Source organism: Callionymus lyra, chromosome 8, assembly GCF_982586985.1.
Source record: "Callionymus lyra chromosome 8, fCalLyr1.hap1.1, whole genome shotgun sequence".
Lineage (NCBI taxonomy): Eukaryota > Metazoa > Chordata > Actinopteri > Syngnathiformes > Callionymidae > Callionymus > Callionymus lyra.
In genome coordinates, this window is record NC_141825.1 from 16494768 (window position 1) to 16783125 (window position 288358).

Consider the following 288358-nt stretch of genomic DNA (forward strand, 5'->3'; position numbering starts at 1 on the left):
AAGAAAATATATGTATTTTAAATTGTAGGAAAATGTAATGGAAGAACACGGCTTAGCACATAATATAGGTTTAATAAAAGGTTTAATAGAATAAAAACAACCTTCCATAAGCAAAGGCCAATGACCTACTTTTAATCCCCTACAAATTTCACATAGTAAATTCCTTATTGGCTCAAGGGCCGAGTCAGGCTGTGTGCACCAGCAGATGATGTACAGAACATGTAACCTATATGCTGGACCTTCATTGAATTTCATTTTTTTTAAATCACAATAATTAGTTCTGTAGATCATAATTGTCAGTCGTTTTTTTTTGCGGGTCATTTCCTTCCTAAACATAAACAACGATGGTCCATCTCGTCGCTGTTTTCTATTACGGTCTGTCGTGTGATTGAGTCGCTCACATCCATCACAGAAACTCTGTCACGTCGTAATTCACGTTGAAGACATCACAGTAATGCATCCCATTTGGCAGCACTTTAACTCCCCCCTCTCTCTCTCCCCGCCCATAAACTCTCCCCTCTGCTGGTCTGCGGGCCTCCAGAGGTCGATGTCTCTGTGTGTCAGGACTATTGTTGCCTCCCGCCGGATAATGCCCTTATTAATTGTGGCTCTTTGTAAGGTGTCAGCTGCAGCCTCAGATTGAGATGGATGGATCTCCGGTGTCTGCCTCCTACGCCTCCTCCTGCCGGACACACATCCATAAAAAAAACAAAAAAAAAACAGCGATCGCCATTTCCACGTGATGTTAATTATCCCGATATCTGAGCGGCGATGAGCATTTTTATTGATTATTTTCGGCGTGTTGCAGAAAATAGCAGTTAATTAGGGTGGATTGAAACCTCCGCGAGATCAACGGCATTAACTTCAAATCCTTTTCCCTCATTAAAGGAAACAGAGTCAATTTAATTAATGCATATTAATCCCTGCCGATGCCGGTTCGGAGCTGTAGGGCGAAGAAAACGTGGCAGTTTGAGTGTCAGAGGGAAAAAAAACAAACAGGTTTGATCACTTTCTATGAGGCATCTGGAGGTTCTGGCTTTATTGTTCCTTGAGTTTCCAGTTGTTGTTTTTTTAATCGTCGACTGAAGTAATCCATCATCGGAACAGACTCCGGCTGAAGTCAACTGTTTGAAGATTTTGGGCGACTTAATGTATTTAAGCTTTAATTTTGGGGGGTGTTGTGCCTTTTTAGTTAGCTAAAGTAAGTAAGTAAGTAAGTAAGTAAGTAAGTAATGGTTATTTGTAAAGCGCCTTTCTAGACCAGGGTCACGAAACGCTTTAACAATCAAAAACAATACACAGTTAAAACTATATATTTTAAAAGGCCAAGAAACATAAGACAAACACAGGAGTCCCAAGGAATCAGGGAAAAGCCTGCACAAATAAAAATGTCTTAAGATGTTTCTTGAAGGAGTCAGTAGATCATCAAACACAGAGGAAGATATCAAAGCTTAGTAACAACAGTCTGGAAGGATTTCTCTCCTTTGGTCTGGAAGTGTGTTCAGGAACCATCAGTAGATTCTGATCCACAGACCTCATAGCCAGAGTTGGGGTGTAAGTCTGGATCAGATCACTGATGTAAGGAGGAGCCTGACCATGAATAGATCTGAAAGTAAAAAACTGAATTTTAAAGTTGATCCTGAAAGAAACTGGAAGCCAGTGAAGAGTTTTAAGGACCGGAGAAATGTGAGTTCTTCTACTAGAGCGGGTTAGAATTCTCACTGCAGAGTTTTGTATTAACTGCAGGCGAGACGGATCCTTCTTGTTAAGACACGAAAATAATTGTTACAATAGTAAATCATAGATGTTTTAGAGAAGTGAGATTGTTTTATTTTTCTTGTTACGTCAAAGTGTGTGTGTAAATGTGATGTCAACATAGTTAAACAAGTTGAATTTCTAAGTTGTGAACCAGAAGATAATAATGATGTCAGCTACTTTATCTTTATATGATTTTTGGACCATGAGAAAGTGCTTTAATCCAAGATATTTGTTAAAGTTGACACCATGTTTGTTATGTTGCAGGAGCCGGACATAACTTCCTCTGTGTGCTTTCTACTGATGGCTATGATGGAGTGTAAGTATCAGTACCACGTAAATAACATTTATTAAAATAGATGTTTTATTGCCTTTAATTCAAAGTTTATATTTGGACCTGGAAGTTTTTACTTTTTTGGAAAACTTTAGCTTCATATCTGTTCCGTCTTGAGTCAAAATTGTGCCTTTTAATGTCAAGTATAAATATCTTTATAGTCATTTTGATTCAAGATGAAATCTACAGTTAAGCAAAAAGATCTAGTCATGATTTAGAATCTTTTAGAAAAACAAACTAATGCACCTGAAAAGGTCCGTGAGCGACTTCAAGTTTTACCAAAAAGGCCACACAGTGGACTCGCTGTGATAATTATTGTGTTATGAATTTTGTCCTGGCGCCCCCCCGCCGACTCTCATCCCCTCAGAATCGACCGACTTCCCTTCATGTGCGCCTCTTCCCTGCTGTTTGCTCTCTCAACACGAATGTCACCGGGTTCCACTTTAAGTGACTCCGTCGTCGTGATCAAACGGTTAACCAGTCGAGTTCAACTCCCATTCATCCGAGGCCCCACTGGCAAGACACGGGTTTGTTTTCGGCTTGTTCCGACACAAACTGAGCGTTTTATTTTTGTCATTTCTGATGATGTTGAGCGATCGCGTGACGCTGATTGAAGTCGTGCCTCTGAGGATTCGACTAGTTTGTCTCTCGAGTGATCGTCTCGGTGAATTTTTGTGTTTGACTAAAGCAGTTTTGATCTAAAACGGGCGTGTCAAACTCAATCACAGGAGCCACCAAAATCTTTCAGCGCTCCTGGTCGCTTTACGAACGCCTTTTATATTTACCAAACTGTTTTAACAGGAGTATCACATTTCTTTCCTTAAACCTCAGTTTTGTTGTTATTGGAAGTCTCTGTAGCAGCTATAATGTCGGTTCCTTATCTTATCTTAAACGCTAGTAAGTAAGTAAGTAAGGTGTAAAGCTGGATCAGATCACTGATGTAAGGTCTGACCATGAATAGATCTGAAAGTAAGAACCAGAATTTTAAAGTTGATCCTGAAAGAAACTGGCAGCCAGTGAAGAGTTTTAAGGATCGGGGAAATGTGAGTTCTTCTACTAGAGCGGGTCAGAATCCTCTCTGCAGAGTTTTGTATTAACTGCAGGCGAGACAGATCCTTCTTGTTTAGACACGAAAATAAACTATTTCTTCTCTTGATAGCTCAACATGAACATTTATCTTCATTAATTTTGGGCAAAACATCTAAATAAAAATGTTTTTGCAGTGTGATCTAAAACATACTATTTCATTACTATCAGAACTAGCTTTCAATAAATTGTTTAATATGGATAATAATGTTAATCAATTGGAAAGAAAATCTATTAAATAATACGTTTGGTTAAAGTATTACTTTCATTTGACTGTATAGATGTTATTTGTATTGAAAATAACTTCAAATGTATTAAGCTACATATAAAAAAGACAATAAAATGTTATGTAAAATGATACATTTTGTTCTTATATAAATAGGGAAAACTGTGTTATTTTGTCTTCTTTTTTTCTAATTACAAAATATATTATTTCCACAAAGCATACTTGAGACCAAAATTCTGTTGGAGGTTGTATGTATAAAAAAAAGGGCGGGAAGGAAATAATGCATCAACATAAAAGCCCTAAAGCTCAAAATTGATGTTAAATAGTGTTAACTACAATTTATATCGCTCATTTATTTTATTATGTCCATGTTATTTCTTTAATTCTAAGTGAAAATTCAAGAATTCCAGCTGTTAAATCACCTCTATTGGATTCACCCGGAGCTTAAAACATTATCCACTCAAGGATCCGTGTGTAAAAAAAAATAAATAAAAGATCCGGTCGTCTCTGATGCGATTTGTAAAGGCCGTGAACATTTTAAAAGTGTCAATTGTTTCTCGCCCGCCTGAAGTGCAGATGGAATGTTTGTAGTTCCAGTATTAAGTGCGGAGCCTGCTGAGTGAAATGACGGTGCCCGGGCTGCAGGGCGGGAGTAATCAATAAGAATAGACGGAGCCTTGTGTAATGTGTCTGCTCCGAGCAGCAGGGACTCCGTCCCCCTTAGCCCGTCCCCCAGCAGGTTAGATAAATATGATAGTGCGCCGGGCCACACTGGATTATATGATATCAACGTGGAATCAGGGATGTGCTATTACACTCCCCCGGCCCACTGTGAGCACTATTGACAAGGTGGGCTTTGAACGCTGAGCTGCTTCCTCCGTCCATGTTTTCGCTGCGATGATGAAAGCAGGATGTTTGAAGTGGAACCATCATGTTAATCCCAGAATATAAACAGAAATGTGGAAATAAAGTATAATCCTTTTGTGGTTTTTTTTTATAAATATCTCCAGATGTATTTGTATTTAAACAAGTGGTGATTGTACACAATATTTGTCTTTTCAAGTAGCATTTATTCAGTTTAAAATAAGATTATAGACCAAGTAGAAATTTCCCTGAAGCACCCGATGAAGAGCGATTCACAGTTTAAGTTTGTACTTAAACCTGCTACCTCTTCTTGTCTATCCTAACCATTGTTAACTATCTATGCCAGTATAGTGTCAGCTAGCATGTCGCTCCTGCAACATAACAAACAGGGCATCTTATCAACCCTTGTATAATCCCGAGGGCCCGAAAAACATATGCCACGTATACCACAAACACATTTGTTTTTCGGGATTTCGGGGTCACTTTGACCCTTAGATAAAAACAACGGTTAACCACAAAAAAAATAAATAGAGTTAAAAATGTCCTGTCAAAAGTCTGCTTTCTTGGGATAAGACCTGGGCAAAGTGGGGGCCACATGCGGCCCTTTAAATCAAATATATGTGGCCCTCATGAGGTCAAAGATCATTAAAGTAAAATAAATATTTTTGTATTTATTACTGTTATTAATAATTGTCTCTCAATATGACAATCAGTGTTTTCGTTTAAGGATTTGGGTGAGTATTTATTGCCCCTAAATATGAAGAAATATAAATAAGGTTTAAAATTAAAAGTTTCTTTGTATCTTTTTTTTCAATATAAACGTTATATAAAATATAATACAATAATGATTTTAGCATATTTAGCTTAATTGTATACTATTCTCTAATTCTGCTTGATGGCCCCTAACAAAAAACACTGTTTAAAATGTGGCCCCTAAGGAAATGTAATTGTCGAACCACAGGTCAAGATGCTAGCATTGTAGCATGCTGGCTACTCATAGACCTCATTGAAGTTTACCAACAATTTCAAGTCCAGATCAGATTATTCAGGTCACGTGATGCGAAACATAAACCACCAAAAAATAACCGTACTTTCATTTAATCGCTGACGTAATGGCGAGCAAATCATTTGACTCGGCGTAACATTTTACTTATTGATAAGCGGGTCGCCCCTCTGTCTGGTCTCGACCCCCGTCCGGCGTCCGAACCAATTAACCAGGCCGAGGACGTGGCTGCTGGGCTCGTACAGTAACCTCATATCGCTGATCTGCTCACACTATTGATTAGCTCTCGCCGGGGGATCAAACCTGCGAGTCTAAAAAGGCCATTATCAGCGTCCACTTCAGATGGACCTGATCCGGCCCTCTCCACAGGTCGCAACCTCGCTGGCCTTTTCAGCCATGTGACCCCTTGCACCTCTGCCCCCCCCCCCCCCCCCATCACTCCTCAGCATCATTATCATTCTTGTGTTAAATGACACACAGGTCGAGGAAAGTGCTCCATGTTGATGTCTCACATGTGAATAATCATGCTGCCAAATGTCATGCATCTGCTTTGTCCCTTTTCTGCGGGTGAGTGAGTGTCAGGGTTCGTCCCTAAACATACACTTGTTTTCACTTCAGGGTTTGAGGATTTTTAAAACAGAAAATCAACCCAAAAGGTATAACTTTTTACCTTTTAAGTGATCTTTAAATCACTAGTTATTGTCATACATTTTATATTTTCTGTAAGAATTTGGTTTGGAAACAGCATAAAATAGATTCATGTATTTGAACAAAATTTTGTGAAATTTTGCCAATGGAAAAATAACATTTTTGGTCACATTGTCTATTATTTTAATGATCCTTTATTTGTATGGCTTGTAACCGCTGCCACGCAAGATATATTCAGGGCTAGCAATAAAAAATGGTGTGTTAGAGTAGTTAAGTATTCTGTCCTATTTTTTTATTTATTTTTTTCAATTTTCTTACTGCAAGTGATCGTACTACCTGGTGGTTATGCATTTAATTTCCTAATATGAAAAAATTTGCTGTGAGTCACAAAACCGCTTAATCATTAAATTTATTTTATTGACATCATTATGTGATCTTTTTTAATATCATGAAGCTGAACCTGAGCAGAGGTATGTCTTGTCTTAGTGCTTCTTATTTAATATACTATACTATTACTTATACTATACTATACTAAACTGACAAAGAACGTTTTAAATTATATATATTTTTTAATATATATATATATATATATATATATATTAAATAAAAAAAGTTTTATTGACATCCTGCTTCTTTTTTTCCTATTTAATATACTATACTATTACTTGTAATATACTATACTAAACTGACAAAGAACGTTTTAAAATATATATATTTTTTAATATATATATATATTATATAAAATAAAAAAAGTTGTATTGACATCATTGAATGCTCTTTTTTACTATCATGAATAATGAGCTCCTGAGCAGAGGTATGTCTCATCTTAGTGCTTCTTTTTAAGGTAAATACTTAACTGACAAACAACATTTTTTAATAAATATTTTTCACTTTTTAAAAAACATTTTTTGATGCGTTAACTAACAATCTTTTTAACTATTTTAATTTTTACTGCCAAAAACTGTGTGTGTGTTTTTTGCTGTTCAGGGGTCGCCAGAAGAAGGCGGGGAACATTTCATTTTTTGTTTTGTTTTTTGTAGCTACTATGGTTTCTTCTCACAAAGTGAAATAGCTTTCCAGGGTGTTCCCTGTGTTCCTATGTTCTCCAAGCTACCCTATAAATGGACCATAAGGAAGACAAATAAATGAATAAAGATGGGTTTTTTTGGCTTTAAAAAAGAAAAATCTCATTTCTTTTTGCTTCTTGAAGGCAGATAATGCAATCTCTTTCTGTACAATTGGTGCCCAAAATCACATTGAATTTCCTGACAGATTTTCATAAATAAACACAGTTTTTTTGGGGTAAGACTAAGAAGTTAATGTCCAAATTAAATCCAAATAGGTATTTTTCAACTTAATGTGTTTATTAACACATTAAGAACAACAACACATTCCAGACGGGGTCCTTGATACATTGGACAGGACTTTTAGCCACAACCAATTGGGTCCTCGTCCTCTTTCCACTGAAGCTACAACAAGTATTATTGAATAACTCGCCCTATAAAGTGACCCTTATTTTCAATTACAGCCTGAGAAATGTCTGGAGTCTCTTCAAGTTGCCGGGCCAGGTATCGCATTGCATTCCCTGCAAACAAAAAAAAAAAAACATTTGGCAGAAGCTAGGTTTTTTTTGCATACAAAGGTCAGAGTCAAGCTCCTGGTGGAAGAAAAAGTTGCGTCTCTTAGCAACACTCTGGCGGCGGGGACCCGTTGGCACTCGTCGTTCACCAGGAGACTCGTAATGAAATGCCACCCAGCTCTCCGCCACTATCACCGGGAGACAGACCCTCCATCGCTCCCGCACCCCAACGCCAAATCAATAAATCACATTGTTTAATGGCAGAGAATGTCAGCCAGATATTGTGCAGACTTGCAGCCACTTTGGTTTTAAGGGAAGGGATAAACATGTTTATTAAGAATTGTGGGCGAGATTAGAGGCAAATTAGCAGGTAATTGGAGACACCTGCCAAACAAAAGAGGAGGATGGAGAGGTGGAGGGAGCGATAAAGGAAGAGACAGTCGTTTCTGGGCTGGACTCCATCTAATGGCAGGGAGGCTTTTAAGAGAGGATTTGGTATGTTGAGAAAATGATTCCATGGCGACGGATTCCAGATGCTGCCAAAGGGAAGTTAATAGAGGGTCAAATTTGGGACAAAAGTAGCTACATTCGCCCTCCAAGAGAAGCGTTTTAAAAAAAAAAAAAAGAGAAGAGGTGGCCTCCAATTACTGTTTTTGGCAACTCCTCTGTAATTGTCGGTCACATGTGGTCTTTGCAGCGCGTCTCGACTCTCGGGTCAAAAGGTGAAAGCGGCAGTTATCGCCCACTCGTGTCGTCACTCAGGTTGTGTTGTCGCCGGTGCTGACAGGTGCTGGGCGGACACCGGACCCGCTGGTTCCGCCACTCGCCGCGTCCGACGCATTTCACGACTCATTTCCACTCGGAGTGGGAAAAAAAAAAAAAAAAAAAAAAATACTGGTTTGGGGATGTTTCTGCCTGAGGAGAGGTCGCAGGACTCGGGGGATCGTCGTCCTCGCTGCTGCACCCAGAGGATCCGCGTGCACGCCACTGCCACATGTGTCTTTTGTTGCGCGTGTTTTATCATTTTCTGCCGCGTTTATTCCCTGAAATGTATTTTATTTTTATTAAAGGACCATGTAAATGTTGTATTTTATATTTATTTGTTGATATTTTTAAATGGAATTGAAGCCGAAATTAATATTTATAATAAATAAATAATAACGCAGAAATGGTTTCAATCAAATATTAATATTGTTAAATGTTTATTTAACACATTTTAAAAATAATTATTATAATATAATAATTCAAGTGCGACCATTATTTTATTTATTTAAAAAATGTTCACTACAATTATACGTTAAACTCTCACGCTATCACGCAATCTTTAATATATCATTTAAAATGTACGCGTTTAATGTCTGTCAATAATAATAAAAATATAATACAGTTTTGGGTTTGTCTCATTGTTATGTTACGTGTTTTTTTTCTGGCTGAATTTGTTAGTATAAATTGTAAAACCACGTTTTTTCGTTTATTAATATCTTGTTTTCTATTTAATTGATTAAAAAATAAATTAAAAAAAATGTTTATAGACGCGCTCAAAATAAACGGATCAAATGGATGTTGAGTTAATTATCACACATGTTTTTTTCTTCTTCTTTTAATTATGTTTTTTTTTTTGTCCGTGTGTTTGTCACCGAGAGCGTTAATGATCTTATGTGAAGGTCCGCGTCCACCCACGCTCACCAACACCAGTGTGTGTGTGTGTGTGTGTGTGAGTGAGCGAGTGTGTGTCCGTCGCATGGATGTTGATGAAGTAGCAACGGTGACACACACTTCACGGGCGTGTGTGTGTGTGTCGCTGCTGGGATTGAGATCAGAGGATGAGATTGTCTATTTCTCTAGATTGAGCCTCGCACTTCAATCCCGGGAACTTTTATTGCAATCTCCAGATTGTAATGATGGAGAGTCCTCGATGTGGCGCCTGATTACATCAACTTTCATCTCTGCTGCTCTGTTCTCCATCTCTTTCCAGGCGGACCCTGTCACACACACACACACACACACGCACTGCCTCACACACACATACGCACTCACACTCCCCGTTCGGATTTTGATTGACGGCGCGTCATTTCATTCATTTATTCATTTATTTATTGATCCCGAATCTGTGCGCAATAGTGTGCGCTCCTATAACTAAAATACGCCTTTTCTGATTGGCTCTCTGGACTCCTCCTCGTTGTCCTGCAGCTCAACAACATGACGTGTCTGAACACTTTGTATTCACAGGTACTTCTCTCTTTTATTTTCATTCTAAATACAATTTTATTAAGGTTTAATACTCTTATTTTTATATATAAATAAAATAACATTTTCTAAATAAATTCGGTTTCCCAGATATAATTAATAATTACAAACGATATGAGTCCGTGAAACTAATTTTACTGCAAATTAGATTTTTTAATTAAAATATGAATGAACCATTGAATCTTGGTTCTAAAAAATGCTTTGATTATTTTTATGAATTGGGACACACCAATGATAATCGATTATAATAATAATAATCCGAATAAAACTAGTATTACTACTAATAACAATAACAATATATTTTTTGTAAAAACGATTTAAACTTGACAAACATACTTTTATATTTCATCACCATGCATTGCTATTCATTATCATTAAATATGAAATAGAAGTAGTACTTCTGAATTAGTAATACATATATATTACTAGTATATATTAATATCTTTAATATTTATTATAACAATAAAACATTATCATTTGGATATATGTACTAATCCAAATTATCATTTGGTTTAGTAAATATATTATATATTAGTATATTTATATATATATATATATATATATATATATATATATATATGAATAAATATATATAAATATGTATATATATATATATGTATATCATATATATATATATATATATATATATATATATATATATATATTATATTATATATATTTATATATATATATATATAATCATGGTTTTATATTATATATATTCTAAATATTATACATTTCCTCATCATGTGTTATTACTGCTATTACAATTGTGTGTGTGTTCCTCGTGTCATTCAGATATAAATCATAATGTAATAATATATAATAATAAGGTGATAACCGTGTCACCGGCGGCGTCGGTCGTCATCCCTGTGGCTCTGTGTTCAAACATAAACTCCTGTCATCCCTGTACGTGTCTGACAGTCGTCATGTGATTCTCCAGGCGACACCAACGCTCCGAGAGAGAGACGGTTTCCTCCCACAGTCACACCTGACCGATCGGCCGACTCTTATCACACAGATAACTGTGACTCCACGATCCCCAAAAGACTCCTCCTTACAGTTGGAGCATGTCATCTGACCACGGTCGCCCAGACCGACCCAAATATTGTGAAGCGAGGTCATGCAACTTGTGAGTCTGCTATTTCAAGACGTGCTCTCCAATTAAGTATTCATGAAGCCGAGTATAGGTTTACACCCCCCACATGTGTAATGCCCCCCCCCCCCACACACCTCACCCACCCCTGCACCCTCCTTTAGGCCCAGCCTGCAGACAGGCTATCATTCCTAGTGTACTTCCAGCAATGATATCAAAAAGCTTTTTTTTTTTCTTAAAGCTAAGCCAAAGAGGGGTCACCCTAATAATACCCAGGTCAGCGGTGGGAGCCAGCGAGTCTCCCAGTCATTATTCATTTGTTCAGAGTTAATGACAGTTGCAGCGGGACCACAACTTGGAGCCAGTCGCCATGTGATGTCATCAACACATGCCAGGGGATTAGGAGGGCAGACAGGGGACAAGAAGTGTGGATTATACTGAAAAATAATCACCGCTCCACTGCACTACTACTACTGTGTTTACTACTCATTGAGCGGTTGTGTGTTTAGATGGGAATGTTGCAAGGCTTCCACAGGATTTTAGAACCACTAACCCTTTTTTTATTTTTATTTTTTTTTCCCTTCACAGAGCGAGAACAATGAACACACCTTATTGAGGGAACAATGCCCCCCCCCCCTCCCCGCCGCCTCGCACCACGCCTGATAATGACCACATCCTCCGCCGCTGATAACACGTGACGTTCATTTTCAAAATTATTTTTTTTTCCTTTAAGTGTTCCTCGGCTTTACTAAAAGGCTTTTCTTCTCGTGCAAATTATTCGCCAGGAATTCATCATTTTTTGGCTCCGGGAACACAAAGATACAGTAAATTCCTTCTTCAGGTCAGAGTATAAATATGAACTGCGTTTTGCATTACTTTCAGATGAGTGAAGCTGTCAGATCAATAATAAGAGCCTTCAGTCCCACTTTCTGCCACTTCTCCCCCATTCTAGGAGCGAGAGGTCATGTGAAAATTGAAAGTGACAGTCTGAGCAGCATGTTGAACCGGCTGATTGGACTAAGCTGTCACGGACCAGATCAGAGCTCTTTAACACCGGGAACATCAGAGCCGGCGCTCCTGGAGACACTGGATCTCAGAGCAAGACCTTCCTTCTCTTGAGAGTGTCACCCAGTTGTAGGAGAGTAGAGTAGGGAACCACTCTTTATTAGTATCTATTTTATTTAAACTATTTTGCTTTTAGAAGTTTTTATTTTCATTTTGAGCTAAATGCTAACATGGACATATAGTTGCATGTCATCTGCATACACTCAAACATCCCACATTTCAGACTCATTTTAAATGCTATTTGCTCACTAAATAAACGAACATAGTAACATAGTTTCAAATATTGGATGTAAAAGAACATTTTCTTCAGATACATGAATGTTAAAAAACGTTACATTTCCCTAGCATAGCATATATTTTCTGATTATTCTTGTGTTCAATATACTGCATTTCAAAACTGAGCATAAGAAGTTTCACTTTACACTTCAAACTAAATTAAAATGAAAACAATAAATATTAATATTAATAAAGTAAAATGTATATAATATTATATATAATCAAAAATCAACATAATTGTCTTTTAAATTCTTGTTGTTTATTGAATAAGTCATATTTTTTAAAACCTACTTAAAAACTCAAATATGAATCCGATAGAAAAATAATGATATTTACTAGTTACTAATGGTTCTCATTTGAATGAATTATCCATACATTGGTGTTTTCTTTTATTTTATAAGTGTACAACGCAATAACTGTCACAGATTAATTTTGACATTTAACATTTTCCACTGTGATTTCTGAGCTACTTTTAAGTTTTGTTTGAGCTAGTATTAATAAATACATTTGCTTTGAGTGAATATATATGCATGATTTCGACATATTTGTGATTAATTTATTAAAATGATGCATGTTTACATAAAGAGCAAAGCTGGTGAAGAAAAGTTTTTTGTTTTTTTTTGCAGACTGAATAAAGTTCTTCCTTTTTATTTACTTCAATAAATGATCAAAAACCAATGATGAAAATAACTTGAGATTTAGTGGTTGTTTGCTTACTATTTATTATGATAAATAAATGATAATTTTAAATGTTTTCATGTCGTCAGAAAAAAGAGCCGGAGAAAAATAACATCAAAGAAATTATATTTAAAAAAGTACTTCACCTTTTTAATTACCTTGATTCATATTAAGAATGAATACAGTGGAAATGTGTGTGAAATACAAATGTTTTTAACCGTTGTGTCTTCTCAGGGTCAAGGTGACCCGGAGGCCCGAAAATAAATGGGCTTGAGATATCCCTTGTGTTGTCCCCGAGCCTTCGGGTCACATTGACCCTGGGACAGCACAAGGGTTAAAAGGGTTCGGAGCATTTATTAAAAAGTTTTACTATTTTTCTTATATATACATATTACTATATATTACTTTTATCAACTTTTGTTGTTCTTTTAGTTTTTGTTTAGCTTTTATTAAGAATATTTACAGATTTTTGATGTTGTAATAAATTGCAAAAAGAAGAGAATGCTTTCAAGGAGAGACTTTTTCAGATTTTATGTTGAAATATGTCATCAAAAAGCATCACTAACATCTTTTGCAATTTTCGACAGTTGGATTTTTGAGGCTTGATATTTCCACAAGCTTACAAGACGCCTTCACGAAACCACGATAATTGTAAACATGTTCAAAAAAAAATGTTACTTCAACAAACTTTCATTCTAACCCAGTGAGTGTTTGATCAAGATTGACGAGTGATTTTGGTTTGCTGGTAAAAAAAACACCTTCTGGCCACAAGATAAAGTTGTACCAAAGTAGAATAGAATGTAAAGAATGAAGTTTCCTCTGAGAGAAACTTTTTGTGAGCTCGTTGTAGTTTTAATGAATTGTGTTGCACACACACACCACAGTGTCATCAACATACACATTAACAATCGACGTGACGGAGGAAACAAAAAACTTTTTTCCCCGAGTTCATTTTCTATTCCGTTTCATTACCGACGCTCGCCTTCCACTGAAGTGTTCTTCCTGGACTTAAATTGTTTATATCACCTGTTTTTTTTTGCGGATGATTTAATGAGCACATGATGCTGTCACATGAAAGATGATTTTACCTTGTCCAACTCACATCGCTGTCAATTTACATTTGGTTCCAGCTTCCAGTCTAAAGCAGCTCAGCGGCGTCCATTCACATGATAATAAATCACGTCATTATCACTTTCGCTCGGGCTCATCTCTCAAACGGAGGGGGACTGAAATATTTTTTGTCAGGTGGAAGAATAACTTATGATCCTTTTCATGTCCTGCTGAGAACCCTTGAATATAATAACACACCGCAGCAGAAGGACATGGACTCTGAAAGGCAGCAAGTGTTATAAATCTGATGGGATTTGCATATTTTGCCTCCCGAGCAGGAAGGAGAATTCTCGCGGCTTATGAGGGACGACGCCGCGGTCAGGGAACAGACTCCGGGGTCGGAGGTCGGCCTGGATGGATGCATAGCTTCACGAACATTGGGGTTGATGCTTCCTTGTTTTAGGTTGTTTTCTTTTTTTTTGAAAATATGCATTTGCTGTAACAAACAGGCTTTTTTTTAATGCTTTGAAACTGACCTGAGTAAAGTGTGGCCCGTGGGCCACCTGCAGCCCTTTCACTTCATTAATGTGGCCCTCATGAGGTCAGAGTGAAACTGATGAGGAAGAAACGTTTCCGTCAACCCGAGAAGCTTAACTGGTGTTTATTTTATTATTTATTATTGGTTTAAAACTAGTTTAAAATTCTGTGTTCTGTTTGTTTTTTGTATAAGTACGAAAATATCATAAAATGACATTTTTAATTTCATGTCTTACTATTTTCTTTTTCAATCACAAACCTTACCAAAGCTCTATTTCGAGTTTAAACTGTAAACTTTACCCTTGCCATGACCTCTAACCTTAACCATGACTTTTGACCCTTAAAGTAAAATTTGAATTAAAAAAACAAAAAAAATGTGAACATTTAATAAAAACGAATAACGTTGTGTCTTTAACCTCTCAAGTCTTCTGTGGTGAGGGAACGTCTGGGCCTCTTTACTCTGACATCCTACCCCCACGACCTGACCTGGGATAAGCCGTAGGAGTTGGATGGAAACATTTTATCCCAACCTTTTTATTTGGAAGCAGCTTCTTTTGCATTCATCTTGTTCATGAAAAGTTTCAAACGTGACATAACAAAGGCTGGTGCAGGTAGATTCATGTTGCCAATACGTTTGTGTCTAAGTTTAGTACATTTTAATCATGACTTCTTTAAAACCGACAGCAGCTGTGAAGATTTATTTTTAATTTAGAGTTGTTTTTGTGTATTCGATTGTGACCTTGGTGAAAATCTTATTATAATGTATTAATGGCACCACATTTTACTAACCTTAGTTTTAATTTTGGAGTTCCACAAGGATCAATTTTGGCACCTTCTATGTTTTGTCAACCTAATTTCGTGACTTGAGTTTTGAATTGATTGAAACCAGCCTGAGAAGTTCGATGACTCAACTGAACACAACTTTATTGAATGAGACCATCGAGTGAAAACATTCCTTCAAACAAATAAAGAAAAAGAAAACTAAAATTAAACATGGAGGACTTTGTTTTCTTTCATGTTTTGGCAATTGAGAAATGATTGGATCCATCTTTTTTTGGAGCCATTTGTGGTAACTATGATAGGACATGATGTTCATAATGATAGAGATTTTTTCCATTAGTACAGACTGAAAATAACAACAAAAAAAAATAACAATAAAATGTGTTTATTGTTTTAATTTATTCAGAATAATGTCAGATTAAAATTTTCAGATCATTCAAATGATGTGTTTTGTCACAGATAATATAATAGTTGGGTTGATGCTAGTGTAGCTAACGGTTAGCAAGTTCTCTGTTGTAGCTACAAAAAACCCACGTTAACAAATAGTCTAACATTTGGTAATTTATTCATTGCTACCATGTGACACTTACAGTGAAGATACTTTATTCAGAATTACTGTTTTAAATTTAGCAATCAAAAGAAAAAGTTGCATGCTAACGGTTAGCATCAGGTGCTAGCATGAGGTGTTTATTAAACATTTGTCTTCTTACGTTTCTGCTGATGAACAGCATCTTTGAACCAATCGTCTGGAAACTGGATGATCAGTCAGACATCTTGTTTGGCTCGCCATCAGAAAAGTCGGATGTGTAAATACGTATAAATTTGAATGTAAAAGCTAAGTAGCATCTTGATTTCCCGTTTTTTAATTCCTCATTTTATTATCAAGCGGAGGGAAAATGTGCAAGTTAGAAAAGCAGCAAATTGGAGGAGAGCGAGCGGAGACACACTCTGTCGCTTTAATCGTCGCACTTGTAAGAAGGGAATCTCAACCAGAGTCCAAAAAAAAAAAGCATCCCAAAAATCACAATTCTCCAGCCCATGTTCTCCTCTCTGCTTTTTCTTCCTGATTCCACTGATCTGAGCTTGAAATGCGAGGACAGCAAAGCGCTAAGCCTTCAAACGTGTGATTCTTTTTTTCTGAAGATCTCCAGAAGCAATCTCTGCCTGGCTGACCCCTGACAGCTGCACATCTCTTTATTTCTCTCTCTGCTGGCACTTCATTTGGTGGAAAAGCTCTCAGATTCACACCTCTGTCAGCCAGCACAAGTGTTTATTATGTGCATACACACAACATCCATGTAGAGTCCAGGCGTCGCAGGCTTGTTGTGAAGAGAAGGAAGAAGCAACCTATTTCTCCTGCAGCGTTCATTTAGCTCTTCTTTCTTTTTTTCATTCAGAAAATTCCTAGATTTTTGTTTGATTCTGGCACGAGGTAAACAAAGGTTGTTTATTTTACTTTTCATTTTGTTTGTGTTTCTTTTCTCTTGCCAAATAGTTTCATCCTCCTGGATTTTTCTTTTAAGTCTTTCCATTTTTGCTATTAACATGTTGTTGTTTTTTTAAGAAAAATTAATGATCTCCTTTTTTTTAATGGTTGTACCTGATTTATTTTTATTTTATTGTGTTTTAATGCAACAATTTAGGTTAAACACGATAATTGACTTGACAATCATAGCTTTGCAGACAACTACACACAAAACAGCAAATTCAATACTCTGTACTATTATTATTATCTTTATTATTTTTAAAGGTTATGTTTTAATTTCCATTACTAACAATATATATAAAACATGATCACAATATGTTTTAGATACTAATTAACTTGCACAAAAACTACGACAGCTTTTATATTTTTTAAAAACATGTTTCATTAGTTCACAGTCACTTCCTCGTTGAGAAGCAAACATTAAAAACAGAAATAATTGAAAACGAATTGACTCATTTGAAGGTAATTTGCAAACGTGTGCCACGAGCTATAGACAATTAAGACGTAAAAAAAAGAGAGAACATGGTTATGGTTGGTTTCATGTACGAATCTTCGTTTTTAACTGGGGGAAAATTAATTGAAAAAAAAGAAAAGAAACGAAAATAAGAGGGGGAATAATATGACTATATGAATCGCCATGTTTACTACAGGTCATGTAATTACTAATTGATCAGGTTTATTTTTCTTGAAAATAAATATACTTTTAAAAAATAAAATATTTCTCTGTCTTTTATGCATTTGAACTATAATTTATTTAAATGTGTTGCGAAATGCATAAATGCTGATGCGGGGAAATTGATTGAAGACTGTGAAAACAATAATATTTTTATTCTAATAATAGCTCTATTGTTATTATTTGTAATATATAATTGTGTATTTCTGTTTTGTTGAATTGTTTCGTGGCAGCCTGAGGCCTCCTACCCTTTTACAATATTTTGATAATTATAATTAATCGATACGGATCGTATTAGAAATAACATTGAGTCTTTGTTTCGTTATTTTGGAGGAAGAATGAAAAGGGAAGAGAAAAATGAATTATTTAAAATCTAAGGTGATCCACGACGTTACCTGGCTGGAGAGCAGCAGCAGCAGCAGGAGGTTCTGAGCAGGGTTGCCGGTTCGCCTCCTCCATCAGCTCCTCTGCTGCAGCAGCCAGACTGCGGCCTCCATCATTAGATCGGATGGCAAGTCTTTATGCAAAGTGTTTCGCATAATTACATACCAAAGCCAGAATAGCCACCCTCAGATTTGATGGGTCACAAACCATCAACAATTGCCGCATTATTGTCCACCAAAGTCCAGCCCCGGCTCTGACGAGCGGGAGAGGGAGCGAGAGGACGCCTCGTCCACGAGAGGAGGACGGAATTCTCCCTCTAATAATCGACATTATTCGCAAACAAACAACTTGTTTACATAAAGTTGTAAAAGTTCAAACGAGATCTGGCACTTTTATTTATTTCCAAGCCGTTTCTTCTGGTGTCATTTTCGCTCTAATGAGGCAGAAATCTGTTGAATTAAAACCTTCAACCGAGACTCGCTTTTAAATAACAAAAATCACGTATATTTAAAAATTCAACCTGTGTTTATTCAATGAAATAGTATTTAATCGTTTTTTACTACATCAAAAGTGTGTAATTAGCTTGTTGGTCCAAAACATTTATTTTAGAAAACATACATTTTCGTTTGAAACGTACCTTCATTTATTTTCAAATACATTTAGTCATCTCGTAATATATCAGGACGTCACTACAAAAATAAAATAAAAAGATTCCTTAAACCTACTATATTTAATTATAGTTTATCATTAACACTTATATAAATTTGACTTTTTTGTATTTGGTTTATTAATATAAACGTATTCCTGGCTTTGCATCGCTTGCGTGTAGAGGTTTTTGTTTCAAAAGAAGAGTTACAATTAAAATGTGCAGAGTTTAAATTAATGAACGTGATAAACGTGATTATTATTGTAATGTCGTCTTTGTTGAGTTTTGTTTTCTAAATGATATTTTCTTTACAAGTCATAATATTAGGTCGAAGTAAAAGCAGTGTCGGCTTTGGCGTGCCTTGATTTTTTTTTTTTTTAAACGGTGAAGTAATGCTTATTATACAATTAAAATAATTTCAACATTGCTATTTTTTCCGTATCATATGTATCTAAATATATTTAATTCGTGTATATCTTGGATCAAAAATGAAAGAAAACATGTTTTAAAGTGGTTAATAATTGTAAGTTGATGTCTTAAAATGTTTCTTATTAGCTCACAAATTATTATGTTAAACATAGACGTGCTTTAAGGTCCATTCCCAGCAAAAAAAAAACACGTATAAATAAACGGTTGTTTATTGTGCGGCAGCGAACTTCACCCGAGCACAGCCGAGGTCATACGGGATGCCTGGCTCCCCCTGGCTGTGGGTTCAGGTCACTGCAACACCGCCTGTGTGCTGCTGTCTCTTGTTTTGGCGACCACGCTGTTCATTAGTGAGGGGGTCTCGACGAGTGGAGCCAGGGGTGTCCAGGCGCGACCCCGACGCCCACAGAAGAAGTGTAATATGACCGACTTGCATTAACAGCGTCAAAGCAGCGAGGCTTGTGGTTTCATGATGTGAAGTTGGAGAAATTATCTTTGATTATAGAAAGACAAATCGATATTATTATATATTATTATTCATTATTTTATTTTAAATAACATTCGTTTTCCACTTTTATGATGCGTCGAATATCTAAACAATTTGATTTAGACCTCAAAAGAAACGGAGAACAACGTCGTGAGATTATAAAAATAAGAAAATGAATAAAAACAATCTCGAAAATGTTGTTTAATTTGCTTATGTGTATTTTAGTTTAAAAAAAAAAAGTTTTATCAATTTTAATTCAGTTTTGAAAATACGAGCAATAAAGTTTTATGAATTTCCAAACGCAATATAATTTGACTTTTTAATCGAACAAATGCTTGTTAGTATTATTATTAATAATAAGTAGAAGTAGAAGAAGCATCGAATAAAACCATTAACGTGGAGAAAAAAAAACATTAAAGTGGTGGAGACTTTCACCTTTGAGCAAGACAATGAATGCTCTGGATTTTAACATCTTAAAGATCTGGGATATTTTCTTTTCTTTAAAAAAAAAGCTAGTAAATATCAAAACCGGGGTCTCTACGTCCACTCAGTATCTTTTTCCAAACAAGCTGAGAAAAGGAAAAAAAACGTCCCCATGAAGCAAACCCTCTGTGGGGTAACAAACGCTGCCGTGGTGCAGCTAATGGGGGAGTTAATGAAGTGTACCCCGAGTAACCAATCCATACAAGATGTCGGCAAATATCGATCAATGACGACGGTTTTTTAGGGGGGGGAGAGGAAAGTGTGTTTTCTTTTTTCTCCCTTCAAATATTTTAAAAGATGATTAATCCAGTTCAATGGGGGGTAGATTCCCGAACAGAAAACTGACCCGTGAACGCACCATCTCCACCACTCCACTAACAAGACTTGTTCAATAATAATAATAATAGTTAAACTGAACAAGTTTAAAGTGCACCGGCGTCTGCTCTGTCCCAGTGAACTCTGGGAACAGTTCCTCTCTCTGCAGGTAGATGGCAGAATGATCTTACATTTTACAAGCCAGGCGCCGGACTCAAAAGTGCTCGGGAATTGTATGAGAAAAAACAAACATAAAAACACTCTTAAATCTTTACAGAACCAATAGATTAAGCGAGTTGAGCTGAATAACAAACGAACGGAATTGTAATTGTTGTTAATTAAATTAATAATGACTCTAATTGAACAAATCATGTTTAAAATAACATTGTATTGTTTCACTTATTGAATATAAATGCAATGCTTACATTTAAATTGTTTAAACTAAAACTTTTCGCTATTGTTCTATTTTTTTTATATATTCTGTCTTTGTCTGTGTAACATTTTAACGTCAACCAAACAGTCCACAAAAACATTTTAAATCAGTGACAGCTGTGTCTTAAATATATAACACGATTGAGCGAATTTTAGTTATAACAGCATGAATAAGAAAAGGTAATAAAATACTAAATTGTTGCTATAACTTGAATTAATAATAGCCACAAGGAAGGAGTAAACTTAAAATTAAATGGGAGGTCATTTATTTTACTATGTAATACGCGGTAATTACGGTTGTAATAGCAAAGTGATGGAGGAGTTATGACTGCTCTATAACTGCTCCCAACACAGTGGTAATAACAACAGCAACAAGGTGTAATGTAATAGCAGCAAGTGCTTCTCGTAAATCTATATGGCGCAGCAGCCAATTTGTCCTCGTGCCAGAGCGCCAATAACGCGCACATTTTGCGGCTCAGCTGTGCGCTGGTGCGTGTTTTTTTGTTTTTTTTCCTCGGTGGGTGAAAATGAACCACATCTTCATCTTATTAAAACAAATATATCGCCGTTAATAAGCCTGTGAACTCGCTCCTTTTTTCTCGAGTGTCACCGAAGTTCCCACGTCACGCGTAAACAAAGGTGACGTCGCTGCGCGTTCCGGCTCATTAGACGTGCGCGCGAAGCTAATAAACGAGCAGAAGTACAAAATGATGGAGTCCAGCATTTACATTACGCCCTGTCAGGTGAGATCACGTCGAGTGAAAAAGTCTCATTTAGGGGGTCTTTAAAAAAAAAGGGGGTACGGACCCCCCCTCGAGTGCAGGAGTTTTTTTATAATGAATGTGTACATCAAATTCCAATGAGATCATGTTGGCTCGCAGCGTGTGTGTTTTTGCGTGCGTGCGACGTCCCTTGTTATCAATATGGCCCCTGATACATAAATATACCTCAGAGACAGATTGTTCAGGGGGCAGTGAACGCAACACAGTATGGATAAATACAGCTTTTAGCTAAAACGCGTGTTGAAACACCCTCATCATCATCATCAACAACAACAACACACACTCTTCTCGACACACACACACACACACACACATACAGGGGCACATTTTTCTTAACACGGAAAGACCAAACATTAATCATAAACGCAACTAATGTTTTTTTTGCCTGAGCGAACTGAGCAGCTTGTTTGTTTAGGACGTGAACGTAACACGTGTAATTCTCTGATATGTTTGGTGATGCCGACAGTGAGATGAACGCGGCAGAAATAAATAATAAATGGGACTTGAACTCAACACAACCTACCCCAGGGATGTTTAGCTTTTTTTTTTTAACATTACGACATCATATTCACATGTGAACGCAACACGATTTATCTTATCGCGTTTATTTTTTTATTTTCTTTTAAAAGCGGCAGGACTTTAAACGCAACACTTGGAAGGTTTAGATTTACGCGTGAATGCAACACGGCAAAATGACGTATTTAAACATATTTTTTTAAACGTTTTATTTTCAAGTAGTTTGAATTTACTTTGACGCACTTGTGCGCTGTTTGTTGATCAACTCGTTTTACGAATTACCAGAAATAAATCACAGTGTTAACGCACACAAAACGCAATATATATTTTCATGTATTTGAAGGGGACATTTGGAAAGTATACATCGAGTATACAGGGTGATTGATTAATTATTTTGAAATCCATTAATCACCCTGATCGCGGGGAAAAAGGGAGGGGGCGACATCCTGCCACAGCAAATTGACTCCACCACTTCCACAAACACACACACACACACACACACACACATACGTACACGCAGAAGAGCACACACCACAAGCTGACACAAGTCTGGAGAATAAAAACATAAAAGCGTGTGTCGTTTTTTTTTCAAATTCATAAATTATAATTTAATACCAAGAACAAATTTACAGCAGAATGCTCGTTGTACAATAAGCTAACACAAACAAACAAGAATTGTGTTCAACTATAAACTTTCACACACACTCACATATATCACTTGCAATTAATAATAATAATAATCATGGTCATAAAAAAAGTATCTATACGTTATCAATAATACCCTGCAGTCATATATTTTGATATATTTATATAAAAACGTGGGTTCAGTTTAAACTGTTCATAATTACAATCATGTATCATTCTCTGGTCCACATGTGGCCGCGAAGAGCCCAAAGATCAGTGTTCAATCCCTTTTAATTCAACCACAACATGCTCTTATTGTGTGTGTGAGTGTGTGTGCGTGTGTGTGTGTTGAAGAAAAGCCTCAGAAACAAAATTGCCTGCTTCCACATTCGCACACACACACACGCATGCGCACACTCCCCTCTCTGTCTCACACACACACTGCACTGCACCTGTCAAAAGACCAAAGGAGCAAATAACACTAAAAGTTAAAATATCAACTCCTTGTTTCCAAAAAAAAAAAGAACCTGCTCACCCTGTTTTTAAGCCTAATAGTCAATGTGTGTGTCTTTTTTTTTCTTCCACTTTAAATACAAGGGCTAAGAATGCACAGATTATATCTATACAGTCAAAATAAGAGAAGAAACATTTACATTTATATATCAAAGGTAAAATAGGTTAGCGACCTGTGGCCATGCATTCACAGTCTAAATATACATGAAAACAAAAAAAGAAAACATTTGTCGTAATATGTATGTACATTAAAACAGAACTTTCAGTGCTACTAGCTAAGTCTGCCACTCAGGTTTTGTTCATCACCGAGAGAAGAAGAAGAAGAAGAAGAAGAAGTAGAAGAAGAAGAGATAATGGCAACCACAGATTTTTTTTTTCTTAATCACATTTTAGAAAAAAAAAAAAGAAATAAGTTGACCTATATTTACAAGAATACTGCCTCAAAATGTTGTTTGTCAGAGTCTAATTGTGTTCCCCAAATCTAACTTTTGTCAGGCACTTAATGCTTGAAGGGTGACATTTCAGGGACGCTTTAATAATAATACTGTTTGACCTGCTAACTAGGCTTTTAGTGCACCTTAAACGCACCATTTGAACATATAGGCAGCTTGTAAAAATGCTGGGGAACTGAAGCCACATATATGGGGGGTTGGGGGGGAAGACAAATTTCTCTAAGTGGGTTAAGAATATAAAAAAGTCCTTATGTGTTCCCGGATCCTAAAGTAGATAAGTGCGCTTGCAGCATTACGCCTATACGTCTACAACTTCCTATTGCTGTGGTTTTAATTCCTTTTTAGAACTTTTTGTACACCTTCTTAAGAAAATAACACCACCGTACAGAAATCACACAGGCCGGTTTGGAACCAGGAAGAGGAGGAACAAAGAAAGTACAAAAAAAAAAAAAACACAGCTATACATGGACACAGGACAAAGTCATCAGAGAAAAAAAAATCCCTTTCTCCATTTTTTTTCCTCATTTTTTCCCCCCCAAATTAAATGCACTTAATACTTAAAATTTCCTCAGAACAGAATCCCTTTTTTTTTCTGCATTTTCTTTTTTGTAAAAAAAACAAAAAACAATGGGTGCTCTGCATGGACACTGGGAGAGTCTGCCATTTTGAAAGTTCAGTGGACGTCTCAATTTTTGTCAGATTCACAGTCATTATGTCTTTCTTCATGAAAGCCAGCCCAGTGTAACAGCCGGTTGCTTCTTTTTTTTTTCCTCCTTTCTTTTTAATTCCTTCCACAAAAGCAGCTATAATCATTGTAGTCCCGCACAGACCCCCCTGTCCTCCTCCTCCCCATCAACCCCACACCTTTTGTTTGTCCCTTTTACTGAATGGACATGTAAGGCCAGTTAAAACTGCTCCCCGACAGCAACATATCCCTGATGAGAGTTTCAATGGGGGTTTTACCTACCAAGCGGACGAAAAATAACTGTTCTATGACCGAGGAGGAGACTGTGCGGAGGGAAGGCAAGCGCAGTAACAACTTCCCAAAGCGAGTGGGCTGGTTGGGGTACTGGCTCCGGACGTACTCCTCCAGGGCACACTGGGACTTCTCCTGCAAACTTTCCACATGGGCCACGTCTGAGAGGCCACAAGCATCTGAGGAGAGAGAGCGAAACACATGATCAGACGTTTGTGCCAACATCCATCATCATTATTTGTGGACTGTTACTGCGAGAATCCATTTGAAACAACTCCAATGTACTCGAAAGCATCTTCTTCTGATAGAAACACTTGATATAAATGACATCGCAATTGCTTTCATAGATACACGATTTAAAATGAAACCATATTAAGTGAAAACATTTGTTAATAGATCAAAAACACAGGCTACTTATCGCAAAATGGACGATAAACGACTTCATTCTGTAATAAATGAAAATCATGGTCTTTACATGAAACATGAGTCAATAATAAGTTAAATGAATGTCTGCTGTCTCAACATGGAGCGAGAATGTTGCTTATTACACTATACTGTAGTATGAGGTTCCTCAATGGAAGAAAAAGTTCAATCGGAAAAATGTATCCCGCGGTCATGTCGCCATGGCGATTATTATAAAAGCACAATATAAACTTTTAAACAATCAGTTAAAATTAAATGAGTTAAAACAACTATCAATGACGACAATGTAGTGTTTACGTTCATTGAAATCAGGTTTTTGAATTATAGATGTAGGGAATAAAAAAAAAAACAACTGAATCAGAATTAAAATGAGTAAAAGAATATACACTCGATAAGTTGTTTTTTTTAAGGAGTTAATATTTATTAATTCATCAAAAGGGATCAATCATATATTTTTGTCAGTAATTATACACGGCGGTCAATTTATCTAAAATAAAAATAAATAAAATCTATATTTTCACGTGGCTATTTGTTGAATAGTTAAATATCGTCTTATACAAAAAAGATTTTATTATCATTTTTAAATATCTTCTTTTTATTTATGTTTTAATGTTTATATTTGTGACATGCATTTGTGGCTTGCTGTGTGTGGATGTGAAATAAGTAAAAGCTGCAGTTATTTCTTACAGTAATTCATTTGGGTGCTTAAAACCAAAGCTAGCAATTTATTTAGTCGCTTATCAAATACGCTAGACTTTCGTATTTGTATTTTAACAGAAATATGGTCTCTTTTTTTAAAATGTGTCTCATTTATTTGTGTAGAGTAAAATTAAATGTACGTCTTAGTAATTTATTTTTGGACAGATACTATATTGTGGTGGAATTACATTTTTTTTTTTTTAAAAGGAATACAATTCCACAAATGACACACACTGAATTAAGTAGACCTCAAATTATTTCTTGCAGGCTAAATACATGTTTTTTTTTGTTTTGTTCTGATGGTTTCCTCTCTGGCAGTTTTTTGTCAAATATACCCACAGATTTTTGCAAGGGCCTGTCAAGTAAGGGGGGAGTCGAGAAGGAGGAGGAGGGAGGGAGGGAGTGAGGGGGGGTGAGGGAAAGACCTACTGACCTTTTAGCGAGCAGAGATTTAGCTTCGGAGGAACAAGCGAGACCATAGCCCTCGGACTTGCCGCCATACTATACCATGAGAGACGCATAATCACTATCTGAGCTGCTGCTGCGTGGGCGGCTGCTGATGATTTTGTGCCAGAGAAAAAATAAATAAAATAAAATATATATATATATTTATCGCTTGTTGTTTTGTTTTTTTAAGAGTTTTGGCTTAAAGTTTAATAACAGGGGATACAAACGCGACACCTGCCTGTCCCAGGTTTTAAGTGCGAGGTCATGACCCAGTTGAGCTGGTTATTTATTTATTATTTTTGTGCGACGCCTGTCCTCAGATGACAAGACTTTGGCTGTGACTGTGTGCAAATGGGACATTAGTCTTTCTTTCTCGCCCCCTCCCCCCCATCCTCTATCTTCTTAGAGCTAGATATCATTCATATCTGTCACTCTCCTTACAAACAAGACACACGTTGATAAATGGTTGAAGAAAAAAAAAAGAAGAAGCAATTCATCTGTGAGCTATTAAGGATCTCCAAAAGTGCTTTTATGACTCTTGCGGCTGTTATTTTTTCTTTAATGCTCCAATCGGATGCTCTTGTTTAATTAAAGGGTCTTAAATCATGTGGTTAATAAAGTGAGGGGGGGTCTGGGGGGTGCAGGTGTGCTGGGGCTTACCTGTGGTGAAGAGCACGATCGCCTTCAAGCAGCTGTATTCGGCAGAGTCAACGTGCAACGCTTTGAGCTTCTCCACTTGCTCCTGGAAGATCCTAATGTGGTCCATGAAGGCCACCACTCGGTCCGCGGACATTGGGGAGGCGTGGAGGCCGGCGGCGGCCAGCAGGGGGGCCACATGCAGGGGCATGGAGCACTGGGCCGCGTTCAGCACAAACAACTCGCTCCACGTCAGCCGCAGGAGGGCCACCTGGTCGGTGATCTGCAGGTCCGGGAAGAAGGGAATATTCCTGGCCCACTCCACGGCGCTGAAGAGCATCCTGGCCGCGAGTTCACAAATGTTCTCGATGCCCATGATGTTGTTGGGCTGCATGCACTGGCTGCCATAGCGGGACGTGGGGTACGGCTCCGCTCGCAACAGGAGAGAGATATATCCGGATAAGTAGGAATGGCAGTGGAGTGGGTCCCCATTTGTCAAGGCGAACTGGCCGTGGTGTGGCTGCGTGGGTGGCACCCGTCCCCTTTGCACGGCTGCAGTAAAAAGAGAAACTGCAGATATTGAAGCCTGAATTCTACAAATCATCACACAATCACGGTGCGGGTCAATTATCGTATACACACACACAAACACACACACACACATATACACACACACACGCGCGCACTGGCTACACACACATATTATTGAGCAACATGAGCCGACTGTGAAGGGACACAAAGAGAGACCTTACAACCCTTAACCTACTTTCATATCAAACCTGAATCGATCCTTTTTTTATTATTATTAACGTTAAAATATAATTTCGATTTAAACCGTCAGCGGATCGTCAGAAATCGCCATAACAGCGGCTGCGCTGTTATTGTATCATAACCACGTTATTTTTGAGGCAGAAACAAAGGAGGCGGTTAGAATGTAGACGTGGATTCGGGGTTATTTAGATGTTTGGAAGGATAGGATGGATGAATACAGGGGGATTTAAAAAAAAAAAAAAGGAGGACCAGGCGAGGCACCGCGGGATCCGACAGAACCAACGCCGCTCACGGTGCTCTGCAGCCGGCTGCCTCTTGAAGGGAGAGTCGGGCGAGGAGGAGGAGGAGGATGAGGAGGAGGGGGAGGAGGAGAAGAAATCGGGGGGCGACACCATTGTTTCACGTACATTAAAAAAATAAAAAATAATAACATGGATGAGAAAACCAAAAATTCCAATACCTTCCCGTCTCATGCCGACTTTCAGGCATTTTTTGAGGCGGCAGTACTGGCACTGGTTGCGGTGGTGCTGGTCGATCGGACAATTCCTGTTGGCCCGGCACGTGTACGTCAGGTTCCGCCGTACGCTCCGCTTGAAGAAGCTCTTGCAGCCCTCGCACGTGAACTGGCCGTAGTGCTTGCCGCTGGACTTGTCGCCGCACACCACGCACTCGATGTGCTGCGGCTGCTTCTCCGACTGGTTGCTCGGCGTGGACTGCTGCGTGTTGTTCGGGTTCCCCTGGACCGGCGTCTGCGGGGTCGGCGCGGCGACCTGCGACGACGTCAGGTTGAGCTGGCCCGGCTGAGGGGTGGGAAGGGATAGTCCTCCTTGGGTCTGCGAGGAGAGGGCGCCTTGGGTGTCAGCCACATCGTCCTGGGAGCCTCTCCACACTACCATTGCCATATCTATCAGTCAACGGAGAGAAACTTTTTCTTCTGCCGTGTTTGCTGTCGCGACGAGGAGAAACGACTGCGATGGGAATTAGGATTATTAGTCAATTTTTTTTTTAGAAAAAACGGGGAAAAATGGATAAAAATCTCCCGCTGTTGGATTTTTTTTTTCTTCTTATTCTAAAAGTGATGCGAGCTGAGTCGCTGCTGCCTTGCGCTTAAAGGCCAAGTCCAGGGGCGCCGACACTCAGCCATCCAAGCATCAACGCGAAGAGGAAAAAGATGCGCCAAAAAAAAAACAAGACGAGAAGAAGAAGAAGAAGAAGAGCTACAGCGAGAAGGGCGAGCGATGGACAACAACTGAAGCTGCGACTCTCAAGTTCCAGCACAAGTCTTGAAGGAAACACCACCACCACCAGAAAAAAAAAAAAAAAAAAAAAAAAAAAAGAAAGGGGGAAAAAAAAAAACCACACACACTCACAACACACACGAGCGTCTTCTCGCTCGTGAGCGCCAGCAAATTGGAGAAGAAAAATCTATGGATACTTCCCCAACAAAAACTAGATATTACTAAAAAAAAGAAGATCGCAACCTACAAGCCTTTTCCACCGTTCTCTGGTAAAATAATAGGCTAAAAAAAAAGGAATCAAAAGTGATCAAATATGTTAAAAAGGCGGAGGTTAGGAAGTGATTTGCGATTGGTAGGAGCCGGGCTGGCAGAATGCTTTCTCTCTGATCAGCTCACTGAGCTCTCTATATAGTGAACTTTGACACGACTGCTGCAACTTAGCACACGTTACCATGGCGACGGGCTGCCATATAAGGAAGGAGAGTGTGTTTGACTGGTCAGAGTTTAGGGACCTCCCCCCGCACCTCATTGGTTGGGCGGCACTTGTGCTACTTGGTTCTCTGCCAGAGCCGGGCGAGGAGGTCGGAGGAGGGCCGCCGGGTCCTAAAGAGAGTCGTGTTTCTTCTCCACCCGCCCTCTCTCGTAAGTCTTGATCGGTGACAATAAAGCAGAGAATATCTTCCATAACGCAACTTTAACAGATGGATTTTTATATTTTAGATATTAAATAAAGCTTCCTTTTAGTTGATGGTTACTCCGTATTCATGCAAGCCTTAGCTTTACTCGATCAGCCCTGTTTAATAATTTTGAAACAATTCTGAAATATTTTAACACTTTTATTAAAACCACGTTTGAATACATTTATATGCTTAAAAGCAACGCACTTTATACATTACAAACACTCAATCGGAAGTATTTTGATGATAACTGCCAATTTCAGTTAAATTAATGTTCAATTTATAACACATTACAAGCCATATATATATTTTTTTATTGAATTAAAACGTAACTCACTTTGATCACATTTGAATCGCGACTACCTTCACATGATAGCTCATGACATTATTATAAAGACGCCAAACAGCATTAATATATAATTTATACTTGCATTTTCTAATTGAAATGGTAATGCAAGGATTACAGTTTTAAATATACAGTACATCTCGTCCACAGTAAAACAGTCAATATACTGATTTAGAAAGAACACAGAGTGTCTCAAAGGAAGGAAGAATAAAAGGCGTGAATGACAGCAGATGTGATGATACGACAATTCTTACACTGCATATTCTGATCCTGACAACAAACACCAGGTCACAAAAAGGCCAAACGTGGGAGCAGGCGCTTTGACTGCCGCTTTAAATAAGGTTTAAACGTGTCAGCTGAGGTCAAAGGGGTCACGACTTTCACATTAAACTTAGGATGAAAGTGGACTCCCTCCTCATGACAAACACTATAAACGCCACTTGTTCTCTTTGTCGGTGATCACCAAAACAGTGGGCTTTATGATAACGACACATGGTGGTTGGTGTTGCTGTCCGGGGTCATAACTTTGTCTGGAACTGGAATCTGCAGCGTTTCACCTGCAGTTCAAGCTCCCTGAAGGATGACCTGAGCAGCAGCAGCAGCACGAGCACCGTTAGTGCAGTATATGGGCGCCCCCTTGCGGATGATCGCATCCCTTCACGCCGGATTCAATTTTAGAGGAGCCAACCGACACGGAAACCGCTTCAGTCTCTCGCATCGACTCCAAACCAAAGAGCCCCCGTGTTCAAACCGACGACTCAATTTTCCTTTAACTTTGGACAGCAAAGCCTCTAAAAATTTGCGCCAAAGTTGGATTTACATTTGTTTTTTGCGTGCGCCTCTATCGGGTGTCATTCGGTGGTATCCACAGCAATTGTGTTGCTTATTCTGCAACAAATTAGCCGATGATATGTTTGTCTGCATCAACACCTTTTGTCGCTTTCATTCGCAGATCCAGGGCGAGCCACTCGGGCGAGGACACGACTCGAGCCGATTACAACCGAGGTAAGAGTACATTTATCTGCACTTTATGACGACAATATGAAGGAAAAATTGATGATAAAGAGAGTGGAATGGTTTATATAGGATGGCAAATGAAAGGAAAAGTAGAACACATTGTGTTTCAAGTGCGTAAAAAAATAAACGCTTTGAGCATGACATTTATAAAAAAAAAAAAATGGCGCAGATCTTCAGCTCATTAAACATTAATAGAGAAGATGAGGATGCTGTATTCTGATAATAACACACCTACCAAATGCATACGAAGCAGATTCGTCCGTATCCGGATGCATCTTCTCTCTTATTCACAATACAACCTCTTGTTTTGGCGACAACAAAAACACACACCCCCCTAAAAAATTAAATGATGGGGGCAAAAACAAAAAAAAAATGTTTAAAAAATCAAAAAAACAAAAAATGTCCCCCCACGATGTTTATTGGAAATGTTTGGTCGTGCAAAAAAACTTTGGAGAGCCGAGACAAACCAACCACTGTCACGAGAGTTTTTTTTATATATATATATAAGTTGTCCGAGGCGAAATATCAGTGTGTGAAAAATGATAAGTGGGCTTCACGGCGAGTCGAAAAAAGCCAGTGCGCCTTTTTTCTCTCCCACAGTAAATGTGGTTCCGCCGCTGCTTTGTGTGGGCTGCTGAGGAGAGAGGGAGGGGGGAGAGAGCAGGGGAGGAGGGGGGACTGACACCTGTCTGGGTGACATTATCACGTATATATCTTTAAATTAAATCACCAAAACGCGACAATAAATAAAAAAAACGGTAATTATCACGCAAATTTAAACCCCAAAATATTGCTTTTTATTAGTATTATTGCGTCATTGTTATAAACATGCCGTTTATTGATTTTTAATGACACTATAATAAGAATTGGTGACGTTTAATTATTTTTTAAATGAATCCAAGGGGTTTTAAAGAAGCGGGCGGGTTTTTACTTCCCAAGTTAAATTGTTCCTGCACGTTTAGTAAAATGTTTTATTCAAATTCAATAAAAAAAAAAATGTCGCTCGCAATTCCTATTTACCGATCACACACGCGTGCACGATTTGTTCCACTGACGCGCGAAAATCACTTGATCAATAAGCGGCTCTCGATCAATTAGGACTCGTGGAAAATTGTCATAAATTGTGAGAGTTAAAAAAAGAAAGGAGAAAAAAAAAAGGAATTCTGGGGAAGTTCCTCACGCACAAGGACGGATGGTGACCCGGGGGTCTCCAAGTTCTCGGCCTGATTAACCCTCGCAGAGCCGCGCGAGAGCAAAGGTTAACCAGGCTAATCAACTACGGGAGTCCGCGAGAGTTACGTGGAGCGAACACGCGGCACCGACGATTACGCGAATAAATAAATAGAACTAGTCACATAAAAAAACAACAAAAAAACTATCAAAATAACATTTAAAATCATAATTAAAAGTGATTTTAATCAAATGAAACATCACATAATGTGAAAGAAATTATGGATAAACATTGATGATTGATGAAATGTTTATTAAAATTAATAAAAGTTCTTTAATATTTAATTTGGATCAGAATCAGAAACTTTTATTGCCATGTAGAAATATTTTGTGCCGGCAGTACAGAATAAAAGAATGGAATAAAAATAACACATACAATATTTTTTTATATCACTTTTTACTGATGTAATTACAAATAAAAATGTGTTTAAAATGTTTAAAGAAAATGTGTTTATTTCACTCTATTTAAATAAATGAAATCAAGTAATTTAATTAAAAATCAAATTTTATTAATAGATGTACAGTAATAACATGTCATAATAGATAACAGCATTGTATTGGCACCATTTACTGCTGGTATTAAAAGCGAACGTGTAGAACCGTGTGGATGTTTGTGTGACGCACAAGCGCACCAACAACACACACCCGAAGTTGTTAATAAAGAGTTCATCCCGCGGTGTAGATCACTTTCCTCTCCGTCTGCGAACCCTCAGGGCCCGCTATCTTAAAAGGCAATAGATTCCAGATAGCTCACTGTTCAATTTGCCAATGATAGATTATAGTGCCAATTTAAACAGATAGGGATCAATTTGTCTCAATGATCACTCTTTAGGCCGACTGCCAGCGCGCTCTTAATGTATCCGTGGAAGCTGGTGGTTGGAAATGGCGGCTGATAGCTCTGAAGTGATCCAAACTGTGGTGTAAATGACCAGTGACGTGTTGTTTTTGGCGGTTGCGTGTATTTGCGGATATATATCTGCGGGCGGCGACCGAAAGGTCAATGGTTTAACTCTGAGGAAAGTATATATGGGAGAACTGTGTGATAAGTGCTCTCTAACCTCAGGAACCGGTGCCGGAGTGCCCATCGGCAGAGCAACCTAAATCCCCATCTGGCCCAGTGGAGCTGACCGGCGACCAGCGGAGCAAGACGCCCGGCAACGCTCAACACTTGTAAGATGTGTGTCTTTAAATGTGACCTGCCCTTTCCCCGTTTTTTTTTTTTTTTTTTTTTTTTTCACCTTCGTCCGCTGTAGCGAGTGGGCAGCAGCTCACACTTTCGTCTATGGAAAAAAAAAAAAAAAAAAAAAGCCTGGCAGTGTTCGGTCCTGCAGACATGGTTCATATGTGGCCCCAAAGGCAGCAGACAGTGGATTGAATTACTGTAACCTAAGGTGTTAGGTGGTAGCACAGCCGGGTGTGTGTTTGTGTGTGTGAGTACTAGACCGTTACTGTGGCTCTTAACTGCTCAAAACTGCAACCACTGTGTAGTCACAACTTTTGAGGAGTCTTTTAACTCCAATTGCTTATCTAAATTATTTCCAGGTGCGAGATTCTAAACTTAAGAGTTCATGTCCGACTGGATTCAATTCAAGTCAAAGCATTATCTCAAGACACTTTGACAAAATACTATAGAAATCATTACTCACGTCCTAAAAATTGGTAAGGACCCAGCCATGTCAAACTCATGGCCCCCGGGGCCACATCCAGGACGCCATTATTTAAAGAATTTAATCAATAAAGTATCCTTCCAATATGTATTAACACAGTCAAAAACGTTATTTCAAAATGTATATCGAAAGCAGATCAACACAATACTCAATGACTATGTTGTATGTTTTTAAACTATTGACGTTTTATTCTACAGTGATGCCATGGCTACAGATAAAACTGTAATTTAGGCTATCGGGGAACAAGAACAAGGTCCGCTAATAAAATGGACGTCCGCAATTCATACTCAAGTCCCACAATGCACTGCGACAGATCGGATGTCAAAATGTAATTCGTTTTCCTAATCAAATGTCGGTTGTTAGTGCTGTGATGTAACTTTAACTTTTGCTTTGATGATTTTGCAGTTTTCAAAATAAAACTTTTTGACTCTTTTTTCTTATTGTCTGTTTTCAAAAGTTAGAAGCTTTAATATTAGAAGAAAAAGGAACATTTTCATTCTTTCATACATGTTTAAATCTGTGTTCTTTTAAATGAAAAAATATCTATATATCCAGTATCCACCCACACAATTTCCAGTGACATCTACTGGCTTGAAAGTGTACTGCACACAGGTGTTTTCCACGTCGACGCTAAGATATCCAGATGCTGCCACAACTTTCATCTTCAAGCTTTCATGATTTTCATGTATGTTGCACCACTATTTTGATGAAATTGAAACCAATAAAACGACTTATATTTATGTCACTTTCACACCAACATGTCAGAAAACCTTTATTCCAATAAACCCATAGTGTTATCGTCGTGGTTACGCACGTTGGCTTGGACAGGAAATGATGTGTATAATCAACTGTGATCATAACCCGACGCCACGTGTGACCAACGGTCGTTGGAAGCCGCCGGGATTCGAGCGAGAAGAGAAAGCTAATGGACTGAGGCTGGGATTGGTAAGTCTGTCACCATAGCGATGACTCCACGTGATGAAAGAGACCTGCAGGGGGAAAAGACATAATCTCACATTATTCACAGGATTCCTGTTACTTTATAGTCATCCGAGGACACGCCGCAGCTACTTTTACAACTCCATACATGCGTATACACTCCCCGGAGTCGATGACACCGAGTTCAGAGGGAATATGTGTATATACGATAGCTGTAAAGGTTAAGGAAAGGTCGGAATTAGAGAGTGCCTAATTTAATACGACTGTAAAACCAGTGTTTACTCATAACGATCCAGATTACAATCCAGATTATGTTCCCAATATATCACCTTACTCCGGCTTCCTCTGAACCGCATTGTTAGGTTCAATTAGTTCAGCATTTGATTCACGCTTTGAGAAAAAAAAAATGACTGTGATTATCATTCAGTGACATCTAGTGGAGCACTTGTATACTGCAATCAAATTAGCAAACGACATCAGGAGGTGAAGAAGTATCTCGTCGTTTCAAGGTTGTGTTTTTTTTCCCCTCAGTTTCTCAGGGTCGCCAAAGGTTTGTGCCAAACTGTTTTGTTACTATGAACAGGAGAAGCTCCTGGAGGTTCTTTTGCAAAGCGATATTTTTATTAGCTCGCAATCCAGAGACAACTACACTTTAACATAAAAACTGTTGTGACAGGAAGTACAATATCATCACACATTAATACTAGCTGTCAAATATTCCTGGGCCAGAGTAGATCTATGTGGTCTGATCTCAGATCTCAGAAAACTCCAGTCTAGAGTCTTTAAATGCCCTTTTTGGATTCTGGATTTGGAAAGAATTAAGTTATATTTTTGGGGTTTCCTCCTACAGTCCAACACAGGTTAAATAATACTTACAAAATTTAAACGTCACTCTTCTCGACTCACCCTCATGTCGACTAACGGTTGAGATTGAGTGTCTGTTTGAAGTTATAGGCAGATATTCAAGTCCATATAATGGTTGCAACTCAATTTTCTTAGTCCAAAAAGACACTTTAAAACATCCAAATACCTCCCCGGTGCTTGTCTGTAACATCCATCTTGCATTGAAGCCTCGACATTGAAATATGTTCCGAAAAAAATAGCAGAATGTTAAAGGCTAACATGCGACACAGACAGGAAGTACTCCAGGTAGGAGAAATGTGGATGCTTTTTGGCGTGTCTTTTTGGACACGACCTTCACGAAGACGTACATTCTTACCTATAACTTTAAAAGATGAACAAATTACTCAAAACGTACTCAAAATGAGGTTGACAAGAGAATCAGAAATTTTACTTTCTGGTGAATTATTACTTTGTATGTTGATGTGTCTAGTTGTCGATCTGATTTCTGTGATGGACTCACACCCTGTCCAGGGTGTCCCCCGCTTTTAGCCCAATGTAGTCCTTCTGCGTAGGAGCAGGCAGCAAAAAAACAAAAATAAGTTCAGAGTTCAAGAATTTAGATCATGCCAGGGATTCCATTGTTTCTTTGCAAATAACAATGTATTTATATGGACCATGACAGCTTGAACTCAATCAAATAAATTACATTATTACAAAGTTAGTTCTATAATGGTAGGCCCCTGATCCAATAAGAGATACATTTTTAATTTTTTCTTTTAAATCCCCCAAAATATAAATATATGAAACAGCATCACTATTCTAAAGTCAATGAAGAATTCTATATGGGGCAAATATAGGTCAGTTGATCATGAACGTGTCCTTTTGCCACCATATTGAAGAATCATTTTACACATAAATGTTATTTATAGTCACGATTAAGGCTGAAATCTCTCGCACTTCATATTTGAGGTGATTTATGGCTTTTCCATACTGTACACTGGCCCAGTGTTCACTGAACACTACAGGCCGGCCTGTTAAAGCTGGGTGTGACTGCAGAGGGGAGGAAAATCTTGGACCGGCCCGCCAAGGTTCAGAACTGGTCACCATTTCTACTAATGAAAGGAATAATTGGAGAATGAAGAATCATGCCATGGAGCCACTTTTTGTGAACGGCTTGAGAAGAAAACCACAAGTTGTGGTGGATTTGTTAACTGAATCTTTATCAATTTAACCCTTAAATCTCGGTCAAGGTGACCGGGAGGCCTAGGAACAAATGTGTTTTTGGTCACCTTGACCCAGAGACGAAACAAGAGTAAAGGACTGTATTATATTATATAAAATACAAGATATATTTCACAACATTTTTTTTCAAACAATTGATGTGTTTTTTACGTAAACCTGGACTAGCTATGCTAGCTTGAGCGATACTAGCTTCAAGCTATACGGAAAGTAAAATTGCTCAGAATGTAAGAAACAGATTCTCAAAAGGGTCTTAAGTTCTCAAAATAGTAGATATGTGAACTCTTTTTGTAGATCACTTAATCAATGTTTCGTTAAGCTTTTCAACTTTTTGCTAGCTTGTTAGCAACAGCTTAATAACTCTTTGCCTTTCCTTTTTAGATTCAGGTTTTTTGCAACAAAAAACAGTGTAAACTTTTACTTCCAACACGTAGAACAAGACTAAATACCAAATCCAAAGAATTAGTGGATGTTTTCACTCACGATGAAGACACAGTATTCCAACTGTTTTGTTGTTCAATGTTATCAACTTCCTAAGCGGTATATCTCGGAGACAAAGGAAACCTACGACAGGTCATCAGTCATTTGCAGAGAACATATAGACAGACAACAACTGACACCTACAGAAGTTCAGATTTATCGATAAACCTTGAACCTTAGGAGGAAACTGGAGTGCCTTGCGGAAACCAACACAAAAACAGGAAGAACACACCATTTAATTTAGCCACGAGTTAGAATCAAACTCTAATTTAGTAGTGTAAAATATCATGGGCTTGTTAAAATCTTTGACTAAAAGCGTTGTTTGATCGGGTCATAATCGTACTTGTATTGAAGCACAAATAAACATGACCGACCTAATAGGTAGAATCGGACGAGATAAACTAATGTCATGAAACAATCCTGTCCTTTAATAATCAGAGTCAGATACTGTTTTGTTTGCAGCTCAAGGTGAAGACAACACCATAAACTAAAAAGGTGGCTCATATTAATAAGACTAAGAGTGAAAAAATGTCCTTTTCATCAGGCTAATTGCCCGTTTGTGAAACTTTTCTAGCAGCGCAATGTTGTGGTGATGCTTTTTCTTAATCATAAATAGAGCCCTTGTATCCCAGAGGGATTTGCTATTCTAATTTACAATTGAACTAAAGACCACAGCTATCAATCTTTCACAGACACTTTACTTCTGCCCCCCTTTTTCACTTGTAATTGTGGCGACATAACCGTAAACAACAAAGCAGAATGTGCCTTGACGGAGCTCCAGAAATGACAGCGTTAATACAGTTGAGCCGCCCCTAAGTGTTGCGATCTGGGTGTGTGGAAACACATTAATGACTTATTTTATATTCAAATCATTTATTCTGAAGCAAAATTATTTCACTTTGGTTTCCGAATACTGATGATTAAATGTTAATACACATTTTAACAGAGTTCTCACTCAGAGTAATTGACAAGATTTAAGATTTCAAAAAAACCCCAAAGCTCATGTAGCTCCTCAATTATTTAGTAGTCTATGTACGTTCTTTCAATAATGCTCTGGGGATTTCAATCAATTCTTTAGATGTGATTGTCAAAAGGTTTTCACAGGCACAGCTATTAAATGTAAAGTAATTTATGTTTCAACACATGTAATGGAGTCATCTAAATAATAGATCCCTAAGGAGGATTATAATTTTGTATTTAATCAACCACTAATTTATTAGTTTCCGAGGTTTAAATATTTGAGGAGCAAGAATCGGAATTGTACTTTTATTTTGTAATTCAGAACATTACATTCATTCATTCATTATGTGCCAATTATGAGTTTAATATTTGATAAATTCCTCTTTTATATACATCTATACATTTATCCATCCAATAATCCATCCACCTATCCATTCCTGCTCACCCTCTCCTAACCATAGATGTATCTATCTCTACATCAACTCCAACCCATCAACTTATCCATCCAATCATCCATTTGTCCATCCATCCAATCATCCATTTGTCCATCCATCCGTCCGTCCGTCCGTCCGTCCATCCATCCATCCATCCATCCATCCATCCATCCATCCATCCATCCATCCATCCATCCATCCATCCATCCATCCATCCATCCATCCATCCATCCATCCATCCATCCATCCATCCATCCATCCATCCATCCATCCATCCATCCATCCATCCATCCATCCATCCATCCATCCATCCATCCATCCATCCATCCATCCATCCATCCATCCATCCATCCATCCATCCATCCATCCCCATTGCTTGTATAGTAACCACTTCAAGCAGTCCGATTTCTTGCAACAAACAACAGGGGGTCATAATGTTATGGTCCCTTATTCACATGAACACCAGCAACTTCCCAGCCACTGGTCCAAATCCTCTCGGAGGTTATCGCAAAACAACAGAAAAGTGTTTCTTTTGATAGTCTATCGGTAAACAAAGTCAACAGCTTGTGCTTAACTGGAGCTCTCCACACTTGAACGGTCGCGATGAACCACCTCCGCAGACACAGACACATTTGCAGTGTCACCACCGCCGCTGAGATGCCTTTAATGATGATAGTCTTTTCGTTGATGAGTTAATGCAAAAAAACTTTCAATGTCATCAGCAAAGATAAGACAGAAGAAAGCGCTGCATTGTACACATAATGACGGGCTCCCTGGCTGGCCCTCAGATGTCACGGGTCAGCCATGTTAAGAATGTGTGTGCCCAATCATCCACTGATCTTTATCTGGTCGGCCGGCAGCTACCCATGACATGGGCCCAATCAGGGGTGCTGATGAATGGACAAAGAGGCCCTTGAATTGTCCACGCTGTCAAATGACTGCTTTTCTACTAAATCATGATGACATTAACAATCAATAGACCAATTACTGAACAAGATATGAAAGATGTACAGGTCTTTAACGGAATAAATGTTTAAGGGACTTTTGAAAATCCTTGCAAATTACATAATCCTGGTAAACCATGAATAGTCAGGATCTGCAAGAAAATAGTCAAGGTAACAAGGAGTCAAAATAATCAAAGTTTAGGCACTAATAGAATTATAAACTGCCTGAGATCCTCAAATTTGACAAGCTCTTATTAAGCGTGTTTCCCCTGCAGTCTCCTATTGGTGGGACATGCCCTGAACACATCAACAGTGACACGTCTAGGAGGCATCCTGATACGATGACCCAGCTTCCTCAACCAACTACTCTTCTCCAAGTCTTTCCTAGATGGCCATGCTTCTCACCCTAACTTGAACCCTACAGCTCAGCCAATTTTGGCCACCTGTTCTCACAATGTTGTTCTTTCGGTCACTGCAAACCCCAGCAAGACTCCCAGAGGCACATGGTCGAATGCCTTCTCCAGATCATTGAAGACATGTTCGGCATACTCCCATGCACACTCAAGAACCCGCCAAGTCTATAGAACTGATCCACAGTTCAACGACCAGGGTGGAAACTACCTACCTCCTCCTATATCCCGAAAAGTTTGACACCTTTGTAAAAACATAATGTACCAAATATATTTGTGTCTCCAAAACCTACTTAAGAATGTACACATGTAAACATAGGTATTAGTATATGTGCATCATAATGTTTTGAAATGGATTGTCTTACCTTGGACTAACACAAGACCAGTTGTTTCTGGATGGAGAATGATAAGGTTGTACACATCATTAGTTCACTCAATCACATGACTCATTTTTGTCAATCGCGCTGAAAATTTTGATTTAAATTCCATGAATACAAGTTAGTTAATGGTCCCAGAAGCAATGTCTGTGAAGGTCAAGGTTTAAATGAACCATTTCAAGTTGGGAAATTAACCAATGGGTAACTTTATTTGTCAAAATGTCCATAAACGTGGTTTTGAAATCTGTTGTAAGTGGTTATATGTGAAGGCTTAAAACCCTTATGATGACCAAAGTATAAACCTTGTTTTGCAACTTTCATCCTCCAAAAAACATACAGTGGGTTGTTACTATTGAAACTTGCTTTCGACAGTGTTGGCTTGGAAACAACTTTGGCTGTATTTTTCCATGAAAAATGTTTTTATTTCTTGATTGTTTCTTGCCTTATACCCACACAGTTCAAGTTTGAATCATTCATAGTGACACAGGTTGATTTAGCTAGAGGATAAATCAAACTCCTTCGAAACAATGAAAACAAATTTGGATGGCGAAGATTTTGTTCGCCACAGTACTGTGAAATATAAAAAAGGTGGTTGAGAAGATAAATCCCAGCCGTCACCGACATCATAAAACCTGACAAATTGTAATAACTGGCCGTGTAATCGACACCACTGTCACCCTCATCGCTTCAGCTCTCCCCGATCGAGCCCCAGTGTCAGATTTAAGTCGGCAGCCAGGTTTACACACAAAGAGCCATCCGGTCTGCTGGCATCGGTCTCGTTCTACGCTATCTAAAATCAAACGCCTTATTCCACTCCCACCGTTCCGTATAGAACAATCGGTCCGGCCCCTAATGTGGGAATGTCTGTAATCCTCACAAAAGGATGCTGACATTTATACCCTTCACAACTGAAGGAGACAGGAGCTGGATTCCTCTGGTGAATTTGTGCCCGGCTAACCACACTGGGTGGATAGATAATGACACTTTATTACAGGGTCATTATGACAGGTAGCGCTCAATGATGAAAAGGCTGCACGGACAGCTGTGGGACAGGTGACCGAGCGTGTTAACAAATATGGCAAATGGCTATTATGGGAGTAATGAATTCAGAAGAAGCCCCGGGGACGCGTGGAGAGAATAGTTGGTCTCGTCTGAGGGTTGTCAAAAAAGGTTCATGGAAGTCAACTGAACTGTACTGACCTTGTTTCCCACAGAGTGGAAGGTGGAAACAGAAGGCAGTCGTGTGGTGGTTGGTATCTCAATTTGATTATTTACTGGAAACCTCCTATCACTTCTCAAATACAGCTCATTGAAATGGATTGTTTTCAAATATAATGTGTTATGAGGACGGGTTTCATCTTTAAAACGTATCAGGCTAGGTATAGTATTGCTTAGTTAATACACATCAATAATCAACGATGATTTCATGGCTGTTTGGATACCTTTTTATTGGACCCCTGTCTGGTTGTACTCTCTCTTAGAGCTAAGATGAGGTAGAATCAACCCTTATCCATATTGGGAGAAGCCAGATCAGGGTTACTCCGGCACCTTTTTTTGAAGACCTACATGACGCCCTCCTTTGCGAAGGGCATACTCAACTGTGAGGAGACCACAGTGGGATCTACATAAAGTCTTAATGTATCACCCTCAATCTTAAAGTTCATGTGATCAACCGTGGGGAAGAAAGAGTTTATCTAAAAGACCCCCTTCTCAATTTACTCATAGGTGTAATTTCCTGCTTTCCCCTACTTACTACCTAAGACTACACATTTTTGGGGTAGTGACTGAAGTTTTTTCCCCGGAAAGTGTCTGTACTCTCTTAGAGCTCAGGTGAAGTTGAACCAATACCTATTCATATTGGGAGAAGCCAGTTGAGGTTGCTCTGGTACCTTTTGTGAAGGCCTCATGGATGTTCTTCTTTTGGAATGGGATGGCCAACTGTTTGGAGACAACAAGGCAGCCATGGGGCCATGGGATAATGTGATCTGGTTAGCATCTTGGTATTCCCTCAGAGAAGATACAAGTATTTTTTTTAAAGTAACGTCTGGGCATCTTTACTCTGATGGCTCCTAGAAAATAGATAGATACATAGAAGACATCAAAAGGATAAGTCGGGGACAAAATCTGGTGAGTCAGTCCTGACTTAGAGTAAAGTTTTTACTAAAAATGACATATCAAACAATCAATGTCAATGGCGTTCCACCACAAGTAGCATTGACAGCAATTATATGACAATTGTACAATGTACATTTTTTCAAGACAGAGATATGTAATCTACATTTAGCTTTCAAGAAATACAACCAATCAAACAGTAGGTTGTTGTGGATATCATGGATCCTACAAAACTTAGACACCATTAAAAAGAACCACTTTTTTTCTTGCTGCTTATTCCCATCATGTTGCTGGAGGGAGCTGGAGCCAATACCAGCAACACAGGAAGGAAGGTACCAAGCTCAAATCGTCGTTGATGAAATGAGAAATGGGATAAAGTCATAACTTACTTAAGAGGCCTTTAACTTGGAAATTACTTATAGCTCATTGCTAATATTGCTCACACAAGTGTACTTTAGGATTTACTTTAACCAAATGTTGTGGTTATTAACAAATACACAACATAATTGTAAGCAAGTGAGACACTCAACTAGGGATAAAACAGCCTAGATACAGAGTACAAATCAGATTGCAATTCCCTTCACTGGGGTCAGGTTGCCGCCTGTATATCGATACTGCTGGTAGAATCTGGGTGTTCGTCCGGTTTCTTTGTCACGGAGCCAAACGTTTACCCAATGAGATCAGTTTGGGTGGCTGTAAATCCTATAACATGAGCTAAGCCCCTTTGACTCCGCAGACAAGGTAATGACATTAGCTAATGTATGAACAATGAAATACCTCGGAGTTCTTTCTGCGGGAACAGCACACATGCAATTTGTCCAGGATCCTGCCGGTCTGTTTAGAATTCTCAGCCTCTCTCGTTTTGATCGGCTAATCGTATTCATCCTCATACATTTCATACGAATGCAGTAAAAAAGGGGGGTTAAATCAACACTGTATTGGTAAAATAGAGGAATGTGCAATTAGATTTACTCAAATTTCAAAATATTCGTAAAAAACGTTGTTTATTTTGTGAAAATGCATCTTAGCTTTATATGCTACACTCATAAGCAATGCAGCTATTGTACTTTTTTGGGGGAAATGTTTACTTTAAACAACATTCAGTAAAAATAACATGCATAAAGTTATAAACCTAAGACACAAAATTAAGTAAAATTCTCGAACTCGATTTCTAAATATGAGAGCCAGGTCAGACAACTATTGACTGATGTGAAGATGACTAAAGCATCATGTTGGATTTGAACTTGGATCTAATAATCCCTGCACAACATCCCATCTACAAAGGGTTAAAGGTTGAGAACACCCTGAACCGTTCTGTTTACAATTCACACAGACTTCCATATCAACCGATACACATCATCAATTACCATGGAGTCAAATCAATGAGAGAAAAAACAACAAATATGTGCAACACAAAGTCCAGGAAAACTTAATCTACCAAAACTTTAAAAGCAAAATGTGCAAGACACAGAAGCTAAAACACCAAGCAGCTATAAATGTTTTCTCTTTTAAAATCCAACTTTCCACAATCTCTTAATCTCGTCTATCAGCATTTTTCCACACAGAGAATAAACCTGCATGACTCTTCACAAGGGAAATGTTTCTGTCATGACACAGAGTTCACGGCCAAAGGTGAAGGCAGTTAAATCGATCAGACTGTTCTGTTCGGCTAATTCTTTTTTTTTTAGGTCACAATAATGCCCTTAGACGATAGCAGATACTGCCCTTAACTAAAGTTTTGATACAAAATGTTCAGTAATTTGTCTTGTTTTAAGGAGAAGAAAATATACTTTGTTATTTTTTTATGTAAGTAATAGAGATCTATTTTAATCTTGTCCGCAGTAAAACCTTAAATTAAGGAAAGTACGATTCATTCAATTAAACATGTTTAAAAATCCAGACTAATAAAGTCCATTTAAACCAGGGTCGAATCCAAAAAGTTTTAATCAGAAGGACGTTGGCAGCGTCACATCATTTAGCCTGAGTCCAGAAACAACAGTCGATCTCAACGCCGTGCTCTTCAATAATTATGTTTATCAAGAAAACAGTTGCCAGAATTGAGTTCGCATTTACCGGAGCCAATATCATGATCACAGGAAAAGTCTTGCTTGGCAGCCTCTTTTTAGGGTTACCCAAAGTTTTTATTAAGCATTTCTGTAAACACACTGTTGCTCTCATCAGAGGTTTTAAAAGACACTCAAAGGTCTGAACAACGCCCTTGTTCTCAGTCTTTTCTGCTTGGAACAACAAAAATCAAATTCTGGAAATCAAAGTTTTAAGAGACCAAGATAAATGAGAATGATAAATTACAGGGCCCCAAATAACCTAGTAGTACCCGGGAAAGAATACTGAAGTTATTAGGGATTTAAAAAAAGAGAACATAATTGTTCAAATTTGAATGTGGGATTCCAATTTGTGGCTACCGGTACCGGTCCGTAAGGCATTTGTTATCTGGTCAAACAGAAATAAAAAAAAAGATGTATAATTTATATTTATATTTATATAATTTCTATTGATTATTACTGTATTGAAGGTGTTTTATTTTGAAAAAGGATGGTATTTTAGAAAGTAAGCTTTTGAGTTTTGACACATCAAGACGCTCATTTCAGTCAAAATTTACGCAAAAATTAAACCTATAAACTAGTAGAAAAAAAAAGTTTTTATTTAAAGGGAACAGTGAATATAATGCCCACATTATACCGGTCCGCAGGCCAAAAAAGGGTGGGGACCCCCTTAAATGATAATAAGGTGTGCTTAATAAATACAAAGAATATATATGTTTTTACTTCTTTAATTTCCCAAACAGCATTTCTTTGATGTTAGGATTGACCTTAATCTAAACACTTGGCTATCGGTCTCAGCAGAAGTTGTAGTCACAGTCACAGCTGTAGTCTGCTCCACTCTCAGGCAACAATTTGAGAAAATAATCAGGTAAAGTTCAAAGCCCAACCACAGGTCCTTCTGACAGCGAGCCCCCCCGACCTCCCGAGTTCTCTCGACTGACCCCACCAACAAGAGAACGCCCTCGGTAATTCGGCTCAAATGAAGGTGTGTCACGATCAAAACACACTGCTTGAGCATGAATAGCTGTGCCGCGGCCCCACGCTGCTCCCCTGACCAGATGTGCAGAGCGTTTTTTTTTCTTTTAAAATTATTATTACAAAGAGAAGGAGAAGCCGATAGTTGCAGGTGCAAAGGCCTTTTGCCGGCCCTCATAAAGGGGATATCCATTGCCGGCGTTTAATCAGAGCCACGGGGACGGGATGGGATTCATTGCTCTTTGATGGAGAGCACTGTTATGAAGATGGACAGTCACTTTGCTCTCTAAGTGAAACCATCGTTTAGCCTCAATTCGCTGAGAAAAGCTCCATTTGTTATCCACAGGGGAGTGCAGCTGGGGTGGTTATGCTAGGTGGAGGCCTCATGCATTTTCCACACAATTACGTAGGCACACATTTATATGAGCGGGGGAAAAGTGACCATGCCGAAGCCGTTGTGACATCCAGATTAGACCCGGAATATTTTCTCCTCTCCGCCGGTGGAGAAGGAGTGGACCTGACACAAGGTGACCGCTGAATCGTGGCAGCTTGCGTTTGCCATTTGTCGCATACATGTGAGTTTGTGGAATGTGTTGACAGGTAATTTGGGGGGTTTAAGGTAGAAACTATGGGAAGTTGCTGATGACATTGCGACATCAGATTAGCAGCAGAACTGCTAAATGCTAAATGTCAAGCAATTCTTGACGCTATCGTAGGCACTCAGGGAGTTAAAGTGCTATTATTGGATGTTCTATTTGTTGCGGATTCTTTTGTAGCTTCATATTCTCCCACTTTTCTGTAGCAGGATTAGCACTAAGATCCACATTTAAACGGAGAAATCACAACATGTTCCCAGACCAGATTCCTTCCATCTAAAAGTCGGCTTTAGTGAAGTGAACACTATGTCCTTTCGGAAGGCATTTAAAAAAAAAGTGAATTCAACAGTTGATAAACCTGCTATTTTACCAGCTATAATTGGTGGTAAATGGTTGGAACCAAGAAGAACTCACCCGTAGCCAAAAGAATACACCAAATAAAAGCATCTTGGGCTGCCATTGGAGGGAAACATATGACCCTAATTATATGACCTTAAGATGGAAATCAACTGTATATAAATACTCACTATAACATTCATCTCCACATAACTGTCAACACTAAGACACATGCCAGAGACGGACAGTCCAGCGCTCTATGTCGCGGTGCTTTATGCCGTGAAGTGAAGTGAATCCACTTAAGTTATATGTAATGTTTAAAAAGTCAGTTTGGACGTAAATGGTCCTCTTGAGTTCTGAACTAGTTCTGGTGGTCTGAACCTCCTGAGACGTTGACCTTAACTTAACGTAGCACGCTTCCAGATTAATGCTCACCTTCAGGAGTACCAAACTACTCTTTGATTGTACTTATATCTTATATTGTTGGCCCCTGAAACATATGGTGCTCCATTAATATTGAATGGAATTACAACAAATGTCCTTAAATTTTGTTTGGTGCCGCAGAATGGATGCCTTGGTGCTTGGTTCAGTTTTTCTATTGCTTATTTTGTTTGTTATACTTACTTTATTATTTTATTTTTGTACTAACAACACACAAATGTTGTGTTTACAACACTGGCAATTCAAGTTTCTGAATCTGAAGTACAGATGTTAAACTATTTGTAAAGCCTGATATTTACTTTTACTTTATCAAATGCTTTCTTCATTAACAGGGAAAGACATGAAGAAGAAAAGTGTCTGCAAGTGTTGTATGATGGAAAACTGTATATAATACAAGTTGAGTAAATAAACAAATAACAACATAGCATAGACATGGACTTATGAGTGAAAGTATTTCTCTAACCTTTCAAACGTATTTCTTTACGGAAATTAATAATTAAGGTTTCTTAAACAAGGTAGAATAGTTTAAACAGAAAGAACCAGCTTTCTCCACTTTGTACTATTGTACATTGTAATTGTGTATTGTATGTACTGGACTATTGTAACAGTTTGTTTTCATGTCTTAACAAGAAGGATCTGTCTCGCCTGCAGTTGATTCAGAACTCTGCAGCGAGAATTCTAACCCGCTCTAGTAGAAGAACTCACATTTCTCTGATCCTTAAAACTCTTCACTGGCTTCCAGTTTCTTTCGGGATCAACTTTAAAATTCTGGTTCTTACTTTCAGATCTATTCATGGTCAGGCTCCTCCTTACATCACTGATCTGATCCAGCCTTACACCCCAGCTCGGGCTCTGAGGTCTATTGATCAGAATCTACTTATGGTTCCTCGCACACGGTTCAGGACCAGAGGAGAGAAATGTATTCAGGCCGTTGCTCCTAAGCTTTGGAACAATCTTCCTCTCTCTTTGCGCTTGATGGATCTACTGACTCCTTTAAGAAACATCTTAAGATGTTTCTATTTGTTCAGGCTTTGCCTTGATTTTCTGGAACTCCTGTGTTGTTATCAGTATTATCTTGATCTTTAAAGTATATACTTTTTTGAGTATTGTTTTGATTGTTTAAGCGCTTTGTGACCCTGGTCTGGAAAAGCGCTATATAAATAAATATTACTTACTTACTTACTTACTCACTTTAAAACTTTCATAAAAAGCAAAATAAAGCAACATCAAAAATAAAAAATAAAAGAAATTCTCAATTTTTCCACAATACTGGTTATCTTTGCTACCTATAGTTTAAACCAGCCTGTGGAACAGCATTGCATCATGGATCATCGGCTCATAACATTTTATAATTAGTTGTTGTTGAACAATGTATTATTGTTGAATCATTAAAATTTAAAGCTATTTCAGGCCAATCTCTGATGACTTTCATGACCTTCTAACAAAATTATAAATTTCTATTAGTAAATCTAATAATTTTCTACCCAATAAAAAAACTTGATGGTGTTTAAAAAGGCAGTTTTCTAAATGACAGACGCTTGAGTAAAAAAGTTATAAGCTATACGGTACATATCAAATTTTTACTTTTCTATGAAGTCATCCCTTTTTAAAACAACAAAACAGGAGAAAAAGCAGTTTTAATTGCTACCAACAAGCATAGAAAGGTAACATAATGTGATTAATAAGCTGCTTAGACGACTAAAAACCCACGATAGAATCACGACAATGGAAACAAACCCGACGACTAGAGGACACTTCCACCTTGCCGTCAACTTTAAAATCAACTCACAAACACGGCTCTCGGGGATGTGATTAGATGAACTTAATTGTGGTTCATATTAACAGTCCCTTCACTTAAACGCCGTTGACCTCCGCTGGCCCTCGCGGATTAATTTGGCGACGGGTTTATCAAATGCTTTCTTCATTAACAGGGAAAGAATGAGCCTTGTCAACGACTGTGTCACCATGAGGAAGACAAGTGTCTGCGGCGCCTCCATCCCTCACTCCAACAGATGAACGCCATGGATCATCGTGATAAAGAAGGTCTACTTGTTCGGGAATCTGGAGTCAAACTCTAATATGCTAAGTGGGAGTGTGTCTGGAAAGGTTAATATATAAGGGAAGAGGCTCATGATTGGACATGACTTATTGCTAATGAGACTAACTAATAAGAATATTAAAGGAAATTCATTTGCTGTATCGTGATGAATGCAAGCCCTGGTGTCCTTCTTTTTCGCGAAAACTCCCTTCCTCGCGCGGTACTTCTTGATATGGCCTCGCTGGAATTTTCCAATGTTTTCTTTCTAAATAGCCGCTCCTGACAAGCTCGTCTCCCATCGTTGCTTTATAGTGTCTAGCTATCTGTGACTCTTCAGCCACATGTTGTATTTCACACTTGCCTTTACCCCGGCTTGGCTATCACGCCTCTGTTGTGTTTAATGGTATCTCCAGTCTTGGATCGCTGATACCAGCTGAGCGGTCAGAGTGTTAGCACTCCTCAATATCTATTACAATTAGTTTTTGATTAAGGAACCCGGCGCGGCTGTTTGAAGCCTTTAATGTTGTGTCAACTGGATGATGATGGAGAGCGCGGCATGGACGCCTCCCAGTTACAAAGCGGCCTGTAAAAGGCTCAGAGTGAACCGTTTTATCTTCCTAATGGAAAGCAGATGACCTTTCATTTCTTTTCTTTTTTTTTTTCTCCTTTAGTTTTTCTTAAGGTTGTAATTCTCACATTTGTGATATCAATACGAGAGTTTGTTTTCTCTAAATTTTACTTTGATCAGTAAGTTAAGCAGGGTTTAGAAATGTTAAGACATGTGCTGCTTAAGAAAAAAGAAAGTGCTGGTGAAATCAGTTGGAGTTTGATTTAAGTGGTCAAGAAATCCTGAAGAAAAATGTAGGTAAACCTGTTGATTTGTTTTCAGAATGTGTGCTACAGACTTGGAATCTTCATCCCCTGCCTCTTTCACAACTTCGCTCCCCTATAATAGAAATAAAGGGTTAAAAAAAGACGTCATAAACGCAAATAAATCCCACCAAATATACATAGCGTTTCTGCCACTACAAAGCTGAGTTGTTTTTTTGCCCTATTTAGACAGTATTTAGGCCTTGCATTGAAGGATTTGTAGATTATATATGGGGGATTATTCTTTTATTGGCCGACCATTATTAAAAAAAAAATCTAGTTCACATTTTGCCATGGAGATTTTAGTTGGACTCAAATAAATAGTAATTTGTTCTCAGAAACAGTTTACACGTTTCAACTAATCACAGTTGGAACTTGTTTGATAACAGTTGGAAATTGGTTGATTATAGTAGATTTTTTTTAAATTATTTTTTTTCTTTAAATCTGATATAATTTTGGTTTGATTACAGTTTGAATTCATTTTTTATGACTGTTAAAATGGTTCATTACAGTTTAAAATGTTGGGTTTCCCTAACCTTTCAAACGTCTTTCTTTCTGGAAATTAATAATTAACGTTTCTTAAACAAGGGAGTATAGTTTAAACAGAAAGAACCAGCTTTCTCCACTTAAATTATTTAACACTTCATATAAAGCAAAATGAAGCAACATTCATAATAAAAAAAAAGAAACTCTCAATTTATCCATAATACCAAAAAAAACCCTCAATTTTTCGACAATACTGGTTAACAATGATAATCTTTGCTACCTATAGTATAAACTAGCCTGTGGAACAGCATTGCATCATGGGTCATTTGGCTCATCATAAGATATGATCATTTAGTTGTGGTTAACTTTGTATTATTATTGAATTTAATTATAATTTAAAGCTTTTTCAGGCCCCAAAAAAGGACATGGCGGCCTGGATTTGGCCCCCGGACCTTGAGTTTGAGCTTCAATTATATATGTGGATTTTCTGTGCTGCAAATTTTAAAACGAGCACGTTTAACATGACATGCTATCATTCACATCAACGTTTTCTTTGGCGGTGAAATGTGACTGGTCGTTATAAAACAACTACTTAAATAAAGAAAGCCATTAGTAACTCAATCTTATTAAGATGTTTTATTGCCAAAAAGAAAAAATAATTCTGGGCTTGGATCAGGTCTTTCCGATGTTTGAGGAGTTCTGTGTGCTCTCTTTGTCACAGGCAAACATGAAGGAGAGATAAAAAAAAACTGAAAAAAAAAAAACCTTCTGGCATGCCAGCAGTGATAAGTTGTGGCTTGTGTAGTTTTGTTTAGTTTACTTAATCCCTGAGCTGTAAATGACCTTGTGAACTCAGGTTGGGTTGAATGTTTTTTATCATTCCCCTTTTTCTTCACTCCCGTCATATCTGCATTAAGATTTGAAACGGCTTTAAAAAAAAAAAAGTAACTTGCAAGCTCCGGTTTGCCTCGGCCTCGCTAAATAGATTTACAGTTTTCAGCATTCACACAGCGAGGGTCAAAGATCGCTGTCCTCTTACAATTAAATTCACTCCTTAGCACCAGTACGAACATGCTTTCATCGAACACACATTCGTGCACACATGGCCTCTAACCCGGCCAACCTTGGCTTAATCATTACCATGACCTGTTATCTGATTGTCATGCAGGTAACCATTAATAAGTGTTTACTTTCAGATGACCTCTGAAAATGTTCGAGCCGCCTTTGGCCCACAAATGTCAGCTCTTGTCAGATGAGTCGGCCTGATTCCTTCTTCTATGGAAGTGAGTATTAGCACACGTTTATATAGAGCGTGAGACATCAGCAATGTTTTCCCATTAGATTCTAAACCTACATAAACGACATAAGACGTAATTTGGCCTTTCTTTTTTTAAGCAAACCATGATACCGTTAAGCAAATAGAAAGCAAAAAAAAAGAATGAATGAATAAACAGAAGAAGGCATGTGAATACATATGTGCCTTTTGAGAAACTGGCAACCCTTCCCCCGCTCTTCTCCATATGTTGGTAACTAACCAGAGGAAATAAAGCAGAATATATACAATAATAAAAAATACATATTATAAGATAAATTCATGATAATAACTGTTACAAATAGTGTAAAACTCATGTAAAAATAATTACCTACTTTCATATAGCAATGGACACATGTTTAAAGGGGGTGAATAGATGGATTGTTGGATGGATGGATAGAAGGATGGATGACTGGATAGAAAAATAGATTGATAGATATATGGATGGATTGTAGTTTGGATGGATAGAACTATGGACAGATGGATGGATAGATGGTTGGATGATAGATGGATGATATGTGGATGGGTAGAAGAATGGATAGATGGATCGATGGATGAAAGAATAGATTGATAGATGGAAGGATGGATGGATGAATATATGGATGGATGGAACGATGGATGGAAGAATGGATAGATGGATGGAGGAATGAATGGATGGATGCATGAATGGATGAATGGATTCAGGGGTGGATGGATAGAAGAATGGATAGATAGATGAATGGGTGAAAGAATAGATCGATAGATGGAAGGATGGTTGGATGAATAGATGGAACGATGGATGGAAGAGTGGATAGATGGATGGAGGAATGAATGGATGGATGCATGAATGGATGGATAGGTTAATGGATGGATGGATGGATGTGTATATGGATTCAGGGGTGGATGGATGGAAGAATGGATAGATAGATGAATGGATGAAAGAATAGATTGATAGATGGAAGGATGTTTGGATGAATAAATGGAACGATGGATGGAAGAATGGATTGTTGGATGGAGGAATGAATGGAAGGATGCATAAATGGATGGATGGATGGATGGATGGATGGATGGATGGATGGATGGATGGATGGATGGATGGATGGATGGATGGATGGATGGATGGATGGATGGATGGATGGATGGATGGATGGATGGATGGATGGATGGATGGATGGATGGATGGATGGATGGATGGATGGATGGATGGATGGATGGATGGATGGATGGATGGATGGATGGATGGATGGATGGATGGATGGATGGATGGATGGATGGATGGATGGATGGATGGATGGATGGATGGATGGATGGATGGATGGATGGATGGATGGATGGATGGATGGGTGGGTGACTGGATGAAAAGATGGTAAAATGGATGGATAGATGGATGGATGAAAGAATGGATTGATGGATGGAGAGATGGATGGATAGTTGACTGGAAGAAAAGATGGTAAAATGGATGGATAGATGGATGGATGAAAGAATGGATTGATACATGGATGGATGGATGGATGGATGGATGGATGGATGGATGGATGGATGGATGGATGGATGGACGGACGGACGGACGGACGGACGGACGGACGGACGGATGGATGGATGGATGGATGGATGGATGGATGGATGGATGGATGGATGGATGGATGGATGGATGGATGGATGGATGGATGGATGGATGGATAGGTTAATGGAGGAAAGAATGGATGGATGGATAAATGGATGGATGGATGGATGGATGGATGAAAGGATGGTTAAATGGATGGATATATGTATAGATAGATGGACATTTTATGACCAAAAATAAATCCAAGGAAGTATAATGTCAGTTGACTATGCTGTTGCTCTAATAATCCATATTTTCCTGGGTCACCATCTAGAACTCCAGTTTCATTGGACTGCTGCATAGTTGTAGAAAATCCCTGATGCTTCACTCGAAGCACCAAATGTTTACGAGCTTAGAAAGATGACGTCAATGGAGACACAACGGACGTGTGTGATGTGGATCAGGTCAACAAAGCCTTCAACGTAATTTCTTGTGTCGCTTTCTCAATTTGGGGCAAAGAAAACAGGAGCGAGGAGTGAAAAGTGGATCTCGGCCGGGACTCGTATTGGGTTTTCCTGAACGGCCAATTTTTTTATTTTTTTGTCTTGTTGTTCAGCTGATACACAATGATAACTCACCAGTTGTCTTCTTCGGTGAGACGGGTAATATATAGCCGAGAAGTGTCCTGACATAGTTATATCTGTTTGTGTCCTCGAAAAAGACAAGGAGAGTCAATTACAACGGCGGAGCCCCCGACGCCGGCAAGGATGTCAACACCCCCCCAGTGCAGACGGCTGTGATAAATAACACCTGACCTCACACCAGGCAGCGGCTCCTCGGCGGGGCCGGAGACAAGCCCGCGCAAGGAAAATCAAGGCGGGAATGTGGGACACGTTAAGAGAAAGGGGGTTGGAGGGCACAGTACCGGAGGACGTCTGAACGAAGCACCGAGACGTGTCAAGAGAAAGGAGTGTCATTGCTTGGGTTTTTTTTTTTTTACGGCCGTGAAGACAGGAAACTTCATGGGGAGCGGGGGGCGGCTGCAAGGCGCACACGCTCTCATTTGCTTCAGACGTCGGGCTGGAACCTCCCATTGTTGCTCGTCGCGGGCGTAATCTTTGTTGACAGAAAGCGAGATATCAGGGTCGCTTTCCGGTAATGCCAGGCAAAGGGCGATCGCGAACTCTTACGATTGGGTCGCGACGTTAGCCTTTAGCTACGTGTCCACGCTGGATTTCATCTGCAAAAGGGGGCAGAAAGGGGCAAGTGGGGGAGTCCGAGAGTCCCGCGGGAGACGTGCCGGCTGGAAGAAGAAGAAGAAGAAGAAGAAGGAGGGAGGGAAGAGCAACAGGCAGACACAAGGGCACGGGCAGATGTGCGCAAAAGATAAATGAGCAGATAAATCATGGAGTGTCTGAGAGCGAAAAAAAAACCCATTTGCATTCCTGAAATGAAAACTCCAAGGAGAAACACTGGTACAGAGCTTTAACGACTTTACATAAAAAACGCGTACAGTAAGTTACGCGTGGAAGTTAAAGCGAGGATTTCAATCGGCTTCTCTGTCTTGACATTAGAAGAAAAAAATTCAAGTTCGATGTAAATTGACAACATGTTATGTTTAGCTTTAAGCTAGCACTGACGAGTAGCATCATGAAGCGACTAAAAACAAAACATTATCCCACAATTTAAAAGACATTTTTACTTTCCGAAAATTTCTTTTTTATCCGTGCGTAAAGGATATTTTCTCTTAATTATCTATATCTAAATAATGCAGTTAAAACTAATGAAAAATAAATAGGATAATAAATTACTCTCTCTGAATCTTAATTATAATAAAAACTATTTTAAATCACTCAACGACACCTTATAAGTTAAACTTATTTAGGCTCATATTGTTGTAATAATGGGGATTAATGTAAGAAAAAAAGTCACTTTAAATGTTGTGTACTTTCTATATGATAGTAACCATATGTGCCTTATGTGTCTGGTTTATTTCATGAGCTCTTAAAAAATATTAAGTAAAAATGCCAAAACAAAATTCATCCAAATGTTATGTTGAGGTTCGCATTAAGTTTCAGTGTAATTGTAAATACAAATGACTCCAATAAAACTATTTGATGTACAACTATAACTAAATAAATAGTGAAATCAATAATTATATTTTCCTCTACTGCAGTTTTACATATCAACCCATCATGCTTTTATTCTCTTTACAAAGACACTGTTTTTTTTAAGTCACAGCAGATGACCTAACCTGCAGGAGCCAAGGCCTCAAGCATTTATTTGATTATTATTATTATAATTTTTTAGTTTAGGGCCTGAATTTTTTTGAAGGAAATTATTTTAGGGTGTGCTAAACTTGCTAGCTTAGCAAATCAACAACAATACTAGCTGCAGGCATTTTGAGGAAAAAGAAAAATGTTAGGGTCACAATAGAGTTCACACTTGAGGTCGAGGTTTTTGCAAGTAAAAATAAAAAAACCAAAAAAAAACCAGCTTGTCTGGGAACATTAAAAAAAAGGAGGAAATGACACCGTTTTTTAACCCTTGTATTTTCTCAGGGTCAAGGTGACCCAAAGGCCGAAAAAAAGAACAAATGTCTTTTTGGTATCTCGTTTTTTCTAGTGAACAGCAGTGGTGGAGGTCGTTCACCTTGACCCAGAGTCAACAGCAGGGATACCACAAACACATTTGTTTTCAGGCCACCCGGTCATTTTGACCCTAAGAACACAAAGGTTAAGAAATATATTGTCCATTAGTACATACACAGCAACAGGCCACACCACAATACAACTTTATTTATTCATTTTATTTGCAAACTGGATTTGATTCTCTTCCTGTGAAGCCACTACAGCACTAGAAGACGACCTCACACGCCATGAAGCCACCCAGGATGGGATGTCATGCACAACTGTAGACAACGCCGGATCTCGGATGAACCTCAATGTATGTTTTGGAGGAAGCCGAAGTCGCTCGAGGCAACACACACACACACAGACACACAAAGAGTGTACATTACAAGCTCCACGCAGGAAGTTCACAGGATCCCCGAGAGCAGGACTCCTGGAATAAAGAGTATTAACATCAATAAGACATCGTCTCCCCGTAAGAAAAACGTCAAGCTGACGTTATTTTTGATAACAAGCCGGGGGTTTGAATGATGTAAGGGGTCACCTACACGTGGCTTATTTGAGGCAGGCTGTGTTTGATCTATGGAGGTCCTGGATTGTCTCAATGTCACCAGGAAGGACGTTCTCACTCCCTACTACGACCCCCCCACACACACATGTCTTCACCCGACCTTAAACAAAAGCGATATATATGTGTTCACGCAGCATTTATCCCATTTAAATGTTTTTTTTCTTCCGCCCCCCCCCCCTCCTCAACTTAATCACTCACTCAGGTCTTCAGTGAACCGACGCCGGGACTTTCCCATGAACAGAGCGGCCGGAGGAAAACTCACGGTGGGAGGCTCCGAGGCGTGTGGGAGGGGATATGAAGGAGAGACTGTCATCACTAATTCCTGGCTAGAAGTGTTGACTAACTAATGGCCGTGTTTAACAAGTGAACGCTATCATGCTTGAGGAAACACAGCTGGATATGAGCCCCGCGCACTGAGTGAAGTCTAAGCAAAAACAAGCCATTGTCTTAAAAAACCATGTCCGCCCACAAACAAGCAGGGAAAACAACGTCCTCATGAATGAAGAAGAGAAACAGCTGGATGAAGGAAAGACAGAAAAAAAAGGAGGACGCAACAGTAGTTCAAGAGTCGCACATGAAGGATTAGGGAGGCATGGAATGCAACCTTAAAAAGATTCACTTCTGAAGACATATGTTTCTCATAGATCGGGTCAGCCTGAGTTCAAATACACAGAATAAATAATTAGTCTGCGAAAGAAAAAAATCATCTCGCAGAAACACCCCCCCCCTACTCACTCAAACCCCCTGAAAAATATAAATAAAAAATGATGGCGGATTAAGGCATATGTTATCGACTTGTCGGACAATTATTTGAGCTGAAAAATTTGGCATGTCGCTGCCACATAAACATGTGTTGGGATGATGCAATGGAGCCAAGTTAATGTTTTATATTACAACTCCTGGCCAGACGACGGCTCATGCTGTTTTTGTATTCCTCTCCACGCCGCGTTCATAACTCGCCGCGCATGCCAAGATTCTGCTGCCCCGTAATGAGACGCAAATAAAGGGGAATTGAACTTTACAACACTCGACTGGTGGACTAGTGTTTCCTCCCCCCAAAAAAATATTCTTCTAATGAGCGTCATTTATGGCTGCATACGTCCCCGTTTACTGCCGCTCACTGTAATCCACGTTATTCCTGCTGAATCAGCAAATTTTCTTCGCATTAGCCTGAATAACCAGTTTTTGATTAGGGGAAAAAATTGAGGCCATATTTATACAGTATTTGATTCAAACAAATAGAGGTATACTTTTTAGCCTGATGCTAACCCTTATACACTTAATACATTTTTTTTTGTAGAAGTGTTAGCTACTAGCTAGCAAGTACAGTTGATATTTAAGAAACACCTTAAGACGTTTCTATTTGTTCAGGCTTTTCCTTGAATTTCTCAAACTCCTGTGTTGTTCTCAGTATTATCTTGATCTTTAAAGTATGTACTTTTTTGAGTATTGTTTTTATTGTCTAAGCGCTTTGTGACCCTGGTCTCGAAAAGCGCTATATAAATAAATATTACTTACTTACTTACTTACTATTGTTCAGTTATAACCAATTATTATAATATTAAAAATGGATGTTGCAATTGTTCTGCTACAATTTCAATAATTACTTTTTAACATTTTAGAATGGATGAAATAGTTGCTATCTTAGCTCGTCGCTAACAGTGCTAGACGCAGTCTCTCAGAGCTCAGGTGTGTAAACTAAAATGACCTAACTTATTTCCCAACTTTTACGGTTAAGTTTAAGATAATGGACGATTTTAATAGAAAGGTTAGCGTGACTTTTTCATTCCTGAAATTGCATTTATGACTTCATAAACTCAAAATACCTCAAATCAAAGTTGACTCTTGTTATGGTGAACATGGTAAGGTGGCGGTTAGCGCTGTAGCTTCACAGCAGAAAGGTTGTAAGTTCGGATCCAGCTTTGGGCAAACCAAGCTTTCTTTGCAGAGTTTAAGACATAGAGATTTGTATTTGATTGAGTAGGTTGTCTGTCTAAATATAAAGGACTGGCATCCATTCCAGTGTGTCCCTCAGTGGTTAGGATAGATTCCTTTAAAAATAAATATACCTTGTTATGTTATTTCATTATTTTAATCTGGCTGCCACCACAACAATACTTACAACACTGGCAACAAAAGCTCCTTGTTCTGAAAGTTAAATAATAAATTATTTTGTTACATGACTGAGTTATGTTATAGTTAGTCTTAAAATTCTAGTTTATAATGTTGTTGTTCTATTATATTATTATTAGTCGGTCAACATCTGCATTTACCACATAACTGAGATTGTATTTCAAACTTTTACATCATAATTATTTTCTGGCTTTCAACACCATCAAAATAAAATGGACCTCAAAATGCATCCTCGAAATGTTCTTCTTCAAGTTCACTGAATGGATTATAGAAGCAGTTATAACAGTGGTATTGATAACAATTTTTTTTAAATGTTTAAAATCCCTTACACATTGTTTTAACTATTAAATATTAGTTTATATTTCCAATAGGGACCTTTTTAAATATGGAAAATAATAGAACTTACTTTTAACTTTTTTATTTCTTCATTAGGACCAAAGTTCATTAATTTATATAATCTTTCTTTTACCGGGTAATTTATTAGAGCAAACTACAGTAGTTCTCATTCACACTAGTGACCTGTCCAAGGGGCAGCAAAAAGTTCATTGTTCAACTGTTCATTGTTCAATGGCTCAGGCTGTTTTTCCAAATATGAATGCTTTAAAGATCAAGATTTCACTTTATAATTTGGTTACATTATGTAAAGGACAAGTTGAGATAAACTATTAGAAATAAGAAGGAATAAGAAATAAACAAACAAAATAGCAACTTCTTCCCAACGATAAAGCTCAACCTTTGATTGTTGAACTCTTCGCAGCTATTTGTTGTCATTATGAACTGCATCTTAATTCAGTATTTATAGAATAAATAAAGACTTGGTTGAAGTGCATGAAAGGTGGAAGTGGTTAACAAATTAGATCATGGTTCAAAAGACAACCAGGCCAGCTGTTGGTGTACAGGTCAGCGTCCACGTTCAGACACACTCATCACAAACAAAAACATTGGACCAGGAAGCTGTCCTAAGCCACTTAAATCTGTCCTATTTCATAGTGTTTGTGAAACGTTTACTTGTGACCTACGCACTCCAACTCCTTAAGCCGTCCACATGAGTGAGCGGAGAGAATGGCCTTTTAAGGCCTTAAGTATTGCCAGACTCCTCCTTATATTACTGATGATATCTGTTCTAAAGAGTTTGCTGACAAGAGCCCCAGGATCAGAAATAGCCATAAAGCAGATGGGAAATTACATCTTATCCAACACGGGGCTGAAATGGCCTGTCTGTTGATAGAAAAGGCTCACTACAATGTCTTTAAGCAGGGATTTAGCCTCTGACCAGTCCTCCTCCAGCCCGCGGACACATCATGACTCAGTTGCCACAGATAGCTTTCACCCTCAACACAGTGCTGTAATAGCAGGACGCCCGCTAGATAAACGACAGCGCTGGGATCTGACGGAGAACCCGGGGTACAAGAAAACAAAATCATCTTCAGTTCAAAGTTGTAAACCGATAAAGCAATGTTTGTTCAGAATGTTGATAGCGGGCGCGACTGTTGGACGGAATATTGGAGGGACAGGCTGGAGACAACATTAATCCCTTAAGCCCTTCAATGATGCCCTCTGACCAGGCCATATGAGATCCACTACCCTCTACTAATCTGCTGCAAACAGCGATGAACCCAGAAAGTGGCTCCTGCATTTAACAAACTGTTGACAGCAGGATTATCCCATTTGTGGACATTTCGAACATCCACCACGAGCGAATCTGTATTGACGCGGACGTACATTGCTTCTTCACTTTAATGACCGTGTTGTGTGAAACATCAGCCTAAATCTCCTCTGGATGATGACTGATCTGTTTCTCCGCGAGATAATTACTGACGGATCCGTGGCGAGGGTCTCGACAGTGTCAGTGGTTTTAACCCCTAGAGCCACTATAGCCGAGGTGCTTTGAAAGCTAATATCAGGAGAAGCGTTTGAAGCTAAAGTTCATTGATTTCAAGTAAAATGGAGTTTCTTGTGAGGAATTTTTTTGATTAAAAAAATTTGGTAAGCATATCATACACCATTGTACAAGGAAGAAAGAATAGAAATAAATTCTATTATTAAAATGGATTTTTTTTTGTACGTTAGCAAACTAACACCACAGTTGTTGAACCTGATGTGATTTGAACACGCAACCTTCTGATCTGGAGTCAGATGTGCTACCATTGCGCCACAAGGCCTTAATTACTGAAGACTTGTAAAATTGCAAATTTACTTAAGCCGTTAGGAAGTCTTTCAAGAACATGAGTTTAGTTTTACTTACAGCTATTGCTGAAAAATGGGGGTTCGACTCCCGGCAAATCATTTTCTGGCTATAGGACCTACGTTGTTACGCAATAGCTTGTTTATTTGTTTGTTTCACGGGTTAGGAATTATAGAAACGGGCACGATATAAGTTTTAAAGTGTCTTGATAAAGTGTTTTGTCTGTGTTGCAAGGCGCTGTGGCTTAGATGGTTAAAGTGCCTGTCTCGTAAACAGGAGATCCTGGGTTCGACTCCCAGCAGTGCCTTTATTTGTTTCTATCAGAGCTTGCTTCAATTCATTTTGGTACAGGGTGCCGTAAGTCTTTTGAAAACAACTTCATTGAACCTTCTTGCTGTGGCTTAGGTGGTTAACGTGCCCGTCTTAAGAAACTGGAAACACCAGTATACTGAGAAGAAAACTTTTAAAATGGATGTAGATGGTTTTCATTGAGCCTGACGTGATTTGAACACACAACCTTCTGATCTGGAGTCAGACACACTACCAATGCGCCACAGACTCAATATACCCTGTTGTGCTGTTCTCTGGTTTCAAAGTGAGACACCACCTCAGTTGTTGACCCTGACGTGATTTGAACATGCAACCTTCTGATCTGGAGTCAGACGCGCTACCATTGTGCCACAAGGCCTTAATTACTGGTTACTTAAGAAAAAACATTCTCAAACTTGTAAAATTGCAAATTTACTTAAACCATTGGGAAGTCTTTCAAGAACATGAGTTTAGTTGTACCTACAGCTATTGCTGAAGAATGTGGGTTTTCACTTTCTTACTACGATCCTCGACACAAACAAACAACTGCGGAGCTCATGTTTTCCTCTAAACTTAAACGGACATGCTGGCCAACAAAAACTTTCCCTGGAACGTCTTAATATTCATCTTGATAGTTACCAGTAGTACCTGAATGGACACAATGATTTGCTTTTGTCTTTCTTTCATAAAATCAATGCTTTAAGACTAAGAGAGACGCTATGTCATCATCTTTTTAAATAAAGTTGTGTATTTTGAATGCAACGCACATGCACAAATGGATCACTTATTTCTTGTGTTTTACGCAATATTTTTGTCCGAAATCTGGTAAAAACCTGGAGGATCGAAACAGGCCATTGGGTATGCGTTCCTGGATCACGCAGATTTTCCGAATCGTGAACCGAAAGTTGCACTTCACTTGCATGGCTAACACGATAACACACCAGAACTAACAATGAAACGACGCAAAACATGATTTTGATATTGTTTTATAGCTTTTTTTTATTAAACACCTATCGTTAACTAAGGAGGTTTAATTATTTTCAAGCATGTTTCTTACATTCCTGTGAAATGGGTTCATTTGCAGAAAGGTATTCACTGTCTCTTTTTGAGCATTTAAACCAATCTTTTGAGGGTTTAGCCAAAGTTTTGTTAGATATAAATCCCTCTCTTTCTCTGTGGTCGTAATCACGGAGCAGCTGGACTTCTATACGTCGTCGCGTGATGTTCTCCAGACCTGCTCGTTGGCACCAGCGCGTCCTTCACGCTACGATGCCCACAAGTGGAGATTTGCTGGAATGCTGACTCAGCCAAATAGACGTTCCCACTAACTTCACCGACGGTAGAGTCTGGTTCGACGCCGGGAAGAAAGGAGTTCATCATTTAAACCAATAGATGGTTTCTACTCCGGAACACTCGGACGCGGGGAGATCAATCTGGCAAGCGTTCGGGTGCGAATGGAGACCCAGCCGATGAGCAGGAGGCGTAATCCTGTTTTTACACAGACTGGCAGCTTAAATGGACGTGGGGTCCACCAGTTGGATTCGCAGATGACAGAGCTGTCTTCCCAGCTGGCCTCTAATCTTGCGGCGGGTGTAACGTTATGCTGCAACTTTGCATTCATCCCACCACACAATGAGCGGACATCTTTGAGTGCAGGTTGCCAAATGTAGTGCCGCTTTTTTTTTTCTTCTTCTTCTCCATTTGCCACTGGCGACACTCTTTAGAAGCCCGCAGTTGGATTGTAGGACAAATCCGCGCAAAGAGAAGAGAACAATATAGGGCAGTAATGCCTGCAGCCGCTCTGAAAGCTGGGCAGACTGGCAATGGAAAATGCCGAGGTGGCACTATTTCACTCTTGGCCTAATGAGCCGTGTTGGAGGCAAACAACTGCCTCAGCTGAGGAGCAGTCTTTGCATGTTTTTCGTCCTATAAATCATCCGCGAGGTAAAAATAGTCACTTCTGCATTTATACAACATTCAAATTAGTATTTTATATTCATGTGAAATTGCTTTACACATTATAATCTCAATTTAACCATCATTATTACATTTCAATTAAGCTTGAATTTACCTCAATTCATCAGTTCTGAGCTTCAACTTTCCGTCATTTACCCACAAAACAAGATTTACATTATTCTTGTTTAACTTGCTTAATAAAGATATACCTGTTAGTGGATGTTATGTTTTCACACATCATTTATTTAAACATTTTCTTTATAATTGTAACCCATTGCAAGTATTTTAGCACAATTAAAAAAATATATATTTATTTAGTTATTTTTTAGTGCATGCCTTTCTTCTTTTTATCTGTATTTGACATTTTTTTAAATTATATTTTCTGCAGATTTCTGTTGTTGTTGATCTAGTAACTATTATTTTCTCTTGCGAGACTAATAAACGATTATCTTTGATATGATGGAAAGTGTAAATTTCCTTCAAATTCTGAAGTGAATTACTGATCCTTACTTATTTAAACATGTACTTTCATTTAAATCACATTTTTATTAGACATATCTCTTATTTTACATACATAAGTTCACATCATTTTACATACATACCCTGAAATCTATGGTAACATTCTGCAATATTAACCAAAAATATGTCTCATCAAAGTTAAATCTCAACTGTCATCAAAGGAATAATGTTTTATACTTTTTAATGTAATAATAATATGCTGATATTGTTTTATTTTGACAATGCAGATAGTCTGCTCCTGCAACTTCACAAAGAAGGCTTCCTTTTTTTCCCACAACACAAAAGAAAAAAAAAAAAAAACACTTTAAAATGACATGACGGCTGTAAAAACTGCACTTGAAAAGAGGAATCTTTCTTAAAAGCACACGCACAACACACACACACACACACACACACGTAAGCAAACACTCTCACACACTGACAATGTGTTCTCGTTGGCTAGGAATCAGACTCGGCTCAAGGAAAAATGTCTCCGCTCTCATCCTGATAGAGACCATTGAAGGCCAGACCCCACACCACGACTAATAGAAATGGGAATCAGCTGAAAATATGTGACATAATCACATTAGTGTCTTCGGGAACACAAAGCCATAGTCAACTTCCCTTGATCAAGGCACATCTGGTGGGGCTGGGGCGAGCGAGGCGGAGGGGGGTGGGGGGTCTCTCGATCCGGCCGTTCCCCTCCTGAAATGAAAACAAGCTGTTTCTCTGGGCTTCCAGGCCGAAGCAGAACAAGAACTTTGACACAGTAATGGATTGCTCCAGCAGCCACACCGCTGAATGTGAGGATGCCAGAGAGAGAGAGAGAGAGAGAGAGTGGGAGAGAAAAAGGGGAAGGGAAGAAGATCTTGAAAGGTTTTTTAAGAATAACGCCCCCAGCTTTCCCAGTGCATTTGAACTTTGACCCCGGTGACGGAACAATCAAAGCAGCCAGTTCTGTTAGTGAAGCCACTAAACAGGACATCATCGAGGATGTCGTGCTGTGTCACTGTTGACTTTATCATCAGCCGGCGACACCGAAATGAAAAACAAGAACACAAACAAGGATTGAACGATTCAGGATTAGGGATAACAAGAAAGCGGATGTGCCTGGGACACCCTGGAAAGGTGGTCAGTCAATGCCTTGTGTGTCCCGGTTTTGTTTTCTCAAGTTATATTTAATTTTAATTTCAATATAAAAACTAATCTTTAAGATATATTTATACATTTGTTAATTTTAATTGCAATTATAAACCGCCAATTAGAATTAGGTCTCAAGTGTTAGCATCATTATTTTTACACAGACTACATGTCATAAATGTATATCCACCACAGGATATAGCCTTATATAGACTTTTAATGAATTTAAAAAATCCCTATCACTTTAAAAGCAGCGTTTAAAATGGACATCCACTATAGGTAAGCACAGACATACTTCTTCATTAGCAACATATCATTTTTGAATATTTATTCATTGAAATTTGATAGGTGATATGGTCTGGTTCTTAAAGTGGATTTTCTATTACAGCAGTTATGCTAAGAAGGAAAAACATCTTTGTTAGTGTTTAATTGAACTGTAATTAAAAAGCCATATAGTATACTAAACAAAGAACTTGTTACAAAAAAAGTTATGTTTACCTTCCTGGTTAGCATTCCTGGCAATGTAACAATTTAGTACTTTTAAATGTATTGAAGTGTTTAGGCTATAACAGTGTTTTTCTTTGTTAATATTTTTTTAATGCGCTAGACGTATGTTTTTATTTATGTTTTTGTTATGTTCGTATGTTAGCCGAGTAATGCTAACTGTAAATAATGCTAACCTACCCGCCATTCATATCTGCTGAAGAACTGAAGAATACATGTCATGGTTAGCATAAAAAAATATATAAATACAATTAAAAATTAAACCTAAAACCCTTTAAATCTGATTGGGTTTCACTTTAAAAGCCAGACTTACAATCAACCACAAAAAAAATCAAAACAACAACCCGGTTTATCACTTATCAGATTGGATGATATAAATGATTCTTATCAAACTCAACTTTTAATTTTCACTTTTATTTATTCAGCTGCAATTTATCACTCAATTAAAAAGGAAACATTACACAAACACAAACTTTCCAGAGAGTTTCTCCAGGGGACACACAAATTTGTTAGAAATACTTTTGCTGAGCTCTTTTGCTCCAAGTGCTCTTTTCAAATTTGAACGCCAGTTAATATTTTCCAGAAGTCCCTCCACGAACTTTTAACGTCCACTTTTTTGTCTTCTCTCTATCCAGGGAACAAAGACTGGTTTCTGTTTCTGCTCTCAGCCTGCTGTGAGAGTGAGGGCCTGGCCAGCCCATTAACACCCACCTCAACATGTTCCATTCCAACACTGGGAGCTAATTACAAACACTGGCTAGGCTTAAAAAACCTCTAGACAGCAAAGAAAGTCTGGCAAAAAGGAGCGAGAAGAAGGTGTTGAAGAGAGGGAGAAGGAGAGAAGACTTGAGAAAGAAGGGTTTTGTAGGGGACTAAAGAGGAGGGAGGCCCCGAAGAGGCTAATGAATCCATACGCAAGTCCGCGGCTCTGCCACTGCATAAATAGTTGTTCACTATATGCACAGCTACTTAACGAAAGTGGGGCTTCAAAATGTTCCTCTTTTGTCGCTGGCTAAATTCCTCAAGAGCACAGGCGCTGAAAGGTGTGGCCGTGTTTTATTCTCCTCGAGCCTCTTTTCTCTTCGGGCCTTTCAACATCTCGTCCTGTGTGGAGTGTGGAGAGTGGGGGGCGGGGATGAGGCGGGTGGCCGCGCTGCGCTGGCTCGTAATAACCCCCCAAAATAAAGACGTTTGGCCCCTCCGATCCCCCCGTGAGTATACGAGGTGTGTGGTGGGGACATGTGTAATGACTTGCACCAAAGATAATAACTGATAATAACGAAGATACTTTCAGTACCAACGGTTCTATTAATACTACATTTCAGTACCAATTGTGTTATTATAGAATTGTTAAACACACAATCTATTTCACATGTTCGACACGAAATAAGATCTACGGTTACAACTCTTGTGTCCGACGATCCTTTTTCAAATGTGAGTTGCGGCGACAAAAGGGTGCGGAGAATAACTGAGAGTACAATGAGATACATGAGATGCTACAAAGGCATCAAAAGAAAGTTCATGTTATCGAGATGCTACGTAATAATGATTCAAAATAGCTTTGAAAGAACTCCTTGTTATCTGGGCAGCAACACACAAAAAAAAATAACCTGCACTAAATAGTTTTCTACTACATTTATAAATTCCTATTAATATTATCTTTAATGTTGTGGTAATGGTGTCATCTGTGAGTAGATGAATCGTTTGTACCACCATCCCCTTGACACAATTCATTTTAGTAAAACATTCACTTTTTAAAAAGGATAATAAACTGAATTTTAATCTTTAAAATATACCTATTGCCATGCAACTGCTAACCTTGTTAAAGGCATTGCTAAGCTAGCAAGTATACCATGTATTCAAGCTCAAACATTGTGTGTTACGGGGTTGCTAGTTAATCATCGTATAACTGAGACCAAAAATGAGAAAATCAATAATCTATAGATCATTTTATGGGGACTTGACTCCTGCAAATGTTTAAGTTATTTCATCAGTTGTCCATCACTTAAAGAAACAGTGTCTCTGTAATTGCAAGAATATGTAATTTGACAAGGTGGTGTGTAAAAAAAAGATGGTTTAGTTTCAATGGCATTAAGGTAAGGTAAGGTAAGGTAAAACTTTATTGATTGTTTTTTTCCAATAGCCACAGAAAATACAGCAATTTTTCACAGCAATTTTTCATAAAAAATATAAAATATAAATCAAAATAAAATAAGAATAAGAACAAAGAGAAATAAAGAGAAAGAACAAGATGATACAATCTAAGACTAAAGATAAAGATAAAGAAACATAGATCAAAGAAAAATAACAAAGACAAAGGATACAAAGACTAACATAGAACCATATTTATAAAATATATAAAGACATTTACTATTAAGGGCAATAAAAATACTTTTTTTTTAAATAATATATAACCTGTATACTATGTTCTAAGAGTTGGCACTGATTCCTAAAGTAAACTTAAATCTCCGCGGTTCCCTCGGAGCGAGAAAGATTCCTCTCAGAACTAAAACATTGGCGGAAAAATAAATCCCGTCGATCCTTTCTAAAGAAAAATCCCCTCTTTATCCGTGTAGTTACAACTCCAAAGATTTATCTCAATCCATCTTGGCAGAAGACACATGACATACATGCGGCCGACACTCGCTCCGGCTTGCGGTTCCGCACAGTAGTTCCCACACATATCTGTCTCTAATCAAGTCACGTGCTCCGGGCCCGAGGCGGAGAGATCAGACGGATCTTAAAGTGTGCCATCAACCGCAAATTACAACCCTTGATTTGAGGTTAACAGGGTGCCACTCCTCCAAGAATAACAGAGACAGTCGTAATACCTAGATAGGCAGGAATCCCTGGCAGAGAGAAGACTCACTTTCCAGCTCGAAAACTTTATTGAAAATTGGCTTGAAACCAGTTTTATTATGAGTTTTTTTTTTTACACGGGAGACGTTAGTAATTGGAAGATACATTAGGAGCTGCTGGTGTGAAAAGAACAATGTTGCCGGGAACAAAACCACAAAATGAAACGAGACAGAAATGGTCTGGTTCTTATTAAAGCTAAATCTTAAAATATATATTTAAAAATTACAATTAGGGACAAGAAAAAGCACAAGGAAAGTGCATACCTCAGCCAAGAGGATAATGTCGCAGATCTAATGCAACAATTGAGTGGATTAAATCAAATTATTAAAGCAATTTCATTGATATAAAATCAAAGTTACGAGACTAGAACCGTTGAAGTGTCATAACCATCAAGCTAGCAGTGACATTGGCTGTGCTGCTTTACAGTGTCATCAAAGTTTTAATGATCAATAATCAAATATACTGACTATATATACTAATATAATGACTACACATTTTGTCGCCATAGCAACATGACAACATTTTGTCCATTTTCAAGATCCACGTAAGGTAAGGTAAGGTAAGGTAAAACTTTATTGATCCCTCAGGACGTGGAACTATAATACAAAATTGTATCACTTCTAAATATTGAACCCATTTCGAACCCATCCTAAAAATGTTATTCAAAATAAAATCACAAAAGAAATCCCAAAATAAAATCCATCATTAGAGGTTATTGATATTCTGGTAATTGTAACTTTAGACAAAGAAGATGAGCATTAAATAACCCTTGGAAAAGTTACTATAAAAAAATTAGAAACATTTTTATAATACATATGTTTTTAAGAAATGTAAGGAATTCATTCAAAAACTTTATTATCTAATGTTGACCAATAAGAGAGGTTAAAATTGGCCGAATCTGACGGTCAGACATGAAACTACTGGAGCACAAATATGAGTATTTCAACCCTCAAGGGTAACGCCTCCTGCCAAAAACTCCCTAAAGTGACCCATAAAAGTAAAGCGTGCTTTACTTCACATGGCAAGATGTTCTTTTTTTTTTTCTTTCAAACATGTGTATTTCTTGGCACACGTATAAACACCAAAGAGCGAGAGGTAGCCGTCGTATGGAAAGCACAATGACATCTCATGTGCCAGGTTTTTTTTTTTTACTATTAATGATTATTTAGCAGTCACCTTATTCAGCGCTTTTACTTTCCACATCATAAAAATTGAGGCACACCATTTCTTTTCTTTTTTTTTTCTCAACAACTTCTGGCACCTTTAGACTCTCAAAGAGTACTTTTCAAGAATGCTTGAACTGGATTGTTAAGAGCCGGCTTGAGTAAAGCATTTGTCATTAGTTGGCTGTGGTGGAGTGGCGCCCCAGATGTAGCCCTGTGTGTGTGTGTGTGTGTGTGTTTTAGTGTGTGTGTGCCCCGGCTCATGTGGCTCTCCGGCAAGCGGCCAAGAGAAAGTGGCCTCCTACTGTTTAATGACAATAAATTTACTGCCCCACTCTGTATTGCTCTTGTATTTTGTAAACAAGGTTAATGCTCCTTTTAATTGAGAACCTGGCGACAGAACCTGACCTTGTTCATGATGACAATTACCTGAACAACCACATTCTACTTCTTTCTTTTTTACTCTCTGATCGTGCTTAAATCTGCCTTCATACTTGGCATAATTCTCCCTCTTTAACTATACCCTCCTGAGCATTTCTCCCACACTTTTAAGCAAAAAATTCAATTTGTAGCCGCAAAGATTTCATTTCACATCAACACCTAAAACGTAAAGACCCCTTTATGATCGACCCAAAAGAGGGATTATGGCTAATTGAGCATTGTAGCCAGATAATTGGGCCCGAGGACCCATCCACATGGAGAGAGTAACCCTCCTCGTCTGATTCCGAAAACCAGACAAAGCCAGGGGGTGGAGTAATGTGAGTTAAGGGATTCTCACCAGCTCTTGTAAGAGCTTGTTTCGCATACACGGCTCAAAGTGGGGCTAATAACTTAACGCTAGTGTGTTTTCACTCTTGAAGGGCCTTTCTCCTTCGCAACCGCGAAACATTCTCCCAGATCCTTTTTGGTGAGGACTCTTGAGGGACTCGGGTTGAGCTTGCCAACATTCTTCACAAAGACCTTTTCCTCTCTTCATCTGCCTCGCTTCACACGCGCACACACATGACCGGCGAGGAACACCCAGACGTGGAGGAACCTTCAGGACGGAATAATACGCGGCTAAATGAAAAGCAGGCCGGTCAATTAATGACTCATCATCCACATGCCGCTCCATTCTTCCTCGTCCAGGAAGAAAATATGAGGGTTGTTAAGGAAAGGGGTAAAGGGGGGGTCTTCCAAAGATACTTCACGCTGGATTCTGGCCACATCCACAAGTCTTGTCTAATCACTGATCCGGTTTCGGGTTTTGGACTGGATTTTTCGAAAGGTCACGGTGAAGAATCAGAGCTTGATGCAAGACTTACATTTTCTTAAGTCATACGAAACCAATCTCAAGTCTCGAAAAAAAAAAGTAGCTTTGGGAGAATACAGAGAATTTAGAGTCATCTATTAGCCTTGATAGGATTGTGTCCAGCGAACGTCTGGCAGCTTTGTCCGGTGTTGCTTCAGGCAAGAATCGAACCCATGACTTAGAGGTGTTACACCTCAACACTAATCCCAGTTAAGAGTCTGAGCCGCGTATTAAAGTTTTACCAAACTTCATTGATTTTCTACTCACCCTCATGTCGACTAAGGGTTGGGATTATTTCTAAAGTAACCTGTTACTTTTTAAAGTTAAGGCAAAAATTCTATGTTCATTTTCATGTAGCGAGTGGTCTTTGTGTTCCTTGAAAACATCCCAATATCTCCAAGGTGTTCGTCTGTAACGTCCTTTTTGTATAAAGGAAAACTCAAGACCACTTGTGCGTTCGAACTTGGATTGTCGTAGGTTCCTCTCAAGTTAACAGGTAAGTTAGCTGGGAACCTGGTCTTAGGTCGTTGGAAAGTCAAAATGGTGTCTTGGAGAAGCAGACTTATAGTTGATCTAATGTAAATCTAAATTAGATTAGTTTTTCTTGATACTACAGTCTTTCTTTGATACTACAGGCTAAAATGTATCACTATAAGTGGGTTGAAGCTGCAACCATAATGTGTCATATCCCTTTCTGCCCATCGTCACAGTGACTCTCCGTTGACTTTACGTGTGAAGACCTTTTAACCCTTCCCTTGCCCTTTATTTCCGAGCACACCCCAATTTCTTTGCATCGGGTCAAAACGGACCACGCTGAGAACAGGAGCGCCCCAACTCTGCGTATATTTTTTAGGAGGTCGTTCACCTTGACCCAGAGACAACACAAGGGATACTTCAAACACCTTTGCTTTTGGGCCTCCGGGTCATCTTGAAACTGGAAAAACACAAGGGATACAAAAAAAAACACATTTGTTTTCGGGCCTTCGGGTCACTTTGACCCTGAGATAACACAAGGATTAACACACGGTTTGTGTTATCTCAGGGTCAAGGTGACCCGAGTTGGATTGTTGTCTCAACACAAAGGATACCACAAACACATTTGTTTTTGGGCCTCCTCCGGGTCACCTTGACCCTGAGATAATGCAGGTTAAAAAAACTAAAAACTGTAGTGGCCTTTTTCACATATCTAGCTATATTAATATTTTCAATTTTTCTATTTAGTAATATGCCTAAGAACTCATCATCACCAGCATCCAACAAAAAATATGCACATCCCCAATATATATTTTTAAATGTGATACCCCCACAGCCCCCCCCCCCCAAAAAAAAAATCTGGTGTTTTTTTTCATGTGACTTGACACTTAAATCTTCTTTTGTGGCTCAAACACCAGCAAGAACCTACATTGTTTACATTACCTTTCAGTAAATGTCTTTATTATCGACTGTATTTCTTTGTAAGTGTAAAAATGAAAAAACCTGTCTGGTAGCGGGGTCATGACCCCTTAAGAGTATCACATTCATCTGTATGTCTTAGTAGTAGGAGAGAAATAGTTCTAGACGCTTGGTCTGTAATCCTAGTAAATCATAACCTTGAGGTCCCACTGATCCACGTCGAGACAGAAGTTGGTGAAAGTAAGTGTAACGCCACTAATGGGGTCTCAATCTTTCTGCAGTCGTCCTCGCCCTCTCACCCTCCTCTTTCAAGAATAGACTTGCTCATCTGTGCCCTTGACTCCCCCTCTGGTGCTGTAGCCCGGGCGCCCCCTCTCCCCGAGCGTGACCCCGAGCGTGACTGTTCTGGAGCAGGAACCGACTGACTTTAGCTAACCCCGCTCTAAGGACAGGGGGGACATCAAGCCATCATCAGTCCGTGCGTAAGGGCACGCCGCCATAGTCCGGGTCCTGTTAGTGGCCCCAGAAGTCGCCTTACCGCTGTCTGGAACTCTGACCCGGGTGACACTCGGCAGCAGGCCGTGAGATTTATGACGCGGTAATCCGAACTAGATTATTTTTAATTTAGTTTTGGACCAAAAATAGCACATTTCTACTTTCATTACCTTGTGGCTTCTCTGTACGAGTTGCCCTTCAAAATATTTGGTCCCTTAAATAAAGCTTTATGATGATATTATGAAGCTATATTTTAATAGGAAAAATTGTTTTTCTCAGTTAAAATTATTTTTGTTTAAATATTATATTGATAATAGTCATGATAGCCATGTGTCAGCTGTGTTCTTTTAATGCTAGTTATACATATATTTATTATTATTTTAAATAAAACAAAGCAATAAACAAAAAAAAGGTTAAGAGCTGTTTATAAGTGGAGAACCTGCCGTAATAATTATTTATAGTTACACTTTTTTCTTAAATTACCTTAAACATTTAAGCAAAAATATATTTTATAAAGCATTATTCTTACATTTAAGGTATTTGACAAAAAACAAATTACCCTTGGCAGGGTCAGTTTAACCAAACATTTAATTACAAATACAATTAAAAACAAATAAAAGAAATATATAAAAATGACGAACCTTTTATTTTATAGCTAATTATCCATTTTATTTTTTTCTATGTATCACAATTATTATTTTTTTTTAAATCCATCAGATTTCAGTGGCTAAGAAATGTCCACTGCAAAAATTAATTCCAAAACATTTATGACATCCTCATTTAACTCCATTAATCCAGCGTGCAAGGAAAGGCATGTACATTAGCATTAGCTGCTTTTAGCAACCAGAGCTACCTTAGTTTAATGTATTGATATATTAAACATTTTATATATACATATGGATACCATTCTTATAAGTATTTTAAATCACAAAATGTGTGTAAAAATGAAAAAAAAAGTTAGCCTCTCAAGCTAAGCTACCATTCATGCTACTTTAAACTCATGACTAAACATCACGTATTCCTGAGTATTCTCAGCTGAAAACTCTCCAATATTCATTCCATGCAATGATTTCGGGTTATTGTGATGAGATCAGACAACGTCTCGGTGTGAAGTGCCTTTAAAGCAGTGCAGACCGGGGCCAGTGGTAGCAGTCGGCGGTTAAACCACAGTAGCAGAAAGGTTAATACACTCAGCACATGTTCCCTCTTACAACAGGTGGTGCGGCCGGGATCGTCGGCTCCCAGCATTCCAGCTTTTCCATGCTGGTGGCCCTTGGTATTCTGGGATTTACGCTGCCTCCCCTCCTTTCAACCACAGAGGCCTGACTGACAAGCTAATCGTTGGGCTGGGATCCCCTCAGCTATTGATTCCACTGCAACACAACACCTCCCAGTCAATGAAACTGCAATATAATGCTTGAGCTGCAAAGAAAAGGGGAGTATTAGCGTGTTGAGCAACTGGAAGAAATTTGCTTCTGCTGCCTCCGCTCGCTCGCTCGCGTTGCAGCTGCTGGTAGGTAGAAACAGAGCGGCGCAAATAAAGTCAGGAAAAATGTGTCTCAGGGGGTAGAAGCCTGAACGGGTAGGTTATTAAAAGCCACAAAGTGGAGCCCATGCTGGGCATAGAGAAATAGCCGCAGCATGGAGGAGGCACAATGGAAAAGAAGGGGGTCTGCTTTCTAAATTGTTCTAATCCTTTGAGTGTTTTATTCTCCTTTTTTTTTTTTGGTTTTGTTGTTTAAAATTGCTAGCTTTGGGCGGTGTGTGTGCTCCGGATCACTGCGAGGCAATCAAAAAGGGCAGGACAAACACAGATTAAAGAGAAATTCACTGCTTTACGGAATCATTTTTTTTCATCTTGAAAAGAGAATTCCTGCTGATGAGCACTAGGTGACTACATGAGAATAATCTTTTCAGAAGTCTATAGTACCATTTTTCTTTTTAATCAAGATTAAATCATTGTTTTTTGATTTTTAAAGCATCTATTTAAAAACATATAAATAACTAGTAGCACAAAATATACATTATTATTAAAATAAATATTATAATTTATAAAAAAAACCTAAAAATGTATGTATTTTATCTCTTATTCATTTATCTTTACCTAACAACCGTTTTTGATTTTAGTTTTTTATCTTGTTAATTACGTTTACTTATTCTAGAAATTAAATAAAAAAACAAATCCTAGTATCAAATAAAACATTTTTCTATATATATTTGGTAAAACATGTTCCTGAAGCTAAACAAGATTTTTTTTTCAAATTAAGAACAAGATTAATGAATAAACTATGTGTGTAAAATTAGAAGTTAGCATTAGCAGTTTAGCATACGCTGCAAGAAAGCAGTAGCTTTACCCTTATTTTATTTAGCTTTTTCTTTTTTTTGTTGCATGAAATATTTTAGAAGCCAGCTTAATATTTATGTTCTCTCTAATTAGTTTAAAACAAAAAAATATTCTTTAGAACTTTTTTTTGTCTATTATCAAATACAATTTTTTAATGTATATTTGTCATGTATCATATTCCTGAAACTAACCAAGATTATTTTTTTTAACTTAAGAACAAGAATAGAGAATAAACTATGAGTGTGAAATGAGAAGTTAGCATTAGCAATTTAGCATATGCTGCAAGATACTAGTAGCTTCACCTTCATTTTATTTAGGTTTTTTTCTTTTTTTTGCATGAAATATTTTAGAAACCAGCTTTTTTTTAATTTGTCTATCATCAATTAAAACATTTTTCTATATATATTTGGTAAAACATGTTCCTGAAACTAACCAAGATTTATTTTTTAAACTAAGAACAAGATTACAGAAAAAACTATGAGTGTAAAATGAGAAGTTAGCATTAGCAATTTAGCATACGCTGCAAGACACAAGTAGCTTGACCTTCATTTTATGACAATTTTTTATTTATTTGCATGACATTTTTTAGAAACCAGCTTTATATTTTACATTCCCTGAACTTAGTTTAAAATAAACAAATATTCTTAAAAAAAAAAAAAAAAGTTGTTGTTAGGATTAGCAATTTAGCATATGCTGTAAGACACCAGTAGCTTGACCTTCGTTTTATTTAAAAAAAAATTTGGATGACATATTTTAGAAGCCAGCTTTTTTAATTTGTCTATCATCAATTAAAACATTATTAATTTTTAATTTTTTGGTAAAACATGTTCCTGAAACTAACCTAGATTTATTTATTAAAATTAAGAACAAGATTACAGAAAAAACTATGAGTGTAAAATGAGAAGTTAGCCAGTAGCTTGACCTTCATTTTATGTCGATTTTTTCTTTTTTTTGCATTAAATATTTCAGAAGCCAGCTTTATATTTTAAGTTTTTTAAATTTTAAAACAAATAAATATTATTTAGAAGAGAAGGTAAATAACTCAACTATTTCTATTGAAACACCCTCAATTATTCCAATAATTGTGTAAATATCTTGATGAAAACAATTTTAAAATACAAATACAGATTAAAATAAGTAGCCACTCCATGTTTTGAGTTAAACAAATGTTATAGTAATAAAAATTAGCTTTTTGCATTTTTGAAAGTTCGAGAACCTAAAAAGTTATATATATATATTTAATCTCACTTGTACGAAGCCGTTGATCTCGGCGAGTTATTTGATGACTCTTTTAGTGTTTTCTAAATCCATACCCTGCTACCCTAGCTATTGATCGGGCGCACACAAGCGCTGCAACAGTAGCCACAATTAGTCGCATTACTGTTGGTTCCACTCATTTAGACCGGGATCCAATTTCCATGCTGTGTGAACACTTAATTAAAACAAATGTGTTACAAATATATATCGGGGATCAGCAGCCTTCAAGCAGCCTCCTGTGGTTTGGCCAGTCAATGCTACAAGGAGGAAAGCAAATCAATGCCGCCGGTGCCACCAGGACTTCATAGCAACCCGATGGAAAACGCCGGCAATTTTAGCCTTAAAGACGTCGCTGAGAAAAACTTTGGGAAAACAACCTTATAAAGAGGTCATTTCAGAGCGAACGTCGATAGTTCGGTGAAGAGCTTCGGACGTAAAAGCCTCACGAGTGTCCTTCTCAATTTCCATGTGAGTAACAGTGTAGTCGCGCCGGTGTCAGCGTGACCTCTCGGATATTTGTGGCCTGTTTATATTTGGTATTAAACATGTCAAGATAATTGAGCGAATCATATTTGGACGCGGCCGCGGAGGCTGTTATTTGATTCCCCGCCGTGACATGCAAATAAATTATCGGTGGCACGGACGGAATGTGTCGCCGGGGTCACCGGAGTCCACGCCACAACAAACACACAACTTCATGACGTTGTGACGCACACACACACGAGGATTTAAATGTTCTAGGTTCCGAAGTAATTCGATCTTAAGTCGAGAATATTATTGCCAACATTCAAATGTAAGGTCTGCAGGCCAAGTCTGGCCTGCCGTTTCATTTAAGTGGCCCAATAATACTTGAGATACAATACTCCTCACATGTGCAATGAACAAAAACTGCTGTTTTTTGACTCACTAAGTCGTGCCTTTAATGACATGTCAACAATACATTTTGCGAAGGTAGTTGGATTGGTTGTAGATGCAAATTAGCAAAATTGTTCATCAGATTTCAACCAAGGATAAAAGGTAAAAAAAAGTGTAAAATAAAAAAAAACAGATAAACAGCCTACAGAATTCTACCTTTTACCATTTATCCTACCATATTAAAAAAAAGAAATTATATCACTTTCTATTTTAATTGGATTTGGGTTTCAAACAAGGATAATCAAAAACATTTAAATTAAAATAATTTCATTAAATATTCAAAATAAAAAGGTATTTTATGGTATGTTTTTCACAACAAATGATGTTAATGTAAATGAAAAATAAATAACTTGTTTTTCAGGACATCAGCTACATCCTGAAAACAGACTTTTAAACATCCTAAAAACAAAAAATCTAAACCTAATGCAGATTTTTATTGCCCTTAAAAAATAAGATGAGCATCAACACGTCCAGTGTTGATGCTCGGGCTGCATTATCTCTGCATTTTTTAATACTTTTGATAATGATTTACAAGTTAGTTTTCTAGAACCACATCTCATACACAAACACATTTATATGGGGGTTGAGGAAACGATAACATTGTAATAGGATATAACATGTTTTGAGTAAAATGTTCCTGGTTTTAATTTTATTTAATTTTTATTGATAGATTTATAAGAAATTATATATTTTTTCAAACATATAATGAAATCTATATCTCTTGAGGGCAATTGAGTCTGGTTAGCTTGGTTAGCCTGGACTCATTTTTTTTTTGCTTTGGACTTCGTCCACAAAGGCCCAAAAAGGATAAAAACGGTTGTGCTCTCCCTTATTACTGCCTTATTCTTGGTGCAAATATGCTTATTTTCTTTGTCTCATTCCCATGACAAATTTACAGTCAATTAGAATTAAATGTTTTGTATCAAATCAGAACTAAGATTGGGGCTTAAATATTAAGCAATTCACAGTCTTTTAAAAGTCAGAAGTTCTTGTCTTCTTTTTTTAAATATTTAAAAGTTAATTATGACCATTTGATTTTTTTTATTGTAGAATATTTTTCACAATATTGCATAATAGAAAAATCCACAGGCAACACCAGGTACTTCATCTAGTAAAGTACTAAGTACATTATCTTGATAATATAATTAACATAAGAAAATGCCTCACATTCCATATGAATGAGTGTGTGTGTGAATGATTGTCCGATTTTCTGCGCCCTGCAACAGACCGGCATCCTTTCCAGTGTGTCCCCCGTCTCTCGCCCCGTAGAATTCTGATATAGGCCCCCCCCTAAGACCCCCACAAAGGATTAAGCGATAAAGAAAATGAATGTTGAATGATGATCCACATTTTTCTTTAGAAATATATTTCAACTAAAAAGTGTAGAATTTAAATAAACTATTTAAGAAACATGATATCAAACCCATCATTCTTCAGCACGTCTGCTCTGGATGTTCTTCCAACAGTCAAAGAAAGTTTTCAAAAGACATGTAAGTTTGGATGCTACAGCAGGCTTCGGATTCCTGTTGCTGCTCCAACAACCTGATCAATCCGCTCGCTCTCAGACGCGATCACACGTTTCAACAAACACACACAAACCGCAATACGAGCTCCTGACTCTGAGCGCCTTTTTTTTTTTTCGTTCCTCGAGACGCATGGCCTCACATATGGAGGCGCTGACATGCCATGCTCCAAAGAGTGATGCAATCCTCAACGCCTGGAGCGACACATACATTCCTCCTGACAGCGTTCGTCTGGCGAACCCGTCGAATCACATCGTCACACAGAACCGTACCAGCCTATTGTTGGAGCGAGTCGGCAGAGAAAAAAACCCAGAGTTTAAGGTAAGGTAAGGTAAGGTAAGGTAAAACTTTATTGATCCCTCAGGAGGTCTCCTTTGGGAAATTGTTTTTGACCAATAGCCAGCAATTTTTCATAAACAATAAAGAATAATACATAAAAAATAAAATAAGAAGAACATAAAGAGGAAGAACAAGATGAGACAATCTAAGTCTAAAGACAAAGACAAAGGACATAGGTCAAGGAAAGAAAAACAACAAAGACAAAGATACAAAGACTAACATGGAACAGAACATCCAGATACTTTCACTCCACTCCTGCCCCCGAACTCAGAATTGTACAATTTAATAGCCCGAGGGATGAATGAGTCCCTGAGTCTATTTGTTTTGCACCTGGGAAGGAGCATTCGTGCTTCATCTGCTTCTCTGCTCACTGATGACAGTGTTCAGAGGATGACTGTCATCATCCATGATGGACAGTAGTTTGTTCAATGATCTCCTCTCAGCAACTGTCACCAGTGAGTCCAGCTTCATTCCAACCACAGAACCAGCCCTCCTGATCAAATCCATTTAAGCTGAAGTGAAAACTATTTTTTACTGCCACTTAGGGTGAAAATATACACACTTTTTAGTTCAACAGTGGGTACCGTTTCAGTCGCTCCTCAAGAACCCCTCAAGAAGTGGTGATAAATCTCAACGCGTCGGGCCAACTCCCCAAAAAGCGTTGGGTCTCAAACGCGAGACAATAAAGTTAAGCAATAAAAGCGATTATTGCCGAAGTGTGTTCTCTTCTTATTGTAAACAATTTGCGAGGACAAGTGAGTGAACTTGGCAAAGGCGCGAGCAGGTTTTTTTTCCCCAGCGACTGCCTAATCATTTGGCTGTGTTGAGGATAATGAAGGAATCCGCGGCAGATGGTTAGTGCCCCATAAATAGCAAAGGTAATTAGGGAGCCTGTCATAATCCAAACGTGCGCTCGCTTTAGGTAAAGGGAGGAGATGTGACCGAGCCTTTGACTGATGGCCCGGGGGGTTTTCTCCAGGGTGCCCGCCGGAGTCCCAGGAAGACCAGGGCAGATGATTAAATTGTCTTCGGGAGATTTGATAATATTTCACGTTAACAGATGTGCATGTTAATTTGGTGAAGGTCGGAAGTCAGGAATTAAAAAATGAGTGTGTGTGTGTGTAAATACCACAGAGTGACATTTAGGCAGGGATGGATCACAAAAGAAATGTGCTCCAGTAAATTGTTTGTTTAGATTCGTGCCATCATGGGATGTTTCAGTCGTGTGCCACCGACTCCATCTTCTTCATCATCATCCTCCGCATCACACCTGTACTCTCGCTGTCCTCTTTTACATCATTTTTTATTTTATTTTATTTTGTTAATAGTGTTAAATTTCCAATATTGTAAATAATTTGTATATCTTTAAGATCGTTTTATTTTTTTATTTTTTATTATCTCTTTTATTATTTCTTTTTTCCTTGCACTTTGTTTTTTTCAACTGTGCTGTTGTAAAAGTGTGTTTCCCCTCTGGGGATGAATAAACATTTTCTATTCTATTCTATTCTATATGTTGTCCTTCTCTTCTTCTTTTAACACTCACTCACTCCAGGCAATCTAGCCGTACAATACCAGCGACACATTCATATACAGTGCTTGACAAAAAGATCGGACCCCCTCATTTTTAGGGGCTTAATTATTTTTTTTTGATTAGCTAAATAAAATGTATGTTATTTGTTGTTATATTCTTCACCTACATACACTTCTTTGTTCTCTAAGAATAGTAATTTGTAAGTTATTTATTTCCTGACTTTTTTTTTCCTGTGATGACCCCAAAAAGTGTTATTTGGTTTTGTGTGGCTTTCTGGAAGACAATACATTTGTAGGCACCCCTTGTGATCGTCACACTTTTGGTGTTGCAAACTGATCAGAGAAGGGGAAAGTTCTGTGGCCCTCACAGGGAAAAAGTTTTGGGGACCCCTGCCCTAAATGATCTTTAATCTTCACTATCAGGATTGTTGGCCACGTGAGACCCTTTGACTGTATTTATGTGGCGCTCATGAGGTTAAAGAGAAAATATAAAGCATACAATCACATGGAAATTTTTCTAAAGTTAATGTAAAAAGTATATATATATATTTTTTCAATTTCTTCATTTAGTTTGTTGTGTTGTTTCATATTTTAATTGTGTGAGGATCCATCAGTACAAAAATAAATAATACAAAGACTAAAACATTTATGATTTATAATAAGAATATCAAAATAATGATCAAATAACAGCATTTTTTTTGTATTTTACTACTTAAATTCCACTTCCTGTCATTGTGTCAAGTTGCTTATATTTGATGAGTCTACTAAGTACTAAATTGGCACCTGTTCTGACATTAACCGTAGTAACCAAACTGAAAAGCAACACAGATGTTGCTGCTTTATTTTCTACTATTTTGGTGGGATTTTTAGGTATATTTTCCTAAAATACAAATATTCGCCGTGTATTTAAAGATTAAGTTTTCACCGGGATTCAAATAAGAACTTGCCGGGAAAAGCCAGCCTTCATGGGGTCACACACACATTTTTGCCCCAGAATAATACTGACAGAATACAACATAGAGTCTATTACATTTGACAGCATTTACCCCCAAATGTATACTGACAGAACTCAACTTGTGTCTGTTGACAAACTTAAGCCCCATAATGCTGACAGAACATGATGGAAAGTATATATTTTTGAAACAGGTTGAGCGTTTACTTGTAAAAAATACAAAATAAATCACTTTATTTTAGGTTTTTGGATAAATTTTTTCATTTCATTTTTCAAACACTGTTTCAGGCACAGTTTTTGGACTCTAAATTATTTTACAGCACCAGTTTCAGATTCAACTTTAACATTGTTCTTTCTAGTGGGTTGATGGCCACTTGAAACAGTCCCAGTATATAATGTGGTCCCTCAGTGGAATGTGATGATCCACCAGTGATCTAAACCTTGTTTCACTTTTTAAAACCGTCTTCTTAAATGTGAAAACTATTAATGATTCTTAGGAAACATTCATCCCCGATTCTCACACTGATAGGAGTAGGCCGCGATGCAGTGTGCCATCGGTAACAATCACAGTTATATGCCTTGCTCAGGAACAGAACGATACAATCACAAAGGGAGCTGGGATTTAACCCGCAACTTTTTAGCCACAAGCTAACCACTCTACCGTCAGAGATAAAGATTATTTTGGGTGTTTAATAAGTGATGCAAAAAAAAATAAAACTTAAAACAAGCTGGATTTTAAATAAAAAAAACGATCATGCTTTATTCAGATTAAGGATCTGGGTCGCATTCATAACAGAACCCTTCTCATTCAAAGGTAAAAAATACACTCAAAATAATACATTTGTCACTATGTGTTTACATATTTGTATTTTCCATAAGCAACTTTTTCCATTTGTGTTGAATTATTGAATCGTTTCCATCCAGATGTGAAGGAGGTTGTGAGCAAGATGTGTCTTCAAAAGGAAACTCAAACTAGTTAAAATGTTAAAAATGTAATAACAGTAATAATAAAGGTCGCACTCACTGCTTCCATGTATTTTAACAGATGAATTAGCCTCACTATGCTAAGCTAGCATAGCATCAACAAAAATGTGGTTCATATTTGATCATGAAAATCGGTGTAACATGGTAACGGCACAGTCGGAAATCTGCTCCATGTAAATATAACGCAGGTGAGTTGGATATAGCGGAGCATTACTCTGGTGTCTATATTGACTCAATTTGTCTTCATTAGTTACGTGAATCTAGGTCACGCTTTTCCAGGTTGCTTCCAGGCAGTCGCAGGCCAAAATATTTTAGAGTAAAAGAGGGTCAAACTGTTTGCTGAAAATCCCTCTCAATGAGCCCATGCTCTGCATAAACAGTATCACTCGGGCAACATTTTTCAGTCCTCAGTCATTTCTGGGGCGCGTGGGTTCCCCCGAGAGTCGACAGAAATATCCACAAACTCACACAAGCCTGGCTTCCTTTTCTCTTAACATTAGCCATTTGTTGTTGTTTCCAGGAAGAAGAAAGAGCCGCTCGACATCTGAGCCCGGAATGTTGAGGAAGTAAACATTTGACACCTTTAAGTATCTAAAGTCAGATATTATAGCGACAAATATAATTGAAATATATCATGTTATGTTCAAAAATGAATGTTGTGTATGAGCGAAAACATCTGCAAATATGAGGTTTATTAGCTAACGTCCCTCTGCAACAAAGTCCATAGAGTAGCGAGTTGTTGGTTAGAATCTCATTGAGGTAGCTTTACCTAATAGTTATTTCAAACTGCAGGCCAGGGGGCCAAATGCGGCCTGCAAAGTCGATGTATGTGGACTGAAAGAGCTATTTAAGGCACATAAAGAAAGGGATCACAACATGTCAATATTGAGAACCAAAAGGTTCGAGAAAGTTATTTTATTCGGCCTGTCGGATGGTTCGCCCAAATTAAAGTAGATTCCTTTTCAGTTTTTTAAGATAAAGAACAAATATTAAGTGAACAAATATCCCTTTGGAATGGCACTTCATGACATACAGTAGGCAGTACATTGGACACCACTAGATTATGGTATATGGCAGGGGTTGGCAATTTCCTAAGGGACCGCATTCTATATGGGATCAAGAAAAAGAGCTTTACTTATGATGTTAAATTGTAAAAATAAAAGAATAGGTTTATAAAAATTCAGAAAACAGGACTTTATTTTTAAAAACATTGTTTATGGTTGTTAATTTAGATTGACTTCATTAATTTACTTGATTTTTAAGTATTAAATTAATGTTATGCTTATCTAACTTACTTTATTTACTTATAGACAATATGGGGAAAATGAAGTCCTTGAATTAGCAAAAAATGAAAAAAGAATTTACAAAAAACAAATTCAAGAATGTGATCAAGATTTTATTGTTATTTCACCAGGGTGTTGCACCAAACCACATACATAACCTGTCTGGGTTTTATTTTTAGTATAAGAAAAAATACATAGTATGCATTGCGGGCAATTTGGACTGTTAAAAATAATATTCAGTTCTGTGCTTCACTTTGACACAATTGTAGTTCTTCAAAGTATGCAGTTTAACCATCAAAAGGTTTATAAAGTACCATTATTTCTATTTCTTAACCCTCTCATCTGACATTTCGACACTTTTCTCGTGAATAAAAAAGTACTTTTACTTTGAAAATTTTGTCAAATATGATTTGTAAGAGATAACAAAGGTTAATTTCAAAATAAAGACCATCATTTTATGAGTAAATAATCAAATAAAGACATCTTGAATGAAAGACTCATGGCAGCAGACGATGAATCAGAACAAGCCTCGAGACTTTCCTGCTCTGGGGAAACACAAGACGAGGTGTCTCGCTCCTAATCGCCTCCAGGTTTGTTCCCCATTTTTCTGTCGTCTCAGCAAAGGAACGCGGCATCAAGAGTTAAAGTCGCTGCAGGAACAGGACGTTGTAAATTGTTTAAGGAGACTATGACAGGTTGATAAGCGAGGCAGACAAAGTGTGACGTACCCGAGATAAAAGTTAACGGGCAAACACCCTGAGACTCAAACCATTTTTCGTTACTCACATTGGGAGTGTTTGGGAAAAAAGGCTCGGTCCGCGAAGAGAAAACACTCCTGGAGCGTGTAACTTTGAAATGTCAGGCATCGTACTGCAAATAATTAATTTCCTGTCTGTGTGTGTATGAGGCGGCAGGAAGTGAGAGATACATCCTCTCCTCGGGCCGAAGGGAAGGAAACGGTGTGAATGGAGAGAGGATGTCACTGACCTCTCTGGAGAGTCAAGGCTCAACCTTGAAGCCTCGCTGACGTCACACTGGAGTGAACTTGGATTTCAAAAACTCTGCTTCTGTCTCTGCTGGATACCTGGATAACTACTGTTCACAACAACATATTTGTCAAAACTTTATTTAGTAGTTAAATCCTCAATTATAGTAACAATGATTTTTCACTGTGTAAACATTTTATGTGGAAATAAATCAATTTAAAATCGAATAAAATATATGTTGTGTAGAATAAATTAACATTATGTTAGCAGCTGTCATTTTAAGCTTCAAATATTTACTAAAGAGGGGCGTGGACATGTCAAAAGTTATATGGTTGCTTCGTAAATGTGAATTTAATCACCACCACAGCAATTATTTCTAACATCCGATCCAGGATCCAGGAGCGCCTCATCCAACCACTTTCCAAACAGACTAATGACTGTGTGAACATGTAGAAGACCTTCTACGGGATTTTTATGTTCTTGTAAATCTGACTCATATTTTTTTAAAGAAACTGGCGATTATTTAACAGGTTTTTATGCAATTCATATTTTTTTGTATGTGTCTTTTTGAACAAATTAAATAATTCTTTTGACACTAAAAGTGATATTTCACCCAAAATTCCAACTTGTTTTCTTCTCGGGATTATATTCAGAGTAATCTGTTTCTTTATACAATTATAGGCATAAATGTATGTTCATTTTAGTGTAGTAACTAACACCGCTAGGCAAGCTGCTAGGCTAACATCATACACTAACAGGAAGTCAGTGTAGCGCTTCCAGTATAGATGGTAGAGTTAAAACGCTTGAGTACTTCCTGTCTGTGTAGGATGATGGCCTAGCTAGCCTAGCGGCTCTCGCTAAAAACAAGCCAAAACATAGACTTGTTTAGGTTTTTCCAGAAGAATTTCTCTTGTTGATGCTTCAATACAAGATGGATGTTACAGACGATCACCATGGAGGTATTTGGATGTTTTTAAGTGTCTTTTTATACGAAGATGAAGACGACACCGGAGCACTAGTTGAAAAAGTAACTCTGAAAATAATCCCAACCCTTAGTGATCATAAGGTTGAGTAGAAAATGAGTGAATTTTGGGAGAACTATCCCTTTAACAAATGATAAAAGAAAATGTGGGGGCCTCATACTTAGAATGAAGGGAGGTGAAGAAGAGAGTGAAGACGGGGTGGAACAGATTATAAGAGCAGTCCCATGAAAGGGAAGCTTTACATTAGGGTCAAGAAAAGCCATGATGGTTACGTTGCATGAAGATCAAAGGAGGGAAATGAAGGAGGAGTCAATGAAAGCACCTGATGATATGGGTTCAGATTTAAACTAGACGAATGGAAATGACTCTTTATATGCGTCCATCTTGGATCAAGGCTAAAATGAATTCGGGCGGATGTTGAAAATGTTACGTGCAACACGTTCACGCAGGTAAGAAACAACTTCCTGGATTTATGAGCCTCCAACGTGGGATGAAACCATTTGGTTTTTATTATTCCATTTACTCTTAGCCGGACCACAAAGTGGTTCTGAGAGCCTGTTTTATGTATTCAGCTGCCTCGCTCTCAACAAGCATGTGGAGCCGCTTAAATAAACCATCAACCAGAGCACAGCTGCAACAACAACCGATCGATCGGAGGCAAGTTACTGTCTGAAGACTGCGCCGCCAGCACGCTGGCTTCAGCAGGTGGGGTGGGAGTTGTAATTTGCTGCTGAAGGGCTTTTGTGCCTGCCCGACTTCAGAAAAACTGTAACTTGTGCCTCCCTTGATAGATAAGCATGAAGGCTGATAGAACGTGTGTGTTTGGGAGAGATTCTCCGCTGTATAAACAATCGACTCCCTACCTTCCACAACATCTGGGAACTCTCAAGTATTGAGGCAGAAACAAATAACCAGGGACTTGTTAGTTTCTGATTAGATTTTAAACAACTCATCATGGCTCATGGAGCTCCCCTAACTGCACCTTTGAGCCGGTCACACAGGAGAAGAAAAAAGACTACGAGCAACCCGAGCTTCTATTAGCGTATCCGCGATGTCGTCCTTAAATAACAAAATGTCTGCGATTGTGTTTCAACACGAGAGATCTGGAAGAAAGACTCTTCTGTTGTGAAAAGTGCTCTAAATAGAACGGCCCCGCTTGCTTTTTTTCGACAATGATGGCAATCTCTCAGCGGTATTTACTTTCCTGAATTCTGCTCTCACTAATCTCCTCGTTCAAACAAACAAGCGGCATAGGCGAGCGGGTTCTTCTGCCCGACAGTCGCCTCATGTTTCCCAGCACTTCTTCTTAGGCTCATGTTATCATCAAGATTAGAATATCTCTTGTAATAACAGTTGTTATGATTGATGGGGTTACATTAGAATAGTAAGGTTTAGTAAGTATAATAGGAAGAATTATTCATAATCATATCATATCAATCCCTTATAGGGGTTCCAGGGGGTCTGGAGCCTATCCTAGTTTCTTTAAGTGAGAGGCGGGGGACACCCTGAACAGGAGGCCAGTCTGTCGCTGGGTAGACAAAGACCCACAACCTTCACATACGCAGTCATACCTACAGACAAGTTCCCAATTAACATTTGTATGTTTTTGGACTGTGGGAAGAAACTGGAGTACCAGGAGTAAACCCACGCAACACAGGGAGAACATACAAAACCATATATCCTATATAATGATATATACTCTAAGACAAAATTATTTGTTTGGTTTTGTTGCAAAATTTGTAAAATATTCTTCCATTAAATTTTCAGTATATGTAAGAAATATATACACTTTGGATTTGGATGGTGATTAGAAGTTCTAGGTGGACAATGGAGGGGTTTATTGGTATCATTATTAACCTCTATGGCTTTTCATCGCTGCCAGCTTCTTTAATAACTAGTGAAAATTAACTTAATATTTAATAAACACAACAAAACATCAATGAATAGAAATATATATTTTTTTTTTAGTGAGATCAGTGACAAAATTTCTTATAGTTCATTTGACATTTTAGAATGATGCAGAGCTAATGTGTGTACTGGTGATGTGAAACCCAACAAAACGCGAGTTTGAGTCCCTCAGAGGACGTCAACCTTAAGTTTTTAGTTTTAGTTTTTTCCAAAACAAAAACTGTGAATCAAAACCATGCAGGGTGCTTTTGCAGATAATATCCCTGACTACAGTGATATTTTGCCCTGGGGAAAAAGAGAATGGTTTAGATGTGTCCTGTTCTTACTGGCCTTAGATAATTATTTACAAACAGTTTAGCAGACCAGATGTATGATGCATGTCCTTCATAACAATCCGATTCTTTGTATTCACCCCACGACAAACAAAGAAAACCAAAACCACAACAGTAGATGTCAAAATACACCTCCAGACAATAGATAGTTATATTTTGTGGTGGACATTAATTGTTGTTTTTAATTGTTTTAACATGACTTTATTAATGATATAAAAATATTTCTGTGTTTAATTTTTCCGATGTATTTTAACGAAATTGTGGGAAATAATCTCCTTGGAGGAGGTATTTGCAATCGCAGCGCATTCCTAGGCATTTGAATTTAATACAAAAAAGTAAAAAATTACAAACTAACGTTGTGTTTAAGACGTTAATAAAGTTGATTTAGAAAGTTGATATTGAGAAAAAAATCGAATTATTATAATATTATATAAATAGTTTGTGTAACAAAGTCAAGTCCAAGGTCATAACATGAGCTTCTTGAAGACACAAATAATCAGTGTTAATAAGTAAAAAAAAATTGCATCTTCTTTGTGTCCTTACTCTAAAATATAAATATTAGTTTTTGCAAAATGGGTTTGAAGTGTTAAAATATAGAGAGCAAAAATGTCAATTGTGTTTGTGACACTGGCAGGAAGTGAGTCGTTGTTGTCGCCCGCGGCGCTGCTTTGTTGCGTCTGATTATTTTCTGTGTATTCACGACAAACATGACGATGTGTGTGTGTCTGTCATGGGAAATATACAAAAGTGTTCGTGAAACTCACTCACTCATCAACCGACACATTTTTTCACACACAAACAACACACACCGTCATCATGCTGGGGGGGGTGTGAGGGTGGGGGGGTCACTGTTGGTGTAGGTTCTGCTCCTGCAAATCCGGTTGCCAGACGATCTAAGCCAATTACAGTACGAGGGCAAGTGGTTAACCTCAGCGATATACATTTCCCAGCCTCCTTCTCTTGGGGTCGCTCGTCATCCCGGGAGGAGACTTGTGCGCCAGGACTCCGTGTCCCAGGGCGACTCACTTTGAATCGGCTCAATTCATTAAGCCCGGACCCGTGCACAAGCCCGGGTTCACACGGCGAAGACGCTCGCTGCAAAACAGCTGCCGCGCATTCCTGATGGGAGGACCAGGCAGATGTCCAAGGAAAAAAAAATCAAAGGCAGAGACAGGGGGAAAGTTTATGAGGCCGTGTTTGCCAACCTCAATGAGAAACTCTCCATCCTCTCCGCAAAAAAAAGACAGGCTGCAGCTGGCGGAACTCTCGGCCTCTCGTCCTGTTTCGGGGGGCTTCCCTTTCGCCTCTCCCACTCAGACCGCTGCAACCGCTCTCATGACACGCTGACAATATCACTCGTCTCCTTGTTGCTCTTCGGTTGAACCGCAGCCGCTCTCGGCGGAGGCGGACACGGTTTCAGGGGTTGGGAGGTTTGGTGTCGTCGCACTTCATTCCTCTCAAACTATTTATTGGGGTGACGCTCACGCGGCGAAGTAGGAGCTTCAACAATCGTAACGACTGTGGGTTACGATGGGGAGGGTTGAAGATGTCAGTCCAAGTCGGGACCACAGACCAGAATGTGGGCTGGCAGTCTGAACTCCTCGGTTTACCAAAAGGTGCTGCTCAGAAGAGTTTAGCCAGTCTTTCCCTCCCAAGTTGACGTAATATTTGGTATTTGTTGACCATAACTTAAGAGTAGGATCAGGGTGTTTTGACAACCTCTGAGATGAGATGAGTATTTCACTGGATTTTTCCGAAAAATCACCTTGACATCGCATTGCCAAACACAAAGTTACCCGTCATTTTTTTTAATCAAGAAATGATTAAACTAGACGTCTTTTTTTTTTTTTTTTTTGTCTCACTGCAATCAGCGGATCTAAAAGGGAAACTAATGTGTTGATTTAAGTGTGTCTTCAATAGATGTTGGACTCTATTGTATCATCAGTGTGTGTCTGTCTGTACAAAACTCTCTTTTCGTTTAAATATTTACATTAGATGATAAATGTGCCTAAGCCCCGCCCACTGAAAATACTTTTTCTGGAGATAAATTCTTGTTGACCATAACCACACACGCTCTGCTGTGATTGGTCAAACATTGAGGTTTGTAAGGCAGCGTCGTCAATCCTGGGAGTCTCCACCTCCAATGGCCATGTTTTATAAACAAAGCAGTTGTTGCCAGATTACAGCTGGCTGGAGGAGTGAGAGCCCGTTATTTCGTCATAATGGACTGTGCTCTCGTAGCCTCTTGTTCGCCCAGATGCCAGACGGGGGAGAACTTTATAAAGTAATACGTTCAAAACATGGTCATGACGAGGGACTTACTGCACCTTGGAGAGAAAAACTTTAAAATTTGAGACATTTTCTAAGATCACCTATTATGCTCTTCACTGAATGTAGAGCTTTTTGAGGCAACTCTTTCTTTCATGAATACTATATCACGCGCTACTTGCCAATGAGTGTCAAACTCGCGCCCTGTAGCCCAAGGGGTCTCAGACTTGTTTTGCACCGTGGGCCAGTTTAATGTTTGCAATCAACCAAAAGTCACACACGGCTGCAGTCATTTTAAAGAAAATATTTGTCAAAACAACTTCCAGACAGTAATAATCAATAGAACAGAAATGATAGAAATTATATTTTCTTTCTGAGTGGCCTGGTCAGAATTTCATCACTGACCGGTACTAGTCCCCAGACCAGTGGTTAGGGACCACTGTCAGCAAAACAATATTTGTAGCACCTTCTTAAAATTCAAGCTTCGGGTGTCGGAATACAGTGGACAATTATTTTTTTGTATTTATATTTTATATTTAAACTGGACGTTTCTTCCAGTCCAAGTTGGAATTTGCAATATTATGTAAGAACACATAAACATGAACAACAACCACCAATAACATTCAACTTAGCATAAAGCAGTAACCAAGTTTGTTCCCTTGTCTTACAGCAAGTTATGAAGTGTTCAGGTCGGACAAGTTTGGCCTGTTTTCATGAGAGTGAAAATGACATCTTGACCATCACAGGAAGTGCGTGAGAGTAAGCAAACAGGAAACATGAGGCTTCAAAACATTTCATTTGTCATCTTGTTTATAGCAAGATTTAAAAAAAAATGGCAGCAATCACAATAAAAGCACATGATGGTTTTATTAAAGCCACCGAACGACAAACCCAGGATGGGGGAAGCCGACAAAGAACGCGGTCTCTCACCAGCACCATCACTCTGAAAGTGACAGTAGGTTGCCGTCTGGAATTCGGGCAGAGGGTCTTTACACTTGTAGCTCAGCGTGTCCTTTGAACACGACTCTGAAATACCAGCGAGCCTCGAGCGCTGCACTGTACTCTCATTCATCACTTCACAAACAAGGGCAGGAGCATGGTCATGCTTATACGTCTAGTCTTTGTGATGCTTCTCCTTTTGTCCCGCGAGCCACCTCCTAACCCACTCCTGTCTCGGCGCTCGCCGCTCCTGCACGTCGCCGCCGCACACAGACCCAGCGGGGGGCCGCTTGTAATCACTGTTGGACACAATTTCAGGGACAATTTGGGAACTATTTGTTATCCTCGGTCAATAAGAAAAACAGGAAGTGGTGTTCATCAAACATATCGACAATTTTTTTTTATAAATAGCTCGCAAAGACAGCGGTCGGTCTTCCTTTTGGATTAACTGCTTTTCTACCTCTAATGTGTGGCAATAAAAAACATATTTAAAGTTTCAGTTCGAATAAAGAACATGAATCATCGCCATTATTTACTAGATCACAATCTTTACCTTAATAGCTGCCGTGCTCTTCCATTAAAAACAGATGTTTCTCTGTTCCCTCAGTTGGACAGGAAATAATAAAACTAGTCCACTAATGGTGGGTTAGTTACATTGAGCACCTGGGCTAATTTAAAATTGAAAGTTTCCTTAAAGATAAAAAAAATCAATTATTTTGGTCTTTCAATGACTTCTGATTTTAGCTATAAATAGCTTAATAGTCAGTCGTTAGACTCAAAAGCCCAGGGTCCAAAACCAGTCATTTTCAGTGGCCAGCAAGTGCCTGAACAAAACTGTTTTGTATATATTCTAAACGTCTACTAGAAACCATGATGGTATTTATTATTTAACCCTTACCTCAGATGATTTTAAAATGTTTGTTAAAACTTCAAACTCTTACTCTTACTACTGGGTAAGTAATGTGCGACCATAAGACTTTCTTTTCCTGGTTGATACAGGTTTGATGAATAAACAACAGAGAAAAATACACAAAGTTGTCTGTGGACTTTCAGAAAATTATAAATATATGTTCACCTCATAAATATAACATATTCCCTTAAAACATAGAATTTGTCAAAAAAATCTGTTGTTTCTTTTAATATATGGTATATTATTTGGTCGTAAAATTGTATTCATCCTGCGAAAAATTAATGTATATGTGTTTTTTGCTCTACTAATAAATGTTTATTTATCGGCAACAAATTCTAAACTTAAAATCGATTTATTTTCTGATATTATAACCTTTGATAATTTATTCACTTATTATTATTATTTTTATTATTATTTTGAATCCTCCAATATATGGTTATGTTTTTTCTCTCCTAATCTTTATTATTACGTTTATTTTTAATTTTGTTAATATATATTTGACCATACAATACTTTTCAATAAAATAAAAAACAATATTTATTTTATCCCAGTTTTATTTCTGGGTCACGGTGACCCGGAGTCCCGAAAACAAATGTGTGGTATCCCTTGTGTTGTCTCTGGGTCGAGGTGAACGACCTCCCTGGCTTACATAAATACACATGCAGTGGTGGAGGTCGTTCACTTTGACCCAGAGACAACACCAGGGTTAAGATAACTTAGCAGTTCTGTTACATTGTTACCAATAGATTAGAAAATCAAGAATATATACAAAAGGTAAAAAGTAGTTTAACAGTTTCATAAACCACATTTATAAACCATATGAAAACGATTGTGTCGTACTTTATACTCTTGGCTAACACCTAACCAGCGTTTAACATTGAAGCTCCTCTCTGGTTACTAAATTGAATTGGAAGGCTGGGAGAGGTCCCGGGGGGCCACAGAGTGATAAAACTACTGGTAAATGGTGCCGTATCGTTCCGTGGCTTGTTCAGATTAGGTGGATGGGACAAACTCGCCTCCAGGGGAAAGTTCCTCAGCAGGGCTTCAGGTAACTCAAACCTCTTAATCACACATGACCTGGCAGCTAAGAGAGAGTTAAGCAGCAGCATGGGGCCTCAAACAGAGTTCCCTTCCTTCTCTAGCACATCATTAGCTGCGGCACATGGCCCTCCCGCCTGCAGCCCACTGTTTACAAACACAACAGTGTGGTAAACTGCAACACATTTTCAGGTATTGACGATCAATGTCCAACGTTAAATACGCTTTAAAATGCAGTGTGAAAATACACGTTTAGAAGGAAAATGCAACTAACAGTCTATTTTTATTTCTGAGTAAGGAAGGAAGATACAAAAGAAAGATTTAAATAATGTTAAAGTTTAATATTTATGATTAAAAAGCATAATAAAAACATAAAATTCACAAAAAAAAACCCCAGAAAGATTATCATCAGATGCATTATAGCAATGTCATTCAAGCATTTAAATATTATTTAAAAAGCAGCCGTTTTCCAATGGATTCCTTATTTTGTAACACATGTAGCAACAATTGGTTATATTTTTGCATTACTTATTATAATGTTTTTAAGAAAGTAATCATATTTTTTAATAATGAAATTCTTGCGTGAGCTTAACCCTTGTGTTTTATCAGGGTCAAGGTGACCGAGAGATAACACAACCTCCACCACTGCATATGTATTTATGGAAGCCAGGGAGGTTGATCACCTTGAACCAGAGACAACACAAGGGATACCACATTTGTTTTCTGTTCTTCGGGTCAACTTGACCCTGACATAACATAAGGGTTAAACATAGCATGTCCATAAACTGAAAAAAAGGGATCCAGAACAAAGGAAGTCATTTTTACGTTTGAATGTTCTAATATATGAATAAGTCATCGGTGAAGAAAAACTATTTTTGTGTTAAAACACAAAATACAGATTAGCATGATACGTTTATCCTACAAGAATTTAAAATGTAAACTTATGACACATAAATATACGTAATGTTTTTAAACAAAAATATAATAATTTTGTACATTTGTAGAAACAAAAAATATATCTGTACATACATCTCCCCCCCCCCCCCCAACAATTTGTCTATATTTTGTCACCAAAACTTTTAAGAAAATTATTTTCTTGCATGGAAAACTGATCCCCAACTAAAAGACATAGTTTTCATCGAATAAAAAATAATATTATTGGAATATGCTGTATACTACATAAGATAAACGCAAACATCCCCCTCCCCCCCTTTTTTAAAGTGACTTTGGTATATATTCTCTAAACAGAAGAATGTGTAGTAGTGCTAAGAATGGTCGAGGCTACCGTTAAATACATCTTTTTTTTTCCAATGTACAGAAGACGAATACTTTTGTTCTTGGAAGTACATTTGTCAAACAGAGTCTGTCAAAGGAAACGTCCTCAGGGGCACTTGAAGGTTTTTATGTCGGCGGCCGTTGGAACGACAGAAGCTCCAGTTAAAGGAACAATCCTGGTGCCCTTGTGGGAAGCTGACAGTCATTTGTACACTTTTTTGGCACGAGGTGGTGAGTATAACTAATATACGACATTTGTCAGTGACATTGCAGTGTGAACTATCTTGAGAATTAATTATGGCTTTGACCGAGTCTCACAAAGTGAAACAATTGTTATCAACACTTAAAAGAACACCAAGAATAAGGTGCGATGAGAGGTTTTCATTCAAGGTTTTGAGAGACATTTAAGAAAGTTCAATAGCAACAACAACCAAAAATGACTTTGGCAGCTTTTATGTCTTATCCTGAGTGAAATTAAAAGATGTTGAAATGCTTTAAAGCGGTTTATTTACACAAATTAACATGAGCATGAGTTAATCATTAAGACTTGTTTCGATCAAGTTTGATTTTCACTTCTTCATATTCTGTCAAAATGTTGAATTCAGGGATTAGCATACAATTTACAACTTGTCTTATCCGGCTCTTTCGTACACATGTATCATACGCTTCAATACTACCGTATTTGTCTTGTTAATCAAACACAATATTTAACAGGCTCTATCTCTTTGTTTTGGTTTGAAAGGGGAATTTTAAAAAAAGAAAAAAATTTGAGATGAAAATTGATAATCAAAATCAAATAATCAATGGTTGGTTGGATGGATGGATCAAAAGGTGGATATGTTGATGGATGGATGGATGGATGGATGGATGGATGGATGGATGGATGGATGGATGGATGGATGGATGGATGGATGGATGGATGGATGGATGGATGGATGGATGGATGGATGGATGGATGGATGGATGGATGGATGGATGGATGGATGGATGGATGGATGGATGGATGGATGGATGGATGGATGGATGGAAAGATGGATGGAAAGATGGATGGAAAGATGGATGGAAAGATAGATGGAAAGATGGATGGATGGATGGATGGATGGATAGTGGGATGGATGGATGGATGGATGGATGGATGGATGAATAGATACCATAGTTAGATGCATTAATGGATGGATGGATGGATGGATGGATGGATGGATGGATGGATGGATGGATGGATGGATGGATGGATGGATGGATGGATGGATGGATGGATGGATGGATGGATGGATGGATGGATGGATGGATGGATGGATGGATGGATGGATGGATGGATGGATGGATGGATGGATGGATGGATCAAAAGGTGGATATGTTGATGGATGATGGATGGATGGAAAGATGGATGGATGGATGGATGGATGGATGGATGGATGGATGGATGGATGGATGGATGGATGGATGGATGGATGGATGGATGGATGGATGGATGGATGGATGGATGGATGGATCAAAAGGTGGCTATGTTGATGCATGATGGATGGATGGAAAGATGGATGGAAAGATGGATGGAAAGATGGAAAGATGGATGGATGGATGGATGGATGGATGGATGGATGGATGGATGGATGGATGGATGGATGGATGGATGGATGGATGGATGGATGGATGGATGGATGGATGGATGGATGGATGGATGGATGGATGGATGGATGGATGGATGGATGGATGGATGGATGGATGGATGGATGGATGGATGGATGGATGGATGGATGGATGGATGGAGTAATGGATGGATGGATGAATAGATACCATAGTTAGATGCATTAATGGATGGATGGATGGATGGATGGATGGATGGATGGATGGATGGATGGATGGATGGATGGATGGATGGATGGATGGATGGATGGATGGATGGATGGATGGATGGATGGATGGATGGATGGATGGATGAATAGATACCATAGTTAGATGCATTAATGGATGGATGGGTGGATGGATGGATGGATGGATGGATGGATGGATGGATGGATGGATGGATGGATGGATGGATGGATGGATGGATGGATGGATGGATGGATGGATGGATGAATAGATACCATAGTTAGATGCATTAATGGATGGATGGATGGATGGATGGATGGATGGATGGATGGATGGATGGATGGATGGATGGATGGATGGATGGATGGATGGATGGATGGATGGATGGATGGATGGATGGATGGATGGATGGATGGATGGATGGATAAACATACTGTATAATTGACGCTTCTGAGTTTGAAAATAAAATCTCAGAAAGACAAACTCAGACATACTTCTAAGTCTTCTTGCAGCAGTAAATGCAGCCACAGTGAGTGAAAGAGAAGTTCCAGGCCTGCACATCTACACAGCTGCAGCTTATCACGACAAACCCACCAATAAAGCAGCATCAAGATAATGTTCAAGCGTAACTCCTTCAAACACTCGCAGCTCAACTGGGCCGTGATTCAATTTGTACGTCTCAGACCGCGTGAATGTAGCAAAACACTTCTGCCGGGGGCCAAAGGCTAAAGGGGGTTCTTTAAGACCCGGGGCCGTTGATTCATCGGCTGGAATGTGCAGGGAGGCTTGTAAATTAGAGACCTAATGAAAAGTCTCTGGTGTCCAACTGGAGCAATCATCTGGTTAGAATCAACCAGTTATTCTACTAATTTCCCCGCTGCTCTCTCCGAGCCCTCGATGCCTAATTTAGAAGAAAAGTGTTGCGTTTTACACACCTGTGGTTTATGCTCCGGTCGTAGGGAGCCTCAGCGCAGTAAAACTATGAGTTAAAGTTGTTGTAAATCACCGGGAGAACATGAGGACTGAAGCAGGAAGTCTTAAAATGCATATGCAGAGTCATGTTCTTAGATATGGATTGAAGAAAGACAGGAGTCGTCGTGGAGAGAAACACATCTCCTTCCTTGGAGTTATTCAACCTTTCACCCACTGGGCCCCACGACTCTGACCTTTAACCAGATGCCATTTGCTTAAAATCTCCCGGCCGGTCTCAACCACTGGAATCTGCAACACATTACGAGAGATGAAGGCAAGGACGGCCGAAGATTAGAGGCCTGACTGCTTATTAGTTGCTTTTTGCAGTTTTCCACGGATCAGTGAGTCGGAGAACAGGAAAATACTAAATGGAAAATAATAAGTTCTTTTGCTACAAAGTATGACTTGGTTAGAAAAAAATGGCCTGTACATGTAACTTACATTAGTACAAAACAAAAACATTACATTAGTACTTACAACGCTACGATGCTATGCTAGCAAGGTTGGAATTTAAAAAAAAGTTTGGGTCCTACTTTGATTCTGGTCATTGATTATCAACAATTCAGACAATCATTCTCTAAGAAATGTGTCAAATCATTTGCAGAGAAATTTTCATCTTATTGCAAATATAACAATTGAATTCGCCAAAATCCTGGTAAATTTACAGTCCATAAGGAGAACGACACTTATTTATTTTTTACTGCATGGAAAACATCCATTAAAGGACTAAAACAAGCTCTGATAAAATAGGATTGAGTTCCATTTTTGCCGAGTCATGTTAATGCTGATAGGATCATTCAGGCAGGAAATGAGTGAGAAACATTAGCATTGATTCCATGTATGTGACATTAATGAAGGTTTTATTTTTACAATCAAAAATGTATTAGTTAATGTAATTTAAATTTGACTAATAGAGTTTAGAACGGGCCACATAAAATACCCTTAAGGACCTCAAATAGACTACAGGCCGTACTTTGGACATGCCTTTTCCTTAAACCCTGGTTATATCTCAGGGCTAAGTTGACCCGGTTGCCCGCAAACAAATGTGTTATAGGTATCCCTTGTGTTGCTTCTGGGTCAAGGTGATCGACCTCCTTGGTTTCCATACATACATATGCAGTGGCGGAGGTTGTTCAGGTCTTAGGGTCACCCTGACCCTGTGATAACCAAAGGGTTAAAGGGTTAATTCAACCAAAATTTCAACAGACAAATGTTGAGAGAGCAGCAGTGAAGTTGAGCACGTGTATGACAGCTAGAGCGCACGTGTATGGCATGTTGAACGCACGTGTATGACTGATTGAACGCGCAGCAGACATACTCGCTCAAACTGGTGGCAGTAATATCACTCACTATAGCCGTCCACCATGATGCGCCGTGCGTCGTTAATCCCAGCCCGTGATGACGCAATGACGTAATCCCGTCCAGGTCATGTCGGCTCAGTCGGGGCAGAATGGGGGTCATGAAATTCGGGGTCATGAAAGTGTTTGTAAACCAGTCACCCACCCAGGTAATGTTCATATATAAGGCACTCCAGATTATTAGGTGCGCCTTATAGTGCGGAAAATAAGTTATATTAATTATTAAAAACAAGCAACTCTATGAGCAACAAATGTTCATGTTAGATGTTAGCTTAGAGATCCCTTTCCACAGCGTGTCCCGTCAAAATCGGATAATTCTATCGAATCGATGAGAGGAACTGAATATGTGAAAATAATGTTTTCGTAACTTGTTTTTAAGATTCTTTTTGACTTCCATCCTAACAGCCAGAGATTGCACTCTGCCTGTGTGTGACGCAGGCGGTGAGTCAACCGCGGGAGGGAAAGGGTGACGCTCTCTAGCAACGACTGGAGAAGGTGTTGACAGGCTGCACATAGAAATCTGAGGGATTGATTGATGATAAATGAGTCACCATGGTGCCTTCCTTTATCATTGACGGATCACCGAACCCTACCCCGGGTACGAAGGGAGTGCAGATGAAAAAGAGGAAATAGCGGTGAATATATTACCGAATATCTTTTATTTAATTATTTTCATGAATGTGGCTTTTATAGTTTATTTCAATAAGTTCATGTAAAGATCACGACTCTAACCAAATCTATTGTCTCTGCTGATTTTCCCGTGCCCCCCCCCCCATCCCTCCATCCTACATTATCTCGGTTAGAAAGTGTGTTTTTACCAGGGAGGACAGCAACGAGTGGAGGTGCTGATGTATCGAGCAAAGTTGCTTGTCTTTGCTGAAAGCTTTTGTTTCCTGGGGCTCTCTATTCATCACAAAGCCTTTGGTGGGAAGAGACATAAAGACAGACTCTGACCTCGGTGTGAGCCCTTTTGACCCCCGTGAACCCAAGGGGACAGATTTTCAGCAACTGTGCAATCACTTTTAGTTGACCGCAGGGTCTGAAGTGGAAAATGGCTGGAGCCAGACGAGGAGAATGGAGGGACACAGTGGGAAAATCTGGTCATTTATAGAAGTTGGGAGTCTATTTCAAAAGGAGTGTTGGTGGATCAGCTGACAAGAGGGGTCAGAGGTGATGTTTGGGCATGATTTCCAGCTTGTGTTACTGTAACATCTGCGTGTTTTGGGATGTCGGGGACAAAAGCCGTTTGACCCAGAGCGACATGATCCGGAAACAAAAATGTTTACGCCACCGGTGCCATTGATCGGACGTAAATCGTGTCCTCGGCTCCTAATAAAGCGAAGACTTTTCAAGTTATTGCGGCGGCACTAAATCAATGCGTAAATGACTTCCAAGCACAACTTTCAGCACTTCATTAAAGTCACTTTAAAGAAAGAAAAAAAAAAAAGACTCTCCTTCAAAATAGCTCTTGTCATGCGTCTCCTATGAGACCGGGCCGTGATGAAGTGGATCGTTTTGGCTCCTGCACTGTCATCCACAAGTGTCCATGTAAAGAAATACTGGGAGTCCCTCGCCTCAGGGCTGGCCATTAACTAAATTGGCCTCTCCAGACCTATAGCCGTGTCACTGTCCGTGACGAGCTGCCACCTATTTGACCCGCGGATACGAGTCCAGCGCTGACCAACAGCTGTTCCGGGCGCTCCTCGGTCCAGGCCTGGGAAGAGGTTCCTAATTAGCCTCCCACACCCATAAACGTGTCCAGTAGGTCACTCACTCTACAGTCATTGATCGCACTGATGTCCCGGTGCTGAGGTTTGACTTGAGCTCCTTCATCAAAATGAATGAGAGGCGGTCCGCTGACAAAAGCCGTCTGTATGTGTCAATAAGAGTCTCCGAAGGCGGGCGTCTCTCTTGGAACAAATGCGGAGGTTATCTGGGTCAGACTCTTAAATGGATTTACATCAGACGCCGGCGATGAATGACCTTTCAAATAAATCTGGAACGATGTAAACTTGCGGAAGTTAAGAAGCCATTTAGATCTTTCTATTGTAGTTTATGTATATTGGATCATTAATAATTTTACTGTAGTGCAAACTATTTAACATGAAAAATTATACAATTATAATTACCATGTTGATCATTATGCTAGTACAGCAGTAAGTACAGCAAAAGACCAATAAGAAAAATATATATATTTTGAGGAAGGATACAACAAACTGTAATTCTGCCATGACATTAAAAGATAAAACGTATAAAAATAAACAGTACATTGTACAGTTTTTAATCTATATACAATTCATTTATTTACATATAATATTAGATGATATAGATTAATAACTTTGTACAGTCATGATGTAGCATCATTTCTTTGTTTTGAGGGACAATTTTAAAAATCATTATGTATTGATTTTAAGTATGCAATACTTCTACATGATCTACATGATCTGTTTTGCCATTTTACCCCATGTTCCCCTAATGGAATATAAATACAGTTTGAGGAGTACATGTGGCCCTGGGGCCATTTTCTGCACAAATCCGCCATAAAACTCTGCGAGTTGTCCCTGAGTGTATTTTTATCTCGGGTACTTCCTAAATAATCGAACTGCTTCTTATATGGTTGGACATGTTTTTCTTTCTGTACAATTTCTATGAACTTTATTGCTCAAAATCAATTACACATGAATAAATAAATGAATTGCTACCAACAAACTCTATTATTTTACTCACCTCTTGAACAAGCAATTATCTAAGAATTATTTTTTTTAATTGATGTGACGTTACTTACTGTTCATGAAACTACAGTTTGTGCCGCCGCTTTGATCTCTCAATGCGATAAGCTAGTCTTAGGGCGTGGCTTCAGGGAGAGCCTGAAGAAAGTGGGTTAAGCATAAATATGCTTTATGTCTATACAGCTGTTGTCAATGTTGCTGTACCTATTGCAAAAACCAAATATAATTGATATTATATTCATATTTTGTAATTATTTAATACTATTTACCAAAGCATTTTTAGATTGCAAATAATCAAACAAGGCATTTTACTATTTACTGAAGCTCACAAGATTATTATTTTTTATTTAAATATAGAGTCATGACCAACATTATTTGGTTAAGGGGCTAATTCATTGACTGGCTTGTGCACACTTAAACGTTACAAAGATTTTTATTTGTGACAAAATAGTCTCCACTTAGTAGTGATGTTCTGATGAAGCTTCATGAAACAGTGTCATGTTGTTTAGAGGTCAGTAGGTGGCGCCATCAGTTTAAAAATGATGTGATGTTTCATTAGAACAGTTGTTCAAAACAAAGGAAAAGTAGTGCAGTGACGCCATCTAGTGGACTCTGAAAATAACGACACTGCTTCATGAAGCTTCATCACACCATCACTGCTACTTAGTACCTTTGCTACAATGAAGACTTTGAGGAATTTAAATGTATGTTTTTTTTAGAAAAAAAAAAAAAATACTGCATATATTCAGTGAGTACAGACTGAAGGTACACAAACACTTTGTAAGGGTAGTTGTGCGCTGCTACCTCAGTAACTTAGCAGTGGAGTAGTTCCTGAAAAGAATGGCACTGACCTATTATTAGGACTGTCGCCATAATAGGTTTACATTGAGAACATTGTGGACTGAATTCTCAAGTGGATTAAAGGTCCCCTTTTTGGTGGCTGACACAATGTTTTTAAAATACATAGTCAGCTAATGTCAAGTATGTAGCACCTTCCGAAGGCTGCCAAGTTTGTCCTGCAGTTCCATTCCGTCGCTGTCTTTGTCTACTGTTCAATAGTTTTAAAAATTCCACTGCTAAAATGGTCCGACGATATGATTCAGATTAATTGATGCTAATGCTAATCAAAGCTTATTTTGTTCTTCCAAGTTAAAATTGGATTGTTAGGAATATATAATATAAAGTATATATTACATTACCGACTTCAGCTCTTCTTTTTAAGTGTTTGGGGCCAATAAGCAAGGCATTATAATCGCAACCCTTGCTAACATCAAACAATTCCAATCCGGGGAAACTCTGGGTATGACCTCATAGGATTGCTCTTCCAGGAAGTTGAGTGGATTAATAATCAAGTATGGATTATCGGGTTAATGATAACCAGATTAGCCTCTCACTCGACGCACAATTCAACCTGCAGTCTGTCGAACACGCAGAGGAAACGTGTGGACCCGCCCTCCGTGATCATTTCTCCAGATATTCGTTCTTGTCCTTTCCTACCCTCCATCGGTTTGTTTTTCTTTCGTTTTGCCGTCCTCCACCAATAAAAATGCAGGCCAATTTTCCAGCGCATTAACCCGAGAGATCTTTAATACACAAGAGTTTGGGTCCAAGGGGGACGGCGAGGCCTCATGGAAAGATGGATGGGCCTGCCGACGAGGAGTGGGCAGTTTTCCCACTGCCCTGGTCTCAGCCCGGGACAAAGGCCTCATTGAGTGCGATGCTTGACATCAGCATCATAAACTAGTCATTGCCACAAAGACGCTGACACTTTAAAGTACCAGCTACTGCCACTTTCTTTTCTCTACTTGTTACGCCATTGGCCGGGCTAATCACGTCACTCACACTGCTTTCTTTTTTTTAAGGCGAACACAAACACGTTGAAAATGTAAAACATTGTGGAGAAGATGCCTTTCCTTCACTTGGAATAGAAGTTTTTGTGACTTTCATCATTTCCCACCTTTACAAAAAATTGTCACAAATACCTTAAGTTTTGCTTAAGTGATGAAGTACTTTTCTAATAAAGTCAAATTATAAAGTAGTGGTTGAATGCAAGTTTTGTGTTTGTCTGTTAAGACTCCAATAACCCTCCAGGATTGTGAATTAAAGTCAAAATAGTTTCATGTTTTCAATGTTGCCCTTTTTTTTTAATAATAAAAATGTATTTTCCTTTATAACAACCTTGATTTGTGCTAGTCCTGCACTTTTACATTTATCTCCAATACCGTTACATGTTATCGCTATTAAAAAAGACACTCAAACCCTTGAAGGAGCCGGGGTCTTAAACATGCCAATTGGATAAAAAGAATGCTAGCTAGCTGTTAGCTTACCTAGTCTATATCAGTGATTCGTTCTAAGGTAAAATGTATTACATCGTAATGCTCAGTATCTTTGGATATTTTGAAGAGATTAAAAATGTCGAACCATCTAGTATAAAACTAAAGATGTTTTTTTTATGACAGTTCAAAATCTCATGTTTTAAAATAAATATAAATCGTGTGGCTCAAATAGGGAGAACTTTCTCTGTTATGGGGTGGTAAAGATTCATTCATTTTCAACATTCTAAAGAAAAATAATATTAATAATAATTCTGAGCTCACATTTAAATATCCACATGTAAACTACAAGATGTAGTAATATATAAATATTATATAATATATAAACTTTGCTGCACGTAGATGCCGGTAAGACACACAGAAAAAAAACTGCATGATACAAGATTAGCTTGTTGTTGTTCTTGCTGCTAATATTTTATATATTTTTTAATGTATTTGAGTTTTGCTTAAGGTGAAGTCACACAGCTAAGAACTCCTCCTGCTTGGATTTGATAAGCTAAACAGGAAAGTACAGAGTTGATGATATCTGTTGATGGATTCGTGACAAAGACAGACGATAATTGTTCAGTTTAAATATGTTGTAACTTCCCATCTGACTTTAACCAGGCCTTGAAATAATTTTATTTTACCCTAAGGATTGTCAACCAAACGATGCCCAGTAAGACCACTGTAGCTGAAAACAACAACAGTACAATAGCCTGAAAGTCGTGGCATCAATAAGACAAGGAGATATGAGCGTGCCTTTGTCAATGAAAGCTCAAACATGATGTCAGCACAAAGCCGGCTCTCATTCTCAATGTCATGGAAAAAAAAAAAAAAAGCTCTGGTGCACTTTAATAGATTAAACACCAGAGCCAGACAAGCGCTGCTGCCAGAGAGGTGCTGATGGATGCAGTCAAATTTAATATGAATTCATGCTGGAATGTAACCCAAAGTTGGAATCACACGGCAGGACAAATCACACAAACAAATGCTGTGGTTTAATATGCTGACCTTGGGGGAAGATCGGAGCTCTGATTGGCTGTCACTCCGAACAATGGATGGACTATTAAACAGAAAGTAGAACAATGATGATGATGCTTCGGATTTGTTTGAACAAGCTTAATAAATACATTTAAATTAATCTCTTATCGTACATTTATCAGACAACAACTCTAACCTGTTTTAGGGCGCTCAATAACAAGTGCTAGTTAGAGGTTTGCTCGGAGGGTTCATTTTGGTTTGCTGCTATTGGAAGCCATTTGAATTTTTTATTTCATGATTTGAGTAAGTAAAGAGAGCTAAAGTTCTTTTAAATCTCGTGTTATCAGTGTCTCTTGATATGGCATTTTACTTCATTATGATGCGCAAAGTTCACCTTACTTAAGCTTTACTGGACCATTAATATTGTTATGTGGTTCATGTTCATATCTGTGGTTCTTTAGTTGAGCCACTCGGTTTGTTCCTAGTTTAACCCTTGTGTTGTCTCTGGGTCAAAGTGAACGACCTTCACCACTGCATATGTATTTATAGAAGCCAGGGAGGTCGTTCACCTTGACCCAGAAACAGCACATGGTATACTACAAACACATTTGTTTTCAGGCCTTCGGGTCACCTTGACCCTGAGGTAACACAAGGGTTAAGTTTGTTTTCATTGGCATGGGGACCGAACGTCTCGTGTAGAGAGGACAAAGATCTGTTTTATATAACTCAATGACAGAAAAATCTTATGATAATATCTATAAATGTTAAAACAATGTATATATTTATTCGTCTTATGTTGCTACTTAATATGTCTTCTTCAACTGAGTGTATTTAGTTAAGCAAAGTTCATATAACGACAAATATTTATGATTATTACATTTACAGTGGTCAGGGTGTAACAAAAATGCTGATAAGCTGCTGTCGGTCGATGACATTAGTCTTCTCCATTCTTCAATGGTAAAAAGAGGATGTTCCTGACCATTAGATACTAATATCTCCAGACACCGATATCACAAGATAAAATAAAAAGGACATTCATGTCAACTCAAGAAAACAAAACACAAAAACTTAAATTCAAAAATTATGTTATGACTGTCCCTGTAAATGTCCCTACAGCTCAGCATTTGGAAACACTACTAATACACCATGTTCGCCAAGTTTTTTTTTCAAATACAGGTTAAATAAAGATCCATTTCTTAGTTCAAAAATTTAGATTCCTAGATCATACTAAGTGAGTAAGAACATTTTTTTATAGATAAATAATCAAAAAAAGCGACACAAGAAAGTGAAAATATTATTCAATAGCATTATTGTATTATTTTAAAAAAACAGTTACTATTTTTATAATTATAATGAACCAATACACTCAAAAGCACATACAGACAAATACGTCTGCCAAGGAGCTAAATTCACAATCAAATCCACTTCCATGATTAAAGAATTGTGTGGTCTCACAGTAAGACACTAAAGTTATTAGTTAAAGACTTGAGGGTTTAACCACAGTACACCAGTGATGCTAGCTATGCATTAACTTAAGCGTCCTAAAGCGGTGGTCCTCAACTCCCAGTTCGGGGACCGGTACTGGTTCAAGAGACAGAGAAAAAAAAAAGTTCTATTGATTATAACTGCCTAAAGGTGTTTCATTTAGAAGAAAAAAATGGATTTTCAAAAAAGAAACAATAGCATTTGACACTTGACTATTTAAAATGAGTTAAAAACTAACCCTTTAGAAACTAAACTTCTGTTTCAGAGTAAATTATAAATAATACTTAGCACAAAGTCTCTAAAAGTAGCAGACACACACATACAGAACACCATCATCAGCATACAATCAAAAACACAAAGTAAATACACAAACATTTTGTTGTGACCAGCATTATGGTGATATATTTTTTCATGTAATTGTAGTTTTTTGTAGGTCATGCTATTTTATTTTTGTATTTGTCATATCTGAACGTCGGTCCTTGACTATAATCCTGAAATCTAACCGGTCCACAGTGCAGAAAGCATTGAGGACCCCTGTCTTTAAGTATTGAAAGCCTTTAAAATAAAACTGAAAGATGTTGTCAAACTGAAACTGTCATTTAAATATGTTTTTGAGGTATTCTACCAGATAAAGGATGGTCCTTGATTTAAGAAAATAAAGTGGTTTTCTGGACGACAACTTCAGCTGCCCACAAGTCTTTGTTTCTACGTCTTCGAAGGGTTCTGGCGCCAGAGTTTCACAATCCTAAAGAAAAAAATCATGCATCAAATAAAACCACTTTTGCTAATTAAAGGGGTATACATGTTATGTTTCAGAATTTAAAATGCAAATGTACGAGGATGATTAATTGATTTCACACCTTCTAATTAACTCGATTAATTTCCTGGAGGAACGCTATTATTGTATAGAATATTTGACTCGTGTGTGTGTGTGTGTGTGTGTGTGTGCCCACGTTTATCATAAGGCTCTAACATAAATTGCTAGAACCCTCTCTGTCTAATTAACTTGTTTACATGTAACGACCTTGTCTCCCTCCATCAAGTCATCATCATTTGACTTGAAGCAATAATTGCTCTCAGGGGCCAAAGCCGCCATGCATTAGAAAGAAAAAGGGGGAAAATTCCACTGTGGGGTGAAAGCTAGAAGAACGTTTTAGACTTTTTTTCTTTTTTTTTTCCTTTCATGTATTGTTGCTCTATGCGTGAAGGAGAAAGTGAGAAAAAGAGGTGGACTCCTATACAGGGAAGCAGCTGCCTCGCATTGCTAACCCCTGGAACAATGTGAAGATAGTATGCTCAGACAGGTTCGGGCAAGAAAGGAGGTCATCAAACCTTCAGGGGAGATGTCAGTCGGAGCTGTCAGCCACCGGTAACGCCGTGAAATAACATTACTGATTGCTGGCATCCACCGCAGTGTTGCTCAAGTCCCGTCGGGGGAAAAAGCACAGAGGAAACGTGAAAATGAATTTTAAACATGGACCTGAATATACAAGAACACCTGTTACTGACGGTGTTTCTGCATGGAGACTGGCGCTGGTGGACCCCGGTGGAGGCCCGAGACCTCAAAAGAAGTGTGACGCTATTCTTTTTTTGTGACTGGCCAAACCTCACAGCTGCCCCGTGAGGGCAAAGTACTCTGCTGTGTTTTTGTCACCTATTTACTCAGGCATGTGTAATTGATCCTTTATGGGGTTGGGAGGAGAAAAAAAAAGAATATTTCAAGGTTTTTAGATTATCACCTTCACCATCTGGCTCACAGAAATCTGTCCCTAGGAACAGGAAGATAGATATTAAGGTGACATACACATTTTGACTGTTGCAGTGCATTATGGGAGTTTAGGTATAAGTATTGGCTTTTATACAGTGAGCCATTGATGACTGAGATTAGGAACTTTTTAACACTCCCTGCCTTTTTACATATGTGGATGGTCCCTGAGGAAATGTTTCTGTTATACTTTGTTAAGCATTAAGAGTTTCAAACTCAAAACCTGCAGGCTGAGGCCCACTTGACAGTTTTACAGCCCCTTACTCAATCATGAAGTCCTGGGCTTTTATTTGTTATGGCTGTTAGTTGTCAGTTGAGACAGATAAAATAAAATAAAAAACTACACTTTGTTGGTCGTATTGGCAAAGACTTAAGAGAGAATTGCCAAGTAGAATCTCTGAAGGGTCATCATGATGGACGGACCTTGTGCTTTTACAGAGGAAAATGTCTTCAATACTTTCGTGTGGGAACATGACCTATAAATGACCTCATGTAGACTAAATCTACTGAACCTGCTCCCATTCGAGTCAAGTTAAAGTTAAATTATAATTTCACTCATTTTCTAATCAGTCTTATGTCGACTACGTTGGGATAATTCCTCCATGAGACATCCGCTACAAAACAATCTTAAAATATAGTTTTATTTAATACTTTTTGTATTATTTCTCATGGCAAGGCTTGAATACAAGAGGGACGAGCAGTATAGAGGTATTTGGATTTTTATGAGCGTCTTTTTGGAGGAAGATAAGTGTCTTTAATTCCAAAAAGAAAATTGAATAACTCTGGAAATAATCCCAAAACTTAGTCAACATGAGGGTGAGTAGAAAATTAGTCAATTTTGAATTTTCGGTTGGATTATCCCTTTTAGACACTTGGAATCAACAGAGGTTATTATTGTGCATAAGTTAGATATAAAGGTATACACAAGTAAAACCAAGAGAGGGCTAATACCTCTGCCAAGAAGATAACTTCACCTGAAAGAAAAGAAAATTCCCAGCAGTGACGTAACCACTCAATAACTTCACCTCTTCCAACTAAAATGTTTTGTTGAATAAACTATTTTAACAACACATCCACGCCTAGATTTATTCATTTACCGGTTCATTTCTACGCTTTGAATATTCTCGGGGGTTCAGGATGTGAGGGCAGCAGCGGTTAAAGGCCATACAGTTGATAGTTAGCGCTTATTTAGCAGTTCGGACATACTTATTTACTCTAGGAGAAGTTTATATCGACTGTTATTTCATGAATTATAGGAGATGATAAAATGCAATTTAATTTACCGCGATACAAAGAAGTCGTACTCATCGAAAAAGCCTATTTTTAGTGTGAATCTGTACTTTCATGATACGATCGTTGGAGGTGATTTGCGTCACTGTCCCCTCAATGACTGTGGCATCACTCTGCTAATAGTTATCTGTCCTCAAGTCCTTGACCTCCTTGAATTGTAAACAGGTTTTTTACACCACTCTCAGCACTCTTTGACCAAGGGAGTTGTGTTGACAGTGGGGCCCACAGATAAGCGAGCAGGGGGCTGAACCTGTTCCGGCCTGCACTGCCCTCTGCAGCACCTCTGCTCCACACTCAGTCAAATTTCTTCCAGCGTCGCCGGATCACGCGGGTTAATCTCTCCTGACCTCCACTCTTCAAAAGCACAAGCTTGGCTCTTTCTGAGCGAGTGCTACACAGTGGCATGGAAATAGACCCCACACACATCCCACCCGCCCGCCCGCCCGCCCGCCCCGGCCCCCTCACGCTCACTGGCACCAGACTTCAGAAAAGTGAAGATAAGGTACAAGAATGTCAGGAAGTCAGACACCGATGAGCGCCGTGGTAAACAAACAGTCGCAGACGTCTGCCCGTATCCTCGTCATGAACTTCAGTTACACCCTTTTAAATGTCCAGCCGTGAAATATGACTCTCTGGTTCGGACGCCGGATAAACAAATCGCAGTGTTTAAAGGGAAAGTGCAAGAATACAAACAAACGACTTCTCTTTCGGAACGCTCGAACCCAAACGGATTGCTTTGCTGTTTTTATTATCAATTATTATTGAGGTGAACGTTTGTAAATGTATCAAACAAAAAGAACATTTAAGGTCCAACAGGTCATTTTAGGAAGAACTAGAGACAGACATGATAGAAAACAACATTTAATTGCTGCAGCGTTTTATGTCTTAATGGGTTTTAATGTTTTTTAATAAGGTTTAAATTGTTGCTTTTTTTTGTTTAATCGGTGACCCTCTGGGTCTAGAAAGGAGCCTTTAAATCAAATTAATTATTATTGTTATTGTTATTATTATTATTATTATTATTATTATTATTATTAGTAGTAGTAGTAGTAGTAGTAGTAGTAGTAGTAGTAGTAGTAGTAGCAGTAGTAGTAGTAGTAGTAGTAGTATTAAGTAAAGTCAAAATTGATTATTTCAATGAATTAAATAACATCAACATTAATATTAATAAACATAGTTTGAAATAGCATTTGGCATTACAAGTACCTCGAATAATTAACATTGTACAACAACAAATATTTGAAACATAAATCATGTTTTCTTTTAATGAGATGGTGAATTTAATGTAACCATCTTTAATCTATAGCAATTTGATTCTGATTTTAAGAGTAAAATATGTTATTATGTAAAATTAGTTTGCCTCCAAAAAAAAAAAAATCGATAATTATAAACACAAACATTATTAAGTTTGTCAAGGAGGTAACATGTGTTGGTCTGATAGCTACTTAAATTAGTTAAGTAAACTTTTCATTGAACTTCATATATCATTTTTCATTTAATATTTTTGGTGAATTTTCTTTCTCTTCTTTGTCTTCCTGATTTGATGTTTCAAAAACATTGTTTAAAATGTGTTTATAACGGTTTTGTTCTGGAGGTATTTTTTTTTACTACAAAAGCTGCAGGCGAGTTCTGTTGTCACAAAGTACAAAAAACTAATTACACATAAATAAAAAACAGATAGAGCTATAATTTGGGTAAAAAGCAGTTTTGATTTTTGTTATTATAACCCTCTTGTTGTCAGAGACAACACAGGGGATACCACTAACACATTGACCCAGAGATAACACAAGAGTTAAGCAGTTTTCTAGCATTTCTATTAATGGTTTTGTCTGTTATTTTGTTTCTAATCATGTACCATAATATATTAATATTAATATTAATAATAATAATAATAATAACAATAACAATTATAATAATAATAATAATAATAAAATACCATAACCTTTATTGTATTATAAGTCTTATTTCAAATGAACATGGACATAAAATACAGTGAACACATAAATAAAAAAAAGAGTTTAATTAAAAGGGCTGATGTAAGATCACTTTTAGGACAAGGCAATACATTACATGAATGGTTCTAAACAAAAACACTATTTTCTCTAAATGGGGAAATTGTCCTTTTAGGCCCTGAGAGAGACTGACACAGGGTGTCCCCCGCCTCTCGCCCCTATAGCTGGGACAACCATTAGGGATTATTTAAGTAAAAATGTTTTCCTAAATAATACTTTTTATATTGACAACATGAGAAAAAATGATTATATATATCTTATATTAAAGCGCTTTATGACCCTGGTCTAGAAAGTCGCTCTAGAAATAACCATTACTTACTAACTTACTTAATTATATTAAGGAGTTCAGCAACATTTTCTTAGAATGATAATGTTTTTGTTGTTTTTTTTCTAAATACTAATTTTTTTAACATTGTTGATCAAAGTATCCTGATGAAATTATTCTAGATATTTAAGATTAATTTATTTCATTCCTTGTCAAGATATTTTCTTCAAGACCGTTAAGAACGAGAGGCTAACGCAACATGGCAGCCAACAATTAAAAGCGAAGGAGCATGCAAGCATGTGAAGTCCCAGTGCAGCCACTTGCCAAAGCAGTTGAGTAAATATCCCATAATATTGTGTTTGACATGTCCACTGGGGTTTTTTTTTTTTTGTTGCCTCGACGATTATATATGCAGCGACGCTGGAGGACCAGAGCTCTCCTGAATCTCACTGATGGCCTCGGTGTGGTGAAGCAAAGAGAGCCAATCATTCCCAACAGCGTGGAAGTTAACAGAGCGTGGCCTGGTATTTAGCTTTATGTTTATCCCTGTTATTAATGTGGGCGCGGGGAGCGCGGCCTGTCACTGCGGGTCAGATTGGCAGCTGCTGAGCAGTTTGGGCGCCGTGATTTCATAGGCACTTTGCTCTCCGCTTCAGGTGAGTGAAATGATCCCTGCTTTAATGGGGGCTGCAGACTGACGCGCTGGAGGATGAAAAAAAAAAAAAAAAAAAGGCTTCAGCAACTGTTTCCTTTTAAAAAAAAGACTTCTGCTAACCTGCTGAACCGGCTCTCAAGCTAACCGTCCAGATGAAGATGATAGAGCGGCGCTGATCCACGGTTGCGGGGCGAGCAGACAAATGGAACTATTGTAATGCAATGACGCTCTTTGATCATTCCAGGTATCTTCATCAGAAGTGGTTCCTTGTTGAGGCCGTCACAGGCTGGCGGGCAGGAAGATGTCACCGTATTAGATTCCACCGGCCGTCCATTTGTAATGGTAACGTCGGACATGCGAGCACGCCCAGGATCGGGTGTCGGCGAGGAGGGGGGCGACACGGCTTCACTTAGAGTTTAACACCAGCGCCTCAACTTTCTAAGACATAGAGATAAAGAAATTAACCTTATTACAAGAAAATGCTGTTGTAAGATGCTATTAAATGTTGTCCACTCTTTTCAGGTTACGAAAAAATACCCATCCTCAGGTAGAAGTTTATCAACTTCTAGGGCTAATATTGGGGTGTTTCTGGCTCACTCCAGCTTCTCTAGAGAATCCGTCATGTACGTAACTTGTTGCATCCACAAATTTAAGGAGGAAAAATAAAACCCCAAATATTCATTTTAATATGGAATTTACACTTAAGTAGTCATGCCTATTAATGTAATATTCTAAATGATCACTTTGAATTTAGAATTGCTGCTTTAGTACCAAATACTGAACAAAACATTATTGAGATGTACATTTTTCCAACTAGAAGATTTTCTGGCTCTGTCATGGAGATCAATGTTTTGGAGCATTCTTTTATTGTTTTGTTTTTGTTTCTATAATGACGGCATAATCAGACACAATTCGTGTTTATCGTTCCTAAAATAACTCTTTTTAAAATAATATTATCTTCATTATCACTTTGAATAAGTTGGAAAAATCCCTGATTTATTACCATTTACTAAACATTATTGGGAAAAATACATGTTAAAAAAACAACATTTTAGAAATAAAAGCCATGTTAAAGAAAATCAATGAATAAGTTGTTTTTTTAGTCACATCTTTTAGTTATAAATCAGGATATCTCAGAAAAATTTTGTTAATTTAGTCAAACAATTATGTCTTTATATTTGTTATTGCTATACTTTCATTAATATATATATATATATATATATATATATATATATATATATATATACATATATATATGTAAATATGTTGTTGACTGTGCAACATATATATTTGTTTGAAAAATTCAAATATAAATATATTCCTTATTCGTGAAATGAAACATGTTGTAGCCAAAATATATATATGTTTTATTTGTACAGTAAAGTAAATAGTAAAAGTACTGGTTGATAGAAAATGCTTATTCATCTTGTCGTCTCCCTCAACAATGTGTTGACAGTTTAAGTATGAATATTGCTTTAATAAAATGAATTTGTTACACCAAGGTCATCTTTTATTTGTCAATATTTTTCAAAATTGAAGGTAGTCACTTGGAATATTATAATTTTTCCGATGTTAAAACAATATATTCATAGTTTCTCTTTAGCTGTTCTCGGTTTCTAACAAATAAAGTTGCCGAACTGAAACAAAACTAATTGATATTTATACATATTTTACCATCATTTAGAGGGAAACGGTGCAGCCGAGATGCATCTTGTTCTATAATCTTCGTCTCAACTTATTGACCTGCGACAGCACGACTTGATAAAGCAGATGTCCATCTGTATGGTTCCACTGAATATGCATGGCCTGAAACAGTGGCCATCAATAATCTTGTCATTTCATTCCCTGACTTTCCTACATCTTCCCTTTTTTTAATTCCCTGAAACATGGTTGAAGCCAACAAAAGTTTTTAAAAAAGTTGTTTGCTATTTTTTCACGCGATGCAACGACACAAAGAGACAGTGTTTAGAGAGAGGCTGTAACCACGTGTGTGTGAACGTACATGTGGGAGCTGCCCTGGTGAGCAGCGATCAGGAGCGAGAAAGCAGGGGGTAAGAAGACTGACACAAGGTAGCGTTTGCAATTGGGAGGTTTTGGTTTCAGGCTCTCCAGTCATCAATCATCCCGGGCCTATTCTGTTCTTTGACAGCTCACTACAAGGCTTGACATTTAACACTCGCAACCCCGGACCAGGCTTTGCTTTAAGACCAGAGACCTCAGAAACACACACAAAAAAATGGAACAGAGTGACACTTTCCCCTCTTCGCTAAGTGGTAGAAGTGAGAAAAAGCAGATACAAATTAATAATTCCCATCTGCAATGCGCTTCCCTCCAGTGAAATTACTGCTTCAGGGCCCGTGTTCCCCCTTTGCCCCTGACTCTGACATACACAAAAGAGCTAAATGAGAAAGTCAAGAGGCCTCTAGGCCTATTAGACTAAATGCTAGTATGTGTTTTATGTGTGGATGGACTCGGTGAACCTTGTGGGACTGAGCTAGGAAAGTTCTGCAACTCACCAAAACCTTGTTTTCTTTACAGGTACATTGTAAACCTTAATAAATGAGTCAATATTCTAGGCTAGTGTCCAGTAGAAAACACATAACAAGAGACATAAAGTAATAAAAAAGTTGTGGTTAATATAAATAAATCATAAAGTCAATAGTTTAAGCTAGTTAGCTTAGCTTTTGTTACCATTTAATGTAAAATAAAAGTGATATTTCTCAAAGTTTTTTGAGTAAAAATGATCTTGAAATCACATCCCGAGAGAATCGTGCCGCAGGACGAAGCCCCCGAAATATGTTGCTACCTCACCATTACATTTACGATCGATACGATCCTTGGAAATGTCCCATGTTAGATGAATTAATCAGATGAAATTGATCAGGTCATGTTTAATTTTTAACGCTCTTCGTCAGTCTTTTTTAATATTGAAAGAAATGATAAAAGTCTTGTAACCAAAGTTAAAGTTACCAAGGTTGAACATCTGACTCAGAGAAAACTTGACTTGTGCGGACTATAGAAGAGACGAAAACTTTGTTTTTTTTTAAGAAATAATTACTGTCACATAGACCGTAGAAATATCTTCTTTGAGTCCTTCTGTCTTTTCCGTCTCGCAGGATTTCTGAGAAATAGAAATGCTTTTGCATTAAAAAAAAAAACACCTTTGTAAAATTCTTAGAAAAAAAGCAACTTTTTGGAAAGAAAAAAGTTGCAGTTTTCCTGGATTTTAAAGAAACATAACTATTGTGCTTCCATTGCCTATTTTTCAGGATTTTTTAATCGTCTGGCAACCTTTTTGTAAAAGTTTTTAAACTTTTCAGGGTTAGAGAAGAGAATAAACTCAATTGTTTCAAAAAATGTTTTCATTATGTTAGTTATATCGGCACATTTCTATGGGTGTATATGTTCTAAAGTATGGTAACTTATTAACTCTTGACATGCATTCTAATTAAATAAACAATATTGTTCTAGTTCACCATTAGAAATAGAAGTTAGTATCTGTAACATTTTGACTCCATGTGTTCAAATAGTAGTCAATTCTACTCAACTAATATGTCTTCATCTAATCACCAACCAACTGGAATTCGGTTCATCCAATAATAAGTTAATAACTAGCTTTAAATGAAAAAAACAAGCAAGAATTAACCTGTTTTTGTTTCTTCATCTAGTTACTAGTTGCATGCAGCTGGACAACAAGTGATGAATAATATTCTGAAACATATTTAATCATCAAGGACTTAAACCCTGAACCTCGAACAATCAGAAAGAAGATCTTGAGATGAACAGACTAACTAGCAGAAGACCATGAGAGCAGAAATGTCCAAACTTTTTAGGGAGAGGGCCTCATTTGATGACGTAAATAATAGCAGGGGCCAAACATTGGCATCATATCCAGAGTTAATCGAATACAAAACTTTAAAGTATCAAGTGAATAAACCTTCATCCAGTTCAACAAAGAATGTTTCACCTTTTCACGAACAACCGAGTTAGCATTAGCAACACTTGGCTGCTTTGCCTGTTTTCAATTGACCCGTGATATTGTTTTGTCTTTGAAAATGTTGTTTATTTCACATTCTCTCGATGAAAAATGCAGTCAATAATGCACTAAATGACTTTGGACAAGCCTAGAGAAAGAGAGATTGAAAGGGTTGAGACATCACTGTGAACACAGACACGTCAAACATCAGCTACATGTACACACACATTTTTTGACTGACACCATGAGTACTTTCTGATTTTTTTAGTAAACACTCTGCTTCCATCTGCGTTAGATCCCATTCCAAAGCCCTCATCAAATCGTGTTCCAGCCCCGGTCTAAAGCCGCGCATGATATCATCGCTGAGCGGAGATGAGCTTATGTTTAGTGACCACATTTGGTTTTGCAGCCTTTTTAGGTCAGTAGGTCGCTATAAACAGAGTCACAATATTGAGGGGCAAAAGAAAATCCTGCCTTGACATTAACTGACACAACCTGACATCCGACGGCGGCTTATCGAACAGCAGATTTAACAAATTGAAACCGTTTTTTTCCTCTCAATAAGCACAGCTGTCTTACAGACTGACCTCTCCGCAAACGACAAAACTGGTTCAGCGGTTATATAACAAACCTCCTGTATCTCTCTCTCTCTCTTTCTCGCTCGCTCGAGCGCACACACCGACCCGTGTTCACTAAAGTGCATGCTTCTCCTTCGCCCTTTTTTTTTCCTCTCGGGCCTTCCATTGTGGGGCGCCCGGCCGGGAGTGTTGGTGGCGATAGCATCTCCCAGAACATCAGCCACGTCCATTCACCGCCATGTCAGGGAATTGATAGCTTCTTTTTGGACGGTGTGAGCCGCCGCGAAACATCTCTTCTATCTATGTGTGTGTGTGTGTGTGTGTGTGTGTGGTGTGTGTGTGTGTGCGACACGCTCTGCTGGCCGCATACTAAACATGTTGCCAGACAACTGGTCATGTCTTAACTGTGCGACTGGCAACTATTGTTCGTCGGGGGCTTTTGAAAAAAAACGGGCCTCCGAACGACTCCAGGGGCAACCTTTCATCTTAAAGCTTCTGCAGGCGTTTTTTTTTCTTCCCTTCGAACTCCCTCTCTTAAAGTGAAGTGACGCAACAAATGTACGCTTATAATCCATCAGCGGCTGCGCGTGTCTCTCTCTCTCTCTCGAGGCTCCCGTTCAACCTTTTTTCCTTTACTCGTCGCTTCCAACGTCACATGACGCGGGGCGAGGAAACACCAGATTGTTCTGTAGGCGATCGCTTGTGATGTCATCATAGAAAAACCTCTTTTCTGAGAAAGATTCATCAGATTATGACCAAAAGCTTTTTTTTTTTTTTTTTTTTTTTTTTTTGTTGCAACACTCCACTAGCTGCACCATATGGTTGGCTCCTAAAGCTACGGGTGGAGGGTTTAATGACGGAGCGGATGTGCCGAGGGATGTTGGGGGATGGGCTTAAAAAAACACTCATCAAGTCTGTGGCCTGGAAAGGCTGCACAAGGTCAGCTGAGCGGCGGCGGCGAGGAGGAGGCGGGGGGGCGGTAGGATGAGGGAGAAGGAAGAAGGGGGGGCGTCTGCAACAAAAGGCAGGTGACTAAGACTTAACTTTGGACATGAGATGATACACTCATCCTGCAGTCATCTCTTAAACATGATTCCCGCTGACCTATTTAGTCATTAACAACAACCACCCCCCCAAACCCCACACCCTAGTACACACAGGGTCGATAATATAGGGATATCACCCCGAAATATAGAGACATGGAGATCCAATCCTCTCGGTAAATATGCACAGCTGCCCGCCCGGGTGTCTCCACGAGTAAACAGAGATGGACTCATAATTAATGTTTACTAAAGCTGATGCAACTGCATGACATTTCAACCGCCGCACGACCATCACGAGCGATCCTTCGCCAAAAAAAACACTCGGACACGACTTTTCAGAGGCGATCGCTGTTTAACGGGGGATTTGGATTCCCCCCCCCCCCCTTAGGATCGCGACGGGATGATGGGATGAAGACGGAAATTGCCGTCAATTGACTTCGAAAGTGTTTTCGACCAAATGTTTTTGAAGATGCAGCGAATCTTTGCTGGATGTTTTTTGTGTTTGAAGTATAAAATAATCTCGCGCTTCTTCCTTTTTGTTTTTTCCAATTTCAAGCTTTCGCAAAGGCAGAACTTTGTTTTTCTGATATTACTCCCTATTTTAAGTTGAATATATAAATATATATATTTATATAATTGCTAATATCTTTATCATGGCCATATTATTTGTTGTAAAGATTTATCATGTTGAAAATTACTTTTTTGGTTGCAAGTTGACCTCTGAACCAGTATGAGTTAACTATAAAGAAGTGATAATTAACTATACAGACCACTAACTGTAGATATGTGACCCATATGAGGTCAGTGTCAGAGTATCAGACATTTTCTTATGATTATTTGTAGTTTAATTGTAAAAAAAAGTATCAAATAACTTTTTTTTTAAATGTCAAAATTATTGGTTTCTCAACTTTTTATCCTCAGAATATATACAGTATATATTATTCATTATGGTTTAATTGTTATTTACATTCAAACTAATTGTGTTGTTTGATGTTTAGTGGACTTCTGTGTAATTTCAATGATGACATTTTGTCTTATTTGATGTGTTATTTAATTTAAACTATACAATTCAAGCTCTATAAATGGAAACATTTGATGCGATTACCTTTATTCCATAACATCTGTCTTTGAATAAAAAAAAATGTCCCTTGTTCTGCCTGGACCCATAAAAAGTTGGACAATAAATGGAGGGCCCTAGAAAATCATGTCGCAGGTTTGAGGATAAATTAGGTATCCAATTAAATAAGATACAATAAGATTGTATTTTTATTTAATGCAAGATCATCAATACACTTTAAAAAATTCATATTTTGTTTTCCATTTCTATTATTTTAAAACTTTTTGTTTGTCTTCGTCGCTTCCTTCTAGTGTCAAGGCGGACCCCTCACAACTGAAGTCAACGTGGCCCCTACAGAAATCCAACTGCTCACCCCTTGGTTCTAAATAGTACATCATTTGATATCTAATATCAAATTTCCCGTCAGCACTAAACCCAGGTGTTCTCGAGGAATCTCCAGATTTAATTTTCGGCCCTTTTTGTTTTATTGTGAAGGGATTATTTGACGCGCGCCGCTGGAAACATAATTCAGCCGCAACCATCCCAGCGGTGGTGATTTTCTGACACGGGGGAAGCAATGATTGATGGACTTCTGTTCGGTCTATAAAGGTCTGTGAAGAGTTCCTGGAGATAATCAGACGGAGGGTGTCTACAGTCATCATAACCCCCCCCCCCCCCCCCCCAACACACCCTTCTTCTGCACAAAAACAAACGCACACCCACATGTGCACACATGAACAAGACGGCGAATTATTAAGCGGGGCGAGAAGCTCTGATGATGAAAATCTGAAGGTCGGACATAACAAGAAGAACCTCACAGGGTTCACAACCCCTTCCTTGCTGAGTGTTTTGTTCTTTGTACCCTCCTCACAACCTCACCTTCCCACCTTTGTGTTCACTGGGGGGCAGGTGAGTAGGGTTAGGGGGCGTTTGGTGTGGGGGGGGGGGGTTGTTACATCCCTGTTTATCTGTTCATGACCTCTAGCCGGCAATTCTGCACTTGATAAGAGGAGGGCTCGCCTCATAATGTGCACGGCGGCTGATATCAGCCCTGTATCCTTGTGAAATTGATTACCGAGGCCCAGGGAGCGTGCAGAATATAATAAATAGAGATGACACATACAGCACACATGGACTTGTAGGCTGATGGGTAACACCGCCTCGGCAATTACCTGCTACCCACTTAAAACTGGGGTCACGCAGGGCGGCGTGGCAGTGGAAGGAGTTATGGTTATTTCTTTCTTTCCTCGGTTTGATCTTTGTCAAACCTCTCTCTCTCTCTCTCTCTCTCCCGGCGGACGAACAGAGCTTAAAGTGGGTGAAGTTCGAGTCCCAAAGACGGGGTAACGCGCCGGTGTCACGGAGGAGGACGGAACCCAAACATGCGATCGTAAATAGATTTAATTTTATGATGTAAAAATATACCATGTTTAAGTAGATATTCAATGTGTATTTAATGGATTTAGAATCTACTATTAGAACTTTTGCAGTACTTTATGGAATGAGGTACGAGTTGTGGGTGTGCCTAAAAGAAATTTAACTTCATCAAAATAATCATTATAATGGTTAAATAAAAACAAAAACAAAAAGTTTGTTGGATTGGTATTGAAAAATGGTGCTAAAAAGTGTTGAGTAAAAACAAAAGCTTCCTAAAGCAAACCTTTATTTTCTCTACATTGTGAGATAAGAGTTTCCGTCTGTTGTTTGAGTCGGCCCAGGATTATTAGCATTAGCATCATAAGGTAACTCAGCATTTTACTTAAAGGTGAGCAACATTAGCATTTCAATGCTAGGTGGCTAAAATGACATGAATTTATATATTAATAAGATTTATCGAAGATAAAGATAAGCCTGTTCTATTGTTTACCAATAAAGATTGACACATGACCAGACATAAAAAAAACAATTAAAAATGAATAGTTGTTCCCAATCTTCTGCAGGGTTAGCGGAGGTGGAAAGTGTTAAATTATTATTATTTTAGCAGAATTTTACATCTTATTCACTGTACGGAAGACTCGCCAGGATATGCAAAACTTTATATTTAGTATTAAAATTAGTAAATTAATTTGCCCGTTTTTAATAAAGCACTTTAAACCTTAATATAAAAAAAGGCATACAGTGTTCAAGCAAGAATGTCGTCAGTAGGTCAGACCTGATTTGACCCTCCATTTAAGATAAATGTTCTATGACCTTTGTGTTATCTCTGGGTCAAAGCGACCCGGTGACCCGAAAACAAAGGTGTTTGTAGTATCCATTGTTTTACCTCCAGAAACAACAACAAGGTTTAATAAAACCCAATAATTTCTCTGCTACTTTCCACTTAAACCTGTACAATACAACGGTGAAGAAGGAATCCACAGACATTCCTGAATCAGAGTGAAGATATGCATGTTGGCATTAACTCAATTTAATCTCAAATGTTCAAGGAAACACCCCGCAGGGAAAACATTAAGTGATTGTGTGTTTTCTTATTGGTAGATTCTGTGTAGAATTTGTGGATAAAACGTGATAAGTTCAATGTCAGAAATCTATCTAATATATTAGTTCATCTTCAATACATGAAATGTTTTTTCTAGCTTTTATTAGTAAAAAAAACACTTGAAGTGAAGGACGGCGCTGCTGTCAGCCAGCTTTCCTTTCCTCTCCACTGAACAAAAAAAAGTCCCTGGTGTCGCTCTGTAGCAACATTTCTGGTGAAAGTATTGCACATTAATTGCTCATTTTAATTAATCTTAGCTCGACACCGTCTTCGCCGTGATTGACATCAACATCATTAGCCGAGATGAACCATCATCAAGTCAGCCAAGTCATAATCATCACTGTAATGACTTCATGACGATATCATCCCATAACATTTGCAGTTGAGACATTTCCCTAATCTGTTTAATCTGCATGCCCTTTATTATTCCAGCCGCCAACTCACAGGGATACCCAAGTTTACGATGACATCGCCGACAATTCGGTCAGACATGAACACGATACGGATATTTTTATTGTCGTCCAGACAATGACTTCGCTGTGGCAACGGTATCGGATGAAAGTGTTAAAAAACAGGTGTTGCTACTGGTTGTCTTTAGCATCATTAACTCAGATTACTATAATCTGTCCCATTTTAAATTATTTTAATCCCTCAAAAATAGCTTTTTGAAAGCTTCAATTAATTATAAATGTTTTAATTCCGTTACATATTTCTATTAAGAAGTAAAGTGATTGATAAAACCTAAATACATCCCTTTATAACTCATTGAGATAAATACAGTTTTAGTTATATTTTTGTGGGATTTTAATGGTGAATCTTATGTAGAAAATAAAGAAGCTGTTCTTTCAAGATCCTTCTTAAAGACTTGACAGTGAAGCTCCCTTAGTTTGGAGTTTAATGTGCTTTAAGTTATTTATTTAAATCATAATTAGTGCTTTATAAAATTGCATCTAATTGTTTTCATCTTTAAGTGTGTAAAATGTGTTTTATTTTGCCGTTTTCTTTGGCTACAATGGACATTATATGTTATATATTATATGATTATATATATATTATATATTTTGATATATTAACTTGCAGCACTTAACATTTATTTATTTTCATTTTGATAATTTAACAGTCAAAAGAACACATGAATATTCACCCATGTTTAAAAGTAAAGTTTGCAGGCAACACATGGGACTACTTTAGTCTCAAATATAGCAGTACATTTACATTATAAATAAACTTTATAAAGACCATTTTTTTTCTTGAATATCAACCAGGTGATCTGCCACAATCATGAATTTAAAGGTTAGAAAAAAATGGCAGATTTTAGGTGATAATTAATCCTTGTGTTACCTATGGGTCAAAGTGACCCAAAGGCCTCAACATCCGCAACTGCTTATGTATTTCTGGAAGCCAGGGAAAAAATAAGGGATACCAAAACACATGGGGTCACCTTGACCCTGAGATAACAAACATGTTAAGAAAGAGATTAATTAGATCAATTAATTACACATCATAATTAATCTGTGAATTATTATTTTTTGTACCGTCTTAGCTTGACATGCTAAATGGTCAGCTCTCAAACAGCTGTATTAACACACAGGTTATGTGGACTGTGGAAGTAAAGCTGGTGTTTTGTGCACGAGATACAACCTTCATGCTGCTTGACAAAACTTCAAGTGAACCTTCAGCTTTCCAATTTCCCAAAGTTTGAAGATTGACTTTGGCAACAAAAGATAGATTTTTACCATTTATTTTCATAAAGTTTGGCAGTTTTGGCCTTCAAAACTGAAACTTTTTTTTCCCCAAAACACACTACATTTCCCAACTCAACAACTGTGTGAACTTTGATTTAACCCATAAACCATTTGTGATTTGCTAACCAAACGGTTTCGCTGACTTGATGTCGAAAACATGGCAACAGATTGTTTCCTTGGACGGTACCGAGAAATTAGAGGTAAAAAAAAAAAATGTCGGAATGGACGAGTCAATAAAGTGTTTTTTCTTCTCTTATTTTCAAGTGAGACGTTTAGTTCCAAGTCAGCCGGTTCCAGCGGTTCACTCGTTCGGGGGGCGACCGCGAAACGTTTGGTGCTCGCCATTTCAATGAAGAAATCTGAATGGCTGTAAGCTGCCAGGCAAACCTTTATATCTATTTGTTCCACTTGTCTGGCTCTCAATGAGTTTAATCAGCTGAGAAGAAGCCGTGAGGGGGGTGTTGCCTTACCCGCCCATACATTAGTGGGCCCCCCTTCTAGACCGCACACTCAAATACACACAACCCCTTCAGCCCCCCTATTCTCTGTGCATCGATGTGAGAGTTGAGGGTCTCCCTCTCCCCTGTTGCCTCGCGGATTATCAAGTACACTTCAATTACTGCCGATCGATACACTCCTGGCTGCAAAAGGGAGTGTGAGGGAAATTAGACAGACTTTGGGTATGGCCGTGACTACAAAGCAATGGATTAACACTGATATGCATCTCTTCATTTACATCAGGAATGGGCCCATTCTCCATCAGCGCACTGCACTCTCCTCCGAGCGGACGCACATTCACGTAGGCTTTTGAGGGGACTTTTTGAAAGATTGCTTCTTTAAGTGGTGGGCAAGGTGAGGGCAAAGCCGTCATAGACTGCGGGAGGATTAAAACTGGCCGAGGGAAGAGCCACTGTAACTAGGCTTTTAAAAGTGAGTCCAGGGGAAGAAGAAGAAAAAAAGAAAAAGAAGAGCGGTGGTGTCATCGCGATAACATCCCCGAGTCTTTGTGCGACCCGCCTTGTATGTACATGTGTGTGTTGTGCCCCCAAAACCGGGGTCCGGACTCATTAAACGACCAAAAAGACTAGGCTAATCCAGGAGCGTTGAGATTTATCGTCCGCTCGGGTTCAAATATTTCGCTGGAAAAAAAAAAAAAAAGCGAAGAAGGGGAGACATTTCCAGTCGCAGTGTGTCAGCAGATAATACAATGGGCCGCTTTGGTTTCGGAAATAATGCTCATCCCGCTTCGGCCCGGGAGGAAAGGGAAATGAAAGCAGGACTGTGGAAGAGGATAAAAAAGAAGTAAAAGTGTAGGAAGAGATAAGCAGTGGCTGTATCCCCCCGAGGCGGGCTGTGGAGGTCTCTCAAGCACAGCCCCTGCCTCTGAACCCCCTCCAGGTCATGTGCCCTCGCTCTCCCACCCTTCCTCTCTACAGAGGCAGTAAAAACACTGCAACACCTGCGTTCTTCCTCTGTTCTGAGCGAGCTCCTGCACCTCCAACCATATTCTTCCTCTCTGCTCCAGCAGAGTCTCTCAGAAAACAAAAGGGGGAGTATATAAGAGGATGGAACTGAAACACATTATTTTTAAGAACCGGTTTTATCTCGACGTAGCGTTTCAAGCTAAATTCTTCTTCATCTTAACTTAGCGTAGCTCAGAGCATTTTTCACAGGCGTTAGAAATACTCAAGTAAAAATTGTTTGTGGAGGATTTAAAGGTCGTTCTGCAAAGCCGTGTCCACTCTCTTTTATTGTGTTTAAGGCATCACATTATGTAAGGCATTTATGACCTGCCAAAATATTTACTAAACTCTGGTGTTAATCCCTTTGAATATAATGTTTATGTTTTTCACTGTGACCCAAGGGTATTTCTTATTTTTATATTTTTCACACATCCCTTTATCTCATCTTTACCATCCTGTAACGGACGATAAACCCTCCTTTTAAGACAAAATATAGAGAATTAAAAACAGAGTTCTTATCTTAATATTAAAACTGCAGCGATATGGTTAGATTCAGGTTGGACCCTATCTAATGTTTTTTTTTTAAAGGTCAAATAGTACTTATTTTTTAGGAAGTTAAGGGTTTAGTGGCAGGTGCTGTCAGAAATTGCACTTGTTCTCGACCATTAGCCAGAAATTGTAAGCAGTTGGGAGTTGACGCTTGTGGGCAGCCTTATAGATGAAGAAAAAATGTGCTTTTATATTAGTTTTACAATAAGATTTGTAAATAAATACAGTGCAGGCCAAAAAGTTTGTACAAACCTTTTCATTCAGTTTTTCTTTATTTAACTATTCAGATTGTAGATTCTCACTGAATGCATCCAAATGATGAATGAATACATGTGGAATTATGCACTCAACAGGTAAATTAAAATAACTGAAAACATGTCTTATAGTCAAAGTAGCCACATTTTTTATGTTTACTACTTCTATCGTTTTCTTGATGACATGTTTTTTTACTTCACAGGTGTGTCTTGTGGACTTTCTTGACTTTTTAATGGAGTTGTGTCCATCAGTTGTGTTGTGATCGATACACAGCCCAGAGACGTATTGTTATAATTCGTATTATAACAAGAACCAATTGGCTAAATTAAAGGTAAACGAGTGACCATCATAACTTTACGAAGCAAAGGTTAGCCAGAGCGGCAAAAACTTTGAAACGAGCCTCTTAGGTGTGTCCAAACTTGTAGTCTTAGGTGTGTCCAAACTTGTAGTCTAGATCAGGGGTAGGGAACCTGGTCCAGAAAAAGCCGCAGTGGGTGCAGGTTTTCGTTCCAACCATTCAAGAGGACACATTTTATCCAATCAGGTGTCTTAGGAGTGCAATCAGTTGATTGTCAGTCTGGTGTTGCTTGTTCAGCTGAAACCTCATTGGTCAAACTGTACATGCTTGATCGGTTGGAACAAAAACCTGCACCCACTGCGGCTCTTTCTGGACCAGGTTCCCTACCCCTGGTCTAGATGATGAGAAAAAATGGTTTTAAATTCCGCTTTACAATAAAAAGATTGTGAATGAATATACCTGAGGTCAAGAACATGTCCATGTGGAACGCCTCACCTAAAGCTCTTTACATCACAACTTAAATAAGAACCTTTTTGAGTCTTTGAGTCAGAAAAAAATAATAAACCTAAAGACAGTTAAATAGTTAGTATAGTCAAAGCTAAGTCAGGGGTCACCACAAGTGACCCAAAGGTCTACTACAAATTTGATTTCCTTTTGGTAAGAGCAACGTTTGCTTTCCAATGTGTTATTTATGCTCAATGAAATACACTTTTTTGTTTTAACAATAAACAGAACCATTAAGTAATACATTATATGGGGATTCATTTAAACAATGCATTAATGGAACAGGCTACTTTTATGTGACCCTTACTCTATATTATCTAAAATGTGTTGCACAAGTCTGTACTTTCACTTTGGCTGACATTCCAACTCATTCCAAGCCAACTGGTGCCAAACAGTCATTTCATCACAGCAGCACTGATATAATTAGCAGATTAATAACTCTTCAACAATTTACGTTACAGTGTCGTCATTTTAAAATGTGAGTCATTAGAAGAACTTTGACCTCTGGTTAGTGCTCTTGCATCGCAGTATACTTGCCCAAAAAGTGACATGGGACATGATGCATGGCCTGTTCCATTTGGAAATTGTGTTGCCGCCATGTTGACAGGAAAATATGACGCTGAAAACAACGGACGACCTGATTAGCCTCCGTAATATGATGCTACCATCTGACACACTTCCGTGACGAATTGAGTCATTAAAGTAAAATTGTCCCATTATCTTATTGAGGTTGCAGTCGTTGTGTGTGATCAATGCCTTTGTTGTCGGTGGCGACGCACGACACTAGAGTTTTTTGGGTCACTGAATACGAAAAGTGACTAATAGGGTTCCAAAACAACTTCCTGTCAACTTCCTGCTCAGTGAAAACGCAACCATCTCTCAAAATGAAATTAAACATGAAAAGTATTGTTTTAACGAGAGTTACATTTAACACAACTTGACACTAGGTAAGTAAAAATCTTAAGTAATAACTCAACGGCGCCGCAGAATTTCTGCCTTGGTGCTTAGTTCTGTTTGTCTGTAATTTTTTGATCTTATTTCATTCTTTTATTCTGTACTGGCACCACTGAAAATATATGTTTTGTTAACAAAACTGGCAATAACAGTTTCTTCTGATACAGTTTATAACCATAATATATAACCACGATTAGCTTCAAATAACAATATCTAGAAGCTCTTAAAGGGGTCACAACATTACAGGAGAAGAGTAAGAAGGGGCGTCAAAGTTGTGGACTTTACTTAATTTCGGATACAAGTCTTCAAAATGAGTTAACATCGCATTGCGTCTTGTTCGATGTATCTCGTGCCGTCTTAGTTTCTTGGGCATTACCCGGATACCTCACTACTCTATAGGTCAGCAGTTTCCATCACATTTTAAGGAATATATAACCATCTGGATCCAGAAATATTTCGAAGGATTCATCACTTTCAGTAAAAAAAAATCTGCATCATAAGCTTCAAAGACAATACTTTGCTGCTACTGGCCCACCATCGTAACTTGCTATCACATTAAGCTCAAAGTTGATATTACAAGTACTATAAAATGATAATTATAATGAGTTTCCTCCTCTATAATTATCATTTTTGATAGATGAGAATGAGAATCATAAGCTAGCAAACATCATAAGCTAGCAAACAATATAGTTAAAGCAAGAAAATAAGGATATCAAAGAACAAAAGGGAGGTAAAGGTTACCAACATAGGAGAGTTATACATCCGACACCACGGACTGGAACTGGGAGGCTTATGTGGCCTGCAGCTGGGCTTGATTGCTTATAGATTCCAATGTGCTGTATGAAAAATATAGGAAATACAAGAAAATAAAAGCATGAAGCAGTGACTATACTTTTGTAAGAAAATCAATTTCAGCATCCTTTAAACATGCTTTAGTTACAGGATGTGTTTTAAAACAAACCATAAAGTTAATTTATTTTTCTGTTAGTTCACTTTCAGCCCATGTGTCTTCTGAAAATGTAAGAACTTGAATTAGTTCCGTCTTGATTTAAATTAAAATGGATAAAGCTCAAGATTTGTAAAAATTGAATTAAACTTTTTTTGAATGCATAAATGCACTCATTAGTTTTGTAAGTTAATCTGAATCCATGTTGATTTGAGTTCCATCAGTTATGTAATTGATTTTGCAGAATCTCTGCGTTCTAAAAATAAACCTCGAACCCGAAGGACTCGTGTTACACCCTTCAGGACAAAGTGGGAGTTCAGTTTGCGCCTTAAAATGGCCTCCTTCTCCAAATAAAGATGCTTCTCTCTCGAAAGCTCCAGCGTCGGCTCGGTCCCCCTCCTCTCTTCTCCTCCCTCTCCAATCCGGTCTGCCAGCTCCCACGGTTCGTCTTTGGAAGTGATCCGTCCCTGAGCGTTGAGCAGAGCCACTTCATGTTCACATCGGCCCCAGAGGCATTCCTGCCGGCCCACTACTCTTGCTTTCTTTTGTCAGCCAAATGGATACCAATTAAATCAACTGTTCTCCAATTAGAATTTGGAAGAATCCATCTTGTTCAGTGTTCTAAATCCCACTGCTTGACTTCTTTCTCTCATGTAACTCCTTTCCTGGAATCAGTTACAGAGAAAATGAGAGTCGTTATTTCCTGCAATCGGATACTCCTGGGTTCCTTTGTTTTTTTTAACTGTTTGTTCGAAATGTTAATAGTGCATTTAGTCAAATGTTTATGTGCTGTCATTAAGGTGCAGCCAATTCCACAAATAATTCAAACAATGTTTAAAAACAGCAAAGGTACGCTGGAAAAGCTCGGTGACAAAAAGAAAGTTTACCTTTTTCAAAATCTTAGATCGTAAACAAATACATAAATACATATAAAGCAACCGGTTAGAAAACAACTTTATATTTAGACACCCTTATTTACAATATATATACTGTATATAAACCTATAATCTATATTAATCATTGACAATTAATGTAAAGTATATGTTGATTTTCAGGCTGTAAGATTATTATTATTCATAATATAATAAACATAATTATCATAATAATCATAATTGTATGTAAACAAATAACCACCTTTTTGGTGGTTTTGCACTGAAAATGGCAATAAAAATAATTCTGATTCTGAAAATATAAATACCTTAATTTATGCCTATTTTTACTAAATAAAATGGTTTATGAATTTGGAGGATGGAAAGTTTTAGCATCATTATTTTATCATTTATGAACTTTTATTATCACTTACTTAAACACTGTTTATTAAATGTCTATGAGCAGTTTATTAGACAGTTAAAACTTCCTATTATATAGTTCCCATTAACAAACAAGTCATTCCAAACAACATCATAATTACTGGTTATTAACAGTAAGTAAGTAAAGGTATTCCTTCTATTAATGTTTGCTATGAGTTCCCTACGTATAAATTCTAACCTTTGGCTATTTGTCAATAAAGTTTTTGATAATGTGTTGTCTTGTTGTATCTATAAAAAAAAAGAAATAAAATAAGGAACTAGCTCAAACAGGATTAAGAAAAAAACATTTTACCACATCATTTAGACATTTTATTTTCATTAGGAAGAACATTTTTAAAATCGAGATCATATTTATGAGGGTTCCACTGTCAACTCAAATCAAGTTACAGTGAATGTTTCCGGTCGCACCAGACCACATGACCAAAACAACCGTGTTTGAGTATATGTGTGGGAATGTTTCAGGCAGGATTTGTGCCAGGTACTTGCCTTTGCGATGCTGATCCAGCTTGACCTGAACATGAACAAGATAGACTCTTGATGAACAAAAGTGACTCTTGAAGTCTCACAGCTGTAGGAGATCATGTGATTATTCAATAACAGATGATAAGATCAGCTAAACACCTGAATTCAATGCTATCTCTGTCCAATTTTCATCATGATTAATACGAAATGTAAATTTCATCCGAGACTTTTGACTCAATCCAACAATCATTCCACTTACCTGATATCGACGACTATTAAAAAACAACCTTGATATTCCTACAACAACACAGATCATATATAAGCACTTACAAATTCAACGTACTAGTCGGTGGCAGTAAAAAAGCTCTTAGTCGTGCCAAACGGAGTTTAAAAAAAAAAAAAAACCTCCTGTAACAACACATTGAAGCAGGGAACGGCCAGCGTTGACTATTCCCACCGCTTCCCCTGCGTTGTAGCAGTTCAATTAAAATGCAGAATGTGGTAATTTTCTGAAAGCTGCAATAAAAACACAGCTTTAGGCCCAGAGAAAGGACGATTAAGGGGAATGTACTCATGCACGGCCCTCACAAGAAGGCCAATATTTGATTAATACAAGGAGGGGCAGATTTTAATCTGCAGACATGGACAGCAAATGGTTTGGACTTGAGCCATGTCATTATTGCCTAATAGTCTTGTTCAGAAAGTATGTCCCATTGTGTTTCATAGAAGCAGGCAACACCCCCTCCTGCCACTCGAAATCACATCCAGCTAAACAAACCAGCCGGCTGGCTTCCTGTGGAGCAAGGATTCAAAAATCCCAGGCAATAGAGGAGACCTCTGCAGCCTTCAAGCTCCGACATGTGGACCCCTCTCTCGCCCCCCGTGCCCGCCGACGCCGCCATACAGTTGTATTTACCTCAGAGTAAGTAAGACTGAGCTAAATACCTCCATCAGCCGGCGTTGTTTACATCAGTTGTTGAGAATAAAAGTTTAGTAATCAGGCCCCTGCGGCGACACACTCAGGGAGCATCAAGGCGAATGTAAAGACAATTAAGATGCTTGCAACGAGGCAAACGACATCTCCCTGATTTGCTTTTGATTTATCAACACTTAATTGATCCCGAGATGCCCGAGGAGACGCCGGTGACAATAATGCAACATCATAAAAATCCCTGATAAAAATGTTGACACAGCTTCAGTAACGTCTTGAGCTAATCCTCGCATGAGAATGGCTGGTATGTAAATAGTGGGAGCCGCGGACACTTCTGGTTTTTAGATGTTTGACGGCCCCCTACTTTTACTTTGTTATGCTTATCTGACCTCAGAATGGAGGCGCATTGTGTCCGAACAATAGAAGCCATTTCATGTCCATCAATGAACAAAGATGGTAACTGACATCAGGCGGCAACGGTGGACTCTGTCAGGACAGATGATCTATCTATCCAAAATATATACAAGTGGGAAAATACTTGTTAAAACAAGTGTAGAGATGTTGAAGGTAATGAATTTATAGAATGACGTAACTACAAGAAGACAACAAACCAGTGGTCGATGACTCCAAATATAAACAATAAAAAGACTTAAATAAATGTTAATAAGTTAAATATTGGTTTATAAATGAAATTATACACTTTTTACCCTCAACATTTTCTAATTGACAATACATGATTTTATATTTAAATGTGTTTTAATAGCAATAGTTTTTAAAAGGTGACTTTTTTTTTTTTAAGAATACATGATGTCTGTCTTTGAATAGGGTTCCTATAGCTGTTGCCTTTATATCTTATTCCATAAACCTGTACCCTTAAAAACATTTTATTTAAACTGACAATTCTTTCAGATCATTTCCTTATATCATCTTCAATAAAAAACCCTGACGCTCTGGCCCCTGGTTCTGGTAGGTTAGGTGCCCGAGTTCTTGTCCAACCTAAAGCTTTAGCGTAACACTCGTCACAGCACCAGACTATGGTATTAGATACTTGCACTTCTTACCCAGTTTTTCACTCCACAACTTCTCCAGTTTTCTTTTGATCAAGCGAGAATTGCAACGATAAACCAGGACATGGTTATTTGACTGGGCTGTTGTTGTGTTGTGTGTTTTTTCACGCTCTTAGCATGACTGTATTGACTGAAGTGAAAATATCTTTCATCCTGGAGATCATATCACGGGATATGTCGTATTGTTTGTTTCGGCATTAAAAAAGTTTTTGCACAAACTGTTTTAAATTGAAAATGAACACTATCAAATTGTCTCACTTCCTGTCCGAACAATCATCTTTGCTCTGTATAGACAGATTTCAAAGTGTCAGTGACAAAAGTACACGATTGAGTATTTCTACTGAGCGTCGCACAACTTAGCTTCCGGGAAATATAGACTTTGAATGGCTTTTTATTTTGAAACACACTTATTCACCTTGGTAAAAGTTGAAATTGATTCACGCTGTGGTGCTTTACTGATGGTATACTTTTGGTGAAACCATGGATTGCAACGGTCTTTACCACCAGAGTTCACAAACAGATGTTTGGAAAGCTAGCAGTCCAATAGGCTTCTGGTTTTGAGATCACTTTTCTCTAGGGAATACAGCCACCAATTTTAACAATATGCTTTCTCATTAGTTTTGTAGTTTCAAACTGTACAAAGAATCTTAGTTAATCACCCCAAATCCATGGTTCAGCATTACACAAAATTCTCTACCCCAATGCAACACACGCATTTGTGGTAAATCTGCCTCTTTGAAGGGCTACAAAAAAATTCCAAAAATAGCCAAACATCAACATGAAAGCAGCAATTGATCCTCAAGGATCCTTTCAAAGAACCGTATTGATTAATCACATTTATCTCTTCATAGCAGCGACGTTAGCGAGTGAAATAAAAACCATTGCTGCTCTGTTCCTCCAGGCTTCAACCCTGAACTCCAGAGTTGAACCTCCAATTCCCTGTAGTCAGGAAACCATTTGAGTGCGGTCCTAATGAACATCCAAATACAGCACTTGTTATTCCAGCTGCCGTTACAGTCAAGTTGCTGAGTACATAAACAAGAGCGGGGACATGACTTTCATTGTTCAAAGTAGCTTGATTTATAACACACAATGCACACTTACTATGCATCATTTGATGCACATGGAGAGAGTGTGTGTAGCCAGGTTTTTTAATCTCCCCTGCTCGGAAAGTAAATAAGGGACAATCCATTTCCCCGCAAACTGACCAATTCCGAGCAAAAAAGAAAAACAATTAAAAGTCCCTTCCCTTTTCCCATCCAGGCTATTCCCACACATTTTTTTGGCAGAGCTCTGCTGATGATCTCCAGAGGCTTTGCTTCTCGAGGAACTTGTCAGGAAAAGATCTACATTTCCCAGGGATGAGTGTGGGTGAAAGTGAGAAGGAAACTGCGAGACGGAGCCAAAGTTTGACCGCGGGCCAAAAAGTGAGAATTAAAAGTGAAAAGAAGAGTTCATGTATTGACAAGGAGGGTTAAGAATCTGAGGACCGGGCTCAGAGCAGGGGGGGGGGGGATTTGCTATATCCACAAAGAAAGGAATGAAAAGGACGACGTGAATGGAGACGGCATCTATCTGTCAGCGGCGATGAGCCGGCTCCAGTTAAAAAGACGCGATGGCATTAAGGAACTCGGGGAGAAATGTAGATCCTTTAATATGACTTTTGTTCTTCAGCCTGTGACCTACAGAACACAAGTGCATTGCTAATCAGTTTAACCCTGCGATGGCATTTCAACTCTGCACCCTCGCATGACGAGCGGCTGACAGAAGTGCCAGGCCCACTCCAGAGCCGGCGTGGCCCCGGAGTCCCCGGGCCGGGGCAAAAGCCTCGACCTCGGCGGCATACTGACCCGGCGGAGGGGACGGCTCCCCTGGCATTTTGACATCAGGTTTCACAGACAATGGAAACCTTTCCAGCGAGTCCTCAACCTGCCACTATTATGATATTATCCGTATTCAAATGAGGGTTCGTTCCTTTTGTTTTTTGATTTGTCTCCGGTGACATTTCGGTGATGGGTTGGGTCACTTGCATGAGTAGTGGGTCAGGAGCTGACAAAAATGTCAAAACTGTTTTCTCTGGGCTTAACAAACACCGAGCCACACACACACACACACACACACACACACCAGGAGCGTCTGCGTGATTGATAGAAACGAGCGGATGTCGAGCGATCACAGAAATATGGAATTCATTTAACATCCTTGATAAAAACTAAAGGCAGTGAACGCATCAGCCTTCTGAGGGGGTTACTATCACGACACGTTTATCTCCGCTTCAACATACAAAACAAAACAGGAAGTTACACCCGGTGAGACAACAAGCAACAGAGAGGCCCCGGCTCAGCGTATTACACAACATATTTGGCTTTTTCCTGTTTTTCCATTCATAAAAGAGATTGTTCCTCCTTTTAATCTTTATTTTTATCTCTCATTTGAGTCGACCTTATTGAAGACAGTCAAACTACTGAAGTAAAACCACATTCATTTTAATGTTCATAATGTTATCTATACTTCATTAAACACGTTACATCTGAAAATCGCAATATTTCTATAAGAATGTAATACTACTGATAAATAAATTACTTATTTATTGACTTTCTTGTTCATTGTTATACTACAACAAAACGATATCAATATATTATTTATCCATATCTTTTTAAAGACATGGATAAAAAGCCAAGATGGATTTATATAAAGATTATATAAAAAAGATTGAGATTTATATAAAAAGTAGCCAGTATTTATGTTATTTCTTTTCTTTATTACTTATATTTTGGCCAATTATTTACAGTGTTAGAAAATCCTTAACAATTCTGTTTGTTTGAAATATTATATTTCTTCAAATAATAAAAGTTTTTTTTTGTTGGAGTGTTTTGTTGAGTTTCTCCTGGATTATGATAAATAAATTGAAAATTATTAAATGTTTTTTAATAAATACAACAAATGATGAAATACATCTATTTTTTCTTCTCCGAATACAATCTTTTCTCGAATTAACTCAAAATTATTAACATCTCTGTCATGTGATTTGAGGATACATCTATATCTGGGCATTACTTTTGAACAAACTTTATAGTTTTTTTTATTATTATTATTAATTTTTAATTGAAACAAGTGTTGATTTGCAGTGTGATGACAAAATAAATTCTATTTTTTTCTCGCATTTCTTAAAAAGGAAATATATAGATGGTGTGAACTGTAGCGTCATTTAAAAAATCCAACAGGTTCAATATTCAGCTTCAGTTACACACTAGTTTCGAACAATAGACCTGCGTCTTGTTCCTCGGGCTCCGGGCGAGCGCCGAGGGGAGAGGGCGTCAGTTTGTCTTTATTAAGCTACAAGCAAGTTTAATCAATGTTGTGGAAACTGTACAGTTTCTTCTCTCTAATGTGCCATTAGGAGCCATTCAGAGTGACTGAACAGTTGTCACAGAAAGTAGAGAAACACTGGCTAATCAATGCTAGTTAAGAAGCGTAATTTATCACCGTGCCACCGCTGAGTGTCTGCAAAATGAACCTGCTGGCTGGATGGAGGGAGTTGGAGGGGGGAAGCTCAGGTGATCGGCTGGTGGCAACAGAGGTCAGGGCCCAATTACTCTTCATCTACTCCTCCTCATCACCACTGGCAGAAGCACAGTTCAATTGCTGCATTATCTAAGCATATCGATGCAGCAGAATTAAAAGTCATTGATTTTTTTTTAACCTCTTTTTGTAGGAAAGATTTGTAACCAAAGGTATGTGGAACTAAAGAACACATTACAGACAATGTACGGAATGTGTTCATTATTAAATACAGTGACAGAATAAGATGATAATCTTCTTTGTTTCTATTTCTTTTCTGACCAACATCTATTTCTATGACTAAAGATCCTTTGTTTTATCCTGAAATGCCCAATGTGTGATGTTGTCTTATTTGTTGTAGTAACTATTTACATTAAGATAATGTATTTTTGTTGTGTTTTTGTTGTTATTACCTGCTAAAATAAGACAAGCACACAAACATATCATCATTTTAGAATCAGAATCACCAGTGTTTTAAACACAAAATAGGATTTTTTTTGTGCGGTGTCAGTAGAGAATAAAATAATGACATAAGATAACACACAAAATAAGGAATAGAAAAACAGAACCAAGCATCAATGGAACAGTAGTGGTAGAAGTATGTTCTTTGTTCCTGATTTGAAATGTATAATCTTTTGTGTTATTTTGAATAGACATTTTTTTCTGGCTCATGTTTGATACTATTTTTAACCACCAAGATAATAAGAATAAGAATAAGAATAAGAATAAGAATAAGAATCAGAATAAGAATAAGAATAAGAATAAGAATAAGAATAAGAATAAGAATAAGAATAAAAATTAGGCCCCATTAGAAAATAAACGTCAATGGATGTGTTAAATAAACATTATACAGAAGCCCATTTGTCCACTATTGGGTATCACAACTACTACATGAACAAAGTACACAGAATAAACCTCGTTAATAGGGAACAAGTTGCTTGATAAAAAGAACACAAATTGTTGAACACTACATCGTATTTGTGTTGGCAAACATCATCAAAACAATTTAAATAAAGATCCAGTGATTCCTGAGCACATTTGGCCGTAATCCATTTCACAGTCTGAACCTCTCTTGGACGAGAATCCAACGCGTATATATATATATATATATATATATATATATATATATATATATATATATATATATATAAAATCCCTGGAATAGAGAATCCATCACGGTGTGCATGAGTGGCCTGAGTGACCACAGCCTTTGAAAGTAGTAAAAATGAAAAAAAGAGAAAAATTTCAATTTCAACAGCATTATTATTTTCATTAATCATACGTCCCCACCATCAACCGATTCTTATGCCTTAGTGAGGGATCTATTATACGCTCCATTTAGCCTCAGCCATATTAGCTCATATGTTTTCCTGGCTGACCAAATACGACTTAAGAGATAAAACAATTTACTGTTCATTATGAGCCATGTCACAGGAATCGATCTATTAACCTGCGTTAACAGGGATAGCTGCAGGAATCTTACCGGCAACAGCGGAAAGGAAAGACAATGGATATTTATGTTTTGTGTGTCCAGAGTCATAAAACGAGCGGGCGTTTAATTTGCCCGCTCCAACCCAGTGGACGGCTTTATTTTTCCATCGGCCAGGCGCCCTCCTCGCCTTTAAGCAGCCCCTGACCTGTGAAAGATTCTAACAAATTAGCTTCTATTGTGAAGCCAAAGGTGCCATCAATGAGGAGATGCTCCGCTGCGCCTCAAGTATGATGGCGAAGGCAAGCAACAGAGCAGGGCACCTCGACATGATTGAATTAACCCTTTGTAGGGAATGTGATGATAAGGATTGTGGTGTGAGGCGGGATCAAGGCCTCTATTGTTGGACTGGAAGCAGGTGCCACTTCCAAGACATCGCTCCGTTCACAGTCATTAATGGAAAGCAGCATTCAGTGATGAATCAACTTTTCTTCTGTATTAAAGCAACGATAAATGTGTATTTTAGCCAATTTTTCAATGTTTTCTCACCGACACAGGACCGTTCAAATTCCACAAACTTGCGATGGTCAAGAATTTTTAGATCTTATAATTTACTGTCAATCCTATAGGATCCTCTAGCAGACATGTCTAATCAAGTATACAACTGTTACTATAATGACATTAGGTAAGTAAGTCATTCGTTTTTTTAAAGTGCCTTTCACAGACCAGGGTCACAAGGTGCCTAAACAACAAAACAATACACAGTTAAATTACTAACTTTAAAAGGCGACAAGTTGACATAGAGACACAGCAGCCCCAATATAATAATGAAAAAGCCTGCAAGAATAAGAATGTCTTAAGATGTTTCTTGAAGTAGTCAGTAGACTCCATCAAATGCAAAGAGAGAGGAAGATCGTTCAAAAGCAACAGCCAGGAAGGATTACTCTCCTCTGATCCGAAAGCTTGTGCGTGGAATAATCAGCAGATTCTGCTTCAAATGTGAGTTCTTCTACTAGAGCAGGTCAGAATTCTCGCTGCAGAGTTTTGTATGAACTGCAGGCGAGACAGATCCTTCTTGTTTAGGCACGAAAAAAAAAAGTTACTTTAGTGTAATCGAGATATCTTCCCCGAAGAATTTGGGTTGGTGAATAAATATGTCTTGCTTTACATCACAATATTGTTTTAAATGTTAGATTTCAATTTGAATAGATATAGATACACAATATAAATCAGTGATAATGTAATTGCATAAAGTCATGTGTACAGCATGTGCAAAAGGAAATGTTAAATTGGGCTGAACCAATGAATGCTGATGATAAATAAAGATGACTTGAAACAGTTGCAAATTGTTTAAAGTCTTTAAATAATGTTACAAAATAATAAATCTTGTTAAAGAAGTTAGATGAAAAACGTTTATTGCACATAAGAAGCTTTTAGGTTTGGTATTCATTTTGCACCCCAAATTGCATTGTGGGAGATGCAAGCCATTGCTCCCGAAATAATTATTTTCAACTTAACTTCAGTATGTAACAGTAGATCAGTGTTTTTATAACACAGTGCTGTATAATTTAAAGATTCCAACTAAATATATTCATACATTCTATCTTGTGCTAATCTAAGAGTGATAAGTGCGTTTTTAATTTCAATAAAAACATTTTTAACAAAGTGCTTTGTGTTTAATTACCTAAAGAAAATGTTTCTATTCGCAGTAATTGGAAGATGGGAATATTTATGATCACATCTTTTTAAGTGAAATATTTGTCATTTCTTTCCCGAGGTAAAATAATTTCATATGAGCACATTGACATTATCATATTTTTAATCAAATTTCAGCACCTATGACACTTACCATCATGGAAGAGGACGGCGGTGCTATAAATATATGTTTGGATAGAAAATGAAGTTCATAGGTCAGGAGCATGATATGAAGGCTAACAGGAGCTGAAATCTGCTTATTTGTTTTTTGGGGTCCAGACAGATTTCATTAAGACTGGAAAGGTCAACACGACATGGAGAAGAGAATCAGAATCACCAATGACACCGGCGGTAAGGGTGGTTTACACAGAGCTGTAATTTAATATAATATATCTTGAAGAAAGAAATGTATATGATTAAAATATATATATATATATATATATTTTGTGTTTTAACCCTATGTGGTATTAAACAATCACGGTCGGCAAACATCATTCAGAATCAGAACATAAACCGTCCCTGGATCTCAATGTCTGATGGTTTACCTAAAGAAATAGATGTGGAGCAGGAGCAGGAGGAACGGCAAGAATAAATAAAAATGAGAGGATTCTCTACCTGGTGTTGCCTTCAGGGGACCTGGAAGTGCACGGAGGACAATGGGGTCAAAGGAACTTGATTTGTATCCTCTGTCCTGCGGGAAAAAGAGAATATACCAGTCAAATCCAAGTTACCTGCCCTTTGGCTACCCCCTTTGCTCCTGGACAATAAGCCGGGATAATACTCCGCGAGGACCGCAGAGGTGAAGGGAAGGAAAGGGGAAAACATTAGGAGCAAAGGAGACGGACGACAGAGGAGAGTTCATTGATATAGGAAGTCTTAATAAAAACAAAGGGTTTGGATGAGCCGTCCTTTCGGTCTCCTTGGTGGAAATGATCGAGGCCTTAAAAGGCAATTTTAAGATGATTCAAATGACTAAAATAAATAATACTTTTAATTCTTCTGATCACATGTCTAAAAAACAATAGATCTATCTTAATGCAACAAATGGCTTCAGAAGTAGGATTGGTGTTTTTTATCCTGAGCTTTTTTACTCTTTTTTTTTTTCTTTAAGTTTTCCCATCATGTGTTCGCAAGATCAGAGTTCCTCTTCCTCTTCCCGCCCAGATCACAACCACCCTGCCTTCACTATCTTCTCCACCTTCCTTGATCTTAGTTTTCAACTCAAGATATTTGATATTTCATTTGCATTTATGTACGAAAAAACTCTCCTGGCTTCTAAAAAATATACATGTTTTAAGGCAAAATAACGCATGATCAACACTCAAACAGAAAAGGAACATCAATCTTCAACATGAAATTGACACATAAGCTCCTTTGAAGATTTGGGATATAAAGGTTAATATCTACATCAAGTTTTGTTGACCCTCCACAACTAGGACAACCGTTCATTTCGGTGAAATTGATTGAACTGGATGACACGTTGGTGTCGGCTGATGAAGTGACACATCGTGGTACTTTTGGGAAATCACACGTCGAAATGAGAGGATTAAGAAAAAATATAAAGTCAGTCTGAAAACAACAAGTGTATGACATTATATTTATTCAAACTGTGACTGTACAAGGAATGTGATCACTTATGTACTCATATATTATTACATATTATTATATGCCACACAACTGAAGTGGTACGTTTTTACTGTATTTTATTTAACTGTACGGTTTTATATTTTATAGCATTCATTATATTTTCAACAATTTATATATATAATCACATTTTTTGTTGATTAGTTTGGCATAATGACTTTAACAATATGTCACCAAATATTGTGTCAGAGTAATGTGTGCATTATCATTTTAATAAATGGATGGATGGATGGATGGATGGATGGATGGATGGATGGATGGATGGATGGATGGATGGATGGATGGATGGATGGATGGATGGATGGATGGATGGATGGATGGATGGATGGATGGATGGATGGATGGATGGATGGATGGATGGATAGAGATTATTATTATTATTATTATTATGGATGGATGGATGGATGGATGGATGGATGGATGGATGGATGGATGGATGGATGGATGGATGGATGGATGGATGGTTGGATGGATGGATGGATGGATGGATGGATGGATGGATGGATGGATGGATGGATGGATGGATGGATGGTGGGATGGATGGATGGATGGATGGATGGATGGATGGATGGATGGATGGATGGATGGATGGATGGATGGATGGATGGATGGATGGATGGATGGATGGATGGATGGATGGATGGATGGATGGATGGATGGATGGATGGATGGATGGATGGATGGATGGATGGATGGATGGATGGACGGATAGATGGACAGACGGACGGATGGAGTAAAGTAAAAACAATTAAATAAATAAATAAATACAAATTAAATAAATACATAAATACATACAAAACATATAAAAGGACATAAATAGTTAATGTCTTTAAGGAATTGTGAATTAGTTTTTTAGATTGTTGATTTGCTGACTTTGTTGTTGTGTAATGTATTTTACTTTCCCTTTTTTCTCAAATAGTGTTGTAATTATATTAAGAAAACGTCAGCGTATGTTTATATATCATTGATTTTATTCCAGTCATTTCATTAGGCAGAGAATTCCAACCAAATGAGTTGCATTCTTGTGAAACATCACAAGCGTCGAGCATTCACTTTTATTTCCGTGTCCCAATCCCAAACGGTCATTCCCCGGCCCACTTTCTATTTTTGCCTGGGTTTATTCAAAAGTAAATTAGTAGGGCAGTAACCAATGCTGGACTCACCTATTTGTGTGTTTAATTGGCCATGTTGTCGCCGGAGTTAATTGGTTCTGCCGAGTCCAGGTAGTTACTAAATGTTTGGCAGCATTAGAACCTCAGCACTTTTCCATTAATGGCGCGTGAAATGAAATGTTTGATACTGCAAATAAAATCAGTGATATTCAAGGATGTTATGGTTGGTAATGTGTTGAAACTGCCATTTAATGGGTCCTGGAAGATTGGGGTAGTGTCAGCCGGAACCGCCCGGGCCCTTTCCTGACATTGCTAGTTGCCTCTCCATTCCCTTAACGACTGTCTACACTGATTACACAGACCCCCCAAAAGCTAAAAGCTGGGGAAACTGTCTCGATTAGCACTCCAATTAGAGTCATTAGCATTTTCTGCTCCATCCTGATGCAACGATTATGCTGCACAAAATATAAACCTTACAGTCATTGAAAAGGTGCATTAACATTTCTCCGGAGTCAGCGAGCAGAAGGAAAGTGTGTTGAAGTTGCACGAGTACATTCTTTTTTATATTGTTTATTTTACTCTTCTTACGCTCTCTTCACTCCAGGATTATGAGATGTTTCCTAGCCAGAGAGGACAATGTAATAATGCATTTGAAAATATAATTTTAGACAGCAGGGTAGTGAAGCGTTTATTAGATATGTCAGGGAGGAACCCTTTTCTACCCTAAGTACTCTGGGTACACCTCTGGTAGTCTAGACTGGTTTTTCCCGTACCGGTCCGTGAGAAATTTGTTACCTGGCCACACAGAAAGAAATATATATATATATATATAATTCCCTAAAAGGTATTTCATTTAGAAAAAGAAAACAAATTTTCTCTGAACTAACATTAACGTGTGACCAGGTAAAATGAGTAAAACACAAACTCTAGAAATTAAACTTCTGTTTCAGAGTCATGATTCCTTATAAATAATGCTAAAACACAAACATGCTCACACATGGGCACACATTTTCGGAGACACACACATACAGAACAACATCGTCGGCATACAATCAAACATATAATGTTTCCAAATACAAATACACAGTGTTACCACTCTAGTGCTCTTATTGATTCAGCGTAATGGTGAGATGTGTTTTTCATGCAATTAATTGTATATATATTTTTTGTTTCTATGTTTTTTGTTGTTTTTTTCTATCTGAACATCAGTCACGAGTTTGACAATGTAGTACATCAATGAATTTGTGTTGAATAGAATTTAGATTCAACATTAAAGTGAAAAACCAAAGCAACGATGACAGATTAGACACTCTGTTGAGTCAAGGGTTCTAAATATATGCATTTGTAATAAACAAACCCTCAATATTGACTCTGAATCACCAAAAAAAATAAAAATGTATGTTTTGCTGTTGCATCTAGTTATCAAATCCACGAACTGACGCTTGAGCTTGTTTGTCCTTTTGATATTTCTTGGATTAGAAACATAAATCTAAGATTACTGTTCAGTATTTTTCAGATCAAGGATTATTGTCAACATCACACTCACTCAGGTCTTTTCCTCTTGTGATCCATGCACATTATTTAGGTCTGAAGTATGTTTCTGAATATTTTTCTTATCATAGATTATTTGTTTTAAGCCTTACAACAACTCATGGCTAAGGGGCCAAATCTGAATGACGGTGTACATTTTAGGACATAAAAATCCTAAAATGTACACCGTACTGGATGTTAAAAACCTTAGAGGCTAAACTGCAGAACCTCTAGCAGACTCAAAAGTATGGAAGTGAACTTGTGCCACTGGACTATGAATATGAATTTCTAACGTTGTATTTGCACAGCAAGAAAATTTGACTTTTATTTGGAAGATCCATCAAATTTCAAATACTTTGTTTAATATTTTTTCATCCATTTACTTTTAAATGTGTGAGTACCTTCAGTGTAAAAATGTAATCCGAATTATTTAGTGTAAACAATTAAATGTCAAAATTCAATGTACAATTAAATTAAAATTAAATTAAACTAAAAAATTTGGTTCAACTAATTTTAATGTAAACATACTGGCAACTAAGGAGAAGTTATCGATCCCTGAAGTTACACTTCGGCGTCACGCAAAAGTTACAGGAGTGAGCGAGTGCAACGTTGATGCTGCTTCAATGACTCTATTTACTTCATTTGTGTTCGTAACATTAGATATTACTCGAAACATTGATAATATCAATTCTTACACTTGTTTTTAAAACAAATATTTTTATGTAAAATTTTCTTGAACATTAGATTTGTCTACACTTAATTCTTCTTTCACATTAAATTTTACCTTCTTTTATTCATGGATTGAAATAAAATAGACTTAAAAAAAAACAACAGTTCTTGAAATTCTAGTGCTTTTAAAAAGTCAGATTTTGATTCTTGAAAAATGTTGTTCAGAAATGATATTCAACATGTGATGGCTCACATTTACTTCAACACATAAGGTACTTTATAGCTCAGATGGTATAACGGTTGGCCAGTGGTCTGGAGAGGTTGCGGGTTCAATCCCAGTGCCAGATGAGATTGTGGCTTTGTGTCCCTGAGCAAGACACCTTAGCCTGATTGCATGAGCTGGCGTGCTGCGTAGCAGCCTACTCCCATCAGTGTGTGTTTATGGATAAATGTGCAATTGAGTTTAAAGCGTTTTGGCTGCTGAATAAGCAAAGAAAAGCACTATATAAGTGAGAACTATTAACCATTTATCTTGTCCCTTTGTTCCCTTCCAACTGAAAATCAAAATCTTGTGAGATATTTTAGGCAATTTGTTTGACGAAACAATTCAACGAGAGGAATTCAACCGACCATTGGAGCGAATGCCAAATAAGGAACGATGTCATCTTGTGCTTACCTTCATCGCTATTGGAAACATTTTTTAAATTCCAAACTAAAAAAACTCATTTGCCACTAGAAGCAGCATAAAGTGATGCAAAACAGCAGCATTGATTCATTATTAATTGCGTCAGCAACATGTATCGATGTGGGCAGCTGTAATTGTGCTGAAAAGCCTGACATTGATAAATGGTGGGAATCGCGGCGGCGTGTTTGCGTGAGGGAAGAATGACAGACAGGTTTTAATGAGCACAGAGGTGCGACGGTATCAGGTGAGAATGGAAATGAGGCCTCAATCTCTCCCGGCAAAGGTTACGTCCCTATTTCATAAGAACATGCAACCGGGCGGTCTTTAGCGCCGTAATTGATTTCCTATTTTTGAAGCAGGAAACAGAGATGACGAACCATTGACATTCATTTAAAGCCATTATTTCAACATCCTATTGACACGTATCACCAGCATAAATCAAGAGTATATCTGGTCAAAGGATTGTATCGCGGCAGCTGTAGAACGCCAGGAATCACTGATATCGTGGATCTTATGATTTATGACTCTTAAATCATTCCAAACTCAATGATCAATGATATTGATAAGGTTAATGGGATATGTGTCACTCAGTGTAAGTCCATAAATTAGGAAGCATAAAGACTTCCTTCACTCGTCTTCTTAGGTCCAGATCCTACCATGTAAAACTCAATGAATGAATGCTTTATGAAACCTATTAAAACAATCAATGGAGGCGTAAAACATTTATGTACTTCTTTGTACAGATCATCTGATTTTAAAGCTTGTTAAATAGAGATTTTTCAAACAGTTATATACGGTTTTGAGGGACACTAAAATTGTTGGAAATAAAAAAAAAAAAGGTTTGCTCGGCATAAAATATTTCATTGTTTTCCCCAAACTCATTTTTATATAAAACTGTTTTGCTACTAAACTTCTCCCTATGTTAGCATGTAAGACTCAAACAAAGGAAGAACACCGTGGTCAGAATCCCTCGGAATATATATAGTGTTGGTCGGCAAACATTTTTCAAAGAGAACCAGATTGAAAGCGGGGTACCTCTGCACTCACTGTTTCTTTTAAAAACACATAACCTGTCACATGACCTAAACCAGTGTATCACACTTCACTGTTTAAATCATAAAATATACATATCTCTATCTGTTATTGAACCGAGAACTTTGTTTTTTGTCATCAGTGTCACAGAAAAGCGAAAAAAGATTGTTTTTTTTAAAGGAGCACTTGGAGGATTTTGTTGAACATCATGTTGGCCATGAACATTAGGTCAGACTTTGGACATTACCGGTCATTTATCAACTTTTACTTTGGACGGTGAGTACCCAGGGGAAAAAGGCACCTTTGATATTGTTGATGTGAGGTCCCAGATTTAACCACTAGCTCACCAATGATGAAACTCACAGCTTAATTTCCACAAAGTACTGCAGCAATTCATTAATTAAGGTAACAATTTCACTTCAAATCATATCGTTTTTGTTTTGTATATATCATGTTTATACTATTAAATACTTTTCAACTGTAATCAAATATTTATAAACTGAAACCAAACTATTTTCTATTGTAATCGTACATATATCAACTGAAAACAAAGTATTTTCCACTGTAATCTAACAATTGTCAACTGAAATCAGACAATTTCCAACTGTAATCTAAAATTTATCAACTGTAAACAAACATTTTTAACTGTAAACCAATCATTTTCAACTCGAATCAAACAATTTTCTACTAACATCTAACATTTTTAACTGTAATCAAACAATATTTAACTGTAATCTAACATTTTTTGACTATAATCAAACATTTATTCACTATATTAAAACAATTTTCAAATGTAATCAATCCATTTCAAACTGAACTATAACCATTTTCCAAATTTAACAAAACAATTTCCAACTATAATCTAGCCATTTTTAACTATAATCAAACAATTTGAACTATAACGATTTTTTATTTATTTACATAAATCAAACCATTTTCAGAGTATTTCTGAGATTGAAAGGAAAAAAAAAAGTAAAAATTGTATTATGTTTGTCCCTTATTTATACTTTTCTATTTCACTGAAAATAATATCTACTTCATACTTGAAACATGTTTTATATGTATCATTCATGTTGCATAATCATGTCATTTCTGCTCTAGTAGAAGAACTCACATTTCTCCGATCCTTAAAACTCTTCACTGGCTGCCAGTTTCTTTCAGGATCAATTTTAAAATTCAGTTTTTTACTTTCAGATCTTTTCATGGTCAGACCTTACATCAGTGATCTGATCCAGCCTTACACCCCAGCTCGGGCTCTGAGGTCTGTGGATCAGAATCTACTGATGGTTCCTGAACACGCTTCCGGACCAGAGGAGAGAAATCTTTTCAGGCTGTTGCTCCTAAGCTTTGGAACGATCTTCCTCTCTCTCTGTGTTTGATGGATCTACTGACTCCTTTAAGAAACATCTTAAGACGTTTTTATTTGTGCTTTTCCCTGATTTTGTGGGACTCCTGTGTTTGTATTATGTGTCTTGGGCCTTTTAGAGTTTTTAAATGTGTATGTATTTTTAATTGTTTATTTCTTTTTATTGTTTATTGCTATATGGTAGCCACATTAAAATATATATTTAACATGGTTTCCCACAAATTGCAAGTTCATTTTATTAAGACCGACCTTCTCAACAATTTTTTTTAAATAGCCCAGTAATATTACCTTCACATGTATTTCTTCATTTTATTGCAAAAGCACATAAAAACGTCACAGGCACAACGTAATTGTGCTGGCTCAGCATCTTTGCGTAAAAAAACGTATTGACGGCACATTCTTCAGTAAACATGTCAGCGTTTAACTTTCTACACGCTCGCGCTACAAACCCGGCTCATTATTTCCCCGAGACAACAGACGTGGAACTGCTGTTCACGCTGGTAAACATGCAGACGGGAACACAAGTCTGTTCTGGGCGATAAATATTCAGCTGCCGATGACTGGATGAGATAACCGGCATGTCTTCAGGGGTTATCAGGGAGCCTGCCACATTTGGATATATTTTATCACAGTTGATCTGTTATCTGTTTAGCTAGTGGCGGCCGCGCAAATCACAACGGGGGGAGATTTTGAATCCGAAAAAGATTCTACTTAGTGAAAATCGATACGTCTCTTTTACTTAACCTTTTTGGTGTAATGCAGGGACTCTTGCTACTTTTTCTGCCTTTAAATGTTAATAGAGCACTTTTATGGCTAAAACGTCTGCTTCCTCGAACCGGACAAATGTCAAGTGGGACATTTCAAACAGAATCACCATTAAAGGTGCATTGGATGGTATGTTGATAGAACCGGGAAGAGAAAAGGTTGCAAATAAACAGGTATTAGATTATGAGCATTAAGCAGTTTCCATGTAAAGTTTTTGCCCATATGTCGTGAGAGAATATCTAATAAAAACATTTTATTTTTTGTTGGTCCAATTAGGGCTTTGAAGGTGGGACCTCTCTTGAAAGAGGCTTTTAGATTAATCATATTATCTGCAGGTCCCGAAACAAGACTGGTTCCTGACCTCCTCTTCCATAAGAATCCATTATCTTAAACTATCGCACTAATCCTGGCTTTGGGTGGGGAGAGGCGGAAGCAAGAATCAAGCCTAATAGATAGCAAATAAGATTAATCTATGATCTAAGTGCCGATTACACTTGGACCTGCCCTTGAACACTCAGGTGTAACCTTGGGATCTGCATCCACTCCTGACCAGCAATTGGATTGAAAGTCCCTTAAGGGGCTCGGGCGGAGGAGGGGGGGGCACTTTGCCAGGACCTTACTCCTCCGAGAGCAAAGGCCAAGCAGCTTAACCCGAGCCAAACCAAAGGTGTTAACTATCATAGTTAATGGCTACTTATAACAAATATCTTCCCTGCCCCCTTCAAGAATTATTAAGTGGGAATATTTAAAGAAGGATCCGCTGCGTTAGCGCTCGCCCAGCGTTGTTCTCTGGAATCTGAAGTCACTCTTAAATTTAAATTTAAAAGGGAAATAAAAACATGTTTAACTGCTGCTCCTGATAAATCACATATTGTAGGAAATGTACAATAATTGTATATGAAACAATATGAAACTATTCATGTATTTTATTATTTATTTTTTATTACATATCGGTGAAAACTACATGCTGAGGAGAAACTACATGTCGCTTGTGTTTTCTGCGTCCTCATGGCCCGGAAACAAATGTGTTTATGGTATCCCTTGTGAGACAGGACAAGGGTTCAATGTATTCTTTTTTTACTTTCTATCCCCAAAATTTCAGATGTGTTTTTAAATGAAAGTTTCTGACAATTTGCAGGATGCAGATGAATTTTATTATTGTTGTTATTATTATTATTTTTGTTTATATAATTGATTTCGTATTTCAGTCTATTTTATAGGTAATACAATTGTGTTATTATTTGGGGAAACCTTCATAATGAGAATGAAAAAGTTGTACCAACAAGAAAAAAAATCATTATGTTTTAATTGGCTAACATGTGACATTGATTTTTAAATTATTGATTTATATTTTAAATAAAGGGCAAATTTAGAACACCTGTTGAGTCTTTAAAGGAAAGTTGGTTCGCTTAGTTTGATTTTTACATTGATAGCTTAACATGTAGCCAAAGGGCTAGTCATCAATTAAATTGCAGTTTAAGAAAACATCCCAAATACAAGAGACTAGAGAATAATTTATGTTTAACACAACACAGAGTAAATGTATTTTTAAAGAATGATTTATAATCTACCATGTTAGCTTGTTGTGCTAGTTTTACATATAGCTATAGCTAGCTAATAGAGAGACAGGAAAACGAGAAACTAAAATAAACTACCAGTTAGTATTAAACGTAAAAAGAACACTTTTAAATATGTGTTTGTTACTTTGTGGTGATACTTTTAAATGAAGACAAAATGCTAAGGGCAAAAAGGTCTGAGCTAAAGCTTAAAAATTGGAACCATAATTGTTTTTTATCACTGTTATTGTGTACAATATAGAAACATACAGAGAATGAAATTTTAACTATAGCCACATTAGCTTGGAAATAAGGCTAAAAGTAGTTAAGGACTTCATGGACTCTGAGATCACACATTTAAAAACCCTGGAAACTGTTAGTATCTTGTTGATTTTTCTACTCACCAGGCTACATTAATGTGTTACTACAATTAAGCGTGTGTTTTGTTGTTCTATAAATATTTAGCAGCACAAATAAACGTTATTTTTTTAGCGACAAGCTGCAAATATCAATGTTGTCTCGATATCATTACAACGTTTGCTGGACCGAGCGCGGCTCCGAGTGTCAGCGCAGACGGACAAATAAATTACATTCACTTTCCATCGATGAGTTGACCTGTGTAGCTTTGTCGCTGACCTCACGGTCACACTGCTAACACGGGCTCGCTAGCTTTCATGTCTTAAACCTCTCACCTCCGGTGAGTCATTTTTGTCACACTCTTCAGATGGACGACGGTTATTTACTTCGCTTTGTCCATGAAATGTCTGAGCCCAAACCTTGTCGAAGTCGGAAGTACATTTAAAAAGTACTTCCATTAAGATGCAAGCTAACAGGCTGACAGAAAAACTTAAGCTCTCATTCACGATAACATATCGTATCATAAAATCATGCAATTTTTTTTAAAATATAAAATTAAAGCGAAAAAGGAAATAACATGAACAAAAATTCTGTTAGACTAAAAAAAACAAAGATGATCATGTAATAAAACAAAAATCAACAGTGTATATTCAGAATGTATATTTTTCCAGAAATAATTTATTAAATTGAATCATTTTTACAATAATAATAACAATAAAACCGATAGTAATAATAATAACCCTAATAATACGTTAATCAAACTCCAACACCAAGTATAAATTAAAATAATGAATAATGAGTGAATATAGAAGATAAATAGTTAGAATTTACATTAAAAAATAATCATATTTATATAAATAAGAAAGCAAATGTAGGATACTTACTGAATTAGATGTATAAAAGTACAATTAGGTCATAACTTAATATACAGTATATATTTGTTTTATAATGTGGTTAAATGTGTTTGTTTTTTTTCTGTTTTTTTATAACTAAATGTTATACTCAATAATAATTTCATGAGAATTGACTGATCTTTCATCATAACCATCCGGTTATTCATATCTCAGCTCCATATTTTAAAATAGTTTTTTCTTTAAAAACATGGTGTTGGTTGAAATGTGTCCGTATCTTGAATAATTGTTTTATGATAGAAAGCTGTGATTAACATGCACGGATCAATAAGTACAAATTTCTCTCAAGGTCCAGATCCGCCACGCCGACCATCCTCCTGACAAACATGGACTCGGCCGATCGATGCTCCCCTCGGTTTGACTCTGAAGCCGACGATTTGATTAATCTCCTCTGGCAGCCGGGGAAGAGGGAGCCGGCGTACAACAGCTGATAGTTTCATGCCATTAGGATGGCTAGAGTAATGAAATTTCATTTAATTTGTCAGGAAGAGAGTGCTAATGTTAAAAAGCTTTTGGGTAATAAAAAAGTCTTGAGAGATGTGAAGGAAAGCCTTAAGTAATTACTCTGTGTATCTTGGGTCCTCATGATGGAATATTTACATTACTGTCATGGAGGTCCTAAGAGTAATTAAATTAGTGAGGTGGCTAAGCTCTTTATTCCCACATTTTTCTACCCTTTTCGTGAAGGAACAGACTAATATGTGAACAAAGCCACCTTTTCCCACCGTGATGGAATTGCTTTGCTGTTGAGGCCCAGCTAGTGAATATCCGTTAGTTTATAGCATATTAAGTGCATCCCACCTTTGCACCTTTGAACCTGCCACGACTTAATATCTTGACGCTGCGAAATATGGTTTGAGATTGCTTACTGGAGACTTTGTACTAGTCTGCCAGTTTCTGGGTATCGTCAATTATCGTTTTCTGCTTATCTCGGACCGATGCGCGTGAGGCGTCACAGGTAGGATTAGGCAACGGCAGATAGGGAAGCGTATCTAATATTGGAACATACATGTACAGTATATGTAAGGTAAGGTAAGGTAACGTAGAACTTTATTGATCCCTCCGGAGGTCTCCTTCGGGAAATGTTTTTTTTCCAATAGCCACAGCAAATACAGCAATTTTTCATAAAAAATAAATCAAAAATAAAATAAGAACAAAGAGAAATAAAGAGAAAGAACAAGATGATACAATCTAAGTCTAAAGATAAAGACAAAGAACATAGATCAAAGAAAAACAACAAAGACAAAGGATACAAAGACTAACATAGAACAGAACATCCAGATACTTTTACTCCACTCCTGCCCCTGAACTCAGAATTGTACAATTTTATAGCCCGAGGAATGAATGAGTCCCTGAGTCTATAAGTGTTGCATCATGGGAGGAGCATTCGTGCACTCATTCTGCTTCTCTGCTCACTGATGACAGTGCTGAGAGGATGACTGTCATCATCCATGATGGACAGTAGTTTGTCCAGTGATCTCCTCTCAGCAACTGTCACCAGTGAGTCCAGCTTCATGCCAACCACAGAACCAGCCTTTCTGATCAATCTGTCTAAACTGTTGACACTCCTTTTGGACACATTCCCACCCCAACACACCACAGCATAGAACAGGATACCACACATGTTTCTAAAAAGCAGGTGATATGACATGACGGGATTGATTGATGAGGTGAGAAAAAGGAAAGGGTCAAGTGTTACATCTTTTCAGTAGTTCACAATACAAGCAAATAGCCTTGGTAAGTGTAAGAAGCTGACTTAAGGAACACATCTGCCTAACTTGTAGCTAAAACTCATCACAGATAAAAATGTGCTAAGAGATACAAGGTATGTGGACGCAACCTTTCACAGCAAGAAGCTTGCAGGTTGGCTTCTAGGTTGGAGGTTAGACAACTTGAAACCCTTCTGTGTGGAGTTAACATGTTTCCAGATCCTCTAAAAGTCCAAAAACTTGCAGAGGTGTATTGGTAACTTTGGGATAATGTCCATAGGTATGAGCGTGTGTGAGAGTGGTTGTATGTCTTTGTACACACAATACCCCCATAAGGAAATAAGCAGGCATGATTGGTTCAAATTCCAGGTCAGATTTCAGGTCCTACAGATGGAAGGACCTACAAGCAGTGACATCCTAACAGATTAACAACAGATTTTGATGATAAGATGCTGATGTATGAAAGGTTGTAACGGTGTTTAAGGTCTGGAGTAAGATCAGATCAAGGTCCTACTGATAAAAAGTCGCAACAGCGAAAAAGTTCCGTCAAAGTTCACTCATATGAGGGGGTTGACAGAAAAGGTCCTTATGATTTTAATAGCAGAGCGGTTCTTACAATGGGAAGGTGTTCACAGATGAGGGGCCCTAACAGCGGAAAAGTTCTATAGACTCTTCTTCTTCTTCTAGACTAGGTCCTAACAATAAGGCCTTAAAAGATAAAAACAGCAGAAACTAGTGATGTTCTGTGGAAGCTTCATGAAACAGTGTCATGTTGTTTAGAGGTCAGTAGGTGGCGCCATCAGTTTAAAAATGATGTGATGTTCCATTAGAACAGTCGTTCAAATCAAAGGAAAATAGTCCAGAGACCGCCGTCTAGTGACATTCACAGATCAAGGGTCCGAACGGCTCAAACGTTCCAACAGCTGAAAAAGCTGTAAAGATTAAAGGTCTGAACAGTGAGAAGGGAATTCCTCTTTCTTTCACTCTGGTGCTGGATATCATTACGATTCATGAGAAGAATGCTAGTTGGGTTTAAAACACCAAGAAAAACCTAAATCATATTTCGGGACAATTAACAACTTTAATTTGAAGACCTTTAAGAGTGTCTTGTGACAATGGGTTTAGCCAAGCCCACGTTTAATTTTGGTTAAATGTCTATTACAAAGCGAACATGAAGAGGATGAATGGAGTGTCATCAGGCCCGACAGCAGGTTGAGGGTGACAGCAGCAGATGTTAATAAAACGAATTGTACGATGAAATAATGAATGATACATTTAAGAGCGGGACCAAGGTTAAGCGTAATGCTATTGCAGTTTACATTCCAAGGGTACAGGCTTCATGATGGTGTTAAAAAAGGTCTTCAGAAGAAAATAATCATAAATCCAGCATGCTGTGTGTTGCCTCTGACATCTCTATCAGGGTATATCAGCATCCTTCCTCACTCCATTCCAGTCTTACCAAGACAGATGTGTGAAAGGGCCTAGAAATGTATCTGACCGCTGGCTTACTCTAATGAATAACTTCCACTTTAGGTCCTGCAATGTAAGCAGAAAATCCACCTTGTGGACGCCGGAGCCCCCGTCATGAATCTAACCCGACAGCCGACATAATATAAAGGCGACAACACTTGTATGACTTCCATTTTCTTTGCTTTCTATTGATTTTCAGTTAATAATGGAGGGAAATACTAAACGTCCGTGCTGAGTACCTAATAAATCCTGTCTGAGCTTTTTTATTGAGGCGAATTTAATAAAAGCGGTGGGCTGTAGGCTCGGGGATTTGTCTCGGGGTGTGCAGACAAAAAAACAGGGATGAGTGGGGAAGGGCAAATCCAGACTCTAAACACTGAAAGCTGATAACCATGGTAATTTATCCATCCGTTTTATGGCTCCACCACGTCTTCTGATATTTAAGTAAACGTGTGCAAGTCTAATATCGAGCTTTAATCCCGGCGTGGATCATTATTTCAATGACACTGAGTGGGTATTTCAGATCAAGGCCATGACCTAATTGCCACAAATCTAATGGCTTGAGTGAAAATAATAAATAAGGAAGAGAAAAACATCTCCCTGCGGCTGATACGAAGCCACTAAAGCATCATTTATCCTTCCTGTTATTACAATACACACAAAAACATTCAATTAACTCAACTAAATGAGTGTTTAAAATGAAAGAGGATGTCTATCTGATTCAAGTCGATGATGTAAAGCTATATGTTTCGCCTGAAGGGACTGTGTGAATGGTTAGATTGAATCATCCGAGCAAATGCTCAGTAAAGGTTTATTCAGCCAGAGGTCTGGACCAGAGCTAATTATACAGACTCAAGGTTTAATGCAAAGTAAAGCTTTGATATACTGTATATAAAAAAATAAACCATGTCAAGTCGATGTAGAAAATGTTTGGCCGTTTCATGTTCGGGTTCGTCACGACGCACCCATGTCAATGTCAAACGCTTGAACATTTAATGAATATCCTTTATGAATGTTACAACCATCGGCGGAAGATTATAAAAGCAGAAACCGGGGATTTTCAAGGTAGTTGAAATTGAGAAGGAAGGGAGAAAAATGATCGCTAACAGCCTTGTATAAATCAAAGAGAATCATTTATATGATACAGTGAATCCGTGACACACAAATAGCAAACCATTCGGCGAGGTTCGTACCACGTTCCATCAGGGTACCTTCAACACGTATTTGGCAACTTTGCCTTGAATCCTCCTTTTAACCCCATATTCCTTCCACTTATTCCCTACATGGGTTGCGTTTCTGGGGCTATTTGGGGCAATAGCCAGAGGGACATACTGGACAGGTTGCTTTCCCTTCACAGGGGTACATGAATACAATCCTTCACACACGAAACAACACATATAGACGATTATTAATTATCGTGTCCACTTTATATGTTTTTTGGACTGTAGGAGGAAGCCAAAGTTCCTGAAAACACAGAAGACACGTGAAAAAATGTGACCTTCTTGCTGTTAGGGCTCTAGCGCTACTAACTTTACTATTGAGATGCTAATAAAAGACCTACTGCCTGGCATTAAATCGATCAGTACTTAAATCGGTACAATAAAGGCCTCAGTCAACGGTCGTAACCAGACCAAAAGACAACACACATTTCGTTTCTTCTTTTACCGGCTATCTACTTTGGCTAAATCCAAAACCAAAGGAAAATCTACCAAAAAGTACCAAATATAAGATTTGTCTAAAACACTGAATCAGACACTCACAGCACAATCTCAATTTCCAAAATTGTACTTTGTCTAAGTATTTTTGAAAAAACATTACTTAAATTATGAAAAAACAAAGCAAAGTTTTCTATTTCCATAAAGCAGTGTTTTCCATTCTTTATCTTACCGTTTTCGTTACCTTTTTAGAAGTACTAATTAAGTATTGGATAAAACCTAAATGATGCCCATCTTTTCCTACAACCACAGACTTTGGGAATTGACTAACAGAACACGATTGTGAAAAGTTTTCTCACAGGGTGGTCAGTCTCGCTGTCAGAGATACTGTTTGTTCCATCATCTGAAGACTTAAAAGGAGAAGCAAGTTTAGGAAGTACTGGGGAAGATCTATAACAATCATTCATTTCCTTTTCTTTATTTCTATTTATCTATGTTTAACACCATAAACTGTAAACCTGCGCTGTCACACTACAGTCATACTTTCTTTTTTTTGAGTCTCAGAAACAATGTGAACGGCTCTCTTTAATACCTTTTGTTTGAATGAGAAACAAGCCAACGAGGTCAAGCCATTAAGGGACCAATGCAGCGTCGGCTACATTTTCTCACAATTGAAAGCAACGGCCAGAGATTAACAGACAATTGATGCCGGGAAGAGGGAGAGCAGGTATCCAGAAATGATAACCTGTGAGGGTCAAGTATCAACAGTGGTGACAGGTAGAAATATTGGCAATTACAACACCGGGCTGAGAGTGGACGAAAAAAGCCCAAATGTGTTTAGACTGGACTCTTACAGCTAAACAATACAATGTTTATCTTAACCCGTTCATGCCCAGAGATAACATTGTGTGAAAAATCAAGTTGTTACTGGTATTTATGAGATAAATTACAAAGTTTATATGTTTGATTCAAGCTTACATAATATCTTAACATGCTTTCTAAGCAGCTAACATTTAAAAAAAATATATTTTTTACACTTTGAATCATGGTTGCAAAGTTGTACGTATTAACTAAAACCCTTAAAGTAACCACGAGTTTCCTTCTGGCATATATTTTCTACTATTTTATAGTGTTTTATTTTATTTTGTGTATGTTATGCTTGTGAAATGTACGTAACATGTTGGCATTATTATAACTATTTCATGTATTCTGCAATGGTTAACAGTTGTTACTCATGTAGTAGAACTTTCTAGCTTTAACTTTAAATAAATGTTTCACATTGTAACTTTGTCTGTCTTTTGCCTGTGAGTGTCATGTGACCAAACTACTTGACAGCATTTGCTCAGAGACAGTGTTTTTTTTATACTAAATACAGATAATTTTCTTGAAGTTACAGGAACAGTTATCATCGTTTTGTGAATAAATGCTTTATAAACATAGTATTGTAAAAAATGAACAAATTGAAGAAGAACAATATGTAAAAAAAATAAATAATAACTGTTACTTAACAATTTGTGATGTACAAAAGTAAGAACGATTTGCTCATCAAATGTTTATACTTTAATTTCACATGGTAAAGCATGAAACTTGCCTATGAAGTGGGTATTAAACAGGTAGACGCCCTCTAGCTTACAGTACCTGTGGCTTTAATAAATAAAAAGGTACTTAAAACATTCATAAGAGTGTTTACCATCTACTTCGTTTTTTTTAATAACATTTGCTATAAAGCTGTCATCATGAAAATAACCCTCATAATTGTTAGACCAATACTTTTCATAAATTGCTGTTTTGATTTATCAGCCAAAGCAAAGAGGCTCAGACTCTCTCCAGAAAACTCCTCCAGCTCAACTGGATGAACATATTTATTTATTTTCCCTCAATTCATCCCCGAGGACTGTATTCAAGAAATGAGAAATGAACCAAGAAGCTTTTAGAGAGAGCGCAGCTTTTCTAAAGAGCTGATTTCAAATGATTTTTTTCAAATCAAACACAGTTCACATGATTCATTTCAATAAATACGTATAATCATTTATTTTATACAAAGACTGTATTTTATATCTGCTGGACTTTTCCTTGTTCAAAATGTAAGGCTATAAAAAGACAGAAATGATCCCAAAACAGTTCATTACACTGTAAAAATACCAAACCCATTACTAAAAGAGGTTCAAAGAAATCTTAATACAACTAAGATATAGATGTTTATTCAGTCTTTTTTTTTCCATTTCTCACTTGCAATGCACTAAAAATCTAACATATGAATACAAAAGCACTAATAGTTATAGAATCCGTGTAATTAAGTCAAAATTAATGATACATAAGTAGTTATTCTATTTAAAAAAAAAGGTGGGGCAGAATTTTGTTTTTACACATGGAGAGGAGAGAGAACCCGGAAAAAGCAAAAGAAGTAGAAGTGAATGACACTCATATTGATTGGATCCAAACCATATTTAATATTTTAAATACTGTAAATATTAACGAAATTGATTATGAAACAAAAGAAGAAGCAAAAGATTATTGATTGATTAGTTTTCTATTTTAGTAATATCTGTGTAAAATAGTGATAGCGTAAAAAAGCGTGATAGAAATGGAACATGTGTATTTTTAGGGGGCAACAGGTTATCTAAAAAGAACAAAAAAAGTTTTTTCTAACAAATAAAATTTCCATTTAGAGGAAAACAAGGAAAATAAACGTCAACTGTACAGGATAAACGATTTGTTGGCTAACAAATGAGTTTATAGTTGAACTCTGACTCATCAAGGAAACACTTTGACCACATCTGGACTAGAAGATAATCAAGATAAGTCTGAGTTTGGACTTTTTATTATCGTTGAATCTACACCAACTGTGATTGAAGTCGTGGGTGTGAGATTGTGGCGCAGACGTGAAGAGTGTGTGAGTTGCTTTTTAACAAGCGGTGCAGACGGCTCATGAGTTTCCTGTGTTTGAGTCGGTGCAAACGTTCTCGTCGCTATTATTCTGTCAAGAGCTTCTGTGTTTTCCCCAGAAAAGGAAGTCATTTCATTTCCACCTTTTGTCCGCGCTTGAATGCGAACGACGCTCTCTCAGCAATATTCACTTGATTCGACTCCGCTCGCCGTCCTAAACAAAACATACAACGTTTACACCACCAATAACTTTTGGCAGTTTGAGAAGAATAGGAGTTTCCTCAATTGATTTGCCGGGCTGCTCCAGATTTCAGGTTTTTCTCTCAACAGCTGTGAAGAAAAAAACACACAAAGACCAAAAATGTAGGAAGCGTATTGAACATAAATCTGTTATATTTGTGCTGTTGTTGTTGTTTTCTTTGTTTAATATCACAAGGCCTGTGTTCTAATCCAACACTGCTGAGATAGTTCCTCCAAGTAATAATTTGAGTCATGAATGTCCTTCACATCCCACCACTCCTGTTATTGTGGCTGTCTGACCCAGACGGCCTCTTTAAAAATCACTATGCTTTCCAGGATTGTGTATAATCCTGTAAGAGAGCGATACGCTTACCCATCTGCCGGTGCATAACCTCTAATAAAAATGCTATGATACTGCACTTAAAGTTGAACTGGAGCCCCATGGAGAGACATGATGTCTCTGGAAGATGACATCAGCAAATACAAACACAGCATTACCAGTTCAACCGAAGGTCAGACAATTGATAAGTGGGTATGACGTGAGAAGCCCAAATCACTATCTATGGACTGACAAAGAGGTAAAAATTAAAATAAACACATTTTACTTTTATGTATATACGAATACAAAAACTCTTGTAACAATGTGGTTCTCTCAAATCCAATTAAGGCCCGAGGGCTGGATTTGGCCCTTGACATAATTATAGATGGCCGATATAATAATTGTTAAATACCTTATCACTCCTTAAACACATATATAAATAATATAGATTAGACAAGACAAGACAAGACAAGACAAGACAAGACAAGACAAGACAAGACAAGACAAGACAAGACAAGACAAGACAAGACAAGACAAGACAAGACAAGACAAGACAAGACAAGACAAGACAAGACAAGACAAGACAAGACTAGACTAGACTAGACTAGACTAGACTAGACTAGACTAGACTAGACTAGACTAGACTAGACTAGACTAGACTAGACTAGACTAGACTAGACTAGACAAGACAAGACAAGACAAGACAAGACAAGACAAGACAAGACAAGACAAGACAAGACTAGACTAGACTAGACAAGACAACACCCGCTTTGTTTATACAATGAGTCAATGGAGATGGATACTTCCGGGATTTATGATGCGCAGTGACAAACCTTGATGTTTGATCAATCACAGCAGAGTGGGTGATGAGTACAAAAGAGGTCTTAAATCTATTTATGAGATTAACACATTATTTGAACTTTATGGTGTTCATTTACATTTACAATGTAAATATACGTTTTTTTTTTTAATTTTATACATAAGGTTTTTTTTACACATGAAAATAGGTTTGGTGAACCCTGAATCTAATGTCCTCGCTGCTGTTTAGAATCTATGGCCTGTCCTCCTGCTGGGAGGAGCAGACACATTACTAGCAATGAAGCTAATGATATCAAAGCACTCAGTGGAGCACATCAGTGCGATGTGACGACAAAGCTGTCAGAAGGCATAATTTAAGAGAAGGTCCAAACATCCTCGGAAAATCTTTACCATCTTTAGAGAGAGAAAGACGTGTTGGCCTGAGTTATGATAATAACAGGTTTATTAAGAATTTAACATCAGTTCGATGGACTTTTATTTATCAGTATGTAAGGGTTTCTCTACTACCACAAATGATTAATGGTCAGGTGTCTATATATCCCTAGTGATGGCGTAATAAAGATGTCCCCTGCCTCTCACCCCAGGTAGCTGGGATTAATACGAGCCAACATTTGATTCTGTTCAGGTACAAAACCATGAAGAAAACTAATAAAATTATTTAAATCGTTTTATAACAGTTTCCCACGATAGTGCTGTCAGATCGGTTAAGAGATGTTCCAGAGCTTGAGTGTTTTGAAATTAATCCTGGAGTAAAAGTCCTTAAGAGGTGTATGTCAAAACAGAAGGTGATGTTTGGCTCGACTCAGACTCCCTGGTCCAGTGATTTATTTTAAAGGGGCCCCCCTTAGCTAAAGCATGGGAATGAACTGGCGTTTATAAATGTATTGAATTTATTTCTTATTATTGTCTGTTTTGATGTATTGTTTATCTAAAATATTTTCCTCAAAACGTTTCCATCAAAGCAGAGACATCGAGACATGTTCTCGTCCCATTACAATTAAATAATAAACTTGATTAATTCAATAATAAATTCGATTCAGATCAATTTATGGTGTGAAAATTATTTAATGAGGTACCAAGAGAAAATCCAAATAACTATTGAAATACAACCAAATAAATAGGGCAAATATTTAAAGTTTGATTAAACCTTTGCCTCTTAAAAAATATAAAGATTGCCCATGTTATTTTTTCTTTTTGTTGTTGCTAGGTTGTGGTGTTTTATCAAAAAGCTAGTTTCGCTGCTATCTGAGTTGGCCAGGTTTTAGCTCAACATGTTGACGGCAACTATTGATATAAGATGGTCAATTAAAGAGGACAATGACTCCTTCTCATTTGTTTAAATGTGAGACAGGAACTTAAAAGATGATAATGAATGTCAGGTATTATAGTGTTCATCATTAGGTAACAGTAGGAAACCTCTATTTTGTTTTGGCTCACAAATCAACCAAAGCGACCATTGACCGACGTGGTCACTATCTAATCACGTTATAGACTCGCCTCGTGTTGACGTGTGAGACAGGCAGTGAGCAGTCAATCATATATCGAGCAGTCCCATTGAGCTCATGTCAAACACTCGTCAATACAGTAATCTATCACAACAGATCAACCCCTCCTGATCAACTTCCGTGTGAATAACTCCACTCGGACGAGAGAAAAGACACTTGTCGCCCAAAAGATTTTACGTCACATTTATGACTTGGTTATCGATAAGTCATTCCGAGTAATAATTGATGCCACAATGGCTTAAACTGGCAGTCGAAGATGAATCTATCTTATCAAAACCCATTGTTTGTTAAAACGTGTCAAGGCAAGATATATGCATCTGGATCAGCAGAACGCAAAGGGATGTTTCATCCCAGCGAGTGGAGTGTCAGAGATAATAGAAAAGATTGGTGAATAGGTCTGAATCCTGAAGCGCACCAGTGTTAATCCTGCTCCAGATTGCTGTGCTGAGACTGCTTGTATTTACATATGCAGAGGATCCTGCTGTTTTGAGCACACCATTGACAAGACAGAGCAATTAATCATCCCCAAATACTCCTGCCGCGCAACAGACGACCCTTGCAAGAGCGCCGCTGCCACGGACGGTATGCAGGTGTGAATCAAGATGCGAGGAGAATATTCAGCGCCAGCCTCTTCTTCAATCTAGCTTGTTTGTCAAGACGAGCTTTACACTGCACAGAAATCATATATCTTACTCCCACGCAATTTTAGTCGGAGAAAAGAGACGTTTCCGCTGCGGAATTTACTCGTAATGAGACCCTGCTGGCAAGTGTGACGCTTGCTACGATTGCATCTTATCTTACTGCCACATGAAGTACATAAAGAGTTTGTGTTGTGTCTTACATTATTTAAAACATAGACAATATTGTAGATGTCACTGCTAGTGTGTCTTTGCTTGAACTGCTTTTATTGCTTTCATCGGAAATATACAGTGTCTTTCAGTCACAATTATTTATGTCTTGGCTCAAATACTATTAATATTTTGATTTCTCATGTTGCTTACTTCAACCGAAACTCAATGCAACCTTTATTCATTGTATATTTTACCATAAGGAATTTGTGGATTAATGTAAGTTTTTTCTTTTTAAGTGATTACAAATTGGTTGAATATTTTTTAAGTTCAAGTAGAGAAGAAAAAGAGTTGTGTGTACCGTCAATATGTCAATAAGCAGGATAAAACTCGATCCAACAATTTTCTAGATTGCTGAATAAAGACTATGTGTGTGTAAAAAAAAGTAAAGTACAAACCAAAAAAGTATCACAGTGGCAAATATATGAAGCGAGTGGAGGTTAAAAAACATGAAGAAATACAGGATGGGAAACTAAAGAGGTCAACGTAGTCATGCAGGATATCGGATAAAACTGACACTGCGGACTGGAACCAGGAAGCTACACTTGTGAAAGCAGAAGTGTTTGATTCCGGATTGATTCAATCCGGTTTGTCATTATCCGTCAAAACAACAAAAGGGAGGGACACGGGAGGAAATAAGAAAATAAAAGCACATACAAGCATTAACCCTGACAACTATCTTAATTTGACTTTTAATTGTTTTTGCTCAGACACTTGATTACTAGTTGAAGCAGCTTCTTCATTATTCCAATTGCTGTTAGGAGCAAGAAACAGCTTTAAATTTAATCTAAAATAAAGACCCAATTCTCTGAACTAATAAAGACAGACTCCATCATAATTAAAAAGAATACGGACTAAAATAATGAGCTCAATCATGGAGGTCATTGTACGTGTAATTGCTGTCTAGTCAGCGTGAGATTTATGTCCAAACAGAACTTAAACAAGTGCCCAACAGAGAACAGAGAATCTTTGATCACCAGTAATGACTGCGTTATCTAAATGGCACGTACCCAACAGTAAACATTCAATAGATTCCGAGACAAAACATGGACTGGAGCGCTCCAAACCTCCACCTACTGTGTTGCCTCACATTATATCAAGAGGCTTCTTTCTCCCGACAGTTCTCAAACCCCCGGAGCAAGAGAAGCTCATTTCGTACCATCTGTTTGTTCAGAAGGGATGAGTTCACGCCGCAGAATAAACTCTCTGGATAGCTGGAATTGGCTTCTCTTGCCTGTAACAGTACTTCAAGCGCTCTCTCTTTGGAGACATGGAAACACAGTCCTTAAGTATCAGAGACTTCCAACTGGTTCACGAGAGAGTTTCCACCTCTTCTACTTTCTGAAACCCGCAAGGTATCTGCCATCCGCTGCAGGTTCCAAAAGAAAAGAGCTCATTGTTAAAGAACTGCAAGACAGAAGGCTTATTGATTTGGTTCGCTATTTGTCGTAAACAACAATAAATAATTATTAAGAGCTTGGGTCATTTATTTAACACTAAACGTGTAGGAAAACATGTTGGTTTCTACAAGGATTAATAGCATCTTTCATGTTTCTAGTTTAAGGTAACCTGCTACTCAAACACGTGAAGCTAAGAGGCTAATAAGAAGTTAATCTCTTTCTAAGAAAAAGTCGTCCACTTACCAAGCTTTGCAACACACTTTTGAGTTCCCAACCACCAGTGAATATACTGTCCTACTGGATGAATATTTCTCTTGCTGATACCCCGTTCCACCCTGTCTGCACTCTCTTATTAGCTACCCTAATCTCTGTCCATTAATCTGAATAGTAAACCACACATTTTGTTTAAACCGCAGCTTCACCCCTTGAGAAAAATTTTGGGGGACACTCTGGACAGGTCACCGACAACTGCTCAGTCACAAACTTTCATGGACAATTACCAATATTTGGTTAATTTAGGATTTGGAAAGTGTCGTAACATAAGTTGATTTGATGAGAAAAGTATATATATTTTTTCTTACCTAAGTCAGGGATGTCCAAACTTTTTTCAAAATAAGGCCACATGGATGAGGTCAAAATGCGAACGGTGACATCATACCAAGAGTTATTTCATCCAGAAATTCAAAATATTAAGTGTATATATCTCTCACAGACAATTAAAAAATATTTTTTCGTTTTTACGAATTAGAATTAGATATGTTATTATACTTGAAGGCTGTTCAACAGTGTTAGATTCTATAATTGTCAAAGTAAAGGCTTCTTTTTTTTAACCATGGTATCAAATAGTATCAAAGTATCATAAAAAATGTACTGGTTTTAGTATCAAAGACTGAAATTCTGGTATCGTGACAACCCTAGTTTTAACACTTAGCAACTAAACTTTGTAGGGATTTAATTTGACATGTGTTTGTATGTATAATTTAAATTGTCTGGTAAGTAAATGTGGCAAATGCCCCCTCTGTCTGACTTTGGACATTGACTAACCTACAGTTGTGCATATCCAAAAATGCAACATTTACAATATATTTTAAATTAAAAGCTGCTCCGGTAACTCAACTTAACATATTGGTTTTCATTAATATTCTATTAAAATGTATTTTGGTCAGTAACCATTAGCATTTTTTGTTGTCTGCATAACATCTTCACTTTAAAGCTGTTGCAGTCTTTTGTTTTAATATTAGATTTTTTACATAAAACGGCAATTATATACAGTATTTTTAACGTAAAGTTTTAAGCAAGTGTGGAAAAATGCTGTAACCTAAGAATGCTTTCAAAAATGAAAGTGTTAATAGTTTACTTTCATCAATTGACAAGCCTTTGCCTTCAAAACAGCATCAATTCTTCTAGGTACACTTGCACACAGTTGTTCAAGGAACTCGGCTGGTAGGTTGTTACAAACATCTTGGAGAACTAACCACAGATCATCTGTAGATGTAGACTTTCTCAAATCCTTCTGTCTCTTCATATAATCCCAGACAGACTCCATGATGTTGAGATCAGGGCTCTGTGGGGGCCATACCATCACTTCCAGAACTTCTTCATCTTCTTCTTCTGAAGATATTTCTTAATGACATTGACTGTTTGCTTGGGCTCGTTATTCTTTCTGCAGAATATATTTTGGGCCAATCATACGCATCCCTTGTGGTATTGCATGATGGATAGGTATCTGCCTGTATTTCTCAGCATTGAGGAAACTATTAATCCTGACCTGGCCTTGTTTCCATGTCGGAGGAATGGCTTTTTGGCTGCAACTCTTCCATGAAGACCACTTCTGGCCACACTTCTCCTGACAGTAGATGGGTGTACCTGGGTCCCACTGGTTTCTGCCAGTTCTGAGGTGATGGCACTACATCTTACGATTTCAAAGAGAAATAAGCTTGATGTGTCTTTCATGCTGCACTAAGTTTCCTTCACCGACCACTGTGTCTACGATCCTCAACGTTTCTTTGTGCTTCTTCAAAAAAGCTTGAATTGCACATCTTGAAACCCCAGTCTGCTCTGAAATCTATGTCTGGGAGAAACCTTGCTGATACAGTATAACTACCTTGTGTCTTGTTGCTGTGCTCAGTCATGGTGTATGACCTGTGACATGAAACTGTCTTCCACAACCTCAGCTTGGTAGCAGAGTTTGTTCCTCATCCAGTTTTAAGCTCCTACACAGTTGTATCTTTTCAACTTAAAGGCTAAAGGTATAACTGATTGACCATACACATCAGGGCCGGGTCTAGACAGGCATGTATGAGGGGGCAGCCACAAATCTTGAGGGGGCATTGTGCTGTTACTTACTTACTTACATGTACGTTTGAGGGGGCACAACATTTATTTGAGGGGGCCAGGCCCCCTCTTGCCCCTGCCTAGACCCGGCCCTGATACACATCACTATAATCTTACAAAACCCCTGACTTTGTGCAAATGTACCTACAATAATTGATGCTGGTTTGAAGGCAAAGGGTAGTAACAACAAATATTGATTTGATTTAGATTTCACTTTTGTTCGCTCACTTTGCATTTTGTAAATTGATAAAAAATAAACAATTATTATTTATATTTTTGAAAGCATTCTTAGTTTACAACATGTTTAAACACCTGCCTTAAACTTTTGCATATTAGTTTAATTAAATCATGAAAATAAAAAACAGTGTTTATCTTATTTTTTCCATTCAGTAACTTCCAAAAAGATCCTTTACAAGTCTTTTGGTTCAGCGGCCTTGATTCGGCGCTATGTTATGTTAAGGTCATTTCGAGAAAAGAACACACCTATTTAATTTTGCGTTTCCACAGCCAAGGGCGATCGGAAGTAGAGAACGTAATGTCACTGGTTGTATGGACATCTGCTCTCTGGGTGTTTGATTTTCTAGGCACATGCTGATATATCCAGCTGCTATCAAACCACGATTTGTATTTCTGAGCAGGAAACTCTTTGTTGAGGTTACAAATCAGGTTTGCTTTCATCTTTTATCGACCAAACAATTGTTCTTAGTAATGAAGAAGCTTATGTGACATTAACACAACCATTTCAGTGTTGCTTTCTTGACACACAATTTATAGGTTTGCATTTTTGAAACCATGAATTAATGTTTGTCTTGACAAAAACATTTAAGTGGAAATGAGCATAAATAAAAGGTTGGTTGTCGAAATGTCTTCACAGCGTTCCTTACAATTGAATGCAGTTGAATGTGGCTTGTTTGTGCTTTCTTGTTATCTGCAACAAAGCACAAATCAATGGAGTGTAACAATGCAGAAAAGGGAAAGACCAACCTTGTTTTATTTCTAGATTATTTTAGGACACATTAATGATAAGAAGAAAATAGTTAATAAAAGTTCAATTGAAGATATCTGGACATTTTCCACGTTGCTGTTTATATAGGTTAACCACCTAAAGAGCAACGTATATGTTGATTTAATTGTCTCTTAAGTAATCTTGTACCTATTGTAATCAACAGTATGTGTCTGTTTGTACAAAACTCTCTTTTATTTGATATATTTACATTATAAAATGTACTTTAGCCCCACTCAGTAAAAACGCCTGTTTTTTCTTGAGATTAAATCTTGTCTGCAATAACCACGCCCACTCTGCTGTGATTGGTCAAGCACGGAGGTCTGTCACCATGCGTCATCAATACCTTTAAGGGACTCATTGTATAAACAAAGCGGGCGTGATTACAGCTGGCTGGAGGCTATTATTACTCAATGATTGACTCAACTATTGTAACCTCTTGTTCGCTGAGATTTCAGACAGAGGAGAACTTTATAAAGTAATAAGTTCAAAACATCATCATGATGAGAGACTTACTGCATCTTGGAGAGAAAGACTTCAACATTTGAAATATGTGAGTGAGTCAGGAAAGTTGGGTTATCAGTGGACCTTTAACTACTTGTCGTTCTAAAGCAAACGTGTACTAAGAGGAAGACAGAAGTTGGACTTGTGGGTGGTCGATGTTAGCTTCATGTCAAATATTTTATTATTTAGTTAACAGGCAATCATACAGACACGAGGTCTTCCTTGGACCTCTGTTGTTTCTCTTATCACATGGTTCGGATAAGAAGTTGCTTTCATGACACGTGGTGACTGCCCTTTGTCAAATTTGCGTTACACGAGTCAGAAAAAAAACATCGGAATAACCTTCGCTTTCCCTTTAACTTCAGTCAAAAGCTGATTGTTTTGTCCATTTCGTTGAATTAACAAAAAGTATTTTCAAGGTGCTTAACATGTTATTTGGCTTTAACGTTGATCTCTTTTGTGTTGAATTAAATAAGTAGGGATGGAGATGCAGGCAAAAAAGCCTTTATTCAATTAGTGAAACACCAAAAGGAATCTAAATATTCTTTGAAATGTGCTAAACAACATCCAAGAAACCAGAAGTATCTCCGGAGCCCTGCAGCTGTGGAGCCAGTTGACCTAACTTGGTCCTGACTTTTATGGCGACGTGTAGTAAAAATCTCATTTGCAATATGCGCTAGGATCTCGGAGGTGAACAAAGGCAACATGGTCGGAAGAGAATAGCCGGACATCAATCACGGTGCACAGTTTTGTTACAACCTTGGCTGGGGTGAGAGATGAAGAGGCGATTTGTATGTTAATGTTGTGATGGATAGACTGATTGGGTCGGATAGAGAGTTCCTGTAGAGGTTGTGCTGAAGGTGGTGATTCTTGATCAATGTGAATATACCTGAGCGACATGAATAGTTGGCTGTCATCCGTGCTACTGTGTTACGAGCAACAATGCAAGAGGAGCATATAAAAAGTGACCCTTTGGCTAACCTTCAGAAAGGACTGTTGAATAAGAATGTTCGAATGAAACCGTTCCGCTGTAAAAGACTTGTTTGTATTGTAAAATGAGGCAATTACACCATCAAAGATGTCTCTCGTGTTTACTAACCTTGCTTTAGCAACATAGGGTCATTGCTCGGTTCAATGATTGGTTTAATTGATTGAAAGCAATTTCTTATGAAAGACTCTTAATGATTATAGATCATTTCTCTCCAAGGTCCTCAGTTATTCCATTTTCCTGAGGTTCTCACCAACAATTTTTCTGTGACTATTACATCCAAAGAAAAAAATAGGGGGAATTCAAGCTTCAAAAACCTGTGTTTAAATACATTTTCCATGACATTGTGAAAGTGAATTGACAGATATATGTCATTTATTTTCCAACAAATATTCCCTTATCGCGGTCACAGGGGTCTGGATCAGTTGCCTATGACAGTGGGTGATGGAGACATAAAACAAAAAACCTCTCACACACACCTTTGACCATTGAGAGAAATTAAGGGATAGTTCAACCAAAATTCACATTTCTACTCGTGTCGACTAATGGTTGCGATCTTTTCAGAGTAATTTGTGTCTTTTTGGAACTATTGGCAACAACAAGTGTCCATTAGACGGTGGCGAACGAGGCTCACCTTTTTTTCGTCCTCAACACCTCAAATGACTCACCAAACAACATCCAAATACCTCCATATTACTCGTCCTTAACTTCCCTCATGTATTAAACCCCAGGCCTGACAAACGGTTTCGAAAAATCAAGTCTATTAGAATACCGTTGTCAGTGGGCACGATAGTTGCTGATAACCTTGGATCTTCCTCTACAAACAAACTAAAAATATATTAATTCTCTCATTCATTTTCTGCAGCTCATTCACTTATCAGGGGTCTTGGGCTGGAGCCTATCCCATCTTCTTTGGGGCGAGAGGCAGGGGACACCCTGGACAGGACACAGAGACATACAACCATTCACACACACACTCATACCGATGGAAAATTTCCCCCAAGTTCCCATAATAAACTTGTTTAATTCTTTAATAACCTCTGTTTGTTTTAGGGCGCTGGGAGGAAACCAGAGACGGAAGCGCTGACCAATAAAAAACTCTGCGCCCCACCAAGATAAACAGACTTGATTAAAACATGTTGCCTAGTCCTGTCTTGATTTTTAAAGATGATTTCATGCCAGTTACGTCACAAATTTGGGATCTGATTGAGATCATTGTTATTTCCCAGGTCAGTCTTTCATCCTTAACCCTTGTGTCAGGCAGAAATAACAAATGTATTTGTGGTATCCCTTGTGTTGTCGATGGGTCAAGGTGAACAGCCTCGATGGCTTCCTTTAAGAAGGATAAATCAAAAGGGCCACTTTATATAATGCCCAAAAAACACAAATACAAAAGGAAGTTATTAAACCAAACTAAAAGTCTAATGTAATTATTTAATTCAATGTCTAATATATTGTTGATCTGAAAATTATTATTATCAGTTATGGGTTTGCATTGGTGGAGGTGATCAAGTTCTCTAAATTATGTGTATGAGTAGTTGTTTGTCTGTATAGTGGCGTGACCTGTAACAGGTTGTGTGTTCAAGGCACTTCTCGCCATGAAACGATAGTGAGGGAATTCATAATAATTTAACATGTAATACTTGTCAAAAAGGTTCGATTTTTTTGTTGAACCCATCATTTTAAAAGTATTAAAAAAATAACAAAATGTTTATTTGTCAGAAAGTCAAGTACATAAATATAAGTCAAGGCTGACACATGATCTCATGCTCTAAAATATATTCTAACAGTTTTTTTTAATTAGAAATAAAGATTATATTTAACATTTATCGTACTTTATTGAGATCTAAACTGAATGATATGAAACATGTTCTTTTGAATTTTATTGTGTGATATTTCCTGACCTCCTGCTGTATTTCATCCTCCTTGCTTCAGAATGGTGGATAAAATCGCTTTATCTCTATTCAACGACGATACAATCCCACCCTCAGAAGACCCTTAAAACAAACTTGAAGCCGCAGAAGTAATTCGCCATTATTTTAATCAAAGTCTCGACCTTGATTTTGAGTGTTTGCATTGAAGGGATGATCTCGCTATATTCAAACTTTGATGAAAAGCTAATGGTATCTAACAGTATCAGCATTCACCGTGATAAAGAAAACTCAAGTTTACAATGAAAAGCACTTCAGGTGGAGAAGCCGTGTCCGTACGGCGGCTGCACTTTAGCCTCACGCGCACGTTCGACGGCGGCTAATGTTATCATGCGTGACATATGAAGGAGTAGCAGTCGAGGAGAAAAGATAACCTAAAAAAAAAAGATTAATCCCACACCTGACCCCAAGAATAAAACGGCATTATAGTCTAGGAGAGAAGCATGTCAGGTCTTCTCTGACCCCGCGACTCCCCACTTTTGTTGCAGGCTTTAAATTCTCCCCTCCCAAGTTCAGAGTCGATTTGTTATCAAATCAAGCGTCGGGCTTCTGATTCATTGCTATTCAGCACTCCGGCTGATTTATATGCAGAATGTAAAACAGATGCCTTATGCGATACATATTTATGGTGAGCCCTGCTCTCACAAGATTTATTATAGCTTCTTTCATCGGGGTGTGCATGAGCTGAGCTATGATGACTTGTATTTCCTCTTAGCTGCCAATGCCAAACTCATTAAAAAGAGGTGTGACTATTAATATACATTGTAATACCGACAGCTTCTAATTTATAACCAGACACAAGGTTTGGGGTATCTTTTTTTTTGTCTTTTTCCTCCCAATCTTTGTTTGTTTTGTGTGTTTCGGGTGTTTGACTGTGTCAGTTTGGAACAATTCTTCAATGGCTGTGTTGATTTATAGACAGCTCCGGCAATATTAGTTGACACTTCGGGGCAGTAGAAGATGAAAAGCTATTATTTTAAGGTTGTTCGATAGAACTCAGTGGCGTCGGCCTCTCTGTGTTTTTTTTTATCGAGGTTTTCGTTTTAAGATCGTCAACCTTTTTTACAAGATTATTTAAGCCAGGGAGGTCGTTCACCTTGACCCAGAGACAACACAAGGGATACTACAAACACATTTTTTTTCGATAACACATGCGACCAATAACATTAAGAATGCGACTGTTATTATTTTCATTTTCCTCCAAAATTATCCCAACAGCTTTTTGCCTTTTTTTTTAATGTTAGTTGATTATATACTTTAAGGTAAGTAGCTTTTCTTTTTGCTATTACTTATCAAGCAATACAAGATAGTGATGAATCCTTCAAAGGCTTCTTGGATCCACATGAATTTCGGAACAATTTTCATTTTTTAAATATTGTTTCTATACAGTCTCATCTTGTCTTTTAAAATGTTTTTTTTTTAAATGTAAATTAGTCTTTAATAAAATCTTCATGTATGTGTGTCATGTGAACATTTTGAATGCCATGTGATCGTTTAGATCCTTTAATGAAACTAATTTTAATGTGATCTATTTCTTTGTCTATAATCCTTTTACTAAAACTGTCCCTTTAGTGCATTTATTAATTGTTTTGACTAATCTGGGGATGCGTATTTTCTCTTTTATATATTTCCAAATTTATGATATATGTACATACGTGTTCAGTAGTATTTAGTGTAAAATACCTGCATTTAGAGACACACACACTGGGTAGAATTTTTTTTTTTTTTTTACTGAACTGTTCATCTGCCTCATTGTTGTTTGATGGTTGATGGAATTTCCCTCTATTTCTGTTTTGCTCTTAATCAGGTTTACATTTTAAATAATAGTTTGTGTTTCTCTAGTAAACATGCTCAATTCAATAAACATGTATTTTCACAGACAGTTCATATTTTGTTTCCTTTTTTTTTCACTCATTTATTACTCTTGAGGTTGTTTTCTTTAAAGGAAGAAGCTGCTTTCTTGTACCTTGGAAGATGTAACCACATATTTCCACTCCCTATAATAGGAAGAACCAATGGGAGATAAAATGCTGTTAATGCTCTTTCATTTTTATTTCCTTACACTTATTCATAATATATATGTTTTACTCCAATTAAGATTTATCACTTAGTATGTTCTTTTTCCATATAATTTAAGAATGCACGTTAACACCAAACATTTTGCCTATGATACTTTTTTTGGTGTCTTTCCATTTTTTTCCGAACAATATAGTATTTAGAATTTTTCTGTTTGAGAGCAGCAAGTTCATTATTATTTATTTTATTATTTACCCATAACCACAAGTTGTGTCGTCTGCAAATAACCTATGATTTATTATTTAGGTCAGCCCACATATACCATTAATGGTTAATGTAAACAATGTGGGTCCCAGTACTGATCCTTGGGGAACCCCACGTTGAATTTCCCTCGATAATATTTTGGATAATTAACTTGTGCATTGTCTTCTAGATACATTACTTTTTTCCGAGCCTTGTGCTTGCCCTCCTTTTCTGTAACCTTATAATTTAGATACCATCAGGTTATTTGCTGAAGATTATAGTGAAATCCACTTGGAACTTTTGACTTATTTTGCCAACAGACTTACAGTTGAACTCAATGTCTTCATGTCTACATCAAGCATGTAGCATTAGTAATATATTGGAAAGAAACATTTGTTGCAACCGAAAGGAGTAGAATACGTGTTGAATGGATCTGAATCTCTTACGGTAGTGCCGTGAGTAGTTTGTAGTAATAGTTGTTGAACCAAGGTTTATAGTTTCAATGCTGAAGAAACCAAACAGTTTTCTTCGGAAGTGGCAAGAATGATTTCATATTAGACAGACAACTCACTTGGAAACAACGGATGGACTTGATTTGAACGCATGGAGGAAAGACAGTGTTAGACGTTAGAAAAAAAAGGAAGACAAGAGTAAAAAAAAAAAAAAAAGGACATAGAGAAGATAGTAGGATTACCAAGATGGAAGATACATGATGCTCCAGGATATATCCTAACTGATTTGCCTCTGGAAGGTTGAAAGAAGATTTAATCTATGACATAATAAATATGGAAATTGTCTCCAGATCTTTATGATAACTGGTGGATGTAGATCTCATAGAACTTCTTATACTACCAAAATAAATATTTTCTTTTTTTTTACCTCGTCTAAAGTTTACGTTAATTGATAATAACAACAACCAAATGTTTAAAACAAACAACAACCAAACAACTATTTTCCTTTTTCATTCCTTTTCAGTGATTTGATTGTATGCATAAACGTATGCAGCTTTCCTTTTTCCTAGTACTTAACAAGCAATACAAGACAGTGATGAATCCTTCAATAGCTTATTTGATCCATATGGTAAATCTTAGTCATTGCCTTTCTTTATTAATCTGTTTTACAATCTTATATTGTTCTTTACAAAAGTTTGCAGTATGTTGTCTTATATATATATATATATATATATATATATATATATATATATATATATATATATATATAAATATATATATACATATATATATATATATTTATAGAATATTACACTTTCAATCATGCTCAGTTTTTTTTATATACATCATACACATACGAACATATCATTTTTTACTGTAATCAAACAATGAACAATCAACATTTCTCTGACGAAGCTTCATGAAGCAGTGTCATGTTGTTTATAGGTCAGTAGGTGGCGCCATCAGTTAAAAAATGACATGATGTTTCATTAGAACAGTTGTTCAAAACAAAGGAAAATACTGCAGAGACCGCCATCTAGTGGACTAGTGAAATAATGACACTGTTTCATGAAGCGTCATCAGACCATCACTCGCTAAAGGTTGAAAAATAACTGAAAATTCTGTCTGATACTTTCATTATTTTTTTTAACTTCTATTATTATTGACACCAATACGTTTAAAAGGATGTATTGAGAATCATCACTATAAATACAATATGTAGTGAAGTTAAAATTAATTTTCAACTAGTAAGTTTTCTGAATCAAATTTGAAAAGAAAACAGATTGACCTGTTGTGTTTGAATATATATTTTTTATAAAAGCTGTTTTTTGGTCTTATTTATATATATTTTTTCTTGTTTTCCAAAGTTCAAAGATCATATGATTCAGATAAAGTAACGTAATAGTTGTCGAGGACCAACATCTTAATAGCATAAAAAACATCAGTTGATTTCAAAATAAATAACAATTATTTTTTATTTTTCCGGAGCTAAAAAACACTTAAAGCCATTGTTAACACATTTTGATATTTTCTCTCATAATCTCTCCCGCCTCACACTTGTGGTGCTTTTATGTTGCGCCGGCACTCCAGTCTTCTCAGCCCTCGGGGGGGGAGTCTTCGCCTCCCCCGAGGGCTGAGAGAGAGCCCCCCAAAAAAAAATCCATTGACCAGATGTAAGATGTTATATGGTCAAACTAGCAAACACAAAGGCTCTAAAACAAAAGCCACGAATTAAGAGAGAGGCTTTCAACGGTGTGTTTTCACAACAGCCCAGCTGAGAGCTGGGATGCCTCTCCTCCCTCTCGGTCACTCCTTCACTCTGCCCCCATTTCTCCTCCACCCCTCCAGCTCCCCCACCAACCCGCCTTACTCCTTCTCCCCTCATTCTTCTCGCCACCCCCTGAGACTAAGTGCTCGAAAAAAGAAAAGAAAGGACACCATTTTTGCTAATTAGCTGAAAACTTAACAGGCGCAGGATCTGCGGCCTTGGTTTTTTCATCTGCTGTCCACGGGCTGTCGGGCCGGCGTGTGAAGTTGAGCCTGTGTGGCTAAAAGTAGAAGAAAGGCGAAGGCTAGACACACACAAATGCCTCAGTGGAGATCCTGAACAGGCCTCCAGTGGGGGCTGAGCTCCGAAAAAACGGGGGCCAATCATTAGTATTTAACATTTGGGAATAAAGAAGACTTAAATTAGAAGTGTAAATGGCCGGCTGCCCCACCCCCGTCTTTAGAAACCTTCACAGGCGTTTCTTTGAAATCAGCAGTTGTTTTTGAAGTATGAGTGGAGCTGGTATGGTAACACTAAACTGGAGAAGCAGGGGGGTCGGTGTGATCTAAAAATATGTATAATTTTGAAAAATAACTCGGGATCGTTATAGAAAATATATACTGATATTGAACATGGAAATAAACCCAAACCAAATAATGTTTTTTTAGCTTTAGAAGTTGGTTTTGCTATGCTAGCTATGCTAGCAAAACCACTGCTTTTAATTCCTTTGCTTGTTTATTTAAACAAAATGCGTTTTTTTTTAAATAATTTTTTAACAAGAAATATCAAACTAAACCCTCAACGTAAATAAAGTTGTCTTGGTGAGTAGAATACACAGGATTTCAATGTTTGTAGGATAATAGGTGGCAAACTGGCGTCCTTAGACTTAGACTTAGATTTAGACTTAGACTTAGACTTAGATTTAGACTTAGACTTAGACTGCACTTTATTGATCCCTTTGAGATGACACTCTCAGGGAAATTTCTGTTTTCCAGTAGCACAGACGGAATAGAGAAAAACCAAAAAGCACACAGAAGAGGACCATAGCATTAAATAACAAAACAGTAACTGAATATAACGACAGTATAAACAAAATAAAAATATAAATAAAATAAAATAAACTAAACAAAGTGACTTTACTGTCCAGGGTGTCCCCCGCTTCTCTCCCGAAGTAACTGGGATAGGCCCCCCGCGACCCCCACAAGGGATTAAGCGGCAAAGACACTAGAAAGTATAATTCACAAAATAAAATCATTTCTGTCAACTGTATTGTCTTTTATTTATATTTGTATTATCTTTGAAGTTTGATTCATGTTTTGTTGCATTTAATTTGATGTCTTTTATAAACTTGAATGTTGAATTTCAATCTATTCTATAATTTGTTTGATTATGAAGAGTCCTTAAAAATTCAATCTTAAAGCAAGAATTATGAAATGGAACTTTAGCTTTAGATTAATTTATAGAGATTTAGACAATTACTCACAGAGACAGCAAGAAAGCGTAAACTATCCAAGATGGTCGTCATCATAGAGAGCTTTAGTCAGCATTTCTGGAGGATACAAAGTTGAAAAACTAAGCATGGAAAATCTTAAACAAAACATTTATAAATCACAAACTTACTTTATATATTGAAGGGGGAAATTAACACAATATTGATCTATATTTGTATAAAAATGCTGCTTGTGGAATGTTATGGTTATTAAAGTATTTAAATAAACTTTTGAGTTCACAGGTTAGCTGGAACCACAACATGAAATGAATTTGAAAAATTGAATGACTTGGAAAAATATTTTTTAGAAATACTAATCTAAACTAATCTTTAAAATGTAACAATAAAACCGGCACCTTTTTGACTCCAGTTCTTTTCTCACATTGTATTTTGAGTATTGAGTCAATGAAGGGAAGGAAGCCGATGATAAAGCAGAGCCGCAGAGGTTTACGAGGGATAAAGTGGACAATTAACAGCTTGGAAACTTAATAAACTGTTGTTCCACTGCAGAACTAAAAAAAAAACGTTGGGCAATTCCCGCAGGAAGGGAAAGGCCAAGAGCGGAGGACTGGCGATGAGACTCAGCAGAGTCCTCTTCTGTGTGAAGACAGGAAGTCAGGGGTGAGGAAAGGGAATCTCAAAGTCAGAGTTCAGCAATCACCATTAAAGCGAGGCGGCGTCTCTGGCGTGTAACAGGCTTTCAGCATTTCTGCCTCCAAGTGATGGCCTGAATACGACACTTTCCCAGATAACCGAGCCAGGTGAAGCCGAGGTCAGGCTCTTATTTCTATACTCGGGGAATCCTTAAATTTAAAAAACAAAGAGGATGAAACGGCTGCGACGAGTCCCCGGCTGAAATGGGTGTATTTGTCAGAGAAATAAGACACACATCCTATTAAACCAAGGGCAGCGAAGAAATCCCTCACATGATCACCGCAGCCCCATAACTGTCCACGGCCAAAATGGAGGCTGCGCCGTATGTCAGTTATATGGAGCAATAACCAACTTAAAGAAGTGTGGTAATAGAGCCATTTACCAGGTCCTGAAAAATGAGAGAACACCCTCTAACACACACATATATAACCACACGTGCACATTCACACTGACACACACACACACACACACACTCCTGGCAGCTGAGCTAGAATAACACGAGGCGATGGGATTATACGTACAGATCTATACGCTACAAGACGAGACACACATAAACAGGATTGCCGAAGCAGTTTAAAGTGATTGAAAGAGTAACGGCTCTGTTTGTTCACTCTATTGCTCGTCGGTCCTAAATAAACCCTTAAATAACATGTATATTCGTAACAATATAAGGCAATTAAAGTTACACAAAAGACAGATTAATAAAATGAATTTGCAATAGTGGAGCAGATAGAAAATGAATTAATACTAATTAAATTGAATTGCTTTCTTTTTTTTAACTAGTGTCGCATCCCATTATAAACAATTATGTTTAGATAATTCGAATTAAACATAAGTGTTGTTTACAACAATTTATTATTAAGCAAATATAAAGTAATAAACCAGACATTTAATGAATAGAATATTTATCATGGAATGTCATATAGCATGTGTCTCATCTGTTTAAGATGGATTCACCTTATCTTGTTTTATGTTAGTATCAATTTTAGGGCAAAGTGGACTCAATAAAACAACATTTTAGGAATCATTAATTGTACCTTATCATATGTTATATATAATATGATATATTATTTGAATCATCACTTAGGAAAAAGAAAAAAAATTCTAGTGTAAACAGACCTTTTTCTGTATATACAATACGTCATTTTTATTTATTTAATTTTCATATAAAAAAATACTCAAACACATATTAAACATGTGTTTAGTTTAGTTTTTGTCTGATATTTGTCTACATTTTATGATAAAGTAAATCAATAAAATCAAGTGAATCAATAAAAACATAATTTTAGGAAGAATTAGTAGTAGTTGTACAAAATAGGATACATTTTTAATTATTGTTAATATACGATGATGTTACGATAACCTGTGTTCTTATTACACGTAAAGATGTAGACCAGGTACAAACATATGTTTTAGTGTCTTTGTATTGTCCTTCAAAGTATTTTGTATCGATTTTTCTCCATTTAATTGCAAAATAAAATAAAAACAACAACATTTTATGAAGCATTAATTGTACTTGTAAATACTAAAGTATTTCAACTAAAACTTACTTGTGATGTGTTATATGTATATATATATATATACACACACACTAAACGGTTTTGTTTTTTTGTTTATTTTTTTTTCCTGATCCAATGAATCACCTGTGTTCTTGTTACACACAAATAGATAGAACAGGTGTAAACCTACATTTTCATTGTCTTCATGGAAGTGCTGAGTAATGCCAACTGATCCCAGCATATCTTGAAGATAATACTCCTGATATTCTCCCGGAATAACACAGAGCCGGTGTTGAGAGTTTGAAAAAAAACAATTAGAGGCTGTGGTATAATGTAGTATGAGAGTCATGTCATCTGTGTGACCGGGCATGTTGCTCAGGAGTCAGGAGGGATTAAACTCTAAAATCCTCTGGAACGGGAGCAGCAGGGGCCACTTGTAGCAGGGGTTGACGGTGTGAATCTGCAGCCAGACTCCAGATGAAATATGCTTATTTATTTAATCAAGCAAGAAATATCCATTTCCAGTGCTCGTGAAAGCATCTTAATAGGCAGAGGGTTGAGGAGGGGAATAGCAGTGTTACTGCTCCCCCTGGTGTGCTTACCCCCGCATTGCCTGAGAGAATAAAGTGAAGTGTAGTTAGTATGCACCCTCAGGTCAACGTTGAGAGAGCATTTTTCACATCCACACTATCCCCCCCCCCCCCCCCTTCAGTTCAGTCTTGCAACTTGGACAACCAAAGAAAAAAAAACCTACAATTCTCATTTTTTCCTTTACATTTCCTTATCAATCGAAGCTTAAAATGAAGCCTCATAAGTCAGTAAAGTCGTAAATCACAGCAGGTTAATGCTCCACGAAAACCCTGTCACCGTCCCTTCGGAGGTAAATCACGGCTCTGTGCGAGAGAGTCGGGGGGTGGGGGGGTGAGAAAAGACAGGAAAAAGGGGCAAAGAGCAAACGTGATAAAGCCCTAGTTTTGGCGAGCATGAAGTCAGAGGGGTGTGTGTAGTTCGAGGCCCTTCAGACAAATATGTTGCCATGCGAAGGGATTAGAGGTCTGTGAAGCACCGGGTCTTGACCTGCAAGCCTCGGAGCCTGGCTGTAACCCGACCCGGGTACCAGGTGTATGCCTCGTGGGTCAAAGGGTTGGAAAAGCATGCAACAAAAGACAGCTCCTCAATAAAAACCCTCACTCCTCCAATTAAGCGTTTCGGAGGCATGTGTCGCCATGTGTGCGGACGAGACCCTCGCACTTCCCTTTCGACGTGGAAGCCCCCGACGCGAGCGTCAGCGAAATGAAATGTGTAGTGTGTATTTCCTAATAGAGAGAATGTTAATGGTCTGCTTACTCCCCTTGCAACCCCCGCCCGCCTTTGCTTTTACTTTCAAAATAATTTACGGCCCCTTTAAAGCGGCCCGTCATCTGCAGCCGGAGACCCATAACTGTCATGTGAGTCGATCATTTACCCAGCGATCTCCTAAGTGTTACGTGTTAATGGGTGGAAGCTGTGGAAAACATAGGGAAATAACTAACACCTACAGAACCAACAGATCATCTCCTCCGGTGGAGGACGGCTGTATCATTTCATAACACACTCAGGACGGCGGCGGCTAAATCACGCCACCTGCCAAGAGGAGCGCCATATCTCACGAGCGTGTCAGAGGAGAAGTCTTAAAGTATGCTCGTATGGAGCCCAATAACTGGGTGGGATTCCTCTTTCATTTACATTAGCTGCTGACATCAGGGAACGGGCGGCGCTATATTTCACCGTGGCAAGGTTAACGCAAGACAGCCCGCGTCCAAAGTCGGGCCCGGGGAGTTTTTCGTGGCTCTTTGTGGAATTCAGTGTGGCCCATTAGCCTCTGAAAATTACTTTGAGTTGTGTCTTCACTGTCAACCACAGGGTGTCTAAAATTGCAGCTGTCATTTAAAAAAAAAAAAGCCTTTTATATATAGGTTCTGACAGAATTTTTGATCATTTTTTCTACATTTTAGATGCTAATTTCAGAGCGCATGGTGTTGCAGAATGTTGACTTTTTTTGCTTCCAGGTCCAGAGGAAGCAAACTTGTGACCTTTCTATGCGGAGTTTGTTTGTTCTCCCCCTGTTGCGTGCACTCTGGTTTCCTCCCACAGTCCAAAAACATGCAGAGGTTGTTTGGGAACTTAGGGAAATCGTCCGTAGGTATTTGTAAGTAAGTAAGTAAGTAATATTTATTTATATAGCGCTTTTCGAGACCAGGGTCACAAAGCGCTTAGACAATCAAAACAATACTCAAAAAAGTACATACTTTAAAGATCAAGATAATACTGAGAACAACACAGTAGTTCGAGAAATTCAAGGAAAAGCCTGAACAAATAGAAAGGTCTTAACAGACTGGCGTCCTGTCCAGGGTGTCCCCCAGCACACGCCCCAGGCAAGCTGATTTAGGCTTCAACCTCCCACCCGTAACCCCCATAAGGGAATAAGCAGCATAGAAAAGGAATGAAACGCTGATTGCTAAATTTTAATTTCATGCTATCAATGGACATAATGTATATATTTTCATTTAATTTACATTTTGAACACACGTTCAGGTTATACAGTAGTTCAAGTACTTCCAACCTATTTATTTTTTAGTTCCTGTTCCATTTCAATGCTGTTGTTTTTGTCATATCTTAGTTGTTTATTTTGTGGTAATGAAACTATTTTATGATGATGTGACCGATCATGCATCCATCCATCTGTAGACCTAAAATAAAAAACTCAATTTATAATTTACTAGCTGGAGTACCTGTCATTGCCCGGGTGATTTTATGAGATAAAAACTGCAAATAATGCTTCAAAAATTAATATTGAAAGGCTATGTTACTTGGTTTTTTAAGATTCAACTGTCCCCTTAACATGCTTAAAAGAGAGCGTCATTGCGACAGATTCCGAAAAATGACGCGGAAGCTAGTCCAGACACAGAGCAGTTCATGGCGGTCATTTTGAGCCCAAGAAGAGCCAAGTAGGACCCTTACAGCACCCATGAGAGGTTAACCATGCTGATTCAAGTTCACTTTAGAGATGTTGATGTCACAATCTGAATGAGGTGAAAACCAAGTGCAGGTGACAGTCAGACTCAGACACTATATACAAGTGGAATAAACAACGGAAGAACATAATACAAATGTTTAACCCAGGGGTGGGCAATTGCATTTTCTCAGCGGCCCCACTTCAGACAGTAGTTGTTGTGAGGGGCCATCAAGCAAAATATAAAAAATAAGAGGAGCGAAAAGATAAAGATCAAGCTAAATATGCTAAAAAAAAATAACCTTCATCTTAAAAAATTCTCCTTTCTTTTCTGTCAAATTTTTTAAATCTCTAAATCTCCAAGAATGTCCAAAACTAAAGCGTCCACTAAACCAGGGAAAAAAGGTAGAAACTAAAGGAAAGAAGGGGGAACCTGAACACACAAAACAAAAGTAATTTGCTATTAAACAAAAGGTGAAATAATCTCATAGGCACAGGCGGCAAAAGGTAAAAATACAAAACTGTCCAGAACCAGAATATCAAAAGAGAGACTTGAGAACGACTACTTTACCAGTGCAGTCAGGTAACTCAGATGGTTGATATATATATTGATTGATTGATGATGAGGTCCAGCCTTAAAACCCAAATAAAAGTGTAACACGACAATATAATTCCCATGAAAATTGTATTTTGCCCTAAATTTTTTCATGGTTCAATATCAAATAAAACAGCAGAAATAGTTTGGACGTCCCTGACATAAGACAATAAAAGCTTGTGATACATAAAATTTGATCATCTTGGATTTCTGAGCATCAACAATATTCCAAACGACCCAGTGATCATCGCCCTGATTATTTCAATATTTCCATGCCATCCAAGGTTACTGTGACCCGGTGGGTGGAATTGACTTACACTTGAGCAGGTCCATGAACAGGGCAGGCCTCGCAGGGTTATTAATTGCTCCAGCATGGCCCTGCACAATGTGTTTGGATAGGTGTTTCTTGGAGCTGACAAAAAAGCCTTTGTGCTGCTTCACTTAGGTCTGTGACTCAATTAGGGAAGGAAATGAGAGTAAATACAAAAAGCTATTGTCTTTTTCAGCGTCAACTGGAACTGGAGGGTTACGTAACCTGACAGCACATTGTCCCGGATACGTCTTTTAGGCTTCTTCCATGTAGTCCAGTTAATGTGAAGTACAGTTGGCTGAAGGAAAAGTTAAGGACGGTGGATCAAGATGTCTTGAGGACCTGTGTAAATTTGTGGTATAAAGTCCTTCAGCACCATAATACTTTAAATACAAAGTAACTTTGACTGATTGGCCATTTTCAAGGACAATTTCAACATCATTAAAGAGTAATATCAAAACATATATACAGTACCTAAAGGTTAAAAACTAAACTACTACTACTTGTGTATGTGTATTATTTTTGTTTAAATATTTATTGTTTATTATTGTTTTTGTGTTTATTATTTTATATATATATATATATATATATATATATATATATATATATATATATATATATATATATTTTATCATCTTTTTTTTTATTATTATTCTTTTTGTTGTCATTCTAATATGTGTACTGTATGTTCTTATATAATGTGTTTCTATGGTTAATTTCTGTTTTCATAAACTGCTGTGACAACTTATCTTGTTTCTCTTATCTTATATGTGTCAGTGAAAACCTTGAGGAAAAGTCCATTATATGGTAGCAACAGTTAGTAGTAGTATTTACAATGAAAATTATAGTGTCAAATAAATTAAAGAATTTTCCCAAAACCGATATAAATATTAATATATATATATATATATATATATATATATATACATCTGAAATAAGCTGGGATGGTGGGAATAGTGGAAATAATATGAGACATCATGATTCTGATTGTGTTTAAAAGCATGTTGGATGCTTATGTGATTAAATCTGCCAAAAATCACAAGTTTAAAAAATGCCTATTTGACACTAAAGTTTATTCGGTCGACCAAACTCTGTATATATGTCATCATATATCACAATACTGGGACTATCTTTATCAAAAGCAGCTGTCAACATCAGTGGGTCACCAGGGATGCCGGTAAAAGAATAATGCTGCATTTGTTTCATACTTATTATCCCATCCAAAATTACTAGGATGACTTTATTTATCGCAGATATTTAACTGAAATATAGCAGCAACACCACACATTGGCAAAGCACTACCAGGGGCCCTTGTGAGGTCAAAGATCATGTAAGACTAACAATTTTAATTTGTATTTACTACTATTATTTATTGCTAGTCTTCATATGAGACTATGGCGTTTTTGTTTTTAGTCTTCTTTCTTTGAGTATTTATTGCCCCTAAAGTGAACATAAAAAAATAAGTAAGTGCATTTATCTTCTATATCTTTAATAGTAATTGTATTTGTTACTTTTCAGTCCTTTATTTTGCTTGTTGACCCCCTCAGCTTCAGATTTTTGGCCCTTGAGTCAATAGAACTGCCGACCAGACTACACCGTAGTCATATATCAGGAAGAATATATTAGAAATACACAAAAAATAAAATAAAAATATTCTTCTACTCCTGAGAGAATTTACAATTGGTTAACACAGAATATACAACATAAATACAATCTAATATATAAAACATTTAATAATATAGAAATATACATACATAGTACTAGTGCTTCGTAACAGTAACAAAGTACCTCACAAATCAGTCAGAAAAGCTTGTTTCCTCAACCAGCCCTATAAAGTCGTTTTCAGTGAGGCGAGCTCCAGCGTTCGCTCGCTAGCTGAACCATGACCGTGGACCAAGGTCACCAGACCTGACTTGTGCAGCCATTTCTGACTCCATATGAGTCCGAGTGTCTCCCCGCCTGAAGTAGTGTGTCAGATCGCGTGGTAATGAAACGTGCAGGACTCTGAGGCTCAGGACAAACCTGCTGCTCTCGTGCCCTCCAGGCTCAAGCTGACAAGAACATCAAGACAATGACAGCGGAGTATGAGGGCCGAACAAAAGCCCAAAGGATGTTAGTAAGAGAGCGAAGCCAAAGGTGACAGAGTGTAGAATCAGCGGGATAAATTAAAGTGCAATTTAGTACCATTGCAGGGTCTTGCTGGGTGTGGTGTCAAACATTTGGTCTGGGTCACCTGACAGCGAGAAATAAACACATATATAGTACGATATAGATGTGTCGACTGTGTGTAATACTGTAGAGTAAGCTAGGTGAAAAAGGTAAACATTTAAATCTTAATAAAAGGAGAATAAAAATAAATAAATCATCTTTTAGTATTTTTTATACCATCTAAGAATAACAAAATTAAACTAATTATAAAAATAAATAAAGTAAAAAGACTAAAGAAAATATTAATAAGAAGTGAGAAGCCAGTTGCTGATACAATCTATTTCATTTTTTGTCTTAAGATCTGGTTTCTTTAACCTCTGCTTTAACTTCAATTCATCTATCTTTATCTTTCCCACTATATTATTCTTAATTATTGTTGATATTTATCTGACACTCACCAGGGAAATTCTTCGTCCTAAAACATCCTTTACCCCCCATTGTAAATAAGTAAGTAAGTATTTTTAAAGTGTCTTTCTAGACCAGGGTCACAAAGACCTTAAACAATCAATTCTCTCCTCTGGTCCGGAAGCGTGTTCGGGATCCACAGACCTCAGAGCCCGAGCTGGGGTGTAAGGCTGGATCAGTTTACTGATGTAAGGACGAGCCTGGCCATGAATAGATCTGAGAGTAAGAACCAGAATTTTAAAATTGATCCAGAAAGAAACTGGCAGCCAATGCAGAGTTTTAAGGATCAGGGAAATGTGAGTTCTTCTACTAGAGCAGGTCAGAATTCCTGCCGCAGAGTTTTGTATTAAACTGCAGGTGAGACAGCTCCTTCTTGTTTAGACACTTTCTTATACAAAATACTGACATGATTTTAGGTCACCTTATCAACATGAACATTAATCTAGTTTATCCTTAGCCAACCATCCGACGAGCCACACAAAATGACTTGCCGGATATGACTATTGACTGATGGATGACTTGAAAATCAGTTCAAACTGTTTAGTAAGCTGGATGCTCATTGGCTCGGTGATAAAGCATCTCTTGTGTTTTTATTTAACCTCAGACATTCATGTGAGATCTCTTATGTCGCTCTGCATTTTTCAGTGTAAATTCAGGATTAATTTCAAGCACTACGAAGCACGACTGACGGGAAGAGGAAGACTAACGTAAATAAGGTGAAACACGTTGACATGTTAAAGGAAGTGAGACTGTAAGAAAGGTATATAACAAGGTGGGGAGGTTTTTTGAATATGTAAAGTATATTTTGAAAAATTACCCAATTACTAAAAAAATGCACAGGCAGGAAGATAAATAAATATAATTATACATTGTAATTTAACTTAATAAAAGAGGAGGAGATAATTATATTTAAGATAAATGATCAAATATAATATTTTATTTTCTGTCTCATTAGCAGAAGAGTTGGAGATTCTCTGCATAAAGTCATGACGGTTTCATAGGAATTAATAACTTCAGGAACCTGCGAGCGCCGCAGGTAATCATCGGTGTGAGTGTGTTTTATGTTTTCAGAGGTATGCACTCCTGGTCCCCCGCCGTGCACTCCCTGTCAGGGAGATCATAATAAACTATCATCTGCGTAGCCGAGGGCTGCAGCTCCACGCTGGTGACCACATGAAGACTGAAACACTAACTGATGCTTCGCTTAAGAGTGTTGCTGCACAGACACGCGCCCCCAGACATGTGTGGAGACGTCTTCGGTTCAGAAGTCACAGCAAGATCACACACTCAGACACACACGGCTTTGCATGTCATGAGACAACTCTGTTGACAAAATGGTTTGAGGCCTCTTTAATTGGGGCTCCACTTGATGTTTTTCAAGAAACATGCAGTTGTGTCGTAGAAACCACCTTTGAATTTAAGTGTTACATTTGTTGATATGTTCAGATATTTTCTTTTTCTTTGGTACATTCCGAAAGCATTTTAAATATTGCTACAGATGACAACCATTAAGGTGATCACAATATATATGGTTCTTGCCTTGTTAATAAAAATTAAAAAAAAACATATACCATATACCATTTCAGTGAAAGAAATGATTGATAACTTAAGTGCAGATTTTGTCTGGAAAATGTCGATTTTTGTTTGAATATAGAATGATATCAACCATTAAACTCATTACAATTATAAATATAATATATATAAATACTGTATATATATACAGTATATATATATATATATATATATATATATATATATATATATAATGGAAATACCAAGCAATATAATATACTGTATTATTGTTGTTATAAACTTTATTTTCAGCTTCCAAAATGCCATCTTTTTTGTTTGAATTAATCATGGAAAATTAAAACCAGTTTTGTTTATAAACAAACTTAGCAAACACTATATATTTATCACATTTTAATGACTCCGATTAAGGACTTTTAATGCTGTTTTTATGACAGAGCTTGCTATGCTACAATATCTTATCTTCCCATGATTTGTATTTGTCATCTTTTGAACTACTTTAAATATATTGTTTATATTTATTGTTTGTTTGTTTACCACTAATGGGCCTGATCTGAGGCAGAATGATAATGATGTCACATCTTGTAGTTACGATAGGAATTTTCAATAATACCTAAAACGAAGGATAAGATGACACTTTTCACCACACATCAATAAAGTTTTACCTTACATGACAAGATATACTGTATATACTGTATATTTTTCAATCTGACTATTTTCAAAGATTGTGATTGTGATTGGCTGACATTGGCGGCAATGCTTTTTCTTTGGCATCCTAAATTAATCAGTACTGACTTAGTAGACAAGGATATTCTACTGAACATACCTTTTTTGACAACTATTAACATTTTGAATTAGTGAAGATGTTCACTTGACTGAAGATTTATGACATGACATGACATGATTGTGAACTACAGTTCAGCCAAACAGCAGAAACAAATCCATACAAAGCATTAGCACACATATAAGCATTTTCAGAAGCGGAAGTGTTTGATCATTTTCCACAATTCTAACAGTTTTATTAAGACGCTCAACACAAACTCACAACTGCCACACCGACCAAAGGTTTTTGTTAATCTCTCCTACAATTGTATGCTTTGAGACTCAAAGAGAGATTACATTATCTGCTAATAAATACATTTTGGTTTTTGAATGCGACTCGCAGGCGCAGATGGGTCGCTGATTCCAGACGACTCGGCTTTTTGTCCAAATGGGGTTGCCATACAAAAAAACATTTTTTTAATGGTGAACCAAGACGGGCCTGTACCCACATCAATCATGGATCAAATAATTTTTCAGAAAATAATGAAAAAGTCAATATTTTAGACTAGTTTCTGAGAGACATTAAAAGGGTAAACCTAAAGTACTCCAGGTAATATCGCGAGCGCTTCCACTGTAGAGAGCAGACTGTGTTCGCTCTGGTAGCACTTGCGATATTACAGTGTACTTCCGGTTTATATGGCTTTCTACCCTTTAAACGTAGGCAAGAAACAAGCGTAAAACATGGACTTGTTTATTTATTTCAGGAACAATTGTTATTGAGGCTATAATACTAGTGTTGAGGTATTTTTTAAGCGTCTTTTTGGGGAGATATGAACCTAAGCTTCATTTACTTAAAATGTACTTACATTTTTGCCTATTACTCTAAAAAGGAATAGGTAGTCCAAACCCAAAGTTAACATTTTGGTTAAAATAACCCTTTAAGGCATTCTAGGGATTCTAGGGAAGATTTTTTATTCTGAAATATACCTGCCCCAGTCCCTACTCTAGTTCCTTTTTTTTCTTGAAAGAACACAAAACGTCAAAGAAGACATCATGTGCTCGTGAGGAACTACTAGAATGCATAAAGACAGCAGAAAGGTCATATTTTGAGTTGAACTTTTTGATGAAAACACTGAGAATTGGTTCTTAAAACGAAGGGGTTAAAGGTGTCGTGCACAGGTTAACTATTTTATTTTCAGGTTCTATTAAAAGAAGAAGAGCAGCATTTCAGGAAATCATCAGTGGAAATAAGCTCTTTTGAAAAGGTAACAGAATATTCATGAGTGAAATTATGGTGAAAATGAGTATGTTTGAGCAGCAAAAACACAAAGTACTACATCTGACGAAGCATTCATTAAATAGCATATTGCTCCTCGACAGATAGAAACACTTCCTAATTGTGTTCTGGCTTCTCATCAAATGTTTCTGTGGAAATATGATTGCAATCAGAGGATTATAAGTATCATTCCACAAAGATCTGACGAGATGTTTGCTCAACAAAAAAAGGTCGTCAAAAGTGACGCAATCATTTCCGAAACCTTCACAATAATTAAGTGAGGCAGGCGTGAGAGCCGGTGTGGCCCACCCACCGACAGTTTTTTTTGAGAAAAAAACGAGGCACGTCTGCAGTCTGGGAGGTCAATTGTACGTGCTCAGTCACCGCAGCCTTGCGAGAAACTCTCCGCCGACCAGCTCCCAATTTCATGGCGAATTTGCACCGTGGACTACATGTGTTTGGGGAATGTAAAGTGGAGCAGCAGGGGCAGTTCTGTAGGATTAAGTCTGCTCATCAGTTCATCATTTATCAAACAACAGTACTTTCAGCACAGGGAGGGAAAAAAAAAGAGGGAATCCATAATATTCTCCAACCGTGCCATCCTTTGTACTTGAGGATTAACGACAGGCCGGAGAGATTGTGATGAGTTTAAAGCTTCAGAGCAGCGCAGGGTGAAAGAAAGGCGGATCAGAATGGAGATACCATTAGAGAATCTCATAAATCAACAGACTTATGGCGGGGGAATACTGTCTTAAAGACCATCTGGACTTTCCAACCTTAACGTTTACTTTGGGCCACCTCCATCAGAAAGGTGCTTTTAAGGACATTTTTTTTTATTGCACAGACTTTCTTGTGACATGCCCCATTTAGCCACCACTGCTAATAAAAAAATGTTATTCTTTGAGTTGTGTTTCCTTCACTGACATCTACACAGAGACAACCCTCACCTTTACGACAGATTTAATGGTTAGAAAGTTGATACTTTCTTTTGGATTCCACCAGTTCCTGAAGCCATAGTGTATTAAAACAGTTACAGTATATACGGTTCACATGTTTATTTAAATGTTATGGCTGAACAATTATTATTATTATTTTTATAGGGTTAAGCTTGAGTGCTTTATTGAGTTCTAGATCATTTCCCTTTTTAATATCTGCCAGTTTTTAAGTGTTAACAATTTAAAATAGATCTTGTTGGTTTTCAGGATGGTTAAGAATTGTATAACAATACATCTAAAATGTACAGGAAGTGAATAAACAAATTGGTTTTTAAATTAATTTCTGGAGTAAATTTATAATCTCTGAACTTACTTTTTTCATTTATTTTCTGTGCCACTTGTTAACTTATTAGCTTGGGGGGGCTGGAGTCTATCCTAGTTTCTTTGGGCAAGAGGCAGGGGACACCCTGGACAGGACGTAAGTCTGTCTCAGGGTCAAACAAAAAGACAAACAACTATTCACACACACACTTATACCTATGGATAATTTCCCCAAGTTCCCAATCAATCTCTGTATGTTTTTGGACTGTGGGAGTAAACCGGAGTGCCCGGAGTAAACCCACAAAACAGATGCTAACCACTGTGCCATCGTGCACTCAAGATTACTGATTTTATACGGAATTTCTTAAAGTTTTTAAAGGGGTCCCTGTTATCTTCTCCTTTTTCCCTGCACCCCTAAGCGATTGTACTATCTTGTCTTATTATCTCAACAAACATTAAATATTCAGGAAATTCCAACAGTGGCACCTCAGTCCTACCACACAAGCAAAAAACAATGTAGTAACAAATCTATTGTTTGTCCTTGTGAGGTAAGAATGCATTTGGTTATCAAACAGACAAAAGCAGAAGATTACGAAATAAATAAAAAGAGAGATAAAATCAAGCAAGAGTCAGTTATTAAAAGACAAAATATATTTTTTTTAATGTTCATCTTGTGTTATTATTTACTTATTATCTAATAAGACCAGGTTTGTTGTTGTTCTCAATGCTAATGCTAATGCTAAATGAAATGTCAAATTCTTCAGCAAACTACAAAGCCGTAAATCCAGCTCAATCCTCCAACGATAACATTAAAGACGGACTGACCCGGACCTTATCTAAAGGCAACCTTACACCCCACCCTCACTATTAAGCACGACGACTTCCTCACGGCTTTGAACGACGTGCGTGTGTGTGTGTGTGTGATTGTGAAAATACACATCGACCATGTCGTGTGAGGTCGACATTAAGGGCCGACGAACGTGCCGGGCCGCTCGCGACGACAACACCCATTCAACTTTCGTTCACGTCAAGATTTTTTTCAGGGGGTGACACCCGGGCTTCTCCCAAAGATAAGTGCGACTCTCCCTCAGGACTTCGCAGACGTGCCAACTTCCCTGCAGACACCTCTTCCCTTTTGCACTTCCTGATCTTATCAAATTCCTGGATCCCGAGTGGACCTTTGTGGCTCATGGCCTCGTCTTCCGCTAGCACACGTGTGCGTCACATTATCTGCTGAGAGGCCAGACTTCGCATCCTGTCAGGTGGGGGAGGGGTTGTACAGCAATGTCAGAAACAGGAAAAGGAAGTGGACACAACCAGGATTAGGTGAGAGAATGGAAGGAACAGAGTACAATATCTATCTCCCCTCTCCCCTCAATCATTTTATAAACAACCCCGCGGCATATTTTCTAAACTGTTTGTAGCGTGTCAGCAGGCTCCGAAACCATCTATCGGGACTTGAACCGATTGACCGAAGTGCAGATTCAGCACTTTATGACCTGTGATTGAGGCTATGGTTTCCTCCAACCGAAGGTGCAACAAAAGGGAAAAAGACCCCAGTTGTTAACGGCTTCGGTCAGGAACTACCAGTGAAAGTCCGGGGCATGATCTGACTCTGCACTCTTTAAGCTCTCATTTCAATAGATCCATAAGTAGAGTTTGACTTTGAAGGCTTTGATCCAGAGGCAACACTATGGCATTTGACTTCTAGCTAAAAAAAAAAAAAAGAGCAGTGTCAGACCTCTGGGGTCACAGGGATCACTTATCGCGGCTGAAAATAACCAGTGGCAAGCCACGATTTGGGGAATCTAAAAGAGGGCTGACATTAGCAGGTGCCCCGAGGTGGAATAGAGACAGATACAGAGCAGGTCATTGACCTCGGACCACAGAGAATGTCTTTTTCTTTTTCCCATTTTTTCCCTCTTTAAACCGGAGGGCCTGGTTTCACTTGGCTGACAGTTCTTTAAACTGGTGTATAACAATAGCGCTCCACCACATGTGCGAAAACCTTTTTTCCGTGTCTTGTTCTGCTCAAGATTTCCGCTTGACATTAAGCAGGAAGTAGGAATATTGTGATTGCCTTACATTCAGTAGCTATTAATAAGACTAGAAAAAGCTTCCCGCTAGCATTAGCAACACTAGTTTTAAGCCTATTCTCATCTACCTTTGATGCAAGAAAACGAAACTGGATGTGTATTACAGCTGAAATTAGCCTCTGACCTAAAAACCCACACATTAACCATGCATGTCAACCCGCAGAACTGTAGGCCATTTCTGACCCATGATATTATTTGAGATGCGCCTGCAGCATAATAGCTTTTATGAATGGCCTGCCAGTTAAAAGCCCTCATGCTGAAAGTCCCAAGATGAACTTCAACGGTATAGCGCTAAAAATGGCGATTTAGGTTTTATATACATTTATATATAAATATTTGATGACACTTAAGAATAAGGGAATATCTATAACTATAAATAAGCTTCTTATTTATATATGTATTAACAGATCGTTATCCACTTATTAACCATCGTAAAGTACGAACTAAAACCTTGTTCATTGTAACTATGTTTTACCCTTAATAGCATGAAAATATTGAGTTCACTCTGAACAACACCTTACTTAGTGATAATTAACGAAAATAAAGAAGTCATTTAAGATTAATTTAGGTGAATTTCCTGTTAATAATCAGTTATTAAGTTGTATTATTAAGTTGTTAATTCATTATTATCACTATTAAGGGGTGACTATAGTCACAATGAACAAGTTGTGAGTTAGTACTTTATACTGGTTAATAAGTGGTGAGTTTGTTGTTAATACATACATCAACAATCAGATTTTTAATAGTTAATATGTGTTCCCCATTCTAAAGTAGTAACAAATATATCTATAGTCAAAATATATAACGATTTTTTTTGTTGACTAAGTAGTACAAAAGACGTACAAAGAGATGTACTACGATAGCACACACTGGTTTAAGGATTTTAAAAGTGCAAAACAACACAAGTTACCCAGTTGGGTTGAGGCACTTACTATTACTATACTATTCAATGACAGTGTTTCTACAAGCCAAGCTATGTCTCAGGCACACACCAGGTGCAATCTGGTGCGGTGGTTCACAAGAATAAAGAATCAAAAAATCATCAAAATTTTATCGCTGACCACTTTTTGACAAAATCTATCCAGAGCACAGTGGATTATTTAGGCAGCAGCTGAGACAAATTTGAGTCAGAACATTTTAAAGTAAAAGTGTTTGTGCATAGTTGGTTTGCATTTTAATCTAAGACAAACAATATGTTATGGAACAAGAGGAAAAGGTAAAGTGAGTAAGACAACTAACGCACGGCGTAGGACAGACTGGTCAAATATTCCTGTTTTAAACAACAGAATTTTGCTTCCACGTCTGCTGGTGACAGAAATGTGGCGAACTTTCAATAAAAACTGGGTTATTTACAACAACTTGAGACATTGGAACAACAAAAAAACTTCAAGCATATGTTCCATTGTTGGCTTTTTTATTATTAACATTTATTTTGTATTCCTGTGTCAACAAAAAACCTAAGACCTGGAGGCAGATGCTGGAGTGCATTAACATCGTCCAGGTTATGGGAAACGAAGCACCATGTGTTTGTGCCTCACTGACAAATGTTATAGTGAGGATAGTTGAGTGGCTTAGTTTATTTTATGCAAGTTCAAAGAAAACCCCTAATAAATATTGTATATATAGTGTTTTAATGTACTCTTGTTTCTTCAAAGTCACAAAAGTATTTCTCCAACACTTTGTATCTGTTTTTAAACACAATCTCAGTTAATGAAAAAATTTAATAAAAATCAGTGTATTGCTTTTTTGAGTACTCTGTGAACAGTACTTTAGAATAGAATAGAATAGAAAATGTTTATTCATCTCCAGAGGGGAAACACACTTTTACAACAGCAGCACAATTGAAAATAAAGTGCAAGGAAAATAATAAATAATAAAAGAGATAATAAAATAAAATAAAACGATCTTAAAAATATACAACTTATTTACAATATTAGAAAATTAATACTATTAACAAAATATCAAAATAATAGTATAATTTACTAACTAGTATCAAGTATTTTGCGCTTTTGTTTGTTCTTTTACCTCTTTTACTTTGAAAGCCCAGATCTATAAGTCAAACTAAACAGAAGGCAGTAAAAAAAAGTTTGTTGTATACAATATTTCTCTAAATGCTAATAATAAGTTGAATATGTGTTATGTTTCTAGATCAGAGAATTGATTGCTATAGTAACCATTACCTGAACATTGTCAGTGTGCGTTGCTCACACTCTTAACCCTGACGTTGTGTAGAAGGTGTTGTCAAGTTGAGCTGCACAAGTGTGATGAGTTAAATCTAAGAGGGATGAATCATGAGCACAGCAACATGCTTTCTGTTAACCCTAAAACCACATCAACAGCCACTGACAACTTGGGTTTCATGGCAAAGAATAGCGACACTGGTGGTCTCTGGGAGATATTATGTCACAGGGATCATGTGGCATTACTGAAGTTACTCAAACAAGTCAACAGCAGAAATGCCTCGAGTGACACCGACAGGTGCTCTTTATGACTGGGCCTTCAGTCCTCAATCTCCAGAATATAACTAGTGAGAGATTGTGGTTTAACGGCCACTGACAGTCAGCCATTGTTCCTCTTTTATTAAAAAGCCAATGCTTGCCTTCTTGTTGTTAATTGGATACGATGGAGGCAGTGATAGAACAAAACAGCTGGACAGAAAATGACTAAATGCTCCTAACGAAGAACGACATTCAGACAGAGGGATTAAGTGTTGCATTAACTATTACGTTTTCCTGGTTTTTCATTTTTAAGCTTTACCCAGGAGTGCACATGAGTGCGTCTTATTTAAGACTTAAAAATTAAAAATATCTATAGCAGGGTGTCCATTTGATTGAGTGAATATACATATATGTTCGGTATTTATAAGTCTTGATTTTACAATAAAAATGTTTGGTATTTTACATTTTCTGGTTAATAATCAAATGACCCCCAGGCCGCATTTAGGAACTTTGAACCTGAATTTTAGCAACCAGAGACGTTTCTATGAAGGGCAGCTTGGTGTCATTCATTATTGATATAGTTCCAGAGTTGATGGGAGCTAATAGTTGCATTATTATAAAAGATATTATAGACTATAAAAGGAAACAAAAATAAAGATATGATTTATTACAGTATGTGATTATGATAAACAAAAATAAGAATTTAAAACATGTAATTAAATAGAAAAAAAATGGGTTTGTATATGTATAAAATCCACATGAATAAAAAAACTGAAGAAAAACAGATTCTTATTATAGATTAGGAGAAATGAGTAGAAAATAAATCAACATTTAAAAAAAAAAAGGAAATGTTTAATTTCACAAAACTAACAAATGTAATGCATTTCAAATCAATTAGTCAGTGAATTACTCATCAACATTCAAATGTTTATTTTAGCACGTCACTTATGGCTCCAGCACACGTTTGCACCAGCATTCAAAGGTCATTCTGAACATTTTGGCACAAATGTGAAACAAGCGAACTGTTGTTCAACCTGCCTGCTATTCGAGGTCTCCCGTTGTTACATGGCTGGAGGAAGAGAAAAAAAAAATCAATATAGGTACAAAACTGTGTTTACAGGTCATTCGAGGACACAGAGAATTAACCCGGAGACGACCCGCTGTGAGGATTTAAACAGCTGTTGTCATGCTTTCAGGAAAAAATCTCGTTATGTTTTTTCAGTCAGAAAAACAACCATAAATGGTATTATAATTTTTTTTTTTTTCTCAGGTTAGATTTTCTTTTTTTACAGAGATTGTTTCTGAACGTGATGATGATGTTTTATCCATCACTCCACAAATGTGAAGATGCGAGGACGAGGATCTGCTGCTGCCCTGAATCAGAGACCATCGCAAGAAAAACTCCTCGTCCTCGTTGAAAATGTAATTCAAGGAAACAAAGATTTCGGACACACAGATCAGTCTTATCTTAACTTATCTTAGAAACAAAGAGCTACTGTATTGGAGGAAAATCTCCCAGTTGACTCGGGAAAGCCTCTGTGTTCTCCCTATAGAGCTGGAGGAGGTTTTTTGGAAGAGGGAGGTCAGGGTCTCGTTTGATTGCTGCCCCCGAGACCCATCCCCCATTGAGCATAATACATGGTTAGATGATTCACATTTCTGTGAAGGAAGTATAGATGTTCTTCAGAACGTTGTGAGCAGGCAGCCCTTGGAAAGTGCGATCCTCGGCCAAGGTTTCACATTGAAATTTCAAATTTCACTTCAATGATACAATAATTATGTTTGTAAACAGCAAAACATCGGCAGCCTGATTGGGATTCGAACCTGCGCCACGTTAGCTTAGCAGTATTTCGGAGAGAACTCAACCATGGATGATGAAATAATTTTAAATTCATATCAACAACTAATCACAAGTTGATTTATTAATGTTTATTATCTTAACCCTTATGTTATCTCAGGGTCAAGGTGACCCAAAGGCCTGAAAAACATACGCCTTGAACCTGAGACAACATAAGGGTTAAGAAGGTTCTGAACCAAGCATGGTGAACAGCAGCGGTGAGAAGCCATACAAGTGATTGAAGATTCCTTCTTAAATCTAAACGGAAGATCTGAAAATGTGTTTTTTTGGAGTTCTTAATATATTTTGTCAATAAGATAAATGCAATCTTTACAAACTATTATATATAAATACGCAAATAAGTGGTCCAAAAAGATGAAGTAGACTTTCAATTATATTTTAAATGATTTTTTTAAGTTGTGTCAGCGTCTGTAGATAAGCTATAAACGCCATCACAAAGACAGAAAATTCCCCAAATGTGTTGACTGTGGGAGTCACAGAGAGGGAAAAGCGATGTGGCATGTGAAGGAGCAGAGAGCAGGAGGCGGACCAGGAGAGCACAAACGGATCAATACGAGTCAGGAAATAAGGTAGAAAAGGTTATTTACTTGACATTGATCTGTTGTAGCAGCGCAGGAGCCCGGCCTGTTTCTCTTTTGTTAACCTTTCAGCCCGAGTCTACTCACAAATGACGTGGGAGTCTACTAACAGGTGTAAATTATGGATCGAAGCAGGTCACTGAGCCTCTGTCACCGGCTGGCGTCTCAATAGTTGCAGCCCAGAAAAAACATTGATATCATAGCGAGCGTGAAACTTCACAAAACTGACGACTTCATTTGAAAATAACACTTGAATTATGAATGAAAAAAATCAGAGATTACAATAATAATGAAAGTTTATTTTTTAAATTATTTTTAATTATTCATTTATCCTTTTTTTTTTGTTTTTCTTTTTTCTTTCTTCATTAAATGTCCTGATTTATTCGCTGAATAAATATATAAAATGTTAATTTGAATTGGTAAAAAAAACAACAATTATTATTATTACTTTTATTCCTTACCTATATTATATAATATGAATGTTTAATATCAAAAGAGCACATCTTTATTTAAATCATGTTAATAGACATAAAAAAATATTCAGATTTTTCTAGTATTCCCCTTCAAAACTGAAATAAATATAACATTGGAAAATAATAAGCATGATTCAACAACATGTTTTGCTGCATTCCTCTCTTAATCTGCATGAAATTAACGTTGTTTTTTTAAATTATTTCCGATGTATTCATGATATTAAACTATTTTCCTTTGGCATCTTTTTAAAAATGTAGCTTTTTTCATCATTTACGTTAAAAAAATACTTTTTGTGTCATTTTAATGCACAAACAAAAGTAGAAAGAGTATTTTCCAACACTCATTTTTTGACCTCAATACTGGTATCCCAGCAGCCATGTAGCTAATTCAAGCTTGGATAGGTCGTCGGTCCCAGCAGGGCCCACAGACGGATGACCGTTCACTCACACCTACGGGACAATTTAGAGTTTCCCATTAACCTTTGCGTCCTTTTTTCCCGTATTTCCGGGCAGCCATTTTGACATCTTCAATTGTCGTCATGGTTTAGATGTTAATAGATGCAACAAATGTCAAGTAACAACAGGAATGCAAAGACTCAATAAAAAAAAAGTGTTTTGCTTTCAAACAGTTCTTTTGTTGCATCTCTGGCCCCGGCCCAGTTCGAGCTACTAAACATCCATCATGTCTCTTTTTAGTGGGTGTTGATGGCACAGACCTGATGCGCCGGATGAGGAACTATTTGTTGATCCATATGCCAGGACTTGTAATCGCTTTTCCAGGTTCCAGCCAATTGCGGCCTCTGCCAACAAGGGCCACATGTTTCCACAAAGGGAAAGTCTGGCAAATGGATGCCAAAGGAATAAATCCACGTCCGTACCCACGACTGCGTTCCTGGGGTTACATTCTTATAGCGCTTCGCGTTTGAATGTATTTTTATCAGTTAAAAAATCTTGCACTTTTACCGACTTTACCTCTTTCAATTTCCCTGCCTGGCTTTTAGAAAAACCCACACACATTCAGGTGCTTTGTGTCGACGTTGACATCGGCAACCTCGCGCCTCCCTTTGCTTTCACCGTTCAGGCCTCGTACTTGCAAGAAATTGAATTTTCTTTTCTTCCGCCGGCCACACCAAATGACTGAAACTTATCCATCCTCACATAGTTGGCAGCGCTGCTAAATAAACATGCATTGGTTGCTCCGGATCACAACCTTTCCACGCAGCTCACCCATGTGCTCTAATGGAAACATTCAAGGCTGGGGTGGGTTTTTTTTTTTTCAGCTACACAATGAATTACATTAACAAGACAAAATGTATACAGAAACCACATGCTAAACTATGAATACTTGAGTAAATACATGCTTTCTTTGGTCTCCGGGGTCAGGCAACCCTTTGGAGAAATGTATATAATTTAATATCTTCACACGTGGGCGTTCAGAAATAAGTCCATTGTGTATTCTGGTGACTCATTTTCAGGCAGGAAGTAAACCCGTGGGGTGAGTTGACCCCAAAAGAGCCAGGAAATTTGTTTTTTCCACCTGAACTTGGCTATATCTCACTTTCTAGAGGTGGCTGTCTCGCTCACTCACTCTCAAGGACCGAGCCAATCTCCCTTTGTAAATAGAACTATGTTTTATAATTCCCCCCTCTCTCTCAGATGACCGTATCAATAATGCAGAGGTAGCGCATCTGTCCAGAGCCATGAGATTATTTCTCTGATTTGGCCTGACAGTTATGGTAATAGTTTGGCAAACAATCTACTCGAGCAACAATGACCACAGATTACAGCTGTTTTCGGATCGGAGACGCGGCGGAGAGACCCATGATTGATTGTTCGCCGCCAGACGGAGTCAGGCGGTTCACACCCTCCCCGTCGCCACTTGTGGCTGTTGAATCTGATAATGGAAAGATTTCTTTACGTATAATCCGTGCCGGAGTTTTATTTTACTTAAGATATCAAGCTCAATTTGTGAGCTTCGTCAAGAAGTCGACGGAGGGAACTTTCGTGTTGCCTTCTGACTTGTCAAAAGTGTATTCCTGCTGCTGGAGGGGAAGAGACAACCTGTTAAAAAAAAAAAACTCTACTGATATTATACACAACGCTCATCGCCCGCAGACATTAATGCTCATGTGTTGAGTTGTGCGGATTGCTGACCTTTGCAGCGTGTCTCAGGATATCTCTTCTGTTGAAGATTGCCTCGGCGCCTTCACCGCTAACTAGTCACTGAACAACATCTGGGTCTTATCCATATGAGATGTTAATCCCTGTCATGTGACCTTTACATGGTAGACCGTGTTTCCATTTTTGTGTCATCGAACGCCTTTATGAATCCTGTTTAAGCTCGCTTGAGTGACGTCGACGAGGCCTTACGACATATGGTATCAGAAGTTGGATGGTTGAACGTATTGAATATCAACAAGTTGTAGAAACTAACTTATTGATGTAAGTGTGTCTTAAATAGATGTTGGACCTTTATTGTATCATCAGCATGTGTCTCTTTGAACAAAACTGTCTTTTCATTTAAATATATTTACATTACAGAATCGGCTTAAGCCCCACTGAAAAACCTTTTTTTCTGTCGATTTTTTCTCGTTTACCATAACCACTCCCACTCTGCTGTGAGGTTAATCATCAAGGTTTTGTGCGCGGCTAATCATTTTTTGTGCGTGGTGAACTGATCAGCTGTGCACAATTGCGCACACCAGCAGCTTACTTAGAGGGAACATTGGCGTCATCCATCACAGAAGTCTCCACCTCAAAAGGGACTTGTTGTATAAACAAAGCAGGGCGGGATTACAGCTGGCTAGGGAGTGAGGCCAACTGAAAACACAGTTTTCCGGACCATTGTTTACCATAGCCATACTCACTCTGCTGTGATTGGCCAAGCATTGAGGTTTGTCACCACCCATCATTAATCCAGTAAGTAAGTAAGTAAGTAATTAAGTGTTATTTCTGAAATCTCCACCTCCTTGTTGTATAAACAAATGGGCATTATTACAACTGACAGTAGGAAGCCATTATTACGTCATAATGGACTTTGCTCTTGTAACCTCTCGTTTGTCCAGATTTCAGAGCAACTTTAAGAATAATAGAATGTTCATAATATGAGACGTTTGAATCTGTGACGCCCATTTGGTGCGAGGCTACTATACGCTTACTTGTCGGTGATGTCAACAACGACCTCTATAATGCAAATTAAGAACTGGTAAAGTGGAATATGATCACAATGGAAATGTTGGGAATAAAATGAGTATATAGGACCGAAGCCGTGACTTTAAATATGTTTTGTTAATGCTTTACAATCTTGCTTTTTTTTACTGGCCTTGTAGATGACTTCTGGTCATTCTTTCAAACAGACTCTCAATGAACTGGATCAAACCAGATGTTGCGACTTCATAAGAATACTTGAGAGTGTTTAGCAGGGAAAATAGCTTACACCGAATGCCCCGGCAAATCCAATAAATAATAAACAAGTCTGATAACACTCAAAATCTCCAAATGTCCAAAAGCCAAAGTGTCCACTGAACCAGAAAGGAAAGCAAGAACAGGGAACTTGAATACAACAGAAGAGAAAACAAGGAGGTTTAAACACTCGCTAGGAATAATAACTAAAATACTTCATAGCCAATCTGGCACACTGGTCTGGAGGCCGAGGGTAGATATGTTCATGTGGAAGGAAAGGGAGAAAACAGGAAGTAACTATATAAAATAAAACCACAATAAAAGAAGCAGGTCGTGGGTCATAGTACCAACATGTGTTGAAGGTGATTTATTAATTTTTCATTAAATATATATTAAACACTGCGATATTTGCAACATTAGCTGACTTTTTTGAGTATTGTTTTGATTGTTAAAGCTTTGTGACCCTGGTCTGGAAAAGCGCTATATAAATAAATATTACTTACTTACTTACTTACTTACTTCAGCAAAAAAAACAACCCACAACCATATTTTATTTGTCTGATATAGCAGTCATACCAGAAGCATGATGCTAAGGTTTATGTTGTGCCTTCACAAAATCTTTCAATATTGTTTAAGAGTAACATTTTAGCGATAAATACTTTGGCAATTTTTTCGGATAAACAAAACTTGAAGTGAACTCCTATATACATCACCATTAAAAACACGTCAATCGTACAAAGACGTCATCACTTATTTATGACACAAAGCCATGATGCCATTTTGCTAATACAAATTTAAATGTGTATTAAAATGGAGACATTTAGGATTAATGGCATCTAATGGTGTCAAATGTGGATGAGCAGCGAGGCTTCCTGACTGTGTTTGGTTTATACATATGAATTTCATCTGTATTTACTGCAAATAAATCACATTAGAAGAGGTAAAATGGTTTGAAGGATTTGAGTTGAACATTAAATAGAAGATTAAAAAAATAGCTTGTCTACCCTTCATTCCCGTGCAACCTATAAAAGGTGGACAAATAAAAAAAAAGGGATAAAACGGCAGTCTAAGAGCTATTTAGAGTGACGGTAAATGGCCTTTTTACCATTTCTGCTACCCTCGCCTCCCCTCCCCCCCGGTTAGGGATGGCATTAGAGACTGCAGACTGACATACATTTTTTATAGCTTCATAAAGTCGTCCAATGACCAGGTCACCCTTCTCATAACTAGGGAGCAGAACGCTTGAAAAAAGCCATTCATCACCATGAAAGGGCCTGCTTGTCCGAGCGCCTTCAAACATGCACACAGTCTGGCAAGAGACGCTCGGCACAAATGCTAACGTACTTCTGCCACTAATGCCAGATGACCTTCTCACATCTATTAGCGGGCCGGCTGACGCAGGGGGCAGACGCGAGCCCCCTCTTGTCTCCGGCAAACCATTTCAATGACAAGCTACGGTGGGGGAAAATCATGCATGATAATGTCCGCCGCTGTCAACAACGGACGCGACTCCATTTCTTTAAACAATACGAGGTAATGCCAGGTGAGCGACGCAGGGGCTGATGGGACGATTTTCGGTCGGCAACACACCGGTGAAGCTTTTCGACACGCTTTTTTAAATATGTCCCCTTTGATTTGGGATGGCAGAAGGACCCCCGGTGCAGAATTAGAACGCCCCTCACTGACAAACCATCATACCACCGAACCCCATTAGTGGGCAATTAGTGACAGCTGGTGGGCTGTCAGCCTGGTAATGGCCTCAAAAGAAGTACCAGTGGAATACAAAAATGATACCAGCTCTTTAGTCGCTCAGGATGAAACACCTTGGACTTAAATTCCTTATTTCAATGGGGGGTTTTTTTCCAAATCAAATTCCATGTCAAGGACATTAGGATGGTTACACATCGGTAATGGGGTGACAAAGGGCACCTTGGTGTCCACAGTGGAACAACAACGTTGAATTATTGTGGCTCAACTTGACATGCGTGTGTGACTTTGATACCACAAGATGGAGTGGTTGAAGAACAAGTTAACCATTTTTACACAATTAGCAAGACGGCTCAAGATGAAAATGTATGTACGGACGTGGGTGAATATCACTTTACCACAGATGTCTGTAATGTCACTTTAGGCCAATTTATACAGCGATATATCGTTCTATCAACATGCTATTCCACCTCCTGATAGTGCTACCAAAACAAAAACATGGCGTACAGAAGCGGTATAAATATGATGGTTGCTGAATTTGGAAAATGGAGGAAACATTGTGTTTAAATTCAGTTTAAAAATACAGTTCAATGCGATCGTTTCCAACGATAAACCTTGGCAACAGATATGTTTAATCTTCAAACATAATGACTTCAGGAATATTCACCCTGAATAAGAGTTTTTTCACAGAACCTTTTGTCAAATGTATATGTACGATGGATTTTATGGTAAAGATGAATCCAAATGGTACTTGGGTCAGCAAAGGGGATGTTATTATTATTATTATTATTATTATGACTGTTGTAGTAAATCCAAGTAAGGTACCAACAAATCAATGGTCGACAAATATATGTATTGCTAACTGTTAAGCTCAAGATTAGTGCAGCTTTAATACGGTATCATAGAAGTAGAAACGTTGATTATAAGGTCTCCAAAATGTCCAAGTAAATCTATGTTCCTTCTCACATCTGGTTACAAACTTAGCGAAGAACAAGATAGAACAATCATTCAGAATATTTTTTCTCTGCAGGGTGTTTGGAGTCTCCTTTAGTGAGGGACCCAGAGTAGAAACACTGTGTTGACTTCACATTAAGTCTGAAGGCTCGGGAGCCAAATGTGGCCCCCTCTGTGATTTTGTGTGGCCGGAAACAGCCCCATCGAAACCAAACCTAAATCAAAGATGCGAGACGACCGCTTTGGTGCGTATCGAGATCCTGGTTACATTGTTTCAACCTCATTTTACAACAGGTTTCTTGAACAGTGTCTTTGTTTTTATAAGAGGCAGTTTAAGTACTTTGAGAGAGAAAGTATAGGATACATTAAAAGGCAGGCTGATATACAATGTCAAAGAAATTGGCATCGTTTCTGATTGGATATTATATGCTTGATGTAAATTAATTAACATTCAATTACAAGTAATAATAATGATAAAAATAATAATTAGTAGTGATAATAGTAGTAGTAGTATTAGTATAAGTATCATTATTTGTATTATTATAATTAGTAGTAGTAGTAGTAGTAGTAGAAGTAGTAGTAGTATTAGCAGTAGTAGTAGTAATGGAAGTATTAATAGTAGTATTATTAGTATTAGTATTATCATTAAAAACAAACATTAATTGTGTAAATTAAAAGGTCAAGGATTACCTTATTAGTCCTGGTTATTTAGGAAATATGTATATATAAGTATATATGTATATCTGTACTAGTATTTATTAATAGAAAGGGAAATCATTGATATTATCAAAAATAAACTAAAAGTCCAACGATATCATCTGTTGTTTTTTTTTTACATGTATCCTCCATCTAATCGTAAACCGGGGTGTCATCTTTGTCGCCAACGTTTATTTAGCTAATCTAGTTTGGGTCAAAGTTGTTCTATTTCCGAGGGTCTGGCCGTTCCTCCTCTTGTTGGCCTTTCATTTCCAAAGCAAAGGCTGAGCCATGAGAGGCACCCGGGGTGGACAGACAGGGAGGCAGGAGAAGGCGGAGGCCCGGGTTAAAACTAGTTTAATAATTTATTTAAGAGGGGAAAGAAGGCAGCCAAGGGGAACAAATAGTGTTTCTCCCAGAACTAAACCCCTCTGACCCGCAGCCCTGCGTACCTGCAGCCGGAGCCCCATCGCATTAGTGGAATTCTTATTTGATGGCATTTTAATATTCTGCCTTGATGACTTTTTAGCAACATTTACTTTCGGAGGTCTTGAGCGCTTCCCCCTGAGGAAATGAAACATGTCAAAACCCATTACGAAAAAATCAAAATTTAAATACCTCAGCCGTGTTAGCGGTAATACACACAATCCCCAGCGCTCAGAGGCAAGGCTCACAAACACTCATCTGCTTGCTGGCTCGTAATGAGTCTGTTTGATGGGTAAGCGATTTGTGGGTCACCGAGCATACGCTACAGATCCAATTTAACCCTTGATTGCTTGTACTCTGGAGGACCTGGGAAAACGTGTTATTGAAATTTAATACCAGATCATTTCTTCTTCCTCCCATGCAGCGACAAATGTGTGCTTACACGACTCCTTCGGTGGCCTGTGCAGATGGGGAGGAGGAGGAGAAACAAACCAGGCGGGGAGAAAAAGGTGTGAGAGAAAAACAAAGAGGAATTTCATGCATGAGAGCAATCTTTGCCCAGACTGCAGGTTGTGCCAGACACTGATCCAATTAGCTGCTCGCTCTGGTATAGACGGCATCGCCGCCACTTGTTGTGCTTCTTAACTTCTTGAAAATGTGGATTAAAAAAAAAAGGCAGGTAAAGGTTAATACATTAAGATAATAATTGAGACTCCTGTGTTGTTCTTGGTGTTATCTTGAACTTTTAAGTATTTATTTTATTGGGGATTGTTTTCATTGTTTAAGCGCTTTGTGACCCTGGTCTAGTAAAGCTCTATATAAATATTACTTACTTGCTTACTTACTTATATTGTAAAGATGATTTTTAAATTCCTAGATTGTTGACTAGGCCGTTTTTCAAAGGAGAATTAGTGATTTAAACTAAACAGTGTAGTAGTTATGTCGAGGTAAAATACAGGGATTTGATATGAAGGATAAATTGTGTGACTTATTCATTATCTTCAGGGTTCTAAAAAAACTGGTTTATTTCAACGTTTTATTTGTTAAAAATATTTGAAAATGCTAACAATTTTGAATATATCGTCACTCATGCATAAATCATTATTAGTATAATTTTTTTTTTCATTTTCATAAAGACAATTAATTCATCTTAACCGATCTGACATAAGACAAGACGAATTTAAGACATAATGTATATATTTATTTTAGAATTTTTTAATATTTTCCTGTTTTTAAAAGATTCTTCAATCATATTTTTATTTTATTGATTTTAACTATAATAACTATCATTTCAATTATATTATATTGATAGTAGGTGATTATTTTAATCAAATAATTAAAATTCTTATCTTTAAAGTAATAAAGATACAAATTGTTATAGGGTGGTTATTACAACTAAATCATTGTTTTCAAAAAAACGAATTATGCTAAAAATATATATAATATATATATAAAAAAAAAAAAAAATAATTAAAACTGAATTGTATCAAGGCCATAATGTTGATAAATTCATGAAAAAAATGACAAAACTATAATACTTTCAATTGGTATGTACGTTTTTCAAAACATGCTCGAACTACAATGTTAACTGAAACAAACAAATTTGGAAAGAAGTTTCCTTTTCAGCAGATATATTTGCGCTAGATCTTTCACTCACTGACGCGTCATCAACCCACTTTTAAATGGAAGGAATCTTAATCTTTTTAATATCTGTTTATGACTTCAACACCATTAAAAATAAACTATATTGTTGTTCTTATAAAATAAAAATGAGATGTTGTACATGTTCAGTTGCTCATCCATAATTTTAAAAGCAGTATTTTCACCTGCAGCACATTTAATTCTTTATTAACTTTAATTTCTAGATTATAAAATGCTACTTCATCTAACTCGTGATGTTACCCGTCTATAAATAATGAAAGCAGGTGGCCTGAACTTGACTTAGACTGTTTGATTAAGCTGTTTTCTTCTTATTTTATCATGCCGTTTTACTGCTGTGTTACCTGCACGTCCCAGAAATAGCATATATTTCCATTTTAAACATAATATTTATGTTTAAATACTAATTCTTACAAAAAATACAGAACCTAAGGATTTTTATTAGGGTACATTCTTTATATTTTCTTTTCTTTTTCTTTGAAAATGTTGTGGCTAACATTCAAATGTGCTACAGTTCTTAAAGTACCGTTCTTCCAATAATTCCATCCATGGGTTCAAATCCTTCCTTTAATCATTAGATTTGTTGTGAAAAAAAGAAAAACAGACGTCTGGGTCACTACAATACCATTGAGTTACACAAACCTTTAACACAATGTACATCACAAACCACTGCATCCGCATAAAAAAAAAAATGCTGACTCATCATCCAGAGGTCCCAGGAAAGGGTTTCCAGTAACTGACTGTTGTGAGGAACAAGGAGAGAAAATCCGACCCCTGAAGGTTAAAAAAAAAAAGCAGCAACGAAAGGTCAAACCAGAATACTGAGGCGCCACATGGTCCGAGTTAAAAGATTCTATTTTGCGAGATGTTTTATGTCCTCTGGAGCCGACGACGTGAAGTTACTCTCACGCTTCCAGGCGGCTCAGTCACCGTATTTGTCATTAGACCCGACTGGAGTGTGAGAACGGATCTCCACTGGTGTGTATCCAAGATTTATGTTAATGTATCCGCACATATGCTTATTCTACATATCTATATTAAACTTAATAGACTGTTACATTGCTTCTTAACCCTGCCTTCCATACATGATTACCTTCTCTGATTTCCTCGCCGAATGGTGTATAAACACAGGGCAGGGATTTTATCAGCGTGTCACTGAGTGTGTTTGCAGCAGCAGCCCGTCGCTCTCATAATCGCTTTGATGCTTCAGGGAATCAATGGAGAGCGCTTGTACGAGCGCTTGTACGAGCGCTTGTACGGGCGCTTGTACAGGCGCCCGACGGTTGACATGGAAATTGATACATTTACAGTTGCATCGATAGAGAGTTGTGTACAAGATGACACTCCTGACAACGGACACCGCGTCACGTCTCGTATCAGTTCATTCGACATTTGATACATGTCTTACACAAATAGTTTCCAATATGCAGTATTTTCTATTGACATGTCAAGCTAACAGAGCAGCTTTGCAAATGACGTTCAAACTAAATTATTCAAGTGCAAGTTTAAATAGTAAAATAACTAACGGGCAGGGAAAATAATGATGAAAATTGTTCAAAGCTAATAATTGTTGGATTACAGGTGAATATAGTTTTATTTTATTTTGATAATTGTTTGATTTCAGTTGAAAATAGTTTGAATACAGTTGATAATTGTATTGTTACAGATGAATATAGTTTAATTTTATTTTATAATGTTTTGATTTCCGTAGAAAATAGTTTGAATACAGTTGATAATTGTATTGTTACAGGTGAATATAGTTTCATTTTATTTGATAATTGTTTGATTTCAGTTGAGAATAGTTTGATTATAGATAAATATAGTTTCATTTTATTTGATAATTGTTTGATTACAGATGAATATAGTTTCATTTTATTTGATAATTGTTTGATTTCAGTTGAGAATAGTTTGATTATAGATAAATATAGTTTCATTTTATTTGATAATTGTTTGATTTCAGTTGAGAATAGTTTGAATACAGTTGATAACTGTTTGATTAAAGATGAATATAGTTTCATTTTATTTGATAATTGTTTGATTTCAGTTGAGAATAGTTTGATTATAGATAAATATAGTTTCATTTTATTTGATAATTGTTTGATTTCAGTTGAGAATAGTTTGATTATAGATAAATATAGTTTCATTTTATTTGATAATTGTTTGATTACAGATGAATATAGTTTCATTTTATTTGATAATTGTTTGATTTCAGTTGAGAATAGTTTGATTATAGATAAATATAGTTTCATTTTATTTGATAATTGTTTGATTTCAGTTGAGAATAGTTTGAATACAGTTGATAACTGTTTGATTAAAGATAAATTTAGTTTCATTTTATTTGATAATTGTTTGATTTCAGTTGAAAATAGTTTGAATACAGTTGATAATTGTATTGTTACAGATGAATATAGTTTCATTTTATTTTATAATGTTTTGATTTCCGTAGAAAATAGTTTGAATACAGTTGATAATTGTTTGATTACAGATGAATATAGTTTCATTTTATTTGATAATTGCTGGATTTCAGTTGAAAATAGTTTGAATACAGTTGATAATTGTATTGTTACAGATGAATATAGTTTAATTTTATTTTATAATGTTTTGATTTCCGTAGAAAATAGTTTGAATACAGTTGATAATTGTTTGATTACAGATGAATATAGTTTCATTTTATTTGATAATTGTTTGATTTCAGTTGAAAATAGTTTGAATACAGTTGATAATTGTTTGATTACAGATGAATATAGTTTCATTTTATTTGATAATTGTTTGATTTCAGTTGAAAATAGTTTGAATACAGTTGATAACTTTTTGATTAAAGATGAATATAGTTTCATTTTATTTGATATTTTTTTGTTTTCAACACTGAGTCTGGTTCTGCTCAAAGTTTTTCCTCATCACTGCCACACAGTGATTCACTCATTCTTTTTCCAATATAGTCTCACTTAAAGTGTAAAGTGTCTTGAGATAACTTTGTAATGATGAGACACAAATTCAATTTAATTTAATTTAATTGAAAAATGTACAAATATGTAATATATGTATATGTATATTGTAAACCAATGTAAAGGGTAAGATGAGATTGAAAAGAAAAAAAACAAAATTAAATAACAAGGGTTGCGATGTGGGAGATGTAGTGAGGTATACATGGCTTTAGCTTTATGACATTAAAACAAAAAAAGCACATCAATTATTTTAATTCTAATTAAAATTCTTCTTTTTGGTTTTGAAGATGATATTAGACCATCACATTTGTTTGTAGATTTTTCTTTCCTGTCCTTTTCTGCAAAACGCTTTCAAGTCCTCAAAGGACCTTTGTGTCTTTAGAGTTTTGGGAGGAAACCAGAGTGATGAGATCACACAAGCTTAGGAAGAAAATACAAACGTCGCACACACACAGGAAAGTTGAACTCTGGACCCTTCGACACAGGAAATCTTTATATGTAGGATGACAAAAAGAATCTTCATAAACATCCCATAATAGTGTGCTCCATCACTGATGCAAGTGAGGCCAATACCTGCAGCTTCTCCTCAGATTTCCAAAATCAATCTCACTGAAAGCTTCTGTGATTCAGGCCGTTTGAAAACCTCAAAAGTTCTCCAGCGCGCCGCCCGGCCCGGCGCCCTCACGCTCGTGGTGAAAGAATTAAGAGTCTAATCCAATGAGAAATTAATTTAATTATTGTGGGGTTTTCATTCAAGTGCGCAATTTTCATAATTGTTCCATAAATTATATTTTTTCTAGTACATTGCTTTGGATGGATAATTAATTTCAGGCTTTGCCCTTTTTAATTTGATTTTGTTTATGGGAACTACTGCGAGTGTGCGTCTCTGTGTGTGTGTGTGTGTGTGTGTGTAGGTGTGTGTGTGTGTGTGTGTGTGTGTGTGTCCTTGAGTTGCAGATCAAACCTCGCTGATATCCATGCCAAAGTGAAAGACTTGTTCTTTTTTTTTTTTTCTCACTGTGTGCATAAGAATTTCAAATTAAAGTTCAAAGAAACATCAGGGTCATGGCCAAACATATGCATATTTCAGATAACACAATGGTTTTTTTTACCCTAAAAATGAGTTTGTGCAGAAGGAAGAAAACATCCACATGACAGCAGGTCATCCAAAATCTTCATAATGTATGTACATAATTCTGCCGGAGCGAGGTAACACAACACGGATGGGATGTGAAATATACATTTTGATTATTGATTAAAAAGTGTGAGCTTTTTAAGTTTAAAAACTGCATTTATTTAATGTCCATAATTTTTTTTAAAGTTGCTTGTATTAAGTGATTTTTAAAGTGAATATCATTCATACATTAATAAATATACATTTATTGTATCTATATAATGCAAACTACTGTCCATAATGGATGATGACAGTCATCCTCTGAACACTGTCACGAGACGCAGATGGAGCACGAATGCTCCTCCCATGATGCAACACTAATAGACTCAAGGACTTATTCATTCCGCATGCTATTGGGCTGTTTAGTTCTTAAGTTTGGGGGCAGGAATGGAGTGAAAAGACGATATTTCATGTCAATCTTTTCTATCTATCTATCTATCTATCTATCTATCTATCTATCTATCTATCTATCTATCTATCATCCATCCATCCATCCATCTATCTGTCTGTTTGTCTAAATACTATTGTAATTTATAGACACATTTAAATGATACAGCAGGTGATCCAAAGTGGTAACAAATTTTTAAAAAATGTATAAGGCAAATGAAAAAAGGTTTTTCTTCTATTTTCTTTCTTAACACGTCTCAATTGAACTATGTATTAATCATATTGTAATCTCAGCCAAGGAGACTCATATAATATAATATGCGCTGTGTGCAAACGACATGGATCATATTTGAACACAGTGTGCACACAGTGTGAGCTTTTTAAGTTAAAAAAAATCATTAATTTAATGTCCTTTTGTATGGTGTTATAATGTTATTAGTATTTTAGCAACTATAGATTAGATTAAATAACTTTTAATAATTACATTTTAATGGGGCAGGAGGGGAAATAGAACTGTTTGCACTAAACTCTGAAGATCGGTTAAAAAGATCGGTATAAAAGTTCTCTCTGAACTTAAGTCCATAGCAGGGACCAAACATCTGGATCATAAATAAAGAAATCCTCGCTGCCGCACCAACCTGAGGACTCGCGAAACTGGGGCGGCAGAACCACGAGCAAGCTCATATCACCGGAGCGACTCAAAGTGACAGACAGGAAACACAAACACAAAAACAAGCAACACCGTTGGAGAAAGTGAGTCAATTCCTCCGCGTCGTTCCGATGATATTCTGCCGCTCAAATGGCAGCTGAGGCACTTCAGAGTCTAGTTTAAGTGAAGCCACATTAGCATTTCACGGCGCGAGGGACCGAAGACAACATATGCCCACCTTTAGTCCCTCTGACTTAAAGTATTCATCAAAAAGCAGACTCTACCGTGAGCTTCCTGAAATATATGACATTTGGAAATGTCACCAGTGAAAGTCATAATAATTCACTGGTTTTAAGACACCGTTTGATTTTTCACATTCGGAAACAGGAGTTTACATTTTTGTTTTGGATGTAACCGACCATTGATAAGAGGATTCATTGACCTGAAAATCCAGAAACATGCAGTAGCAAGTCAGCAACAAACTATTGAAGTGCTTAGCAGTAAAACATTAAAAAAAAACTCATTTGTATTCTTGATTAAGAGGGTTAGGGTTCCTGATATTTTTTACCCCATTTTTGCTGATGACATCCAGCTCTACATCTGATCCAACTGAGCCCCGGAAGCTGAACAGCTTAGTCAATTGTTTGCTAGAAATCAAACAATGGCTGAGTGAAAACACTTTGCAACTAAATGTGGATAAAACTGAAACTCTGGTTATTGTGCCTGATGATAAAGCTCCAGGGTTGAGTCAGTATTTGGGTGACTTAGGTCAGTCTGTCAAACTGAGCCTGAGAAACCTGGGTGTTGTATTTGATAAAGACATGTCTCTTGTTCGACACTGAAGAAAATGAACAGAAACTGTTTTCTTCAACTGAGAAAATCTCTGAATTTAAGAAAAATGATGTCACAACACGATCTGGAGCTTGTAATCCATGCTTTTGTGTCTTCTCCCCTGGACTATTGCAACAGTTTGTTTTCATGTCTTATCAAGAAGGATATGTCTCATCTGAAATGAATACAAAACTCTGCAGCAAAAATTCTGACCTGCTCTAGAAGAACTCACATTTCTCTCATCCTTAAAACTCTTCACTGGCTGACAGTTTCTTTCAGGATCAATTTTAAAATTCTATTCATGGTCAGGCTCCTCAGTGATCTGATCCAGCCTTACACCCCAGCTCGGTCTCTGAGGTCTGTGGATCAGAATCTACTTATGCACACGGCTCAGGACCAGAGGAGAGAAATCTTTCAGGCTGTTGCTCCTAAGCTTTGGAACAATCTTCCTCTCTCTTTGCGCTTGATGGAGTCTACTGACTCCTTTAAGAAACATCTTAAGACGTTTCTATTTGTTCAGGCTTTTCCTTGAATTTCTCGAACTCCTGTGTTGTTCTCGGTGTTGTCTTGATCTTTGAAGTATGTACTGTTTTGAGTATTGTTTTGATTGTTAAAGCGCTTTGTGACCCTGGTCTCGAAAAGCGCTGTATAAATGAATATTACTTACTTACTTACTTACTTACTCTCTCTTTGCGCTTGATGGATCTACTGAGTCCTTCAAGAAACATCTTAAGACATTCTAATTTGTGTTTTTCCCTGATTTTTCTGTGACTCCTGTGTTTTTCTTTTGTGTCTTGATCTTTTAAAGTATATATTTAAACTGTTGTCTAGAAAGGTGCTCTAAAAATAACCATTACTTACTTACTTGATCAAAAGGTAATTAAATATTTGTTTAATGGGACAGCAAGGAACAGTAGGGTCGTTGAGGTTCTCAAAGCATTTTGTGGGATCCTTGGTTCCAACTCATTCTATTTAATTTTTCCTTTTTTTTTTTACATTACAATACATTTTAAGCCCCAAAACTTGAATCAAAATATGTCTTAGTTGCTCCTTTCTTTGTTAAAATAATGTTAATGCAGTTGTGTGGAAGCATCTGCATTTGTTCATCAAACAAAATGTTTTGGTTTCTGGTTTTATCTTCTTGTTGAGTTAAAAAAGTAAACCACTTAATAAAGACAATGTTAAATAGTAATAATAACAAATGTTATATGTCGTTGCTTTCAGACTAGACTACCCAAAATGTATTCAAACATTAAAAAAACAATCGTAATAAAGTGAAATATCCAGTCTTGTCATGGATCCAAATGCTCTTAAGGAATCAGCGTGGTGTAGTTGAGAAAGTCAGAAAGTGATTATGAAATCTTCTTTTACCAACATGCAGTAAGTTCCTCATCATGACCTTTTTTTGAACTTATTACTTTATAATAAGTTCAAAACACCCCCCACTGAAATCACGGCTGAACGAGTCCATTAAGACATAATAAGGGTCTTCGCTCCTCCTCCAGCCAGCTGTTATCACGCCCGCTTTGTTTATACAACAAGTCCCAGAAGGTGGAGACTTTCGGGATCGATGACATGGTGACAAACCCTGATGTTTGACCAATCACAGCAGTGTGTGTGGTTATGCTAAACAAGATTTCATAACCCTAAGAAAAAGGCACAGTTTCTTATGTAAATATTTCAATGATAAGAGAGTTTTATACAAACAAACACATACTGATGAGTACAATAGAGATCCAAGTATTTGAGAAAATCAACAAATTAGTTGAACTTTAAATGTAATGTTTTTGTCTGGGAGAAAGGTTGGTATAAAATCCTGCTAAACATGTACAACAAAAAAAAGTAGCCATGACAAAACCTTGAGTTTGAAAAATGAGATTTTCACAAGAGTTTGAATCATCCCCCTCACAGTAAGAGCTTCCAATATGTTGCTTTTGTTTTTTTTTTATTTTTCACAGGTCAGAGGTTCTTGACTTAGAATTGCAAAGTTTAGCGCCGTCTAAAATGCAGTGTAGAAAGTGGAATAAAGAACTGACTAAACAGACTGAAACAATGACAGATAAATGCTACAATATGGCTTTTATTTTAAAGACAATAAAGATTATTAGGGTATAACCCCCAAACAGCAGGTGTGATAATATGAAACAGTAACCTTTTACTTTAACAGTAAACTTTATTGAAACACACCGGTCAACAAAAGAGGCGGAAGCCCACACAGACCAATGTACAGTATATGTTAATGTACAGTAGGCCAAAAAGTACGTCAAAGCAGCATGACTGTACATGAGACCTTCATAATAAGGGACTTAACAAATTAAGGAAATAAGTGACTGAACGATAACACAGAGAGATCAGCCTCCAATTACAATGATATCAATGTCAATGATATCACTGAATTTGTCCAGGTGGAGATAGAGCCGAGTTAAAAGGCGTAGATCCTAATTTACTGGTCCATCACTGTTTCTTCCCTTCAATTCAATTCAATTCAATTTTATTTAAAGTGTCTTATCATAACAAAGTTATCTCAAGACACTATACAGTTTAAATAAGACTACAGTTGATTAAGGAAAAATAGATCCCAGCAATTCAACAAAGAGCAAGAAACAAAACACTGTACAGTGAGCAATGGCGAGGAAAAACTTCCTTTTAGAAGGCAGAAACCTCGAGCGGAACCCGACTCATTGTTGACGGCCTGCCGCTTTGACCGGCTGGGAGGAAGGATGGGGGGGTAGACAGATGGATAAGGAGAGGAGTGAGGGAGGATATAGTGAGAGAAAAGAGGAGAGTGTAGGAGGGTCCATGGGGGTGCTGGAGAGAACTCGGGACTCCCCTTGTCTGTGGTCACAAGATTGGTAGTTACTTTAAGAACAAAATCCCATAAATATGTCATGAGGAGCCTGGTGATGTGACACTGGCATGGAATACGAACTTCTCGAAGCGGGAGAATGATAAAAGGATGGTGTCCAGGAAGGGCCAAAGGTAAAAGAACGTTTATTTTGAATTCTAGTAACGCACTGGCCAAGTCCAGCCCATCTGAAACCTGTTTTCTTCAATGGGCTTGTGTTATTGTTGATGTCTGACGAGGGAATACGTCTGTCAAGAAACTATTGAATCGCCATACCAAATTTTAATTTGTAGATATGTCACTCTCTGTGGTGCAGAAGAAGCTACGGCACCAGTTTCTCCTTGTTCACCTACTTTGTGCGTGTAGTCCAAGGCAGCTTCCGAACGCTACTGCCACCTATTGTCCTTTAGAACTATTTGAACACATTTTCACAGCCAACATTTTTTTTAATACTGATGCAATGAAGGTAACGGATGATGTTGAGGGGAAAAACCGTTACGATACAATTATAGTAATGTGTGTGTAAATGACTAGCTTAGCAAAGGTCAACACACCCTGAGTGCTTTTCTATTTCTTTAAGGTGTATTCCTCTAAAATCTTTTCTTTTTTTTTCAAAATGTTTTATCCCTTACTAAGCTAGGGTGCAGAGAACTTGGCAAACAACATTTCTTTTGATTTCCGACATGTCCTTGAGTCACCCCCAGGAGGTTAGCTCCTTGAATAAGTGGGAAATCTAAATGGAAGTGAGACCTACAGATTATGATTTTATAATTGGATTTTGAAAAGCGGAACATGAGTCCTTTGTGGCCACTCTTTCACCGATAGCGCCAGATTCCACTTACATGTGATAAGGCCGGTACTGTTTGCACGACGGCCCCACTGTGGACGACGAAAAAACTCAGGTGGGAGCAGTAGCCGCTTTGATTTCTCAATCGGAAGCAGTTTTAATGCACTGGCACTTTGATGCCGGACCCGGGATCCTTATTTATAGCTAACTGACAAGGGCTTTTAGAGAAACGCGTTTGATATTTCAAATCTAAAATGGAAATTTGGGGGGTTTCCAGTGTAGGTGTCTGAATAATGGATTTTTTTTTTCAATAGTTAAAAGTGGCGCTTTCCTTATTCATGCAAGGACAGGGGGAGAGAGAGAGCAGGGCAACACTATTCTGCGTGTTAGATGAGGGAGCTTTGCCGTTATCTGCTGATCCCAGAACTTCCCTTGGAGCACCGGAGTGGGCCTGTATCACGTAGTGCGCCCTGCACTGGGACTCTACAGCCCGCTGACAGGAAAGCTCGATTAGCGAGCCACAAAGAGGCCAATATAGAGGAGCACTTCCTCAGCCAAAGGGGGTTCGTCCGGTGAACGCGCTCCAATCCTCTTTCCTGACAGAGGACGGTGACAAACACACACACCGGCCGGGCCACCTTGGGGAATGCATGATGGATTGGGATTTGGTTTTTCTGGCACACGTGCAGGCCAGACTCCCGACAGACGTCACGGCTAAAGCACGTCACCACACCGGCACCATCTAATACCCGCAACATTTACAGATAAATCTTTGGAAATTTTTTGAGGTATGTCAAAGAATACTGGCGTCCGTCCAGAGACAGATGAGCATGTTTGGACTGGACCCAGCCCTGCGCGTGCTGCATTCACTCAGACAATGGGATGTAGATGTGGAAGTGGGCCGGGGCCAGATGAGGAAAAGGAGATAGCAGGGGTGGGATGAGGGGCGGAGGTGTGCCGAGCACAGAGCGCTGGGCTGTTATGGGACCCTGTGGCGGAAGGGCATTGTTCAGACGAGGAGAAACACAACAACAATAAAAAAAATGTAAAAAAAAGTCCTCCTGAATCTTTTTATACGATTATGAAGAGAACAATTGAGTGGGTGGGATCCGCTACTTTGAGGATATTGAAAGAAGCGTCTCCTCCGAGGGTTCGGAATGATCCTTTCACACCTTGCGTCGAAACAGAGGCAGGAAAATAAAACAATGTAGCGTCTGCTGAGCGAGAGGCATATTGATCAAGAGCGGCGAGTCCACTGAGAGAGATTACAATGAACTCTGGCCTGTGACACATTAAGCAATGAACCAAAGGTTAATGAGGAGAACGTTGAATCATAATGTACTTTTTATGAAATGGTGCATTATGCATCACGCTTCGGCATAATGCTAACTAAATCAGGATTAAATCTAATTAACTCAAGGAATAAGTCTTCGAGAGCAATCTTTTTATCTGCCTGTGTCAGTGCAAGTGTATTACAAGAGCGAAAGTGTGTGTGTGTGTGTGCTCGCTACAAGATATGTGGTTGTGTGTCAGAGTTTTTCAGCTGATACTGCTCAGCAGCAGAATTCACTAACCCTAAGGTCATGCACCTGATATACCTTTGAATCCTGCTGTTTGCTGGAGTGGAGAATCCTCTCAGGGGAACGATGCATCCAGAGATAAGAGTCTGGTGTGATGTTGCGCGTCTTTTCCCTCAAGGTCCAGACATTGGTTTTTTTTCTTTCTCTTCATCTCGTTTTTCACTTGTTTGCAGCGCGGCGTTGATTTAGAAAGAGCTTGTTGACTCAACACGCGGCTTCTGTCTGGAAAGATGTTCTCCGAGAGATCTTTCAAGTTTAAATCACGTACATTTGTTTTATTTTGTCTCCACAGATATTACTTGAGAGGCTTGAGAAGTCCACCCTTAGGTTTTAAAGAGCTTATAAACACATATTGTATGTATATAATTATATATATATATACGTATATATATGTTGCCTCCTTCGCTGTCTACTTTTGTACCACCCTTTCAAGCACTCGACAGTACTCCAGAAGAGATTCAGCATCTTACTCTGTCACCAGACCATCTATTTTTACAACCTTTTTGCCCTTTTTGTGGCCAACTGAAAAAAAAGCCTACACTGACTCACATGTGTTCTTATGTAATCTCCTGAGGCTTTAAGAGAACTTGGGACTTCATGTTGGCGTTTTTTAAGACACTTTTGTTTTCATTTATTTATTAGCTTTTCTTCTTGACTCTTTATTTCAGTATGTAATCTGTAGATGAATTCAATCTCAATTATTTATTTATCCAGATCTTTGGTGTAGGTCTGTTGGAAGTCATGAATGCGGTGGCGAAAGCATGTGACCTGAGGCTCTCGTTGGATTTATCTCTTTTCTCACTATTGTTATATTGATACATAGAATCGTTTAATTGAATTTCCATGTGCGGGTTAGTGGATTTCTTTTTACTGATACAGGATGTCTTATCAGTAGTTTTTAAGATGCTACTTTAAGTGGTAGTTAGGTACATCGCAAGACATTAGAAACTTGTACATAAGGTTCAATAAAATCCTCAATAATTATCTCTCATAGCTTCTCTATTTGCCTGTGATTGTTAGCAGTTATCTGAAAACAATTGTGATAGAGTGTTAAGATTTGGATAGTGCTACTGATATAGGTGTTCTTGGTCTAAGAGGAGGAAAATGAACGTTAAGTTGGACATTTTCTTTTAAAATTTGTGTTATCTCAGGTTCAAAGTGACCCGAAGGCCCGCAAATGAATGTGTTTTTGGTATCTCTTGTGTTATCTCAGGGACAAGGTGACCCGAAGGCCCCAATACAAGTGTGTTTGTGGTATCCCTTGTGTTGTCTCTGGGTCAAAGTGATCGACCTCCCTGGCTTCCAGAAATACATATACAATGGTGGAGGTCGTTCATCTTGACCCAGAGACAAAACAAGGGTTAAAGCTATTTCGATTATGATATTTGGTGTGATGATCTTAACCCCTAACCGTAAGACAGTGGACAAAGATATAGTCCCTTGTTTGTTGTAAATATCGAAGGCTACAGAAAAAAAAATCTCGGGGGCCGCAAGTGGCTGACGGGCTTCAAGCTAAAGGCCTCTGGTTGAATTTGAAGTCGACTAAAACTAGCAACGAGAGTTATTGGACGCGTTGGCATGACAACAAAAATAAGCCACATTTCAAATTTGAGATTACAGGAACGGCTTTTTTACAATTTTTTTTTTTGGGAAACTTGACAGGCTTCAGAAAGTAAGGATGTTTTCCCAAGAATCGACTTGCTTTCCATTACAAACAATACAGCGTAAGAGATTGGATTGATGCTATATCCTTGTACTTACTAACAGGTCATAGTTGGGAGGGTTTTTTTTCGTATCAGACATGTAGTTTGTCATCAGCATTTTTTTTTGGACAGTGCTCACTTCGCCTGCTTTCCATTACTTGCATAAGGCACCATTAGACCATCTGTCCAATTGGAGCTTGACCATACTTTAATTAGACCTATAATCTTTTGGGCCTAACCTTTAGTGGAAAAATGTTTCATGAGTTTATGGCTAAACCCTAGTTGACTATTTTGTATTATTATTATTTGTGCCTGTGCAGGTGTCTTAGGCTTAATAAATCATCTACTGGAGCAGAAATATTCTGGATATTTGATTTATTCACACATTTTTTCAAACAGAGACACCCTTTTTATCATCGCTAAACATTATCTCATGTTTTTGTTCTTTCTCCCAGTGTTGGACAGAAGACCATCAGGTTGCCTTCTGGAAGTTCTGACCTGGGCCAGACATCACTGGCGACTGTCTGTGCACGCCATTAATCAGACCCACAGAGGACTGTCGAGCATCCAGATGGGAAGCCCCTGTACAAGCAGACAAAGTAAAGAGGCTAATTAATCCTTATTGTTAGAGACACGGAGAGATTAGATGAAGAGAAATTCAGAGCGGGACAATGTGGGACGTCAGAGACAAAGTAACCTTTAACAAAGCCGCGGATTCACACGTATGACCATTGTTTCATCGGTTAAATATATCCATGACTTCAAATGTTGTACGAGTGAAACGGGAGGGTCAAGTGACATTATAGCAATAGGTTAATGAATGATAAGGAGCCTGGAGCACTCTGGGACACGGCATGGCAGTGATTAAACAGCTCCAATATGAGACAATCAAACTCACAGTCCACTTTATAGGAAGCGGTGAGATAACAGAGAATAATTCCCACTGGTTTTATTACCATGTAACTACCCTGTGACAAGCAGATAAATGTGGCAGAACACAGGCTCGTACGAGGATTTGTTCTACACTTTCACACAACATAAGGAGCCTTCTTGTCGAGATGGTGGTTGAAGATTCATTCTATCATTATTCCATTTATCGTCTGCGCAAAATGTCCACATAGTTACCCAAATTATGAATGTATTTTTTATCTGATTTTAAGGAACTAAACATCCAGTGGCTTCCATTATTCAATTGTTATTCATGAGCCTATTTTGTAGAACAAAACACAATCTTTTTTTTTGGTTTAATTATAACTTCAAACCTGTGCTAAAATGGCTTTCGTCACATTTAACTTAAAACAATATTTGCAAATGTCAAACGGTAGACCTGTGGGTATGGATGTGGCCCATTACAGAGAAACATATGGTATATTATTTGGTTAGTATGAGAGAGTTGAATAAAATCTTTTCAAGACTTTTATTTTGGCCCGTGTTCATTCAGCCTCTTTCCTATTAAATAAATATGAATAAAAACCTTTGTGTGTAAAACAAATACAACAAATATACAATTAAGTAAAACAAATAATCTTTAGTAAGTATATATATGTTATATGTAAAAGAAAATCAAATTTAACATATGACATAGAGTATATGTAATGGTAAAATATGTAAAGTACACCTTTTTTGGTGTATTGTTTTGATTGTTTATGCGCTTTGTGACCCTGGTCTAGAAAAGCGCTTTATAAATATTACTTACTTACTTACCTCAATAAGATAAAGATGCTAATGTAATTAGCGTCGCTAATAAATCAAAGTATTGTTAATTGGTATTTCGATACAACACTGTAAAACTCAACTGTACAGGCTAAATATTAAATATGTTGTCCCAGCAAGCCAGGGATACTGTCGAAAGTCTCCAGAACATCACATAACATAGCAATACAACCGGGAAAGTATTTTTTAATTCGTAATTTGGCGGACACAAGGCATGAAAGTAAACAGTTGAAAGGATAAGTTCTTTGCTTTTCTCTGTGATTCATGCCGCTCATGTTCATTAACAAGCAGAGCCGGTGTTCAGGCCACCGACACTTGCTCCCTCTCTTGTGCCGACACTGTCCCCCCTCAACCCGCGAGCTCGCACCTCAACCTCTGCCGAGCCTGTGAGGGAATCCATTATATTTGCAATCCTGAGGGAAGAGGAAAAGGTCTCTGGCATCATTATTTTCCTTCCGAATGTAACCGACTTCGCTGCACGGGCCTAATTTGCTTGCTGTAATTATAGGTCACGCTCCCCTTTTGTAATTTATAAAAGCCTTTGTTCTTATCAATAATGAATGGCTTTAGCAAATCATGGAGCTCTAATATTTTGATATTAGGAAAATGCTAATGCATCCGGGACCTTCAAGCCTTATCGTGGACGTCCGGGCGCTCTATTAAACAAGCCGGCAGAAGAAGTTGGACGTAAATTGCTTATGTTAATGCCACAGTTGTACCCAGACAGCACAAGGAGTCGGCAATTAATTTCATCCCGGCGCTGGATGGACAGGCAAATTCATTTTTTCCTTCCTGAGGATGCTTCTGTTCCCCCCATCCTTCTCTCGGAGCTCAAAAGAGGGTAAAAAGGAGCGCGAGAGTGGAAACTTAGGAGCGATCTTTGGCCTAATTGGACGGCGGCAGGAGAGGGAGGCACGACATCTGGGAGACGGAATCTTCATTCATTCCGCTGACAAGTGTTTTCACAACTTAGACCTGTTTTATTAATTATGTTTGACATTTCCCTAATTACTTTCATTTACATCTCATCAGCGCCGAGCAGACGATTAGAGTCTGCGGTGTGAGAGCGCCGAGTGGCTGCTGAACAAGTTACCAAGTGTTCTTTTATTGTCCGTACAATGAGCCCTCTACTCACACTTATTGGTTCATTTTTTAATATTTGCACAGAGCATCAGGGTGACGTGGAGCTCTCTCTCTCTCTCTCTCTCTCTCACTCTCTCTCTCTCGAGGCCACGCCGAAGCAAGAACTGTGCCGGAGAAATATTAAAATGGATGTTAATTAAATGAAACAATATCTGGTGAAAACATCGAGAGAATATCAACGCTGTTGGTGGAGATGTTATCAGGACCAGAGGAGAGAAATCTTTTCAGGCTGTTGCTCCTAAGCTTTGGAACGATCTTCCTCTCTTTTTGCGCTTGATGGAGTCTACTGACTCCTTTAAGAAACATCTTAAGACGTTTCTATTTGTTCAGGCTTTTCCTTGATTTTCTGGAACTCCTGTGTTGTTCTCAGTATTATCTTTATCTTTAAAGTATGTACTTTTTTGAGTATTGTTTTGATTGTTTAAGCGCTTTGTGACCCTGGTCTCGAAAAGCGCTATATAAATAAAAATTACTTACTTACTTACTTATGAGTGATTTATTAAGATGGTCTTAAGTATTTTTATTCATACACAGGAATACTTGACACTATGGAAATATTAAAAGATTTTACTTGCTTTAGCTTTTTATATTCTAGTGTGTCGGTTTTCAAGAACATTCTCAAGAACAACTGGTCTCGTCTTCCTCTCTATAGCCATGATGGTCTCAATGGTTTCAATTTGGTCATCTATGGTCTCATCTTAGTCACGCCTTTATCTTCTTGGTCTTGTCTTATCCCGTCTTATCTTGTCTTGGTCTCGTCTTGATCTTCATGATCTCGATCTGGTCTCGTCTTGGTTGCACCTTTCTTTTCTTGGTCTTGTCTTGGTCTCATCATCCAGGTCCTGGTCTTGATGGTCCAGACAGTCTTGATGGTCAAACAATCTTGATGGTCTCAACCTGGTCTCAACCTGGTCTCAACCTGGTCTCAACCTGGTCTCGATGGCCACAATGATCTTGTTGGTCTCGATGTTCTTGGTGGTCCACATCGTCTCGTCTCGGTCTCATCTTGGTCTTGTCTTGGTCTTGATGTTCTTGATGGTTTCAACCTAGTCTTAAACTAGTCTCAACTCGGTCTCAACCCGGTCTCAACGGCCACAATGATCTTGTTGGTTTCAATGTTCTTGGTGGTCTACATTTTCTTGTCTCGGTCTACTCTTGGTCTCATCTTGGTCTTGTCTTCGTCTTGATGGTCTTGATGGTTTCAACCTAGTCTTAAATTGGTCTCAACCCGGTCTCAACCTGGTCTCAATGGCCACAATGATCTTGTTGGTCTCGATCTTCTTGGTGGTCTACATTGTCTTGTCTCTGTCTACTCTTGGTCTCATCTTGGTCTTGTCTTGGTCTTGTCTTGGTCTTGATGGTCTTGATGGTTTCAACCTGGTCTTAAACTGGTCTCAACCTGGTCTCAACCTGGTCTCGATGGCCACAATGATCTTGTTGGTCTCGATGTTCTTGGTGGTCTACATTGTCTCGTCTCAGTCTACTCTTGGTCTCAACTTGGTCTTGTCTTGGTCTTGATGGTTTCAACATAGTCTGAAACTGGTCTCAACCTGGTCTTGATGGCCATAATGATCTTGTTGGTCTCGATGTTCTTGATGGTCTACATTGTATAGTCTCGGTCTACTCTTGGTCTCATCTTGGTCTTGTCTTCGTCTTGATGGTCTTGATAGTCATGACAGTCTTGATGGTATAGATGGTCTTGCTGGTCTTGATGGTCTTAATACTCTCTGGTCTTGGAAGTGTCTTTGTATTCATTTCCCTCACCTTCTCCACCACCGTGACCAACCTTGATCATCCTCTCTACGATGTGATAAAACTTTCACCTCCCTTTATCTGTCCATTATTCTGGATTATTGACCATCTTTCCAGCTTCCCTTTCTTACTCTCACTGCAAATCACCACATCATAAGAAAACATAATTGTCTGAGAAGAATCCTCTTTAAGCGTTTAATAAAATGAAGGTACATAAAAATGGGGAATGAGTAACAAAATCCATATTTAAACAAAAATGGTTTCCTGAGTACGGATTATCAGATGCCAGAGTTAAATCATAATCGTCTTTTTTACCGTTTCTTGTACAACCTTCTGAACCTTCTATTTCACTTTCCTATTGATATTTACTGAACTTTAATCCTATAATAGTGTTTTTCTGAACGTATACATCCTAGTTTATTTATTTATATTTAGTGAATAATTTAACCCAAATACGGACCTTGTATGAAGATAAAACGACAGTGGGAGTCATGCTGAGGCTGAGTAAACTACTCGCGTGCGGCTGCGAGGAATTTGATTAATTGACACCACTGTTGTATTGTACCTCGTCTTCCAAATGCCAAGCTGTGACAAAAAAAAAACACACACACCAAGAGTGTTATTTTTATCCTGATAGGACACGTCTTCTCTCAGGAATATGTTGGAGGTGAGAGCCGTCTGTGCTTTCCTTGTTAAAAAAAAAAAAACTACTCTTGTCAAAAAAGACTTTCGCCTTCACTCCCGGACAATTTGTTAGAATCCCGGGGCGAAGCCGACTGATCTCTCGAGAGCGTTTTAGAGTAAGTTTGGCTTCATGGAGAGGCTGCGGAGACAGGGACCTCAACAGGGGTTTGTATTGGCCCAACATGACAACAGGCAGTGGAAACAGAACCAGAATTATTTTCGACAAACATATACATCAAACTTGAGGGACGTTCTAAAGCAGGACACAGGGAAAGTTTTGCCCAGGGGCCACCTGTGGCCCTTTTATTGTATAAGTGCAGACTGAAGTCAGAGGTCAACTTTAAAACGTATAAAATGAAAGAAAACGGAAAATAAATATTCAAATAGTGTCCCTTGATATTCAATTGAAACATATTTTTAGTGATTTTATTGCATAAAATAAAATAATCTATGCTATCTGACAAGCCAGCAAGGAATCAAATGTATTTCAAGTAAACAAAACGTTTTGTGATCTAAATTCATCAAGGATATTATTGATCTTTTGGCAATTCCTGTCAAGGGTTGCCTCAGTATACTAGTCCACTATTTCCTTTTAACACATCCATACACCTCAATGGTTGTTTCCTTTTATTATTTTTAATTCCTACTCCAAGAAATGTTCTTCTCGCCAAATGTCTGAACTCTCTTTGCTTCCCTTACTTTGTCTCCAAACGTTTCAATATGAGCTGTCCAGGATGACCAAATGTCAATTTCAATAACTTTATGAGCTGTTGCAGTGCATTATGGGACCTGTACAAGTGATTCTTCAACATTAATAATAAACGTTACGTTTCAGGCCTTGTGTAATTATTCGACATTCTTTTGTAAAACATGAATTCCCCAACGTTTCCATTTCATCCACCGCGCACCCTTCAGGCACACCCGCCAAAACACATCGATAGAGAAAAGAAGGAAACCGTTGAAGGCGTCAGCCATCGCTCTTGATCTAATCAGAGCGTTGAATCGAGAATGAGCTCGAAACTTCAACTGACGCGCGGATTGATGATCGCGTACCGTCTCCATCCGGTGTACTTAAATTTTAATGACCTCATAAGACCCTTACGTTTCACTGATGTTTAGATAATACACTTTATGCAGATTGTAGGATTCTATAAATTTTAGATTTGACTCGATTCGTCTTCTTCCGCCCGCAGCTAATGAATTTAAATCTGGTTGAGTCACAGCCCCCCCGACGGCTTCTTAACGTATGGCTTCTCCAGAAGTCCTTCCACTGGAGCGACAGATCCATCACACGGCGTGGACCACACTTTTAGACTGTAACCGCGGCGGTGAGATTAGAAAACAGATAATCGTCCTGTTTAATGTACAGGCGGCGGCGTTGCATTAGCCATCATTAGCACCTTCCTCATGTGACTTGATGCAAACAAATTGTTTGTATTAGCTGCCGGGGGTCTGGGTAAACACTCGTTTTTTGTCCTTCCTCCTGTTGGGTGATGGACGCTGGTAAGTCAGAAGACGTCGGCTTGACTCTATTAATTACCACCTGATCCTTTCTTCCTGGATAATTAGGTACCCATTAGTTCTAATCAAGTAGTTACTTAATTATTGCAGTAATTAGTCTAATGGTCTAGCAAATTGAAGCTTTATCACTTTCGGATACTTAATGTTCTTGGCAGAGTACATCATAAATGTCAACGCTCAACCTCAGCAATCAAGCAGAAGAAAACAAAGTTTAAACGATGGCAGTTTTTCACACCAGGGAGTGTGATCCGTTACAGGAGGGTCAGTTTGAGGAGTTCCTGAGAATGTTATGGAGTGAACGTGACCTGTCCATCACGAGGCGCACATAAAAAGGACAAGAAAGACTGTACATAAACAGCTGATGAAGACGAAAAGAGAAACATAAGTTCTTTAAAATAGAAAAAAAAGTGAGATAAATGAAATAAAAACAGAGATGAAAAGCCAGACAAATGTGAGATTATGTCAAAATGTATCAGAATCCATGTTAATCTGGAGCAGTAGACTCTAAAGACCAGAGATAGTCAGTCATAAAGGATCTAAAAAACCTACAGTTATTATTAAAAAAAAATAATTATTGAAAATAAATATATAAATCCCTTATATGCCACTTTAATGTAATGTATCTTATTTGAATTCAACCATCTTACCTCTGACTTTGTCTGCATGCATTTCTACATGCGCTGTCCAACAATTCTGATATTAGTTTTAATTATTAAGATCAATCCGGACCAGAACATCACGGTTCAAGAACCTGTTCTACCGTCTGCTTTCAAAATTTTATTGGATGTTATTTTATGTATTGTATTTATTTAACTAATTGTTCTATATTTAATTGCTACTTTAATATGTCTTTTATTTTATGTTGCTATATTTTATTCATCTCATTTTTTTTATGTTGCTATATTTTATTCATCTCATTTAATTTAATTTATTTTGTATTCATTCTTTTATTTATTACTGTCATCACTATAAGAAACTGATTAAAAAAAAGGGTTTTTTTTCTTCTGGAAAACATAATAAATTGTGAGAATGAGGGTTTAAGTAGTGAAAAAAGTTTGATTATCCCATTTGTTTGATAAAATACACAATACTTGACAGGTTTGTTACTGTGTATGAAATGATAACTGAAACATGTTTTTGTACGAGATTGAAAAGAATATAAAATGAAACCAGTCATCAACTTTACATTTCTTTAAAAAAAAAAAAAATCATTTATCTATCCAACTATTTTTTTTATCAACCAACCATTCGGTTGTTAGATTTCGTTAGTAGTCCTCAAACTACAAAACGAGTAAACAAATCCGGTCAAATCAATGAGTACTATACTCAAATCAAATCCCTTTTCGACTCTTTAAAAGTGCAATTGTGCTTTAGCTTTTCCGTTGTCTCACTCCCTCTCAGGAAACTCATCACCTAAGCTGCTGATGTTAAGCAAATGTTTGCCTTCATTATTTGTGCATATCTCATGACAGAATTAACCTTTAAGCAGTTAAGGTATTTGAAATTCTGATCCCAAACACAAATAAATAAATAACACTGTCCAACCACCAAAAATATCAAATAAACCCCATTGAATGATATTGCAGGCTTCAGACCTTGGGTCCTACAAAGGTTTGCGCTAAGCTAACTGCTTGTAATTGCCAGTACATACTGGAGGAACATAAATCATGCTTTTTATATAAGAAGATATTGTTCAATAATAAAGATTAATGATTATATTAACAGTATTTTCTTTATCAAGACATTATTAAAAATGAGGTGGGGGGGAAACAGATTCAGAATTTTATAAAAGATATATGTAGAAAGATTGTTCTTTTATCAATGTTGATTTAGATTTAAAATAACATTGAAACATTGCATGACCTGAGTTTCTAAAATGTGCAGAAACGTCAAAGGATAAAAGGTGTAAAACTGATTACGTTGTTAAAGAAACGGACTTGAAAGATGTGTAATTCCTCCAAGAAGAGATTAAGAAATCAAACAGATTATCCGAGATACTCTCATGGAATGACTGGAATTCTCTTCTTCTTCTCTTTGTCTTGTTTAGATGTTCCATCACATGCCAAGAGCAGAGCTCCGGGTGTCTGACGGCGCGGCTCCATCACGAGGACTCGCTGGGGCCACAGAGGGAAAGTGAGTGGGTTGTCTTCAAACTGCAATAAATTGGGGCCGGCCTGTCTGTCATCACCTTCCAATTAGCTGCAGTTTATTGAGCCTGCCAGAGACGGAGGTAGCTGGCAGGTGAAGAGAGGTGTCTGGAAGGTGCCGGGGCCCCCAAAATTAGACGGCGCTCGCTCGTGACCCAGACATCCACCCGCGATCCACCTTGACCCATCAACTGCAACCGTCAAGACACAAAGCAGACACGAGCACCGACTAATGAGAGCGAGCCGGGGAAAATAAATAATCTTCAGAACGTATGAGGTAATACTTTTCAATCCACTGTTTGTTATTACACTCCGGAGGAGACACCAGAACACCGGCTTGACCTTTTCAACTCCTCAAAAATGCTTTTAGGTGAACTCTACTAATCCAGTGGTTTGAATGAGTCACGATAACTGTAGACGTTTATTATGTTCTTGCTTCACAACAATTTATGAATAAAGCAGGAACTTAAATCATGTGAAATCTAGATGTAAATATGACAATCAAATATAAACATATAGACATGTAATTCACATTCACTTAAGGTTCAAATCGGGACCTAAAAGCTTTTTGTTCACCATGAGAAACAATGAAAGACACTAAAGAATTATCTTGTAAAATATATACAAATATTCTTATAACATTTGAAATATAATAAGTAGGATTTCATTGAATATTAAGAAAATAATATTCTATATAATATGCTTACATCATCACCTGAAAAAAAAATGCTATGTATTATATAAAATAGATTAAATGGACCAAAAATCTATAAAGTAAAAATAAGCTTAAAAAGTCTAATTTGTTTCACAACTTTAAGAATGAAAAAAATGAAATACAACGAAGAATATTCTTCAAATACAAACAACAAAATATAGATAAATTACAAGTAAGTAAGTACAAAAAAGTACAAATAATCTAATTTTATTTGAATTTCTATAACTATTTTTCAAACCTTTTTACTGTTTCCTGATAGTCTTGTCATGGTTTTCTTTTTCACTATTTTTAGAAATTGTATTTGAATAGAAATCAAATATAATACTTGCCTTTAAAGGCTGAATAAGTTCTATTTGCGTGTCTAAAACATGGACTCTAATTAGTTTTGGAAAACTTTAACAATGAAAGAATTAAAATAAAATACAAATATTTGTTGAATGCTAACAAAAAAAAAAGAATATTTCAATTGTAACAAATGAATACAAACTCTAAAAAATGCAAGCAACTCAAAGCTACTAAATAATAATTAAGTAGTTTGTTTTAAAGAAAATGTTATAACTATTTACTGTTTCCTGTTTTTAAACTTGACGTTTTCATTTTTCTCTTTGTATAGAAATACACTTATTGGTTTTAAAGGCTCTAAAAGTTTTGCAATGCATGTCTAAAACATAAACTACTTTTCCTCACTGACCCATTTATCAAAGCAGAATGCCCCACAAGATGCCTTCAGTGGTCGGAGAGAAGGGAAGCAGCAACGAGACAAAACTGCTGCTCCTCGGTTGCCTCGCGCTGCATGACAGGAGTGTGTGCGAACTGACACACCAGACTTCTGGAATTGGGGCCCGGGGAGCCCAAGCATAAAATAACTTCAATCTCACGAGCTCTCCGAGGAATAGAGCACAAGTGCGAGCAACAACAACAGAACAACAGTGAGGCAGGAAAGGGGTGAAGGTAGGAGTTATTAGAGGATAAACCCGCCTCTCCATCTCACTCCCTCTCTCCCAGGATGATCAATGGATTTAGTCAGAGGGATATTCAAGCAGAAAATTGCTGCCTTTTTGCTTTTCTCGGACATATTTCCAGGATACATAGTAAACCCCCGTGTCCACCAAGGTTGAATAAAACGGCGTCGGCTCAGACTCCACCAGTAATCCCGAGGAAAGATGGGGGGGGGGGCGGAGGTGGGGGAGGTTGCTGGTGTGGGCACCCAATGTTAAAGGACGCAGGGAGGGCCTAGATTGAAACTTTGCAGGTATAAAATTGAAGGCAGCCAGCTGAACAGACTACGGTGAACAAACTGCAGCGATTTTTCAAAACGGGAACCTCTGTTGACTGCTGGGGAACTTTAAGAAATACATTCGAGAGACGGGGCTCGGGGTCACAAGAGAAGGCGGAGCGGCGTTAGAATGGAAATACAAGCAATTATGTAACGTATGATCAAAAGCAAGGAAAGTTTTCATCGGTCAACACTGTTGATCTTCTTTCATTTCAAGGCCAAAATGATTTTTTTTAAACCTGACATTTTATGTTGTAAGAAAATTAATTGCTTTCGTAGTATAAATGAAAATGTGACACATTATCAACTTTCAATCGATATGAAAGCAACGGGATATTATTGTAACTATCTTTTAATTTATGCATAACTTGTTGTGTTTGTGTTAATTTGTGTTGATGTCAAGAGTTGGTTTTTTTTGTATAGTTTTGGTAGTTTATTTCTATGTTGTTTTTTGGGATTTATTACAACACATCACTTCAATATACTGTATTTTTTCTACACTCTTCATAGTTGTGTCTTTGTTGTTTGTTTGCTTTTTGTTTTCTCCTGCATTAGCAGTATAGCAGACATCTTGAAGTTTGAAGACGTCCATTCATGAGAAGTGAAAATGTGTATTTCTTAGAGCAGGTATAAGAGTCATGAAGTCAATGATTATACAAATATAATCTTTGTACTTAACTTGTCTATAGAAACTACTGGTTAAGCAATGGTTAGGCAGAAACATGGAGATGGTTAAACCTGGTCAACAATTTACCATCTAATGTCTTTTTGGTCTTATAATTTCTGTGTATATCCATCACACAGAAATTCTTTTTTAAATTTAATTTCTGTTCTATTGATTAATACTGTCTGAAAGGTGTTTTTATTCTGAAGTTACTTCAGCCTGAGACTCTAGTTTCAGTTAACTCAAAAATGAAACCTGTAAAGAAGTTAAAAAAAACTCTTTATAATTTATTTGATCGGTTTTAATGTGAATGTTGGTTAATAATTCTAACAATAAACCGGTCTGTGTTAACCACTGGTTTAGGATGGAAAGTTCAATTTCAATCATGTTGCAGCAGGAATTCTGACCCGCTCTAGTAGAAGAACTCACATTTCTCTGATCCTTAAAACTTCACTACACTGTCACTGGCTGACAGTTTCTTTTAGGATCAGTTTTAAAATTCTGGTTCTTACTTTCAGATCTATTCATGGGACCTTCCATCTGTGATCTGATCCAGCCTTACACCCCAGCTCGGGCTCTGAGGTCTGTGGTTCAGAATCTACTGATGGTTCCTGAACACACTTCCAGGACCTTGGGAGAGAAATCCTACCAGACTGTTGCTCCTAAGCTTTGGAACGATCTTCATCTCCCTCTGTGTTTGATGATCTACTGACTCCTTCAAGAAACATCTTAAGACATTTTTATTTGTGCAGACTTTTCCCTGATCCTGGTCTAGAAAGACGCATTAGAAATAACCATTACTTACTCACTAAGTTCTGTTGACCTGATCTTTCTCTGTTTGACGGAACCGTGGTAAATACTTTTGACTCACACATGCAAGAATAAATACTCCAAACAAAGTTACCCAACTTCCAGTTAAGTGGATCGTTATAAGAATATCTCTTTGGATGCTGGTTGTAAAAAAAACATATTCAAACTTAAGAGTGGTCCAAACATTTAATTAATTACTTCTCTGAACAAGCCAGCACTTCGGAGTCAATTAAAAAGTCCCACTGGAACAAAAATAAAACAAAAAGTCAAAACTAACCAAAAAAAAAGGATCTAATTAATTCTTACATTTGTCTCTTTGTTATCTTTGTGTTGTGAATGACTTTCTTTAATGCCATAGACGAGAGGTATGAGTTGAACATCAAAAATAAGGCATGACTGGAATGATCGGACAACAGCAGCCCCTGTAAACACCGACGTCTTGGGGCGACAGCTGAGTCATACGCCCGTTTGTGGCATTAAGAAGCGGGCACAACAATGGGGGGAACCAGACTCCGCTCCCCTGCTGTGTCGTGCCAGGCCTTCATCTGTTTCCTCGTCGTGACTGCAATACATCTGCGACAAACTCCCTCCTAATTAAGATTTTACTCTTCTATTAGTCATCGCGGGTGAGTGTTATTAAAGAGGATATTTTCAGCACTTTTGGATTAATTGCCGGGCGACTCGCCACACGCGACAATGTTCAGTCAACCTGAGCGAAGACTTTTTTTCTTTTTTTTTTTCCTCCTGGTGTTATTTTTACGAATAAACCTCCACAGGGAAATGAAGCCGGACTATTTATCACATGCGGTTTTCATGTGGAAATAATAGCTTAATAGAGAAGATGCAATAACTGTTGTCGGAAAAAAAATATGTTAGAAACTCACCGTAGAAAAGTGTGGTCGTAATTAAGATTATAGCCACTATTTATGCTGTTGAAATCCAATCAAAGACAAAAAAACAGGACTTCTAATTAAGATGTTAAAAAAACAACACTCCATATTTGAAAATTAAATCCTGAAATGTTGTCTAAAATCATTAGTGTGCTTCATAATGGTGCCTTATGTATTATTTCTGGTTGTACTTACTGACCTTGAACCGATCATTATGAAGCTGCACCTCAGTACTATTACTCATTGACGTCGCAGCTGGTGAGTCTTCTTGTCCGAAAAGTACTGTACAAATATTGAACCATTTATTTTCAATCATGTATTCCCATATAGGGGTAGCACGGGGCTGAGCATACAGATATTTGTAGAATATTATATATATATATATTTTGTGTGAATCCATGTCTACAGAAAGAAAACCCACAGCAGCGTTGCTCCTATGGATGGCCAGGTTTAACCACCTCCAACAAAAAGGTTATTATTTGATTCTAACAAAGTAGGAAAACAAGCCAACCATCAGTTTTAAGTCCTTTTAACCCTTGTCTTATCTTAGGGTCAAGCTGACCCGAAGGCCTCCTTGGCTTCCAGAAATTGATACGCAGATGTGGAGGTTGTGCATCTTGAGCTGAGATACAACACAAGGGATACCACAAACACATTTGCTTTCAAGCCTTCAGGTCACCTTGACCCAGAAAAAACACAAGGGAAACCACATACACATTCGTTTTCAGACCTTCGGGTCACCTTGACCCAGAGAAAACACAAGGGATACCACATACACATTTGTTTTCAGACCTTCAGGTCACCTTGACCCAGAGAAAACGCAAGGGATTCCACATAGACATTTGTTTTTAGACCTTTGGGTCACCTTGACCCTGAGAAAACACAAGGGTTAAGATATAAAAATCAATGACAAAGGTGGAGATGTTTTTTATGAGAGTAGAAACAAAATTAACTTATTTTTCATTATAGCTTTTTTAGATACATTTTATGAATTCACTTAGATTTATTTTTATTTAATGTTTTTTTAATACCTTATTGCTAAAGTGTTATTATAGTTTTAGTTTTTATCTTTAAATTAATTTAGTTTTGAATCAGACCATGTTTTAAAGAACTCAATCTTTATTTTGTGTAAATTGTGTTCTTAGTTTTTATATAATGTGGATTGATAAAATGTCACCGTTATAATATTATTGTTTTGTTCAGACAAATAAACACAAAAACCTTGTTAAATAAAGAAGAGAACTTGAAAAGAATAATGTCCTGTTTTTCAGCTGCTCCCCATCATGTCAAGGGGGAATGAATTCGTGTTATGGTTTAATTCAACAATAGCATTTGCGATCGGGGTTTTGGGCATCTCAAGGGCATTCCTGGTGAAATTACTGAGACTCTGCACCATTTATCACAGCCTGACATGTGTCATGTTCCAGATTCTGGTGCAGAGAGGTTACAGCTGAAGACAGCTCTCTCTTTGTTGAGCAGCCATCAAAGACAACATCTTGTATTTATCAAGAGGAAAAAAGGGAAGGACACGAGGAGGGAGAACAGCCGACGTGCTGCCCAATACATCATATTCACGCGTTCATTTGTTCTCATTTGAATGTAACCTGCAGCAGGAAGTACTGTTTCATGGCAGGGTTTAAATAAGAGAGCAGGAGGAGGCTGATTTAACGGCACAATAGCTTTGTCGACGGGTTCGATTTTAGCTATTATGTTGCAATACAATTAAAAAAAGAAAACTCGAAGGAGGAATACAAATCAGTTTTAAAACTATGGTTACAGAATCTTACATTTAGAAGCTAGTAGTTGATCAATGAGTGACGTTTGCTTACATAGATCTGTTTATTATTGAGTCATTGTTACTGTGTTCTAACTGAACTAATAATAAAATCACCAGAACTTTGCACAAAACATGGTCAATCCATTGTTTGTTTTTTTCTTATACTACAGTATCTACATTTGAGTTGTCAAAATTATTTGAAGTCTTATAAGCAATAAATACAATATTCAATGTAAACACATTATAAATTGAATTGTGTAAATAAACAATGTATAATAACGTGTTGATTTAAGAGTCTCTTAAATAGATGTTGGACTCTATTGTATAATCAGTATGTGTCTGTCTGTACGAAACTCTTGTTTTATTGAAATATTTACATTAAAAATGTGCTTAAGCCCCGCCCACTGAAAACACAAACCGCCGCATCGTCAATCACAGAAGTCTCCTATTTAAGGGACTTCTAACATCGCATTTTAACATCAAAATGGGCTTTGCTCTTCGCTGAGATTTCAGACGGGGGGGAAAACTTTATCAAGCAATAATTCCAAAACGGAGAAACATCTTTAACAGTAGCTGTAGCCAGTAGAGTTACAAGAAGAAGCAATATGAAAACATGGATGTTGAAATCCCCACAGTCAATGCTAACACCAAAACAGATAAAGATACAGATATGTTTATATAAACAAAGTGTTCCAAAATCTAAAAAAATGGAAGCCGCTGTCTTGAGTAGATATTGAAGATAGATACGTTACTGTTATAGCAAGGACTAGCCAGCACAATAGGTGAGATGGGGGAGTTAAAAACATTGACTCCCCCCACTGAAATTGGGTACCAACCCCCTAGAAGTGAGTGAAGAACCAACTGACCTGAGAGATAAGATCGTGGCTCAGATGAGCGCCCTGTCAACTCCAACACTGATTAGTGAGGATAAGTGACGTACCTTCAGAGATGGTAGACAATGTGAATGGGATGAAAGAGACAAACATCACTGAGACCAATGAGCTGATGAACTGTACAGCAAGAGATGCTTGAACACAGGGCAACATAATGGAGAACAAAGGGCAATGCTGACTATGGAGGAGAGGGCTTGAAGCTAAAATCAAGGTGACACAGAGGGAAGTCAGCCACTTGCCAACCCAACTCCAAAAAAGCTGCAACCAGAAAATAAGTTCCCAAGAGGTTAGGACGAAAGACATGAGACCTTCAAGCCTCGGCCACCACAGAAGTGAGATGGAAGTCAGGCGTATATAGCACCAACTATTCACTTGCATTTGGACAATATGGACACATGGACATAGGTACATGAAAAAGATTAGCATTGGTAAAAAGATACCTGGGGAACAAAATATAAGCTACTGGTTGACAGAACCTATACAATTGTTGCAAACTTAATGAGGCAATGGAAGCAGGCAAATGGCAACCACTAAGAGACTAGTAGGAAAGTAACAACAGCCCAATTCCTTAAGTTAGTGATGCAAGTCAGCTTAATGGCAGAGACAAGGTCAAGGCATTTAACTACTATGCCCTACCAGTGAACTGAATAATAAGATCAGTGCTGGAATAATAAGCTGGCGAAAGGAGGTAATCAAGGCCACGGATAACACGACTCAGAAGTTGCTCTCCGTGCACACGGGGGGTTCCAGTAAGTCCAGTATCCAGAGACCATACACAAAGCGGGAAGAAGGGAGTTGATGGTTAGAGTAACTATGTAGTGTAAAATGAAACATCCAAGCTCCATGAGTGGATCAGGAAGTTGGCCAGAACCAGATTCAAGCGCTAAGTTCAAGCTGAATGTCTCAGAGGATGGAAGGAGAAAGCCTTGCATGGGATGTACCACTGACAGACCGCTGAAGTGGCTTAAAATGTACACATCCTACCCATGGCTAGAATGGACTGATGGAAATTTAAAAAAAGCAGTTGTCATGGTCACACAGGAACAGGCAAGAGTAATAGAGGTCCAGGTCTATCACTGTGGGGGAAGTTCCCAGGTACAGTCCAGCACCTGGTAGCAGGGTGTACGATGCTGGCAGGTAAAACATGAATGGATCGCTAAGACCTAATAAACGGTATTATGTAGAGAAACATCTGCGCAGAACAAACTGGAGACCACAAGGTCAAGGTTGGAAAGATTGAGGATGGCTGAACCAATGTCCTGTTGGACTTCCTGATAAAGACCGACAAAATGGTAATGGAAAGCAACAAAGGGAAGCCGTCTTGGTCCATATCAACATCAGGAAAAACTGAAAACAAACAACTGGAAAATACACAAAAGGGGGAGGCAAAATAAATGCTATTTCTCCAGCGACCCCCCCCCCCACACTAGAGAAGGGGCTCCTACAGTCCTAGGAACAGCAAAGATACCGCGCAAGACTAGATCTAGTATAGACTTTTATTCCATTAGGTGCCACGGAACAGCTGAACCCGGACAATAAGGACCAATTCTTCAACATTTGTAGCGGCGATATTACAACCATTTATGAAAATATCTGCATGTGAGTGTTGCTGTTTAGTTAATTGGTAAATATGCTAATGAGGGTTCATTGTGGACGTACAGCCATTAACGAGTGCAGCTCCTCAGATCAGCAATTCATTGGGAGCAAAAACTGATTAACATGGATTTTTATAGCTCTTTTCTGCTGAAAAAAATAATTCCATTAAAGAAATCCAGCATTAGCGTACGCATCCCAACAAAAAAAAGCTCCTTTTAAAAAGCATGTTAAATGTCATTGTTTAAGGAGAGCATCAATAACTGCTGACACGGTTAAATGTAAAGTACCACACACACTAGCAGGAGGGGCGGGTATAAAATTAATTAATTCTACCGGCACATTATTTATGACTTAATATGATATACTGGCGTGCTTTATAATAACACTGAATGTGCATATTTCTGGGGGAGACAGTGGGGTAATTATGCAGAATGCTTTTTACCATGAATGTACAATATTAATTACCGCCGCGGTTGTTTATCAATTGACGAACGCTGTTTAAGACACATTTGGAGAGTTGCCATGGCGACCAAGAGTTGTCTTTTGTTAGCGTTAATTTGCAGGTGAAGGTAGAAAGAGTATTTGAAATTAAATTATTACATAAAATGAGCAATCAAACACTTTTTGAGATTAAATGACAATTGAACCGGTGGAAAGACGGATAGGAGTAAGAAGAAAGAATTGACCTACGGATACACGGACGGACTTATGGATGGATGGATGGATGGATGGATGGATGGATGGATGGATGGATGGATGGATGGATGGATGGATGGATGGATGGATGGATGGATGGATGGATGGATGGATGGATGGATGGATGGATGGATGGATGGATGGATGGATGGATGGATGGATGGATGGATGGATGGATGGATGGATGGATGGATGGATGGATGGATGGATGGATGGATGGATGGATGGATGGATGGATGGATGGATGGATGGATGGATGGATGGATGGATGGATGGATGGATGGATGGATGGATGGATGGATGGATGGATGGATGGATGGATGGATGGATGGATGGATGGATGGATGGATGGATGGATGGATGGATGGATGGATGGATGGATGGATAGACAGGCGAGTGGAGAGACGTAAGAAGCTGGTCAGATGGATGGATAAACGTAAGAAGCTGGTCAGATGGATGGATGGATGGATAAACATAAGAAGCTGGTCAGATGGATGGATGGATGGATAAACATAAGAAGCTGGTCAGATGGATGGATGGATGGATAAACATAAGAAGCTGGTCAGATGGATGGATGGATGGATAAACATAAGAAGCTGGTCAGATGGATGGATGGATGGATAAACATAAGAAGCTGGTCAGATGGATGGATGGATGGATAAACATAAAAGGTGGTCAGATGGATGGATGGATGGATGGATGGATGGATAAACATAAAAGGTGGTCAGATGGATGGATGGATGGATGGATGGATGGATAAACATAAAAGGTGGTCAGATGGATGGATGGATGGATGGATGGATGGATAAACATAAGAAGCTTGGATGGATGGATGGATGGATAAACATAAGAAGCTTGGATGGATGGATGGATGGATGGATGGATGGATGGATGGATGGATGGATGGATGGATGGATGGATGGATGGATGGATGGATGGATGGATGGATGGATGGATGGATGGATGGATGGATGGATGGATGGATGGATGGATGGATGTGCAAAAAGATGTCAACAATTTCTTCTAACGTTTACATCATTAAAAAAACAGAAACACTTTTGATTTTATAATAACGACAAGAAAAGCTCCACAACAGTGCACACCTCCACCAAGAGGCTCATTATGCTCAACTTTATACAAAAGAAAAAGATAAAACCCAGTAAAAACTAAACTCAATGATTCCAGATTTGTTCCACAGCAATGTTTCCTCACTGGGGGATCAACTTGTGTCTTTTGCTTAAATGCACATTATCTTAACTACCAGCCAACAATTCTGAAGTATGGAATGTAGGGAAATGTCTTACTACAGTCAGATCTAGTTACATTTTCCCATTTTTGTGACAGCAGTTATAAATCCAAATAGAAGTACAGAACAACACCAAAATATTATCAGTTATAAATTAGCCCATTTCTAATGAATCCTGAAAGTTTAATAAAAATCCATCAACCAGGGTTTGTGTTAGTTTTATGCAAACCAACAAAAGAATCAACCTTGAGGTAATAATCACAATAGTCTTATTATGATGAAGGTTCAGAGGGTCTTGATGACACTATTTGACTCTCACAAGTGTTTTTAACAAAATCTTTATATATTATTATTATTATATTTGTGTTTTTCGAAATTTAGTTTAAAAAAAAGCCACATTTGGGTTTTGTTAGATGTCGTATGATCAGTCATGCTTGCCATTTCTAAAGTTTCGACTAATTCTGTAAGATAAAATTAAAGATACAATATCATTAAAAGGTTGTTTAATTAGTCCATAAACAAACACTAATGTGCTTGTGATGCATTATGTAACTTAATACCGTGAGTTTTATCAATTATCGATTAATTAATCCAGGAAATGCAGAGAATATTTTTTTATCAAACATTTTATTTTTCGACGCTGAAGGCTTGTTATTAAAAAAAAAAAAACACTAATTAAAATCTAAGTAATTACGACGTCATTATTATTATGTCCCAGACGACTTTTTGTTATTTTGTTCACTTAATTAAATGTCAAAACTATTAAATCGAGAGGTTAACCAAAGAGAAGGTGGGGTCGAAAATAATGGATAAATGCAGCTGCAGTTTTATGAAGTATTATGACGTCAATTATTGACCAGTTTGAAGTACATTGTGCGACTGAATATTGAAGTACGAATCAAAAACGAAACCACATGTATAGTTTTCGGGCAAAATCGTCGCAATGAGTTCTTTTCAAAATAAAAGAGGGTGAGTGGGTCTACATATTTAGGAGGAGTTCTCGTGCACCGCCAGTGCAAAGCTGTGCCATGTGACTTCGCTGCCCTCTACAGGATGAACAAAATACTTGTGCACTTTATAATCACCTTTTTTTATTTAAATAATATAAAAATACAATTAGAAAATACAATACAACATCTTCCGGTGTTGTCTCTGCACATTACTTTAGGATGAATTGGTAGATTATGCAGGTCATAATCCAATATTTAAGGCGAGGGCAAGTGTTGTTGTTGTCGTTCACCTGCAAATAACTGACTTACTTACTTACCTGCAGCATTTCACAAAGATAATCTGGGGCTGAAGTCATTGACCTGCGAGGCCGAGGGCTTAACCAGTCGCGCAATTAAACCCAACGACAAATCCCAGGCCGCCAGTTGTTCTGTCAATCCAGACATGTTCTTCTGGAGACTACATGGATATTACAGGAAATGTGAAAAAAGTGAACAAATAGCTTAAGCTCGGCTTCAAAAAACAACAACAAAAATGAATCTCCTGTTCATATCAATATCAGATATTTTATTCATACTTTGTCACCTTATAATACTTACTTATAATAAATAATATCCAGTTTGCAAAACACCTTGGATCGCTTTAAAGCCTTATTTTTGCATTATTTGTTGTTGTGATTCATTTTTTAATCAATATAAAGTCCATTTGAATCACATAAAAGATTACATAGAAATTAACATATGTATGGATAATTTTTTGTAGCACTAATATATATATATATATATATATATATAAACACTGAATTAAGCTACAGAAATATTGAGTTTATTTATTTTAAATATCAAGATTTTAGTCAGAAAAACAAACCTCAAAAACAGATAACTGATAAGAATAATTCCTCTAAGATTCAACGCTCATACAAGAACCTTCTTGATCAATAGTTCTGAATTGTGGGTACATTTTATTGGTGGTTTGTAGCACTTAACTAGAGGTAACTAGCAAACAGGACAAGCCTATTAAAGCCGTTGCATGATGTTAAATACATTTATTTAGTCTATTTAACTTCAGTTGTCATCATTATTTTATAGTAGCTTTGGTTTAAAGGCAATTATAAAGGGCCTAAGATTGAACCTTGGGAAACACCACAAGCGAATGTGTTACTTATAGCAATGAAATAATTGTTTACACATAGCTTTTTATTTAGAAAAAATAAAGGTAATTACCTAAAATAACATTGTACAATGTACCTAGAAAAGTACCTTCATTTATTATGTATTATGTTCAATTATTATGTGTATTGGTAAAGCAAGAGTTTTTAAACAGTAAGTAAGTAAGTAAGTAATATTTATTATATAGCGCTTTTCGAGACCAGGGTCACAAAGCGCTTAAACAATCAAAACAATACTCAAAAAAGTACATACTAAGGGATTAAATAAAAAGCAAAAAGGTGGAAAAAAAAAACAATAACAAATTTCTATATTTTTTGTCAGTATGAAATTAAATCCCAAAACTACAATAAAACTTTAATATTTGAGCAAATATTTTTTTGTAATTTTCATTAGGATATTCTGGGTTTAAAAAAAACAAACACGATATCACATTAAATTAATTTTATTATTTTAAATCTGGAATCTTTTTCTTGTTGTTGTGTTGATTTTAAATGTCAAGCTCCATAAAAATAATAATATTAAATTGACTTTAATAATATTGTCTGTGAAAAATGCAACAAATAATCCAAGTAAAATATATTGAATCATTACTTTTATTTTAAAATAAACGAAATAGTATTGGTTCTCAAACGACAGCTCAGCGTCACGTGAGAGTTAATAAAAAAGGACTAAAAACTCAAATATCAATCTTGAATTTATTGACTCCATTTTTAAAAAATACTGACAAACAGACAAAAACGCAGTTAGAGAATAAAAAATGTATATTATTATTAATGTGGTTTCTTTTTTGAAAAGCTGATTTGTATTTAAATTGAATCAGTAGCAAAATAAACAATAATGATAATCCTGAAATGTTGGATCGTGGTGCGTTCACTGACAGATTTAATCACGTTAATTCCGACATCACCCACTATGGGTCGACCTCATTTGACTCCTCGGACTCGTCGGCCATCGTAGAGTGACCGAAGGAGAGAGAGAGAGAGAGAGAGAGAGAGAGAGAGAGAGAGAGAGAGAGAGAGAGAGAGAGAGAGAGAGTCCACGTCAATGTCTCTTCTACGCCTTGACGAACGAGTGCGTGACCCCTCAGCGAACTGTGACTTTTTTTTTTTTATCCGGAGAGGAACACAAGACATGTGGCTTCTTGAAGCTTTAATGTATCCTTAATTCGCCCCCTTCGTACTGTATGCATGTGCGTGCTCTCACACTCCCTTCACCACATCCCTCACCCCTCGTCTCCTCTGCACTCTCTCCTTCCTTCTTCTGCTGCTGCTGCTGCTTCGTGGGGCGACTGAGGTAAATGCACCCAACCGGCCTATATTTAGGTCAAACTAACGGAGCACAGCTCACCGGGGAATGAACCCAGACAACTTTGACTGTGTTCAGAGCGAGCGAGTGCACGTCAGGACAGCAGCATCCTCTCTGGATCCCATGCTCTGACATGATGGTTTGCACCTGAATCATCATCATCTGCTCTCCCACACACAGCATCGGATTATTGTCTCCGGACAAGAGGAGGGTTGGGGGGGGGGGGGGGGGGGGTGTTTAGGTCAATGGCGGAGAAATTGACCTCTGGCCCTTTAAGAAGTGACGGCGAAGGGTTGCTGATCTAGTGCACAAGGACAGTGAGAGCAGCTGCTGTCACTTCCATTGGCATCACGCGGTTCCTTCGGTGGCGTCGGCGCTGGATTTGGGTTTCCTCTGGTAACGTGGAGGGGAGAAAAACACTGTTTCACGACAGAATAGTTTTATTTTATCTTCGTCCTAGTGGTTCATTCAGAGAAACTAGTGAGGTTTGGGTTCAATTCTCGAGCTCCTTAAGATGTAAACATGTAGTAACATAGTATTTAAAAAAGAAACAACTGTTAATGGAAAGGTTTTGAATCATATCATCATGTTTAAAAATAGATTCTATACAAGTCAAGCCTATTTCTCCATGTTTGGATAATAACACAAAAAAGGCTCGAAAACTAATGTGTTTGTGGTATCCCTTGTGTTGCCTGAGGGTCAAGGTGACCCGAAGGCCCGCAAACTAATGTGTTTGTGGTATTCCTTGTGTTTTCTCAGGGTCAAGGTGACCCGAAGGCTGGAAAACAAATGTGTTTGTGGCATACCTTGTGTTTTCTCAGGGTCAAGGTGACTCGAAGGCCTGAAAACAAATGTGTTTTTGGTATCCCTTCTGTTTTCTCAGGGTCAAGGTGACCCAAAACCCGGAAACAAATGTGTTTGTGGTATCCCTTGAGTTTTCTCAGGGTCAAGGTGACTGGAAAGCATGAAAACAAATGTGTTTTTGGTATCCCTTGTGTTTTCTCAGGGTCAAGGTGACCCGAAGGCCCGCAAACAAATGTGTTTGTGGTATCCCTTGTCTCAGGCTCAAAGAAAACAATCTCCACCACTGCATATGTGTTTATGGTAGCCAGGGAGGTCGATACATTGACCCAGAGACAACACAAGGGTTAACCAAATTGTCATCCATTTTATACACATTTTTTATACACATTTTACCCATTTATTCCCTTTAGTTGTTAGACAGTCTCGGTAAGAGATATATATTTTGTTAATGATAATCAATATAATTGTTGTGTTAAGTAATTAAGTTAAGTAATATTTTTAAGTTAAGAGCAAGGAATGACACTGATTATGAGTTTTCAAATTCACATTATTTGCAAGATCATGGTCCAGGTTTAAGGATATTCCTTTTTTAAAATTTCTAAAAAAAAATAAATAGTAGAAGTGACTTTGAAATTACATTTAATTATAAGTTACAAATAATGGTCAATATGTCATTCAATACAAGTTGACTGTTGATAAAACATGGCCGTCCTTTTGAGTCGGTTTTTCTGTGAGTGTGATAGTAAAGAATACATTCAATCCTTTCAAGTCACTGTAGTTTTGAATCACACTAAGGCTAACAAGCTAACATTTAGCCGCCAGTTACTTTTATCCAAGTCATTTATTTAAATGTTGTTTTATTCTTTTTTTTTCATCCTCAGGAATGATTCTAAAAAGTGATGTAAATGTTTCCTCCGAGGTCTACGGCAGCCAGGGATCTGGGATCTCGTGCCATTCATTCTTAATCTGTCAAAATAAACTTCCTCAAAAAGAGGGCAGCAGTGACAAGCTGTGTTTGTGTGTGTGTGAGAGAGAGAAAGAGAGAAAGAGAGAAAGAGAGAAAGAGAGGGAGAGAGGGAGAGAGAGATCTAAGATGGAGTGGTGGAGAGGCAGTGGGAGTAGGGGGGTAAACGTTTGGAGGGGGAGACGAAGAAGCAAAACAAGCTGCACTAATCCGGCGTGATCTGTGACTCTGCCTCATCATCTCATTGGGTGTGAGATCCTGGGTGTGGTTATTAAGGACACTGATCTTAAACGGTCCTTCTGCTTCGTCCCCGATTATTGCCGCGCAGCTGTGGCAGGGCTGGGGAGGAAAAAACTCAAGAATACTTCCAGTATATCCGCTTGAATTGACATTGAAAAAGTTTTGTTGAAAATTTGCTTTGCTTTGTTTCCCGAATTGTAATTGTAATCAGATTGTTTAATATGGCAAAATATCTTTATTATCATACTTTTTTTGTAAATATGCTTTTATTTAATCATCATTAAATGTTTTAATTGCTGATGAAAACTGAAACTGACATTCATTACCAGACTTATACATCCACGCTGCAGGAAGGAGAGATTCCATAGATCCTTCCTGTCTACTGCACTATTTCATAAAAAAGATATATTGTGTTTTATATTTGCGTTTTACACCGTCTTTCCCTCATTTCTGTTCCGTGTTGCACTTGTATTATTCTATTCTTTATTGTTGTTGTAATAGCTAATAGATTTTCTATATATTCTTTATATATTTTTTAATACGTATACTTTATGTTTAGTATTTTTTATTAATTTTCTGCTGCAACAAATCAATTGTAAACATTTTTTTAATGTCTATATTTCAACATGATTCCTTTGATCTTTCATTAATAATAATTCATACTTTTCGTAAAATCATTTAAAAGTTAGGAACTTTTCAAATATATATATATATTTTTTTTTTACTTCAACAATATATATATATATATAGGGAAGTATAGACTTGAAATAGAATTTAAAAGTTTTTAATATTTTGCTCAGAATTGACTGGTGTTTTCCAAAAGAGTTTTTTCCACAATCTTTGGAATATCAGTAACTTTGAGTAACATACATTTTTATTTATTTTTCCATGTTGATATTTTAATATCATTACATTTTTTTAAATGGAACTGACCAGCACCTTCAGGGCCAAATATATATATATATATATATATATGTTTAATCTTTTCGTGAACTTTTTGCTGGGACAGTTGTTTTTAATTTCCTTTGATCTGTGATTCAAAATATACTTTTCATTAAATAATTGAAAACATTTATTTCAAATAGTTCTTAAAATGTCATGTAATCATTTTAATACTTATCATAATCAATTAATTGTCTTATTGTAATATAATTACATGTTTAAATTGCTTAAAAATTAAAATAAAAAACATGTTTATGTCATTCATTTGATATTTAATTAATACAATTATTTTCAATAGATTATTAAAAACATTTTATTTACATTATTATAAAATTGTAATGTGTTTTACAAATAGTTCTTAAAATGTTAATCATTTAAATATTATAGTTTTCCTAGATACAAAAGGTTAACATTAGTAACTGTCCACTGAATTATTGTTTCATCATACATTTTGATTTATTTTTCGAAATATTTTCATGTTTTAATATCGATCAATTATTTATTATTTATTGCTGGAACATTTAAGTATATCATTCCTTCGGTCTTATATTAATTATATATTTTTCATTAGATTATTGAAAACATTTTATTGAAAATGTGCGTCTGTTTTCTAAATACTTCTTATAATGTTGTTAATTCTAATCATTATTGTCATATGGCCAAGATATAAAAAGTTGTTGAACTTGTGCACTGAATTATTTTACATTATACATTTTAATTTTTCTAAATATTTTTGTATCATATCCTATACATTAAACTCTGTTTTTATGGAATTCCTTTGATCTTTAAAATTAAAAATCACAAAATATTTTCAAAGTCAGGAATGTTTTGACCTTTTATGGAGCTGTGTCACAAAATAAAATCAGGGCTTTTTTTTTTTTTTTTTTAAATATCCCTAACTTCTTTTTTTTATCTTTATTACTTTCACAACATTTGGATGCATCTTTATTTGTCGAAAAAGAAAAGTTGATTCATCGATTGATGGTGAAAGTTTGGGGTCAAGATGGAATCTTTTTTGGGTCTTATAGATATCTATAGAACTGCCTTTTAAAAAAAAAAAAAGAAAGTTGATTGATTGATATATATAGATATATATATGAACGCTAAAGCTGAAGTTTCCCAACAAGGAGAAAAACATCGAAAAATGACCGCGCTTTGACCTTTTTTCTAGTGGTTTGGGGTAATGGAGAGCTTACGATAATGCAGATTCAGTTGAAGTGCGGGTCACCAAGTGAGAAAAGTACAGTAACAAGTTACTAAGCCGGAGCTGGAAGGGAAACAGACTCTCAAGTTCAAGCTCGGAGAATAAGCAGGAGCTAAGTGTCAGGACCTGTTAGAGGTTTAGAAGCGCTCTCCACAGTTTACACCAGTCCAGGGGTGCCTGGAGTCCCAACCCCCAACCTACACTACCAGCAACCTCTGCCCTGCACAGTTTAGCTGTGCACCGGGTTAATTCCATGTCCTGGAGCTGAAACAACAGGATCACAGCCACAGCACTAATGCTCAATAGACACTGACCTACTTTGTTGGATTATACCAGAGAAAAAAAAAACTGATCCGCTGTCCTAATGCCAGCAATGAAAACGATCTAATGGTCCTAACTGCTCTGTTTAATCTGAAAGCATGCTCATGTTATTAATTTTTCATTATGGGAATGCAGTTCTGATGATGGGATTAAATGGCCTGGTCTGGCTCTCTTTCATTCTGTGACCGGCCCCGTTGAAACACACAACAAAAAAGAAAAAAAAAAAAAAAAAAAAAAACCATCTGGCTGGACAACTCCTGTCATCTCCCATGTTTATGTGTTTACAGGGTTTGTTTGTTTGTGTGTTTATAGGAGGCTCTGGCAACTCACTCCAGCTCAGCCTTGGCACTAACTTTAATTAAAATGGAGAGTCTGCCTGGTTGCAGGAGAGCCACTGGAGTAAAAAAAAAAGGAGTTTGTATAAAACACACCCCGCCTGCCACGTGACCAATAGAAAACGCTTCCCGGCTGGTTAGCGACTCTATATGTGCGCGTCGAGGATGTAAATTAGCGGTTAAGTGGATGCTTGGTGCCCTTGGCTGCCTGTATGTTTCATTTCAACAATCCAGATCTATTTTTCTGCTCCATTACTTCACCACCAGGGGGCACTTGATTCCTCAAGCATGTTGTGGTTGATAAATTACCATCGAGGTATGCAGCGAGGAATTAAGGAAAATTAGGTTGTCAAAAAAAAAAGAAGAAGCTTCCCACGACCCGCCCACCCCCGGATATTACATGGATATAATCTGCTGTAACAGCCGGCCTTCAAAGAGTTCCTGGAAAGCTGTTCCTGGTAAACGTGTCAATCTTTATTTACACTTTTACGGCACATGGACATATCAGCCATTGACACTGTTGAAATTTACAGTTCAACAAAAACTCAACCCTCATGTCGAGTAATGTTTGGGATTATTTTTCAGAATAATCCATTTTTTTTAGAGTTATAGGCAAAAAATGTTTGTTCATTTTAATGTAGCGACTGGAGCACAGTAGCCATCTTCATCTCGGCACAAAAAGACACTTAAAAACAAATACCTCCATACTGCTAGTCTGTAACATCTTCTATTGAAGCCATTGGAAACTGTTCCCAAAAATATTTAATAAGTGTGTACAAGATTGTTTGTAGCGCCAGCCTTAATAGTTTAGTAACTTGGTGATTCCAAACTTGTGCTATTTAATTATTTTCATTAGATTTTTATGACCTTCACTGCAAAGCAATAACTAAAAGTACCTTCTTTTTTTTTAGTTTATTTAATATTATTTTTCTTTTGCAACCTTAAATGGACTAAATAAACATTGCTTTCATACAAAAGCCCCACAAATAATGTTTGAAATGATATCATTTTTTTAATGACATATACATTTAAAAAAAAAAAAGGCCATAATAAGTTCAAAAATATATTCTATGATTTAAAAAAAAAGGCAAGTACTTTATAGAGTAAATAAAAAACGCAAATATACATTTAAAAATTTAAATAATAGCTATATTTAGTACAAATAAACCAGAAATTATGTTGGTTTTTAAAGTCTGGAACCAATAAAGAAAATGTTAGCAGTTATAATCTATGGTTCCAGAACTCATTTTACCCATCTGCTGTCTTGAATGTTAATAATGTTTTATTTTATATTTTATATTTTATGTTTTATGTTTTATAGTTTATGTTTTATAATTTATATTTTATATTTATAATATATTTTTTTATTTTAATGCCATTTTATTTTATGTCTCTCATTTTATTCCATTCATATTATTTTAATATTTGTATTCTGTACTGTCAGTACCATAAAAAAAAGTGTTGTTTTAACAACACTCATTCAACTCACATTTTGAGAACAAATGTACATATTCATTTACTTTCAAGTTGCGGTGACACATTTTACACACTGCTCCTTTAAGCCTTCATTTACCCATGTGTTTAAAAAATAAAAATGTATTTCCATTCCCAATAAAATAAAAGTAAGAAAAGTACAAAAAAAAAAGTATTATAATGTACTTTGCTCATAAAACCACAGTAATAGTTTGTAATGTAACTTGTTTAAGAATAATTACAGTTAATTGTAGCATTTCTTCAAAAATGTTCATCTTAAGCTCCAACAGTGATTTTTAGCTTCATTAAAACAAGATCTATCAACACTCTTTTAACCCCGTCAACGTCAGAAAATCGATGGCAGGGAGCGGATTAACCTTTCTCTCCTGCACAACACACTCTTGTCGTAACATATGCCAAACGTGACATTTTTTTTTTTTAAAGCGCAGTTATAACAACTATATTTAGAGCGTGTACCTTTAAGTTCAAAGAGTAAACCCTGGGGGGGCGCTAGTGCTATGAATTATTTGCGAGGGAAAAGGCATGATGCATCTTTTAACATGGCCAGTCACTTCAGAGTGCAAAACCTACAAATGTCATGTCCTCTTAAGATCAAAAGTAATTGGTCTGGCTGCACAACACGGCGGAGGGGTAAGCAGGCAGTTGGCCACTGTAACGGACTCAAATGACATACTGTGTAGCATGTCGCTGAGCTAATAGACCTCCTCGCACGTGGAGCCACCACAGTTTCCTTCTGTCTCATCACATTAAGACGCAAAGCGGCGCCACTTCTTCAACCGTCGCGCTCCTGCAGCTACACCTTCTTAAAACAAAAGCTTAAATCGGGAGGTTATGTAAACGCTCCCTTGAGTGACGCACGGAGATAAGCGCGGGGTTGTAAAGGCCACCGGGAGGGCAAACAGAGGGGAGAGGCGTTGTGGGGTGGGCGGCGACACGGTTGGCTGATGCGGCCATGACCGAGCCCGTGGTGCCTCGCAGCTGCGAGGAGGAGGGCGATGACCGGGGAAGCAGGTGATGTGCTCCAAGTGGCCTACGCCACTGAGCAGCCTGCAGTGAGCCGGTCCAAACCCTCCGAGATCAGATGTCAGGTCCGATGAAGATGCTTCACATGACAGCACAGAGCAGCAAACTTCTGATTTCGAAGTGTTTAAGCTGCCCCTCGCGGACCCCAGCAGTCAGTGGATACAAGACTGTACGAGTGTGTTACAGTCAAATAACACGTACGAGATGGTGTCACATGATCTCACATGTTTTATTCTAGATATCATGACAACGACAGGTCCCTCCTCCTTCTTAACTATTTTATTTTGTTTATTTCTCACAAGCGTCAGTCACTACCTGCATTAGCATTAGCATGTTGGCAAGTCGCTCAGAAATAGTACTAGTAGTACCAAAAACATCCGTACTAGTCGACTAAGAACATCAGTACTCAGTACTATTATTACCAAGAGCATCTGTACTAGTCGCACAAAGAACATCAGTACTCAGTACTATTATTACCAAGAGCATCCGTACTAGTCACACTAAGAACATCAGTACTCAGTACTATTATTACCAAGAGGATCAGTACTAGTTGCACTAAGAACATCAGTACTCGGTACTAATATTACCAAGAGCATCCGAACTAGTCGCACTAAGAACATCAGTACTCAGTACTATTATTACCAAGAGCATCTGTTCTAGTCTCACTAAGACCATCAGTACTCAGTACTATTATTACCAAGAGCATCCGTACTAGTCACACTAAGAACATCATTATTAAGTACTATTATTACCAAGAGCATCAGTACGCAATACTATTATTACCAAGACCATCTGTACTAGTCGCACTAAGAACATCAGTACTCAGTACTATTATTACCAAGAGCATCCGTACTAGTCACACTAAGAACATCATTATTAAGTACTATTATTACCAAGAGCATCAGTACGCAGTACTATTATTACCAAGAGCATCTGTACTAGTCGCACTAAGAACATCAGTACTCAGTACTATTATTACCAAGAGCATCTGTACTAGTCGCACTAAGAACATCAGTACTCAGTACTATTATTACCACGAGCATCCATACTAGTCGACACTGAGAACATTAGTACTCAGTACGGTTATTACCAAGAGCATCCTTACTAGTGGCACTAAGAACATCAGTACTCAGTACTTCTATTACCAACAGCATACGTACTAGTCGCACTAAGAACATCAGTACTCAGAACTATTATTACCAAGAGCATCCGTACTAGTCGCAGCAAGAACATCAGTACTCAGTACTATTATTACCAACAGCATAGGTACTAGTCGCACTAAGAACATCAGTACTCAGAACTATTATTACCAAGAGCATCCGTACTAGTCGCACTAAGAATATCAGTACTCAGTACTATTATTACCAAGAGCATCAGTACTAGTCGCACTTAGACAATCTATACTCAGAACTATTATTACCAAGAGCATCTGTACTAGTCGCACTAAGAACATCAGTACTCATTACTATTATTACCAAGAGCATCCGTACTAGTCGCACTAAGAACATCAGTACTCGGTACTATTATTACCAAGAGCATCCGTACTAGTCGCAGCAAGAATATCAGTACTCAGTACTATTATTACCAACAGCATAGGTACTAGTCGCACTAAGAACATCAGTACTCAGTACTATTACTACCAAGAGCATCCATACTAGTCGCACTAAGAACATCAGTACTCAGTACTATTATTACCAAGAGCATCAGTACTAGTCGCACTTAGACAATCTATACTCAGAACTATTATTACCAAGAGCATCTGTACTAGTCGCACTAAGAACATCAGTACTCAGTACTATTATTACCAAGAGCATCCTTAGTAGTCGCACTAAGAACATCAGTACTCAGTACTATTATTACCAAGAGCATCCATACTAGTCACACTAAGAACATCAGTACTCGGTACTATTATTACCAAGAGCATCCGTACTAGTCGCACTAAGAACATCATTATTCAGTACTATTATTACCAAGAGCATCAATACTAGTCCCACTAAGAACATCAGTACACAGTATTATTATTACCAAGAGCATCAGTACTAGTCGCACTATAACATCAGTACGCAGTACTATTATTACCAAGAGCATCTGTACTAGTCGCACTAAGAACATCAGTACACAGTATTATTATTACCAAGAGCATCAGTACTAGTCGCACTATAACATCAGTACGCAGTACTATTATTACCAAGAGCATCTGTACTAGTCGCACTAAGAACATCAGTACTCAGTACTATTATTACCACGAGCATCCATACTAGTCGACACTGAGAACATTAGTACTCAGTACGGTTATTACCAAGAGCATCCTTACTAGTGGCACTAAGAACATCAGTACTCAGTACTTCTATTACCAACAGCATACGTACCAGCGCACTAAGAACATCAGTACTCAGTACTATTATTACTAGCGCATCTGTACTAGTCGCACTAAGAACATCAGTACTCAGTACTATTATTACCAAGAGCATCCATACTAGTCGCACTAAGAACATCAGTACTCAGTACTACTGACCTGACACGCTTTATTCTAGATATCATACCAACGACAGGTCCTTCTTTCTTCTTAACTTCTTTATTTTGTTTATTTCTCACCAGCGTCAGTCACTACCAGCATTAGCATTAGCAAGTCGATCAGAAATAGTAATATTATTACCAAGAGCATCCATACAAGTCGCACTAAGAACATCAGTACTCAGTAATATTATTACCAAGAGTATCAATACTAGTCTCACTTAGAACATCAGTAATTAGTACTAGTAAAGCCAAGAAGAACAGTACTAGTTGTACCAAGAGCATCAGTACTCAGTACTGGTCATAGTTCTAGCAATAACAAGAACATCAGTACTATTAGCAACAAGAACAGCACTACTCGTACCACCACACACATAAGTAACAGTAGCACCAAGGCATCAGTACTAATAGTACCAGGAACAGCAGTAGTTAATACTAGTAATACAAAAAACATCAGTTCCAGTAATGACAAGAACATTAGTGCTAATAAAACCAGGAACATCAGTACTCAGTACTAGTAATAAAAAGAACATCAGTAAGAACATCAGTAAGAACATTAGTAAGAATATTAGTTTAACAAAGAACATCAGTTCCAGTAATGACAAGAACATTAGTACCAATAAAGACAGGAACAACAGTACTCCGTTATCGTAATACAAAGAACATTATTACTAGTAATACAAAGAACGTTACTACTAGTAATACAAAGAACATCAGTACTAGTAATACAAAGAACATTAGTACCAATAGTTGCCTCACTAGAAACAGCGGCTGCAGTAGCAGGTTGCCTAGTATAAGTACAGTAATTGTAGTAGCAGAGTGGCATATGTCGTAAAGCAGTAGTAGAAGTAGTATAAAAAATAGTAGTAATGTAAATAGTAGCAGTCTTAGTTGTTGTAGCATAAGTAGAAGCAGTACAAGTACTAAGACTAGCAGTAGTGGTCATAGTAGTATACATTGCAGTAGTAATAGCAACTTGGGTAGTAGTAGTAGTAGAAGCAGTACTCATAGAAGTAGTAGTAGTATAACACATTGTGGTAATAGTAACTGTCATGGTAGTACTAGCAGTGAAATTAGCAATTGTAGTCATAGTATTATTAGGAGTAGAAGTAGTAGAGAAGTAGTTGTACTACTTATGCCTGGTTGCATTAAAATATTTGATTGTCTGTTGATAATATTATAAACATCAATGTGATTGACAGCTGATGAACAAATATATTTTGAGTTTATTTTATTTCAATTCATTAATTAATTTTTTCTCTTAAAACTGAGATTAGATTATAGTTATAGTTGTGCTTGATTGGACTCTGCAAATATAAGTATTTCAATAGGATTTAAATATCATCAATATCAAAATCATGGGAAATTATTTTAAGTAAAGAATCAGTACGAAGGGAAGTTTTTGAAGATGACGTAAAACTAGTGTTTACATCACATGACGACACAGCAGCTCTGCCCGCTGCAGGTGCCAGGAAGTGTCTTCAACGTGACCGTCACACTCGTCAGCTGGTAAGTGGGTCACAGGACTGTACGTGACCCAGACATGGGTCTCACCCCTCGGGGTCATGGGCCAGTCAGGCATGAGGTGACGACTGAGCGCCTCTGATTTGACTCTCTGTTAGGTGGCCCGAGCCGAGCCCCTGAGTGACGCCGCCGGCTGGCTTCTTGACACAGGGCCCAGTACGGAAGGAACCCGGGGGGGTTCACACACTCATGGTCGCATGTCTTGGGAGGGCCTGGCTCTGTGGTGCGCTTGGACTGACACCAGCAGCCAACATCGCACCAACGCCTCTGTCCTTGGATGACCTTAAAAGTTCAGCGACGAGTCATGCCAGAGTGGAAGAGCTGGGATTGGTTACCAGCCAGTGACAACTGAAGTTAAGAGTCAAGTATCCAAGATAATTCAAAGCATTTTTATTTGCCATTTTGTAGGAAATATATATATTTTTTTACATTTTATCTCTCGGTGCCTGTTGAAGTTGAGGCTTAAAAATCAATTACAATAGTCCAAATGTAGAGCCTTGAGGAACTCCACTCCACATAAGTGTCTCTATGTTGCACTGTGACCCAACATTTTTCGTGACCATTATTCATTTAACAAGTTGTGTATTTTGGTTATTATTATTATTATTTATTTTATTTTTTTCATAATTATAAAACAGTAAACATAAAACAGTTAAATAATATAAACATATAGAAAAAAAGCTTCAGTTAAATATCAAACAAAATACCTGCAAAAATTGATAATAAATAATTTGGTAAAAATTGTTAACTACATTTGGTGAAAAACATATCTGAAAAAAAGGGAAAATATTTTTTTTTTAAAAAGATAATACACAAAAAAACGGTGATAAAATCTGTATGTATTTATGTTCATGATGTAGTTTCTAACAATAACAAAGTTACAAATAAATTATTTTTATTTTTTTAGTCTGACTTTTTCCAAGAATGAATTGCCCTTTAATCCAAGTGACCTTTGCCATCTTGAGACCATTTGCAGCAGGACGCATCCTTATTGATCCCACGAGGCTTCAGAAGGACCCCCAGCGTTTATCTCTCCATTGAAGCGAAGTTGGGTCTAATTATGTGACCATCACAGTCGGCACCAAATGTAGACGTCGACACTGATGAATTCACCTCCACACACTCTTCAGATTTATGCTGACTAAGATAAAGTTGATATTGTGAAACGATAAATTCTTTAAGATTAAAATAGGAGATACATATTTTAAAAAAATGATTTAAAAATAAAGATAAAATTAAGGAAAAAACAAACTTAATAAATATACACTTTATTAATTGTGGTTTAAAGTTGGTCATCTTTCTGATTAGAATATTTGCATATTTAAGAAAATTCGGCAAATTTCTTAATATTAACAAAAAACGAAATCACTGGATTGTAATGTCCAACACACACAATGTAATTATTTATTTTTCCTGTCTAATAAAAATGAAATTTGAGGGACAATATATTATAATATTTTTTGTCCAACAAAAACAAAATATAAATATTATATATGTGGGAAAATATAAATAAATTATTAAAATATATATATATATAGTCAAAGGTATTAAGTCCCAATAATTTGGGGCAGGAAAATATTCATTTACATTTCACTAAGCCATCATTGGTAAATCATCGGTGGTGGGACTATTTGAATATCTGAATTTGAAACCAAGCTAAAGAAAGAATGGTTGTTATTGTGTTAAAATGTTTAGAAATCCAATTTTTTTTACTTAACTTTCCTTTACTTTTTTGCAATCTAATCTCATCTCTAAAGAAAAATAAAAAAATATATAAAGATGAGATTTGATTGCAAAGAAGTGAAATAGAAAAATGTAATTAATGTAATTTAGAAATGTAGTTGCTAAATTGTTTTATTAGATATTATTCGATTATTAAAAAATATATATAATTTTAAAAATAAATAAAACTTAAATAGGGGGAGACATTATGTAATGATGAAAATTCACAATATTGTCCAAATTATTTTTGTTAAGAATTTCTACTTTTTTGAAGAAATGTGGTTTACATTTTTACTTCTTTTTTTTTCATTTATTGACATTAAAAAAATGCTGACACTACAAATAAATGTGTCTCAGAATTTCATCAAAAACAAAGGTGGTGAAACATTGCTAAAGGAAAAAGATGATAGTTGAGAATAAGAACCACTAGAGGTCAGTATTTTGAGGAAACGCGTTAAAGCATGTTTTGTACTATGAGTGTTAGTTTGATGCCAGTCATCCTAACAACAACAATGCGAGGAAGCGTGAGTGTAATTGATCGTTTCACACCTAAGGAAGGAGGGTCACCAGGATTACAAGGGGAAGACAGTATTTTGCCGGGGTCAAAGGCCGAGGTCAAGGGGTTAATAGCAATGAGAGAGTTGTCAGTCTTCCAAGTATTTAATAATCCCTCGCTCTCCATTTTCTACTGTTTGTTTATATTAACCTGTGGTTGAACCCTCTTTAGTGGCAGCCTCTTTTGCCAGAAAGTTCAGTGCACATTCAGCACGGAAGCGCAGAGCATGTCATCTCGCATCTATTAGCCCACAGGGGAGTTAACAGCATCTAGCAGTCTGTGTGCTTCTCTCTCTCTTTCTCTCTCTCTCGTTCCCTCTCTCTCTCTCTCTTTTTTGCTCGTACACACAGTCTCGTTCCCAAACAAACACACGCCCCTGTGAGCACATGCGTAAAAGTAGGTGAGCCCACACATTTTCCATACTGATGGTGCATGTAACTGAGATCATTGCCGACCGTGCCCCGGTGCTGACCTCGCCTTTTCACTCATGCCTAATAATCTCATCATGGCATGCACTATATCACGCCGCTTCTCAGCGCCACTGAGCTAACACAGCGAGGGGACGACTCAGCAAACTTGATATGAATTCATTTGTTAAATATTTCATCTGCTGCGACACTCGGGTGAGGACGGAAGCGTTGCTTAGTTAATGACAAAAAAAACACTTGTTACACTGACTTGAGCTTCATTTTGGCCAAGAAGAGATTATTTTCTTGTCATCATCGACACATTTATTATTGTTGTAAACTATGTTTGAAGTGTATATACAGGAGGAAAAAGAGCAAAAACTAAATAGAAAAACTGACAAAAAGGTCATCAGTTACTCAACTGTTAACCTTTATAAGTATTTTACTTTGAAAAACTTTTTTTAATTTAATTAATTAGTTCCTTTCTCCATTTATTATTACATTTTTATTTGAGGGGTTGATTTTTTTTTTCAATTGTGTAACTGTTGTGTTGTTGAACTAGCTTTATAATACGTATATAAGAAGTAATAAATATATATATTTTTTAAATGACTTAACATAAAAAGTATGAATGTAAATTATGAAATACGTTTTTTGTCTTGAGAGTATAACACAAAATACATTTTGATGTAAATATTTAAAATCTATTTGAGAGTATAAGTCTATTTGCTTGTTGCTCTGTGTGCGTGTTTGTGTAGAGGGAAAATGCTAGATAAAGGTACACTAAAAAAAATAAAAGAACATGGTCACAGCAATTCATTTATTGTTGTGCTTCATTTTAATTTACTTAAATAATTATAATAATGAACAAATCTATTTTATTTTTTTACCCTGTAAGTCGACGATCCTAAACCTTTTTTGCACCACCGATGTTTTAATGTTAGCATTATATTCCTAAAAAAAAGACCTTCAGATAAAAACAGTAAAAATGTAAAACGTGACCGGCAGAAAAAACGAAAACTAAGTGCATGACAGTTACGTCTGACCATAATGCTGAGTCAGCAAAATTTCTGGACTGGTTTCTGCAACATCATGGTCCTGCGCAGGTTTGTGTTTTATTCATTTTCACTCAGTTACAGACTTGTTTTTTCAAAATAAAACAATTTTCAGAGTGTTATAATCAATGGAAATAAAAATCTTCCTTTGCATTTTATTATTTAAAGTGAAAGGCATTCATGCGATTCAACAAAAAAAAGGAAAAATATTTTAATTTAGTTTTTTTTAATGTAAATGTCATCAATAAAAATAACAAAATATTTATTTATTTTATTTTATTTACATTTTAATTTGATCACAGGTGGTTGATTTTTTTTATTGGCATTTAGTTTTGGTGTTCTCAAACTAGTAAACAATTTTCTCAAAATGTTTACTGAAAATAATGATAAAAATAAAATCCTGCGAGATTCAATTGAAAAGACAATAGAGGATAAATTAAAGCAGGGATTTCCTGGATGAACATATTTTGTCAGAGAGGAGGAAATGGTTTGGATAAACTGACTAGCAGAGCAAGAGACTTCAAGCCTTATGTCATAAACATTGTTAATGTTCACTGCTGTTCTTTCAACTTCCTGTCAGTGATGAATAATCACATTATAACTGTGGGATCTCAAGGTTTTCCCTCTTCTGCTACTCAACAAAAGGAATCTCTCCATCATCAGAAGTACAGGAGGACTTGAAAGATGCTCGTGAAAGAGAGTTCTGCCATCAAGGCTGTATCTTTGCTCCAGATCTTTTTGGTTTGTCTGCCATGATGAACGATTATGTTCTGAGAGAAACACAGTCATGCAGCCAATGATCTGATCAGCTGGAAAATCAACATGTAACCGTCTTCATCCACTGACTCAACACCACCTTCACATTGTGCAGAATTCTTTAAGACACTGACGATGAACCAAAGGCCATTTTATCGGCGGCCATTTTAAAAAGGGTTTAAGCTGACATCTGTGTTTCTCAATGAATCTTCCTGAAAACAGACTAACTACTGTATTGACTTGTATTTCAAAATGTACGGCAGCAATCTGAGTATTCATGTCAAAATAAAGTGTTGTCATATAAAGTAAAATTTGTATAATACATGCATGTACTAGACTACACAACCAGTTTTACTTTAGAACCTTCAAGACCAAAAAATATGAATTCACCATTTATAAGATACATGTCAAGATGAATAAAAGCAGAGAAAACTGTTTACTATACATTCAAGATGGAACCAAACAAGTGATTTATTATTTTCATTTGTTACAGCATTTGAAGCTCAATCAGTCTGGTATGTTATTCAAGTTATGTGGTTTGTTGAGAAAATTGACGTCACAACACGATCTGGATTTCGTAATCCATGTGTTTGTGTCTTCTAGTTTGAACTATTGTAACTTTTTTTGTTTTCGTGTCTAAACAAGCAGGAGCTGTCCCGCCTGCAGTTAATACAAAACTCTGCAGCGAGAATTCTGACCCGCTCTAGTAGAAGAACTCACATTTTACTGATCCTTAAATCTCTTCAATGGCTGCCAGTTTCTTTCAGGATCAATTTTATAAATTCTGGTTCTTACTTTCAGATCTATTCATGGTCAGACCTTACATCAGTGATCTGATCCAGCCTTACACCCCAGCTCGGGCTCTGAGGTCTGTGGATCAGAATCTACTGATGGTTCCTGAACAAGCTTCAGGACCAGAGGAGAGAAATCCTTCCAGGCTGTTGCTCCTAAGCTTTGGAACGATCTTCCTCTCCCTCTGTGTTTGATGATCTACTGACTCCTTCAAGAAACATCTTAAGACATTCTTATTTGTGCTTTGTTTGTGTCTTGATCTTTTAAAGTATATATTTTAACCGTGTATTGTTTTTGGTTGTTAAAGCACTTTGTGACCCAGGTCTAGAAAGGTGCTTAACAAATAACCTTAACTTACTTAAAATATTTTATATTATTAACGGTGAAAGCCAGAGATTTCAATTCATGGATGAATTCATAAAAAAGACTTTTGGTCATTGATCAACAGAGGTGAAGAAGTGTAGACACGGTTGTCATTTAGAGTGAATAGAATAAACTCATTTAGACAAGAGTATGTGGATATGTTAGTTGAATACTATTGGAGAGAAAATTCTGTAATTACCAAAACAAAAACTGCTACTTTTATCACTTTTAACCCTACAGCTGATACAATGATCTTTGGCTTATTTTAAATATGTATTAATTATATTAATAATGAATTATCATAAATTAGGAGAAGGGTTAACAAAAATGTTTGGACTGTCAGTCTCCACAGTCAGAAATGGAGAGCAGAAAAACAAAAACAAGAACAGTAAAAGATGTGGTAGACCAAAAATAAATACAGGAAAGACACAGGCGAAGGATGGTTAGAATGGTCACAGACAAGCCACAAGACCACCTCCAGAGAACGTCTGGCTACTGATGGTGTAGTTGTTCATCGATCCACAATCCAGCGTACTTTACTTTGCACCAGGAAAAGCTCATCGGACGGGTGATGCACAAAAAGCCTTTCTTGAGTGTTCGCCACAAGAAGAGTCGCATGAGGTCTGCAAAAGTACATCTGAACAAGCCAGAAGCATTTTGCGAAAAAAAATACTGTGGTCAGACTAAGATAGAGTTATTTGGTCAGAACAAGAGGAGGTACGCATGGTGGAAAAAATACCCACTGAATTCCATGAGAAGAACATATTGCCTTCTGTGAAATTTGGTGGGGGGTCCATCATGTTATGAGGCTTTGTGGCTAGCACAGGGGCCTGGAAACCTTGTTAAAGTTGAGGGCCACATTGGTCGTTTCTTGACAAGAATGTTCAAGAATCAGTCACAAAGTTGAAGCTACCATGGGTTGGATTATTCAGCAGGACAACGATCCTAAGCACTGTTCTTCCAAAGAAGTAAAATCTTCTGGAATGGCCATCACAGGGGCCAAGAAGCCTGATTGAATTGGAGGCCTTTGTATGTAGGAACAGGCCTAAATATCACCTGCCAGACTTCAGGGACTTGCAGAAAAAAGGACGCTTTACAAAATATTAATGTTATTTTTTCTTTGGGGTGCCCAAATTTATCCACATTCCTATTTTTGCTTAAATGCACATGATACATGTTTCTCTTGGACCAATAAAAAGGATTTCACCACTAAGATATTTCTGTTTCCATAAGGTATAAAATATGTAAAATTAAGTTGTTCAAAAATTTGCTTTTAAAGCTCAGCAAGTGACAAACTGATGCAGTGGTTTTCCTAAGGGGGTGCTTAAACTTTTGCATACCACTGTATGTCAGGTATGATGAGGACATTTTTCAAACATTTATGAATACATAAATACATTTTTTAATTTTAATTTTTACATATTTAATTTTATATTTATACGTCTTATGAGGTAACTTTTTTCAATATGAATTATTAGAAGACAAATGTAAATACTGTGGATACCAGGAAAAGACCAAGTGGTCAAAGTCGCCCAAAAACTACTACATCTTTAAGAAGATTCCATTATTAAAATGATATTCATGAAGTTGTGTAAGATCTGACTTTTAAAAATAGCATCTCAGTATCACCATCGAGACACGAGGACCTCGCATGTGACGGGAGGTGATTCCTGCATCGGAGTATTTTCACGAGAGGTTAAGTGAAGGTATCCGGGGGTTTGTTTGCTTCCTGCGCCCCGCTCGGGCCTCGCCGCTAATAAGCCGCTACAATGTGTCTTGAAAGTCAACTTATAAAACTTTTATGGAACTCGGAGAGCTTAAGTGATCCTCTGCAGCTCGACGGTAGCCTGCAGCGTGCAGGATGTCTGCTTATATTAATTTCATGGAGTTTAAGAGGTCACCAAACTCATTTGGAGAGTCTTACTCATTTATGAACTCTGCAACTCTCCAAGTCCTGCAGTGCTTTAAGCTCCATGTTGGAAAAATCACTTGGACTCTTGTGCAGATAGTGGGAGAGGGATACGGGTGTTTGGGTACCCCAATACCTGAGGAGTACAGTGGTAGGGATTGGGGTCAAGCCGGTTGGGGTTACAGATGTCGGCTGAAGCTGTTTCATCTGATATTCAGAAGACAATAGACTCGTGAGAAAGCGGCTTAGCCCGAGACCGCTAAACCTGGAATATTAAAGGGGAGAGAAACAGTAAAGAATTCCTTCTAATTAAAAGTGGAGTCTCGAACAGGAAGTGGTTAAGACTCGGCTTAAAGGTTAATCTGATGGCGGTGACCTCCTCTCGGAGCGCTTGACACTCACGCCGGCCCGCTCCCAGCTCTCACTGGCCGTCTCCAGTCTGCGGCGAGCGGATCTCCCAGAGAGTCTTTAAAAAGCAATGGGGCCTCACATCTGTGCAGCCTGGTCTGGAGATGGGGGGTGTGGTGGTGGTGGTAGGGGGGTGGGTTGTGGGGAGGCCAGTGGGTGATTAATTGACGGTCACATCTCGCTGACTGCTGCCCACAACGCTTTGATGAAGAGGGATTAGGTTGTGCACCACAGGCTCAGCTGATAATAGAAGAACAGAAAGGAAATGCTCATGTCACGCTCCGTGGCGAGGACTTCAATCAAAGAGGCGTTTCATTCAGAGATTTTTTTTTTTTAAGGCGTCTGGACTTCCTAAAGTTTTTCATATGACATGATTGAAAGAAAAAAGCTTCTCATTATCAGACAGACTAAACAGATGACAGTGAGGTGAGACTTTTTGTATTTATTATAGTGAAACACTTGACGTGGTTTCTTATCTGGCCGCAAGCGGGAGGCCGTCAACACCAAGTCTGGTTCTGCTTGAGGTTTCTGCCTTCTCAAAGAAAGTTTTGTCACTCTCTGGTTCACTCATTGTTGATTCGCTCTGATCTTTTTTCTTTTTCTCCCATAAAGATTTTCTGAAACTGTAAAGTGTCTTGAGATACCTTTATGGTTTGACACTTAAAATAAATTGTATTGAGTTAATATGACACAAACACTGGCTCGTTACAATCGACTCCATCAGTTGATTTAACGTCGTTAAAATCTACCCCAATATGATAATAATAATAATAATAATAATAATCTCTATTTATATAGCGCCTTTCTAGACCAGGGTCACAAAGCGCTTTGACAGCCATTCACACATACTGATGATGCAGTTATTTATTTCTTGTTGCTCTTATATTTGGTCTCGATTTGGAAAAAGTAGCGTCTTAGTCTGTTCTAAGGGGGTCTTGACTACAATCATTCAAGTTCTGTGTGCTGGTGTTGGTTTACCCTTTGGTACTCTCACTTCAAAATAATGCTGGTAAGTCAGACCTAGTATACCATTCAACTTTAAAATGTATTTTTGACATCAATTACCATTGAAATTCTGAGTATTCTCCCTTAAAAAAAATGTTTTTTTTAATTACTTGCTTTTTTACTTTAACATTTTCTCTACTACAAACTTTGCAGGGGTTAAATTTTCTTAGGGTCCACATTTTTGAGGGGCCAGCAAGCAAAAACAGAGGAGCAAAGAGCCAAAATATGATGGGAATACAAAGCAAGTGACAAAAAAAAGACATGAAAATACACCTAAATGTGCTTATATAATATTTATAATTATTGAACAAGAAACTGATATTAAATCCCTTATTTTCTCAATATTTACTCGAATTGTTTTGAGGGAAAATAAATAATTACAAAAAAGAAAATTTAGAGTTAATACAATAATAAATAGAAGTAAATTGTTTCATGTACTCTGACCTCATTAGGGTCGCATAAATACTTTGCCCATGTCTGTCCTCAGGGGACGTGGATGAGAAAAACAATTATTGCAAGATCTAGCTATAGTCTCCCAGAGTCCCCCCTCAGGGGCTCCGTACTTTCCCACATCTATTAAGTGTCAGCTAGAAAAAAAAACTATGTTATAAATTGCATTTATCAATTGTACATAACAGTTATTTTAAAGATATTCACAGTAAGCTTGTGAATCTATTAATCTTTACCTAAAATAATATGTAATAACATGTTTACATTTCTTTAATATTGCGCTTGAAGTTGAAGTTTGCATTATGTTTCATGGGACACAAAGAACGTTTTAAAGAATTTAAAGTTGTCCTTTATTAAACCTGATTCAACGAGAGCAACTAACTGACTTTTATAACTACTGATTATTTACTGCGTGACCAGGTTGACATGCTAAAAACATTGGCGTGATCCACAGACTGCACGTCAAAGCGAGTTGAGGTGAAAACGAATGACGCTCCGGTGGTGAAGTTTAGCTACGGTTTCATCTATCTGAGCCTTTATTTAGCCCTCCATCCTGTCTTGGTGCTCGCTGAACTGAGATCAGTCTCCGGTTCTCCCCCGAGAGCGCGGTGATGTTACATACGGACTTGGCAGAGCCATATTTCACTTCCAAACCAAAACCTATTAGGGATGACTACTTACCATAGACAGAACACCGTATGTCCTTCAAAGAAGCAACCTTCACATTCTGTATAATCTACGCACAAGCACAAACACACTGATTGTTGTGCACATTTCCGCCCTTATTTTTCATCCAGCTGCCCATTTTGGTGAAGGTTCCCAACACGAACAACCTTGCGGTAACCTTCAAATTATTGAAACTGCAAATCTGTTTGGGTGAAGTGAGAAATGAAGTGGGGTTTCTTTCAGTGTGAAACTTTCCAGTCATAAGAACTGAAACAATAGTGTGTGATGTTTAAATAAGGCTTTAACCCAAAACTGTTAAAATAAGTAGGATTCATTTATTTACTTATTTGTGTTTCTTGTTATTAACATTTAATTATATTTCTATATATGTATAATAAAATCTAATATACAACTATCTTTAAAAGTAACTAAAGCTATTATCTTGAATCCAAATTTATTAATTTTTTTTTGATCAAAGTATCAATTTCAATAACCATATAAACCCTGAAAAGAAAATACAAAAGTTAACATTCGAAGAGTCAAAGGTTTAAACCAGGCCTGGGGGGGGCAAGTCCAGACCACCAAGTCATGACATGTGGCCAGAAAGAGCTTTAAACCGATGGCTAAATTCAAGTTATCCAAAAAACTGGATCAGACCCATGAATATGAATATGAACAAATACATTTAACATTTAACGCTTTGTGACCCTGGAAAAGCGCTCTACAAATATGAATTACTTGCTTAAAAACGTTCTATGTAAAATTTAAATGTATTAGATGAAAAGAAGTTTGATTAGCTAGGAAAAAAGTTAGTTTCATGCTAGCCTTTACCAATGTTATTTAAACTTCCATTTTCATTTGAAAATATCAGTTATATAATTTTGTTTTGTCTGTGATTTAATTTTGTTTACCCATTGTCAGCTTAATACAACACCAAAAATGTCAGATAATTCGGATTTAGAGACTGTATATTTAATATATTATATTTTTTATAAATAATAAAATATTGCTTTAAAACATTTAAAAGTAATGTACCAATTTTTAAATAAGAGATGGATTCGTTATCGAGTCTTTTTTGGTTGCATTGGTTCGTACTAAACAGCCTCCCTGACAAAAGAAACGTCCACCTTGACGACTCTTTTACGAGAAGTTATGAATGGCGGCGGGAGGCGAGCGCATCCCCACCAGCCGTGCATCCCTCGCCCTAATGGATCACACTGTACCGCAAAAGGCAAAAGACAAAGAGAGACAGAGAGCGAGCGAGCGGAGAGCAAGATGTTGCTTCAACTGTACAGTTGTGACTGATTATGCATTTTTTTTTTTTCTTTTCTTAAGCTATTCATAGCCGATAGATTCATCATTCCAATTTGTCAAGCCAGCAAAGATTTCAATTAATTATGTGCAGAGAAAGACTGGATGTATTAGGCCTCTCTCTGTCAGCTCCAGTCTGAGTCCCCCATTTACCGGACTCAAAATAAAGAGGTATCAGAGAGTCGCTCGGTTCCGCCAGTAATTAATTTGATGAATGCCTTAGCGGCACAAATAGTGGCAGCCGTGCATCTTTTCATCAGACACCGGCAGCGGTCTCCATTCCGGGTGCTAATTTGACGGGGGTGGGGGGGCGACTCATCTGTATAGTGGACGTGTTCGCACCGAGGTCCATTCTTCAAGTCGTGCTCTCGCTGTCCCCCGCTGTCCGGGCGGTGTGTGGGGGCCTTATGTTTTCTGTCAACTTTGTCCTTGTGCCAAGCAACTTGCTCCACTTAACACCCACTTTTTTTTTTACTTTGTGGCCCCGACTTGATAACGGAGAGTCCCCTGGATTAACCAACACCCCTCTCTGCCCCGACTCCATGAGCCTCTCTCGGTCCCAACATTATGGTGTCAAATTCTAACCAAATGAACCACCAATAATCCATTAGACGAACACGTCAGATTACAGTTCTTAAAGGAGGCTGCGTTTACACGATGATAGATGAAGGAGGTAACGTGGTAGGAGGTGCGATCGGGCCAATCTAAAATGATGGATCATATTATTGTTATTAGGTGAAAGCTTCAATGGCGGCTATTTGTGATGCACACCGTCACTGTCGACAGGCGTCTCCGTCCCAACAAAGAAATAATTGGACTAGTGCCACATAATTCAGGTTCATATTTTCACAAGTGGGGGGACCTCATTATAAATCAGGTCAGCCACTGATACAGGAACCATAAATCACAGAAAGACACGGCACCAACAATTAGATAATTACTAGACCACTATGCGATGGAGGTCCTCGCCGGAGACGGAAGAACTGATGAGGAGCTCCGGCTTGTCATCCAATAGAGAAGTAATGCAGATATTGTTCAGAAAGATTAGTGGTCGATTGTCGAGCAATTTTCATTAATCAACTGTGTTCTCTGGGTAACAAATGTGAGCAATTACGCCTGATGACAATATTAAACTAAAATACGATGTACGGCTCGAGGGCCGCACATAGCCCGATGACAGCTACTGTTCGGTCCCATATGAGCCGAGGTGGTAGTAGTAGGTGTAGAGATGGTAGTTGTAGTAGTAGTAGTGGTGGTAGTAGGTGTAGTGATGGTACTGGTAGTAGAAGTGGGAGTAGTGGTAGTAATAGTGCTAGTTGTGGTAGATGTAGTAGTGGCAATAGTGGTAGTAGTAGTAGTTGTAGTGGTGGTAGTAGTTGTAGTGGAAGTAATGGTTATTGTAGTAGTAGTAGTGGTAGTGTTAGTAGTAGTGGTAGTAGAATTAGTAAATATAGTGGTAGTAGTAGTGGTAGTAGTAAGAGTAGTGGTAGTAGTAGCAAGAGTAGTGGTAGTAGCAGTGGTAGGAGTATCAGTTTGAGAAATCGTAGTAGTACAAGTAGTAGTAGTGGTAGTAGTATCAGTATGAGTAGTAGTAGTTGTAGTAGTAGTAGAAGTAGTAGTATTAGTATCTGTATGAGTAGTGGTAGTAAGACTACCAGTAGTGGTAGTAGTATCGGTATGAGTAATAGTAGTAGTAGTAGTGGTAGTAGTATCTGTTTGAATACTGGTAGTAGTAGTAAGACTAGCAGTAGTGGTAGCGTAGTGGTAGTTGTATCAGTATGAGTAATACTAGTAGTACTAGGAGTAATAGTGGTAGTAGTATCTGTATGAGTAGTGGTAATAGTAAGACTAGTAGTAGTGGTAGTAGTATCAGTATGAGTAATACTAGTAGTAGTAGTAGTAATAGTGGTAGTAGTATCTGTATGAGTAGTGGTAATAGTAAGACTAGTAGTAGTGGTAGTAGTATCAGTATGAGTAATACTAGTAGTAGTAGTAGTAATAGTGGTAGTAGTATCTGTATGAGTAGTGGTAATAGTAAGACTAGTAGTAGTGCTGGTATCATTTGTATTGAAATTTTTGGGGGGGGTTTCACAAAATGTTACAACTTCTGTGATGACGGAAATAATTCACTTAATTTTGACCATTTCAATAATTATTGAATATATAATATATATTGAATTTTATATATATATAAACATTATTTCACCTTCTACAAAAAATATTGTTGCTTACGACTCACATAAAACAATCCTAATCCATGAATCTTCAACCATCACTGGTTCATACCACAGATCTGGATCAGACGCCAGATTGACCGGCAGCTTCAACAACGCTGCCCTTCTTCTGCTCGCCACTCGTCACGTTCCCCAGATTGTTGCGAAGACTGGCACTGACCCCTAGTGTTGCTTAAATGTTCGGTTACACTGCTTGAACTGCATGACGCCTGTTACTCTCATTACATCCTCCGCCCTTGATCGGCCCGCGGCAGAGAAGCTGTCTGAAATCCAGAAGCGGGGGTCCAATTGACCCCAATTGCAAGTGTCATTTCACAAGATTGCCAAGTTGGAGATGGTCTTATGGCCTGGGATAAGCGGATGTTAATTTCTTATTCCTCCTCAGGTTTATTGTTTGATATCAGCTCCTGCCCCCCTCCGCTCGTCCGGGCGGGTGTCGGGCAGAGTCTCCAGCTAGAATGCAAGGAAGCTCCAGCAGCAGGCAAAAATTGAGGTCACGGTAAAAGAGTGAACCGAGTGGAACTAATCGTTGTGGAACCTTCAGGCTTTGGGAGACACGTGTTGATTCCCACGCAGCGTGTTGAAGTTGTACCTTACAAACTTGAATTTATACCAAAAAAATGTGTTATGTATTATCCAAGGAAAATTGACAGGAAGTAGTTTCTCAAGCGTAAATGAGGGTTATGATACATAAAAGCAAAGTAATTTTTATTACGGAAATGTCCTGTTGTACATTTATAAAGTTTATCAATGACGCCTTTTTTTTTATTTAAATCACGCTTGAGGCAGAAACATGTTTTTATCTTCCCTTCAATAGCCTTCCTTAGAAAAATCTACTTTTGGGATTAATTGTTGAAATGAATAGGAAAATAACTAATTCAATCTGAAACCATTTAATGATGCCGGTTACTTTGTGGGTCACAATGCTGCCATATTTGGATTGTAGCTAATTTTTTTTCTATTCTTCTCACAACTGTCTCAAGCACTATTAGAAATCAGAATGAAAAACAAAACCAGTCAATTTTCTCCCCCAGGTCTTAAGTTGGGAAGGTTATTAGTTATTTTTTCTCACTTTCTAAGATCAAAAAAGAATAATGGCCAATATTTTTTACAATCAATGCTAACGCTAATGCTAACGCTCTCTGCCTGTTCAATAGCAAAATAACAGGAAAACTCATCAATGGAATTTAATCTTATTTTCAGGGGGAAAAAGATTACATTTACATACTTTAGCGCAAACTAGATTTTTACGTTTCTGTGCCAACAAGTTCCAGAATGTTAATGCTATCTGCTATTATTTATATATATATATATATATATATATATATATATACATTGAGCTTTTTAATTGCGTCAACATTATTTACGATGATATTTGTTAGTTTAAACACGTAAACTAAGCTAACATTTGGAAAATATGAGGGAGCACATAAGGTTGACTTTACAGGGCTACAAAGAAATGGACAAGGTTGACTTAAATATCTTACAAACAAATTTGGAATAAAAGTGAATAAAAATGAGAATAACAGAATGAGAATGAGAAATCTATTTTGAAGCATTTGCTATGTTTTGCTAATGGGGTCCCTGTCCATAAGCTAATGGTGTTTGGGGGGCTGATGGGTAAGTCCTGAGCTAAAGTATATTCAGGATATTTACCAACCACGAATATTATTATAATTCTATGACTGATGGTGTTTTTATTACTGCTAGTATGGTAGTAGATTTTGGGCTATTTCGTGTCAGGTATGAGGACTGAACGCCAAGCTCTGTTTGGATTTCTTGAAGTTTCTTTCACTTCTGCGTGTACTTGACGGAGACTTAAACCAGCTTTGAATTCTATTCTTTGTTTAACTAAAAGCGTAAAGTCATTTTCCATACCCCTGATATAATAAAAATAGATTAAATAAATAGTGTAACTCATCTGATTCCAGTCGTCTTTTATAAAAATTCTTAATTGAACAATTTCGCAAACTTTCTGCTGAAAATCAGTTAACGTGTTCATGAGTTAATCTGAGGACAATTTTGTTTCCACTATCACATGACAGTTGCTTTGGTCGGGGCCGTCTAAAGCCAGCTGAACGAAATGTAAACGTCTCATTAGATCATTGTCTCTGAAGGACTTTAAATAGATATTAAAGCCGCTCTGCATAAGCCCCATCTGTTCTCGACATATCCCCAATGAGGAGAGGCAATGTTTTAAGGCACAATTGATCCTTTAATAATGTCATGACCATTGTATGACCCAAAGCAGGGGACATGTTTATTCTCCGGGAAGGGGAGGGAGGAGGGATGGGGGCAGTTGGTGGCAACAGTGTTAGGGTTGGTGTTGGGTGACGAGAGCGAGACAGGTACTGCACCTCGTTTACAGGACTCCGAAGGGTGTCTCCTCGCGTTAGCCGGCTACACTCGGCCGTTAGGTTTTGACGTCCTGTCGTAATTGTCACTTTGCATAAAAGCCGGCCCGGCGAAAGAGGCACACTGACAGCAGATTGACCCCAGATGCTGTACATTTGATTGATATCTCTCTAGACAATGATCTTTTTACTCCGTTGCTGCAGTGGCGGTCGCACGGGGAGGCAATAGGAGGGGGGGGCAAATACAGGAGAAATGTCACACCAGGGAAGGCAGCGAGGCGTAAAGCCCAGCCTGACGAGCGCAGGGGTCAGTGGCTCCTCTCTGCCCCCTTTGTGCCCCGGGTAAAATGATCTAAGTGATTCTGGACCTCTGCCACCGATCTGCTGGGGTGCAGGAGTCAACCGCGTAGGCATTGCAGGAGTAAAGGCTGGCAAAGTATTGGCTGGTGAAACTGCATGTGGTGAGCAAACGCCTCCAGGACAGGCTGCCTTTTTTTTTTTTTTTTAAACGTCTGTTTCCGATGATCCTAATAAATGGCGTCGAAAACGCTGTAAATATATACGATTTGTAAAGCATATTATCTAGATGAAGGGATTGGTTTTGTTTTCTCAACCGTCCTGATGATAAATAAAAAAGGGGCAAAGGTTAGCATCACAATGTTCTGCTAAATTACTCACACAGAATGGCTGCGAGAGAGAAGCTCTCGCTCCATCCTCGGAGCACAGAACGCAATATATCCGAGCGGAGCTGTCTGTGTTTGATGATTATGATCCACCTTAATTAAATTTGCTAATACTCTCTTTGTAGGAAGAATATGAGCAGCTCCAGCGCACACACACACACACACACACACAACAGCTCCTTTATCTGCACATCCACTTTAATTAAGGCTATTACTAATAATAACAGATTAGTATTGAAAGTAGGAATTCACGCTCAACACTCCTGCTAACAATTAGCATTGTAAGCGTCTCCATCTGGACATGTTTGTGTGTTTAAGAGGCAGAGAGAGCGAGCTATGTGGCGAGCACGTCACTGCGCGGGGTAATAAGGTCAATGCAAAAAATAACCCACGGGCACATTTCCCAACACACACACACACACACACACACACTGACGTACACACCACTGTCCCGGCCTTATGTTGCAGGATCCAAACCAATCGAGTCAATTGCCAGAAAACATGACATGACCTTTCAGATTCACTGAGCATCAACTGTGTGAGTGGGACTGGCGTGCTTTCCATTTCAGCGCACCCTCTGCCCCTCCCCGCCCACTCTGTCACCCCCAGGGCCCTAAACCCTCCACAAATAATTACTCTCAATGGAGTCTGCGCTCCACAAGACAGAGCCAAAAAAACTTGACTCCGAGCTTGACCCATACTTAGGCTAATCTCACCATAAAATCGCCCTCTCACTGGGGTTTGAACTATGGAAACAATTCAGTCACCATAAATTGGAAATGAAAAGGGTTCAAAGTTCATGTTTACATTTTCGGGGGTTTGACTGAAAAAGAAAATCTGAAGAAGGTTAAGGTAGAATCCTCCCAAATTCTAGATTGTGCTATTAGCATGTACATGCTAGCCATGACTTGTATGAGTTACAGTAAGTCCAGATCTTCAAAGTGTATCTCTGACCACAACATGAATTATTGTAGACTGAACTGAGCTTGTTGCTGATTCAAAGACAATGTATAGAAAGTTTAAATAAATAAAGCAGGGAATGTAACAATATGTATAATTTATGTAATATGTCTTCAAGACATTTTTCTTCATGCAGGCTTTTCCTTGATTTTCTGAGACTCTTGTGTTCGTCTCAGTGTTGTCTTGACCTTTTAAGTAATATATTTAATTGGGTATTTTTTGATTGTTTAAGTGCTTTGTGACCCTGGTCTGGAAAAGCGCTCTACAAATACTAATTATTTACTTACTTACTCACTAATTAGCCAATAAAGGTTTTGGTAATCCCAGCATTTGGAGGGGAAGTTGTATTGTAATCCCTTTGTAAAGTGGTTCACTTTTCGGAGAATTTGGGATTTTTCTTGCTTATATATGCAAATAATACATCACTGATTTTTCATTGCATCTTGTTAATCTGCTATTTTTGGGGAGGATATAGTACGTTGCACACTAATGGCTGATGGGTGTGACACTCTAGCTGTTCAGTAACCTTATAAACGATTGGCTCTATAGAAACATTTATTTGTTTGAGGTTTCTCAGCATTCCGCCTTGTGCAGTTTCTAAGTAGTCTTTCTCTGTGGGGTTGTGATGTTGTGAGTCATGTAGATGTTTATCGAAATAGACAGTGAAACTTACTCAAAATTTGAAAGGAAGGAAGAGTTCAGGAAAGATTATACAACTCCGTATTCTTATTCATAGAATAAGTTTATTCAGAGACTTTGCTATGTGGACTTATCATAGCAGTAAAAGGAATTGAGTCTAATAAAAGATTCAATTGGTCATACTTACCTTCCCAGTGACTCACAACAAAAATGGTCTTTCACGTCATACAGTAAATTCACTTGGTGACGGTCATTTGCGTCTTTTTGCTTTGACTTTGACGGTCCAGCTGAATCAACCAGTCCTTTACTAGTTAGGAAATGTACCTAAAGACACAGATTGCAGGATTAAACCAATGGATTTTGGAGCTCCTAACTACCAGTCCGGTGTCAAACAATATTTGCTAATTTAGTCATCCAAAATAAATTTCTCTTTATCCATGGTATTAAGTAAGTGAATGTGCAGCGGTTATGAATTAAAGGAAAGTCTGTAAAATAATATAAATAAATAAAATAGAAGTCGAGCGGGTGTCGCATTTCGTGGAAGTCAGCAGAAGTGTACGAATTAGTTCCATTTTCCACAGCACAAAGACCCCTTTTGGTGTGAGACAGGTCTTTTTTAGGGTAATATGAACGGAGAAATGCACAGTGTCTTAGTGACACCTTAACCGTCCATATCTTCATGCACTGGACTTGCAATATCTGAAGACGTGGAGAACCTGAAGGTGTCACTTTGCTGTAGTTGAAAAGTCCTTACGGAAGATTAATCCCCCGGAAAAGCTTCTTAAACGTCCTATTAAGGTCATCGTGGACCCTGTTCTGCATACCGGCAGAATCACTCCACTGATGAAGTAGTCTCTCCGGTGGACCTGGAGAATAAAGACTCCTAAATTAGCGTGCTATTTATGGATCTTCACATCTGCTTTCAATACACTTGATCACACCACTGCAAATGTGTGCTGGACATCCCGACTAAAGGACATCATACTCACAGGATTCAACGCTACTTTTCCTAGGACTGAGCCCCCTCCTGTTGACCCTGCTGACATACAACCACTTTGCCAGGAATTTGAGTTGTCATATTGGGAAGTTTGCCAATTTTGGACATCAGAATAAGCCGACCCACTTCCCCTTACCTGTGGGTTCTTCTTCAGTCATAAATATCTGGGCGTTCACCTCAGCAATGACCTCTACTGTATCTTTAACATGTCTTGCCTTGTAATAGAGACCCACCTATTGCTGTTCTTCATCAGGAGACTCTGGAGTGTCAACCTTAAACGCTCAATCCAGTCGGCAGCTACGCAGTCCAGAGTCACCACCACCATGTACGCCTTGAGCTCCAGATGCAGGAGACCCATATTGTGAAAGATTCTACTCATCCTACATATACAACCATTTGTTCCATTTCTTCTGAAACGAGTCTGAGGTACATCCAGAATAGGACCACCAGACTAACCCTGGATGTACCTGAGACTCAGAGTTGTGATGTCACGTTTTGCAGTTAAATTAAATTAAAGTGTCTAACTTAACTATTATTATTATTCACGGAAAGAATAGTGTTTAGTATCACCTGTGTTCCTGTCTGTTGTGATGTTGTCTCGCTGACTGCGCTGCGAGAACAAATCTTGCCTCATTCCTTGTGAATGAAATGACGAAAAAGGATTTTTGACTCAAGTGTGTTTTCTCTTCATCTACCACCTCTATATTGACTTTCCTTGAAAACCATTAGTTTGACCCGTTTGATGCAAACCCACCATTAGGAAACACAATGCTAGTATAATAAGCTTAGTTGAGGTTGTTTTATACACAAAACTATTGAAGTTATTGTTATTTAATTCATAATTGAATTTGAATCTTTGTCGTTTTTAATGCACCAGTCTTAATCATGGTTGTATTGGTGAATTAAGTTAGTAAAATAAATGTTCAATAATCTGTGTTAAGGTTTTTAGATTAGTTGACACAAGAACAACAACATTAAGTCATTAAAATACTAATGTAGACGTAGATAGTCTTATTAGTATCAGTGATTATTGGTATATAAACTGGTTACAGTAGAACTTTTTATGAACTAGCTTGAGTTATTAGAAGAATAAAAGTATTTTTCTACTGGTGGGTGAAGTAAAAGCAAAGGTTTTCATTGTTGCTTCTCACTGATGACTCTCACTGGTGGTTCACGGCCACTGAACTGATCCAATCACGACGTAAAAGATTCTCTGTCACCGGTTCACCAGAAGCTTAACAAGGTGAAGACCTGGTTAGCCGAAGACACTTGGAGTTCATGGTCTCTGTCATGAACTCTCGAGCATATGGGCAAGTGGATAAAGCAGCAGCTGTACGTATAAAGACCTTCTTAACGTCCAAAGCTGAAGCTGCTGCCTCTGACTTGATCCCACAATGATGCCAAACAATGAAAGAAATAATGAGATTTTGGTGCTTAATTAGTGATCATGGTACCTTCATTTTTATATCCCCAGTGAGATGAAATACTGGGAAGTGAGAGAACTTTGAAGAGCAAACCAGATCAAGATGTCAAATGTCAAACTGGGAGTATTTGGACTAATTCCTTGTTTTCATCCTGAGCTCCTGCACATCATGGATCATCGAGAATTGAGGCCACAAACTGAACTTTGATCCGGAACAATGTTTGCAGAGCTGATGTGGAGCCTGTGAGCTGTGACTGACAGCCACAACTTCTGAGGAAAACAGTTTTGCTAGTTTACAGACCACAAGTGGGTTTTAAGGTGATGCTAAGACACATTTTTTTTTTAGAAGACTAGAAAAGGGTGGGACACCTGGACAGATCAATCTAAGGGCACCAATAGACAGACGAGGTGTGTACAATTTAGAGTCATAAATATAAAAAATTGGAATCTGGGAGGACATCTGAGAATCCAGAGATAGGTTCAGAAAAATTTGCTGTAAATAAGATTCAGTAGTTCCATTGATAAATATAAAAAAAATAAGATTATTGCAAAAGTATCAGGGAAGAAAATAAAAAATGACATATACAGTATATATATCCAATTTTGAATAAACTACCAGTGTATCTTCATTATTAAGCCTCAAGAATCAAATATTAGTGCAATTAGATATTTTATTGTTGTGCACTATTAACAACCGTGGAATATAAATCATATTGAAATATTCAGAACCTCTGAAAAAATCTTTTTCAGTAGAAAAGCGAACAATAAAATACAGATATTGAGATTAGCGACAATGCAATTTCTTTTTAATATATATATTTACATCTATTCATTCACAAATATTATCAACACATTAAAGTTAGTGAACAATGTTCACTACTTTCCTGAGGATAAATACTGTATATATATATATATATATATATATATATATAGTATAGTTTTATTGTAATAGTTAATAACGAAACCAACAAAAAACTTTTTTTTCTTCTTTGACATTAAAAAAAACTAAAAATTTAAAGAAATGTTTTTTTACTTAAAGAAATACTTTAAAAAAAAAATGAAACATTTTAGGATTAATTGGTCTTTTATTATCGAACATTTTAGCCGACATCAAAAGGAACATCTACTTTATTACCAGGTGTGCAGACATTGTGCAGAATAAATTTGGGTGTATGAGACTCAGATAATCTGGATTACATGATAAATTGGGAGAATCCACTTTTCTTTTGATTGTTTCCTTCTCCTTTATTCTTCTTGGTCTCCATGAAAAGGTTCACATCCTGTTACAATGCGAGGTTAAGCACATTTAACCCCAATAATCCATCTCAATCTTGTGCCACATCTGCATCCTCAAATTAATGACATCCAGAAACACTTTCTTTTTCCTGCGAGAGGGAAAACCTCCGTGACACACTGCGGGGAGCGAGCCACTCTGGCCCTTTTCATTTCCTCAAAATTAAGAAAGTGAGACGGCAGAGGCCAAGAAGTCGTAATACGACAATCTTATTTCATGGTGGATGGTGGCCTTTCCCCTCTTTTAGTGCCCGGGAAGTTGATTTGAAGTCATTGTTAGTCCCTTTGATATGAGGCGGGGTCAGACCAATTTGCCACCTGGTGAGGAGGGGGACGCAGGGAGGGACACTTTTTAATTGTCAGGTCACTCGGTGCAGGGACGGAAGATCCTTTGGGCACAGTGTCTGTCTTTGTATGAAGGGCCAGCCGTGGAAAATCCCTCACCTCATTATGAGGAAGGGAAGATTAATTGACCAGTTCACTAACTGGCAGCCTCAAGACTATATCAACTTAGCGGCGGACCTCACCAATTAAGACTAGACTACAGCACCTTCTCTTTTAGCAGGAGTAATCCTTTTTAATGTCATTAGTCTCTGTAGTCTGCCGAGGAAGATCAAGGCTTTCGCTGCCCTTTGTCAAAGGCACAGAAATGTCTACCGGGCGTGACAGCGAGATTTAATGTTGCTGATAGCAGGGGTTAGTGCCCGCTAAGGTTGTAATAAACATGCACTTGCATGAGCTAATCAATTTAATTAACAACACGGTAATGGAAATGCTGGGAATGAGGTTGTAATATAAATGTCAATGCACCAGGTTGTTAATTCGCCCCCGATGAGAACTCCATTTTTCCAACTCATTAGAAGCAGGAGACACTTTCATATGAGGTATAGTGAAGTAAGAAAAATCTCTAGTTCCAATAATGCCAACAATAATCAGCACTATATCTCTCATGGCAAGATAATTGATAGTCATTCCTTTATTAGGTTTTAAAAAATACGAAACATAAGACACGATTCAAGAACTATGTTGACTCATGGTAAAACAAATACAAGTCAGTGGGCGTCAAACATGCATCTCAGTACTTTAATGCATCAGGTTCTTAATCAGTTACGTTAAAGTGATTGTTCGTCCAAAAAGATTCAAACTACACTCTTTTTCTACTCACCCTCATGTCGACTAAGGGTTGGGATTAATTCCAGAGTAATCTGTTCCTTTTAGAGTTATAGACAAAAATGTTTTTTCATTTTAATGTAGGGTCTGAAGCTCAGTTGTCTTCATATTCATCTTCGTCCAAGAATATATCCAAATACCTCTGTGGTGCTTGTCTGTAATGTCACTCTTATATTAAAGCCTTGAAAAGGGATTAAAAAAAATTTATAAAAAAAACCTTCGACAGGTCTACACTTGAGGCGCTTTAGTCTCTTGAACGTGTCATCGGTATCGTCAAATGAACGTTGATTTATTTATTCATTTTAGTAATTAAATTTAATGCTTTGTTTGATTGAGTCACGTTTCCTGTTTATTGGCTAGTTCTGAATGGTGCTGGACAGACAAGTAGCTGCAGACGAAAACTACCTTAGTCTACACTTTGGATCATTGTTGAAAATTTCATGAAGTCCAATTAACACCTTATTGAATGAAGAAGTCTATAAAATGCAGGCGACAGTCGGCCAAACATCGCAACCATTACTGGCAACAATTAGAGTACTTTGTCGAAAGGTGCAGACTTAAGATGCACTGGCCAAAATTTCCAAAATAGTTTCATCATAAACAATTGTATAACCAAAGCAGCAGAGCCGAGAATTAGCCTATGCTCGCCTGGATCCACTTTACATTCTGGGTCTGTAGTGTGGAAGTGTTTCGATACATCCAAGACCTAAGTATAGCGGCTGCAAATTGTGTAACGATGACACAAATATGCGATGGAACAGCACTTATGATGGGAAAGCAAGTCTTCGCTTGTACGGCGCAGACCACAAGAGCTGCCCCTGTCATTAATAAAGAACATTTTCTCTGTCAAGTCCCCTTAAGCGACAAACCATAGACCCCTGAAGCATCTGTTACAACGTTAAGCAACGTTATTCTAGGATATAAATAGCCTTTTGGGCAAAGATGTTACAAAAATGTCATAGCCTGTCAACATGTGTTTTCAATGACACCCATTCTGGTCCTCTGTGTGTCACCACGGCTGTATATGTTCTGCATCATAAAGACCATTATTTGTCTCTATGATGTGAGTTAGCTTAATTTTATTGTCATACATTTATAGCTCAGTTTAATAGGCTGCTGTTCTCGACTGAGATCATGAGTATGAGTGCGACCTCTGATCACCTCTGATGTTGAGTCAATCCATTGAAGTTCTCCAGTTGAGGAGACCTCAAAATACCTTCTGAGGTAACTTTAAAATAATATGACATGAACCACATCCGCAGTTTTCTTTGTATTTCATGATTCCGTTTTGTTTCGGGGCTTTAAGAAAAATGAAAATATCACGTAAAAGCAAAAACTTTGAGTGGTTTTGCAAATCATCACAAGGAAATAAAGCTAGAACAACAAACAGAGCAAAATTGACCAAAAAAAACTAACAGAGGATTGTCCTTAACTCTGGGAAGGTTGGTTTGGACAAATCCATCAGTACAAGGAAGGGGAATATGAAGACAATGGTAATTAAATACTTGCATTGATGTTATAAGAAAAACTTCCAAGATGGTAAAATCCAAACCCCAGACAAGACACTATCGTTCATTGATGCCTCAACTACAACAAAGACAATGAGAAGATGCGACCGAAATTTACAGAATAAACACACAATAGAAGTACATTTTATCTATAGTTTATTTGAGTTTATTTGTGACTTTGGCATTTAGAAGTTATAAAAAAACAAACAATTTATGTAATAAAATATCCACTAGTGTGCAGTAAACTAAAATCTTAAAGTCTACTTTAACACTTGTGTACTTATACACTTAAACTGATTTGGAGTGTCGTGCACACATGTTTCACAAGAGTTATCCTTCATGCGTGACAACAAACCCAAAGTTTGGAGTGTGACATCAGCTTTTGTCAGCTGCAGGGGAACAGAGCGGCCCAGTCACGAAAAGCTGTATATAATTGATGTGTGCAATAAAAGATTGTCTGTGTGCGTCACTGATACGATCTACTGAAGGAAGTCTGGAGCTAAATTAGTTCCTCTTAACGCCACCATCTTGGTCACAATTACTGTTTATGATTAATGCTACATGTTAATGCAGTTTTGAGGAGCTCACCAAGCCAAAGTGGGCCATTAGTCTTGAGTCGGGTTTCTTCAACAGATTTGGGAGTGGGTGTCACTTGTGATGTGTGTTGTATTCTAAGTGGAGCAAAACCGCAAAGTGTGTTGCAGAGAGACTCGCACAACAAACGTACGATTCATCCGTTTAACAATAAGGATAGCAGATAAAATGAACAATAAGGAAAGAGGGAAGTGTGAAACACACAAAGTTACAACGAGATAACAATTTATAAACAGCTGCCGAGCAGGCCGATGTAACAGAATAATACAATACAACCTGGCAGGAATGACACTCACAGGAATGAAAAGTAAGGAAAATAAAATAACCGACTGTCACAGAGTAAGCTGTGTCGCCAACGCATTGAGTTACTGTTACGGTCTTTCTTTGACGCTTCGACTCATTGTTCGGTACAATCAGGAAAAGAGCCTCAAAAGCTTCACGAGGCTTCATTTGCCCATCTCTAGTTTTTACTGTATACCGTTCTGATTTCTTAGACCATTTGTTTGTGCAAGTATCATTTTAAACGATTAGTCAGGTACTCACCACTTCCTGGTTTGGGGAAGAGAACCAGAGGGACTGAATAAACCTGGTTAAAATAGGTGTGTTTTGGGTGTGGTGAGTGGCACGTTCCATTTGGACAGGGGTGTTTTGAAGGTGTCTTGATCATAGACATATATACCTAGACACCGACTGGAGACGGATGTGTAAATAGCGCAGCCATCTTGGTACAGTGTCATCAGGGGCAGCGGCGCCTTAACAACTACAGGGAAAGAGGTACGTCTCAATCTTAAAGTACAATTATTCGCTGAATTCTGGACCGATTTTCAAACGGTTTGGTCTGTTCAGATTGTCATACATGTAGCTATGATCCAGGATGCTTGGATATTTAAAAGAAATATAGTAAAATATTCCTTCTAATAATTTCTATCTGGTCTGAGGTCGTAAAAAAAAACATGAAAAAGGCTTGACAAATGAGAGATTAATGATCACTTTTATGGTGTAAACACAGCATTCCTCTATAGACGTAATGCACTGTAGAAGCGAGAGGCACTGTACCAAGATGGCCGCCCTATTTACACACCGCTCTAGTGGGTGACAGTAGTCGATGCATCGTCTATGTATCTATGTCTATGGCCTTGATTAGTTCCTGGTTCATGCCATTAGTAAAGGTGACTGGGAGAAACAGGGGCGAAAACCTTCAAAATAAAACCAAAATAAAAGCATATAGAAGCAGCAGATGGAAAACAGATTGAAGGCGTACATGAAAGTTGCAGTGAAAGGATAGGTTAGAATTTGGAAAATATAGGGTTCTGGTCATTATGTTGTTGGAAAAGTCAGTGGAACTAGTGTTGGTTTTTGTTTAAGAAAAGTAGAAGTCAAAGAAGCGTGAATTAACGTTGTAGTAGTTGTAGAAGAAGTATCAGAGATAGATACTAATAAGAAAATATCATTTTAGAAAGAGAAAGGAACCACTTTAATTTCATATGACAGTAAGTCTTCATCTAAAGTTTTTGGCGTGTTAAGAAGCTCAATTCAACCTCATCATATGTTGGTGTTATCATTACTTTTTTAAGGTGTTGATCTCAGTAGCTATAACTATAAATCATGCGGTTAAATCTAACAAAACTAGAGAAGTGATGTTCAGGACATTAATCGTGGAAGGATTTAAACAAAAGTTAGTTGAAAAACTCTTCATTTTTGAACTGATTTTGTTGCTCCAATGTTAGTCTTTTCAAAGCCTTTAAAAACAAATAGAAGGTGTGACTTAAAAAAAAGGTGTCAGAACTCTGGTGCCAACACCTGTCAGCTCCCCATTTGTCCGCGACTACAATAACAAGCCCGACTTTGACATAAAGCATACAACACGTACACACTAACACACACTCCATCTCACTCTGCGTCTTGTACACTGGAGGGGGTGAACTGAGTGCTGAGACGATGTCACCCTCACTCTCCTCAGAAAGCCATTATGGATATGAAGCTAATACACTCTGCAGATATTGCACGTGTCTCTCGCGCCGAGGCTTTTTTCCTCGTGGGTGATCTGCAAAATTGGTTGACATCTTTGTGACTTCAATTAACCTCCGAGTTGACTCTCAGTGTTGTCCATTTATCTAAAGTAAAATGAGCTAAAGACAAGCAGGGGTGGTAACAGGAGCATTGTTTCCCAAACGTTGACCATCTCCACAGTGATTGACCTAATTCTTCTCAATTCCTCCGGGTGACTGTGAAACCGAGACAATATGTACATCGTCTGTGGGTCCTGACATTCTCCGAAAAAGGGTTAATATAGAGAATGAAACCTTTTGTGTTGACACTTGAGAGCTGTTAGCGATTGTTACAATTGATATCTGCGTATGCTAGCTGTGACATCATATCAGTGGCTGCTGGCCCATAGCGGTGTATTTGAATTCCTTTATATTTATTTAATTCAAATTATTTTTAGTTTGAATAATCTATGCGTGATCATCTTGTATGTTTGTCAAGTTCTTCACACTAATAAACTATATTTGCATTGATACATTCACATTTATATTATTGGTTTTTGTGTCATTGTGTCTCTTTTTTTGAAGAGCCAATCATTGAAGTTATGATAACTCAGCCAATCATACACGGCGCAAAAGACAAATAGCGACACAGGTAGTTTCAAAACTCCAAGGTGCATCTTTACGGTATAGCATTAGCTCAGTTAGCTCCAATTGTGGCGCGCCCCGTTTTTTAACTTACAGGACGAAGGATTTCGCAAGTTTTTGTTTTTTATTTGTAGTGTCTTTGTGTGCGTTTGTGATGATGAAGTGAAGTATGGCTGATGTCATAATTTGGTTTATTCTGTATGATGTATGTCATAGTATAATTCAAATGTGTTTGCACTTTCTATCTGAACAAGGATCATAACAAATATTCAAATATTATTTTAGGTCTACATTAAGTCCCTTGTAACAGACGCTGTGTTATGTTCTGTTAGTATAATTATGGGGCAAAATATTGTTAATTATGAAAGACTTAATAACTGTTTTGTCTGTAATATTTTGAGGCAAACGTTTACATTGTGTCAGTTTTGATTTGGGGTTCAATTTGATCTATTCTAAGAGACTTTACTCGTACTCTTCAGTATTAGTTTGTGGCTAAATATGTGCACATTAGGAAACGTTACCGGCAAATTCTAACGTGGAGTGAGAGTACTATGAGTCATTGTCATGACTGTACTTTTTTATTTATTTTGAATGTACATAGGATCTTTACGCATCTCTAAACTTTTAACTTTAAACCATTTTGCCTGCCTGGTCGACCATATGATTATTAACATGCTTTTTTCGCTTGTAAATGTCAAAAAGACCACAAGAGTTGCAGATGTATTGAAAACAGGCACGTGTTTTTATTATTAGTTAAGCTAATGTTGACATTTCGTTGCGCTACCAAACAATGTAGAATTTATTAATTTAGGTTCTCAACTAATTTACTTGTTCGTACAAAATGTTATTGTCATATAATTGAGGTCACAGTGATTTAATTGAGGGAAATTGTACCGTGCAGCGCCTGCACACAACTGCCTTGCATTATTAAACTCCTCCCTTGTCAAACGTACGCTCAGATTCTATTTAACAACACAACAAAGGTAGAGTAGCTCATGACTGCAGTTTGAACTCTCACTGTTGAGTTGACTCGAAGCAAACATTACAAGCATGAACGTTTTCTCAGAGGAGGCGAATTGTGAACAATGTTGTGCATCACAGGAAGCCTTTCAACTCCAGTTTCCTCTGACAACGCACCGCAGAAGATGCACGTAAGTGAGCAAATAACTCTGAAGGAGCTACAGTCGTGATCTTTTCCTCCTTTTACATGCGGCGCAACACTTAGAACGAAGTTTTTTTTAAACAACTTTGAAAAGTCATGCATGAATAAGGTTGTCCAGTAAAATATCCATCGACTGCCACCAACTAAAATAACCACCAAACATGCCTGGTTTTGTGTGAACAGAGAAGGTTTTAAATCAACTGCTGGGTGATGTTCAAGCAGACTTTATAGAGTATATCCTAGCGGAGATTATAGCGGAAGCAACAGACCCGTCACACGGATAACAACATTAAAACAGCTGCTAAGATATGACTATATAATATAGAATCGAACGTCAGAATTACATAGTCTACGACTTCTAATTTCATGACAGTCATATGCAGTTACTGAATGACAAAAATAAAATAAGCAAACATCCTCCCAATTGCCTTTCTCTTGAATATGAGTCCAGAAAAGCTCTGCTTGTAGAAGTTCTTTAATAACTTTGTTCGTTTGCATAACTTCCGCTGGACATCCAGATCAGGATCAAACAAATATAACTAAAGATTTAGAGTGATGACAATTACATTAAGAAACTACCCTGGTGGGAATATTTGGTTAAAAATTGTATTTTGGTGACCATATATAACAGACCTTGGCAAAGTGCGGCCCGGGGGCCACAAGCAGCCCTTTGACTGTATTTATGCGGCCCTCGTAATGTCAAAGTAAGATCATGTATAAATGGTTCTAATGCATTAACAAATGTATTTTTTATTTATTATTAATTTACATTTTCACATAACACTTGTTAACTTTTTGTGTGTTATTTTTCGAGTATATATTAATCCCTCAAAACCTTTTTTTTTTTTAATGAATTGAACAAATGTTTTAAAAAAAAAACCCATCTATACAAGAATAAAATTGCAGCTTATTTAGCTTAATAAATGTCACGGCCTAATGACGCATGTCCTTTTTTTTTAGGGATTTTTTCATCTTTCTTTTTGCTTGACGGCCCCTAACAACATTCACAGAATTTAATGTGGCCCTTGAAGAATTTTAATTGCCCACCCCTGATATATAACATCATTTCGAGCTCAGGTTCCACCGCTCAAAAATATTTTACACTTTTTGCTTTAAACAAATGCAAAATATTTTTGCTTCATATTTAATCGCAACAAACAGCGGTTCTGTGTGTTGACTGTAACATTGAATTGCTAATGAGGTGTGAACGCTGGTGACACGAGAGGTTGGGGCCACAAACACAGATGGCCTCATGATCCGGCGCCGTGATCCGAATGTCCTCGCTGTGGTTCAACTCTACGGCGAGGTTATACAGAGCCCCAGATCTCACGGAGCTGGAGTGCGGGTTCAACGTCAATCACGGTAATGTCAGCTGACACACTGGTGAGGGCGGTGACAGGGCAAGGTTATGTGTCAGAGTGTGCTCGTGGCCCGCTCCAAGACCACGACTGCCAGAGCTTTGTCTCATGTGAGGGGTCACCCTCGGGGTTTTGGATCCAAATTATTTACCCTACTACAGTTACACTGAACCTTTAAGCAAATTGCTCCACAGTCCTCTGGCTGAAAGCCTGGAATTGTACCCACAGCAGCCAAAATATTCACCGGCAGTCCCTGACTGCCCTGATAATATGCAAACTGTTTTTATAACCTGAGAGCGATGTGGTCACAAAAGTGCTGTTAATCTTTATTGCTGCATTTATTTCATATACTATTGGATATTTGTGTAAAAGATACATATTTTTCTTATTAGTTGTTAGTAGCATTTGTCACCACTGATGTGGTTGTTATTGTCATGGTAACAAGAGTTGTGTCTTAATGATAGTAACATCTCTAAGAACTTGTTGTTTTTGTGATACTGTTGCATTGAGGCGTTGATGTTTGGTTTGTGTTTTGAACATGGATTTAATGACTGTAAATATAAAGTGTGCAGTGATGTCTCGATTGTGACATCTTGAGGTCAAAATAACACATATATTTAAAAAAAATAATAATAATATTCTTGATACACAGAGTGGGTAAAGGGGAAACAACTTGAAATCTTCAGATAAAAACTTTCCTTATTTTATTATTATTGTATTCATTTTTGGATTATATAAATACATGCTTAAAAAAAAAATATTAATTGAATTAAAATGTAAACATTTTCTGTCTAATTGTATTAGTTAAGTTACAGGTAAAATAAATTCAATTTTAATTTATTTGAAAAAATAGACAAAAAAAAATGAAAATGTAATAACGATGTGATGGATGTTACCTAAACAGCAATCACTGGTAAAATATCCAATGAATAAATCCATTATATTCTAGAAAATATTAATAGACAAACTAACTACAGTATCATTATTCTTTTCATATCAATTAAGAGATTACGCTTGAGTTCATTTTAATATAGCAACAGTTTTTTGTTTTACATTTTTTGTGTTAACATGAAAAAAAGCACTTTGTATTTCTTACACTAGATTAAAAAAAAAACATTTACATGTGTGTTATGTGAGGGATGTGTTTAAGTGTGCCAGTGTGTTGATCTCAGCTGAACCACCTACTGTTTGATTCCCGGGGCCACGGGGAAGATTAGCTAAATCAAGTCTGTTGGGTCAACAAGAGGCCAACACTTTGAAAAGCGGTTTAACGAAGCATCCTGATCTAAGCAGCAGAGATTTGTCAGAGGGAACTTTAACCTCCCGTTTTTTAGCTTTGGTGAGCGTATGAATGGCTTAAAACTCCACAATCTTCCTCAGACTGAGGTTCCATTATTCTTCGCTCCGAGTGTTGACTGAGTTGCTTCTTCACAGCATGGAAAATAGCCTGAAATGTGTCACCCCCTCCTACGGAGCAGTAAAGTTTTATGACAACATGTGATCCCAACATGCCGTGATGATGTTTGGATGTCTGCAGGTCCGCTGATGATGGATTGTTGAATTAGACCCCTCTGAGAAGTGAATCACATTCACTTGAGGAGTTGACGTTAAATCAATAAACATCTGAACCCTTTCCGTGACCCGGGGGCCGTAAAGATTTAATTTGGTTTCCCTCAACAACTTCTTCGGGACCCCTGCCGATTTCCAAGATGAGCCTCTGGTCACCTGTGATCCATCAGAACATCCACTCAGAGGAGGCCACACGTACATGATGGTATAAAAAAGAAAGAAGCCAACACTTCTCTTATTATTAGATTAAAGCTGTCAGGATGCTTCCTGGAAGACTTTCTTGTGAGGTTTTCAGGGCACGTCCAACTGGGAGGAGGCCCTGGGGCAGACCAAGGACCCGTTTTAGAGATTATTATCGGTTGACCTGGATACATCTCAGGATTTACTTTATCTTTTCTGGTTTATCAAGTGGAAATAAATTTGGTTTCCTGAGCAGTTTTGAGTATATGTGAAGAAAATAACTCAATACAAAAATAATTTACGTACCTAACATTAAAACAATATGGTGGCAAAAAACAAACTATTCATTTTTCATTAATATTTTTTATTTTATAAGTAATTATTCATTTTTAAGGGTTTTAATAAAAGTATTGATTGTGCCTCCAGCTGTTGTGATATTTTAAAGTATAATTGGACCTTGGTATAATGCCAAAACTGCACCAGTCTTAATTTAACCCTTGTGTTATCTCAGGGTCAAGGTGACCCGAAGGCCCAAAAACAAATTTGTTTTGTGGTATCTCTTGTGTTGCTTCTGGCCAGGGAGCTCGTTCACCTTTAACCCGGAGACAACACAAGGGATACCTCAAACACATTTGCTTTTGGGGCCTCCGGGTCACCTTGACCCTGAGATCACTCAAGGGGTTAAAAAATAACTATTTAAACTGGAAAATCTAATTAAAATGAATACTGAGCTGCAACCTTGTTGCAAGCTCAAACTAGCGAATGAATGTATCCCAGGTTTGCCCCGTGACCTCCTCAATAGGCAGAGGGTCCACAAAAATCCTCCCGGGAAAAGATGCATGTAAAGGTCCAGTGGTTCTACTTTGAGTCTCTCCTAGATGGACAAACTCACCTATAATCACTGTAAATGATACAGAAATGGCTATAATGGAAACAAAAGATGGATGTGTTGTGAATGAAGGGTCCAGGTCTGTACTCCGATGGGAACTTATACAGAGGTCCAAGACAAAAGGAACAAAAAAGAGAGTTGGTTCTGATAGATACACCAATAAATAAATAAAAAAACATTCGCCAATCAAATGATGCAATCATTACAAATAATTACTATTTTTTCTCCCATTAAATAAAAATGAAAAGAAAATACAAATTAAAATTCTAACTACAAATTTTGGACTTTCTCTTTGAATTTGTGATAAATAAAATCTGACTATTACTTTTATTTTCAGCTGGCTGCTAAAAGAACATAAATAATCGAGATAAGCGTCATTGCTAGCGATGCTAAGCTAACAACAACATTACTGTTGTTGTAATGTATCACAGTGTTTTTTTGTTCATGTTATTTATTTCACTTTTTATTTATGTTAGTTACCAGATGAATAGCATGTATGCAGTTCTACACCATCAAGAAACCCTGTCTGTATCATCTCCAGTTTAAAAGCTCTTTTCTTTGGTTACTCTGACCCTTGACCCTTTACCAGCCGGTGCCGTTGCTTTGTCTCTGAGCGGTTTCTTCCCCTGATGTCACGGTCTGTTGACAGAGCAACACTCGACGGCCAGAGCTCTCGAGATCCAACACTATTTAAGAATGAACACAGGATTAATGTGAGAGAAATGGAGCATGTTTGGCTCCAACACACCCATACATTGAGATTTAAACAGTAATTCACTGTGTAAAATAAAAGGTTATAGCCTGAGATTTACTGATCTAACCACGTCATGGTAGTTCTGAGCCACCAAACCTGGACCAGATTCACCCGCTGCAAGAGTTATGCAGGTTTTATATTACGTAACTCCTGAACAGTGTTTGGATGAATTAAAAATGATGCTGCTCCACACTTCTCTCTCTTCTCTCCTTCTCTCTTCATCCCCCTGTATCTCTCCTCCCTTCACAGCATAAGAACGGTCAAACTGAGTCTGGTTCTGCTCGAGATTTTTGCATGTTAAATTGAATTTTTTCACATTGACCACTGTCACCAAACGTGTGTCGGACGGTTTTCTCTTCTCTTATTAAGTGATTTTTAAACTGTATTATGGTATTTTCAGAATTGATAACTGCATATGGAAAAAAGCTTTATTGATTTGTGTTTTCAAAGTTTTCAAAGAGGGTCAAAATTGAATAATTCAATTGAAAAATGGGTCAGAAAGTAATTTCCTTTTTGAGCTAGAAGATTATTCGGGATGTGTTGGTTCAAACTTTTCAGCATTTTGATTCTTTCTGAAAACAATGCATAAATCAGCAGTTTAAGTAAATAAGAAAGTAATTGTAATTTGTAAAGAACCTTTTCTAGACCAGGGTCACAATGCGCTTAAACAATCAAAACAATACCCAATAAAATATATACTTAAAGGTCAAGATAACATCGAGAACAACACAGGAGTCTCAAAAAATGAGTGATAAGCCTACATTGTTTTAAGTAGTGATGGGTTGATGAAGCTTTATCAAGCAGTGTCATGTTGTTTAGAGGTCAGTAGGTGGCGCCGTCAGATTAAAAATGACGTGATGCTTCAATAAAGGAAAGTATTGCAGAGACCGCCATCAAGTGGGCTCTGAAAATAATGACACTGCTTCATGAAGCTTCATCAGACCATCACCAGTCATAAGCATCTTAAAACACTGACATGGCACTAGAACAGAATAATAAAACAAGTTTAAATGCATTTAAAAATTAAATATTTTACTCTTAAATTATTCTCACATTTTTGTATTTAAGTATAAGAATGTATTTATTTTTCAATTGTTTTCGATGGTTTCCATTTAAACTTTTATCTCAAAAAAACATGCAAATACTTGAAGTAATAAAAGGCAAAACTTCAAAAGCGACCCAATTTACAGATGTTTTAAACAGTTGAAATCAGGATTGAATTCTCTATTTATTAGATAAAAAAAAGAGCATTTCCTTCTCTATAAAACTCGAACAAATATATTTAATCACAGTGTCGGTGGAATGGTTTGTCAATGTCTAACTTTTGCTCGCAGCGGAGAGTTCATGATGGTGTCAGACATGAATCTTTCACCTCAAGTACTTTATCTGCCGTTGAATTATTCAAAGCCGAGCCCTTGCTGTTGTTCTTTAGGCAACATGTACATGGCTTTGAGCCCCCCATGTGCCTCCTCTCCATCCAAGTCTCCACTTTCCATCTCCCTCTTCTATCTCGCCAATCGTGTCTTATTTCAGCCCATCCGTCTCCCCTCCCTCTCCTCCTCTCTGCTCACTGGCCCTGAAATATTACACATTATGCCGCTTTGTTGATCGCCGTTCAGCGTTGCGCTCGGAACCCGAGCACGTTGTAAACGATATGATGATTCCCTCGCAGGCGGCGTTCTTATTTGCCAGTGTGAAGGTTGTAAGAACGAAAGAAGAAACAATTCCATTTCATTTAGCACTTAATCCGTGAATAAACATCGAGTGGCAAAAAACAATCCTGGAAGTAAATCGGGCTTTAGGAATGATTTGAAAGGCACATGACTTTTATAAATAAAAGGGATTGATCTAAATCCTGACTTGAAGAAATCTGATTTGCTCGGATGCCAACCCTGCTGAAGGAGTCAACTGGGGGTCGTGTGTCGTTTCCGGCTCAGTGAGTATGCATATGTGCAGGGAGACGATAGAATATGCATGACTGCTATTAGCTCTGTGTTTAACTAGTGCTGCCTAGCTTAGCTCGAGACTTCGTCATCCACTTGAAAAGACATTCTGATTTTTTTATTTTTCTCACTTTTTCCATTTGTTTCCACGGCCTATAAGTGGAGACGAATCAACTCGCATGACTGTGAAAACACACGTCAGGAGCTTCTGCAACCTGGCTCTGCAATTTTGGGAGATTACACATGCAAGTGACGCGCTGACCTACATAAGATTGGGTTGGTGACGGCTCACTCTTCAGCGCCAGTCGAGCGTTCGCTGTATGTTATTGTGCGAGTGTTGGCCCAACAAACGTCTCCGGGTCGCACAACCCAGGAAATGCTGTTCACAGCTGTTGGGGTTTTTAGAAAAGTAGAACCTAGTATGAAGATTTCTTCTTTCTTTGAAATATTAACTCCAATTTTAGATACAAAAAAAAATCAGCTACCTACGTGTGTAACCCGGGCCAGACAAAATCTATAAATATAAATAATATGTACGGTAATACACGAGAAAATATTTTCTTTAACAAATTAAATATTGAATTACGTGTAAAAAGAAAAGGTTTTATATCCTTTTGTTAATAAAAAAACAAACAATACATGTTTCA

At 37.7% G+C, this 288358-nt stretch overlaps 1 protein-coding gene, 1 long non-coding RNA gene and 3 other non-coding genes across 7 annotated transcripts; 1 reads left to right on the forward strand and 4 right to left on the reverse strand.

Moving 5' to 3' along the window:
- Positions 1-23062: 23062 nt before the first annotated feature.
- LOC148073834 (uncharacterized) lies at positions 23063-225822 on the reverse strand. 2 transcript variants are annotated; one of them, XR_015712121.1, is made up of 2 exons: positions 225658-225822; positions 23063-23598 (listed from the first exon to the last, which is right to left on the reverse strand). It is a non-coding gene; the product is annotated as an uncharacterized LOC148073834 (long non-coding RNA). The 2 variants fall into 2 exon arrangements; XR_015712122.1 differs by lacking the exon at positions 225658-225822 and adding an exon at positions 129477-129498.
- Positions 24222-28561, reverse strand: nr2f2 (nuclear receptor subfamily 2, group F, member 2). 2 transcript variants are annotated; one of them, XM_087797968.1, is made up of 3 exons: positions 27856-28561; positions 26649-27194; positions 24222-24598 (listed from the first exon to the last, which is right to left on the reverse strand). In XM_087797968.1, exons 1-3 carry the CDS (start codon positions 28295-28297, stop codon positions 24324-24326), a joined length of 1263 nt encoding a protein of 420 aa, XP_087654094.1. In that variant the 5' UTR covers positions 28298-28561; the 3' UTR covers positions 24222-24323. The 2 variants fall into 2 exon arrangements, with proteins under 2 accessions (XP_087654094.1, XP_087654095.1); XM_087797969.1 differs by having other exon boundaries at positions 26649-27176; positions 27856-28557.
- trnat-cgu (transfer RNA threonine (anticodon CGU)) lies at positions 60700-60773 on the forward strand. The gene has a single exon. It is a non-coding gene; the product is annotated as a tRNA-Thr (tRNA).
- trnaw-cca (transfer RNA tryptophan (anticodon CCA)) lies at positions 60956-61027 on the reverse strand. The gene has a single exon. It is a non-coding gene; the product is annotated as a tRNA-Trp (tRNA).
- Positions 61083-61154, reverse strand: trnaw-cca (transfer RNA tryptophan (anticodon CCA)). The gene has a single exon. It is a non-coding gene; the product is annotated as a tRNA-Trp (tRNA).
- Positions 225823-288358: the final 62536 nt, after the last annotated feature.

Excerpts from the sequence above, each read along its gene's own strand:
- nr2f2 (XM_087797968.1), bottom strand. The coding sequence starts at position 28,297 with ATGGCAATGGTAGTGTGGAGAGGCTCCCAGGACGATGTGGCTGACACC. Across the intron at positions 27,195-27,855 it reads AGTCGGCATGAGACGGGAAG|TTTCTCTTTTTACTGCAGCC; the intron begins GTATTGGAATTT and ends CAATATCTGCAG. Across the intron at positions 24,599-26,648 it reads GATCGTGCTCTTCACCACAG|ATGCTTGTGGCCTCTCAGAC; the intron begins GTAAGCCCCAGC and ends CTCTCTCCTCAG.